Genomic DNA, 288358 nt, shown 5'->3' with positions numbered 1-288358 from the left:
AGGCTCCATGCAGGGAGCCTGATGTGGGACTTGATCCCGGAACCCCAGGATCACGCCCTGGGCTGAAGGCGGCGCTAAACCTCCGAGCCATCAGGGCTGCCCCAGCTGGGCCTTTCTAATACACACACCCAGCCTAGCTCCAAGACCCTCAAGCCAACATAAAGAAAACGAATTCCTCCCTCCTCTTGTGTCTCTGCCTCTCTCTCTCTCTCTCTCTCTCTCATAAATAAATAAATAAATCTTTAAAAAACGGTGGGGTCTCTGGGTGGCTCAGTGGTTTAGCGCCTGCCTTTGGCCCAGGGTGTGATCCTGGAGACTTGGGATCGAGTCCCACATCAGGCTCCCTGCATGGAGCCTGCTTCTCCCTCCTCCTGTGTCTCTGCCTCTCTCTCTCTCTCTCTCTCTCTCTCTCTGTCTATCATAAATAAATAAATAAATCTTTAAAAAAAAAGAAAGAAAATGAATTCCTTTGCATAACAAGAGAGGCCCTTCAAGACCTGACCCCTGCCTGTCTCCAGCCTCCTGTGCTGCCTCTCTACCTCCCTCACCACTGCCTTTCTAGCTCTGTGGCCACAATACTAAACTCCAAATGTAATAATAATGGCCCCAAGCGTTTCTCTCACACTTCCTTGCTTGGCACATTCCATCATTCTTTCTGGAACTGCTTTCTCAGTCGGCTCATCACCGCCATCAACATCAGAAAGCACACACCAAAGCTATAGCAATAGCTTCTGCCTTTGGCTCAGGTTGTGATCCTGGGGTCCCAGGATCGAGTTCTGCATCGGGCTCCCTGCATGGAGCCTGCTTCTCCCTCTGCCTGTGTCTCTCATGAATAAATAAATAAAACCTTAAAAAAAAAAAAACAACCCAGGGCCTACAGGCATCACCAATTCACACACCAGGTGACAGGTTGTACTAGGTGGCTCGTAGGGTCTCTTCAAATACTGGCATTCTGTAAGCAAAGGCATGAAACCAAGACATCCAGTCAAACCGACCACATATGAGTGCCTATTGTGTGCAAGGCTTTCACCAAATGTTATAATAAATGAGTAGGAATAGACCCTTACCGGTATCTAGATCAAAGATAAATACAATTAAAGGCCATTTGGATGTGAGATTGGGAAGGTTAAACAGGAAAGACAAAGGAGAGAGCTCGTTTGTTCAGCTAACACTTGTTAGGGCCCAACTCCTCCAGGTTCTGGGTCAGGAGCTGGGGTATAACGATGAAACCCCGTGCCCCCTGCCCTCAGTGTGCTCGAGGCCCGGTGAGGCAGACCGACAGACGGCCATCAACTGGAGGCAAGAGGCAGGAGGCAAATGGTGCCTGGAGGGGTGCCTGGGTGGCTCAGTCAGCTAAGCATCTGCCTTTGCCTTGGGTCATGATCCTGGGGTCCTGGGATCGAGCCCCAGGTCATCGGGCTCCCTGCCCAGGGGGAGTCTGCTTCTCCCTCTGTCTCTGCCCCTCCCCTGCTCTCATTCTCTCCCTCTCTCTCTCTCTCTCTCTCAAATAAATAAATAAAAATCTTTAAAAAATAATAATTCTTCCTGGAGAGAGAACACAGGATGGAGCATAGACCTCAATAAATCTCCCAGTTGTGGCATCTGGTATGGCTCTTGAAGGGAGAGTTCCGCAGCGAGAGAACAGAATGAACTGAGGAAGCACAGAGTTTGCAGCTGAGGCACCTTGGAAACCATTGATTTTCTCCAGGATGCACACAGCAACCGCTGCGCGACTTGCTCAGAGCTCCAGAGGCTCTTCCAGGGCCGGGGTGGTGATGGGTGATGGGCATCCTGTGGGGCTGGAGCCCGCGATGTTGGTTGGGAAGCGGGGAAATACAGCAGGATCCCAAAAAGCTAACATACATTTTTGGGATATGCAGAAGGAAAACTAATTTTTAGTTTAATTTAATTGAATCCATCACTAACCTAGTCTTCCTTCTCGGCCCTTCCCACACCTTTGCCTGGAACAGAAGTAATACCGAGGCAGCTAATACAATAGTTTCATGATCCATGCGGGTAACATGTGTCTCCCAGATAGCTCACCTGGCCCTCTGCTTCTCTTCCCAAGAGAGTGCTGAGGATTATGGTTTTTCCAGCCTCATGATGTCCAGGAACAGTTAACCTATGACAGCTCGTTTTTCCCCTTGGGTGCTGCCTACCATGCTGGCATTTGAGGCTGAAAGTCTGAGGTTACTTTGGTCTAACTTAGCTGGACTCAACCAGCCAGCAGCACCCTATGGACTCTGAGCCCTCATTGCCCCACAACCCCCCCCACTCTGAGGTCTGTGACTCCCAATCGACTCTTGCTCGGACACTCTTCCCTGCACAGGACTTTGCTTTAGAACAACATTTTCACCATATGTTGAGCTCCTCAGCTGAACTCTATAGTTTATTGGTGCCATACTGGAATCAAGGCATCTTTGGCCATTGAACCTCAGAAACTCCCTCTGCCCCACCAAGAGAAAATGGTTGCAACCAGGAGCAATTCAAAATATTTAAAAGCAAAAAAAAAAAAAAATTAAAAGCCCTTGAAGAGATACCTGCATTCTCGTGTTTATAGCAGTATTTTTCACTATAGCCAAGACATGGAAGTGACCCAAGTGTCCATCGATGGATGAACGAATAAACTGTGACGTGTACATACAATGGCATGTTATTCAGCCTTTTTTTGTTGTTTTTTTTTGTTTTTTTCTTTTTTTTTTAATAATAAACTTATTTTTTATTGGTGTTCAATTTGCCAACATACAGAATAACACCCAGTGCTCATCCCATCAAGTGCCCCCCTCAGTGCCCGTCACCCATTCACCCCCACCCCCCACCCTCCTCCCCTTCCACCACCCCTAGTTCATTTCCCAGAGTTAGGAGTCTTCATATTCAGCCTTTAAAAGGAAGGAAGTCCTGTCACGTGCTACCAAATGAATGAACCTTTAGGGTATCGTGCCAAGTGAAATAGGACAAATACTATATGATCCTACTTGTAGGATCCAAAGTAGTCAGAATCATAGAAACAAAGGGACTGCAGGGAGGGAGGCAAGGGGGACATCTGTTTAGTAGATATGGAGTTTCATACTTGCAAGACTAGTAAGTTCTGGAGATCTGCTTTATGGCAATGTTGAGTACTTCATACTACTGAACTAATGTTAAGATGCTAAATATTAGGTTATGTGGGATTTTTTTTACCACAATTAAAACAAATTAAAAACAAAGAAAGAAACCCAAAATATTTTATAAGCCTGTAGAGCGTAAGCACAGCACAATCTAAGTGGACCCTGGTCCTTACGAACCCAATCAGGCAACCAGAACAGGCTGTGAACCCCCAGAATGACTTGGGTAGGGCAGATGGGCACAGGTGCACCCTCTAAGAAGGCCTCCGTCCTCCCTAACTTACCTATGTTCTGCTCCCTCTCCAAGCACATTTTTGCCCACTCTCTTCTCCTATCTCTTCTGTCGCTTGCTCCTCTGTTCTTCTCTCCACAATTTCTCATGCCTGAGAAGGCCTTTATTTCATTTATCGCTCATTGATTTTAGGTGCAAGGAGCAGAATTGACTCTGGCAGAGTCAAGGGACAAAAGAACTCACCAGAAGGCATTGGATAGCCTGCAGGACCCTTGGGAGGGCCAGAACCAGGCACCAAGGCTCTGCAGTGAGGAACAAGGCTCACAATAAGGCCTTAGAAACACCGCTGTTGCCATGGACACTGGACCCCACAGGTTCCTCCACTGACAACACTGGGCACAGGACGCAGCCGAGGTCACTGTCGTCACCCAACGCCGGAATAGTCTCTGTGCTACACTTGCTTCTTCCAAATCCCAGCTTTCAAATCAAAGTCAGGGAAGATGGATCTGACTGGCATGTGCCTCACTTATTTTTAAGGGAAGCTAGGAAAGCAAGTATCTGGTATTTTCTGATTCCATAGTAGGTGCAGGCTCTGCTCAAATAGAGAACAGGGCTTCAAAGTTTGTACGGTCAAAAGAAAAAAAAAAAAGTTTGTATGGTCAGTACGCCTGGCTTGCTCTAGGTTTCCCTCATTTTCCCTCATTTTCCTACTATTACTTGCCTGGTTGTCCTGGAAATTAGGGACAGGCTTGCCAGGCTTAGCAAATAAAAATACTAGATGCCCAGCTCAATCTGAATTTCAGCTAAACAGCAAATAATTTCTTAGTGTAAGTACGTCGCGTGCAATATTGAGAACATACTTACATTTTAAAAGTTTTCATTAACTACTTGAAACTCATATTTAACAGGGCACCGTGCTTTTAATCTAGCAGCCCTCCTTGGGGCTGTCTCGTCTATATGTCACCACGCTTTTTCTACACTCCCTGGTTCTGGGGACACACTCAAGATGCTCACCTGCAAAATCCATATTCAAGACAAAAGCCCCACTGTCTAATCCTGGCTATAAATGCCCCAAGTTGGAAATGACCCAGTGTTCCTCTTTGCTTTCCTCCCATAACGGATTTTCACCTCCTCCAAATCAGATACATGCCTAGAACCGACTAAGGGGAAACTTATGTCCTTGGGAAAGTGAAGGAGAAAGGCACATTAATATTCTAAAAACAATTACCCAGTTGCAACAAGGAAAAGTAGAGTAAGCAGTGCAGAAAGATTTCATGAATTTTTTATACCGGCCTCTCAAATTCTAGGACCTCAGGTTTACTATGACTCACACTTAACAGGGCTCTAATAGGAGGTGAAACTATAAAGTAATGAAACGGATTTTCGTGTGCTGGGTATGGAAATGAGCCTCTGTGAGTCAACGATTACTGTAGCTCTCACCTCCCACGTGGCAAGGTGGATCCATAATCCAACTGCCAATTTGTTCCTTTGATGTGAAAAGGCAAATGATTTTCAAAGCCACCACATTTGAATGTAGTATAGGAAATTATAGGACTATTTTGTAAGGTTACTTGAAATCATAAATAACACAAACAAGGCACACTTTGTCCAATTCTAAGGCCAACAGGCACAAGGACTTCAGTCACTTACTCGGGTCTTACGTAAGGAATAATGAGACTTTTCCAAACCAATGTCAGCTCTCTCTGGGCTGCCGGCCGGACCACAGTGGGATCGTTCCAAGCCACAGAAAAGAAACGGTGTCTTTGAGAGCCGATGTGCATGTTAGAACATATTTCACCAGCCAGCCTTGGGCCCTTGGGAAGAGAACTGATTTCTGTATTTGCCTAAACCAAACCTTTTTTTCACTTCCTCAAACATGCTTGTCCCTCTCATTTGGGGGGCCTTTGTGCACACTGTTCCCTCTCCCTAGGATTCTCTTCCGTGCTTCATCTAGTTAACTCCCCGAGGCCTCTGTTCAAAATTACTGCCTCCGGGAAAAGTCAGTTCTCTGACCCGCCCCCCAACCCAGACTGGATTGGGACCCCTCTTTATACTTTCAGAGTTCACTCTACCATTTTATCTCAGTTTATTAGGATACAGTTCTGAGATCTGGGCACAAATATCTTATCTCCCTGTCTTCCTGAGTAATGAGAATTTCATCTGGACACAAACCAGCCAGAGACCATATTTCCGCATCCCTTGCAGCTAGGTGCAGCCCTAGGATGAGCCCCTCGCCAATGTGAAGAGTTCACCTCCTGAGGGTCACCTTTGGAAGGAAAGGAGCACACAGCCCCTCCCTTTCCTTTTTCTTTCTCTCACTGGCTAGGAGGCAAATCCAATGGTGAATGGCCTTCACATTTGCAGGGATGAGGGATGAAAAGGACTTGCGTCTCCATCCCCGTCTCCATCCCCGTAGAACCTTCAGATCAACCCTCAACTAACGATCAGGAGTTGAGGAGGCATTAACCTATTTTCTTATTTCAGCCACTGTTTTGTGTCTCTTACTAAGGCATCCAGCAATCTCCAGCGAAGGCAGGGTGGGACCCAGGGCCACTTGACCAGAGTCCAAACTCTGAGCCACTGCAATATGTTGTTTTTCCACAGCACCCACCTCTTCTCTACCATACACCTTACATCATATACCACAGATCACACAGTGGAACACTTTGACAAAGGTGATTCTCACTTCCTGGATCTACGTTAGATCCCGGAGTGCATGAGAGATGGCACCCTCCCAGAGTTTTTTCCCATACTCTTTCCTTCTCACTCAATTCTCGTGTATGTTTTTACCTCTGGGAGCCTCTGGTAAGGTCCTCGGGACCACCTTCATGTCTATTATTATAAATAAGCATTTTGGCTTCCTACATGCCAGTCAGCAGGCCATTCCCCAGGTTAGGAAAAAGGAAAGCCCACCACGGCCAAGAATCTTGGTGTCTCCCAGAGGTCAGTGTTCCCTGAGGCCGTCCCTCTGCCACTAACGTGAGCGGTTTCAGAAACGATGGCAGCAGAGCTGAAGAACTGCTCTCAGCTTTCACCTGGGGAGGAAACAGGTTAGCTTTCTCTGCACAATTTTTAATTTTTTTCTATGCCACATAAATTTTACATAAATGCAAGTCGTATGTGCTTTTATTGTTTTAGTGCGACGCTTTTTCTTTTCCACTTGGTTTCCTCCTTCCTTTCCTCTTCTTCCTCCCTCCCAACACCAGACATTCCCATACCAACCCACTCACAAGCTGGATCACCAGCCAACTGTGCGTTCTCGCAGATTTTTCTCCATGCTCACAAACTTGGGTATAGGGATTTGGAGGGGTTCTTATCTCTTTTTTTGCTTTACAAAAAATATACACACTTTTATATATAACCCTCCACAGGCCTCAGCTCAGTGTATATTTTATACTTTTCTGCATTTTTCTCTTCTCACTTAACAGTACCTCCTGGAAATCTCTCGAAGTCAGTGGGTTTAGATTTAATTCCATCTCTTTAATGCCTGAACAATAACTTATGATATTGTGCACTGTAAATTATTCACCCATGGGCTTTGTTTCCAGCTTTGTGTCACAACAAGTAATGTTGCAATGGCATCCATGTACGTGTGTCTTTTTGAACAAGTGGTTTTGTCTCTGTGGGATATTCCCAGGTATAGGCTTTCAAAATATATATGAATTTTTAATTTCAGTAAATATTATTTTCAGTTGCAATTGCTTGCTTCCCTAGAGCCAAGCTTTTCCCCCTTCCACTCCCTAGTTCTCTGTCCCCACTTCCCTGCTACATCCTTCCTGTTTTTACTTTCCGTAGTTAAAAAGCTGGCGTGTTTATTTTAGGTCTAATCTGATAGGCGAAGATTTGTGCTAATCTATGAAAATGCAATAAACATTATTTTAAGAATCATCATCATATTAAAAGGCTCAACAGGAAGAAGCCCTCTTCTGCAAGGGACCAAGTGATTAAAAGTGTGGATATACTCTCCCTCTGCCCTCTCCCAGCTCCTGCTCACACTCTTCCCTCTCAAATAAATAAATAAATAAATAAATAAATAAAATCTTTTCTTAAAAAAAAAATGTGTGTGTGTGGCTCAGCCAATTAAGCATCTGACTTCAGCTCAGGTCATGATCACAGGGTCTTGGGATCGAGCCCCACATAGGACTCCCTGCTCCTCGGGGAATTTGTGTGTCCCTCTCCCTCTGCTCCTGCCCTCCATGCTCTGTCTCTCTCTTTCTCTGTCTCTCTCTCTTAAATAAATAAATGAATTCTTTTAAAAATAAAAGAGCATGGCTATAGGTATGTAATGTGATACTTATTTTTCCTCTTTCTATATTTAATCAAGATATATGCTCACAAATGCCCAAGCACTATGGCAACTAAATATTATCAGTAGCAAATTATGCAATATCCTGCCAGTGTTTCTTCCGTAAATCATTATACGGAGTATTACTTTCCTGAGGCATACATTGTCCCCCAAATCCCGCTCTCGGGGCTATTTATTCATTGAACAAATATTTATGGAGTTACTGCTACATGCTAGACACTGTGCTGAATGATGGGCATAGAGCAGTGAATAAGATGGACAAGGTTCCACTCTTACAGAGCTCCTTTTCCAGCTGAAGAGAAAGATATTAAGCAACTAATTACACATGTATTTGCATAATATTTTTTCAAGTTTTAAAGTTTTTTTTTATTCATGTAAGTAACCTCTACATCCAACGTGAGGCTCAAACTCACAACCCCCGATCAAGAATCACATGCTCCTCCGACTGAACCAGCCAGATGTCCCTGGATAATATTTTTATTGTGATCAAATATGCACAACACAAAAATTAGTTATGCCACTATATTGTGTTTCTTATTAAAGTTGCCTTTATCCAATGAATGCAGATTTAAACATGTTTAAGTGTACTGTTCAGTGGCTGTAAGTACATCCACATTGTTGGGCAATTGTCAACACCTTCCATCCCCATAGCTCTTTCCATCTTACAAAACTGTGTAACTCGGTACCCATTAGCCGCTAACTCCCCATTCTCTCCCAGCCCTTGGCAACCATCAAATCTGCTTTTTTATCTCTATGTATTTGACTACACTCATGTAGGTGGATCATATAGTATGTCTTTTTGTGACTGGCTTATTTCCTATGTGTGGTCAAGGTTCATTCATGTTGTACTATGGACAGAATTTCCTTTCTTTTTAAGGCTGAACAAATCTTATTGTACGTACAGCCCATATTGTGTTTACCTCGTCATCAGGGGACACTCGGGTTGTTTCTACCTTTGGATATTTTTAAATGTTCTTTTCTTTTCTTTTTTAGAGAAGCTTAAGCTTCCACACTGGACTCAAATAAGCTTCCACACTAGACTGGTGAAGACTGGTGAATTATTTCTTCCACATAACTTTACTACACATTCCCAGAGTAAATATATGTTTGAACTACTATTTTAAAAATATTCACCAGGGATCCCTGGGTGGCGCAACGGTTCGGCCCGTGCGTTTGGCCCAGGGCGCGATCCTGGAGACCCGGGATCGAATCCCACATCAGGCTCCCGGTGCATGGAGCCTGCTTCTCCCTCCGCCTGTGTCTCTGGCGCTCTCTCTCTCTCTCTCAGTGACTATCATAAATAAATTTAAAAAAAAAAAAATTTTTAAAATATTCACCAATATTTGCCCTCTCAGCTTTCCTTCCCTTGCTTTGTCCCAATTAAAATAGTGAAGCTGTGTTGGGATCCCTGGGTGGCTCAGCGGCTTGGCGCCTGCCTTTGGCCCAGGGCATGATCCTGGAGTCCCAGGATCGATTCCCACATCAGGCTCCCTTCCTTGAGCCTGCTTCTCCTCACTCTGCCTGTGCCTCTGCCCCTCTCTCTCTGTGTCTCCCATGAATGAATAAATAAAATCTTTAAAAAAAATAAAATAAAATAGTGAAGCTGTGTTCATTGCTCCAGAGGAGGTTGGGGCAGGGCAAAAAGTTTTTCCAGGGGTTTCTCCGGCTGCTGTTGTCCAATGACCTAGGTACTTAAGGAAATAGAACCAACCAGATTGGACTCTAGGTATCTTAACAGACAGCTTCATGGACAGATAACACTTAAGACAAAGCGGTCACTCCCCAATGCCTTCTTGTCCTTCTCTTCCTCCCTCCAACTGTAGAAACTTAATCCTACATAACTTTAGAATCTTTTGGGACCCCAAATATGATTTCTACCACAATGGTTGAATGGAATCTTGAAGTATAAGTTGTTACATTTCTTGCCCACCTAAGCTGTGGACTAGGATCCTTACTCCTCTACCCAGTGAATGATGTAATTACAGCGGTGTCAGATGCTGTCAAGGAAGGACGGATTCTATGGGAGCCTAGGACAGGGGCCTCATCTGGATGGTGGGGGGAAGGACTAGCAGATGAGCAGGCTAGGCTTCGCTTCCTTAGATTTGAGCTGAGATCAAAGATGAACATGAAGCCACTGGACGGAGGCCATGGGCCAAGAAGTTGCATCTTCTCCTCAGTGCTGCCAGCCCACATTCCCACATCCTCTTCCGGAAAAAATGATCCCCAACCATTGCTTTGTTACCAGGAAACCTGTCCTCACTCCCCCTTACAAAAACTCTACTTTCCCAATTCTTATGAATACTGCTGAGGTGTCCAAAACTCCATGTGGATGTCATCGGTTTCTAGGAGTTCTATATTTGGAATTCTCTAGACACTAAGATGCCATCTTGATCTTTGCAGCTTACTTCTGAACGTCTGAGCATTCTTCATACAGCCCAGACATATCAGCTCCCATGTGTTTTCCCTAGCATATTCCTATTCAATCCTAATACTCTATCCCTTATCAGACAAAGCCATCGTGTTGAGAGACAAACAAAGGAAAAATACTTTTCCCACATCATTAATTACTCCATTTTTAAGCAGACACAAACACTTTTCCTCTTTGGATTTGAAACAGCTACTATGGCTGCCAGCTGGGACCCCCGCAGGCTTCAAGAGCATTAATCACCAGACTAAAGCTTTGTTCTTTTAAGGAAAATAAGAGTAAATTAAAGACACACTCAGATATTTTTCCCCTGGTTGGAAAAGGCACCTAATTTGGCGACTAATTTCTCACATACTCACCAGTGATTTTTTTTCCCAGTTACTATAATTCTAGTAAATTTCTATTGAAATATAAGTCAATTAAAATTTAACATTTTTAAAAAGATTTTATTTATTGGGACGCCTGGGTGGTTCAGCGGTTGAGCCTCTGCTTTCAGCTCAGGGCCTCATCCAGGGGCCTGGGGGTCAAGTCCCGCATCGGGCTCCCCGCATGGAACCTGCTTCTCCCTCTGCCTGTGTCTCTGCCTCTCTCTCTCTCTGTGTCTCTCATGAATAAATAAATAAAATCTTAAAAAAAGAAAAAGATTTTATTTATTTGAGAGAGAGAGAAAGAGAGAGAGCACACACATGCACACGTGCATGAGGGAGGGTGGCAAGCAAAGGGAGAGGGAGAAGCAGACTCCCCACTGAGCAGGAAGTCGGATATGGGGCTCGATCTCAGGACCTGGAAAGCATGGCCTGAGCCAAAGGCAGAAACTTAATCTGCTGAGCCACCCAGGTGCCCCTCACTATTTAGTCTAAACCCATTTTGTAGCTCCAAACTCATATCCAGTTATGTACTACATCTCCCCTTGAATATGTCATGGGCATCTAAAAGGGAATAAAAAATTGTCTAGACTCAGGATTCTGACACAAAATGTGTGGGGTATTTCCACACGAGAAATTTTTTTTTTTTGAAGATGTATTTATTTAGAGAGAGAAAGCAAGAGAGCAAGGGGACGGGCAGAGGGAGAGAGGGATCCCGAAGCAGACCCGCCCTGAGTGCAGAGCGGAGCCTGATGCAGGGCTCCATCCCAGGACCCTGAGATCATGACCGGAGCCCAAACCAAAAGTCAAGAAACCCAGCTGACTACACCACCCGGGCACCCCACGCCACCCGTACCTCTGACCGAGGGATTCTCATGCCCCTCTTCTCTGGTTCCATGACTTGCCAGGATGGCTCACAGAACTCAGGGAAACACTCACTACTACAGGTCTGCTGTGGGGAGGTACACAACTCAGGAACAGCCAAATGGAAGAGCCGCACAGGACACGGTACAGGGGGTGGGCGTGGGGGGTGGGAATGTGTGCAGAGCTTCTGGGTCCCCTCTGGAAATGCCATCCTCTCAGTACCTCCAAGCATTCACCGACTCAGAAGCTCTCCAAATGCTGTTGTTCAGATTTTTGAGGAGGACTCATCACATTGGCACAACTGATTAATTCATTGGCCATTGGTAATTAGGTCCGTCTCCAGCCCCTCTCCTTTTTCCAAGGGTGAGTGGAAATTGGAAAGTTCCAACCCTCTGATAAGGAGCCTCCATCCTACAAGAGTCACCTCATTAGAATAAAATCAAGTGTGGTTGAAAGGGGCTTATTATTATTATTTTTTAAAAGATTTTATTTCTCTATTCATGAGAGACACAGAGAAAGAGGCAGAGGAAGAAGCAGGCTCCCTGCGAGGAGCCCGATGCGGGGCTCGATCCCAGGACCCCAGGATCAGGCCCTGAGCCAAAGGCAGACGCTCAACCACCAAGCCCCCCAGGTGCCGAGGGGGCTTGTTATGAATAATCTCCTCTCACTCTAGCACTCAGGAAGTGACAAGGGTTTTAGAAGTCCTGTGCCAGGGCCTGGGAGCAGACACCAAAGGCATATTTCTTTTTATGTCACAACATCTCAAGGTGATCATGTCCAAAGCTAAAGATTCTCTTTTTCTCTTATTTTCTTCTAAGTGGGCTCTGTGCCCAATGTGGGGCTTGAACTCACGACCCTGAGCTCAGGAGTCACACACTCTACCAACTGAGCCAAACAGGCACCCCCTCAAAATGGGAGATTCTTGATCTTTTTCCCCAAACGAATAAATATTGTCAATCCCCACCCATGCACCCAGTATCTTGCGGACCCCGGGAGGCATGTACACACGCTGTCCTCTTCGCCTCGACTGCTTCTCCCTGTTCAACACCCAACTGGCTTCCAGCCAGCCTTCCAGACTTCAGCCTAGATGTCACTGTGCTTCAGAAGCGTCCCCTGACCCTTTTCCAATCCAAATGGTATTCCCTCCTGTCCCCTACCTTCTCCATAGCGCTAATCACAGCTTTTATTGATGTTTGATGATGGTTTGTAAACTGTCTGGCTCCCCAGCTAGTTGTGAAGGTGCCAAGCGACATGGTCCTTGCAGCCACAGACAGCGCAGGGCCTGTGTGCGCCCCTGTCCCCACGGGGCTGCTCCTCCTGCCGGGGATGAGAGCCTGCAGGCCCGCAGCCTCTGCTCTCCACTAAGGCTAGCAGAACGGTGGCCAAGGTTTACGAACATGGAATGTGGGGACGTGGAGGACGAATCAGAGAGCTACAGAGGCCTGAAAAACTTAAAGGGAAAAATAAAAGACCTATTGCCTTCAATAAGATGGTGGTTAAGCAAATGATGGCACAGGCTATAACCACAGACACAAACGTAGTATGTTGCTACACTTTAATGTTACATTAAGGAAGTCATTCGGAAAAATATAATGCCATCCTAGGTTTTAGTACTCAAATATATGCATGGAAAAATGTCCCCAAGGACATATGCATCATTATTCATAAGCTTGATGTATTGGGACTGAGGATGACTCTAATATTCTTTCAGAGTCTACGGTTTATAAAGTTTTGACAACATGGGGACCCCTGGGTGGCTCAATGGTTTAGCGCCTGCCTTCGGCCCAGGGCGTGACCCCGGGACCCCAGGATCGAGTCCCATGTCGGGCTCCCTGCATGGAGCCTGCTTCTCCCTCTACCTGTGCCTCTGAGTCTCTCTCTGTGTCTCTCATGAATAAATAAATAAAATCTTAACAAACAAACAAACAAAAAAACCTACTACATGCATTTAAAGGGAATAGCAATAATGCAAGAGAGAGAGCTTTCATGTCAGACATGCTGGTGAATCACATGGGGAGCTACATCTGTCTCCATGTCAGGATCCCCATGTGCGGGTAAGGGGCCCCTGGGTGGCGCCGCCAAGTGAGTGTCCAGCTCTTGGTTTCAGCTCAGTCATGCTCTCAGGATCGAGATATTGAGGCCTGTTAGGCTCTGCGCTCTGCTCTCAGCTAGGAAGCCAGGAATCTGCCTGGATTCCCTCTTTCCCTCCCCTGCTCTCCCTCTGCCCCTCTCCCTGCTTGCTCACACAGTTATCCTCTCTCTCTCTCCCCCTCTCTCTAAAATAAATAAATCAATCAAATCTTCTTTTCTTTTCTTTTTTTTTTTTAAGATATTGTATGTGCAGATAATGTGGAAGATTCTCCAAAAGCCTGTATTTTTGCACAGAAAAGAGCTCAGGTTTTGAAATCTAAGTAACCAGATTTAAATCATGACTTCACCTCTTTTTTTTTTTTAAGATTTTATTTATTGGGATCCCTGGGTGGCGCAGCGGTTTGGCGCCTGCCTTTGGCCCAGGGCGCGATCCTGGAGACCCGGGATCGAATCCCACGTCGGGCTTCCAGTGCATGGAGCCTGCTTCTCCCTCTGCCTATGTCTCTGCCTCTCTCTCTTTCTCTCTCTGTGACTATCATAAATAAATAAAAATTAAAAATTAAATAAAAAATTTTAAAAAAAGATTTTATTTATTTATTCATGAAAGACACAGAGAGAGGCAGAGACATAGGCAGAGGGAGAAGCAGTGAACCTGATGGGACTCGATCCCAGGGCTCTGGGATCATGGCCTGAGCTGAAGGCAGACGCTCAACCACTGAGCCACCCAGTGGGTGGCTTCACCCGTGACTTCACCTCTTATAAGTTGTTTGCTATTCCATGAATTAGATAACATCTAGGGATGTTGTGAAGAGTGAATGGAATGTACACCACCTAGTAAAATGGCCAAAATCTGTGACATGGACACCACCAAACACTGGCAAGCAGTGGCAGCAACAAAACTCTCATTCTTTGCTGGTAGAAATGCAAAATGGTACGGCCACTCTGGAAGACGGTTTGGCAGCTTCTCACAAAACTAGACATATTTTTACCATACAAATCCAGCAATTGCACTTCTTAGTTCTATCCAAAGCAGTTGAAACCTTAGGTCCACACAAACCCTGTACATGGATGTTTATGACAAATCTATTTATATTGCCAAAACTGAGAAGCAACCAAGACATCCGTCAGTGGGTGAATGGGCAAAGAAAGTGTGGTCCATCCAGATAATGGGATACTGGTCAGGGTTAAACATAAATGAGCTATCAAGCCATGAAAAGACATGGAGGAAACTAAACTATGTATCACTAAGTGAAAGAAGCCGATCTGAAAAGGCTCTATACTGTATGATTCCAACTACATGACGCTCTGTAAAAGGTAAAATTGTAAAGACGGTAAAGAGGTCAGTGGTTGCCAGAGCGGAGAGTGGGGGAAGTGATGAATATACAAAGCACAGAGGATTTTTAGGGCAAATAAAATACCCTGCTCTGTATCTTATAATGACAGATATAGGTCATTATACATCTGTCTAAACCCTTGGAAAATACAATAGGCTGAAGCAAGGTGGACATCTTCAGTTTCATCCTGATTCTTGGGGACACAGGTCTATTTTTGTCCTGCTGGAGAATGACAAAGAACATTGACATTTAGTGCTTTAGTGGAAGAAGAGGAGTCCATGAAATTCTCTGAATAAGAATAAACAGGTAGAGGAAAAGCAGTTAAAAATGTTTTTGTTTAACTTTGGAAGAAGAGAGAATTTTAAAGAGGGAGTAATTACTGTGCCTAATGCTGCATTGAGTACAGCTAATGTGTCCAAGGCATTTGGATATTGCAGCACTACGTTCAGTAAGAAGAATCCACAAGGAAATTAGAAAATACTTTGAAATGAATAAAAATGAGGGACTCCTGGGTGGCTTGGAGGTTGAGTGTCTGCCTTTGGTTCAGGTCGTGATCCCGGGGTCCTGGGATCAAGTCCCGCATCAGGCTCACCGCTTCTCCCTCTGCCTCTCTCTGTGTCTTTTTTCATGAATAAACAAATAAAATCTTTTAAAAAAAAAAGAGAGAGAAAGAAATGAAAATGAAAACAAATTAGAGCTTGCATATTTGCTGTGAGGGAAATTAATAGCTCTAAACACCTTTTAGAAAGAAGAAACCTAATAAGCTAAGCTTTCACCTTATGACATTGGAAAATGAAAGGCAAATTAAACCCAAAACAAGCAGAGAAAGGAAATACTGAGAAGTAGAACAGAAATTAGAGAGTAGAAAAACAATAGAGAAAATCAATGAACTCAAAAATTGGTTCTTTGAAAAGATCAACATAGTTGACAAATCATTAGCGAGGGTGGCCAAGGGGAAAGAAAAGAAATTCAAAGTGCTAGAATCAGAAATGAAAGAGGGGACATTATGGGGCACCCTGCTGGCTCAGTGGGTAGAGCACATGCCTCTCAATCTTGGGGTCATGAGTTCAGCCCCCGTGTTAGGCACAGAACTTACTTTAAATAAATAAATAAATAAATAAATAAATAAATAAATAAATAAATAAATAGACTGATATATTTAAAACTAAAAAAAGAAGAAGGGACTTTTCTACTGACCCTCCAGAAATGAAAAGATTGTAAGAGAATACAATGAGCAACTATATGTCAGCAAATTAGATAACTTAGGAGAGATGGTCAAATTCCTAGAAACACAGAAACTATTAAAACTGGCTCAAGAGGAACTAGGAGTGAGGCTAAAAGCCTCCTGGGTGCCTGGGAGGTAAGAAAGGGCAGATGTGCATAGACTGTTCTTTGAAGAAGCTTGGCTATGGGGGCATCTGGGTGGCTCAGTCGGTTAAGCATCTGTCTTTGGCTCATGTCATGATCCCAAAGTCCTGGGATCCAGCCCTGCATCAGGCTCCCTACTCAATGGAGAGTCTGCTTCTCCCTCTCGCCTTCATCCTGGTCATACTTGTGCTTTCCCTCTCTCTCTCTCTCTCTCTCTCTGAAATAAATAAAATGTAAAATAATAATAATGAGGTTTTTTGGCCCAAAGAATCAGGGTTTGGTGGGGAGGGGGGGCTTGGGGAATTTTGTTTTTGTTTTTCTGGTTCTGTTTTCAGGATGCAGAGACTTTCTTTTTCTCTTTTTTCAAAGTTTTATGTCAAGTAGGTCCCACACCCAATGTGCAGCTTGAACTCATGAGCCAGAGATCAAAAGTCACACGCTCTACCAAGCCAGCCAGCCAGGGCCCCAGGATGCAGAAACTTGACCATAGTTGAAAAATAAGGGACCAAAGGAGATGAGAGGTTGAGGACATAAGAGGAGAGAGAGGAACAGGAGGTGGCAGGAGATGGGATGGTGCCAGAAGGAGAGCGTGGGTGCCATGCCTGCCCTCAGTCACGGGGACCAGGGTGTGGGGAGATAAGTGGCCTCTATTTGGAAGGTCCACACGGAGAGTCAGGCTTCTGTTAAGGCAAGAAGGTGCAGGGGATATAGACTGAAACTGTGATTTCAAATGAATTAGATGCCTCAGAGGTCATAAGAGAATAATTAAAACAGAGGCTGGTGGCAGTAGCAGGTAGGGCTACACTTGGGTCTGTCATCATAGAAGCCACACAGAGCTATCTTGCAATCCAGCCCTGGGCAGAGCACTATTCTCCAACTCTTGCTCTATCCCCGATGCTCCGGTCGAGGGGGAGTGACCGTCGCCTACGCTCATACCACCCTGCGGTACTTCTATTATAGGAGTTAATTGCATCGTATCATAATTGCATGTTTACTTGCTTATCTCCCCTACTAGACCATGACAGTCATTAGTATAATCTTTACATAACGGTTTTTGCAGCTTTCTTTTCTCACTTATGTTTTTTGGAGCTCTAAGTCAGTAATTATAAAAAGGAATTTTAAAAAACTTATAGAAAATGTTCAATATATACAAACGTATAGGGAATAGTATAATGACCCTTCTCATCATGCAGATTCAGCAGTTATCAATTCATAACCATTCTTTCTTCACTCATGCTCCCACCCACTCGCCTACCCTGATCCTCTCACTTTTTTTTTTTTTTACAGATTTATTCATGAGAGACACAGAGAGAGAGAGAGGCAGAGACACAGGCAGAGGGAGAAGCAGGCTCCATGCAGGGAGCCTGATGTGGGACTCGATCCTGGGACTTCAGGATCACCCCCGGGCCGAAGATCGGCACTAAACTGCTGAACCACCTGGGCTGCCCTTTTTTTTTTTTTTTACAGATTTATTAATTTATTTTAGAGAAAGGGAGCATGTGTGCATTCATGCAAGTGGGGATGGGTGATAGGGAAAGAATCTTAAGCAGACTCCTTGCTGAGTGTAGACCTTAATGTGGGACTTGATCTCATGATCAAGATCCAGGTCCCAAGATCATAACCTGAGCCCAAATCAAGAGTTGGACACTTAATCGGCTGAGTCACCCAGGTGCCCCTCCTCTCTCCTAATTATTTTTTTTTTAAGATTTTATTTATTTATTCATGAGAGACACAGAGAGAGAGGCAGAAACACAGACAGAGGGAGAAGCAGACTCCCTGCAGGGACCCCATCCCAGGACCCCAGGAATCACACCCTGCACTGAAGGCAGATGCTCAACCCCTGAGCCACCCAGTCGTCCCTCCCCTGATTCCTTTGAAGCATATCAGAGACATCATATTTCACCTGAAATATTTTAGTGTATGTTTCTAAAAGCTAATTCTCTTTTAAAAAAACATAACCACAGGTTATTGTTATATATTTAAAAATTAACAAGTTCTTAGCATCACCAAATAGCAAGACAATGTTCAAATTTCCTCATTTGGCTCATAAAAATTTGTATACTTTTTTTTTAATCACTGCAATTGGTTGATACAGCTTTTAAGTCTCTTTTTAATATAGAAGTTACTTCTCCCTGATACTCTACACAGAAAACCCAAAAGACTCCACCAGAAAACTGTTAAAACTAATATATGAATTTAGCAAAATTGCAAGATATAAAATCAATGTGCAGAAATCTGTTGCATTCCTATACACCAATAACAAAGCAGAAGAAAAAGAAATCAAGGAATTGACGCCATTAGCAATTGCAGCAAAAACAGTTAAAATAACCTAGGAATAGGATAGCCCCGGTGGCTCAGCGGTTTAGCACCACCTTCAGTCCAGGGCATGATCCTGGAGACCCGGGGTCAAGTCCCACGTTGGGCTCTCTGCATGGAGCCTGCTTCTCTCTCTGTCTGTGTCTCTGCCTCTGTGTGTGTGTGTGTGTGTGTCTCATGAATAAATAAATAAAATCTTTTTAAAAAGCATCATCCTTTAAAAAAAATAAGATAACCTAGGAATAAGCCTAACGAAAGAGGTAAAAGACCTGTACTCTGAAAACTACAGAACACTTATGAAAGAAATTGAAGAGGACATGAGAATGGAAAAGCATTCCATGCTCGTGGATTAGAAGAACAAACATTTTCAAAATGTTTATTCTACCCAAAGCAATCTACACATTTAATGCAACCCCTATCAAAATGACACCATCTTTCACAGAGCTAGGACAAACAGTTCTAAAATTTGTATAGAACTCAAAAGACTCCGAATAGGCAAAGCAATCCTAAAAAAAGAAAAACAAAGCTGGAGGCGTCACAATTCCGGATTTTAAGCTCTATTACAAAGCTGTAGTCATCAGGACAGTATGGGACTGGCACAAAAACAGGCACACAGATGAATGCAACAGAATAGAGAACCCAGAAATGGACCCACAAATGTAATCTTTGGCAAAGCAAGAAAGAATATCCAAAGGAAAAAAGAGTCTCTTCAACAAATAGTATTGAGAAAACTGGACAGCCACATGCAGAAGAATGAAACTGGACCACTCTCATACATCATACACAAACATAAATTCAAAATAGATCAAAGATCTAAATGTGAGACAGAAAACCATCAAAATCCTAGAGAAGAACATGGGTAGAAACCTCTTTGACCTCAGCCACAGCAACTTCTTACTAGACATGTTGCCGGAGGCAAGGGAAACAAAAGCAAAAAAGACCTCTTGGGACTGCATCAAGATAAAAAGCTTCTGCACAGTGAAGGAAACAACCAACAAAACTAAAAGGCAGCCTACAGAATGGGAGAAGGTACTTGCAAATAACACATCTGATAAAGAGTTAGGATCCAAAAATCTATAAAGAACTTAATCAAACTCAACATCAAAAAAAATAATCCAGTAAAGAAATGGGCAGAAGACATGAACAGACACTCTTCCAAAGAAGACATCCAGATAGCCAACAGACACATGAGAAGATGCTTCACATCACTCATCATCAGGGACATACATATTAAAACCACAATGAGATACCACCTCACACCTGTCAAAATGGCTAAAATGAACAGGTGTTGGCAAGGATGCAGAGAAAGGGAAAAACTTGTGTGCTGTTGGTGGGAGCGCCAACTGGTGCAGTCACTCTGGAGAATGGTATGGAGATTTCTCAAAAAGTTAAAAATACAACTACCCTCCTATCCAGCAATTGCAATATCAGGTGTTTACCCAAAGGATACAAAAATACAGATTCAAAGGGGTACATGTACCCCAATGTTTATAGCAGAATTATCAGCAATAGCCGAACTATGGAGGGAGCCCCAATGTCCATCGGCTGACAAATGGATAAAGAAGATGTGGCATATGCATACAAAGGAATGTTACTCAGACATCAAAAAATACGAAACCCTGCCATTTACAGCAATGTGGATGGAGTTAGAGTATATTATGCTACGTAAAATAACTCGGTCCGAGAAAGACAAAACCATATGATCTCACTCACATGTGGAATTTAAGAAAGAAAACAGATGAACATAGGGGAAGGTGGAGGTGAAGGAGAGAGGGAAACAAACCATAAAAGACTCTTAATAGAGAATAAACTTGAGGGTTGATGGAGGGAGGGATGGGGGATGGGCTAGATGGGTGATGGGTATTAAAGAGGGCATGAGCCCTGGGTGTTGTATGGAAGTGATGAATCACTGAATTCTACCCCCAGAAACCAATATTGCCCTGTATGTTAACTAAGTATAACTAAAAAAAAAAAAAAAATCCGAGTACCTCTCTATTAAAATGTTGAGGCCATTTCATATAGATTATATTAAATGGATCAGAGGTATAATAAGAAGCAAGGAATGAATCAAGGTGGTAAGAGGATAAATTATATCATGTGTTGCTCATACTGCTTTTGGAAAAATCATATTCTCACTAAAATAAAGGTTAATTGACTTTTATTTCATTTAGCCTTCAGATAAATTAAGTCTAGTTAAAGCCATAAAAAAAAGTTCCCTGGGCAGCCTGGGTGGCTCAGCAGTTTAGTGCTGCCTTTGGCTCAGGGCATGATCCTGGAGACCCAGGATCGAGTCCCACATCAGGCTCCCTACATGGAGCTGCTTCTCCCTCTGCCTGTGTCTTTGCAGCTCTCTCTCTGTGTCTCTCATGAATAAATAAATAAAATCTTTAAAAAAAAAAAAAAAGGAAAGAAAGAAAGAAACAATGTTCCCTATCCTTCTCCTTATTTCTCCATACAATTTATCTTTTGAAAAAACTGGACAACTTATCTTTTTTTAAAATTTTATTTATTTATTCATGAGAATATACAGAGAGGAGAGAAAGAGGCAGAAATACAGGCAGAGGGAGAAGCAGGCTCCATGCAGGGAACCCGACGTGGGACTTGATCCTGGGTCTCCAGGATCATGCTCTGGGCTGAAGGTGGTGCTAAACCGCTGAGCCACCCAGGCTGCCCTGGACAACTTATTCTAAAGAGTTTCCCACATTATGGATTTTTTTCACATTATGGATTTTTTTTCACATTATGGATTTTGATTATAGCATCTCCGTTGTAGTATTTTACGTATTTTTTAAATATAGGATAGCCTGTTAAAATATACAGCTTAACCCTCATATTCAATTGTTAACGTGTTATTTTAGGACTCTGTGGCTACAAATAAGGAGAACACATCCAAGCAGGTTCCATCTTGTTTACACAAAAAGATGGAACTTCCCAAGTAGCAAACTAGCAAAGGCTGCTCCCTCCCTCCGCTCATCCAGCCCTGCCTGCCCTGATACAACTGGGTTAGGATAATGACTGAACATTCTGTAAATTTACTAAAATTTAAATGGCTTACATTCTAATAGGGTGAGACAGATAACAAATAATAAACAAGTAAAATATATGGAATGTTTGATGATGAAAATGCTATAAAGAAAAAGTGCACAGACCTGGAAATTACAAAGACTTTGCTCTTTTCCTCATCTCCTTTGGGGAGAGAAAGGGATTGTGATGGGATGCTGGGGACAGACTGCCGGAGGGCTCTTTTCTTTTGTCCAGTTATTGCCACCTAGAACTAAAGCAAGACGATTACCTAGCATGTTGGGGAGGAGAAGCAGTGTTGGCTGGACACCCACCAGAGGACAGTGAGCTTACACTATTATACTTGTCTTATGTGGGGAGAAGATAAAGATCTAATTCATGTAAGAAAGTGATGCGACTTGATAGAAAGAAAACCAAACAATCCAATTTAAAAATGGGTAGAATAACAATAGATAATAATAAAATATTCTAGGGGGGTCTGGGTAGCTCAGTTGGGTGAGCATCCAACCCTTGATCTTGGCTGGGGTCTTGATCTTGGGGGTAATGAGTTCTAGTCCTGCGTGTGGCTCCATGCTCAGCCAAATATTTTTTTATTACTTAAATAATAATAATAATAAAAGAATAAAATATTCTAGATATGATAATGAGTGAACAATTCTGTGAATTTACTAAAATTAAAAGAATTCACATCCTAATTCAGGAGCAGACAATAAACAATAAAGAATAATAAAGAATATGTTTGATGAAGCACCTGGGTGGCTCAGGGGTTGAGCAAATGAGCCTAAGAAATCAGAAAACAAGCAATGGGTCATACCCAAGGAAACCAGAAGGAAACAATAAAGATAAATACAGAAATTAAGGAGAGAGCGTCAACAAATTACACAGTAGAGAATATCAAGGAAGCTAAAAGCTGTTTTTAAAAAAGAACTGGAAAAACTGAGGAAGAAAACAGCAGACAAGAAACAGTTACAGAATAGAAATGGAAAAATAGGGGCACCTGGGTGGTTCAATCAGTTAAGCGTCTGCCTTTGACTTAGGTTGTGATTCCCAACACCCCCCAACCCCCTCTACCCTGCATCAGGCTCCCTGCTCAGCAGGGAGTCTGCTTCTCCCTCTGCACCCCCCATGTTCACTCTCTCTCTCTCTCTCTCTCTCTCTCTCAAATAAATAAAATAATAACCACAAGCATAAGAGTTTAAAATAATAATAAAGAATAAAATGAGTAACTATTTGGCAACCTGGGTAAGAGATATAGTCTGGGGAAAAAAAACACCAAAAAAAAGAAAATGCCAAAACTGATATAAGAAGGAAAAGAAACATGGAGAGACTAATAGTTAAAGAAATCGACATGGTTATCAAGGGCATCTCCAACTTCACCCCCAGCAAAAGTCCTTGCTCCCAATGATTTTACTATTGAGTTTTGACAGTTTTCAAGAAGCAGAAACTAACTTTATTGATACAGATTATTCCAGAAAATAGCAAAAGAGGGATAATCTTGTTTCTGGAGGCTGCTCTAACTTTGGTCTCAAATCCAGACAGAGTCAGGACAAGAAAAAGAAATCATGAGCTCTTTTCACTTCTGAGCATGGATGCAATAATCTCAATAGACTATTAACCACCTGAGCCCAACAGTGTATTATTACTATTATAAGAAACATCATGACCAAGTAGTGTTTATCCTAAAAATGCAAAAACAGGCAACATTAAACAATCAGTGAGTGACTACCTGGCATATGATAATAGTAAATATTATTTATTGGCTATTAATGATGATAAGAATATAAACTTGTGCTATTGTTGCCTGGTGAACTGAGGAGGCCCCGGGCCCTGGAGCCTCAACCCTGCCGGATCTGAAGGACTTGCTAATGGTTCTTGATCCTCAAGAGAATGAATTCAAGGACAGACGCTCAGTGCGACAGATGAGTGACACATGCAGCAAAGTGTATTAAAGCAAAAAATACGGAGATAGGAGAGCAGGCAAACTTGAAAGACAGAGAGACAGAGACAGAGACAGAGAGACAGTGAGAGGGAGAGTATGCTGTGAGCTCTGGGGCAGTTGTTAACTAGGGGGTGGAATTTTTGTTTTGTTTTGTTTAAAGAATTTTTTTAAAAAAGATTACATTTATTCATTCATGAGAGACACAGAGACACAGGCAGAGGGAGAAGAAGGGTCCCTGCTGGGAGCCCGGAGTGGGACTCAATCCCAGGACCCCGGGGTTACGCCCTGAGCCAAAGGCAGATGCTCAACCACTGAGCCACCCAGGCACCTGGGGTGGAATGTTTATTACTTGGGGTGGGAAGCAGGGTTTCACACTTTTTCTTCCTAATCTGGTCAGGGGGTTCCTGTCATGACATCCACCATCTCGGGCCTGTCTGGTTAGATCCGACTTCCTGGCTGCCAGAGGCCTTTCCCCATTGCTGGCCGTGACTTCCACCTTGCCGGCCTCCGGGTATCCTGCTGGAACCTAACCAACTGCCTCCACTAACACAGTGACTTTAAAAAACAATTTGATACTATTTTGTAAAGTTGAACATGTGTAGCGGGAATTTCTCTCTGGGAAAATACACCCTAAAGATTCTCACTTATATGCAGCTGTAGACATGCACAAGAATATTCTTAGCAGGTGTTTTTTGAAATACTGAAAAAGAAAGAAAAAAAGGGAAGCAACTTAAGTGTCTATCTATAGGAAAAAAGGAGAAATAACTTGTATAATAATCACACAATAGCTTGCATTCAGCAGTGGGGTTGGAGGTAAGTAAGCGAGGGTCAAAGGATTGAAGATGAAAGAGAAAAGAAATTAAAACTATAACCGAACCGGGGCACCTGGGTGGCTCAGTCAGTTGGGCGTCTGCCTTCGGCTCAAGTGTTACGCTTCTATCTCTCTGCCCTTCTCCCTTGCTCATTCTCTCTCTCTCTCTCTCTCTCTGTCAAACAAATAAATAAAATCTTAAAAAAAAAAAAAAAAACTATAACCAAACCAACACCAGTTTGCTCCTTGGTGAGTCACGGAAATGGCACCAGGTGAGGTGTCGCCCAAAGAAAACTTTATTTGCAGCCAATTAGGAGTCACAGCTTCCAGATAAAGATTTCTTCGTGGGACACTTAACCTGGTGCCATTTCTGTGATTCACCAACTCAAGTTGGTGCGGTGCAGTTACATATTTGGCAACCCAGGTGGGTGGGGGGTTGGGGGGATGGGCACTAAGGAGGACACTTGATGGAATGAAGCCCTGGGTGTTATTATACAACTGAGGAATCACTGAACTCTACCTCTGAAACTAAAACACACAACCAAACCAACCAAACCAAAACAAAACAAAACAAATTTGGCGACCTTGAGCTTAAGCCCTCTGGTTCCTTGACTCCCAAGTGTCAGAGCAGAGGGCAGCAGAAGCTCAAGTGGGCCAAACCTTATCTCAAGCTAGAAGGACCAGGGGCAGATTCCTCAGAGGGGACTCCCCCTTCTTGGTACTTGTGACCACCAGCCTGCCGTTCTGTCCTCACTTGAAATTCAGTGGCAATTTTGCTGTTACTGAGAGGATTTCTTTTGGTGCAAATTATGTCAGGTCCGTGGCACAGGTGTAGAGGTAAAACTAGAGCTGCCCCACGAAGTCTGGGCAAGACAGCATAACAGTCAGAAGACTTGGGGTAAAGAGGGCCTCTCTGGTAAACACCCTGGGGGACTGAACACTTGATGGGGGCCTAGTGTCGAATTTAGACATCCCCAGGGGCCAAAAGATCACTTAACCCCAGCCATTCGGAGGGTTGGATACTCTAGCCTGGTGAAACGGAAGTGATCTCCTTAGGGCGTGGGAGATGGAAAGAACTCTCCATCCCAGCTAGTGATTTGGTCCATTTGTTGTTGTTTCCTCTGTAGATCTCCACCCTGGCTGTGTGGCTCTTGCACACCCCCTCCTTCCCCTTACAACCCTGGATGAAGGAAGCAGCAGCTCTTTGGGTCCCTGGAAGCACACATGGGGAAGAGGTAAGAGCTCTATTTAATTAGTTAAAAACCAAGCACTTATTGGGCATTCATGAATTTAATTAGTTGAATTCATATTGTATCTGTTGCAATTTGTCAGCAAAAATGACTTTAAAAGGATGGTTGATTTTTGTCTGTCTCATAAAGTTTTCATGGGTAATTGTTAGGAACAAGTAGGTGGAGGGGTGCCTTGCTGGCTCAGTCAGTAGAACATGTGACTCTTGATCTTGGGGTTTTCAGTTCAAGCCCCACCTTGGGTGTAGAGATTACTCAAAAAAAATCTTTTTTTTAAAATTTTTATTTATTTAGGATAGTCACAGAGAGAGAGAGAGGCAGAGATAGGCAGAGGGAGAAGCAGGCTCCATGTACCGGGAGCCCGATGTGGGATTCGATCCCGGGTCTCCAGGATCGCGCCCTGGGCCAAAGGCAGGCGCCAAACCGCTGCGCCACCCAGGGATCCCTCAAAAAAAAAAAAATCTTAAAATAAAATAACAAGTAGGTTGAATAGATTAAAAGGTTTATAGGCAAAACTTGTAAATAGCTCTCAAAATCTTTGGTAACCTGAAACTTTGAAGTTTTGCTGTTAAATGATACATTGGGTTGAATTCATCAGATATCTAAGTTTGTTGTTTTTTCAAATAAGATGTTAAAAACGAAGGTTTCTAAAAGTAAAAATTCTGATAAATGTAATTGAGATTGCTAGAAATGATAAGGAAAACCACTCTGTCTGCAAGAAAAGATGTTTTTCGTAAGAAAGATATAGGGAATGGGAATACATTTTGTTGAAGGGAAAAGACAGAAATTTTGTCCAAAAAGGAGACTGGTTATTTAGAGATAAAAGGCTTAGGATAAAATTTGAGTGAAAAAGAAACTTACATGGGAAGCCTGGGTGGCTCAGCGGTTGAGCGTCTGCCTTTGGCTCAGGTCGTGATCCTGGGGTCCTGGGATCACTCCCTGGGCCGAAGGCAGTTAGATGCTCAACCACTGAGCCACCCAAGCACCCTGAAATCCCTCAAGTCTTGACAAAAATAAAATTATTGAAATGTCTTGTGTCACAGGAATAACTGGATTTCTTTGTCAACCACATTATCTCATCGGATTTTTAACTATGTCCATTTTTGAGGGAGGGTTTCTTTTTGTCATTTATTACTATTGTTCCAATCTCTTAAAAAAATGTGTTTTATCTCCAAGGAGATTCATGAAAAAGACTTTTTGACAAACATATGTTTTTGATACCCTTAAGATCATAAAACTAAGCTAAGTACGAATTTCTGTAACTAATGGAAAAGCTGCATTCAAACAGAACAAAAATGACATGGGACTGAATGAACTGAGCAAGATGATTACAGTTTTTGTGACTCCTGTTGGAAACATTGCTGGTTCTCTAATGTTCGCTTTTCTAGATTGAAGGAAACTTTCTCTTAAGATATCCATGATAGCGGCACCTGGCTGGCTGCATTGGTGGAGCATGTGACTCTTGATCTTGGGGCTGTGAGTTCCAGCCCCATGTGAAGTGTAAGATTACTTAAAAACAAAATCTTTGGGCAGCTGGGGTGGCTCAGCAGTTTAGCGCCGCCTTCAGCCCAGGGCCTGATCCTGGAGACCCGGGATCGAGTCCCACATCAGGCTCCTTGCATGGAGCCTGCTTCTCCCTCTGCCTGTGTCTCTGCCTCTCTCTCTCTCTCTCTCTCTCTCTGTGTGTGTGTGTGTGTGTGTGTGTGTCTCTCATGAACAAATAAATAAAATCTTTTTAAAAAATCTTTTTAAAAAAGATATCCATGACGTACAAAAATATGATAAACTATTCCTTTGTGAACAAATTGAAGCATTTCTCTTTTCTCCCTACCTGAGCCCTCCAGAATTCACAAACTTCCAATGAGTGTTCTCTCTTTCGTGGCAGTTATAATTATTTGCATAAGCTCCATAAGAATCTGTTCTGTGTGTAACAGGACATCATTGGAAACATTGGTTATTTTACCAAGGCTTTGACTTGAGTAATAGATTTGAATATTATATGCATAGACCCAGGTATGCCCAAACAGCTTTAAAGAATTGACTTTAAGGTTGACTTTATGGAGCCCCTGGGAAATGTTGGCCTGGTACCTTGCTGACAGAGTTCCCAGCAGTCTTACCAGGTGAGTAAAGAATGTCACTTCCTGGCAGGTTCTGGAACCTCAGGATACTTTGGGGACCTCGAGAAGAGGAATTCATCCAAATCTCCAGGCAGCACAGGCAAGTCTGATGGCAAGTATTTGGCTTAGCTTCTGACCTCGAGAGACTATTGAGGGTTCAATCTAGAAATTCCTTCTGAAAAGTTCTAGCAAAGTGAGTTTTATTTATTTATTTTTTAAAAGATGTATTTATTTATTCATGAGAGACAGAGAAAGAGAGACAAAGAGAGAGAGAGAGAAGCAGAGACACAGGCAGAGGGAGAAGCAGGCTCCATGCAGGGAGCCTGATGTGGGACTCGATCCCGGGACTCCAGGATCACACCTGGGCTGAAGGCGGTGCTAAACCACTGAGCCACCTGGGCTGCCTGCAAAGTGAGTTTTAAAAATAACTAAAAAATAACAAGAATAACTATTCTTGCTGAGCTTGTGTAAATAATCAGGCCAAGCCTGTTAAAAATGGACTTGTTTGGGATCCCTGGGTGGCTCAGCGGGTTTAGCGCCTGCCTTCCGCCCAGGGCATGATCCTGGAGTCCCAGAATGGAGCCTGCTTCTCCTCTGCCTGTGTCTCTGCCTCTCTTTCTCTGTGTCTCTCATGAATAAATAAAATCTTTTTTTAAAAATTAAAAAAAAAAAACTGGACTTGTTTTACAAATTCGTATTGATTTGGCCATCATTGGTGAAAATGAGGGTGATTTTATTTTTTTTAATTAATTTTTTAAAGACTTCACTCTATTTATTCATGAGAGACACACAGAGAGAGGCAGAGTCACAGGCAGAAAGAGAAGCAGGCTCCATGCCTGGAGTGGGACTCGATCCTGGGACTCCAGGACGACGCCTTGAGCCGAAGCCAGGCACCAAACCGCTGAGCCATCCAGGAATCCCCAATGAGGGTGATTTTAGAGAAAAATTATGTTTCAGTAATACATCTTTGTGAATGTTAGATTATATGTCCGATTGTCTTAGTGTTGGTTGTTTGCCTGCAAAACTGGGCTAGATCCTGGATTCTAGTTTCCTTGAATATCTGACTATGACCCTCCAAACTAAGGTTTCCAATTTCCTTTCAATCAATGAGAACTAAAACTGTCCCTCCCCCCTTTCTTCCTAAAGCCCTGCAAACTAAAGGGAGGCAATGTAAAGCCCTGCTTGTGAGGGCTCCAGCCTTAGCACGACCTGACTTTGACAAGCTGTTTTATTTGTATGTACACGGAAGGCAAAGAATAGGGGTAGGAGCGTTTACCCAAACGCTGGGGCCCCTAAAGAGAGCGAGAGCTTATTTTTCTAAACATTTGGATGTGGTGGCCTAGGGGAGCTGTAGCAGCCACCTGCCTCTTGATAAAAGAAGCTTAAAAACACAAACAAACTAAAGAACCATTGATGAAGTTTTGGAATCTAGGTGAGGTTTGGTGGGGTGAGGTCTGGAGCCAATGACCAAGAAAGAATTCTTGAGACATCTTCAGAGCCAAATGGTGGTTTTATTAAAGCCTGGGGACAGGATCCGTGGGCAAGAAGAGCTACCCGGGCCGGGAGGGCTGGCTGATTATATACCTGGGAGTTGGGAGGGGTTTGAGGATAGCATGCTCTCTAAGGAATTTTGGAAGCAAGGTTTCCAGGACCTTTAGGGGGCGAGGTATTGTTGGGAGAAGGTCATGGATTACCGCCTAATCAAACCCAAGTCATGAGACCCTTCAGATGGATATCGTGGGCCATGTGCTTGGAGGATGATTGCCAACACGTATCTGGGGGTTTAGAGAAAAGGGAAATTTGTAAAGGAATTTTTATATGTTAAAGTAGACTTACAGGATCCTGGGGGTCGGGCTAAGATTGCCTTCTGCTCTTAGGAAAGTACTAGCATTGAGGCAATGGAGTCTTTGGAGGGAGGTCCCTGTGACTGTTTCAAGGACTTGTCAGTGTGCTTTGTCCTCAGTTCCCCCATCACTATGATGATGGTTTCGAAGATTTTTTTGAAACCTAGGCACATCTGTGGCTATCCCAAAACAAAATGTTACAACATCAAGCCACCCTGGTAGATACCCCCAGATACGGCCGCCTGCCTACTCCCCCAATTTGCTCTGGCAACAAGGATCTCCAGGGTGAACCTCTGTCCAATGCAGAAGAAATCTGGTTTATAGACAGCAACAGTTTGATGAAAAATGGGCTATGAAGGCAGGATATGCAGTAGTAATCCTAACCAGAAACTGAAAGACTGACCCCCAGCACCTCGGCCCAGAAGGCAGAAACAATTGCACTAACCAGGGCATGAGAAGTGAGCGAAACAAGGTGTGAACCATTTACACAGATTCTAAACATGCCTTCTGGAGGGCCTGGGTGACTCAGTCGGTTGGTTAAGCGTGTCTGCCTTGTGCTCAGGTCATGATCCCAGGGTCTTGGGATCAAGTACGTATCAGGTCCCTGCTCAGGGGGGAACCTGCTTCTCCCTCTCCCATTCCCACTCCCCCTGCTTGTGCTCTCTGTTAAATACATCCATACATAGTAAGCAGGCCTTCTGTGTAATACATGCCCAGGGAGCAAGACGGAGAGGAAAGGACCGTCAACCGTGAGAATGGAGAAATTAAATATGGCAAGGACATCCACAGGCTGCTGGAAGCCATTCCTAAGCCTAAGGATGTGCAGTGGTCTGGTTACAAAGCCAGAAGGCGGTTTGCACCACCAAATGAACCTGGTGTGCTGTACTGTGCAGCTGAGTAGAACAGAAGCTGAAGGCAAGGATTTATGAGGAGGATATACTATTATTTCATGGGTTGCAAGAACAGGAATGCGGTTGAGCTAGGCTTTAGAAAGGAGCTGAAAGGAAGGCCAGCGAAGCTTCCAGGTGTCTTTCTCCATCTGTCATCTCTGCTTCTCCGTATGGATTTGTTAGCCCCCCCCCCCCCTCCGTGGATTTCTCTCCTCTGCAGGTTCGCGGGGAAGAATGACTGCCTCACAGTTGTTAAATTTATAAGTTGCAGTTCCAGACACATAATGAGTCTGACCTAATTCTTCCTGGATCCCAATTAAAAATTTCCAGTAAAGTGAGTTTTACAGGGTGTCAAGCACTAGCTCTAAATCCTGTAGATCCTGTGATACAAATACCACTGCCAGAGGGCCGCTCCTGCCTCGACCAAGAAAGACGTCACTGAAAATTTCATCCTACAGGCATTTCTTTGGGCAGTTAGAATTGCAATTCTGGAGACAAAGATTGAGGTAGAAACCGGCCTGTGAGGAAGACAAAGAGGGGCAGGGTTACAAAGGCAAAAATTCCAAGAGTGCAGCTCTCATTTAAACCCTCAATGCGGAAAAAAAAATTTTAAATAAATAAATAAATAAATAAAAATAATAAACCCTCAATGCGAAATGCCCTTTGAAACTAGGTGGCCTGGGATTGACTGAACTATCATGCAATGAGGGATTGGAACTCGTCCAGACCCGTTGGCTCCTTCTGAAGTGAAGAATGATAAGGATTCAGGTGTCCTGGTGAGGAGGGAGTTAAATCCAGGCTGTTAGCTGGCAGCTGGCACAAAGTTTATGGTTCCTCCAATGAAGAGGGGCATAAATTCCTCCTGGTTTATGGCCTTCTAACACCCCCTTTTTTTTTAAGACTTCATTTATGAGAGAGAGAGAGAAAGAGAGAAAGCACGCACGAGAACAGGAGCAAGGGGGGCAGTGGCAGAGGGAGAAGCTGTCTCCCCACTGACCACGGAGCCCAGGGCAGGGCTCAATCCTTGGGTCCCCTGACTCTAGGTCTTGACCCGAGTGGAAGGAGGCAGACACTTGATCTACTGCACCACCCAGTCGCTCCTCCTAATCCTATTGTAAAAGGAACTCTCTTGGGCAGCCCAGGTGGCTCGCCGGTTCAGCGCCTGCCTTTGGCCCAGGGTGTGATCCTGGAGTCCCGGGATCGAGTCCCACACCGGGCTCCCTGCATGGAGCCTGCTTCTCCCTCTGCCTGTGTCTCTGCCTCTCTGTGTGTGTGTCTCTCTCATGAATAAATAAATAAAATCCTTAAAAAAAAAAAAGAAATGTGGAATGTTGCCACCGATGCTAAAGTAAAACAATCGTGGTTGCTGATGGAAACTATTTCTTGAATCGATTCTGGTTTTCAATTTAACATATATGTATTGGCAGATATCTCCAGGGGAAATCAGAGAAGTTGTTAAGCAATCATTGACCTAGACCAGTAGCTGTGCAGTTCCTTCACGGAATCCTCCTCCTCACCGCCTGCAGAACAGAAGACAAAACGCGGCACCTTCACCCCCAGTGTGGCGGGAGGGCCTTAAAAATAAAGATTGCGTGGAGAAGCTCATTGTGTCCCCCAGGAAATCAATGTATTATGAATTCCAGGCAGCTTGTTTATGGGCTGTGAGTAGGAGATGCTCTGAAAGGGAGCGATGGGAACGAGCCGTGCTTTAGGGGAGGAGCCCTGACCGTGCTGTACTTGTCTCTGAATGCCAGCATTTGGCCCTGATCCATTTATGAGGGCCGCCTGCCCTCTATGCTGCTCATCTTCCCATATTTCTCTATTTGACCCACATCTGGTTCCAATAAGGTTTCACAGCCCATTGACTTTTGACTGGCGGATCCTGCTCCCGTGGGGACAACACTACCTCCGTGGGTATGAACGCTTCCTATAGTCTGTTTTTATGTCAACTAGTAGCACAAGAATTCATGTGCAGACAGTTGCGGAAGCAGGACTGGATTTAAGTGTGTGATGCTAAGCAGCTGCTGCATGGTCAAGGCTCTTCCTTCCTCTTTCCCGGCCCCCTTATTTCCACCTGTCAGGGACAGGAGGGCAGCTTGTGGCCCCCCGTAGTGAAGAGTCCAGTCATACAGATGTATTTTTAAAATAGAAATGATTAGTCTCCCTTCCCTCCTCCCTGAATTATTGTGAAGATCCAATGAGAAGTAGTTGAAATCCCTTTGTAAGCTGTAAAGGGCAAAACTGTTGTCACAGCCTTGCCTAAAACCCTCCGCTCTCTCCCTCGGGGCCTTGGAATGAAGTCGAGAGTCTGCCTTCTTCCTGAGTGGGCTCACCTGTGCGGCCGACCCCGTCTCTGAGCCACCTCCCGCGCTAGGCCTCACCGGGGCGGACCCCGCACTGGCTGTTCCCCACAGGCCCTTGCTCACACCAGCCCCTCTGCTTGCACTTTTCTTGCCCGCTCCTCCCTTTCACCCTCGTGGGAACTGGTGCTCCTCCCCTGAGCAACTTGGGCAACCTCCCAAGGAAGCATTTCTCAACAGCGGCACCATTGACATTTGGTTGACATTTGGGGCTGAATCGTTTTAATTGTGTGTGGAGGAAAGTCTTTTTTGTTGTTGTTGTTTTTTAAGATTTATTTATTTATTTTAGAGATTATTTATTTGAGAGAGAGAGAGAGCTCTGGCGGGAGAGGCAGAGGGAGCGGGAAAGAGAATCTCAAGCAGACCCCATGACTTTGTCGGGGGCCGTCTTTAACATTGTCATGTTTGGCAGCATGTATGGCCTCTACCCACCGGATGCCAGCAGCACCCTCTCAAGTTGTAACAACCGAAAAAAAGTGTCTCCAGACACTACCACAAATCTCCTGAGGAGCAAAACTGAACCAGAAAATCACTGCTCGGGATGCCTGGTGGCTCAGCGGTTTAGTGCCTGCCTTTGACTCAGGACATGATTCTGGAGTCCCGGGATCGAGTCCCATGTCGGGTTCCCTGCATGGAGCCTGCCTCTGTCTCTGCCTCTCTTTCTCTCTCTCTTTGTCTCTCATGAATATATAAATAAAAATCTTAAAAAAAAAAAAAAAAAGAAAAGAAAAGAAAATCACTGCTCCAAGGTATTGCTTTTACTGGGTCCAATTATACCCTAGATCCTTTCAGATGCTCCAACAATGACAACAACAATAAAAATGAAGCTTGCTTTCTTTGCTCATGATGGTCTGATCTTGCGTTCAAGCCGCCATCACGCTCATGAGAGCTAACGCTTGATCTTGCTAATTAAAAGTATCCCATTCTCTTCTGGTTTAAGCCCACCTTTTTCATTATCCTTCCATTGTGTGAAATGTGATGTGCTCCCTGAAACTTGACTTCGTGTTTAGTCATGAGTAGCAGCTGTTTCCAAGTTGTTCACTTCTTTAAAAAATATTTATTTATTTATTTATTTATTTATTTATTTATTTATTTATTCACTCATGAGAGACAGAGGCAGAGGGAGAAGCAGGCTCCATGCAGGGAGCCTGACACGGGACTCGATCTCAGGACCTCGGGGTCACGGCCTGGGCCTAAGGCAGATGCCAAACCACTGAGCTACCCAGGGATTCCCCCCAAGCAGTTTACTTTTAAGTAAATTATAAGTTTGTCTCTGAACACATGAACATCCTAAAGGTTTATTTTGTTTCGTGCCTCAGAAGTGAGTGGGACCGAATGAGCTGGCTGTTGGTAAGACTGCAGACAGGAGGGCGGCCCGGGTGGCTCAGCGGTTTAGCAATGCCTTCAGCCCAGGGCCGTTAGGAGTGGGAAGAAAAGGGACAGGGACACTCTCGCTGGGCCTCCCTCTACCTAGAGCCACAGTTTCCTGCCTTGGCTGGGTAGGTGTTGGATTCAGCATTCTTTTACAGATACTTGAAAATTTCCCAGTATTTACCAAAGGAAGAAGAGAACAATGTCCCATTACTCTAAAATCTCCCCAAAACTTATCTGGTTATTTAAAACCTCCCTCCTGGGGGATCCCTGGGTAGCTCAGTGGTTTGGTGCTTGCCTTCAGCCCAGGATGTGATCCCGGGGTCCTGGGATCGAGTCCCACGTCGGGCTCCCTGCATGGAGCCTGCTTCTCCCTCTGCCTGTGTCTCTGCCTCTGTGTGTGTCTCTCATGAATGAATAAATTAAATCTTAAAAAAAAAAAAAAACCTCCCTCCTGGGGAGCCTGGGTGGCTCAGTCAGTTAAGCACCCAACTCTTGATTTCAGCTCGGGTCATGATCTCAGGAATGTGAGAGGGAGCCCAGAGTTGGGCTCCAGGCTCAGTGCAGATTCTCTCTCTTCTCCATCTGCCCACCGCTCCCCCTCTTGCTCACTCTCTCTTTCTAAGAAAAAAACCCAAACAAAACTCAAAGTACTTAATTCAAAAGTACTGCTCCATTATTCATTCACCAGATAATAGTCCTCTATCTATTTCCTTGCTGGTGTTCTTAGCGGGCAGGGTTCTGCTTGCCTTGTGGTCTGTTGCATCCCCAGCACGTAGCCTGATGCCACATAACATATTATCTGGAATGTAGTAGCTTAAAACAATGCACATTTATTATCTCACAGTTTCCATGGGTCAGGAGTCTCGGCACGGCCTAGCTGGGTCCTCCGCTCAGGGTTTCACGAAGTTGCAGTCAAGGTGCCAGCGCCACGGATGGAGTCTCATTTGAGGCTCCAGGTCCTCTTCTAAGCGTACATGGTTGTTGGCAGAGTTCATCTGCTGTTGGCCTGCTTCCAAGCCAGCAGGAGAATCTTCCTGACACTTCCAAGGCTTTTGTCTGGTGCACATCCACCCAGAATGATTTCCGTTTTGATTAACTCAAAATCAACAAAACCCCTTAACTTTTGCCACAATAGACACAACCTCATCACAGGAATGACGCTCGTCATGTTCACAGACCCTGCCCACCTTCAAAGGGAGAGATGATACCGGGCCCTGGGTCATTGGAGGTCATCTTAGAATTGTGCCTAACGCAGCACCCAAAAATATCGGTCGAGTGAATGCATGAAAGAAGGAGTGTAGATAATGTCACCGTTAACTTATGGAGAAAGACATTCGATTCAGAGACAGCAAATGATCTGCCTTCGTAGATCAAAGATGTAGAAATTGCAGGATGAGGCTCCAGACCCAAGGCCACCTGAATCCTGACCCTTTATGCAGTGAAACACTCCCTTACGCACCAGCCCGCCACCCTGTCTCTGGTCAGGGGCCTGGCACAAGCAAGGTTGGGCCTCTCTGCTTCTATCACCTGGCCAGAGGTGGAGGCAGAGGCCCACGGGGCCAGGACACTTCCCGCCCCTGCCACAGTGCGGCCTCCCCAGTCACCGGGCAGCCCACCGGACTCCAGAGGCCAGTGGGGGCTCCTGTGCGCTGAGGAGGGAGAAGGGGAAGCTGGTGAGGGACGTCTTCTTCATGGCCTCCCCCCTCTCAGAGGGAGCCGTTCCCCTTGCTCTGGTGGGAATGCAGTGGGAGCAGTGGTCTCCAGACCACAGAGGACAAGACTCCTGGGAATACTTGGGAGAAGCTATGGGTGGGGCTAGTGATGGTGTTTCATGCAAGTGAAGACTTTGTGGGGAAGAAATATTAATAATTAATTGATTAAAAAAAGAATTTGTGGGGTGCCTGGCTGGTTCAGTTGGAAGAGAATGCAACTCTTGATCTGGGGGTCTTGAGTTCAAGCTCTACTTTGGCTGTAGAGATTACTTAAATACATAAACTTAAGAATAAAAAAAGAATAAAGGGACGCCTGAGTGGCTCAGCAGTTGAGCATCTGCCTTCAGCCCAGAGAATGATCTGGGAGACCCGGGATCGAGTCCCACGTCGGGCTCCCTGCATGGAGCCTGCTTCTCCCTCTGCCTATGTCTCTGCCTCCTCTGTGTGTCTCATGAGTAAATAAATAAAATCTTAAAAAAAAAAAAAAAGAATAAAAAAAGAGGGGTGCCTGGGGTGGGTAAGTCAGTTGAGCTTCTGCCTTCAGCTCAGGTTGTGATCCCAGGGTCCTGGGATTGAGCTCCATGAATGGCTCCTTGCTCAGTGGGGAGCCTGCTTCTGCCTCTGCCTCACCCCTGGCTCATAGTCTCTCTCTCTCTCTCTCTCTCTCTCTCTCTCTCTCAGGTAAATACATAAAGTCTTTGTTAAAAAAAAAAAAAAAAAGGTTTTTTGGGAAAATGGCAACAGATTAGGCTTCTCTTTTCATCTGCTTCCCATTCACTCCTTCACTACGTCCCTTTGTGCACCAGGTAGTCTACGGCTACATTGTGTCTGGCCCACGATGGCTTATTTTCTTCCCTGTCTCTCATTTTTTTTCTAGTCTATTTGTGATCTTTAATAAGCAATAGGAAAAAATAATAATAATAAGCAATATGCTTTTTTTTTTTAGCAATATGCTTTCATCTGCCTTTGTGTCGACAGACTTCCGTTTTTGCCTCATGGAAACTCCATATTATATATTAAAGTCCCTTCATTATAATAAAATATGCATCATGCATAGGCAATCACATCCCACCACCCATAACCTCACAGCATGCCGGGCATAAATCCAAGGTGGAAGATGTTTGTTTGTATATTTTCACAATCCACTTTAGGCTTTAATTACAATGAGACAATAAAGGAGAGATATGAATGCATTGATCTTGCGGCTGGCACCTTTGTTATTCACTTCATGTTGACAATTCCCATTGAAATTCAGGCATTTCTCCTCCTTAGCCCTGTTCCTCAAGTCTACAGAGAGCATTCAAAACAAATTATCCGCAGCCTTATGAATATCCAGCTCATTGCGTCCCACTTCCTTCTCCCGAGACACACAACAAAATAAAACTTCAGGATATTTATGTGCTCAGAGGCAAATTTATAATTTACTCAAAGGTGAACAACTTTTGCAAGCAGCTGCTACTCATGAGTAAACATGAAATCAAATCTCAGAGAGGACATTTTTACATTTCACACAAATAAACCTTCTAACTGCTGCTTACATAAAGCCAGACGAAATGGTACAGGGGCTTCCAGAACATAGCTGGATTGTCCAAAAGAAGCTTTTATTGATGAAATACAAACATGTGGAACCAGAGAGCCTGTTTGTCTTACCCCCAAACCCATTTCCAACAACCACCCCATCCCACTGATTTCCTTCCAGCAGCCAACTTGAGGAAAACTGAAAGGGGAGCTGCATATACACAGGCATGGAGGCCCGGCAGACCTGTCATCTGTGGGAATGAAAGCAGTTAGTCCCACTTCGGGGCAGAGGAAGAATGTGTCAAAGATGGCGGGGACACCATCAAAGGCCTTCTGTTAAGAAGTTTGTTCTCTCCCAGAAACCCTCTGCATGGGTTGAATGGTGAGCCCCCTCCAAAGATATGCTCGCATCCTACCCCCGGGAATTGGTGAATGTTACCTTATTTAAAAAGAGGGTCTTGGGACACCCGGGTGGCTCAGCGGTTAAGTGCCTGGCTTCAGCTCAGGGCATGACCCTGGAGTCCCAGGATCGAGTCCCACGTCGGGCTCCCTGCCTGGAGCCTGCTTCTCCCTCTGCCTGTGTCTCTCATGAATAAATAAACAAAATCTTAAAAAAAAAAAAAAAAAAAAAAAAGAGGGTCTTTGCCAATATAATTGATTTAAATACCTTAAGAGGAGATTATGCTGTGCTATCGGGTAGGGCCTAAATCCAAGGAGAACGTCATTAAAAGCAATAAAAGAGGAGAAGACCACGTGAAAGTGGAAGCAGAGCTTGGAACGACGTGACCCACGCCAAGGAAGCCAGGCATCCCTAGGAGGTCAAAGAAGCCGGGAAGCGAGTCTCCCCTAGAACCTCCAGAGGGGATGTGGCCCTGCCAACACCTTGATTTCAGCCTTCAGGCCTCCGGGACTGTGAGAGAATAAATTTCTGTCGTGGTAACCACCCAGGCCGTGGTCCTCTGTTACGTCAGCCCAGGAAACAGGTGCACGTGTCCACACTGTGGGCTTCACGGAGATCTACCTCTCGGTCTTAGCTCGGGTGTTGGGCTCTCGGTGAAGGCTCCCCTGGCCAGGCCGGCTTCTCAGGTTACCCACAGTGGCCGTCACTCTCCCCCTGTCATCTCTCCTGTTGCTCTTGCTTCATTGTCTGGTGACGCCCAGCCATCCTTGGTCTTCTCTTCAGCACACCTCATCCCTCCCCACCCCATGAGGTGCGAGGATTCCCAGGCCACCTTCCCACAGTGCGAGTGAACTCTTGGGACTCGGCTGCACCACTGTCACCTCCTCACCCCCCTCACTTGCTCACGTGGGCTCTGAAGTGGGGACCAGAACAGAGTGAGATCTGTTACCCGAACAGTACGCGGAGCAAGCCTTCGGGTGTGCTTTCTCCGTCGTCAGTGGCAGCCTCCCCTCACCTCCTTCCATTCTTGCCTCAGAAACGGGCTTTCTGGCTTCCCTTCACTGTGTTGAAACAACTCGTGGAAGCCGCACAGCTGCCTTCCTGGGAGAAAGGCCAGAACTAATTGACTCACAACATCTCTAATAAGAGGTTAAATACATATTCTGAGGCACAATTAACACAAAGAGAAGTGAATTTTATGAACTCTAGGAAGTGGTACATTCACTTCCAAAATCCCTTTTCTACTTGCACTGCGTCTGGAGTTGATGCCTCCATCTGCCCAATCGCAGGCTTATTGTCACTGGCTTCTGGGGCCTTCCTCTCGGGGTCCCCATCCCACCCACCAACTCCAGATCCTCCCCTCTGTAATGCAGGAGGTTCAGTTCTGTGCCAGGGCTTATTCCGAAATGCAAGGCCAGCAAAGCCAGAAGCTCATCCTGCCTGGGGAATTAGTCACCTGGACGTCCCGGATGATCATCGCCCGCATCTGAAGCAGCCATCCACGTGTGGGACTCCAACATGCCAGGGCCTTCCTCGGTAGGTCAAGTGAAAGACATTGTCTTCATCTCCTGAAACAGGGGTAGCTTTTGTCATCAGAAAAAAAGAAGAAGAAGAAGAAGAAGAAGAAGAAGAAGAAGAAGAAGAAGAAGAAGGAGGGAGGAGGAGGAGGAGGAGGAGGAGGAGGAGGAGGAGGAGGAGGAGGAGAAGAAGAAGGAGAAGGAGAAGAAGAAAGAAGAGGAAAGAAGAAAAAAAGAGAAAAATAGATAACATGTGTGCAAGAATGAATATTCTGCCCAGACGGAAGTAAGTGTGATGAAGACGTGGCCCACTGTTGATACAGTGATGGGAGCAGAACCACCTGAGAGAATTTGCCAGGATCTATCAGTGTTTGCATATGCTTTCTCTTAGACCTGGAAATCCTCCTTCTGACACTCTAGGCCACAGAAAAACCTCTCTGAAGCGTAGCTGGATAAATGTCCAAGATGCTGGTGTAATAGCAAAATACCAGAGAGAGCTCCTTTACCAAAAAAGAAAATAATTCAACACACATCCCAGGGGAATACAGTCCATGGTATCCTAATAGCTACACTTGTGGTGAGCGCAGCGTAAGGTACAGACTTGCCAAGTCACTACGCTGCACACCTGAAACTAATGTAACGCTCTGTGTCACCTGTACTTCCATTAAAAAAAGAAAATATGTAAAGGACAGTACACGGACAAAGATTGGGGCGTCTGTTACAAAGAAGGCCTTTAAAAAAAAACAAAAACAAAAACAAAAACAAAGAAGGCCTTTAATGAGTATATTCCAGACAAGAAAGGATGCTGTAAAGTACCCCATTGGGCATTTGTTTTTTCTTTACCTGTCAGGCTTGTGAATCCGCTCACACTGCACTGAGGTATATAAACAGACATTGTGCTGTTATATCCCAGGACGGATCTCACCTTGTGAACTGTCAGCACTTGGGGTAGCGAGGAGAGGAACTTAGTCCCAAACCACAGTTTTAACCCAATCCCATGATCTCCATAACTATTATAGTTCCTCTTTCTCTGCTTGGAAAACCCAGGCGAACGCTCAGGCCTACACCTCTCCGAGAGGAGGTCTGGGTCTTTGGGGAGAGCTATGTTTTGGGAGGCCTTCTGGCCCCAGGAGTGCAGGGGAAAGGGGCCTGGCTTCCTGCTGGATCCTGTGGGGTCTCATAGAGTGTCTGCTGAGGTGCAGTGTGTGCATTCTGAACTTGCTGGCATCAAACCCCTTCCCTCCAACATATACCTCCAGCCAGAGTGATCTTTTCAAAAATGTCAATTTAAGGCACCTGGGTGGCTCAGTGGTTGAGCGTCTGCTTTTGGCTCAAGTCATGATCCCAGGGTTCTAGGATCGAGTCCTGCATTGGGCTCCACGCAGGGAGCCTGCTTCTCCCTCTGCCTGTGTCTCTGCCTCTCTCTGTGTGTCTCTCATGAATAAATAAATAAAATCTTAAAAAAAAAAAAAAAAAGGTCAACTTAATGATGCTTTCCCTTTGGATAGGAAAATGTAATCCTCTTCCTGAATCATTTTAGGAGAAAGACACAAACTTGAACACCGTCCAGGAGCCCTTACGTGTGTCAGGCCTCACTTTCTCTCCTGCCTCAGCTTCTACAACCTACCGGCACCCACCCCAGTGCACATGATCCTTTTCCAGTTCCTTGAATCTGTAAGGCTTTGTCCCTGAGGTCTTCCTGTGTCCCTTTCTCTTTGTTAATTCCTGTGGTGAACATCCATTAACCTGGATGTTAATCCCTATCATCCATATCCTTACCCCAGATTCATCTTGCTTCAGCAACTCGATGTCCTCAATTCCCCGGCTTCCTGCCACGATACATTCCTCTGCAAAACCCCGATCACAGCAATAATTTTATCTTTGTGACACGTGTGGTACCTGAAACGTATCAGGCACTTGAAAAATATTAGTTTCTCCTTCGCCTTCCTGATTTATCATTTAGGCCTACACACCAGCTTGGTGCTCCCTGAGGGAATGCCTGCTATCCTGCCGGCTATTTCTCGTTGCAGATTAGTAAATTGAAATTTGAGTTTAGGAAACAGTTGGTGAATGTCGGTTGGAACGAGTCAGCTTCCCAAAGCTCAACTGCACATGATGCTGCAATGTTGTGCTAGTATCTTGGGGCCTTGTAGCGAATGACCACAAACTGGGATGCTTAAAACAACAGAAATTTATTATCTCACCATCCTGGAGGCCAAAAGACCAAAATCAATGAGTCAGCGGGGCATACTCTCTCTGGAGGCTCTAAGGGGGGGAAGATCCTTTCTTGCCCCCTCCCAGCTTCTGGTAGTTCCTTGGCTCGAAGACACATCCCTACAGTCGCTGCCTCCATCATCACGCAGTGTTCTCCCGATGGGTCTGTATCCAAATTTCCCTTTTCTTGTAAGGACACCGGTCATTAGATTGCAACATCCATACTCACCATGATCCAGATGACCTCCCTTGAATTTGACTAATTACATCTGCAAAGACCTTATATCCAAATAAGTTCACATTCTGAGGGTCTGTGTGAATATGATTTAAGGGACACTATTCAACCCTGTACAAATGTCCACAGGTCATCATTAAATACGTCTCATTTTTAGGCTTTTTAACATGCTCACAACCAAAAGATGATAAAAATTCCTTCCCTAGGCCCAGCACATGTGAGATAACAGGAAATAATAAAGCCATGGAATAAACCCCCAAACAAACTGAACTCTCCTTTGGAAGTAACAGCCATAGCATTTTGTCAGCATGAAAGAATGGTTATGAAACATCGCTCGGTGTTTGTTCTCTTGTGTCAAGGCTGTAAATTCACTCCCGCTACATTCGGATCTATAAATGCACTATGATTTCATTATGTCCTATTAATGTATCTACTCTAATGAACCCTCACCTGCTGCCACTGTGATAATAATAAAAAAAAAACACTGAAAGAAAAAAATGGAAAAATAAATCAAAAGAAAAAACATCTTCAAACTGTAGACTTTTCTTCCTGTGTATGAGTCGAATATTCCTTGTTTAATTCCTATGATTTGAATTTTCCTTCTTGCCTTAGATGTAATCTTTTTATGACAAGCATATATTTTTAAAGATTTTATTTATTTATTCATGAGAGACACAGAGAGAGAGGCAGAGACACAGGCAGAGGGAGAAGCAGGCTCCATGTGGGGAGCCCGATGTGGGACTCGATCCCAGGATCCCAGGACCCCAGGCTCACAACCTGAGCCAAAGGCAGACACTCAACCACTGAGCCACCCAGGTGCCCCTGTATTTAACACATTATATTTGATCAATAATGAGTCTTTCTTACAAACCCTTGGGACTAGTGTTTTCTTCTTTGTGTTGCAAAAGAGAAAGTCAAAGCCTAGAGAGACAGTGTGCCTTGGCTAGAGCTTGGCTTGAGTGAGCTGCTTGAACAGGCAGGTTCTGAGTCCTCTGTCTTGGTCTACAGAGGCGAGGGCTCTTACTGTTGACATAAGAATGACCTTGAGGCCCTTAAGCCAAATATTTCTTCTTGACAAACTCCCTAAAACAATATTAAAGACTAGTGTTTGCTTACCACACTGTTTCCGATCATTCAATGTCATAGACTGCTCAAGATAAAGAGTTATGGGACATAGAAAACAGTAACAAATATCAGATTCCAGATTGAATCTTGGTATGGACAAACAAACTGTAAAGGGCATATCTGGAATAATTAGGGGAAACAAATGCCAACTAGGTGTTAGAAAATGTTAAGAAATTATTTCTAATTTTAAGAAGTTGATGGTATTTCAGTCACATAGAAAAATGTTCTTAAACTTTCAGCAATGAATACTGAAATAGACAAAGAAATTAGCTTTTTCCTTCATCATCATCATCATCATCTTCTTCTTCTTCCTCTTTTTTTTTTTTTTTTTTTTTTTTGAGTAAACTCTGGACCCAAGTGGGGCTTGAACTCACAATCCCAAGATCAAGAGTATTGACTGAGCCAGCCAGGCACTCCACAAAGAAATTATTCTTAGGCAACATTTTGAAGTTCTAAAACTGAAATGTTAAAATTGTTATTTTTGGTGAAGGGGTTGGAGAAGTGACAAATTTTACCTTTTACTTTATATGCTTCTCAGTTCGAATTCTTTGCCATGTACATGTAATATACATGTTTTTTAAACATATATTTAAAGCTATTCCCCCAGGATGCCTGGGTGGCTCAGTGGTTGAGCAACTGCCTTTGGCTCAGGGTGTGATCCCGGGGTCCTGGGCTCGAGTCCCACATCAGGCTTCCTGGATGGAGCCTGCTTCTCCCTCTGCCTATGTCTCTGCTTCTCTGTGTGTGTGTGTGTCTCTCATGAATAAATAAACAAAATCTTAAAAATAAATAAATAAATAAATAAAGCTATTTCCTCCAGAAACATCCCAATAAATCCAGATTGAAGGATACGTAGGTGGTGCAGTTGGTTAAGCCTCTGACTCTTGGTTTCAGCTCAGGTTATGATCTCAGGGTCAAGGGATCGAGCCCCATGTCAGACTCTGATTCTCTCTCTCCCTCTCCCTCTAGCCCTCCCACTCGTGCTCCCTCTCTCTCAAATAAATAAATAAAATATTTTAAAATAAATAAATAAATAAATAAATAAATAAATAAATACATCAGATTGACTTTTTAAAAATAACTGGCTTGTATATTTCAAAAATGTTAGTTACAGAAGACAAAGACAGACTGAGGAACTATCCCAATTAAAGGAGACTAAATTGGTTTGACACCTAAATGCCACTTGTGAGTCTGACCAAAAAAATTTTTTTTAGTTTTGCTATTAAAAAGAAAACATTATTGAAACAACAGGCAAAAGATACAGTCTATAGTTTAGAGGATAGTGTAGTATCAGTGTTAAATTTCCAACTTTGATCACTGTACTGTAGTCATGTAAGTAAATGTCCTTGTTCTTAGAAAATACACCTCAAAGGGCATCGAAGGGGCATCATGTCTACAGCTTACTCCTAAGTGGATCAGAAGAAAAAAAATTACCAAATGTTTGTGGAGAGACGGGGAGAGAGAGAGAGAGAAAGAGAGACGGGGAGGAGTAAAAGATAAAGACAAAGTGAAAGACAAAGTGATAAAATGTCAACAACTGGAAGATCTGGGTAAAGTACATAAAAGTTCTCTGTACTATTTCTGCAACATTCTGTGATAAGACGTTATCCCTAATTTTCCTTCTCTCCCTTCAGAAAAGATCAGAAAAGTTGCTTCCTCCTCTGGTCCTAGATATAAATAATAGTACTTAGCTCTTGATCATGTGGTGATTAAATTCGATAATGTAGGTAAAGGACCTAGCATGTTACAAGACAAAATTTGAACTGTCAACTTCCGAAATCATTGAGAACAGAATCCTCTTTAGCTAGTTTAAGTACAGATTTATTGAGGAGTGTAAAGATCTCATGGTACGATTGAGAGAGGGGGAAAAAAACAAACCAAACCCACAAGGCTCAAAAACCTAGATCCACAAACCAAAACCACAAATGGTCTGTTCCTCCTGCGGCCACCAGGAAGCTGCAGGCTCAGGCCAAGGCACAGCTGCCGCCTGACTCTACTGCCTCAACCACTGTTCAAACCAGCCAAGAGATGACTCAGCCTGCCTCTCTTTTCACCGTCTTCTTTCCAAGTCAACATTTCATTTGTGCTCATCTAATTTGGGAAGCTTAAAATATATCGAGATCCTATCTGCAAAGGATTCTGAGAAGACAGTTTTCAGTTTCCAGGCTTGCGGTATAGACAGCCATACCAGCAGGTGGTTGGAATGGGTGTGGAAAGTACAATTGTAGCTACCTAACCTCTGAAATGTCTCATCCTTTAAAAAAATAAAATAAAAATAAAAAAATAAGCAACTTCTCATCCTTAATTTTCCAAACAACAAAATACCTGCATAACCTAAATCTCTCTCCTTCTCCCTAAAGTGGGCAGCCCAAAGCCACATGAGTCCCTCTCGCTATCTCCAGGGGATTTTTTTATTCCTTTTCTAGTTTAATCACATCCTGTCTTGATATCCTGGAACCCGGGGGACTAAATTAAAATTTAACCCAAACCAGAACATTTATAAAAGCAATAAAGGGGCAGCCCGGGTGGCTCAGCGATTTAGCGCCGCCTTCAGCCCAGGGTGTGATCCTGGGGACCCTGGATCGAGTCCCACGTCGGGCTCCCTGCATGGAGCCTGTGTCTCTGCCCCTCTCTCTCTCTCTCTCTGTGTCTCTCATGAATAAATAAATAAAAATCTTAAAAAAAAAAAAAGCAATAAAGAAAACTGGTGGCAGGAAAGGAAGTAGGGCAGGACAGGAGAGGGAAAACCATAGTAATGAACATGAAAATATATGCCTAACAGAGTGAACAATTAGACAAATTGGCTTAATATTTAGTGGCCAAATGTTAAAATAAATACTTCGACAAAGGAAAGATCAAAGCCAAATATTGCCGGTCTAGGATGGACTTCTTAGATATAAGAATCAATCTGAAGTATTCTCAAAATGTTTAAATTATTGCTATATAAATATATATATATAAATTTTTTAAAAATTAAAAAAATTATTGTTATAAATTTTACCAGCCCACCTGAAAGTTATCATAGTGCAGAACAACATTTTCAGGCCCTTGGTTACTCTCACGGTCACCATATCGCACATTAGGAATACTAAATCATCACTTGCTGGGCACCTGGGGGGCTCAGTGGTTGAGCATCTGCCTTCAGCTTAGGAGGTGATCCCGGGGTCCTGGGATCGAGTCCCACTATCAGGCTCCCTGCATGGAGCCTGCTTCTCCCTCTGCCTATGTCTCTGCCTCTCTCTCTCTCTCTCTCTCTCTCTCATGAGTAAATAAGTAAATCTTTTTAAAAATTAATAAATAAATCATTTGCTTTGGCTGTAGTTGGAAATGCAACAAGACTGTTTTTTTTCTGGCTCTGCCAATAGTCTTTGACTGATGAGATGTAACCACTGTAGTATAAAGCTTTCCTTCGTCCCTAATCTCAATTGATGTATTTGCAACTCCTGGTCTAGAAGTGGATCCCCATAATGCAGTCTCTCGAACTGAAGCTCTGTGCCCTGTTTGGATGCGCTTTCTGCATATTTTTAGAAATAGATTGAAGATGGTAGTAGTGATTCAGGCTCTTCTGTTCCTAATATTTTAGCAGGCACTTTCAGCTTCAAACAATCACTTGAGAAAATTTTGCCCTTAAATATTGGAAGCAGAAATTTTTTAGTGGAAAGTACAATTCATTTGACTAGTGAGAACAAAATGTGTTTTCTCCACCCACTTTCTTCTCTTCTTCATACATTTTCCATTCTTTATTATTCATGGATCACAAATGATTGTCACGCTCCATGGGATTTTGGAGCGTGTTTTGCTTGGGAAATTTTGAGATGGCAAAGTTGATATTCAGCTTTAAAAATAAAACGCAGCCTCACAAAATGTGAAGAAATCTCTGATAGAACCTCAGGCAAACAAAAACCATGGCCTAAACTTAAATACAAAAAAAAAAAATTATAAAAATTCTTAAAGGAAACCCATTTGCCTGCCATTACGCTTTACCCATTATAGAAGGTAACATGAGAGAGAGGTAGTAAAGACAAACAGAGGACAATGAGACAGATGTGGGAGTGGTAGATGGTCAAACATCTATCCATGGAGAACTAGATATTGGGGAACAATGGGGTACTGAGCTTACACTTGATGCTAAGTGCTTCCTTAAATTTTGAGCCCTAAGCACCTTGCTTGTCTCACCCTCTGTTAGCACTTCTGAACTTCTATTAGTATTCATGCAGCCAGGACTTAAGTTGTGAGACAGCAGTTTTCTGTGGAGCTTGTTGTGCTGGGTCAGGTGACCCTACAGTAGAGTCTAGGGATGTATTGTTGAGAAAGTGTGTAGAACAAAGGACTCTACAGAAATTCAGAGAATGAGAAGGAAGAGTGAGCCCATGCTTCTCAAGAGCACATTTTTCTCTTAGATTATCCCTCTGGCAGCCTTCCATCCTCCTACTCCATATGGACTAATCTCAAGCCACATGTAGATTGTCATTGTGTGACTTTCAACACCTTCTCTCCTGTGTCGAGTCCCTTCTAACCTGATCTCATGGGTTTCTTCTTATTGTTGTACTACTAGACAATTTTGGAGAATATCCTCCAATAGCTTTCTGAGAAAATGTGCATGGCAGGTTCCTTTTTTTTTTTTTTAATTTTATTTATTTATTTAGAGAGTGTGTGCAAGGAGGGGAGGGGCAGAAAGAAGGGGAGAGAGAATCCCAAGCAGACTCTGCACTGAGTGCGGAGCCCCACATAGGACTTGATCTCACAACCCGGAAATCATGACCTGGGCCAAAATCAAGAGTTAGATACTCAAATGACTGAGCCACCCAGGTGCCCCAGCATGTTCCTTTTTTGAGAATTCATACAGCTGAAATGTTTTTTATTTCATCATCAAATCTTATTGATCATTTGGCTGGGAATAGAACTCTGCATTGAAAATTATGTCCTTGGGGCACCTGAGTGGCTCAGTGGTTGAGCGTCTGCCTTTGGCTCGGGTCATGATCCCCAGATTCTGGGATCAAGTCTGCATCGGGCTCCTCGAAGAGAGCCTGCTTCTCCCTCTGCCTGTGTCTCTGTGTCTCTCTCTGTGTCTCTCATGAATAAATAAATAAAAATCTTAAAAAAAAAGAGAGAGAGAAAAAAGTATGTCCTTACAGAATGTTGAAAGCAATGCCCTTCTCTTGCCAGTACGAACCATTTCATATTTTATTTTGTGGGTAATCTGATAGTGTTAATTGAAATATTTAAAGTTTTCTCTTACATTCCTCTTCAAAAAAGTTATTTGTTGGGGATCCCTGGGTGGCTCAGCAGTTTAGTACCTGCCTTCGACCCAGGGCGTGATCCTGGAGACCTGGGATCGAGTCCCATGTGGGGCTCCCTGCATGGAGCCTGCTTCTCCCTCTGCCTGTGTCTCTGCCTCTCTCTCTCTCTTTCTCTCATGAATAAATAAATAAAATCTTTTTTAAAAGTTATTTGTTTAGGTCTCTGTTTTTTTATGTTGGAGACTAATCAAATACTTGGTATTCCCAAGTTATCCACTTATGATAAGGAGTGAGGCACTGAAGTTTGACTGACTTCCTCTGTTCTGGCCACAATGTAATGACAGTGACCAAGTTTACTCTTTCACTTGAAACAAAGACTTGTGGGATGCCTGGGTGGCTCAGTCAGTTAAGCGCATGCTTTCGGCTCAGGTTGTGATCCCAGGGTCCTGGGATGGAGTCCTGCATCAGGCTCCCTGCTCAGCAGGAAGCCTGCTTCTTCCTCTCTCCTTGTGACATCCCCTGCTTGTGTTCTCTCTCTCTCTCTCTCTCTCTGTCAAATAAATAAATAAAGTCTTTTTTTAAAAATTTAAGAATAAAAAAATAAAGAGATTTGTGCAAAAGGGGAGGGGAATGAAGCCAAGATGAGGTGAATGAGCTTATTGTTTTACCTGATGTAACATAGCTGAACAGAGTGAGGTTTCTCATTCAGAAAGAGTGAAAGGTAATAATAGTGATTGTGATGGTCACTGTGATGTGCTACCAGAGACAGCCTTCAGCTCATCCGTTCCTTCAAGAATTACCAGAGCTGCATAGAGAAAAGTCATGCCCCTTCTTAGGGAGCACGGATCCAATAACTGACTGATGAAGGGTGTCTTAGCCTGGACTGTTACAGCAAATGCCATAGACTGAGAGGCCTAAACAACAGATGTTTATTTTTTCACAGTTCTGGAAGTTGGGAGTCCAAGATCAGTGTGCCACCACGGTCAGGTTCTTGGTGAGAGCTCTCTCATCCTGAATTGTACATGACTACCTTCATGTTGTATCCTTATATGGTGGGGAAACAGAAAGCTGTGGTCTTCTTTTTTTTTTTTAAGATTTTATTTATTCATTCATAAGAGACACAGAGGCACAGAGAGAGAGAGAGAGAGAGAGAGAGGCAGAGACACAGGCAGAGGGCCAAGCAGGCTCCATGCAGGAAGCCTGACATGGGACTCCATCCCATGTCAGGATCTCGCCCTGGGCCGAAGGCAGGTGCTAAACTGCTGAGCCACCCAGGGATCCCCTTTTCTTCTTTTTTAAAATATTTTTTTAATTTATTCATTTGAGAGAGAGAGAGAGAGAGCATGAGCAGGGTGAGGAACAGAGGGGGAGGGAGAAGCAGATTCCCAGCTGAGCAGGGAGCCCGATGACAGGGCTTGATTCCAGGCCACCAGGACCATGACCTGAGCTGAAGGCAGATGCTTAACTGACTGAGCCACCCAGATGCCTCTCTTTTCTTTGTATTATGAGGACACACTAATCCCAACATGGGGCCCCACCCTCATGACCACATCTAAACCTAGTTACCTGCCAAAGGCTTAACTCCAAATCCCATATGCTGGTGGTTTGGGCTTTAACATACGACTTTGGGGAGGACACAAACATTCAGCCCATAACAGAGGGGGAAAAAGGATTGGCCATCCTCACCCTATTTTGGACAATCCTAAAGGGCCATTTTAGCCTCAGAGGTCACCATAGGACTGGCTGTGGTGGTTACTGCTGGGCGGGCACCTATTCACAATTCAACTTCTTCCTCTCAGCCTGCTTCCTTCCGCAGGTGCTGTCCTCAGGGCCCCTTAATAGACAAAGATGGCATTGAAATTCCTAAAGTTGGCCTAAATATTCCCATGGAATATTAACTTAGACCTGCTTTGCAATTTACAAGTAGCTTTTGATCACATGTACCCATTAGCTTCTCTAGTCCCCATGAACAACATTATGAGGCATCACTATTTTTCTGCTTTAAGGATAAGGAAACCGAGGGTCAGAGTGAGCACTTGCCAGGGGCCACGTGCTAGAAACAAAGCTGAAATATAAGCATGGTTTCCTGACTCTGACCTTCAGAAGGGTAAGTAGCTCTGGAAAAAAAAGAAAGAAAGAAAGAAAGAAACAACAAAACAGGCCTTCTTCACAGTCAAGGTCAGAGAATTTTGTACAGCTTGTCTATTTTCATGCTATTTTCTTTCTTTCTTTCTTTCTTTCTTTCTTTCTTTCTTTCTTTCTTTCTTTCTTTCTTCTTTCTTTTTTTTTTTAAGGTTCTATTCATTTATTTGAGAGAAAGGTAGCAAAGGAGCAGCGGGGGAGGGAGAGAGACAAGCAGACTCAGTGCTGAGCACGGGGCCTGACACAGGCTGATCTCACTACCCTGAGATCACGATCTGAGCCAGAATAGAGAGTCAGATGCTGAATCAATTGAGCCACCCAGGTGCCCCACTCATGCTATTTTCTGTAACAAAGCTGCCCTGTCATTTCTGAAAGTGTACTTGTTTAGATGCCAACTTGTTCACAAGTTACACTCTAAGGCCAAAGGCACTCAAAATCTTAAAGAGATCAGTAGAATTTTAAAATATTGGCTCCGCTAATGAGTTTTCAGGGTTTTTTTCCCCCCCTCTGGGAAAGTACCAGGCAAAACTGCTGTAATTCTTTCTGAGCAATATGGCACCTAGGACATAGAGATGCCAATAGTCTCCTTAGCAACCACGAGTTGCTGGAAGATGAAATCCTGATCTCTATTCATGCAGCAGATCACATGGGGTCAGGTACTGTTTATCTCTCTAACAGAAACCACAAGTCACTGGGATTTTAATTGCATCCTTAAGATCAGTAAAAAAAGAAGAAGTAAACGGGAGAAATGAGAGCAGTTACTAATGAGCATGTAGTGAACATAAAACATTCAGTTAGCTTCTTTGAAGCATGTGCTGTTGTAAAGTATGCTTCAGAAGCCATTGCTCACACACACACACACACACACACACACACACACAGTCTTTAGGGCTTCAAACACTGCCTTCTCTTCATTAAAATTCTAAACTCACAAACCAAGCTCATTATATGAATGTTTGGTTTGGGAGGATTTTCCAGTTACGTAGCCACTTGATCAATATATGTTTGCCTCATCCAGCATTGCTTTTAACAATCTTGCCTCCCAAAAGACCATAATATTGAGCAATCCTAGAGTCGAACTGAAGCGAAAGGATATAAATCAATGTTATGCCTTTTCATTAAAATAGTCTTGCTGAGGTAGCAGGTGGTGACTGGTCATATAACCGACTGCTGAGTCCTTGACAGATGGGGTCTAAATTACATTTTCTGTTGTCTTTCTGAACTCAATTTCGTTGATTTATTTGACAAATATTTATCGATGTGTTCTTGATATTTATACGTATCAGGCACTCATTAAGACTTAAAAGTACTATACACAGTGGCATAATTCCTTTAACACAATTTCTGCACCAACAAATCCTGTGAGCCGTATTGTTTAATCACATTTATGGAAATTTACAGACTAGAGATGTTGCAGCAGAGTAGCTCCCTGCTTCTCATATGCAGAAAAAGAGTCTTTGCAAGAATCCCAAAAAGAGCCATTTTATAAAGTTGACAGAGTATCTCGCCTTACAAATCATTTTTTTTTCTTCAACCTTTAAAAAAGACTTGCTTTGGAAATCTGACCTCTGAGGGAAAGGAAATGACATTTAAAAATAATAGCTATAGCTTTTTCTTGACTTGCTGCTAAATGAAGGAGCTAGACCAAAGGCAGGCAGCCTGAGGCACCTGGGACCACTAAAAGGAAAAGGAGGTTAGTCCAGATGGTATTGTACTTCTCTCTTTCGTCTTTCTTTTCCTTTTATATGTTCTTTTCTCCTGCCTGAGTTCCTATTAATGGAATTGTTATTTTTTCATTGTTATTTTTAAAAAATATTTTATTTATTCATGAGAGACACACAGAGAGAGGCAGAGACACAGGCAGAGGGAGAAGCAGGCCCCAGCACCACCACCCCTGTGGGAACCCCAATGTGGGACTCGATCCCAGGACCCCAGGATTACGACCTGAGCCAGAGGCAGACCCTTAACCAAACAACTGAGCCACCCAGGTGCCCCCTTATTGATGGAATTTATGAGATAAAAATCTTTCTAGATTCATGGCTGGTGGCAAATATCATTTTAGATGAACCTCTGCCACTTTTTCTAGCATGCCCCACGGGTTATTATTGTTAGAGATGCAACATTAGAAGACACAGTGGTGGCTGCTTGACATGCTGTCACAAACTTACTGTTTCCAAAATACTGTGAAATTTCCCAGGGATTTGTGGAGCAATTTTGAAAGTCAAGTCAGAGAACCTTGGAATCCTTATGCAGGCAATTTGTACCAAGTTGTCAGTGCCAGCAGTGGATGTTTTAATATATGTGCACATACTTCTCCCATTTTAGGTAAGTGAAGTTCTGATCATAAGGGAATTTCCACCACCACCCCTCCCCACTTTCTCTGACATCTGCCTTCCTATGAAAAGTTGAATGATTCTATAACTACTATCATATAATGGTAGCAGAAAAGCCAGAGAACAATAATTCTACCTGTCAAGGAATTAGATTTAAGAAAATACAAAACTTAAAAAAAAATACAAAACTTGAGAGCTGGAAGGGAATTCAAAGTGTCTGATTTGCCTTGTTCACTGCTCTATTCTCAGTGCAATGAATATTCAAGAACTAGGTATTGAATAACTGAAGGTATGAATTAACCACCCCCATTCTCAGAGTTTCATGTGCATATGAATCACCTGGAGATGTTGTTAAAGTGCAGATTCTGATTCAGTAGGCCTAGGGTAGGGCTCTAAATTCTGCATTTCTTTCTTTCTTTTTTTAAGATTTTATTTCTAAGTGAGCTCTGCGCCCAACATGGGACTCAAACCTGCTCTCCTACCTGACCCACCCGGGCTGCCCTAAATTCCACATTTCTAACAGAGCTCTGAATTGATGTGATAGTGTTCTTCAGAGGATCGCTTTGAATAGCAAGATTCTAAGCCCTAAATTTCAAACTTCCCACTGGTATGTCCATCTTAAAACATACGCCACTGAATTTTCCTGCGGTAGCAGCTATTTTGTTTTATCCGTTAGACCAGCAATGTAAAAATTGGATTGTGTTATAATTGGCCTATTTGCATTACCAACGAGTATTTGGGGGGACTGTTTACTAAAAAAAAAAACAGATTTATCTAGTTGCTAAGAGGCATGGGTAAAAGGAGAGTTTGTCATCTGCTTCCATTTATGAAGTTGTCATTTCTTTCATAAATGACAAAATTATGACTTATTTAGTCTCTCAAGGTGCGCACTGCTGGAGGAGGCATGCTTGTTTTCCCAGATACTATCCCATTTGCCTTTGAGTGTTAAGAAGAGAGTTTGAAGGAGCATGGGGCCGGGGCTGGGGGTGTTTTTACCAACACCAATATGCCTGCCTGTTGAGAGGAGGAGCCTGTATTAGTTATCTACTGCTACCTGCCTCCGATTTGTGATGTCTGGGGCCTCAGCTGGAGGATTCAAAGACTAGAAGGCTGAAACAGTCTCAATGCTTGACTTAGGCAGGAGGAGCTGCTTCCCAGGGGGTTCACTCATGTAGCTGGCTGCTTGGTGCTGCTCCAGCTGGGCCTCTTTATACTCGAACCTCTCTACCCAAGGACATCATCCACCCCACCCCCCACCCAGCTGCTGGAGTGTCAGTATGGTGGTTAGCTTTGCCCAGAATGAGTTAGCCAACAAAGACAAACACAGGCCTTTCCCCTTTGGCCTGAACTTGCTAACAAGGCAGGCCCTCCAACATGATCCTACAACTTCCCCTTCTCTGTCTCATGTTTGATTTGCTAAAATTAGAGCTGCTTTGCTGCTTTGTTCCCCTGTAACCACCTCAGCAAAGAAAAACTTTCCCTCTTCAGGTAACTGACTGAGACTTCTGCTGGCAAAAAAAAACAAAAACAAACAAACAAACAAAAAACCTGTAAATCTGTAACTCATTACCTCTCCCTGTAAAAGTCTAAGATAAAACCACCCTGCTGAGACACTCTGATCTCAGATGTAAGATGTTTCCCCTATTGCAATGGCCTGAACAAAATAATTTCTGTGTGGGGGGGGGGGGGGGGGAGGCGGGGGGGAAGGAGAGAGAAACAGGTGGAAAGCTATTCTTGTTATGACCTAGTCATGGTAATCACATAACTGCTTCACTTTCACCACATTCTATTTGTTTGGAGTGAAATAATAGGTGTGTCCTATATCCTATATCAAGGAGCAGGGGTACTAGGTCTTACATTTTGAAGGAAAGAGTATCAAAGAATTGCAATATAGGAAATAAAATGAGGGAGAAAGAAGAGAGAGAAAGACTAATTTTAAAACCACCTCAGAGTGATAGCCAGTGGCAGCAGGAGATGTCCAAGACGATGGGCAGTAACTTATACCCAATAGCAGCTTGTTCAGGCATTCTCTCAATGTAAGTATTGTAGTTTTAATTTTTCTCGCCTGGTGGAATTTAAATATCACATAGAAAGTTCATCTAGATTCAAATAGTACTAGAGCAGATGCAACATATTTGCTGTAGTCAGCCTCTTCACAGAAGAGGATATTGGTTACATCTGTCTGGAGATGGAGAGGAATTTTTATCCCAGCCTTTGTCTTCCCACCACCTGCCAACCCCACTACCACCACAACCAGCAAAGTCAGGACTGTCAAGTGCACTTTGTAAATCATCAGTAACCCCACACTTTATGCTGAAAAGGGAGAGGGGGGCTTTAGTCATTGAGGGAAGAGATTCTTGGAAGGAAGCCTCATACAGTTAACCAACATAGTGAATAAGCTGAGTCAAAAGATTTGCAGTAATTATTTCATTTAGAAGATGTCAGAAGAAGAGGGGAAAAAATCTATGGAAAACAAATTTGCATTAGAGTTAAAATTTAAAAATGCCCAATTAGAACTCTTGTAATACTACTGGCCAATTCTTCCTCTGGATTCTTAACAGCTATTGGATTCATGATTTACAAAGAGGATGTTTGACCCCAGTGAAAGCAATTAACATCCCTTTCACCACAAAAGCGTTCCTCACTCAAGGTTTCTAAAAGCTGGGAGGAACTGTAAAAGAATCAACATAACAAAATCACTTTTAAAGTGTGATTTATACAATAGTGTGATTTACCTATTGCCTCTTTGGATTCAGGCTTTAGGTAAATTCTGATGATTGTTTCATTATATATACAAAAGAGTATACAACGATGAGTAACTGCTAAGGGTTTTCTCCCCAGCCATGGTTCAATCTGAGCCCTGAAGCCAGAAAAACAGATAACAATGGAGCAGAAATATTTCGAACTACTGTCTCCTCTCAGAAATCATTCCATCTTGATCAATCCTGTCCTCCCAAGTTTAGCTTGTTTACTAGTCCTGAGAAATTACAGAGATGTGTCCACATGGGCCAGCTAGTTACAGAACAAAGACTCATGACCCAGTCTCATTTATCCCCACACAGATCTAAACTTGTGTGCACACTGAACGGATTTCCTTGGCACTTAATTCTCTTAGCAATCATAGAAGAAAGATGGCGGCTTTTTCTCTGGATGCTTGATAGGCAAATGCTGGAGAAATCCATTATATCTAGGAATAAAAACAGGCAATCAGCCAGTTGCAAATTTGGGGGCTCTAATTTTAATGGGCCATGAAGGCTCTCTTGATTGGTGATCAAAGGATGTTGTGGGGGAAAATAAAAGAATAAAAGACTATGGCTTTGGGGTTGAGGGACAAAGAGGATGTGAGCCTGGGAATCAGAGAATTGCACATGGATTGCAAGCTGCTCTCCCTCCCTGAGCTACTCTTCCAGTGCTCAGAATCTACTTTTTAATCCAAGTAGTCATTGCCCTATATTACCCAACCTTCACATGATGAAAACCTCACTCACTGGCCTTCACTCAGGTCTGTGCCAGAATCAAGTTTTTATCTTTCATCTCATGGGAATGTTGCTGGGAAATTTTTCTCGAAGAATAAATAGTAGAATTTGAATATACTGGTTTTGTAATCCCTAATGAAATGTTGAATCTACAAATAATCATTAATGGCTGCCAACAGCACAAAAAGAAAGAAAACTAGACATGATATATCTCATGCTGAGAGTGCACAAGAGCCCATATGAGTCTTCATCTCCACCAAAATAGAACCTGTGTCTGATTATGCTTTAAGATCTAACTACTAATTTGTAGGAAAATCAAAGGAAGGAGAAACATCATAAATGACATCCTGAGGATACAATCAACAAAGTACAGAATGTAGAAAAGTGTACAGGAAACCTAACCTAGTTTTTTAAAGATATTTTCTTAGTACTCTCTACATCAATGTGGGGCTTGAACTCATGCCCTGAGATCAAAAGTCTTGTGTTCTTCAGACTGAGACAACCAGTTGCCCTAAATTTTTTTTTAAATAACAACGAGAGAGAAAGAGAGAGAAAAAGTGAAAGCTAAAAGATATCTCCACCAATCACAATGCATGACCCTTGGATCCCAATCTAGACTATAAAAATACTTATTTTTATTTTTTAAGATTTTTAAAAATGTGGTAAAATATGTATAACACAAAATTTACCACCTTAACCATTCTCAAGTATACAATTCAGTGACATTCAGTACATTCACATTATTGTGCAGCCATCATCAACCAGCTCCAGGTGAATTCTTTCACCTTGCACAACAGATACTCTGTACTCATTAAATAGTAGTAACTCCTCATTCTCTCCTCCTTTTACTCCTAGAAACTACCATTTTACCTTTTTTTCTACCACATTTTTATGAAGTTGACTACACCAGGTACCTCGTATAAGAGGAATTGCACATATTTGTCCTTTTGTGACTGGCTTATCTTAGCATAATGTCCTCAAGATTCATCCATGTTGTAGCATGTGGAAGGATTTCTCTTTTTGTTTTTAAGATATTATTCATGAGAGACACAGAAAGAGTTGTGCCCCAACTTCCTTCCTTTTTTAAGGCTGGATAATATTCATGTGTGTGTATATGTGTGCGTGCTCATGTGTGTGTGCATATTTTTGTTTGTTTATCCTTTCTTGCTCCCATGGACACTTGTGTTGCTTCTACCTTTTGGCTATTGTGAATTTAAGAAAAAAATATTTTTAAGCTCTGGCCAAAATGATGTATAAGCTTTTTCCCCTTACCTTTTCCTGTTGGTTGGAACATGCAGACATTGTGGTCCACCATGTAGGAAAGGGCAACCCCCCAGAGATGGTGAAATAGTAAGATGCAAGAACCTTTGACCCTTAACAACTTCATGAACAGAATCAATTCAGCTGGTTACCTGGGAGGGAAGTAAAATTTACATGCACAAAGCTGTGGCAAAAGCTCTCGTTATAGAAAGGAATCTTAAACTGAACTTGTTTCAACTTTATCCATTGATGGTGGAGGCATGTGCTTGCTTTGCTTAAGATTTTCCCCTAATCCTGCCTGTGAACTCTATCCTGTCCATAACGTTTATGTATTGGGAGTAGGAAATCTGATGCATCAATATGGAAACTCCTAGATTTTGCTTTTAGCAGGAATCTGGACCTAATTTCTCATTGATATTCAGCACATGTGGCTCCTCTGGTTTTGAAATCTGAACACTAGCGAGGATCCATCTGTTTAATATGGTATTTTAGGACTTCCGTTATTTGCGATTTTTATCTGGGTACTTTGACCAAGTGTTTCAGTATGATTTCTTAACTATAACTTAATTTAATATAGAAAGTATGATACAAAAGCTTTGGTAAATATTTATGAAAACAAATTGGATTTCCTTACAGCAATGACAAATTAAATTTTCTCATGTTTTATTTAACACTTCATTCCTAGAGTAATCCCTAATGGACAATTAAATTGACTTACTGAGAATGAGGGCTTCTTGCAGGCCACAGCAGCCATACGTTAGATCATACATAAGGCACTTCACAGAAGTGATTCAGCTGAATTATGTCATCTGTCAAGCAAAATACATCCAGAGTCTTGTCTGAACCCCCAGAAGCAAGAAGATTCTGTGCGTGCTTGCATGTGTGTTTAGTTTTCTGGTACTGAGCTTGTCAGACGGTTCTATTCTGCTACACAGCAAGGAATCACAAAGCCCTGTCAGTTCTACCTCTTGAATCTATCACCATGTGTCCAATTCATCAACGCCTGTTCATCTCCACTGCCACCTTCCTAATCCAAACTGCTGCCCTCTTCCACTTGGATTAGTGCAATAATATCTAAACTAGTCTCTTGGTTTTCATTCTGGCCTCTCCCAATCCATTTTTTCCCATAGCAGTTAGAGGAATCTTTGTAAACATGTAAATCTGGGACACTTGGGTGGTGGCTCAGTGGTTGAGCATCTGCTTTTGGCTCAGGTCATGATCCCAGGATTCTGGGATGGAGTCCTGCATCAGGCTCCACTCAGGGAGCCTGCTCCTCCCTCTGCCTATATCTCTGCCTTCCCCTCTTGCCTCTCTCGTGAATAAATAAATAAAATCTTTAAAAAATAAAATACAATAAACATGTAAATCTAAGGAGTGCCTAACTGGCTCAGTTGGAAGAGCATGCAACTCTTGATCTTGAGGTCGTGAGTTTGAGCCCCATGATGGGTATAGAGATTATTTTTAAAAATAAATAAACTTCAGGGCAGCCTGGGTGGCTCAGCGGTTTAGCACTACCTTCAGCCCAGGGCGTGATCCTGGAGACCTGGGATCGAGTCCCACGTCGGACTCCCTGCATGGAGCCTGCTTCTCCCTCTGCCTGTGTCTCTCCTCTCTCTCTCTCTCTCTCTCTCTCTCTCTCTCGTGAATAAACAAATAAAATCTTAAAAAATAAATAAACTTTAAAAATTTTTAATTTTATTATTTTGTATTTATTTATTTTTTAAAAGATTTTATTTATTTGTTTGAGACAGAGTAAGAGTGAGAGAGATCACAGAAGAAGAGGAAGAGGGAGAAGCAGACTTGCTGCTGAGTAGGGAGCCTGACTCGGGGCTTGATTCCAGGACCCTGAGATCATGACCTGAACCAAAGGTATATGCTCAACAGACTGAGCCACCCAGGTGCCCCCTGTATTCAAGTTTTAGAATTTTCTGCAAGTTTGGAGCTCCTGGGTGGCTCACTTGGCTAAGCTTCCAGCTCGAGGTTTGGGTTCAGGTCATGATCTCAAGGTCATGAGATCAAGCCCCTGTTGGGCTCCATGCTCAGCCCAGAGTCTGCTCAAGATTCTCTCTCTCTTTCCTTCTGCCCCTCCCCTGCTCTCTCTTTTTTTCTCTCAAATAAATACATAGAAGCCTTTAAAATAAAACTTTTCTGCAAGTTTATATTTGATCTGAACAAGGCCTTGAGAGTCTTGCATTGTCTGATCCCTTCATTCCCTCTCTAACTGCCTCCACACTCAATCATTGAGCCTGCCCATGGGCATCCTCCGTGTTCCACAGACACAAACACACAGGTCCTCTCCCTTTAGGGTTTGCAGACACTACTGCCTTTTTCTAGAGCACTAAACGTTTGAATACCTTTAACACCAAGCTAATAAAAACCCCAAGCTCATCACTTCTGAACTATGTTACTATTGTCTGTGCTCTTAAACTCTTGTCGAGTGTATTCATATGGTGAATACTGTACATTGGCATGGTACTGTGCATTTCATCCAACTCTACACTATAAATCAGGCAAACACAACAAACCAGGGCTTTTTCTGGGGATTAGGAGAAGCCAGTTGTGAAACATTTACTAGCCCACCACTATTATAATAAATCCTTTCTGTGCTTCCTTTCCATTTTTTGACCTAAGATAATTTTTTTTTTGACCTAAGATAATTAATGCGGTTACCAAAGAGTTTTCAAATTATAGTGTTATATCCTTTTGATTTGTTTTCTCATTTATTCACGTAAGAATTCTATGAGGTAGGTATAATCACCCCATTTTATAAGCTAGGAAATAGGCATGGAGAGAATAAAATAAGTAGGCAAGTATGCAGCAGCGCTATGACTTGAAAATATGTTTGACTCCAAAGCTCATGTTCAACAATATAGAAGCTGTTTTAGGGGGTATTTCTTTTTGATCATGCATAACTGGGAAACAAGGTATCTCCCGGGAAGAATGGGTATTCTGGGGAAAAGAGAACTGAGGAGGTGAAGGGACGCACAGAGAGAATTTAGAGACAGGGTTTTAGGGGCCTGGGCTGGCTCAGTCAGTTGAGCATATGACTCTTGATCTCTGGGTGGTGACTTCAAGCCACATTGGACGTGGAGCCTACTTTAAAGAAAATAAGAACAACCAGAGATGGGGTTTTACAGATTGGTATGACACTGAAGCAAAATTATCTACCCATGACATCACTAGTGTAAGGGATATCTAATTAATTACCACATTTCAGGACTCTTTTGTAAATTTTGAATGAATTTTTTTGGTGATTGGAATCACATATTCCCCCCCCATTTTATTTAAATTCCAACTAGTTAACATACAGTGCAATATTAGTTTCAGATGTAGAACTCAGTGATTCATCACTTACATACAATACTCAGTGCTCATCATATCAAGTGCACGCATTAATAGTCATCACTTATTTAACCCATCGTCCCACCCACCGCCCCTCCAGCAACCCTCAGTCTGTTCTTTGTAGTTAAGAGTCTGTTTCTTGGTTTGCCTCTCTCTTTTTTCCCCCTTGTATGTTCATTGTTTTGTTTCTTAAATTCCACATACGAGTGAAATCATATGGTATTTGTCTTTCTCGGGCTGATTTCCCTTAGCATAATACCCTCTAGCTCCATCCATGTCATTTCATTGCAAATGGAAAGATTTCATTCTTTTTTATGGCTAGGTAATATTCCAGTGTATTTATATACCACAACTTTTTTTTTTTTAAGATTTATTTATTTATTTGAGAGAGAGAGAACATGAGCAGGAGGGACAGCGGGAGAGGGAGAGAGAATCTTGAGCAGATGCCATTCTCCGCACAAAGCCCTACATGGGGCTACATCCCAGGAACTCAGGTTCATGACCTGAGCTGAAACCAAGAGTCAGACACTCAACCAACAGCACCACCCAGGCTCCTCAAATATATCACATCTTCTTTGTCCATTCATCAGTTGATAGGTGTTTGGGTTCTTTCCATAATTTGGCTATTGTTGATAATGCTGCTATAAATATTGGGGTGCATGAAAATCTTTGTGTTAATAGCCAATTCAGGGCCACCTGGCTGACCCAGTCAGTAGAGCATGCAGCTCTTGATCTCGGGGTTGTGAGTTTGAGCTTCATATTGGATATAGAGATTACTTAAAGAAAATAAAATCTTAAAAAAAAAATAACCAATACATAGTAAGTCTAGTACATTAAGAAGAGTTCTGTGGTGGTGTTCTTTGACTTGTTAGAATGTTTTTGAGTATGAACAAATAGAATCTCTGGCATGGAAAACCACTGGGCCAATGGGTATGCCCAAGGACAATATCTGAGAGTGAACTTATAAGCAGAAAGAGTTAGGGCCCCGAGAAAAAGAAAGACTTGAGAGATAGGTTTCATGATACTAGAGAAGTCATTTCAGGTCCCCAGCTAGTTTCTCCTGGCTCTCCTTACTCTAGCACACGTATTGCAGAACTTCTTAGGTGGTGTCAGGTTTACAAAGAAATGCAAAAACCTCAGTAGTTAAGGATTTTAAAGGAACAAAAGAAATGCAAATATGAACAGTCTCTACCAGGTCAGGAAATAGCTGCCTAACCCTATCAGAGACAATAAATCAATGGTAAAACTCCCAGTGTTTTTCAACAGTAAGCGAGACCCTGCATTCCTTACCTGAGAAAATGACTCAAGACGCCATCCAGTATATACCACTGTCAGAACATGTCAGGAATTTTTTGGTCAGCACCAGTGAGGTAATCTGTCACATGAGCCCTCTTTGTCCACCAAAGAATGATCAGGGGACCCACCTAATATTAGACCTCCTGCTCTTCCGTCTAAGAGAAACAACTCACCTGTTACAATTCTTTTTTTTTTTTTTTTTTTTTTTTAAGATTTTATTTATTTATTCGTGAGAGAGACAGAGAGAGAGAGAGAGAGAGGCAGAGACACAGGCAGAGGGAGAAGCAGGCTCCATGCAAGTTGCCTGATGTGGGACTTGATCCCGGGTCTCCAGGATCACGCCCTGGGCTGAAGGTGGTGCTAAACCTCTTGAGCCACCTGGGCTGCCCCACAATTCTTTTTTTCTTTTGCTAATAACTTCCTTGCTCTACCGTCCTTCCTATAAAAATCCTTCCATTTTGTGCTACTCCTGGGAGCTCCTCTCTACTTGCTAGATGGGATGCTGTTCAATTCATGAATTGCTTAATAAAACCTTAATAAACCTTAGTTGAATTTTTGTTTTTTAACTGTGTGCACACACGCATGCACACACACACACATATACACACACACACTTATTTGTTTCCCTGGAAAACCTCCAAACTTATACAGATGTTGGTAATCAGAATGGGTCTAGAGGAACTGTATGTTAAGGATGAATTTTATGAATTGGTTCTGGGTTTCTGCAATTATCTCTCTAATCTGATTAGTTTTAAAGACACTAATGACTCTATTTACAGTAGTAAACAGAGTACTGATAGTCCATTGTGTGACCTTTAGAGATACACAGAACACCTGCATTGGCCATGCCTAATTGAGCACTTACAAGAAGCAAAGACCTGGGTAACTGTGTATGTGATACTCTCAAACATTCTTGGAAAACTAACAAATACAATGAGATTGGCTGGTTGCTCCTAACGTTGCTGGACAAAGTGGTGAAAGAAAAAGACAAGCTCAGGAATTTGAATTTCCAGCTCAAGTGCTGTATACAGGACCAGAAAGCTAAAAAGATAAAAGAGAAGATAAAGATAACAATCTTTATCTCCTGTAGCTGCAGGGCTGAGATGGCAAAAATCAAACACAGATGCTCTTTTTGGGACTTGCAGAATTATAATACAGGTTGAACTCTCAGCTGTTCAACTCAAAGGAGTGTGTTTATTTATTTATTTATTTTAAAGAAAATTTATTAATTTATTCATGAGAGACACACACACCACACACACACACGCACAGAGGCAGAGACACAGGCTCCATGCAGGGAGCCCGACAAGGGACTTGATCCCAGGTCTCCAGGATCAGGCCCTGGGCTGAAGGAGGCGCTAAACTGCTGAGCCACCTGGACTGCCCAAAGGAGCATATTTAAGTGAGGGAATTGATTGAGAAAGGACTGGATCCTCTGTGTTTGGAATGGGGATATGTGGGAAAATCCTGATGAAGCTGGGAACATTGAAGCCCTAAATTCAGGTGAGTCTTCTTTGCCAGTGGAAGCAGCCTTCGCACCCCCACATGGAAGCAGCTTCCCCACCTCCAGTGGTTGTGTCCCTGACATCCCCTAGCCTCCTCTGAGAAGATTAAGGAAGACATTGTAATAACTTCCCATCCAAGACAGTTGTCTTGCTCAACAATGCTAATTCTCTTGGGACACCTGAGTAGCTCAGTGGTTGAGGATCAGCCTTTGGCTTGGGTCATGTCCCGGGGTCCCGGGATCAAGTCCTGCATTGGGTTCCCCATGGGGAGCCTGCTTCTCCCTCTGCCTCTCTCTGTGTGTCTCTCATGAATAAATACATAAAATTTTAAAAACAAAACAAAACAATGTTAATTCTCCTCAGGACTCACCACTTACCAACTCTCTTGGCTCCTAGACCTGTAACTAAAGTTTCAACAGGTCCCAAGGGTGAGGTACAAAGTGCGACCCAGGAGAGGTACACTATACTTCAAAAGAACTGAAGTTTTCTAATTTATACAAGTAGAAATCCAGGGAACACATGTATTTGAGAATGGATATTAGCCGTGTGGGATCATGGTGGAAGGAACACAAAGTTGGATCAGACCAAAATTATTACTCTCTGGCATATAATGGGCCCTCAGGAAGGTGAAAAATCTAGCTGTGATATCTAACACTGTTGATCTCCAGAGTAAATCTATGACTCTGGTTCACAGTGTTAGAGGCAGTTAGGTTCTAACAGGATGGATGTGTTTCAGGATTTCTTTTCCTCTGGTGTCCATGGTTCTTGGTTACACCGCTTTCAAGAATGAAGAGGTAGACCAGGCAAAGAGTGGTGGGCAGCAAGGCAAAGGTGGTAGTACAAATCTCCTGGAGAGTGAGAGGACCCGAGAGGGTTGCCGTTTTGGCATTTAAGTCTAGGGGATTTTTTTTTTTTTAGATTTTATTTATTTATTTGGAAGAGAAAGCACAAGCAGAGGGGAGGGCCAGAGGGAAAGGGAGAAGAAGATGCCCCGTTGAGCAGGGCACCCCATGTGGGGCTCAACCCCAGGACCCAGGGATCATGACCTGAGCTGAAGGCAGATGCCCAACTGACCAAGCCACCCAGGCACCCCTAAATTTAGGGGGTTTTATGAGATTGTTGGTGGGCTGCTTTAATCTGATTAACCCTCCATGCACCTGTCACCCAATCAGGTTTTGGTCCATGTCCAACCTATCAGGTTGTTTGGGAGGGAAAGGGTGCAGGTCTTCTTTCAGGGTGGTATAGAGTAACATGATGAGCTCTTTTTCCTTTTAAGTGTAGCTTCCTCTTAGGATGGGACCCCTTGCCCCTGCCGCCTTTCTTCCAACCATCCTCCATTAACAGGAGGCCAGCAAAGGGAGAGTCAGGGTCAGCTATCAGGAAAATCAGATACCTGTCATGCCAGCACTCTAAAACAAAGCCACAAGAAGCTGGATCAAACCAGACAGGTCCAAGAGTAAGAAGACGGAGACTCTGATCAAGTAAGGGAGAAAAGAAATTTTCTCTCAAAGAAATATAGTCCTTAAACAATAAATATTCCATCCCCTTGTCAACAATTGTCAATAAAAGATAGAGACCCAAACCCCAGGATGCACAGCTCTCCTGTGAGCTTGCCTGTTCTCACATCTTGTGATGTGTTCTTTCACTTTAATAAACTCTTCATCTGTACCACTCAACCACTGTGTCTGGTCCATCCTTGATTTCTTTTTTTTTTTTAAGATTTTATTTATTTATTCGTGAGAGACAGAGACAGAGACAGAGAGAGAGGCAGAGACACAGGCAGAGGGAGAAGCAGGCTCCATGCAGGGAGCCCGATGTGGGACTCGATCCGGGGTCTCCAGGATCATGCCCTGGGCAGAAGGCAGATGCTCAACCACTGAGCCACCCAGACGTCCCCCTTGATTTCTTTCTTGTGGGGACACTGAGCGCCTCCAACATCCCAGGGACAGGCTGGGGAAACGCCTCAGGGTCTGGGGGGCTCCCCAATGCCGCTGGCAACAACAGAGCTGTCTTCTGTTTCTCTCACAGCTCTTAAGCATTCCTCCTCAAGCTGGGAGTTTGAAAAGGACAGATAAAAGTTTGTTCTTTGTTCCACACTATATGAAGATGGGGCGCTAAATAGTTTTTTTTTTCTTCTTCCATATGTAAGTATGTGTGTATGTAATGAGTGAAGCTTTTTGCCCAACATGGGGCTTGAACTCAGGATTTGGATATTAAGAGTCGCATGCTCTCCTGATTGAGCCAGTTGGGCACCCCACCCTGTGTAATCTCTTTAAAATCTTGCACTTTTTTCTTCTCTAGCCATTTCTTCTTTACACATTTGTTTTGCCTCATTCCCCATGTACACACACACACACACACACACACACACACACTCATTTTGAGTCTTCTCATGACCCATAGATTAAGGTCTTAATCCTTTAGAGTCCATTACTAGGGTACTCTAGGCTGCATTAATTCCCTTTCCTCATGGTGTCATATTTCATGTTTTCCTTCTGCTGGATCAAAGCTCAAAGCAGCTGTCTTCACCCTTTAAATGTCTTTTTTTTTTAAAGATATTATTTATTTATTCATGAGAGACACACAGAGAGACAGAAGCAGAGGGAGAAGCAGGCTCCCTGTGGGGGAGCCCGATGTGGGACTCCCAGGACTCTGGGATCACACATCAAGCCAAAGGCAGAGGCTCAACCACTGAGCCATCCAGGCGTCCCCATCCTTTTTAATAGGCCCTTTCCTAAGCCGTGACACAAGAATGTAACCTTCCTTTTCAAACCATGCCTGGTTTCCCATCTTTCCTATTAGTTTCCTCGGCTGATCACAGAAACCTGACAACTTTTCCTGGCCCTATGAGGCCCAGACTTGGAAGTTCCTCAATTATCTGCGTGGCTCTGATGTTTGATTCAATACATCACTTGCTATTCTTACAATATTTTACTATTTGTTTCTCTTTCAGCAAATGTTCATTCAGCTAAAGCCTATTGAAATCTGACAACGTGTCATATACCTTGCTTGCTGTTGTGGATACAAAAATGAATAAAACACTATTTCCACCTAGGAGGAGCTCATAGTCTAGAAAGCAAAGGCAGCGTGTCAACACGCACATAGTGGCGCAGGGTAATAAGTATCCCATTGTGATGTGAAGGAAAACCAACCTCCTCTGGGGAACTTGATGAAAGGTTTCATAGGAAGTGACATTTCCCTAAGTCTGGTAACCCAAGAAGGAGTTTGCCAATCAGAGGACAGGGGTGAGAAGGAGGGTCAAGGAAGAATAGGGCATCTCTCCATGAGTAAAGGGCATCCAGTGGGCAGAGGCTCTGAAACAACTGAGGAAGAAGATCCTGATGTCTCTGGGGAGGTCCCAAGGCAGGTGTGGTGCATGTGCGACTGGGCCGCAGGGAGCCAACCGAGAGGGCCTTGGTAGAGAGCAATGAATTTTATGCTAGAGGCAAGGAGACCGAGAGGAAACTGCAAGCCGGGGATTTGAACTCAGGACTTGGATATCAAGAGTCGCAGGTCTACTGCCTTTGATCTAATTAGATGGGCCTCGAGTTTTGGTGTCTGAAAGGGGTGCGCTCTGTTTAATTGGAAGTGCTCAGGATAGTCTCTCACCCGAGACACTCCTTTTTTCTTTTTCCTCCCCGAGGGTCTACAAACTGCATGCTTGAGACCCTCCCAGGGCCACCGATTGCACCCCAGTGCCCACGTGCGCTAATTCACTTCCTCCCTCCCCATCCTCAGAAAGGTTGCGTCTCTCTCCTTGGCCAGGGTTGGACACATCCGGACGGCTTTCCTCTCTTTGAACCCCATTTTTGTTTTGTCGCTTTGTCTTTCTTCGCTTACGCTGGCTGACCTGGTCTTTCAAAGCACTGTGCATTTGCTTTGAAAGGGGGGGGGGGGTGCGGGGCAGGGGGCTGCCTTGGAGACCCGGGATCGAGTCCCACCCCACGTGGGGCTCCCTGCATGGAGCCTGCTTCTCCCTCTGCCCCCCCCCCCCCCCCCGTGTCACTCATGAATAAGTAAATAAAATTTAAAAAAAAAAAAAAAAAAGCATTGGGCAGGGCAGCCCTGGGGGCTCAGTGGATTAGCTCCTGCCTGCAGCCCAGGGCGTGATCCCTGGAGACCCAGGATTGAGTCCCACGTGGCGCTCCCTGCATGGAGCCTGCTTCTCCCTCTGCCTGTGTCTCTGCCTCTCTCTCTCTCTCATGAGTAAATAAATAAAATCTTAAAAAAAAAAAAAAAAAAAAAAAAGCATTGTGCAGGGCAGCCCTGGGGGCTCAGCGGTTCAGCTCCTGCCTGCAGCCCAGGGCGTGACCCTGGAGACCCAGGATCCAGTCTTGCATCGGGCTCCCTGCATGGAGCCTGCTTCTCCCTCTGCCTGTGTCTCTGCCTCTCTCTGTCTCTCTCTCTCTGTGTATCTCTCATGAATTAAAAAAAAAAAAAAAAAGCATTGTGCACATCTCTGTTTCATTCCACCGTAGGTCTTAGCAGCTCAGACGCAGCCCCGTAGCCACGCCCACTCGAAGGGGCCCGCGCGGCCCGCGCGAGGAGGTTTGTCCCGACCGGCGCCCCGTTCCGCCAGGCGCGGCGCAGGCGCACTTCCGGCCTCGCGGCGGCGCGTCTCTCTTTCCGGGGATTCCCTTCGGCCGGGCGGGCGCCTCCGGCCGCGGCACCTCCTGCTCGGCGCTCCCTCGCGCGGTCCAGCCCCCGGGGCCGCTGCTCCGGCCGCGCGGCCTCCCCCGGCAGCAGTCGACCCATGGCCGAGCGAGGGGAGCTCGATCTGACCGGCGCGAAGCAGAACACCGGAGTGTGGCTGGTGAAGGTAAGTTCGCGCGGCCCGGCTGGCGCGGCTCCTCGTGTGAGGAGTTGGAGAGACCGGAGCGGCGCTGTCCGGGAGCCGCGGGAAGTTCCCTGCGGCCGTGTCGCCGCAGCTACGGAGGCAGGAGGCGTCGTGCGAACTAGCTGGCGGACGAGGAACTTGGTTGGGGCCGCGGGGCGGGGGGGGCGGGGGGGGCGGGGAGGCCAGACCCGCCGGGACGGGATCCCCTGGGGCCCCGCGTCCCCGGCCGCGGGGGTGGGTGGGTCTTCCTCACCCGAGGCTCAGCACCTTCTGCAGCCGCGAGTCCGTAGGGAGAAGCGGGGCCCCTGCCTCCCTGTACGACTCTCCCTCGGCCAGGAAGACAGAACGAGTCCCTGTGCGCCCGCCGACCTGCCCTTTCAGGGTGGGGGCCCTTGTTGGGGGTCTCAGGAGAGCTGAGGGCTCTGAGCTCACGGAGAGGCCATCGAGCTGGAGCGACTTTACATTGTGCGTTTTTTTTTTTTTTTAAGGTAAAGACAGCTTGCTTGCTTATTTATTTATTGTAAAGTCAGCAGTCTTCATTCATTCATTCATTGATTCATTCATTCATTCGCTCGAGACACAGACACACAGGCAGAAGGACAAGCAGGCTCCACGCAGGGAGCCCGACGTGGGACTCGATCCGGGGACCCCGGGGTCACGCCCTAGGCCGAAGGCAGGTGCCAAACCACTGAGCCACCCAAGGGCTGCCCCAGGACAGCAGTCTTGGTTATAGTCCTGAGTGAGCGCGGTTATTTGTGCTTTACTTTTTCATATTGAGGAGTGTGGTCTCTTAGGAGAGTTTCATGAGACATAACACGTATGTTCAAGATGTGCTTATGGCAGTCTTTGAACTGAGGCTTCTTTTTTTTTTTTTTTTTTTTAAAGATTTTATTTATTTATTCATAGAGACACAGAGAGAGAGAGAGAGGGAGAGAGGGAGAGACACAGGCAGAGGGAGAAGCAGGCTCCATGCAGGGAGCCCGACGTGGGACTCGATCCCGGGTCTCCAGGATCAGGCCCTGGGCTGAAGGCTGCGCTAAACCACTGCGCCATCCAGGCTGCCCCCCCCCCCTTTTTTTTTTTTAAAGATTTTATTTATCTATTCGTGAGGGACACAGAGAGAGAGGGGGTCAGACACAGGCAGAGGGAGAAGCAGGCTCCATGCAGGGAGCCCGACGTGGGACTCGATCCTGGGACTCCAGGGTCATGCCCTGGGCTTAAGGGAGACACTCAGCCACTGAGCCACCCAGGCGTCCTGATAGATGTGACAGTTTTTACCCTGTCAGGGAGCGAAACCACTGAGCCTCCCAGGGATTCTCCCCCCCCCCCCTTTTTTTTTTCTTTAAACTTTTATCACATGGCTGAGTTCTCACCAATTAAATCTGAGGGGTAGGGGTGCTTCCCATCCACCTCTAAAAAAACGTCCCTTAGGATCAGTTGCTGGCATGTCAAACCTGTATTACACTTTTCAAAGCACTTGTGGGATCTCCAGGTGGCTCAGCGGTTTGGCATCTCCCTTCAGTCCAGGGCTTGATCCTGGAGACCTGGGATCGAGTCCCGTGTTGGGTTTCCTGCGTGGAGCCTGCTTCTCCCACTATGTGAGTCTCTGCCTCTCTCTCTCTCTCTCTGTGTCTCATGAATAAATAAATAAAAATCTTTAAAAAAAAAGTGTTATGTTTTTCAAAGCACTTGTTAGAGTCTAAGGATTGTTTGTTCATGTGTTCAGTGCTGGTTACTTCCATCTTTCTAGCATGGGTGCACTCACATTCTATGAAAATGGGATCCTTGCCTGTCCCAGCCAGAATTGCGATTGACTCCGGGTTATTGCTCAACAGCTATGGAAGGAAGGAAGGAAGGAAGGAAGGAAGAAAGGAAGGAAGGAAGGAAGGAAGGAAGGAAGGAAGGAATGATTGAGTGGTCTCTTATTTATTATTCTTCAACTCCAGCTTTACTCTCTGGTGCTCCTTTGACTTCTCAGAGCTTTATCAGTATGACCTAAAGGGCTGGAGTAAGTTTCTCCTAGTGCCTTTCTCTTGCATGCCAAATGAAGGAGAATCATTGAGGAGATCTCCCTTGCAGGTTGAAAGAGCTTGAAAAAATGGTGGAACTTGCGACAGTGTATTAGTTCTTGAAGCACAATAAATGCTCAGAAAATACTGTTTGCGTTACACAGTTTGGATGGGTGGACAGAAAGGTATTAGCATAGTGTATTATGGAGAGTGGAACAGAAATCCAAGACTGAAAATGCATATTAACATGTGTCCTGGGGGAAAAAAGGAGATTATTATGCTTAGAGCAGAGGATTTGTGTAAAAAAAGTTTGAGACTGTATACTCCTGTTATCCTATTGTGAAATTGGTATGTCTTTAGTCTGCAAGAAGTGAGGAGCCTTTTGGAAGGTTTTGAGAAAGGCAAGGATGCAAATAGTTCGGGGGGGGGGGGTGGAAGCTTGAGAGGAAGCTAACCAGAGTCAAAATTAGAAAATTATCACAGCATCATAGGTATGTGATAATGAAGTCTGGGGAGTTAGGGAAACATTTTCAGTAAAAGTTGTTGGGATTTGGTTACGGACCAAATGAGAATGTGAATGAGAATGTAAAATGAAATGAAGATAAAAGATTTTAGTGTTCTTTCATGTATGGGTATTTGAATACATTTTATCTCTTTTAATTTTTTTTAAAAAATATTTTATTTATTTGACAGAGCACATGTGCACAAGCAGGGGGAGGGAGAGGGCTCCCCTGCTTAGCGGGGAGCCTGACCTGATCTGAAGGCAGACACTGACTCAACTACCCAGGCGCGCCCCCATTTAATCTCTTTAAAAAGAACCCAAGCCAATGATTTGTTCTTGTCTGTAAAGGTAGTTGTTAGACTATTTTTTGTTTACAGTATCACTGTTTCTTCTTATCAGCTTGGTATATAGTATATCTTTTTCTAATCTTAGGTATTAAAAAAAATAACAGGCTGGCAGATAGATCTTCCCAGGGTGTGAAAGGACTTTCTTGCTAGTTCGTGTCCTTCGACAAATTTATCTCTGACAGATGACAAGAGTTGCTAGCAAACACTTTCTGCCCTAAAGTCCACTCGTGTTCTTTATTTAAACTTTTGTTTCTGCTCCATTGAAGAAGACCCAGTAGACAGTGAAGTTTGATTCTCATAGCTGTCAGATAACTTGAACTTGTTTCATTTGCACCGGGCTTAGTATCCAGTGTGATTTTCAGGCTCATGCTTGACCATACTTGGATTTTCATCTCTGGATTATAGGAATAAAGTCTAGGACTGCATCGCATTATAATGGTCAGTTTCGTCTTTTGGCTTTCTTTGCGTAATACTAAAATATACTGCTTAGAAAGTGTGTCTTTGTTCTTATCCATTCAGAATTTGTGACTGGAATTACATACTGACTTCAGGTCTCTTCTCTAGATGTTCATATGAGTTCTGTTCTTTGAGGATCATTTGCTGCAAAATCTGTAAATTTCTTTCTAGAGTGTATCCAAGTTTATGGGCCATCTTGTATACGTTGTATTAATTCCACCACTAGAAAGGTATAAAACAAGAGAAATACAGGAAGGTATAATATACATATAAGATCTCAGAGTTTTGAGCAGGAAAATAGTTGTTTTTCTGGCTGGAGCAGGGAAGACTTCATGGAGAAGGTGACATTTAAGAAGAGCCTATGGAGTGGACTAGTTAGAAAACTTCCCAGCAGGACTGAGAAGAACTAGAGTGTGTTCACGAAAAAGCAAATATAGTAGAAGACTGTGTCCCAGAATATCCAGTACCAGTACTGTTCTGGCTTTATGAAATACCATTTCTAGGGTTTTGAATACCTCAAATCTACAAGAGATTGATGATTCAAACTTTTTTTTAAGATTTTATTTATTCATGAGAGACACACAGAGAGAGAGAGGCAGAGACACAGGCAGAGGGAGAAGCAGGCTCCATGCAGGGAGCCCGACATGGGACTCCATCGTGGGTCTTCAGGATCACGCCTTGGGCTGAAGGCAGTGCTAACACACTGAGCCACCAGGGCTGCCCTCAAACAAGTTTTGATAGGTAATAGATGTGATTGGATTTAATGTTACATAGATGTCACAGTTTTTTTTTCTTTTCTTAATTTTATTTAATTATTCATGAGAGACACACAGAGAGAGGCAGAGACATAGGCAGAGGGAGAAGCAGGCTCCCTGTGAGGAGCCTGATGTGAGACTCAATCCTGTGACTCTGGGATCACGACCTGAGCTGAAGGCAGACACTCAGCTGTTGAGCCACCCAAGCATCCTGATAGATGTCACAGTTTTTAGCCTCTCAGGGAGCTATTCCTTGTAGTTGCATTACCCTGTTCCTTTTGCTCAGTCTGTGCCACTCTTAGGTTGCCAGCTGGTCACATTGTTACTACACACCTTATACCAAATGGTTTAGAAGTTGTAGAATGTTTAAAAATATTTTAGCATAGTTCTGTTGTTTGGCTTCCAATATTTAGACTTTTGGAAAAATCTTTTCTAGTTATAGTTGGCTGGAGGGGAAGGTACATGTTGGGCAAAAGGAGGAGATAAAATATTAAGGTTGTTAGGAGTGGAGGGATTTTTGTAAGTAATGAATATCATACTGAGGCCTGAATTATAACAAATGCTACCTTTTTTTGGGGAAAGAACAAGTGGAGGTATTGAGAAGGGCTGCAGCAGTTCTAAGAAACACCTTTCTAGCCCCCAAAAAGATGTTTCTAGCCCAATCACATATATATTTTTTAAAGATGTTATTTATTTTTTCATGAGAGACACAGAGAGAGAGAGAGAGAGAGGCAGAGATACAGGCAGAGGGAGAAGCAGGCTCCCTGCAGGGAGCCCGATGTGGGATTCCATCCCAGGACTCCCAAGATCACACCCTGGGTCGAAGGCAGGTGCTACACCACTGAGCCACCCAGGCTGCCCTTGACTGATGTTTGTTGGAGGAGAGGATCAGGTCAGGAGGGACAGGAGAAAAACGAACTTAGCTTTCATATGTACCAAGTGTTATTTTTTTTAATGTACCAAGTATTTTATACAAAGCAAACCTATGAATTAGATACTAAGTATCTGTGTTTTTCAGATGATGAAATGGAGGCTTAGGTTATCTTACCAAGTATGGAACAATGTTCCAAATTTAGGTCTATTTGGCTACACAGCTCACCTCAAAAATAGGAAATAGGAAAGAGTTTAGGGCTCTTTCATGGGTTTTCTCCCTGGGGAATAGAGGTGATGTGAGGACTCCTTTTCTTCCTTTCTTTCCTTTCTTTCGGAGATAGAAAGCACAAGTGGGAGGGAGGGGCAAAAGGAGAGGGAGAAGCAGATTCCCCACTGAGCAAGGAGCCTGATGGGGGGCTCAACTCCAGGACCCCGAGATTATGACCTGAACTGAAGGCAGCCCAAGGGCTCCTGGGGACTTCATTTCTCTGACCTTGGGTCTTGTAAGTTCCACATGGTGATCTGCAAGAAAACGTGGGAGTAAAAGCTGCTTGTTACAGATTGGGCTTCCTCAGAATCTGATTCTGAGATGATTAGGTTTACCAGGGAGCTCTTGGGATCATCACCTGTGGAAGGAAGAAGACAAACAGAATTGGTTAGAGGGTATGATGCAGTGTCAAGGAAAGCTGAGGATGATTCCACAGGGAGTCCTCCAGGTGTCTTGATTTGGGGTGAGGTATACCCTGTGTTGACCAATTACCGCATGTGGTTTGTCCTGGGAAAAATATATGATCTTGGTCAGAGGGCTTCTCTTCAGTGAAGGTGGTGCCGAGGAGGGGCTCACAGCTAGGGGCTATCTGTGGCCACACTCCCAGCAGCTGGGAGAATAAGGCCTTCAGTCCTAAAGGGGGGAAATGAGTATCACATTACAGTGTCCATTACAGTGCCCTTAATGTGCTTGTATTTTGGGGGAAACAGGGTTTGGAGACCAGTAGTTGGGGAACTAGATACTTGCTGAAGCAAAGTTGGCAGAGAAACTCCGGGGAATAGTGTCTATACATACCACCTTAGCACCTGGGCTTCCGAGTCGTAGTTGACCTGCCTGCCCTGAGCGAACGGGTGAGCGGGTTGATTCATCCCACAAGCTTTTAGTGATTGCTGGTCACCATGCCAGGCTCTGAGTATATTAGGGTGAGCCGAAACATGGCCTGTGCTCTGTGAGCTAGGATTTATGGTCTACTGCGGGAGACAGACATCCACCCGATAGTAGTCCTGATGAAAGCAGTTACAGACAGATATGGATACTGGAGCCAGAATACTGTTCTGTGAGTGTGGATAATAAAGAAACGTGCCCTAGTCTGGAGGTCAAGGGACGTTTCCCTGGAAGTAATGCCAGAGTCATTTTCTGTTACTGTCTTGGGAAATCAGAAAACCTCCCATGTTGTACCTATTATCTTGTTTCCACCTGATTTTCTTTTTTTTAATTTTTTTTAAAATTTTTTATTTATTTATGATAGTCACAGAGAGAGAGAGAGAGGCAGAGACACAGGCGGAGGGAGAAGCAGGCTCCATGCACCGGGAGCCCGATGTGGGATTCGATCCCGGGTCTCCAGGATCGCGCCCTGGGGCAAAGGCAGGGGCCAAACCGCTGCGCCACCCAGGGATCCCTCGACCTGATTTTCTTAATGAATGTGGAGACAGTCGAAACAACACATATCACACAAGTGACATGTTGACAGTGTTTTGGGAAGATTTACTAAGAGAGTAGAATTCAGGTGTTCTTTTTTTTTTTTTTTTTTTTTTTTAATTCAGGTGTTCTTATTTTAAAATGCTGATTATGTGAGATGATACCTTAATTGGCTTGACTGTAGTAACCATTTCACTTTGTATATCAGATCATTGTGTGTTGTATACCTTAAATATATATAATTATATTTAAAAGTAAAAATGTTTTAATGAAAAATATCAGGCATTCAAAATAGAGTATTTTGGAGGCTTGGGACCATACTACTAGTTTTTCTTCCTCATCTCTCCCCTTTTTCAGACTTAATGCTAATGGGCTGGAATTTCTGGGAAGCTCATTTCCTTTTATTTATTTATTCATTTATATTTTTTATTTTTTAAAAGATTTTATTTATTTATTCATGAGAGACACAGAGAGAGAGGCAGAGACACAGGCAGAGGGAGAAGCAGGCTCTATACAGGGAGCCCGATGTGGGACTCGATCCCGGGTCTCTAAGATCACACCCTGTGCTGAAGGCAGCACTAAACCGCTGAGCCACCCAGGCTGCTTGGAAGCTCATTTCCATAAGCGTTTGGTATGGAGAGATATACGTATAGGATTGACCTACTATCCTCAATGTATTCAGTTTTTCATTGAAAGTATAGCATTTTGGCAACCTTTTGGATTAAATAAGCTGGTAGGCTTCCCTGGGAACTTACGATTTTTTAAAAAAGATTTTATTTACTTATTCATGAGAGACACAGAGAGGGAGGCAGAGACATAGGCAGAGGGAGATGCAGGCTCCCTGCAAGGAACCCGATGTGGGACTCAATCCCAGACCCCCAGGATCATGCCCTGAGCCGAAGACAGACGCTCAACCACTGAGCCACCCAGGCATCCCACGATTTTGATGATAATGCAGATAATGCAGTATGAGTTCCAGACTTATTTTTATGAAATAACTTCTGGAGCATAATCTTTTTTTTTTTTTTTAGCGTAATCTTTTTTGTAAGTTGTCCGTTGCTCATATCAGGTACAACTTATTGTAGTGAATTTGATTCTTCGTTTTAGTGTACGATATAGCCTTCACTTAGAACTTCTAGTTGTTTGGTGGCTAAAATTGTAGTCACCAGCAGTTTGATCAGACTCTTCTGACCTGGTTAATGTAGTGAAGAAGTGTGGTCCTCTCAAGAGTTCCAGTACTCCAAAATATTCTTGTCTCTCCTCTATCTTTTTTTCCTTTTTTTTTTTTTTAATTTTTATTTATTTATGATAGTCACAGAGAGAGAGAGAGGCAGAGACACAGGCAGAGGGAGAAGCAGGCTCCATGCACCGAGAGCCCGACATGGGATTCGATCCCGGGTCTCCAGGATCGCGCCCTGGGCCAAAGGCAGGCGCCAAACCGCTGCGCCACCCAGGGATCCCGTCTCTCCTCTATCTTAATAGCACCTCAAGGAACCAGCAGAAGTGTACAAAGACAGACTGGAAAATGATACTCTCCACTATTGGCATTTTCTTCCTTCCCCCTTATTTTAAGATGGATCGCTGAATAAGGTTTCTCTCTGAGAATGCACTGAGGTTTATTAAAATTCTGCATCCTAGATTTATCCCAATAATGCCATTGTTATTACATTAACATTAGTTAATGTTTCTTTGTATCCAATCATTAAAATAACTGCTGCTGCTATGTGCCAGGCTATTTTAGATGCTAGGAATATGACAGTAAACAAAACAGACAAAATACCTGCCTCTTGCAGATTACATTCTAATGGGGAGAATAGACAGTAAACGAAACAGCCCATGGTAAGTGCTATGAAGAAAACTGAATAAGGTAAAATGTACAGTAAGTAGCTGGGGATGCCATTTTAAATAGGGTGGGGAAAGGATGCCTGGGTGGCTTGGTGGTTGAATGTCTGCCTTCAGCTCAGGGTGTGATCCTGGAGTCCCAGGATCAAGTCCCACATCAGGCTCCCCGCAGGGAACCTGCTTCTCCTCTGCCTGTTGTCTCTGCCTCTCTCTCTGTCTCTTATGAATAAATAAATAAAATCTTAAAAAAAAAAAAAAAAGATACAGTGGGGAAGTGGATGCCTCGGTGGCTCAGTGGTTGAGTGTCTGCCTTTGGCTCAGGTTGTGATCCAGGGTCCTGGCATCGAGTCCCACATCGAGCTCCCCACAGGGAGCCTACTTCTCCTTCTGCCTGTTTTTCTGCCTCTGTGTGTCTCATGAATAAATAAATGAAATCTTGGGCAGCCCCGGTGGCGCAGCGGTTTGGCGCCGCCTGCAGCCCAGGGCGTGATCCTGGGGACCCTGGATCGAGTCCCACGTCAGGCTCTCTGTATGATGCCTGCTTCTCCCTCTGCCTGTGTCTCTGCCTCTCTCTCTCTGTCTCTATGAATAAATAAATAAAATCTTAAAAAAAAATAAAAAATAAATGAAATCTTAAAAAAAGGGGGGGTGGGGAAGGCCTCACTGATACCAGGTAGTCTGTGATCAATTTTAGTATATGTGCTGCCAAAGGGAGCACAGTGGTCTGTGATCAGAGACCTAAAGGATAATATGGGGTCATGCCCTCCAGATAGATGGGGCGAAGAGTATTCCAGATAGAAGTAGCACCAATTCAAAGGCCCTGGAATATGAGTCGCTGGCAGTGTTCACAGACCAGTGTGGTTAGAGTCAAGTGAGTGAGAGAAAGTAGTAGGAGATGAGGCCATGGGGTGGCAGGGGGCTGAAACATATAAGACATTATAGGATTTTTTTTACTCTTGAGTGAAATGGGGAGCCAGTAGCCCTAGAGCAGTAGCATGGCATGGTAATTATGGAGCTACACTACCTAGGTTAGAATCATGGCTTCACCACTAGTAATTGTGAGACCTTGGGCAAATAATAACTTTTTGGTCTCATTTTTTTATCTGCAAAAATGGGATAATAATAAGGGTGCCTGGGTGGCTCAGTCAGTTGGGCATCTGGCTCTTGGTTTTGGCTCAGGTCATGATCTCCTGGTTGTGGGATCCAGCCCTGCCTCAGGCTCTTTGTATAGTGCAGAGTCTGCTTCAGATTCTGTCTCCCTCTCCCTCACTTTCTCTTTCTCTCAAATAAATCATTTAAAAATTGGGATAATAATAGAGTTGTTATGAGGATTAAGTAAACTAACATTTATAAAGTGATTAGAAAAGTACCTGGGTTATAGTAAGTAGTAAGTAGGTGTCTATTAAATAAATTGAAATACTTTGAGCAGAATGGTATCATCTGATCATCATCACCTCATATTTTAAAATTAGAACTCTGGCTGCTGTATTGAGAATGAACTAGAGGTGGACAAGAGCAGAAGCTAGGAAATCCAGAGGCTATTACGATTCTACAAAAGATGATGGTGGCTTAGACTAAGATGGTAACCCTGGAATTGGTGTGAAGGGGCTAGAATCCTGATACAATATTATGTTGTCCACAGGAAATGTCAGTTAGTTGGATGTGGAATGTGAGATAAAAGTAGCTACTCAGGATAACTGCACAAAGTTTTGGACTGAGTACCTGGAAGAATGGAGTGACTTTACTCAGATAGGGAAAATTGCAGGACGAGCAGGTTATGAGGGAGAAATTAGAGTTCTGATATGGATATTTTAAATTTGAAATGTCCACTGAATATACACTTGAGAGCTTGAGTCACAATTGGATATATAAGTTGGAACTTGAGGGGAGAGCTTGAGTAGGCAGTTGGATATATTGGTTGGAACTAGAGGGTAGAGCCTGGACTTGCTCTGAATTTGGAGTTGTTATTATAAAGATGGTATTTAAAGTCATGAGACTGGATGAGATTACATAAGATTGAGTGCAGGTAGAGAAGAGGTCTGAAGACTGAAACCAGAACCCTCTAAAGGTGAGAGGTCGGGAAGATGAGAATCTAGATATGTGGGGACCAAAAAGGAGAGTCCAGAGAAGTATAAGGAAAATCAGGAGAGATTGTGGTGACTTGAAGCCAAGTGAAGAAATTGTTTGAAGAAGGAGAAAATAATTAGTTCTCAAATATTATTGATAGGTATGGAAGATGAGGACTATACATTGACTTGGCAATGGGGAGATATTCGGTAACTAGGGTCATCACTTTCAGTGGAGTGGTTGAGAGGAAGGCCTGTCTAGAGTAAAACAAAAAAGCAGAGGAGGGACAACTCTTTTAAAGAGCTCTGCTGAAAAGAGAGGTGGAAAAATGGGACAACATGTGGAAAGAATTATAGACTCTGCTCTTACTTGGTGTGTGACCTTGAGCAAATTTGCTCATTTCCCTGTGCTTCACTTTCCTCATTTGCAAAATGGAGGAAGTAACAGGAATGTGTGAAGATTAAGTGGATAACATATTTAAAACATTTAGAAAAGTGTTTGTCGCTCAGTGTATTAGTTATCAGTTGCTATATTACCACAGACTTAGAAGCTTAAGACAACATACATTTATTTCATGGTTTCTGTGGATCAGAAGTCCTGGCATGGCTTAATCGGGTCTCCTGCCTCAGAGTCTCTCACGGGTTACAATCAAGGTGTCAGCCTGGGCTGAGTTCTCATCTGAAATCATGACTGGGGAAGGATGGTTTCCAAGCATCTGTGGGAAGTTCCTCGGTGTTATTGGACTAGATTTCCTAGCTGCCTGCTGACTGGAGCCTGTCCTTAGTTTCTTGCCACCTGGGCCTCCCCAACAGCTTACTTGATCAAAGTGTGCAGACTGAAAAAATGAGACAAGCAAGATAGAAGTCATTGTCTTATGTAACCTAATCACAGAACTAATATGCCACGTAGAGAAAAAGGAACGTTCCTCTTGCACTGTTGGTGGGAATGCAAACTGGTGCAGCAGGGGAACTGGTGGAGGTTCCTCAAAAAATTAGAAATAGAAGTACCCTCTGATCCAGCAATCACACTACTGGATATTTACCCAAACAATGCATAAAGACTAATTCAGAGGGATGCATGTACCTCTGTGTATATAGCAGCATTATTTATAATAACCAAGATATGGAAGCAGCCCAAGTGTCCCATCAGTTGAATGGATAAAGAAGTAGTGATACACATGTGTGGGCGCAACACACACACACACACGCACGCACACACACACACACAGAGGAATATTATTCATCCATGAAAAAGTATAAAGTCTTGGCATTTGCAATGACACGGATGGAGCTAGAGAGTGTTATGCTAAGTGAAATAAGCCAGAGAAAGGCAAATACTGTATATCAGTCATATGTGGAATTGAAAAAAAAACAAAACAAATGAGCAAAGTGGGGGGAAGACAGAGACAAATCAAGAAACACTCTCAACTATAGAGAACAAACTGACAGTGACCAGAGGGGTGGTGAGTGGGGGGATGGGTGAAATAGGTGATGGGGATTAAGGAGTGCACTTGTGATGAGCACTGGGTACTGAAAATGAAAACTTAAAAAAAAAAAATTGCGTGTCTGGCCGGCTCACTTGGTAGAGCATGTGACTTTTTTCTTTTTGAGCATGTGACTCTTGATCTCAGTCGTGAATTCAAGCCCCATGTTGGATGTGGAACCCACTTAAAAAAAAAAAAAAAAAGGGATCCCTGGGTGGCGCAGTGGTTTAGCGCCTGCCTTTGGCCCAGGGCGCGATCCTGGAGACCCAGGATCGAATCCCACGTCGGGCTCCCGGTGCATGGAGCTTGCTTCTCCCTCTGCCTATGTCTCTGCCTCTCTATCTCTGTGTGTGACTATCATAAATAAATAAAAATTAAAAAAAAAAAAGGATCCATTTTTGTAGTAAAAAAAAAAAAAAGATAAATAAATAAAAGAATCCTAGCCAAAGGGGAAGAGGGTAACATCCCATAACCTTTGCTATGTTGTACTGATGAGAAACAAGGTCCAGGTCCTCTTCTCCCTCAAGGAGAGGCAATCACGCAAGGGTGTGAATATCAAGAATTGAGGATCATTCGGTTCCATCTTAAGAGTGTTCCTGCCATGTGTAATAACCACTCTAGTGTTAGCAGTCATCATCATGGTCATCATTCTGTTGGGGGAATGATTTTTTTGGGGGGGGGGGGAATGATTAAGTAGAGAAGAGGAGAGAGGAGAAAAAAGTAGAATTGAAGGAAAGATACATTCTTGATTAGACTGCAGGGGAAGAAATTCTGTGCACACTGGAGGGATTGGCCAGTGTTCATCTACTGTTCTAGAGAGGAAGGCAAAAGGTCTCAGCTGTGGCAACATGGTAGCTGTAGATGTTCTTTTTTGATACTCTTTCCCCAGTTGGAAGAGAAGTCAGGTTATCAGCACAGAAGGAGAAAGGAGGGAGAGGTGCTGTGGGCTTGAGAAGAGAACTTGTGTCTCAGTAGCGGGAGGGGGGATTGACTAGGGAGGTGGAGTTCAAGTGCCAAGCATCTTGAAGGGCTTACTTAATGTTAGTAGCCGAATATTTCAAGTGAGACTAGTTAGCATCACTGTGAATTTTTCTCCAGCTTCTCAGGTGCAGTGAGAAGTGACACTATCAAACTAATTAATTAAGTAGCAGTAGAGATTGGCTTTAATCAGGATTAAGGTCCTGCCAGGCCAGCATGATGGAGGTAGGGGAAGGGAATGATTGTGATGATGGACTGTAAAGGTCGGACATGGGCAGCTAGGGAACAGTGTAAAGATGTTTGTGTCAGTAATCTGGAGGGATAGAAGAACTGTTGGAGTTGAAGTATTGAGGAGAGAGCCAGGAAGTTAGTGGCTAGTGTGATTGCTTGCTTGAAATACAGATTATGGGAGGGATACCATTACTGACAGGGAGAAAGTCTTATGGCATCTATCTAAGGAGAAGACTCATTTGAACCATAACTTGGAATATGTTGAAGAAAAGACACCATCTCATATGGGTTTTATTAGGGAGTATGGCTAATGTTCAATAAGTTTTGTTGTAAAGAATATATGCAATTGAAGAAATAATCATTAGACTCTTCTTTTGACCCTCTCATTCCTGACTTTTTACTATATCTAAACAGCAATGCAGGTTGTTTGATAGTTAAGCACTTCTTTTTGCAAATGAAATCTTGGTAAATAGAATTTTTCTTTTCTTTCCAGTTTTGGAAGCTCTGACTCAGTTCTAAATTCATATTCATGTTACCATTCCAAGATTACTGGAGGAAATAGTAGTGACACCTGACACTCATGGAGTACTTGCTTATGTGAGGTGTTATGCTTCATGCTTTTTATGTGGTATCTCTTTCCTCACAATAGGCTAACTTTGGAGGTGTGTGCTGATTCCACAGTTCAGACTGCCTCTTAGATAGTAGTGATTCAGCATATGTTCTCTTAACCTTTTTGGGAATTAAAACCCTTCTGATTGTATATACCTAGTTACTGCCTGGGTTTGAATCCTGACTCCATCATTTACAAATTTTATAGCCTTGGTTAAATTATGTAATGCCTGGGTATCCTAGATTCATAATCTGTAAAATGAGGGTAATTAACAGTATCTACCTCATAGAGATATGAAGATTAAATGTGTAAATATACGGAAACTGCTTACAACAGTGTCAGGAAACTAGTATTATATAAATGTTAGCTGTGCTATTTCAGCAGATCCTTTATTATTGGTCAGAGTTATAGTCTTACAATAAAACTTGACTTTTGAAATCATCTTAAAGTTGGTGTATCTTTAAATAAATATGTTAAGAGTATTATTGCTCCTGAGAAACCTTTTTCTGGTAGCCTTTCTTATGTTTAAACTTTCATTGGATTTATTTGGGAACATAAGTTAACACTTTGTTTTGTTATGATATTTTACTAGTGTTAGTGCTTTGTCACCAGCTTGATTGACTTTAAGCTCTTTGAAATTTTAAATGATCCCTTATAGTGTAAAACATATAATAAGAGCATAATACCTAATGATCAGTTAGTGTAGGCAGAAAGTAAAATGGAAGCAGTGTATCCTTTCATGTTTAAGAAGTTTGTTAGCAGGACACCTAGGTGGCTCATGGTTGAGCATCTGCCTTTGGCTCAAGATTGTGATCCCCGCAGGGAAGCCTGCTTCTCTCTCTGCCTATGTCCCTGCCTCTCTGTGTCTCTCATGAATAAATAAATAAAATCTTTAAAAAAAAAAGAGAGAGAAAGTTTGTTAGCATCTAAAACATAGTCTTATTAGTGTTTTGTTTATTTTTTAGGTTCCTAAATATTTGTCACAACAATGGGCTAAAGCCCCTGGAAGAGGTGAAGTTGGGAAACTGCGGATTGCCAAGTAAGTTATTTGTATATTTTGGACATTTAAAAAGCTGTTTTTTGAAATTTTTATGTGCTTTAAAATGTAGTAACAGTTCTTTTTCAGATAATATACCTGGAAAATGAGAAGTAATGAGCATATCAAGACTTGTTAAGAGATGGTTAGGTGTGCTGTGAGGAGATATATGTGCACACCACATATTTGTGCACACGCGTATAGATATGCATGCAGACACACGCACACATACATCCCCCTCCCCCAGTGACAGGTATAAATATAAAGTCAGATTTACTGGTAAAACTTATTGGCAGTGAAGCAGAAGAGTATGTAGTTCCCTCATCCCTCCATCATCTCCACATCATCTGAGGAGGTATGCTGGATTGGGAATAAATGGATGCACCCCATTAAGTGCTTCAGTAGAAAGATTTTGCCATTGTGCCACCATATTTGTCTATAGAGGCATTGGAAAAGCCTAGGGAACACCTGGTAAGCAATGTAATGGTGTAGTTTCTTGGTTGAAGAAATGGCCTTGTTAGAAAGAGAAGCCTCCAAAGTTCAGTTGGTATCAGCCAGAGGCCTTGCATTCCATTCTGTCCATTCATTCTTAACCCAACTCTGATCAGATTTTCAGCTCAGTACTCAATTGAAATAGTTCTAGTCTGTCATTGGTGTCTTCCTTCTTATCAGTTAGCTTTTGCTTCATAACAAATCACCCAAAAATTTAGTGGCTTAGAACGAAAACCATTTTATTTGCTTATTTTTCTGTGGGGCAGTTCTCTTGGGGGCTGACCTGGTTGGTCTTTCTGGCTAGAACAGCCACACTCAGGTGTCTAGTAGTTGGCTTGCAATCAATTGGGGCGGTGGTCATGTGTGTTTCATCTCCAGCATGTTCATTCAGATGATGGTGAAAGTTCCCAGTAGCAAAAGAGAGGGAAGTCCCAGTGCACAAGTGCTTAGCAAACCTGTGTTTTCATGATGTGTGCTAAAGTACTACTGAGGGTGCATCTCACATAACCAGATTCAAGTGGGGAGCAATAGGCTCCGCTCTTGGTGGGAGTCACTGCAAAGGATTTGTAGTCCTTTTTTGCAGTCTAACACATCCACATCCCTAAATCTGAGTCATCTACCAGCCTTCCTAATTGTCCTTCAACAGAATTTGACAAAGTGAACATTCTTATCCTTAAACTCTTTGTTTTTTTTTTTTCCATTTCGTTTCTGGGACACCACTCTCTTGATTGGCTTCCCTAGCAGACTGTTCCTTTTCAGTCTGTTGCTGGCTCTTTCTCATCTTCTCAGTCTCTACATGTTATTTGACCCCAGGGTTTTCTTTCTAGTTCTTTTTTGTTCTTTTTATTACTTTGTTCTGACATATCTTTTAACTCTTCATTTTGTTTGAACAAGATATTGATTGGAAACAGGAATGCTTTTATATCCAAAGTCCTAAAGTTAGGTAGGGGCAAGTAATATCTTATTTTCCTCAAGAAATGACTTTTAGTTTAATAGAGGAACCAGGCTTGAATTCAGGCATTTGAATGGTAAGAAAACTCCAGTAGCTTTCCATTCCAGCTCTGTCACTTACTACCAGTGAGACTTTGTATAGGTCACTTAATCTTCTGAGTTTAGTTTATCCCTAGAGTTGCCTGTTTTGCACACCTTTTTTATGAATCCAGTGAGATAATATGGAAATGGTTGTCATTTATTTGCATATTAACTTTATAAAATGAACCTATTTCTGGAAAGTTGTAGATAAATCACATTTTTTTGTGAGTTGTCATACTTTAATTGGAAGGAAAAAGAAATGGATACATTGCATACTTTTAACTGAAATCTGTGCTCTAAAAAAAAAAGTCTGTGCTCTTTTTTCTTTTTCAACATGGAATTATTTGTAGTGCAGATAATTACCTACCTTTTCTGTTGTGGACTACAGAATTTCTTATAATTGGTTTTACTGAGAATGGAGGCCACTATCAAGATAAAATCTCAGCACTATATGTCACTGAAGAAAGGCAGACTACAGGAAAAAATGCATTTAAGTGGCGAACCGTGGGGTTTTATGTAGTAACTAGATCTCCAGACCTGGGTTCTAGTCCTAAGTGGCTCTTGGTAGTTGTCTGGCATTAGGCCTTAGCTTAATAAAAAATAAATACAGCATGCTAAATAAGCAGCAGTGGGTGTGCCACATTTTTCTTTATCATCCTTTGCTGGGTAGAAAATTTCAAGCTCTTTTTCTTCCTTAGAGAAGCAGATGGTTTACACAGTTGCATCTAATATTAGGTGACAACCCCCCCCCCCCCCACAGGTTTGCCTGAACAGTCCTAGTTTACATATTTTCCCAGTGCGATTATTGCTGGTGTCCCCTCTTTCACTGTCTAGAGTATCCTGGTCTTGACAATATGCTGTTTGCACTTGATGTATCACGTGTGCATGCATTTTTTATCTTAGATAAAACATCTAGCAGATTTTCTACTTAACATGATACATTATCAGTCTTGTCTTATAGGTCTAGATTCTTTTAATGATGAGAACAGATTTGTAGTAAGTAGTGCCCTAAAATAGCTATGGAAATGCTTAAAAACAGCTGTTCCGTAGTAGGTCTCCTGGCTGGCTATCTTGTTTGTGCTATTAATTCACTTTGTCTGGCTTTCTTTTTTTCTTTCTTTCTTTCTTTTCTTTTTTCTTCTCTTTCCTTCTTTTCAGTGATCGCTATACTCAACGTGGGGCTTGAACTCACCAACCCCAAGATCAAGAGTTGCGAGTTCTTCTGACTGAGCCAGCCAGGTGCCCCAGTTTTCATTCCTTTTGCTGAATTACTAAATTCACTATTAAGCAACTGTAGGATGATGAGGAATGTCTTCTCAGTGCATGTGATGAGGTTATCGGGATCTTAGTTGATTTCAAGCTAAATATGAGTCATCAGGGTTATGTGGCTATAAACAAAAGAGCCATTAATAGATGTTTGTTGTTTAGAATGAAGTGGGATGCTAATCCCACTCTTTTCTTTGCCAGTTAGTGTATGGTGCAGACATTATGTTCAGTTCTTAGTGCTATACTTACAGACATGGACAAATAAGTTCCTTTTGTAGAGTGAGGCTAATATAATAAGAATACTAAAAAACCTCAATGTCCAAGAGGAATATTTGAAGGTACTCTGGCTGTTGAGAGATGATTTAAGACATACCAGGTGAAACCATCTTCAAATATTTTTAAGGCTAGGAGATAGATAATCAACTATTGATTCTTAGAGGCAGATTAGCTGGTTTATGGATTATCTGTATGGTAAAAATATATATATTTATATATATATTACCTATATATATTTTTTTGGGGGGGGGGCGTAAAACATGAAAACAGCTTAGGTTTCAAAAAGCCAGTGTGGCATACTGGTTATGAGTATGGACTCAGGAGTCATTCAGCTCTGGTCTTGTCCAGACCTTATCACTTACTAGCTGTGTGATTTTAGGTAAATTGCTTACTTTCTCTGTTTCCTCATCTATTAAAGAGGTGGTATTAATAACTCGTGGGTTTAATGGATGTAAAATTGTCAGTAGTGTTGACCTACTGTCATGCCACATACTATACAATATAGACCATTGGCCCTACATAGTGTCTGATGTGGTATGGGGATGGGCCTCCCTTCCCTGGCACATCTCCCAAAGATAGGCTGCAGCAACTTCCTGTGCAGTGAGCCAGAAGCTAGAGGATCTATGTGGTGTGATTGTTCATCCTGCAGAGACAGGCTGTGGAGTTCGGAGGAATTGGGAGAGGCAGAAGGGGAGGAGAAAACATGCAGCTGGGAGTGCAGCTCTCCCTAAATTTGGTTCTGTTTGCACCTGAAAAAAGGAGAGTCTAGCCTGTTTTAACAACTGGTAACATTTGGGCCATTTTTCTTAGGCGGTTTATGTGATGTTTCTAAACCATCGTACTTAGGTTATTTTTATCCCTTTGGACATCTGATGTGTACTGCATTTTAGTTAGCTTATAGTTTTGCTTTAGGTTGTTTAAGTTTTTGGTTGTTTTTACACCAACCTCACCTAGGTTGTTTAAGTTTTAATACTAATCTTCTGGGGCACCGGCGTTGCTCAGTTAGTTAAGCATGTCTTCGGCTTAAGTCATGATATCAGAGTCCTGGATTTAAGTCCCCACATGGGACTCCCTGCTCAGTGGGGAGTCTGTTCTCCCTCTTCCTCTGCCCCTCCCCCTGCTCATGCCCCCCCTAAATAAATAAAATCTTAAAAAACAAAACCAAAAACAAAATAGCCTTCTTTCTATATCACCACCCTGCCTTAGACAACTTCAGTTTTTGAAATGCTTTATATATGCTGTATTTTACTGACAATCATGTAGTCAACTAGAAAGGCTCTCCTGAGAGACTTCAGTTTCTAGCTTTATGGGACACCTGGGTGGCTCAGCGGTTGAGTGTCTGCCTTCAGCTCAGGGAGTGATCCCGGAAGTCCCGGGAGTTTTTTTTTTTTTAATCTGTAAAAAATTTTTTCTAGCTTTATTTCTAAACATACCTGACATTCAAGGTCATAAAAAATATGCAAACAAAAAAATGAGATAAAATTTTTATGTTATAAAGTTGACTAAATTTAAGAGCAGTCTTACACTTTTGGGTTTGGTTTATTTATTTATTTATTTATTTATTTATTTATTTAGGCTGGGTACAGTATACTTTTTTTTTTTGAAATATTTTATTTATTCATGAGAGACACAGAAAAAGAGAGAGAGAAAAGCAGAGACACAGGTAGAAGGAGAAGCAGGCTCCATGCAGGGAGCCCAATGTGGGACTCGATTCCGGGTTGCCAGGATCACGCCCTGGGCCAAAGGCAGGCGCTAAACCATTGAGTTACCCAGGGATCCCCTACAGTATACATTATTGATGATACATGACAGGGTAGGGTTCCCTAAACCCCTCCCCTTCCTCAGGGGGTCTGGGATGGAAACTGGAAGTCAGGAGATCCTCAGTGTTTTGGGGGATAAGTTGAGGCAGGGACTCCCCAGCGGCTGAGGACCTCTCTCTTCCTCTTGGTCCTGCTAGGGGTGGTGGTCCAGGAGGTTATTACTCCTTGGAGGCCATGTGGTCCACCACCTGGTTGCTGTAGCTAAATTCACTATCATACCAGGAAATGAGCTTGACACAGTGATCATTGAGGGTAATGCCAGCCCTGGCATCAAAGGTGAAAGAATGGGTGTCACTGTTAAAGTTGTAGGAGACAGCCTGTTCTCAGTGTACCCCAGGATGCCCTTGAGGAGGCCCTCTAATACCTGCTTCACCAACTTCTTGATGTCATCGTATTTGGCAGCTTTCTCCAGGTGGCAGGTCAGATCCATGACTGACACAGGGGTGAGGACATAGAAGGCCATGCCAATGGGCTTCCTGTTCAGCTCAGGGATGACTTTGCCTGCAGCCTTGGCAGCACCAGTGAATGCAAGGTTGATGTTCTGGGCAGCCCCTTGGCCGTCACGCCACAGCTTCCCAGAGGGGTCATCCACGGTCTTCTGGGTGGCGGTGATGGCATGGACAGTGGTCATGAGTCCCTCCATGATGCTGAAGTTGTCATGGTTGGCCTTAGCCAGAGGAGCCAAGTAGTTGGTGGTACAGGGGGCATTGCTGACCATCTTGAGGGAGTTGTCATACTTCTTATGGTTCACATCCATCTCAAACATGGGGGCATCAGCAGAAGGAGCAGAAATGATGACCTTCTTGGCCTCATCCTTCAAATGAACTCCAGCCTTCTCCATGGTGGTGAAGACCCCAGTGGACTCTACAACATACTCCTCGCAAGCATCACCCCATTTTATGTCGGTGGGGTCTTGCTCCTCCTGGAAGATGGAGATGGACTTCCCACTGATGACAAGATTCCTGTTCTCAGCCCTGACTGTGCCATGGATTTTGCTGTGGGTGGAATCCTACTGGAACATGTACTCCATGTAGTTGAGGTCAATGAAGGGGTCACTGATGGTGACAGTATCCACTTTGGCAGAGTTAAAAATAGCTGTGGTGATGAGGCGCCCGATACGGCCAAATTCGTCCACTCTGACCTCACCATCGTGTTTCAGGGACGCGGGTGACACTGCACCAGAAGATGTGGCTTCTGCTGAAGGGGGAGGAGCAGAGAACTGCTATTGAATTTAAATCAGTGCAAACTTTCTGAAGACCAGCCTGGCAACATATATATGTGTACATACATATACATCTATGACGCACTCACATGTACTCACACATATATTACTACTCAGAAAAAAGTGGAATAATAATCCCACTGTTTTCTCTGCCAGTTTGCTTGCAATGCAGTTTGTTCAGTTCTTGGTGCTGTCCTTTTAGAAAGACACAGAAAACACATCCAGTAGAGTGGGACTGGGATGATGAGAAGGCTCAAAATATTAATAACATATTCATGCTCTTGACCCAGCATCTTCATAGAACTTATCTCGTGGAAGTAGTAAGTTAGTGATGCAAATATTGAGGATATTCATTTCAGCATTATTATAGAGAAAAATTAGCAATATTCTCAAATCCTTAGTAAGGGATTAGTGAAATAACGACACATTTGGAATTATTGAACACTTTTTTTATTTTAAAATATTTTAATGTATTTATTTATTTGAGGGAGAGAGGGCACACAAGCAGGGGGTAGCAGAGGGAGAGGGAGAAGCAGCCTCCCCACTGACCAGGGAGCCCGAGTGGGTCTCCATTCCAGGAGCCCAAGATCATGACCTGAGCCAAAGGCAGACACTTAACCAAGTGAGCTACTCAGGCGTCCTGATACTTTTATTTTAGAACAGTTTCAACCCTGGTGTGATTCCGTCCTGCGTGGCTGTCCCATGGAACAGTAGTAGTGTATCTCCGTCTGCCTTCTCTCCCACCTAAGTGTGTGCCACCACCCCATGAAAGATTCGATGGACATGGACATGAGCCCCCCTGCGGCCCCAGAACTATCTTTCTGGTTGTGAACTAAAGGCTGACAAAGATTACCACTTTAAGGTGGATAGTGATGAAAATGAGCACGTTATCTTTTAAGAATGGTCAGTTTGGGTGCAAAGGATGAATTGCACATTGTTGAAGCAGAGGCAATGACTTATGAAGGCAGTCCAATTAAAGTCACACTGGCAACTTTGAAAATGTCAGCTGACAGTGTCCTTTGGGGGCTTTGAAATAACACCATCTGTCGTCTTTTCGGTTGAAATGTGGCTCTGGGCCTGTGCATATTAGTGGACAGCACTTAGTAGCTGTGGAGGAAGATGCAGAGTCAGAAGATGAAGAAGAGGATGTGAAACTTCTTAGTATACCTGGAAAGCGTTCTGCCCCTGGAAGTGTTAGAGAAAAGTAAAACTTGCTGCTGATGAAGATGTTGATGAAAATGATGATGATGATGATTTTGATGATGAGGAAACTGAAGAAAAGGCTCCAGTAAAGAAATCTATACGAGATACTCCAGCCAAAAATGCACAAAAATCAAACCAGCATGGAAAAGACTCAAAACCATCAACACCAAGATCAAAAGGTCAAGAATCTTTCAAAGAACAGGAAAAGACTCCCAAAACACTGAAAGGACCTAGTTCTGTAGAAGACATTAAAGGAAAAATGGAAGCAAGTATAGAAAAAGGTGGTTCTCTTCCCAAAGTGGAAGCCACATTCATCAGTTATGTGAAGAATTGCTTCCGGATGACTGACCGAGAGGCTATTCAAGATCTCTGGCAGTGGAGCAAGTCTCTTTAAGAAAATAGTTTAAAGAGTTTGTTAAAATTTTCCATCTTATTTCATTTCTGTAACAGTTGATATCTGGCTATCCTTTTTATAATGCTGAATGAGAACTTTCCCTACCATGTCTGATAAATGTTGTCCAGGTTCCATTGCCAAGAATGTGTTGTCCAAAATGCCTGTTTAGTTTTTAAAGATGGAACTCCATCCTTTGCTTGGTTTTAAGTATCTATGGAATGTTTATGATAGGACATAGTAGTAGTGGTGGTCAGACAAATGGAAATGGTGGGGAGACAAAAATACTCATGTGAAATAAACTCAGTATTTTAATAAAGTAAAAAAAAGATTAAAAAATAAAAGTTTCAACCTACAGAAGGTTAGAACAATATAAAGGACTTTTTTTTTTCAACTACACAAAGGATATTTTTCTTTTTTTTTAAGATTTTATTTATTTATTCATGAGTGACACACACAGAGAGAGAGAGGTAGAGACATAGACAGAAGGAGAAGCAGGCTCCATGCAGGGAGCCTGATGTGGGACTCGATCCTGGGTTTCCAGGATCATGCTCCGGGCTGAAGGCAGGTGCGAAACTGCTGAGCCATCCAGGGATCCCCGAAAAAGGATATTTTCCTACGTAATCACAGCACACCCCTCCAAATCAGTGGATTAACATCAAATACTACTACCTAATCTTTAGACTTTATTCAGAGTTTGCCATTTGTCTCCGTAGTGTTTTATAGCAAAAGGATCCAGTCCATAATCTTGAATTGTGTTTTGATGTCAGGTCTCTAAGTTTCCTTAAATCTAGAACATTTAGAAGTCTTTCCTTGAATTGTATACTCTATAGGTATCAACACTCCATTATTTTGTAAAATTTGAGTTTGATATTTCTTCGTGATTAGATAGGAGTCAGGCATCTTTGGCAAGAATATCAATGAAGGTGAAGCTGGGTTCTAGCAAGGTTTGCATGTTTTCATTTTGTCCTAATACTGGTAGTGGTAACTTTGATCACTTGATTAAGGAGAGTCTTCTATGCTTTTTCACTGTAAATTACTCTTTTCCCTTTAGTAATAAGTATTCTCTTAGGTTGTACTTTGAGACTATGTAAATATTCCATTTCTCATCACATTTTCCACATTATGTATCTATGTTGGTATGAATTCACGTATTCCAATTTTAGTTAATGGGTCACAATTTGTTACTATTATTATTTATTCTGATGTTCAAATTGGACTCTCCTCCTAAGATGGTTCCCATGCCCCCTTTTTTCAGTGTACAGTTCAGTAGTGTAAGTCCTGTAGCCTTCTGACATGTCTTGATCATTCTTTCAGCACTTACTTTTTGTCAGAGAAAAATGTTTTAGACTCATCTTGTTTCTGTCTAAGTCTGAAGTCAGGCATTTTTCTATGGAGTCCTAGTTCTTTCTAGAGGAGAATGATATTTAGAAACTAAGATCTGGATACCACAAGTGCTCATTACTGCTCCCAGACCCTTTTAGGGGACCGAATTAGGGAGTATATGCACATATACACCTTTAAATTATGTTAATTTGTATATTTATATATGTTGGAAATAATGAACTTACACCAATATCTAATTCTAGTTCAATATCACTGAATGTTTCCAGTTTTCTCCCTTTTCATGTTTGTACCTCTTTTCTGAAAATGAACCTGGTTCCTGTTATATTTAATATATATTCACTTATTTGTTTAGACCTTTGTTCTTATTTGTTTAGAACCCCTTTTTTCCCCATCAGTGTATGAATGCCCTCCTCACCTGGCTTGGGCTATAACATCTCCCATTAAGCTGCTACCTTTGTAGGCCTCCACAGGGATGCTCTCCTCAGCACTGTCATCCCCTCCTATCCTCATAGGCATGCCTACTTCCCCCTCCAGGACTCAGACAACATGTCTTAGGTTTTCTTCCCATGTGGAAGTCCTGACCCTGCTAGGTTCTGACACACTACTTGTTGAGCCATTCCTTTGTGGGGATGCTCTCCTTATCCTCCTTAATCTCCTGGGCTCTGACACTAGGCTGCCCCTTCTGCCCTAGGCACTTGCTTTCCATCTCATTTGGGCTAGGCTTACCCTTCTCAACTCAGTCTGCAGATACGTACTTTGCTTGGCTTCATCTAATGGTTTTTGAGGTGAATGGTTCAAGAATGGGATATATGGGGGCACCTGGGTGGCTCAGTGGTTAAGCAACTGCTTTTGGCTCATGTTGTGATCCCAGGATCCTGGAATTGAGAGTCCTGCATCAGTCTCCCTGCAGGGAGCCTGCTTCTCTCTCTGCCTCTCTCTCTGTGTCTCTCATGAATAAATAAATAAAAAAATCTTAAAAAAAAAATACGGGGGGCAGGGTGGCAGTGTATGATTAGGAATTAAAAACAAGACAAAACTCAAAAACCCAGGGATTTCTAGGCTGGCTCAGTTGGAAGAATATGTGACTCTTGATCTTCAGGTTCGTGAGTTCGAGCCCCACGTTGGGTATAGAGATTACTTAAATAAATAAAAGTTAAAAAAAAATAGGGACGCCTAAGGGGTTCAGTGGTTAAGCACCTGCCTTCGGCCCAGGGCGTGATCCTGGAGTCCTGGGATCGAGTCCCACATCAGGTCCCTGCATGGAGCCTGCTTCTCTCTCTGTCTACGTCTCAGCCTCTCTCATTCTGTGTCTCTCATGAATAAATAAATAAAATTTATTAAAAAAAAGAAACTTAAGAAAATAATGAGGGCACGTGAAGATAGTGAGCCCTAGGTATTATATGCAACTAATGAATCTGAATTCTACCTCTGAAACTAATAATACAGTATATGTTAATTAAATTGAATTTAAATAAATTTTAAAAATCCTGGAGCACAGTTAGAGACTTGGTATTATTTGGTTGATTTTCTTACTTAGGAAAAAGGTGTTTTATTGGCCATCAGTGATTAGTGATAAGTCTCCTCCCATTGGTGTCAAATCTAAGAACTATTCAAAAATAACAAAAAGGAAAGACAAATGATTTTTTAAGAAAGGTTTTTGTTTATTTGAGAGAGACAGAGACAGAACATGGAGGAGGGGAGCAGAGGGAGAGGGAGAAGCAGGCCCCTTGCTGAGCAGAGAGCCCATTGTGGGGCTTGATCCCAGAACTCTGGGGATCATGAGCTGAGCTGAAGGCAGACGTTCACTGACTGGGCCAGCCAGGCACCCTGACAAATGACTAGTTTTTTTAGAAAGACAAGAGGAATGAGGCTGGAGTCTAAAGAAATAGCTGCGGGGTATTGAGAAATGGACAGAGTAATGAAGGAGAAACTAATTCACAATGTTATGAAGCATTCAGTGAAAGGATGGGATACATGTTTGCTTCATTTATTTCTGAAGATATTACTGTGTTTTACAGTAGTTGATGTTTGTAATTTTAACCACAGGTCATCATGAAGAGGATATATTTTATTGGTAATATGGAACAACAAAAGGTCATGTATGCTTTATACATTTATATACTAAGGCAAAAGGATATGTAATCCTTTTAAAAAAAGTCACAAGTCTTTAAAGACTAGTTTTTATTCTGGAAAATGAACTCATCTAGTGTTCATCAGTCTCTTATCATTCCAGCCAAGATGATGTTATAAATAAATATATGAAAATAAAGTTGTCATCCCCTCCTGTGTTCCCTAATTGGATCTGGGTGATTTTCTAGTCCCCTAGACTGGAAATGTCAGCATGATCTTTAATCAGTCCTTTCCCCTTGCTGCCTACTTCCAGTCATTTCCTCCTCTATCAGTTCTGACAGCTCAGATATAACTGCCACACACTCCTCCTCCTTCCAAGCTGTCATTACCTGGTTCAAGCCTTCATTACGTTTTATGTGAGTTTTTGCATTAAGCCTGATTCCAACTCAGTAAACATTCTGCAAGTGCCTTCTCTGCATCTTTGCCTTTGTTTTGACTGCAACACCTATGTCTGAAAGGTAGCTAAATTAAATCCTTCTAAGAATCCAGATCCAGGAGTGATAGGGAAGGGATTGCAGTGAATTCACTGCCTATCTGTGCATGTCTAAGGGATTGTTGTCATGTTGAATTGGGGAGTGGGGAAGGGCATTGCTGCCAAATCTTCCAGTCTTTTGAGAGAGGCTGGAAATGCAGATTTTTATATGAAATTTTAGGATTTTTTTTTTTTTCACTTCTGTTCTAGATACTTCCCCAACAAAAGGAGGGTCAACATTGCACTTTAACATGTGAAAGACTGAGAAGTCCTGCAGTAAACAAACCTGTTTAAGATTCTGGGCTCCTTAGTGGCCTTAGGGGCTCTTTACCACTTGACTCCTTCCTACCATTCACTGATGCTCTAAAGAATGTGCTAGATCATTTCTGTCTGTGTGTAATTGGATTCTCTTAACCTGTAATGCCTCCATGTTGTTTTCCCCATCCCTCAATTCAGTTCATCTCTTGCTAGCTTTCTCATCTGTGTTTTCGTGACAGTATGCTATACCTCTGTCATAGTTATCCTGTTTATGTTGTTTATGGATTAGCTCTTTTTTCATTAAACTGGGGGACATTTTTGAGGATAAAGACCTGTGTTCAAAAAAACCCAAACAAACCTGTGTTCATACTGTACCATGCACTTGGCACCATGTCTAATGGTTGTAGAGTAGACGCTTAATGTCAGAATGAGTGGTTGAGCCCCTGAATGAAGGCAGGTTGAAACTCAGGCTGGTGTTATGGAGAAACAGTAGTTTTCTAACTGGTCTTCATTTTCATTTTATAAATATGTTCTGGTGCATGTTTTTAGGAGCATATTTGGACTTTATTCTTTTGTTCAAATGATACTTGGGGCCCTCCATTACTTGAGAAATAAAGTCCATTCTCTGTACTATGATATTTAAAATATTCCATGATCTAGCCTCAGTTCTCCTTCCGAATTTATCTCCCCCTATTCCTTAGTTTGTATTCTTCCAGCCAAATGTTGACTACATTTTCATTATCAGACTCTTAGTGGCTTTGCTCAGTTGATAATTTCTAATAATATATTCCTATCTCAGCTTATTGAAATCCCAGTACCTTTCAAAACTTAGCTCAGGGAGTGCCTGTGTGGTTCAGTTGGTTAAGCGTCTGCCTTCAGCTCAGGTCATGATCTCGGGGTCTTGGTATCCAGCCCTGCGTCAGGCTCCCTGTTCAATAGGGGGTCTGCTTCTCCGCCTCTCTCTGTCCCTCCCTGGCTTATGCTTTCTCCTCTCTCTCTCTCTAATAAATAAAAAAATGTATTTTTAAATATTTATTTATTCATGAGAGACACAGAGAAAGAGGCAGAGACACAGGCAGAGGGAGAAGCAGAGTCCTTGTGGGGAGCCTGATGTGGGACTCGATCCCAGAACCCCAGGATCACAACCTGAGCCAAAGGCAGAGGCTCATCTGCTGACCACCCAGGCGTCCCAATAAATAAACTCTTAAAAAAAAAAGGCTTAGATCAGGCTTTCTCTCTTGTTAAGACATTTTTCGACTCTTTTTTTTTTTTTTTTTTTTTTAAGCTTTCACTCATTTATTCATGAGACACACAAAGAGGCAGAGATACAGACGGAAGGAGAAGGAGGCTCCTCGCAGGGAGCCCAGTGTGGGACTTGATTCTTGGACTGGGATCACGCCCTAAGCCCAAGGCAGTTGCACAACTGCTAAGCCACCCAGCTGTCCCCATTCTTCGTCTCTTAAAATGGAAGTAGTGTCTTCCTATCTGATCCTGGCACATTGGGGCTCTCTTAATTAAACATTAATTAATATGTATCTCTTAGAGTTATGGATATAGTTTTTATATCTTCTGGCTGACAATGGAGATCTCACACTCAGTACTTTGCTTATAGTAGATACATAATACGTTTTTAAGCTTTAGACTATTATTTAGGCCGTAGACATAAAGATAAGAATTGTAATGAGGTTATTACTTGGTTAAAGTATTAGGACCATTGTAATAGTGGTGGGTGATACAAACTCCTCATAATATACATATGGGATTAATGTAACTTTTGTTTTTACTATATGATTACAAGTAGGTTAGTTGCAGAGAGCCAAGGGTAAATATTAGTTGATCTATGTAAATGTTATATTTTATGTAAATGTGATGTAGTGTTATTTCTTTTAGTTCTTAGTGTACATTTGAAGAAAACATGAAATCTAAATAAAATTTTTCTTTTCTTTTGTAGGAATCAAGGAAGGACTGAGGTAAGATTATTTCTATGATTATTTTATTAATCATAATAAAACATGAGATCATTTTGCTACGTATTAGTAATAGTAAAGGGAAGTTGGTGTTTGCATTCTGGAAAACTCCACATCAAACTGGTGGCTGATAGTGTGGGACACAAAATAGCATAAATGCTACTTTTGTGTGAATGAATGGACTCCTTTCTAGTTGTTCATTCTTAGCATTTTTCTGCTTTGACCTAAACTGTCCCCTCTCTGGGGGGTGGAGGGGGGACGGACAGTAAGACTGTGAGGCTTACTATTGCTACAGTAATACTTCAACATTATTTCAGTGTGGCAAAGGCATTTGGACTGGATTTTTCAGGGCTTTAGGTTTTGATTCATTAAGTCCAGGACATAATTGTAGTACTTAATCACATAGTAGAGAAATGTTTAACAAATGCTTCTTAATCTTTCCTGTGCAGTTGGGAGATTATTATTTTATGTTCATAAATCTTTTGATGTAAAGTGTGATCTTCCCTTGGGGAGATCTGGTATATAGTAAAAAATAATTTTGAAAGAATATCTACTAGGTGTTTTTATTCTAAGTCTCAATATTGCATTATCTTTGTAAATATTTAGTTGTATTTGTTAAAATATTCGAAAATGAAACAGCACCATGTACTCCTACAGTAGTCATTGAAACCTAAAAAAGAAATATATCCTCTGCTTATTGGAGTGTTTAAGCTTTCTTAATAAATAGCTTGCTCCCCCCCTTTAAGTGCAATTGCTTTCTTTATACTCTTAAAATATTCACTCATTCAGCAAATTCTGTTTTCCTTCTATGTGCCAGGCACTTTGCTATATATTTATTTATATTTAGATATGTGTTTAAGTATATATATTTATAAGGATACAAACGTAACAAGACATCCCTTGAATTCACAGACCTTAGAGGGAAAAAATTATTCCTGTTTTGGAAACAATTTCTTTAACCGTAAACCAGAGAAAACATTTGAAAGCTGTCACCCATCTTTATAATGGTAGATTCGCCCTGTTATTCTGACAAATGGGAATAGATTCTCTTTTTTTTAAGATTTATTTTTTTTATTTGGGGGTGGGGAGAAGCAGAGAGAATCTTAAGCAGACTCTACTCTGAGCAAAGAACCTGATGTTGGGCTTGATCTTACAACCCTGAGATCATGACCTGAGCCGAAACCAAAAGTTGAATGCTTAACTGACTCTGCCACGCAGGCTCTCCTAGATTCTCTCTCTCTCTCTCTCTCTCTCTCTTTTTTTCTAGATTCTCTTTTTATGACTAAGTAGAATTGTTTGATAAAGTTTTAGAGAAGTGTTTAATAAAATGACTAGAAATGAAGATTCACATTTTTTAAAAAGTATTTGATTTATAATCAGGATTTCTGTGAAAGATACTTTGAATACATATGTCTCTTGTAATAAGCTCTTGTTAATGTGTCTATTAGGTGTCATTTACTTTGAATGAAGATCTTGCAAATATTCACGATATTGGTGGAAAACCAGCTTCGGTCAGCACTCCTAGAGAACATCCGTTTGTCTTACAAAGTGTTGGAGGACAGACATTAACAGTCTTTACTGAGAGCTCATCAGGTAAGTGGGAATAGAATTATGTAATGTGATTCCTGTATGTGTTGTATAGATTTTCTGTCTCAACGTACACTTTGAGGTCATTCCCAAGGCTACTCTACCTGTTGTTCTGTCTGCCTCTACTATTCATATCATGCTACTTATTTCCTGTGATTGATGAAATTTTGGCTGTTACTCGAAGGGTTTAGTTTCCATTTGGGGCATGAAGAAATAGAACAAAGCAGATGGAAGAGCATGGTGCATCAAGCTGTCTTCTAGGATGTTGAAGAAACAGTATTCTGAGTTTTGCCAAGATAGGGTCATGCTTGCCTGTTTTGGTAAATTGATATTCAGCAACTATAAGTTGTGTTTAAGAAAAATACTGCTTAATATTAGGGAATATGCTTTTGTAGGTTTCAATACTAAGGGCCTTTTTAGTGCAGAGAGATCAACTGTTTGTTTTGCCTTCCAAGAAACTCTGTTAAATATAGTTTGTAAATTTTGTGTATTTTCTCTCATATATTTTACCAGTTCAATAAATCAGGAGCAGGTATTTAAGTTTGTGAATTAAATACAGAGTGATTTTTTGCAGCATACATATATGTTTATTTTCATTGTTGTTTGATTTTTAACCTTACCTGAATTAGAATATTACTATTAACGTAGCAGGGCAGCTCATTTTAATGGAGCTAATTTCTCATATCTAATTTAAAAAGTTTACTGGTTGTATAAAGAAAAGGTGTAAGAAATTATAGTACGTAGAATGTTACTGTTTAAAAAAAAGATAATGTTCAGATAAATCTTTTGTGGTGTCTTGAATTACCAGTAGCTGCATAAACTAATCTAAAAAAATTCGTCATTTTTTCTCCCTTGGACATAGTATGAAACAAAATGGTAAATTATAGGGGTGCTTCTGTGGCTCAGTCGGTTGAGCATCAGACTTTTGATTTCAGCTCAGGTCATGATCTCAGAGTCCTGAGATTGAGCCCTGGATTGGTAGTGGTAGTGGTGGGTGGGGAGCTTCTCTCTCTTGGCCCCTGCCCCTGTGCACATACGGGCTTTCTCTCTCTAAAATAAATAAATCTTAAAAAAAAAAAAAAACCCAGCAAAATGATAAATTATTACTTTTCTATCTTGTGGTTTAAGGTAAAAGTTTTGTTTTATTGGATTGTTCTGATGCTACAAAATTTGTAATATAGTATTATAGGAGGTAGAAAATGTTAAACACCTGCATTTTCTCTAGGAGAATATTCAGCCATTCAACAAATATTTATTGTATGCCATGTTATGCAGGGCATGGCGTAGGTGCATCCAAGGAATCTGTAATTTGTCTTGTGATTGGTAAGATTTATTAAGACCTATTGAACCTGTGAGGTTTTCTCTACTTCTGTGGTTGTTCGTGGAGTAGAAGAGGCATATGGCACCAAGACAGTAAACAGGAGGTAGAGCTTAGAACAAAGTTTGAGCTACTTTTGCAGAGAAAGTTACCCTATTTTCAGTTTTTTTTTTACATTTCACTTAGTTGCTAATTTTTTCAGTGCATGATTTATTACTTATACAAGAGATAGTGATTTAGAAAGTTTGTTATCCTCAAAATTAATCTTCCATTTTTAATCTTGTAAATCCTTCAGTTAGTATTGTGCTCTTTTTTGAACATTTTGTGTTCACATTTCTGGTTACAGTGTACTCCAAAGTGAATATGGTATTATAAGGATTATCTTGGCAAGGGTATGGAAGAGAATCAAGAATTGTGATCCTTCTTCTGAAGTTTGGACAATATGTTCTTGCTTTGTAGAACTGTGGTAATACAAATGCAGATCTAAGTTGCTGTTAGATGTTGCATACTGTAAGGAAATTTTTTGCTTCTTAATCTCTCATTTCTGTTTCATGTCATTGTTCTTTGGCTCTCCTTGCATATTTCTGTGCTTCAATTTCCTTATTTGCGAAATGGGATAATAATTATTAACATTCATATATAAATGGGAATTTATTTCAAACACTTAGAACAGCACTCTACATAATAAATGCTCAAATAACTATTAGCCACTACTAATATTAGATATTTTAAAAGATATATATCTGTGTGTCTGTATTTTTTAAGTAAGCTCCAGCCCAGTGTTCTACTAACTGAGCCAGCCAGGTACCCCTGTATTAGATCTTATTTTTAAACACTTTAGGTTTCAAGTGTATTTTAAGGCATATGTATGCACTTTTAGCTCTGTGTGTAAATCATTTGATATACTTCAGGCAACAGATTTTTTTTCTTTTCTTTTTTTTTTTTTTTTTTTAAGATTTTATTTATTTATTCATGAGACACACAGAGAAGCAGAGACATAGGCAGAGGGAGAAGCAGGCTCCTTGCAGAGAGCCTGATGTGGGACTTGATACTGGGACTCCAGGATCACGCCCTGAGCCAAAGTCAGACGCTCAACCACTGAGCCACCCAGGCGTCCCACAACAGAGATTTTTATGTTCAGTGTTTTCTTGATTGCCTCAATGACGAGAAAAAAGTTCTGTAGAGTTGTTATTAACAATTTATTTCCTTTTTTGAGGAGCATTATGTCATTTGCCACTTCTAATCTTGAAGATCTTAGTTCTATAGCTGGGTTTCTTGAATCTCTAGGAAATCATTAATAGCAGGGGCTCTGTAACTGCATGACATATTTAAAATGCTAGATATAGGGGCCCCTGGGTGATTCAGTCAGTTGAGCGTCCTGCTCTTGATCTGAGCTCAGGTCTTGATTTCATGGTTATAAGTTTGAGCCCTGAATTGGGCTCCACACTGGGTGTGGAGCCTACTTAAAAAAGATTCGTATGTATGTATGCTTTTCTGTGGGACAGGACTGTAGCTTTCATTGGAGACTCAGGGGTCTGTGACCCAAAAAATCTTCATAGTTCACACTGTAGTATTGGTTGATAATGAACCTGCCAAAGTATGATTAACTGAGCCATTTTATAGTGAGTAAAGCCATTTATTTTACATTGAAATATATATAAGGCAAGAATTATCTTAAGTATTTTTATGTTTTTCCCTCAAGCTTAGAGCTGTACCAGCTTATAAAAATTTGCTTTTCTAGGCTCTTCATTTTTTTAAATAGTCTATATGTCTATAAAATGTAGAATTTTATAAGAAGAGTTAAAACCTCACTTGAGGGATCCCCGGGTGGTTCAGCGGTTCGCCGCCTGCCTTTGGCTCAGGGTATGATCCTGGAGACCCGGGATCGAGTCCCGCGTTGGACTCCCTGCATGGAGCCTGCTTCTCCCTTTGCCTATGTCTCTGCCTCTGTGTGTGTGTGTGTGTGTGTGTGTCTCATGAATAAATAAAACCTTTTCTAAAAAAAAAAAACCTCACTTGAGTTTAATGTGTTAAGAGTTTAAATAATTTTATTCCTTCTATTAATATACCTTTTGCTGGTTTTTGAGAGGCCCCTTTGAACCAATTTTCTAATGATTCAATTTTACATATTAGAATATCTTTGTGGGGATGGAATTAGAGGGAACTGATTGTATCTTTTACATTGTCTCCTTAATTAAAGCAATCTGAATTTCATGAGTGTTTTAGGAGCACAATTTGTTTCTAGTTGAGTATTCATGTTTGAGAGAATATGTTTTGTTTTTAAGGGCTATTTTGGGTTAGCCCTTTTTGTACTCCATATTTCTCTCTGAAATTCTAAATCTGTTTCTCTATTAAATATTTTTATTAGCTAATATCCTTATCTCTCTACCCTTCTTTAGGGAGAAATGCCTCATGTGTTTGGTCTTTATTCTTTTCCCTAGATCTTTGGTTTAGTATTTTTATCTACTATTTGTTGGTAATAACTTCAATTGCTTTTATAAGTTACACCCCTACCTTTGTTCAAAATTAGTTTTCTTCTTTATAATCGCAAATTCTAGACTAAAAGTTGTTATTAATTCATCTGTTCAGATGTTTATTTTTATTTATTTTTTATAAAGATTTTATTTATTTATTCATGGGGGGTGGGTAGAGACACAGGCAGAGGGAGAAGCAGGCTCCATGCAGGGAGCCCAATGTGGGAGTCAATCCCGGAACCCTAGGACCATGCCCCGAGTCAAAGGCAGACACTCAACTGCTGAGCCACCCAGGCATCCCTGTTCAGATATTTTTAATGCTAGGCTCTGTGACAGAATAAGACTAGATTTGGGATTCCTGGATGGCTCAGTCAGGTTGAGTGTTTGCCTTCAGCTTGGGTCATGGTCCCAGGGTCCTGGGATCGAGCTGTGTCAGGCTCCCTGCTCAGTGAGGAGTCTGCTTTTGCTTCTTCCTCTGCCACTCCCCTTTCACTTGTGCTCTCTCTCAAATAAATAATAAAAATCTTAATTAAAAACAAAATAAGACTAAACTTCTGTTCAGTTGGGCAACTGGCATGTGGAAAAAATGCTTGCTACAGAAAGTGCTCTGATGGAGCTGTGTATAAAGGAGAAAAAAGAGTACTTTAATTGAAAGAACTGGGAAAGACTTCAAAAGTGGAGATAAATTTTTGAGCTGGACCTTGACGTGTATGAATAAGTGTGCCTTGAATAGGAGGAAAGAAAATAAAAATAAAAATAAAATGCATTTTTCTTGCCTTCAAATATCCTATTCTTCATTTTACTTTCTCCAGCCTGTCATACTTTGTCATAATCTCTCTAAAGTCCATTAAATAGTCCTGGTTACATCAAAGCAAAATAGCTCAGTTGTGGACTTGGTAGTCTAGTTTAGAGATGAAAATGTTTGAACTGGTGCAGTGGGACTGGAAAAGAGCCATCCTGTTCTAGAGATAGTAGAGGTAATTTTGACAGCTTTTGGTGATGAATTAACTGGGAGAATTGGATGAGTGGAAAGTCCAGAATGGTTTCCAGGCTTCTTTGGCCAGAGCATCTGGGTAAGTGGTGAAACCATAACTGAGTTAGAAAATATTGGAGGAGATGGGTAGGATTAGAGCTGATGGAACCACAGTGGTGTTTTTGCTCTAAGTTTTCATTTTCTTTGACCTGCTGCAACAGTTCATTAATTCAACAAACTGATATTTGTACCTACTGTTTGCCAGGACCTCTTTTTTTTAGACTTGGGATACTTTAGTATCCCAAGTATTTAGTATTTTTTAGCAAAATCCCAGTCTTCATAGTGCTAACATTTTAGTAAGAGGAAATAGCAACAAATAATAAATGCCATAAATAAATTGTATTGCAGACTAGCAGGTGGTGAGTTATCTGGGGAAAAAGCAGAAAGTGGGATCAAGAGTACTGGGTTGAAGATGAGGCTTTCAAGTTTAATATTTTATTTTATTTTTAAGTAGGCTCCATATTCAATGTGAGCTTGAACTCAGGACCCTGAGATCAAGAGTCTCATGCTCTACTAAGCCAGTTAGGCACCCCAGGGCTGGCAAGTTTAAACAGTGTGGTCAGTGTGGGCCCATTGAGAAGATGAGATTTGAACAGCCTTGAACTCCTTCAGACGACGTAGGCATATGGAATTAGCCAGCTAGGAGTTTTCAAGGCAGGGGGAGCAAGCTTGTTCCCTAAGGTGGGAACAAGCTTAGCATGTTCCAGGAGTAGCAAGGAGGTCAGTGTGGGGGTGGAATAGATGACCAAGGGGAAGAGGAATAGGCTGTTAGTGGCTAAGTGGTAGGCTAGAGTGGAAGGGAATTGGCAGTGGCAAATCATGAAGGAGTTTGTAAACCAGTAAGGATTTTGGATTTTATTTTGAGCAAAATGGAGGGCCACTGAAGGGTTTTTGAGCAAAATAGAGATTTGATCTGATTTTTATATTATTTATTTATAAGATTTATTTATTTATTTATGAGAGACACACAGAGAGGGGCAGGGACACAGACAGAGGGAGAAGCAGGCTTCCCGCGGTGAGGGGAGCCTGAAGTGGTACTCAGTCCCAGGACCCCGGGACCACAACCTGAGCCAAAGGCAGATGCTCAACCACTGAGCCACCCAGGTGACCCTGATACACATTTTAAAGACTGACTGGTTGGCAGTTGAGAAGAGACCAAGTTGGAAGCTTGAGGTTATGGCAGTACTCGGGAGAAATTAACAGAGCCTTGGTCCACACTGGTAACTGTGACAGAGGTCTAGGCTCTCATCTGATGTCCAGTCCCATCTTTAGTTGTCTTCACAGATAATCCACTTGGACTTTTGATATAAAAATCATACCAATTTTCCCATTTTTTTATTCTCCATATGTTTGTATTTCTGTCGGTGATACATCATCAATCTTTTATTGTCTTGGCTGTGATAGTGCTTAGCCTCCTCTTACTCTCACATTCAGACAGGTGCCCCATTTAGTTCGTTCTATCATAAAAATCACATGTGAATGTTTAGGCAGTCTTCTGAAGCAGTCCTGTGAAAAATTCTCCCATCCTTTCCACCCTCTGTAGTCCAGTCTGCTGAAATCCCTTATATTTACTGGTGCTTCCTGGCACCTGCTCCTGCTTTTTCTCCTTTTTTCCCTGTCAGGGATTTGTCTGCCTTTTTTTAGTCACAGCTACCCTGCCTTTACTGTGCTCTGGTCTTTCTTGATTCTTCCTTCATCTGGACTCTGGCAGTGAAGTTTGTATTAGTCATTTTGCCCCTGAATTAAACCTTGTGGACAGGATACTAGGTCTCCTACTTATCTCCATCGTGTCTGGGCTAGGATTGGCCAATAGTGAGTGGACAATAAAGTAAAGGTGTTAAAATAGTTTATTTTCTCCTAAGAGTTACTACTACTCTAAACATACATTTTAGAATGGTTCTTAAGGGATGTCTGGGGGGTCTCCGTGGTTGAGCGTCTGCCTTTGACTCAGGTCATGTTGGGGTCGGTCCTGGAATTGAGTCCTGCACTGGACCCCTTGAAGGGAGCCTGCTTCTCCCTCTGCCTATGTCTCTGCTTCTCTCTGTGTGTTTCTCATGAATAAATAGACAAAATCTTAAAAAAAAAAATTTTTTTTTTCAGTGAACTGGCTTATTAGTGGCTTCCTTCAAGGTTTAAGACATTTGAGGTTCAAAATTGAATATTAAGTTCTTTGTTTCTCATTTTATTTCTTGCTCTTATTTTTATCTTGGCACAATTGATTCTTTTACTTTATTTTTGCTAATCAGAGTAGTTCAGCAATGTGTCCTGTAACACTTGGTTAACCACTGTCCACATTATATAATAAGACCTATTCCCTGGATAGTATAACTGCTGAGATAATTGGAAGTATGTGAGAATTTATTTGTTGGTGGCCTGTCTTACTTTCAAACTTGATTTTGGTAACATATACCAACAGATATTTATCTTAGAATGTGTTAGATTGAATTTGAAGAAAACTGTTATATCTTGTGGAAATGCTCTTTGAAGATGCTGAATTACCAGTCATGTTGGAAATATTGTAGAATTTATAATCTTTGTATGGACTATCCTGCCCAAGAATGGTATCCTTTTTCCCAAGAATGGTAAATGAAGGATAAATATAGGTAGTATTTTTATTTCAAATTGAATTTTTGACTCTTAGTGGGAAACATTAACTTGATGCATTTCTTCCATTTGTCGAGAATGGGATATCAGTTGTATAATTTCCGGAGGTTTGAACTAAGCTTTATGTATATATGTATGTGTTGTTAGCATTCAAACTACAGCTGTTTCCTTTTTGTTGAATTTTTTTTTCTTATCACTGCCTTTATACATGAGTTACCTTCTGTTGCCTAAATCAGTGCCATATGCTTATTACTACTTGCCATGCTACTGAACTCAGATTTTATTTAGTCATATGTATCATAATTGTAATAATTTTGTATCACTTTTGTGCAGTGGTTCTTGAACCTTTTGGTCTCAGGGCACCTATACATTATGTGTTAACATAAATAACATTTTTATGAAAAAAACCCTGTTTTCAGAAAAGATTTAGGGGGAAACATGGCATTTTACAAATCATATTAATGTCCGGCTTAAAAGATAAGCTGTAATCTTCTGTCCACTTCTGCATTTAGTCTGTTAATTTCTATTGAAGTATCTGAAGAAAATCTGACCTCTTACAAACATGTAGTTAGAAAAGGGAGGAGTAGTTAGTGAAATTTTCAGCTAATTGTGAGTATTCTTTTGATAGTACACCCAAATTCTGTAATTGCTAGTTTCTTAAAGGTTTGTTGCAGTATAGAATTTGAAACCAGGGTGCCTCGGTGGCTCAGTGAGTTAAGTGCCTGCCTTCGGCTCAGGTCATGATCTCAGGGTCCTGGGATCAAGCCCCATGTCGGGTTTCCTGCTCAGCGGGGAGCCTACTTCTCCCTCTGATGCTTCTACCCGACCCCACTCCTGTTCTCTCTCTCTCTCTCTCTCTCTCTCAAATAAATAAAATCTTAAAAAAATTTTTAAAAACTTGAACAGTAAACTTTTTATACTGTTACATTGAAATCCATAGGCTTTATCTAGTACTTGGAATGAATCCTTGACCTATGCATGATTTTGAACATCATATGTACATCATTTGGAGAATGTTGGTTCACTGAGTTATGTACTTCTTCCACATGTTGACATGTTTCCTTCTGTAATAACAAAATTTTGCATTCATTAACATCACCGATTTATTTTTATTATTTTTATTTTATTTATTTATTTATTGAAGATTTTATTTATTTATTCCTGAGAGACACAGAGAGAAAGAGAGGCAGAGACACAGGCAGAGGGAGAGGCAGGCTCCATGCAGGGAGCCTGATATGGGACTCCATCCTGGGTCTCCAGGATCATGCCCTGGGCCGAAGGCGGCGCCAAACCACTAAGCCACCAGGGCTGCCCTATTTTTATTTATTTTTTAAACTTTATTTATTTATTCAGGAAAGACAGAGAGAGAGAGAGAGAGAGAGGCAGGCAGAGACACAGGCAGAGGGAGAGAGAGAGAGAGAGAGAGAGGCAGGCAGAGACACAGGCAGAGGGAGAAGCAGGCTCCATGCAGGGAGCCCGGTGTGGGACTCGATCCCGGGTCTCCACGATCACGCCCTGGTCTGCAGGCGGTGCTAAACCGCTGAGCCAGCCGGGCTGCCCAACATCACTGATTTAAACAGAAAGTCTTTAGGTTTAGATAGCTGTCAAGCTTATGATGGTAGTTATAAATTTTTCAAAACTGCGAATTTTCATTTTGAAGGTTGAATTCTTTTTAACATAATACGATTAGGCAACCTTTATTTATTTAAATTCAATTAATTAACATATATTATTAGTTTCAGAGGTAGAGGTCAGTGATTCATCAGTCTTATATAATACCCAGTGCTCATCACATCCCACGCCCTCTTAAATGTCCCTGAAGGTTGAATTTTATTAATGGTGTCGAATACTCTTGGTTGTTTCTTTCAAAGGTTGGGCTTATTCCATTCATTTTTGAGGAAGTATCTTCCAGATAGATACCAGAGTCTGATAGCCATAGTTTGTAGTGATTGCCACCTGTAAGTCCCATCCACTTTAGTAAGCGTACCAGCCTTTCTACTCTTCCAGTGAATTATGTGTAGAAACCCCTGTGGAAAGAGTAAGGAAGCTATATTTTTTGCTTTCTTTTGAGTAATGGCCATGCCACTGGAGTAAGATTTGGAATCTTACCACTTTCTGGCAATCTTATACTTGTCTGGAAGAGCAAACTGAAGCAAAAATGTACGACTTTGTGTTTTCTTTATTTTCTGAACTACCACCAAGTTTTGTGGCTGGTTCAGCTTTGAAATTTTTACCAACTGCCTGAGCCAGGTCTACTCTCTTAAGTTAAAACTAATAGAAAATGTTCCTTTATTCAGTGGCTGGAATAAAAGGCATGTTTATACTCTTTTCATGTTCAGGTATGCATGCATAAGTGCATGGTTGGTATACACTGTAGATTTAATAATTTGGGGATGAGGGTGAGGAGAAGAAAAAAACTGGAATGTAATTATAACATTAAGGTTTGGAATCACAAGTTAGTTCATTAAGGCTGATTTACTTTATTTTATTTTTTAAAAGAATTTATTTATTTATTTATTTATTTATTTATTTATTTATTTATTTATTTATTTATTTATGAGAGACACGGAGAGAGAGAGAGGCAGAGACACAGGCAGAGGGAGAAGCAGGCTCCATGCAGGGAGCCCAATGTGGGACTCCATCCCAGGTCTCGGGATCATGCCCTGGGCTGAAGGCAGCACTAAACCGCTGAGCCACCGGGCTGCCCGATTTACTTTTTCTAAATGAAATATTTCAAGTCTATAATAAACTGCAGAGAATAGTATAACTAGTATTACAATAGCTGTATCTCATAACTGTTGATATTTGCTATATTTTTTTTGGAGATATAAAATGTTTTAGGTACAGTTGATGTTCCATTTTCTTTTTCTTGGTCCCATCCCACCTCCCCGTAACCAATTGTCCTTGGGTTAGTGCATATTCTTGTGACTCACTTTGAAAGTCTGCAGTTGTTTACAACAAAAATCTTGACAATTTTACTGAAGAAAACAAAATTCTTTAGAGATGGTTTAAGCAGTGTCATCCAAATTTCTAGCAGTTAGGGGGCACCTGGGTGGCTCAGATGGTTAAGCACCTGCCTTTGGCTCGGGTCATAATCTCAAGGTCCTGCATCTCATCGCACTGCCTGCGCAGCAGGAGGTCTGCTTCTCCCTCTTCCCTCTGCCTCTCACCCTGATTGTCTCTCTCCCGAATGAATGAATGAATGAATGAATGAATGAATGAATAAATAAATAAATAAATAAATAAATAAATCTTTAAAAAAATACCCACCAGATTTCTAGGAATTAGGAAAGCTCAATACTTAGATTGAATAGACTTTTTTTTAGTATAGAATATATCTTGGCAAGCCTTTTTGGTTGTTGTTTCATTACTACATGATTTTTTTTTAATTCCCTGGGATTTAGAATAAATTATGTGATCAAAAGTAATTATTAACGAGAAACTTAAAAATTCAATCCCATGTGTTCTGGTGAGAAATACTGATTGATCAGTGAAAAATATAAGGATAAAAGAAGACTTTTTTTTTTTTTTAAGATTTTATTTATTCATGAGAGATGGGGGGGGGGGGCGGGGGCTGGCAGAGACACAGGAAGAGGGAGAAGCAGGCTTCATGCAGGGAGCCTGATGTGGGGTTTGATCCCTGGACTCCAGGATCACACCCTGGGCCAAAGGCAGGCGCTAAACCGCTGAGCCACCCAGGGATCCCCAAAAGAAGACTTTTAAATTTTGTGTTAGCCTTGCCACTCATGCAGTTTTTATTTTGGTAATGTAGTCTCTCCTATATGTGTATTGTGATAATCACACTGTCAGTGGTTTGAATATGAGTTAAATAATATTTATAGTATTATTTTTCAGAAGAATTGATATGTAATTTATGCAGGGAATATTGACACATTTGGCTTTTTGTCAGCTGTAATCATTGCTACGAATTTGTTAGAGTAACCTAAACCTTAGTTCTATTACTCATGAATTCCATTTAAATTTTGTTGCCTAGAATCTATGGAAGTTTGGGTTGTGATTTCTGTTAAATTGCTCACTTTATTTTGGACCACTGTCTTCTCTGTATCCTTTATGGAGATGTCAGAAAACATCAAATTTCTATATTTATTGTATGTTGTATTTGGCTATTCCTAAAATTCTGTGATGCTCTGTTTTTATCATCAAACCTGCTAATTTCTGGGACACCTGGGTGGCTCTGTGGTTGAGCACCTGGCTTTGGCTCAGGTCATGATCCCGGGGTCCTGGGATCAAGTCCCGCATCAGGCTCCCCACAGGGAACCTGCTTCTCCCTCTTCCTATGTCTCTCCCTCTCTCTGTCTCTCTCATGAATAAATAAATAAAATCTTAAAAAAAAATACACTTATGCTCAAAGAACTAGAGACAAAATCACATGTGTGTGCAACAATCTTCCGTTAGGTTTAAAAAATAGTGGTCCTACATTTTGAAGTATATTCTTGATTACATTGATACAAAGTGCCTTGTGTCATTTTATATTCTCAAACTATTTAATCTAGAAGAATTGAAGGAATTTTTATTAATTTTTAAAAAAGATTTTATATATTCATGAGAGACAGGGAAAGAGGCAGAGACATAGCAGAGGGAGAAGCAGGTTCTCTGTGAGGAGCCTGATGCGGGACTCAATCCCAGGACCCTGGGATCATGCGCTGAGCCAAAGGCAGACACTCAACCGCTGAGGCATCCAGGCGTCCCAGAAATTTTTATTAATGCATAAATATTTACAATATTTACATCTTTCTTATCATTAAGCAGTGATAGCTAACTGAAATAGGTAACCCAGCTGAGCACATTTTGTTCACTATGGCGAGCACTTTACATGAAATATTTCATTTATTTCATGCAAGGAACCTGTGAGGTGTAGGTACCATTGTTATTTTATTGATGAGAGAAATGGTGTTTCCATAGGATATACATTGTCTAACATCATGTAGTGTGCCCTTGATCCTCATACTTGTGGTTTTCAGTGTAAATGCAAGATCAGTTTTGTGATTAAATGGCAGCATTAAAAAAAGAAAGGGAGAAAGAATGGAAGAATTTTTTTTGTTTTGGATTTCACACATACACTGAAGTAGAAAAATGGAAGGAATCCTGTATGTTTCCACCCAGCTTTAGGGATTTATGGTAGACTTTTTAAAACATGCTGTCAGTGAATAAGAGCAGACTACTTATGTAAAAAGATAAGAGTTCACTTTATTCATAGCTATTTGCACTCCTCCCCCATCATTGCCCTGTTGATTTTTACCTCCCAGGGCTATATACTGCTGTTTTTTAAAGCACAGTGATATATAGCTTTACCTACTTTAAACTCAGTTTCTTCAGAAATGTCCTGTTGGATTTGCCTTGCAGAAACAAAAATAATGTCTAATCATTGTCTGCAGATTAAGAATGTATTCTTAATCTGCCACTTTCTAGATATATATCTTTATATAATTATCTAGTGTGGTGGTTCCTACGTGGGGCAACTTTGCCCGCTTCTGGGTAATTTTTTATTGTCACGGCTGCCTCTTACTGGCATCTAATTAATGATTGGGACTGCCGCTGAACATCCTACTGTATGTACACAGGGCAGCCCCTCCCCATCAAGGAACCACGCAGCCCAAAATGTCAGTAGCGCCAAGCGCCAAGGATGAGACCACGGTCTCCTGTAAGAGAAGCTGTTATTTTTAGCAGTCAAGCTATTCGATACAACTACTGGTGATATTAAAGTCATAAAATAAATGATTTTTTTTTGTGGAGTTGCCAACAGGAGTGACCAAAACCTGTTTACCTCCCTAGTAGTTGTTTTTATTCTCTCCTCTTCCTCTCCCTCTCCTTCTGCTGCTTTTCTTCTCTTGTGTCAGAAGACATTTGTGTGCTTTTAGGAGACTATCATTGAGGTTTTATTTTTTAAAAAATACCTCCTCTTAAGCACCAGGTTTTTCCACTAGCCATTGTTTGTCACATTACTTCTTCAAAAACAATTTGGGTTGTTTACCACAATCACAAAAGCACATTTTTCTTACTTTGTACAAGTTCTGACTGAAGAAAATTCTTAGTGCAAAAAAATATGGTGATTTACACATGGCTTTGTCTTGTTGAAAAAATTGTTGCATATAGAAAGATAGGAGTTGTCTCCTCCTGCCTCATCTACTTTAAATTCATGCTTGATTTAATTCTTTTATTTCAATGTTAAAGATCCATATTTAGTAAAGAGAAAAAAGCAATATAAAGTTGGGATGTGGCTGATTTCTTACCTTTATATTGATATATTAGTAGTGAAGAATTATCTGTAGGGCTTTTCATGGTAAAAGCTTACCAGGAAAGGTCAGTTGGGTAGCTCAGTCTCAGTCGATTAAGTGTCTGACTCTTGATTTCAGCTCAGGTTATGACCTTAGAGTGGTGAGATCAAGCCCCACGTTGGACTCCATGCTGAGTGTGGAGCCTGCTTAAAATTCTCTCTCTCCCTGCCCCTCTGCCCCCTCCCCCCTCCTCTCTCTCCCTCTCTTGAAAAGAAAAATAAAAGCTTACCAGGAAAGAAAAACTTTTTTTTTTCTCTTCCCCCACCCTCATTTTTTTCTTTTACTTTTCATTATGGAAAATTTTTAGGCATATACAGTAGTAGAGAAGTAGTATAGTCAGTCTTATTTCAGCTATAGCACAGCCACTGCCCTTTGTACCTCACAAGATATTATTCATTCATTCATTGGGAGGGAGAGAGAGAAAGGACAGGGGAGAGGGGCAGAGGGAGATGGAATCTTAAGCAGGCTCATACCTAGCACGGAGCCTGGCACTGGGCTTGATCTCACAACCCTGAGATCGCCTGAGCCAAAATCACCAGTCAGATGTTTAACCAACTGAGCCACCCAGGAGCCCCATGGGTTATTTTTATTTTTTTAAAGATTTCATGTATTTATTCATGATAGACATAGAGGCAGAGACACAGGCAGAGGAAGAAGCAGGCTCCATGCTGGGAGCCTGATGCGGGACTGGATCCCGAGACTCCAGGATCACGCCCTGGGCCAAAGACAGGCACTGAACTGCTGAGCCACCCAGGGATCCCGCCCATGGGTTACTTTAACGAAAATCTCACACAGTATATTATTCTGTCCTAAAATTCTTCAGGACATGTGTCCATAAGCATCCTTTTTAAAAAATAAATAACCACAATACTATTAGGATACCTTTAAACAAAACAAAACAGTAAATCCAGTATCATCATAGATTTAGTCAGTGGGAGCTGTAATGCTCAATTCCAATGTCCCTTGATTTTTCTCCCCGCTCTTCTGATGTATGGTTCAATTCTATCTGAGGTTAAAGTAGTTTGCAGTTGCATAGCTCACGTACTTGTAAAGATACCACTGGAGAAAATACAGTTCATAAAATCATTTGTGTTACTATGAAGTACCCTCTGTAGTACTCTTTAAGGAATTTGGATGATAAAAAAAATGACAGAACATTGTATTTAAACCACAAAAAACAAACGACAAGAAAGAAATCATTTCTTTTTTTTTTTTTTTAAAGATTTTATTTATTTATTTATTCATGAGAATACACAGAGAAGAGAGAGAGAGGCAGAGACACAGGCAGAGGGAGAAGCAGGCTCCATGCAGGGAGCCCGACATGGGACTCGATCCCGGGTCTCCAGGATCACACCCTGAGCTGTAGGTGGCGCTAAACCGCTGAGCCACCGGGGCTAGGGTTGCTGAGGTACTAACATCTAACTTGTGACACTATTGATGAGGGTAATCTCTGAGTTGTATTTACTGAATGTATTTGAATTATTTTCAGATTATGTATAGTTAAAGTTAGTAAATGGATGCATTTATAAAGAAGAAAATTTTAATGCAAGATGAACCAACTCTAAAGAATAGACGGCTTTTAAAACAAAGGTTAACAAAATACAAGCAGGTGGTATAAGAATTGATGTAATGAATGGAATAAAAAATGTTCATTAATTTAGATGGTTCATGTAAACAACGGGAGTATTATATACAATTTGTATACAAACCTCAATTTAGACTATTACTTGCAAAATAAATTGTTTAAGAAGAATAGAAAAACTTAAGATCTCTTGAAAGTCAGATCAGTTTATATATCTTTAATGCAAAACAACTCAGTAAACATTTTTAAATTCTGAAATAAAAACTCACTCTTCCATGTTCTTACCAATTACTATCTGCCTGCCAAACCAGGCAGTTACGGCCTGGTCAAAGGTGAAACACTACTAGACAGCCAGCATGCTCTGAAAGACTGCTATGTTTGAAAAGAAATGCAGCTGATTATTATTATTATTTTAAGAGCTCTATGTATATGTATCAGTCCACAGTTTCTTGCTTTTACTGTGTCATTAGCTATTCCAAAAGAAGGGAACAGAAACCCCTATAGACACATTGTGTTCACATTTTCCCCTCCCCCTCTGAAAAAGTCTGTCTTGAGTATATTTTATGGTTAGAAGTTGTAGGCTTCTCTGCTCATATAGAAAAAAGCACACCATGCAAGATTGTTTATAGCTTCAGTTTCTTTCTTTCTTGATTTATTTAAAAGAACAAGAGAGACCACGAGCAGGAGGGGCAGAGGGAGAGAGAGGGACAATCTCAAGCCGACTCCACACAGGGGCCATTGCAGGACTCCATCCCACAACCCTGAGATCATAACCTGAGCCGAAATCAAGAGTTGGACACTTAACCACCTGTGCCACCCAGGCACCCAGCAGCCTCAGTTTCTTTTATGTAACTAAGCAAACCTTAATGACTAGGAGGATTTGCAAATTTTTTCTTACTATGTAACTTGTTATGTACCATAGTTAAACAGTTTCTTGAGAGGAACACTTACACTGTTCATCAAAGAAAAATGCCTGGTGATTTAGAGCAGCTTATAATCCTTTTTCTGCAGCCTCTAGGTTTTTTCTAGATTTTTTCTAGATTTTTTTTTCTTTTTTTGAGTTAGGGACAGACTCCCATGGATTAGGAATTGTGCCATAAATACCACTGATGCTCTCAGGGCCTGCCCATAGTCTTTCTGCCCTTGCCATTTCTGTGTATGCTGGCCAACTTCTAAATCTCAACATCTGTGTCTCTGTCTGAGGAGGTTCTCTGCTGCCAGCCTCTCTGCCCTCCTGGATGGCAGGTCAGAAATGTTAGAGTATCAACACTCATGCTAAGAACCATTCTCATCCAGTATCTGACAGGAATTGGTCGGAAATACCTGGCTCCTTTAACCCTCAAGTGGGGTGACTCCTGTCCTATGTCTTACAGAGCTCTGCAGCAAGAAGGATTTTCCACAGTGATATATGGCTGATACCAATTTTCTAGACTCTTCTCTTTATTAACTTCTTTTCTCTTCCTGTCTCTTTTCCCTAGCTCTCTTCCAAAATTTCCTTGGATTGTCTCACAAATAAATTACCTGAACTTTAAAAACTTTTTATAGAGCCAGCTTCTGGAAGAATTCAAACCAAGGCAGAGATAGTAAACTGTAGCTCTACTTTTACTCAGCAAGCCAAAATGATGTCTTTGTAGAGATAACCTTGACATATACCCCACGTTTAAAAAAAAAAAAAGAAAAAGAAAATGTGATAAAAACATACCGGACCAAATGTGATATTATAATTTGTGTTCAGTCACTTAGTGCCATACTTCACAACTTACCACTTACACACAAGTATTTCTGTGGGAGCATTGATTTGTTCTTTGATCCTCAACCTTCTGAGTCTCTGTGCATCCAAATGGTTTTAAACCCTACTGTGATTCCTAAGGACACTGCACATAAAGCATACTGTAGTAGACCCAATATCCTAAGACTGAGGTTTGGGAGGATTTAAACAGGAGGGCAGGAAGTAGTTTTAGAACACATTGGTGTTTTTCATGGTTGTGTGACTGCAGACATTGCTTTCTCGCCCCAAATCGCTTTGTGTTTCTGCTGCCATCTCAGTCAGCTGCCTGTTACCATTCTGACTGACCATTGTCATCTTCCTCACCTGTCTCTGCTCCCACCCAGGGTGACTGCTGCTACTGCTTTCACTAGTCCCACTGATGGGACTCCGTCTCACTGGCTAACCACGTCCTTCTCATCCCTGCCTTTCTGTTCATTTGGATGCCCCAAAGCCTCCATGAACTCTTGTTATGATTTCAAGAAGGTGCTCTCAGATACCACCGTTTTTCTCACTTCAGCCCCCAGTCTTTCATATATACAGATTCTCTGTTTTCAGTTTTTTGAAATAACTGCTTCAAAGCCATAAACTTCTCCACTGAATATAATTTACTCAGGAAGACAGTTGCAAGGAAAAAATATTCTGTATGCACAGTACCTCATTAGCTGAAAAAACTATCATTTGTGAGAAACCATTTCATTCCAAGACTATAAAATTCATGAAAAGTAATTCACATAAATTAACTGCATCAGTGATTCAGCTGACATTCACCTCCACCAAAGCCTTTACTTCTAAGTCTTGTCAGAAAAAAATATTAAAATATGTTAAGTGAGAGAAAGAAAAATTAATTGGAGCTTGTGTGATGGTAAGTTTACCAGACTGTCTCACAAAGATAAACATAATCTCTTTGGGTTACAAAAAAAAAAAAAAAAAGTAAAAATTTAAAATGCTAGAACCATGATTCTGTTTTGTTTGTTTTTAACATGTTAGTCCTTAAGAAGCTTAGTATTTCTAATATTGTAGCATTTTTAAATAATACCGGTTGTGTCCATTGTAAGATTTAACGCTTGAAAGTTTAAAAAAAAAATTATTAGAAAGGAAATAAGAGGGCAGCCCCGGTGGCGCAGCGGTTTAGCGCCGCCTGCAGCCCAGGGTGTGATCTTGGAGACCCGGGATCAAGTCCCACGTCGGGCTTCCTGCATGGAGCCTGCTTCTCTCTCTCTGCCTGTGTCTCTGCCTCTCTCTCTCTCTCTCCATAAATAAATAAATCTTTCGGAAAAAAAAAAGGAAATAAGGTTCCTCAGTATATGTAAGAGATTGTATAGAAAATTCTGTAATGAATGCACAAATTCAGAATCAAAGCAAGGCTATTGGTGGTCTATATTTTGATCTGAGTGATGGTTACAGGGATGTGTTCACTTTGTGAAAGTTCATCAACGCTTATAAACTTAGGACTTATGTACTTTTCTTAAACATAGGTTATATTTCAGGACACCTGGGTGACTCAGCGGTTGAGCACCTGCCTTCGGCTCAGGGCATGATCCTGGGGTCCTGGGATCGAGTACCCACATCAGGCTCCCTGCATGGAACCTGTTCTCCCTCTGCCTGTGTCTCTGCCTTCTCTCTCTGTGTGTCTCTCATGAGGAAAAAAATAAATAAAATCTTTAAAAGAAACCACATAGGTTATATTTCAATAAAGTTCTAACAACGCACAAGAAGAAAACAGATTTTTCTAAAAATCTTTCAACCAGATCCCTTGGTTGATTCAAAAAATTGAATTATAGGTATTAAATCACATCATATTAGTTTGCTAGTGGTGCCATAACAAGGACAAACTGAGTGGCTTAAACAAGAAGTTTATTTTCTCACAGTTCTGGAGGCCAGAGGTCTAAAGTCAAGGTGCCAGCCTATTTGGTTTCTTTTGAGGCCTCACTCCTTAGCATGCACATGGCCACCCTCTTGCTGCCTCTTGGCGTGTCAGTTCCTCTGTGCACATACATCCCTGCTGTGTCTCTATGACCAAGTTTCTTCTAATTAGGACACCGGTCATATTGGATTAGGGTCCACCCTAATTGTAGAGCACAGTAACTGTAGAGTTACATCTTACTAATCCCTGATTTGCTTTGTATTTCCCCAGAAGCTCACCCTGTGATACTTGATTGTGTATCCGAGAGTGACTGCAGCACGAGATGCATCTGTCCCATGGCATATGTATCACTGGGGAGTGGTACATACATGGCTACTTCAGTCAGTAGAATCCTACTGGCCAAGTTGATAGAATCAGAAGGAGCGCTGTTTAAATAGTAATTTACTCACATTAGTAGTGAAGGAGACTTGCCTTTTGACCCAGACTGTTTCTGAATAGCAAGATTGTGTGTGTGTATATGTGTGTTTTGTGGGTTATTGATTGGAAGAGAACTCATTTTACTAATCTGACAATGATAGTGCTCTGCTGCACAGATAAAAGAGAGTATCTTGGGAAAATAAAAAGTCATAGACTGTAGGTAGAGTTTTAAGTACTAGACCAAAGTCGTTTTAGGACAAGATATTCAAAGATAGTGGTTCGTTATTAGAGTCAGATGGGCTAGTGAACTCTGTTATGTTGAAACTGATCTCTCCCAGATGCAGGCAGGATTCTCTAATTTAGAAAACATGGCTCTCATAGTTCTTTTCCTTGAGTTTAATTTTAAAGGTAGAAGAGGAAGTGCTTAAGGGACTATCAAGTTTAGGGGTGAACTCAGGAATATAACTCATGAATTTATGTGTGTTATAGCTACTAAAATAGTGTTGGAGTAAGAAAGTAAATCCACCCTGCAGGCCTATTTTATTTGGCTTGCTTTTTGTTTTGTTTTAATGCATATTGATGCATATTTTAATGCATAGTGATGATTTTAGGCATTCTCATTCTCCAGATGGCCAGACTAGTAGCGTAGCCATTATTCCTTATTTCGTACTCACTTGTTTCGTATACTTACTTGCCGCATCCCTGGTAACTTTTGGGTTTGAGACTGCCCGATTTCAACCCAGTTTTCTTTTTTTTGAGGTAGTAGAGTTACTTTGAATGATTTTGAGAATAAAACTTAGAGATCAGTTTCCTTTTCTTTGTGTCTATGTCTTTCCTGCCATGGAAAGAATAGCAAAGAAGTGAAGAGATGAGTAAAAAGCCAAGTTATACCTCTTTGGACACAGGAAGAATGGTAATGTGCTCTGTAGTTATTGCTTTGGGAGTCTAGACAAAACTAAAAGAAATAAGTTTAAGTGATTTGGGGGTCCTAATGGCTATTGCAAAGCATTCTCATATTGTATACCTCTTAAACAAATAGTAAGGAACCGTATTAGAATGCTGTAGATTTTCCTTTCCATTTGAAGTTCGAAGAGGGAAAAACCAAACAGTTCCTAGATTGAGAATCTTAATATTTCTGAAGGTTATCAAACCCATTTTAGGAATGGAATCTTATAGCTTATTTGGTTAGAGAATTAAGAAGTTCGGGATCCCTGGGTGGCGCAGCGGTTTGGCACCAGCCTTTGGCCCAGGGCGCGATCCTGGAGACCCCGGATCGAATCCCACATCAGGTTCCCGGTGCATGGAGCCTGCCTTCTCCCTCTGCCTGTGTCTCTGCCTCTCTCTCTCTCTCTCTGTGACTATCATAAATAAATAAAAATTAAAAAAAAAAAAAAAAAGAGTAGCTTTAAAAAAAAAAAAAAAGAGAATTAAGAAGTTCAATGGTAGAGACCAATGGGGTGTTTGTATTTCCCAGCTATTGCTTTAGATGGAAAACAGTGTGATTCACTATCTAAAAGATAAGTTTAGCCTATAAAAACATCATTTGTGGAATTGAAATTTAAAAAATAAACATATAACAAACAAAACATTTGTACAGTGTTTTATGAAATACTCTTGTCATACTGCCACATGATCCACAAGAATTCTGGGAGGAGAAATAAGTAACATGATGGGGGTTGGGCCGATTTAATTTGACCACCAACTATGGGATCACCACGACATCATGCCCTGAGAATTCAGTGTTTTTGAAAAGACACACAGTTCCTGTCTAAAAAAGCAGGTAGGAGGGGACAGGGTTCAATGGAAGCAAGGGAGGAGCAACCAAATTATCCTGAATGCAACAGAAGCATCACTGAGAACCTAGCATCTGAGTTAAGACCTGAGTATTGTGTTAATTTTAATTCTGCCATAAGCAAGTAAAGCAGGCCTGTTGCCGCTTGGGCAGAGGTTTGAGAGCATGATGGATTTGGAGCATTGCCAGAGTGTAAAGGCTGAGCCACAGGGCGAGGCGACATGAGACGAGATGTAGGTCTGTCCTGGAGAGCGAGTCAAGCTATGGTGATGACTGCTTTCTGCTGCTTTGATAAAGGAAAATGGTAACTCCTGAAAGTGTGTGAATCTTGGTGAAACTGTTCTGGGAGTGTTGAAGAGTGGCAGCATTTTCAGTCTAGGAGGTGGCACTACGGTACAGGGCATCTCAAAGAGAGTGCTACTAGAATGAAAGGTTTGGACAAAGGAGAGGAGAAAAGTAGTATTTCATCCTTGGAGGAATTTGTCAGGCACTCATTTGTTTTGAGCTCCCGTGTTCTCATAAGGGACTCAGTTTCATTTTGAAGTTAATTGTCATGCAGCTATAAATATTTTATATACAGTTTTATTTCATCTTTTATTGCTTATACCAAGGAATGAGGAATGTTTTGATCATTTCTGGGTATAGTAGTTTATAAAAGACAGCTATTAGCTTTGTTCACTCTAGCAGGCAAGTGCCTCATTCACTATTAGTGACTTTTTTATTCTCTCTCATTACTTTTATTCACACAATACACAGTACTGCTCATACCTTAGCATTTGAATGTTTGTCATTCTAAATTTAATTTCCTTTAAATAACTTTTGTGAAGGATCTTGCATTTTGTGATCATTAGCTTTAATAGTATTTATAATTTTATATAAGGTCTTTTCAATTGCATTAATTATTAGCCCTCACTTGCAGTCAGTTTTTAATTGTCTTGACTAAATACATTGTCTAATTGACTATGCAGATTGCTACCTGGGTATAGTGATATTTTATAAATAGTAAAAAACAAATTTTATCTGCTTTAGATTTATAAGGTGGTATATATTTGATACAAATTAATAATTTCTGTCATAAAGAGCACCGCCTGCCTTTTACAGATACTCTACTGCTGTGTAAGCTCTTGAAGAAATCAGATTTATTTGAAAATCTGTTGTTACATTCTTTAAGAGAGAGAGCGAGAACCGAGAACCGGAGTGGGTGGGGGGGGGAGCGGGGGCAAAGGGAGAGGAAGGAGAATCTTAAGTAGGCTCCACGCCTAACACAGAGCCTGGTATGGGGCTTAATCTCAAGATCCTGATCACGACCTAACCTGAAATCAGGAGCCGGACACCTAACTGAGCCACCCAAGCACCCCAATTATTATATCATTTCTGTAGAACTATAATACCGTTGTAAAACTGATTTTATAATATTTTAAATCTTTGGGAGTTAAAATTCTTTGGGAGTTTGGTGCTTAAGGTTATACTTTGATTTTTTTTAAATGGAAAATTTCAAACATAGTAGAGAGAATACTATATGAATCTCATATACCTGTCTATTACTCCTTTTTCTACCTCCCTTATCCACTGCTGGGTTCCTGTAAAGCAAATTCCAGGTATAATGCTTCATCTGTGCATATGTTAGTATGGTTCTCATATCCTACTTTTTCTTTACGGATTGCTCTTTTCTTTACCCTTAAAAAAATATGTATATGTATATATATGTCAAAATGTATATATATGGCTCCAAAATAAAAACTGTCTATTTTCTGTTTAAGCACAGTATTTCTGAATTTTGCATAATTCCCTATTTTATCTATAAGTAAACTGGATATTATTTAGTGGTCTTAAAAATGAAAAGGAGTATTTGCATTTTACTGTCTTTTTTTATATAACAGCTTTATTGAGGTATAATTCATATATACTATACAACTTACCCATTTAAAGTGTACAAGTGAGTGGTTTCTATGTATTCACAGAGTGCAGCCGTCACCACAATCTTTGTTAGGGCATTTTTATCATACCAAAAAGAAACCCCATACGTAAGCACAGTCACCTGTTATTCTCACCCCAGTCTCCCACTAATCTACTTCTGTCTCTATAGCTATATTTAACTATTCTAGGCAGTTCACATAAATGGAATCCTACAAAACTTATTTTGGTCTTTTGTGACTGGCATTTTTCACTTAGCATATTTCCAGGTTCATCTGTGATTTAGCATTAATTATGCTTAATTTCTTTTATTGATGAATAATCCATCATATTCCATATTGGCAAGAAAATGCCATATTTTCTTTATTCATTCATCAGTTGATGGACATTTGGATTGTTTCCACTTTGGAGCTATTAAGAACAATGATGCTTAAGAGCATTTGTGTAGGAATGCCTGGGTGGTTCAGTCAGTTAAGCTTCTGTCTTTGGCTCAGGTCATGATCCCAGAGTCTTGGGGTCAAGCCCCATGTCATCCCTTCTTCTCCCCCTTCCCCTGTTCCTGCTCATGCTCACTCGCTCTCAAATAAATAAAATATTTTTAAAAAAAAGAGCATTTGTGTACAAGTCTTTTTTTAATATTTTATTTTAAAGATCTTATTTATTTATTCATGAGAGATACACAGAGAGAGGCAGAGACACAGGCAGAGGGAGAAGCAAGCTCCATGCAGGGAGCCCCTATGGGATTTGATCCTGGGACTCCAGGATCATGCCCTGGGCTGAAGGCAGATGCTGAACCTCTGAGCCACCCAGGTGTCCCACTCCTCCTATATTTTCTTCTATGAGTTTTGTAGTCTTAGTCTCAGCTGAGAAGTAGCTCATAATTTATGTTCCATTAGGAGTTAATTTTGTTAATGGTATGAAGTAGGAGTCCAGCTTTATTCTTTTCATGTGGATATCCAGTTGTCCCAGCACTACTGGTTGAAAAGACTTTTTTCCCATTCAGTTGTCTTGGCATTCTTGTTGAAAATCAATTCGTCAGAAATTTATGGACTTTAAATTCCATTCCATTACTCATTATCTATCCTTTCTTTATGCCAGTACCACACAGCCTTGATTACTGTAGCTGTTGTAGGGAAGTTTTGAAATTGGGAAGTTAAGAATCCTCTGGCTTTGTTCTTTTTCATCATTGTTTGGTTCTTCTGGGTCCCTTGAGTTTCTATGTGAATTTTAGGATCAGCTTGTTAATTTCTGCAAAAAAAAAATGGCCAGCTGGGATTTTGGTAAGGATTGTATTGAGTCTGTAGATCAATTTGGAGGATATTATCATCTTAACAGTATTGTTTCTAATCCATGAACATGGATGTGTTTGCATTTATTACATCTTTTAAAATTTTTTTGTGTTTTCAAATTTTAGAGTATAAGTTTTGCACTATATTGCCTTTTTAAAAATTAAGTAATGACTTGTTATTTGTATAAAAAGAGAGATGTTCAAAAAATTGTAACAGTACAGAAACATTCAAATTACCCGGAGGTCCCACCACCAAGAAGTAAAGTATTTTTAAAAAGAAGTATTTTTAAAAAGATTTATCATTTGGTTGATATCATTGCAGCTAGATGTCATAGAGGTACATAGATACAAAAATAAGGGTGTAGGGAGAAAAATTACGTGTGTTCTATTTTTTCAATTACTTTGATTAAACTTTTCATTTTGATATAATTGTAGATTCACATACAGCTGTAAAAAATAATTAAGAGATCCTCTGTTTTCCTTACCCAGTTTTTGTCAATGCTAACATACTGCAAAACCATAGTATCCATTGTAGTCCTGTACAATCCACTCCCATTGGTATTAACATCCATACAGTACACTGATAGATTTACCCAGTTTTACTTGTTCTTTCTGGTGTGTATGCATGCGTGTTTGTTTAGTTCCATGCAGTTTTGTCACGTGGTTTCCTGTACCCACCACTGTCTAGATACAGACAATTCCATTCCCACAAGGATCCCTTATTTCAGTCTTTTATAATCATGCCACCTTCCTCCCAGTCCCACCCTTCATTCTCCCCCACCCCATCTTTAACCCCTGGTAACCACTGATCTGTTTTCTATAATTTTATCATTTAAAAAAGTATTCATATAAGTAAGTGAAAAGGATTTATATCACAAATTCCCTGGACATTCGTCCCAAGGTTTTGCATGTATCAGTAGTTCATTTCTCTCACTCAGTATTCCATAGTATGGATGCATCACAGTATAGTCACTCACTGAAGGACATCTGTGTTGTTTCCAGTTTTTTGCTACTACAAATAAAGCTGCTATGAACATTTGTGTATAGATTTTTGTGTAAACACTAGTTTTCATTTCCCTGGGATAAATGCCCAAGAGTGCGTTTGGTGGGTCGTGTGATAATTACATGTTAAATTCTATAAGAAACTGCCAAAATTTTCCAGAGTGGCTATTTTTAAAAAGAAGACTATAGATAATATAAAAAACATTTAAAAAACTAAATACTAACAAATACAGAAAAGATACATTAACATAAACAGTTGAAATGGAACATGTCTAGCCCCTCAGAAGTTGCTGAGTGTCTTTCCTCCATCATAATGTACTCTTTCCTCCACAGAGGTAACCATAATCATTGACGTTTATGATAATCACTTTATTTTTCTTTCATAGTTTTAGCATTTAAGTCTTCATTCCTTTGCATGTTTTACCTCATTTATAATTCTTAAGAAGAATCATACAAAGTGCACTATTTTTTTTAGAATGGCTTTTTTTACTGACCACTATTTTCTAAGAATGATTCATGTATATAGCAGTAGCTTGCTTGCTTATTTATTTATTTATTTATTTATTTATTTATTTATTGCTGTATTCCAAAGTGTGTATTTAATGTAGCTTATCTATTTTTACAATTAGTGGATATTTTAGGTATTTATAATTTGTGGCTCATTACCTGCCAGTGCTGCTATCGCATTTTTGTACGATTGCCCTGGTTCATACATTTTTAAAAGGCATATTCCTAAGTATGTGACTTTGGTCACAGAGTATATTTATTTTTTTCTTCTAGTTAATAATGCCAAACTGTTTCCAAAGGAGTTACACCAGTTTATATTCCCATCAGCAGTGTGTGTGAGTTTTGTTTCAACTCTTCTCCAGTAGTTTAGTCCAGTTTTTGTTTTTAATATTAACTATTTTAATTGATGTGTAGTGATTTCTTGTTGTGGTTGGATTAGACATATCCCTGATTTCTAATGAAGTAGAGCCTTTTTTACGTGTTTATTGTCCTTTTGGATTTCCTGTTTTATGAAATGCTTGTTCAGATCTCTTACCTATTTTTTATTGGGTTGACTTTTTATTTTTGAGTTGTAGTTCTTTATAAGTTACAAGTTGTGGGTGTAGCCCTTAGTTACATGGGGAATCTTTTATTCTGTGACTTACCTTTTTGTTCTCTTAAAGGTGTCTTTTGATGAACAGAAATGATTATCTTTGGTGCATTCCACTTTATTAGTCTTTTATGTACCTTTTGTGTCCCATTGCAGCATCCTTTTGTGTCCCATTGCAGCATCCAAGATCATAAAGGTACTCTTATATCATTTTCCAGAAGCTTTTTTGTATTGTCTTTCACATTTAGATCTACTCTCCACCTGGAATCGTTTTTTTGTATGGTATGAGATAGGGGTCAAATTTTATTTTTTCTCAGTATTGATGAATATCAGGTACATTTTAGAAGACTATCTTTTTCTCACTATTATGCATTGCCACCTTTGCCGTAAGTATTTATTGAAGCAGAAATCTGTTTTTAGACTCCTGTATCTATCTGTTCCGTTAGTTAATTCATTTATCCTTATGATATACCAAACAACTTTCTTACTATGCCTTATGATAAGTCTTGATAACCAGAAGAGCAAGCCCCTTGCCGTCTTGTTCTTTATGAGTATCTTAGTTATGTTTGGCCTCTTTGCATTTCTGTGTAAATTTTAGAATCTGCTTATCTTTCATAAACATTAGACTTTTTTAAAAAAAGGTTTTATTTATTTATTCATGAGAGACACACAGAGGCAGAGACAGACACAGGCAGAGGGAGAAACAGGCTCTCCGCAGGGAACCTGATGTGGGACTTGATCCCGGGGCTGGGATCACGCCCTGAGCCAAAGGCAGAGGCTCAGCTGCTGAGCCATCCAGGCATCCCAACATTTTGACTTTTTTAATTGGAATTGTATTATTCTGTATAGCCACTTAGGAAAAATTAACATCTTTTATTGACATTTTCAATATATGAACATTTGTGAGGTCTTTGATTTTTTTTTTTTTTTTTTAAGATTTATTTATTTTGGAGAGTGTGTGTGCATGGGGGAGGGGAAGGGAGAGAATCTTAAGCAGACTCCCTGCTGAGTGCAGAGCCCAATGAGGGCTCTATCTCAGGATTCTGAGATCATGATCTGAGCATAAACTAGTCGTGGGACATTAAACCAACTGAGCCACCCAGGCAGCCCTGAGAGGTCATCTTTAATTTTTCTCAATAATGTTTATAGTTTTCTCATTAAATATCTTAAATACTTTTATTATTTCTAGATATTTTATATTTCTGATACTACTGTATAAAGTATCTCTTTTAAAAGATTGTCATTCCTTTGTTTCTGGTATATAAAATACAACTGAATTTTATTTTATTTTTTAATTTTTTTAAAATTTTAGAATCAGATTATCAAGTATCATTTTTTTTCTTTTTAAAGATTTTATTTATTTATTCATGAGAGACATAGAGACAGAGAGGCAGAGACACAGGCAGAGGGAGAAGCAGGCTCCATGCAGGGAGCCCAACGTGGGACTCGATCCCGGGACTCCAGGATCACGCCCTGGGTTGAAGGCAGGCGCTAAACCACTGAGCCACCCAGGGATCCCCCTACAACTGAATTTTAATATTGACCTTGTACTCTTCAACCTTGTTCAACTGCCCTATTAATTCTAATAGTTTATCTATCAATGTTTAAAATTTTATACCTGTGTAATCATAAAGTCTGCAAATAAGGGGCATCTGGGTGGCTCAGTGGTTGAGCATCTACCTTTGGCTCAGATCATGATCCCAAGTTCTGGGATTGAGTCCCGCATCAGGCTTCTCATAGGAAGCCTGCTTCTTGCTCTGCCTAGGTCTCTCCTCTCTCTCTGTCTCTCTCATGAATAAATAAGTAAAATCTTAAAAAAAAAAAAATCTGTAAATGAAACCTCAGTTTTGTGTCTCTCTTTCCAAATATTATACCTTTTATTTCTTTTTCTTTATTGTACTAGTTGGGGGGATAGTGACAGGGTCATGTCTGTTTAACATTTCATCTTTGTTGTAGATCCTAGTTAGTAGGTTGTTTTGGGTAGGTTAGTATTCATCAGATTAGGGAAATTGCTAATTTCTTCTTAGTTTGCTAAGCATGTCCATGAATGAATGATGAATTTTATCAGATATATTTTCTGGATTGAGATCTGTTGAGATTATAAATATTATTTATGTGGAAAATTATGTTGATATTTTAAATTGCTAATCAGATTTCCATTCCTTGAATAGCTCTAACATGGCTTAATGCTTTTAAATATTGCTAGATTCAGTTTGCTTATCTTCTATTTCATGTTTTCACATTTATGTTCATGAATTTAATTGGCCTATACTTTTCCTTTTCCTATTATTTTTATCAAGGTTTTTTTTTTTTTAAGATTTTATTTATTGATTCATGAGAGACACAGAGAGAGAGAGAGAGGCAGAGACACAGGCAGAGGGAGAAGCAGGCTCCCTGCAGGGAGCCCGAGGCGGGCCTCAATCCAGAAACTCCAGGATGAGGCCGCTAAACTGCTGAGCCACCCAGGCTGCCCTCAAGTTTTGGTTTTGAGGTTACGCTGTATTGAGAAAATGAGTTAAGGAAGTGATCCTTCTTCCTTGTTATGAAGATGATTTTTTGTAAGACCAGGTTATTCCTTAAATAATTAGCAGAATTCACTGATTAGCCTGACTGGAAATAGATTTTTCTTTGTGGGCAGTTTTTAAATTATGGAGTTGGGGAGCAATTCTGTATAGCATTTCTACACATCTTTTGACAACTTTTATCTCAGATGATCCTTTTAATACGGATGCTTATATAGCAAAAAGCCTTGAAATACAGAAAAATAGGGTCTCCTTACCAGGGCAAAGGTTTGTTAGGTTTGCTGACAGCCTTCCTATGAGATTGGTGGTTTTCTAGGCTTGGGGTTCTTCAGCTGTGATACAAACTCACTCTGTACACATTATCTCCCTGAGCCCCTTCCAGGTTTTTGCCATGGGCAGGTAGCAGGGGCAACAGGAACTGGATACAAACATAAAAATCATGCTGTTTGCTTTATGGTGAATAATAAAGTCCTTTTCCCTTGGCCTAGGAGTCTCCTGTCTACTGCTAGCAACTCTGAAACTGTGGCAGGATAACTTGTTAGTTTGCAAGGAACTTGGGTGAAATGTCAGACCCTTAGTTCTTGACATGAAGTCAATTTATTTATGACTATTTGGATCTCCTGTATCTTCTTGTGTCACTTGGGTGAATTTTGACTTTCTTTGTTTTATCTAAATTGTCAAGTTTATTGGAATGAATTTCTACTTGTTTTCTTTTAAAATGTCCATAAAATTTATAATAATCATTCCTGATACTGATAATTTGTGTTTTTGCTGAGTATAGAATTCTAGATTGGTAGATATTTTCACATTCAGCTCATTGAAGATAGTCATAGCCTTCAATTGTTTTTGTTATGGAGAATTCTGTTTAGATTTAGTGTTGCTTCTTTTAAGGTAATCTTTTTATTCTCTGTGGCTACTTAAAACCTTTCTCTTTATATTTAATTTCTACAGTTTTAATACACTAAGTGGAGGTTTCTTTTTATATAAGCTGCCCGAGACATAATATTGAGCCTCTTGTATCTGCTGATTGCTATTTTCCTGCAGTTGAAAAATTTCAGACACCATCTCTTTAAATGTTGCCTCTGTTCCATTTCTTTTTCTCTCCTCCTTCTGAGATTTTGATTAAACTAATATTTTCATCAATGCTCAGCCTTTTCACTCTACCTTTTATATCTCTCTTCTGATTTGTCCAGCCTTACTGTTTTCATGCTGTGTTGTGCTATGCTTTATTTCAGGTCACTGAAGTTTTCACCGGATATATCTAGACTGCTCTTTTTTTTAAAAAAATATTTTATCTATTTATTCATGAGAAACACAGAGGGAGAGGCAGAGACACAGGCAGAGGGAAGAGCAGGCTCCACACAAGGAGCCCAATGTGGGACTCGATTCTGGGTCTCCAGGATCATCATGCCCTGGGCTGAAGGTGGCGCTAAACTGCTGAGCCACCCGGCTGCCCTGGACTGCTATTTAAACTCATCCAGTGAGGTTTAAATTTTATTTATTATATTTTTTATTTCTAGATACCTTATTTGATTCTTGTTGAATCTCTGAGAATTTTCCTTCTATAGGGATGGAGGACTTTTTGGCAGTCAACTTCAGAGACAGTCTACCATAATCAATTTAAAGCTGTTCAAGGCTTGACATTTTTCTGGTAGGAGATAGCCAGAAGATTGAAACCAGTTGATCGTTAGGGTGACCAGGTAACATGCTATTCAATTGGAACATTTTTGAGAGTAAAAAGGAGTGAATAAACCAGACTGTCTTGGGAAACTAGGACCTGTGGTCATCCTAGTTACAGTTTATCATGGACTTTTCCCTGTCCTGTTCACCCTCACCTTGAGGGTATAAGCCCCTGTTATGCTTTCCACTTTGTGCAGCTCTGGATTTTGAGTTCTGTTCCCTCCTGCCCTCCCCCCCCCCCCCCCCCGACTTTCTTTGGGACATTGTCTAAACATGGTGTTTCATTTACTCTGGATTGACCCATGACCTCACAGGCTCTTGTTTTCCCTATATTTGGAGATGAATTACTTATTTTCTTGTGGTCTTTTTGATACTTTAAAGATTTTATTCACCTTTTATAGTTGTTTTAAGTGGGAGCTTTGATCTAAATAATTTAGGCAATCATTATAGGGAATAGGAACAAGTATGGTTAATTTACTTGCAGTAACAGAAGAAAGACAATGGAAAGAATTGTTGAATGAAAAATAAATGCTGCTTCTCCACAAAAAAATACCGGTTCCCAGGACACCTGGGTGGCTCATTGGTTGAACGTCTGGCTCAGGTTGTGATCCCCAGGTCCTGGGATTGAGTCCCACATCAGGCTTCTCACCGGGAGCCTGCTTCTCCTTCTGCCAATGTCTCTGCCTCTCTCTGTGTGTTTCTCATGACTAAATAAGTAAAATCTTAAAAAAAAAATTACAAGTTCCTAAGAGTTACTTCTATAATTGGGGAGGGGGGCTGTGGATGTGAGAGGGGAAGAATTAAGGGATTCGATTCATTATGTTTGTTTTTTTAACTTCATGTCCCACTTTTTGACAAACTATTAATTCCTTTTTATGAAAAATTAGGAATATGTTTCCCTTAAAATATAATTTCTCAATTTTTATCAGTTACATTTTCATTTTAGTGAGGCTTTTTAAGGGTTAACATTCTGTTCCACAGCTAATTCCCCTGCTATATAACTTTAGTATTAGTTTGTAAATAGATTTTATGTTTTTCTAGTTTTCTGATCATGCCATCTTATTTCTGGATTATTTATTTTCATTTGTCTGTGTATTGTCTAGATTTCCACATTAGGCCTCTTTATTTTTAAAAAGGGTTCATGCGTGACTTTTACAAAATATGCAATTTTTTTGTTTCATTGTAGAATTTTTGTCTTCATTTTCTACTCAAGTTAATGTGTCTGTTTTAGTTATATAGTTATAATTTTATAGGTAGAAGGTAAATTATATGTAGAAGGTAATTTTATATACACATATATAAATTTAATATATATAAATATATAATATATAAATAAATATAATATATAAGTTATACATATATATAAAATTCCTCAAGGAGTTCAAGGCTGTTCTAAGCCAACTAAACACTTTTGTGGAAGAATTGACTTACTTGACCACACTTTTCTCTCCATGCTTCTTTATTTCCTCTGATGTTGAAATATTTCTAATAAGTACATTTTGTCTTAATTATAAGCTCTGATTTAATTTGATCAGTATGGCTTATATCATGTGAAAAATGATTGGTCTCTTTTATTTTTTTATTTTTGTGTGTTTGTAGTGAAATGGATTGAATTATTATATGTGTATGCTTATATAATTGAGACCTCTTAATTACTTTAAGGTACTGCTTTAATAAATTTGTATTCAATAAAATTCAATTATTTTTTCACATACGTCTTAATATTTTCTTTAGAAGGACATAGTGATGCAGAAAGCATGACTTTTTCTTTAAAATGTAATTTTGTATTGGTAGATGGTCAGTCTCTTTAGTGGTTCTTGCTGTATATAGTCATCAAAAAACAAATGAGATATGAGATTACTTCTTTCTGTAATCCTTCCTATGTAATCTCCTATGAGATTACTTCTTTCCTTCCTCCCTTCTTGCTGCCTGCCTCATAAAGGAAAGGGTCACGCATTTCAATTAATGACAGCTTGGAATTTATTTTCTTATTAGTAGTGGTTTTAAGGAGAGTCATTATTATTACTTCAGAATAAGAAATCAGAGGAAAAATTTTTGGCTCAGAGAGGTTTTGGGGGAATGTTTGAATGAATAGCTAAGAGTGTTTTAAATGTATCAATTACTTACATATATAAACATCTTTTCTACTGTTCTTAAAATTTTTTTCAGGTTAAACATCTTACCTCTGAATCACATTCATTTAAGGTTGTTTGATGAACATTCTTTTTCATAGATGGAAGGAAATAAAACAGTTTTCTACTTTTCAGAACTAGAGGGAGAATTTAGATTGGCAGTGTTATGTTGTAGTAGTTAAAAGTGGGTTCTGGATCCTGACTGCTGAATTCAAACCTTCCTCAATTTCACCTTCGGAGCTCTGAAACCTTAGGCCTACTTTGCTAAACTTCAGTGTCTCCTTTTGTAAATTAGACATAGTAATAAGAAAAGTGCCTGGCATGAGTTAATGCTTAGTAGACTTAGTATCCTTTTATTCTTTATTTTATTCTTTTATTTATATATATATAATTTATTGTTATTTTTCATTTATAATATGAGTTAGGAATTTGAAAAGAGATGAGCAGTAGACTTAAAGATGAGTCTTAGGCTACAGAGACAGTTTCATTTATTTATTTCTTTTTTTAAGATTTTATTTATTTATTCATGAGAGCGAGAGAGAGAGAGGCAGGGACATAGGCAGAGGGAGGAGAAGCAGGCTCCATGCAAGGAACCCGATGTGGGACTCGATCCCAGGACCCCATGATTACACCCTGAGCCAAAGGCAGATTCTCAACAGCTAAGCCATCCAGGCATCTCTACAGAGAAAGTTTTAAATAAATGTCCAGTGTAAACATGTTTTTAAACAAGAATCTAAGAAAGTGAATTACTATGGAAATTAAATTACAATTTAACTTAAAATTTAAAAGAAATCTATCATTAATGTGAAGCCAAGCAGAAGATAGTCGCAGTGTTAGTTAGGTGTGTGTTCAATTCAGAAAGATTGACCAAACAGTACCATTGGTCCTATCCTCCTTCTCTTTGATTTTATAAAAGATTGGTAGGAAGTATGTTAGCAGGCATCTTCCTTGAAGTGCTTTAGAATAAGAACATTTCTCAATCTGTCCTTACCCCGTTTGGTTATATTTAATATACTTAAGTAATGAAAAGATGCCTGGGTTCCTTCAGGACTGTTTAACTGTATTGGTTTTAGTTGACATCTTTTGCTTCTTAGTTTGCTGTTTTCAAAATACTTTTTCCAATGGATTATTAACATGTGTATTCTCATGTTTATATCTTCTAAGGATTTTTTTTTAAGATTTTATTTATTTTTTCATGAGAGACACACAGAGAGAGAGGCAGAGGGAGAAGCAGGCTCCACACAGGGAGCCCGACATGGGACTCGATCCTGGGTCTCCAGGATCACGCCCTAGGCGGCGCTAAACTGCTGAGCCACCGGGGTTGCCCGTCTTCTAAGGATTTATTAGTAATTTCCTTTCAGATAGCTATGTAAAATAAGGTATTAAGCAACAGGAACTTCATATTTTATCTTTGAAAGCTGTGTAATACAAAAACACTACATATTTAGAAACAACTATAAAATAAATCTATTAATATATGGGTGAGTGTTGCTCTTAAAAGATCATCTGATTTGTGTTGTATAACCAGGAAAAGAACCTCATCACTATTGGCCTTTAGGTCACTTTTTATCTGTGTTTTTGTTGTTTGTTTTAAAGTGTATGAGCTTTAGCATTTGTGCTCCAGCATTTTAACTTAAGTGTAGCAAAAGCCAACAGTTGCTCCTCTTGATCTTTTTGTTGACATGTTCTTGGGGAAAGTGTCTAATTATTCGAGTAGTTTACCACAAGCTTATTAATTTGGAAAATTGAAGATAAGCATACTAGCTACTTAGGGAACAAATGGCTGCCATGCTGGTTAAAGCCTCAGGCCCCTCTCTGGAGATAGCTTCTTCTGTAACTCTTCATTCATGCCTTGCTGTTTCTAAGAAATTGGCCATGTTCAATTTTTCAGACTGTGTTTCTCCTTCCTGCTTTTCTTACTTCACTTCCTCTCAGAAGACTCTAAAACAGAGTATACAAGACTGTTTTTGATCCTAAGTATTTTTTTTAAAAAATTGTTTGATACTCCTGGGAAGCAGAAGAGAATTATGCTTTTCTCTGTCCACCCTCTTACTCCTCCTCCACCTTCTAAGTAGGGGCAGGGGGTGTAGTACAGAAGTTGATTGTATCTCAGAAATCTGTAAATTTGCTACTCTGCTTACTGTATATAAATAAATACCCTCTCCACCCTACCCCCAAGTCCCTCCAGTTGTTTAAAGATATTCTACTTATTCTTCGATGTTCCCACGTAAGAATTTTTAGTTCATTTTTAGCAGTCAGTTTGGTGGTTATTCCCAGGGAGCTACTATTCTGGATTATTTAGTAATTATTCTATACCTGAATGAGGAAAATCTCCTTGGCTCACAGATGTTTCTTTCTTGATTAGACTTACTCCCTGACCTATCAGTTACCCCCTTTCCTCTCTGTGGTTGTGGCTCAACCTGTCTCAGAAATGGATTTTTTATCCTAGGTTTTTCTTGGAGCAAACTCACCAGAATGGCTGGATTCCCTTTTGGCTAACTTTGGCATCTTCCAGGATCTTAAGCCAAGTCGTGGTCTAGTCTAATGAGGGGAGGTGCTAACCATCCTTCAACATTATATAGCTCATTCTCAAGGCTGTTGTGACAAGTAAACTTATATGTATGATAAATGTCTGTGATTGTATATTTTGGTTTTGTTGTTTTATAAAATGAATCACGTGTGACTTTTAGAATCTTTTGTTTAGTGTTTCTCTGCAGTAATCATCCAACCTTTATTAATAAAGTATTCCTGCACATAGCTATATATAGTCTTTCCTTTTTCTTTCTATAGGGTTTCTATGAATATATACATGGATATGGGGTGCCTGAGTGGCTCAGTCAGTTAAGTGTCTGACTCTTGATTTCAGCTCAGGTCATGATCTCAGGGTTGTGAGATTGAGCCCTGCATGAGGCTCTATGCTCTGTGAGGAGTCTGCTTGAAATTCTCTTTCTCCCTCTGTCCCTCCCCTTGCTCACGTGCGTGCTCTCTCTCTCTCCAATAAATAAATCTTAAAAATAATACAGATAGAAAAAATAGGTAAAGATTAAAATAGTTTTGTTAGGGGGTGCATTAGTGGCTCCATTGGTTAAGCATCCAACTCTTGCCTCAGCACAGGTCTTGATCTCAAGGTTGTGAGTTTAAGCCTCATGTTGGTCTTCACACTGGGTATAGAGCCTACTTAAAAAAAAATTTTTTTTTGAAGGATATAAGATCATAGGTGTCTGCATTCATACTTATTTTTAATGTTTTTAAAAATATATAATGGGGCTCAGCTGGCTCAGTCAGACTCTTGACTCTGGCATGTGACTCTTGATCTCAGGGTTGTAAATTTGAGCCCCATGTTGGATGTAGAGATTACTTTTTTTAAAAAAGTTAAAAATAAAGTTAATCAAATAGGGACGCCTGGGTGGCTCAGCGGTTGAGTGTTTGCCTTCGGCTCAGGGTGTGATCCTGGGATCAAGTCCCACATCAGGCTCCCTGCATGGAACCTGCTTCTCCCTCTGCCTATGTCTCTGTGTGTGTCTCATGAAAAAATAAAATCTTTAGAAAAATTCATCAAATAATATCCCAAAGTAATCTAGTTTTTCGTATAATCACATAAAGTCAGGTTATTAAATTCAAGCAATCATGGAAATTAAAGTTAGTATCATTCAATAATTCTTAACAACCATAAAAATTAGTTATAAATATCTGTCATAACAAAGCAAAATCAGTGGAGTGGTATTAGGAAGAAATCAGACTTGTTTAATTTTGCACTTTAATGATGTAGAAAATATGTCTAAACATCTTCAAGGACAGTAATCAAAATTACTTTTTGAGAAGTTGGACCTGTCTTCAAAAAGAAATTTTCCAAAGTTAACTAGATTTAAAAACAAAAAATTGAAACCAAAAACCAAACTGAAATGTTGCTTTTAAATGTACCTAAATACTCTGGAATCTTGGGTCTGGGAAAACCTGTTGTGCTACTAGGTTGACTGTTATATTTTATGCTAGGGAGCAGTTTTTAAAGACCTCTAATGGGATCCCTGGGTGGCGCAGCGGTTTGGCGCCTGCCTTTGGCCCAGGGCGCGATCCTGGAGACCCAGGATCGAATCCCACATCAGGCTCCCTCTGCCTATGTCTCTGCCTCTCTCTCTCTCTCTCTGTGACTATCATAAATAAATAAAAAAAAAAAATTAAAAAAAAAAAGACCTCTAATTAAGAAGTGCATTATAATTGCTTCACTTTCATATCCAGTTCAGTATTTTTTTCTGAAATAACTAGTGATCCAAATAAAACCAGAGTTTACACATTTTATTTTTTTATTTTTTTTAATTTTTTATTTATTTATGATAGAGAGAGAGAGAGAGAGAGAGAGAGGCAGAGACTCAGGCAGAGGGAGAAGCAGGCTCCATGCACCGGGAGCCCGATGTGGGATTCGATCCCGGGTCTCCAGGATCGCGCCCTGGGCCAAAGGCAGGCGCCAAACCGCTGCGCCACCCAGGGATCCCCGAGTTTACACATTTTATATACAATATCCTTAACATTGTACTTTTCTTTTGCATTTTTGGAAACATATGAGATTTATATCAGTGATTTTTGTTTGATAGAGACTCTTGAATTGAACCATTGTGTATTTTGGTCAAGAAGTAGGAACACAGTTACCTCTTGATAAATCATTTTAGGTAAATTTAAAATTTCATCCTAAATATTTCCCTCTGTCCAGCACACTTTCCTTTATCACCACTCCCTTGGTGCTTATTAACAAACAAATTAATTTTAATATTAGCTTAAGCAGTATATGATTAGGAAGATCAGTTTGCTGCAGAAGTAGCCATATGTATTTCGGAGCTAGATACAAATAATTTCTAAGTTGCATGCTGTTTTGGATAGTCCTTATTACATCTCTGCTCTATTAGCAAGGGTAATTATTCAGATGCTCTGATTTTAACCTTGACTGACATCATTGCAGTTTAAGACATTTAACCAGAATTTATTCAATAGAAGTATCTCTAAGATTGTGTTGTCACATATATTATTGCTGACTGGTTTTATACTGCTGGTGTGCAATGATTGTTTTGGTCTTGTAGATTTTGTACATGAAGACAGAATATAAAAGTCCCAGGAAACTCATCATATGTATTTTTAAACTAATACAAATGAAAATTGTGTTGGCTTACAACAATTTAGAGTATATTCTTGTATTTATAGATTCACCAAAGTATTAAGCATGCATTTGTTAAAAGTTCTGCATTCTGTTCATGTCTAAGTTGAAAGCCTAATTAATGTCAGTATGCATTTTTCTGCATGATATTCATGGTTATGTCCTGAAGATATCTTTATACTGGATGAGATAATAATCAGTGCTTATTGAAGGTCTATAGTGGGTGAGGCACTTTACATGTAATTTAGAATTTCATTTAAGCCTTAGAAAAGGTCTGTCAACTAATCATTAGCTCCATTTTGTGTGAGGATATTGAAGTTCAAAGAAGTTAAAAATCTTGCTTACATCACTTACTAATAGGCAAGTTAGTGGAGATTAATTGAATTTGAATCCAGGTCTGGTTCTAGTGCTCATGTGTGCCGTATTTTTTCTTTGTAATATGTCAGTTCTGTGGACTGTATGAGTCCTAAAAACTTAACCTTCTTTTCCACAAACTTGATATATGAACATCTAGATTTTTTTTTTTTTTGAACATCTAGATTTACTAGTAGATTTAGGCTCTCCTTTATTTTTGGGAGATGATTCATCCTATGTTCTTTAAATGACCCAATATGACATGAAAAATATGATTTGCTTTCCTGTAGTTCAGTTTGTCATTCAACATTTTATGAGTACCTTCATTGTGAGATTTTTATCAAGTGAGGCAGACCTGTGTTTTGGTACTCTGTATTCAGCACATACTTCCTGAATGCCTGTTTTATGTCAGGTTCTAAGTGTTAGAGATATAAGTGGCTGGTAAAAGCAGACACATAGTTCCTGCTGGCTCTGGAGCTAGTATACCTGGGTTTCAAGTGTTGGTTCCACTTTTACCTCTTAATAACTGTATGATCTTAGGTTCCTTAGCCCTTGTAAGTCTGTTTCTTCACCTAAGAGAAGGAAGGAATGATAGTACCTTTCTTAGGATGATTGTGAGGATTGAGTAAATGTTTGTTTGTAGTGTGGTATCAGGCACGTAATAAAACAATAAGCGTTACCTTTTAGTATCATCTTTAAAATAGCAATTGAACTATAATGAAAGTTCTTTTAAAAAAATATCAAGCTTCATTAGTAGTACTAGTTTCAGCCTGGGATGGCAGGCATCTTTCTTTTCTTATTTGCAAAGTCTCATTAAGTGTTTCTTTTACTCTGCACACAGCCATATACATTATAGAAATGTAGTACACCATAAGCTGTGTTTTTATTTTTCATATTTTAAAGACAGTGCTAGAAGCATTGCATGGGATAATTCCAAATACAAGAGGATGCAATGTTTGACTTACGGCAAGTATAGTAAAATATTTTTATTACTTTTCTTTTGAAAAAGAGAGTAGAGTCACTTTGTGATTTATTCTGTGGAGCAATGAGAAAAATGAGAATTTTTATGAGAAAATTTGAGGAAGAAATTCTTCATTGTCTGTGAACAACATCGCTCTGACTTATGACTGACATTTTATATGATTTCTTGAGTTTTTTTTTAAAATATCTTATTCATTTATTTGAGAGAGAGAGAGCATGAGCAGAGGGGAGGAGCAGAGAGAAGGGAGAAGCAGGCTCCCCTCTGAGCAGGGAGCCCGATGCGGGGCTCAAACCCAGGACCCTGGGATCATGACCCGAGCTGACGGCAGTCGCTCAACTGGCTGAGCCACCCAGGCGCCCCTTGAGTTTTTTTTAAATGGAAAGTATTTCTAAATATTCTAAGAAACGGGAAAATTGAAAATGATATTTTCTATATACTTACAACACAGTATTTATGCAACTAACTGAATAGTGCAACTGACTGAATTTAAAAAGATACACTTATAAAAAGTTATACAAGAGTAATTAATGTCATAGTCAAATATCCTTCTAGATTATTAAATTGTTTTAGAATATTCTGATCTGTTAAGCATTCGAGGATGAATTAAATGCATCCTGATAATGATTGTTTTGGTTTTTTTTTTATAGAGAGACCTACATCAAAATGAATGATAGATTCCTTTAAGTAGTGGCTTTCATCGGTAGTAATTTGTTATGGCCGTTAAATTCTCTTTTGTGAATTCATGCAAAAACTTAGACTACTTCTAAGGTTTTTTCAGTGATACCTCCTGAAAGAAGATATGTCAGGGCTATTTTCATTATCTGTAATGAAATCTTTGTAGAGAAAATCTTGCTTTGACATTAAATCACTATCATTTTTTCATTACCAAAGTCCAAATGCGAAGGAAAGGTCAGCTCATAAGCTGGAGAGGTATGTAAACAGTTCAGTTATAGTGAACTGCTTTAAAATAGATTTCTTATGTTTTTAATCTTCATAGTTCCTTTAAATCCTGATTAAGCCATGTTAAAGTACATAAGAGATAATTTGATATTTTATTAGAAACATTTTTTCTCTTGTTATACATAAAAGATCGTGTGGTTGATATGGATTTTTAAAAACTTTTTTGTAAAATAGATTTAAAAATATTTAGTATGTACAGCCAACTTTTGCATTATTTTTGATTTTGTAGGTGGAAGTCAGAGTTCTGGGAATGAATATTAGCTTTGCTACTAATTCTAAGTTTTTATGTGTAAGCAAACTTTTGACATATATGCTAATTTAACCTCAGTCAGGATTTTTCAGAAATCTTTTGTGGAAGTTTGTTAAAATTAAGATTTAGTTACCTATCTTAATTGTTAAATTTTAAAGGAACAAATTTAAGAAATAATTTGTTCTTAGAAGCTAAAGAAAATGAGAGGCATAGAAATTATTTAGCTATTCTCTGGGAAGAAAAAAATGCACTCAGTTTAGAGCTAAGTTTCTGCATTATTTCATTGAGACAGCCATATATAAAACTTAATTTAAAAAAATAACTTCCTGGGCAACCCTGTCAGGACCCCTCTCACCTCTGAGAGCTTTCTCTGTATCTTTACTTAATAAACTTCTATCCGTTTACTCACACACAAAAAATTAAAAAATAACTTCCTGTTTAGCATGAGGTTAAAGAAATTAACTCCGTGAATTTGAGATTGAGCATCAAAATAGTGAAAAGAATACAGTTCTTCATTAAGAATAATGTTTAGTGACGCTCATTTAATATTTTTGAGCTTGAAAAATGAATAGATACTTAGGATGGTTCTGAAAATGAACTCCTTTATTATTTTGATACCACATAATATGTTAGGGCTAAGTTATCTATGCTGTGTTGTAGCTCAGCCTGCAAAGAAAGGAATTTGCTGATTTTTGTCACTTGCAAGACCAGCCAGGGTTACTGTAGCCTGCCAGTTGACTACATTAATGCATAAATACTGTGTGAAATCATCAAGTGGTACTCTTTGTTTTGAAAGTGACACATGTAACTTTTTATTATCATTATTAATACAAGCAAAGAAGCTAATAGTGCTTTTATTTATTTTTTATTGTCATCAAGCAGTTTTCTAGGAATGTTCAGCAAGATGTCAATTCAGCTATAATTCTAGCATGAAATACAGGAACTGTGAATAAGCTTTTGGTGCCTGCTGTTAAAATTAAATCAATAACTTTAATACCTTCTTACAATTACATTTGGTTTCACTATAGCTCTGTCTTAGTACATCTGCACATCTTTTTTGCTCTCAGTAGTTAATTTTTACCAGTTCAGTTTCTCTGTAGTTTTGTAGAAAGGATTAAATCTTACAGCCCCTTAACATATTTTATTACCATTTACTTAAATGAATGACAGATAATGTACATGCTTGTTCATTGTGCAAGTACCCAAGACATTCTGATTGAAAGATAGCTTCAGGAGAAATAAACAAATAGCAAAAGCATTCAGTCTTTATTTACAATATATAGAACATCATTGTTTTCATTTTAAGTATACGAGTCTGGTCAGCTGGAACACCCTTGAGAAGGACATCTTTAGCGATAGAATTTACATACCGTTAGCTCACAGTAATTGATTAGCAGCAGGGCTCTGAGTACAGAGCTGGCCCGACGCACGTTATTTGGGATGCCTTTGATGCTGTGGTTTTCCGAAGCTTGCTGGCTGCATGCTTGTTGCCTTTGTTCGTGACACAAGTAATTACTTGATAAAATGAAGTGCATCGCTGTGAACGATTGACCCTTTGGAACAATCCAGGCTGGTCAGCAGTCTAAAACCACACTTTAAGGCCATCATTATAGCCTCAAACTTAAGAGTTTCCAGGGTACAGACAAAGGTGTTGTCTTCCTTTAGTACAAGTCGAGTGCCATTTTCAGACTTTATGAAGTATTTAAATTGAATGATATTTGATGATATTGAAAACTCCTCTGGAAATCCATCCAGCCTGCTTTTGGACACCAGAACAATGCGAGATTTTATTTTTGATATGAAATCAGGAGCATTACAGAAAATTCTCAGTCCTTGTGAGCGATCGTGGTTATCTGTTATTTCCAAGAAAGTAGTCTCTCTGGGTGTTAGCTGTTCTTTTTCCCACCTGGATTTCACTTCCTCCGCCAGTCCCTTGAGCTGAAAGAATTCTGCTTCTTGTGCAAGAAGTTGATTTTCTCGAAACCCTTCAGGCAGTAGAAGTTCTCCATTTCGTAGGAAGTTTAGGACATGCCTGAAGAGGAGTCCATCCCTGTCTATGAAATAATGACCATCAGCATCAAACGGGCAGAGGATTTTTCCATTTACTATACCTTCAAGAAAAGTGTCTGGGTACTTGGTCAGTGTTTGTTTTTGAGTAATGTATAAATATCCACCAACGTTGAGGGTCATCAGTGTGGATTTGCAGTTCTTTCCTTGGTCAGCATCTTCCAAGCTGTTGTGTTTCCCTTCATACTCCTTTTCTTTTTCTCTTCTGTTTATTTTACGCTCCATTTTTGAAAATGCTATTTCAGCCTGTTCTTCTTGGCTTTGAGATTTTTTAAAAAAGAAACACTACCACACAAGCACGCCTTTATTCAGCCCCAGCCTGGTGATGGAATGGAAATGCTGGCAGCATCGCCTGCTCCGTCAGCTCGGTTTTGCAGTAGGTGGCGTATCAGCTATGTGTGCGGGAGCTTTCTGGAGTAAGATGGGGAAAAAAAAAGAGGATAATTTGCATTTAACTGTGTCGGGGAAGGAATTTGTTGTTTAAAGATTTTCATGTATAGCCTTTTAAGTAATAAAAGTTACACAAAATAAATTGAATTTCCTCTTAGCAGTTAAGCAATTACAAATGTTTAATTCTCCAGCTAAGTTTGAGTGTGTCTCCATTTCTAAATGTCTTTTAGGTTATTGCTCAATCAGGCAGGCTTAATATTGAATAATATTGTTAGCTTTTAGAGAGTAATGTATATTGAATTAATACCATTTTTTAAAAAAAAAATCATAAGCAGGACCTAAAGAGAAAGGATGTAGGTGGATCGAATCTTTTCTCCTATAAAAAGTCACACATTTCACAGTGGTGTAGTCCTTTTAGAGACCCACATGAGAATGTTTAAGTCTGTTATTTGTGATATTGAACTTGAATTTAATTGAGTATGCATATGATTCTGATTTAGGGATTTTTAGCATGTGAGAAGAAATTTTCTTAATGCCCTTTAACAAAAGGTTCTATTATTTTATTTTTTATCCTAAAGGTAAAACATCAAATATACAGGCTTCTCAGTAGTCATTTACATTTCATTTTGGTAAAGATTTCCTATGGAAAATTCATAAGCTTGTTTTACCCTAAACCTGCTCCAGTGCTGAACAAAGACTTGGGCTGCTGTAGAAAATACTATAACTGTGTGCGCGCGCGTGCGCATTCACACACGCATGCATGTGTTTCCAAAGATAAAAGATTAAGAATAATTGCTATAAAATAGTGTCATGGTAAATTTCATTGCTTTTTAAATTGTTATTGGGTTTTTCCCCCCCAGTGCTCATAAGGGCCAGACAGCTTTCTTTTCTTTTCTTTTCTTTTTTTTTTTTTTTTAAACTTGGGAACTGGCACAGTGTTGAATCTGGTGTTTTTCCCCTTTCTTTTGTTTTTTGTTTGTTTTTTTTCCTCCTCCTCCCCTTGTAACTTGCCTTCCAAAGCATTTCAGAGATCTAAGCTTTAATTTCTAGAGTTTAAAGGCCCAGTGGTAAGAAATGTGAACATTCTCCCCAGTACACTATTATTTGACTGGTCTATCTGCTAAATTTTTCTGAGGAACTACATTATTCTCAGAATTAGATTTAATATTAAATTGACTTCTATTATATTAAAGGTATTTTTAAACTACTCAACTGTATGTTAGTGGAAGTATTGGAGTGGAGTCTTCTTAAAATGCTTATCTTGTATTTTCTCTAAACAATGTTAGGTTTTCTTCAGATATAAAGAATTATATCCTTAATTATGAAGGTAACATATTAATCATTGAGATTGTCAAAAGATTAGAAATCTAATGCATAAACATTTTTAGAGCTGAGTTTTTGCTTAGAAACCATAAAATTCAACCTCCTCATTTTACCAAAAATAAAATTACATTCTAGAGAGTTTTTATTTTTTTTAAGATTTTATTTATTTATTCATGAGAGACACAGAGAGAGGGGCAGAGACACAGGCAGAGGGAGAAGCAGGTTCCCTGAGGGGAGCCCAATGCAGAACTCGATCCCCGGACACCAGGATCATGCCCTGAACCAAAGGCAGATGCTCAATGACTGAGCCACCCAGGCGCGCAACATTGTAGAGAGTTTTTATTTAGTGTTTTATCTAGAACTTTGCAGCTTATTAGAGGTAAGCCCACACTTGAACTAAACCTTTCTCTCAGTCCTGCATCTTTTAAGAAGAGTTTATGCTTATATTTTAACAATTTCATGTGTGTGTTGATTTTGTTGTTTTAGAATCAAGTCTTTTTCTGTGGATCTGACTTTTTAAGAGATATCAAATATATTTTTTTGGTATGGCTTTGGAAATGCATGGGATTCATATGTTTATAGTCACTGTACCAACAAAGGCATAAAAGTGTCATTGATAGATCTTGTCTTTATTTTTTTATTTTTTTATTTTTTTATTTTTTATTTTTTTTGTCTTTATTTTTTTAAAAAGATATTTATTCATTCATTCATTTATTCATGAGAGACAGAGTGAGAGAGAGAGAGGCAGAGACACAGGCTGAAGGAGAAGCAGGCTCCCTGCAAGGAGCCCGATGTGGGACTCAATCCTGGATCCCGGGATCACACCCTGAGTCAAAGGCAGATGCTCAATCACTGAGCCACCCAGGCTTCCCGATCTTATCCTCTTTAAATGAACTTTATGGAATGTCAGAATCAATAGAGCATATGACTGTAGTATAGTGGTGGAACTGGAGTTTTGTATGTTTAAATCAAGTGATATAGTAGAATATGGTGTAATACTAGACCTTCTTCCTTACATCCTGTTTGGCCCATTTGTGGATGCCTTCGTGGGGAAATAAAGCTAGTGCTGCTAGAAGATGGGCTTTCCCAGGATGGGAAGGTAAGGCAGGGCTACTGCAGGTTGGACTGCTGCCCCTTCAGTAATTACTCCAGAGCTGCCTTAAATTTGCTAACTCACTTCTGGCTTCTGCTGCCTGGTCTTTAAGACCATTGATGCATGTTCTTTGTTTCTGCTGGCTTCCTTGACAGACTCTGAACCTCCCCAGTGTGGCCTCTGACCCCCGATTGCACCTTTTTTTACTCTAGACTTCACTCTGGTGTTCTTGGCTTCTGCACACCTGACATGTATGATTTGTTTGCCCCCTGTGGCCTGGCAACAATAGTGTAACAAAGGCTTTGTCTTAGTGTTGACTAGAAGTTGATATGAATCCATAGCACTTTTCTTTTGTGTCCCTCTGCCTCCAACTTGCAGTCTTAAAAAAGAAAAATGGCTCCCAGTAGGCTGCATTTTATCCTTGTTTTTCCACATTATCCCCTTTAAAGTAATATGATTGCATCCGACAGAAGTTGCAGGGGGTTGTTGATCATTGCTACCTATTGTGGAACACCTGCCCCTTACGAGAAAGCCAGGTTGTTTTCTTTTTTCTATTCTATTCTAGGTTTGTATTTGCCTGCTTGGGTGGGTGGAGGGTGGGGAAAGCTTGTCCTGGATATTGTCAATCAGGTCCACACAGCTCTAAAATTATAAAAATGGTGCTTAATTACCTATGCCAAGCAAAACATGGTATGATTATCTTTCTCCACCTTACTGCAGATATAAACTGTAGTTACAGACTGCACTTAATCAGTTCAATGGTTTTAACAAAAGGCTTAATCCACATGTCAAAGATTAGCATCCAAGCATCCACTTGATCACTAGACTTGAGGATTTTGTCTCCTTTGTAGGCAGGTCTCCTTTGTAGGCAGAAGGTTGGTGTGTTTTGTTTTGTTTTTAAAGCTAGGGGCCCTGTTTTCTACTTAGTATCCCAGACCTTTATTAGAGTTACAGCACCTCTATCTTAAACGTCTGTAAGCACACATATAAAAGAGACCTTTAGCCAACTTTGAGGATTTGAACAGTACCAACCACTATTAGGTTTTTGGTGTAAGTATATCCGTTAGTTAGGCCCAGTGCCTAATCATATTCTAGCAAAACCTTCCACTAATATGATGATGCTAATCCTTCACTACCTGCATTAGACAGGACTTATTCCAGGCCAGAGGGAAGAGTTTCCATCTTATCTACCAGCTCCTGATGGAAAATGAGGTCATTGTCATTGCCATGATTGACACAGGGTGTCATCATAATATATGCTTGCTCCATTTATATGCCATAGAGGGAAGTAGAACCTCACCAAGAAGGTATCTTTCTTGGTTGGAAGATAGAAAATTTTATAATCCCCCCCCCCCCAAGCTCAATATGTCACTCCTCCATGAAATTCAAATACTCCTTTTTAAGGAAAAGTTTTAGGAGCTGCCTTTAAAATAAGAACATTGCTTAGGACGCCTGGGTGGCTCAGTGGTTGAGTGTCTGCCTTCGTCTCAGGGCGTGATCCCGGGTCCAGGGATCAATTTCCGCATCCGGTTCCCCACGAGGAGCCTGCTTCTCCCTCTGTCTATGTCTATCTCTCTCTCTGTGTACCTCTCATGAATGAATAAATAAAATCTTTAAAAATATAAACTAAGAACATTGGGGGTGCCTAGGTGGCTCAGTTAGTTAAGCACCTGCCTTTGGCTCAGGTCATGATCTCTGAGTCTTGGGATTGAGCCCTGCATGGGGTTCCCTGCTCAGCAAGGGAGTCTGCTTCTCCCTCTCCCTCTGCTCTTCCCCCCACTTATGTTCTCTCTCTCTCTCTCTCTCATAAATAAGTAAAACCTTTAAAAAAATAAAATAACATTGTGCTTCTGTCTCCACCTATACCAGATCTTTTTGGTTGATTTTACCTCTGTGTTTTCTGCCTTTTTTTGTTTGTTTGTTTGTTTTCTGCCTTTTAAAAAAATTTAGTTCCCATTACCTTAGAAAGAAAGTAAAAGTAACTATAGTTAGTGCAACTGCTGTCAATTTCTTATTAAATCTGGCACTCTGTCTCTGCCTTAGATTTCCCCATATTTTTTCAAGCTTATTGATCTGTGTCTTTCTGTCCCACTTGAATTTGATGCCCACCTACCTGACTCCATGATGATAGCTTTATTTGTTCATGTTCCGAAATCTGGCAAACCCTTGGCCGTCTTACTTTCATGTCCTCTGATGCCTTCTTGCCTTGAACTATGGCTTTCATAAGCTAAGCTTCTCTTTTTTCCTGTGTGCCTTACCTCTTCTTCCTAGCCTCCTATAAATAGCATTTAATAGGAGAAACATTTATTTTGATATTCAGCTATGACCATTTTACTTTAGTCTCTGTGTTAAAAAAAAGTTAATTGGAAATAAAAAAAATTTTTAGTGTAATGTATTAACACTTTAAGAATCAAGAATTTTTCCATGTTAATCTAATTCTGTTCTGATGCCGAAAGTTTAGTTTTGAAATACAAAATCATCTGCATTAGATGTCGTCTGACACTGGGATTGTACTAACACAGGTGCTACCTCTCCTACCTTATGGAGTTGATTGGCCACAGTATCTAACCAACTAAGCAGAGTGCATGAATCCTTCTAGGGCTCACTGGATAAACCTCTGACAGGAAGGTGATGTGGATGGGTAATTCTAGTCAGATGAATAAGTTTGTGAATGTTTTGTAGTGTTGAACTGAGTCTTGAGAGAAGCCTGGGAATCTTTGCCATATTGGCAAAACTCATTTGAGAAGTATAGAAAAGAATAAAGCACTGTGTATTAAAAGGAGCACAAATAAAAATGACAGATTAAATGAGAACTTGAAGCAAAATTCCATTCCACATTTCTTTGCTTTTTATTAATTATGGAGATGACTCTAAAAACAATTTACAAATCATATTAATTAGTATTTTAAATATGGGAGATGGGTATTTCAGGGAAAGCAGTGTTTTATAATTACATAAGCAGAAGTCTAAGTTTTTTATGAATTTTATCTTTTTTGAAGTGTAGCCTATATGCATTATTATTCACTGGAAAATTCTATTGTAACCAGATGAGCAAAGCACTTTCATGAGCCATCAAATGAACATTGAAATTATATTATTGTATAGAACTCATTTTCGTAGTGCTATTTGGCAAAATGCAATTTTGCCTTCTCTTTAGGAAGAAGATATTTTTAAAATGTTAATAACCATTCTCTACAATCTCAAAATGAGGGACATTACTTTGAAAACTAGTAAAGGTAATATTACTATGAAATCAGCGACCAGAGGCACTTGGGTGGCTCAGTTAAGCATTCGACTCTTGATTTCGATTCAGGTCATGATCTCATGATCAAGAGATGGAGCCCCACATCATGCTCCTCGCTCAGTGGGGGAGTCTGCTGTAGATTCTGTCTCTCTTTCTCTACCCTTTCCCCCTGCTTGTGCATGCTCTCTCTCTCAAATAAATAAATAAATAAATAAATAAATAAATAAATAAATCTGTAAAAAAAGAAAAAGCAGTCTATGACCAAAAAATTCTCTGCTCCTAAATGCTGTCCCCTACCACTCACTATTCCTTCTGTTATCCTCTTTAGATTCTCTTGTGTCTGTGTCTTTATTGATTAGATGGTGTGGAGGAAAGAGAAGGGGACCTGAACAGCAGGCCACGATATGATGGTTCATTTGAGCAAGTGCAGTTTCTTAGAGAGTATAGTGATCGTAAATTAGGGATGGAAAACTCTTTCATGTTGCACATTTTTTCACAACCAGCACTTCTGAAATCAGAGTAGGTCTTAAAATCATGGCAGTGTTAAGTCTTAGTGGCATATAAAATAATGTACATTATGGTTGATGCTGTCTTAGAGTTGATGAAATATTTGAGCTGTTTTGTAAGCTACTACCTTCATATCACCAGAAAATAAGATTAGTAGAGATGCAAGAAAAGGAAGAAAGGGGGCCTGGGGGTGAGGAACAATATTAGGGCAGCAGATTTAAACACTGAGTACTGCATATTAGAATTATCTACTAACATAAAAATACCACCATCTCTTGTCCTCACAAGCCAGTTAGAATAGGCTTTGGGCCTAGTGGTTCATAAAAAGCTCCCCAGGTAATTCTAATGATCAAACAGAGTTGAAGAACCACCATATTAAGGAAATGGATGAGTTCAGGAAAGGGAACTTATCCCAGAGGAATTCTTAATGATGGGGACATAATTTCTAGCCTGTAGTTGTGAGGATACTTAACTAGTAAAGTATCTTGAAATTCACAAAGAACTGAATTAATAGGGACGCCTTGGGGGCTCAGTTGTTGAGTGTCTGGGTGGTGATCCCAGAGTCCCGGGGATTGAGTCCCGCATCGGACTCCCTGCAGGAGGGAGCCTGCTTCTCCCTCTGCCTATGTCTCTGCCTTTGCCTTTCTTTCTGTGTCTCTCATGAATAAATACATAAAATCTTTAAAAAAAAAAAAACAAAACAAAACTGAACTAGTATATGGCATACTACTATTACCAATTAAACATAGTGAAGAGAACAGGAGTTACTGAAGCTGAAATTAATGAAACTTGAATCATTTTAGTTGATTTAAAAATATGTGCCCTTGAATCATCTGTAAGTATTTCATTAATATTTTATTCCTCAACTATATATTGCAGTCTTTCTAAGTGTAAGAGTTTGTATTTTTCTTCCTTGGTATCACTCATCATATCCAGCAGAGTGTTTGGTACTATTTAATAATAATAGAGCATTATGGTGAAAGTCTGTTCTGTTGGAGACTTAATCTTTCCTAGAAGGATTTGGTTTTTTTTATCCATTTAATCACTTTTGCTATTGTTTTAAAATTATCTCTAATTTCAAGTGCACCAGCCAAAACTGAATTGCACCCTTTGATGAAGGTCTAACTAAAATAAACTTATGGTATTAGGATTTTCCTGCCCCTTTTCATTTATTATTACAGCACAACATTACTTCATGTTTTTTTATAAAGCTGTATTTCATTTCTGGGTTTTATCCAGCCTCTTATTCTTGAAAGCAACTTTGAGATTAGGGATTATGTCTGTTTATACAAAATGTCATGTATTCAAGAGGTTTTTAGGGACGCCTGTGTGGCTCAGCAGTTGTGTCTGCCTTTGGCTCAGGGCATGATCCTGGAGTTCAGGGATCGAATCCCACATCAGGCTTCCTGCAGAGAGCCTTCTCCCTCTGCCTATGTCTCTGCCTCTCTCTCTCTCTCTCTCTCTCTCTCATGAATAAATAAATAAAAAAAAAATTTAAAAGAGGTTTTTATGTTGGCTAATTATATGATGATCATAAAGGAGACCATAATCTGAAGTAGAGGAGGAGCAATAAATAACTTGTGGACTTGCTTTATAAACATTAAAACAGAAAAATATGTGTTTTTAAGAAGCTCATTCAGTAAGTTATTTCTTTGATCAGACGTCTGTTATGGAACAGCCTGGGTGGCTCAGCAGTTTAGCGCTGCCTTCAGCCCAGGGTGTGATCCTGGAGACCCAGGATCAAGTCCCACGTCAGGCTCCCTACATGGAGCCTGCTTCTCCCTCCACCTGTGTCTCTGCCTCTCTCTCTCTCTCTCTTCTGTGTGTCTCTCATGAATAAATAAATAAAATCTTTTTAAAAAGTCTGTTATGGCTTCTGTAGACTGATAGAACAGTTCACATTCCTTTGTGCCTTTAAGGCCTCCATCTTTTCTTTTTTTTTTTTTTAAGATTTATTAATTTATTAGAGAGAGAGAGAGAGAGTGAATGTGAGTGAGTAATCATGGGGGGGGGGGTGAAGGGAGAGGAAGAGAATCATAAGCAGACTCCCCGCTGAGCACCAAGCCCGACATGGCTTGATCTCATGACCCTGAGATCATAACCTGAGCCAAAATCAAGAGTCAGATGTTTTATCAATTGAGCCACCCACGTGTCCCCCAAGGCTTCCATCTTTGATTTTGTACTTTAGCTAAGAACTTTTCTTCCTACTCCCGGGCAGCCATTCTTGTCATGCACAGATACTTTTTTGATCAGCAATACAGTGTCCCTTGTATAGGAAGGTACATACAGGCTTCTTTCTTCCAGTCCATAGTTGAAGAGTAGAACTATAAGTGAGGAAGTTGAGATGTTTTCTAAATCTTAGGTCTAGTCCTTAAAATATGGCTTCAGGATTTGGTTAGAATTGGGAATTTCGTGTATTAAGCATATTTGTAATTTGAATATTTTATGAAAACATTATATAAATAGGTAACTTTGGGGAATATTTATATGATTGCTCGTTTGTTATTTTTGAGGTGAATAATCAAATCTTAACTGTAGATTTACTGAAACTGAACATGATCTTAAATTCCTAAATTTTTTGTAGATATCAGAACATCAATTCACAAATTTGAATAGAATAAGGATCGCCCTCTTAATAATGTAGAGATTGCAAGTTTGCCTAACTGGTTTGTTAAGTTGCCAAGTAGTTTATATATTGATAGGCCTTACCCTGTGAATCACAGGCAAAAAATTTCCGTGAAAAGATTTTAAATGAAAAGATTGGAAACTAGTAGAAATATTAAAAATGGTTTACCTCTTAGATTCACCTGCTCTGTAGAAGTGTTTTTTCTTCAGTCCTTTTCCAGATGATAGATAACAGGTGTGATATAAATAGAATCAGGAGAGTAGCTTCAAAAGTCATAAGGAATAGTCCAAAGTCTTGGTCGTAGCCCACTTATCTGTGTGTTAACTGGAGCCAGAAGTGCTCTTAAAGTCCTCCACATTGAACTGGATCCAGAGTGGCCTTGTGGAAAAGAATGCCTGTAACTTCCTGATGCCTAACATCTTCCTAACATACCTGCCATCATTAATTACATGCCAGTGCTAATAACTCCCTCCCTGCCTGCTTATTACTGTAATTTGTTTCAACTAGGCTTGCCCTTATCACGTGTAAAAAAGTGCCTGTCAGTCATTTTTCTTGAGTTCTTCAGCATAGTTTATCTCAGTTGAGATAAAGAGCAAGAAGGTCTAGCTTAGAGCAGAAGTTCTGGACACTATGTTGTTGTTGTTGTTGTTCCAAGAAACAGTTTCTAATTTCTCCTCAAAGAAAATCTAATTATATCTAAATCTTTTAGAAAGTATAAGTACAAACAAAGTAAACACTAATGAAATAATAAAAACATCTCCATTTGGAAGAGGAGGTCAGTTTTTTAAGTGAAAGAGAATTGGAACTAGATCTCAGATTTTTTATGGTATATGTTTTGTATACTTACCCTTTAAATTTTTTCTCAGTTTTTTTCTGCAAGTAGGTAATAGGCTATAGATAAATAAAATTCTGTTGCCAATGATGTGTGTTCATACGCATTAAGAGTCTTTTGGTTACAAGTAACACAAACCAGTAAGAAAATGGACCTAGCAAAAAAGGTGGTGGAGAGAGAAGATTTAGAAAAGATTCTAGAATATTTCCCAGAATCCAGTTCTGGTACCGGTCCCTTAGGGTGAGTATCAGAGAGAGGGGGACATGTACATGGAGAGAGAGAGGGAGGAGACAAAAGCTATTGTTCGCTCTGTTCTCATCACCCTCAGTGTCCTTCTGCCGCTCCTCCCTGTCTGAATTCTATTTTTCAGATGCAGCACAAACATTGCTTTATCATAGCTTCTCTTGGTCCTTAGCTAAACATTACCTCTTTGTGTGTGGGGGCATGTATGTGTGTGTGTGTGTGTTAATCTCAGTACTCTGTGTGTGTCACCCATAACCCTTAAAAACTTCGTCTTTGTGCAGTAGAGTCCCACAGCCCATAGAGAAGGATCAGTAGTCTGTCAGGTAAATTCAAAAGTAGAGAATCAGAAAATGATTTAACATGCATTCCTACTGCCTTAAACATTTTACCTTAAGAGTTAAAATGTACACTTAGCTACCAGTATGCATGTAGGATAAGGCCTTTGGTTTCAGTATAATATGCTGACAGAGCGTCTGCTTTCTCTTTCTTGGGAAAATTCAACCCATAATATAGACTTACAATTATGGCTTCTTAGAAAGGAGTAAGGATTTTTTTTTTTTTTAAGACTTTATTTTTATTCACGAGAGACACAGAGAGAGAGAGAGAGAAAGAGAGGCAGAGACACAGGCAGAGGAAGAAGCAGGCTCCATGCAGGGTCCCCAGGATCACGCCCTGGGCTCAAGGCGGTGCTAAACTGCTGAGCCACCCGGGCTGCCCAGGAGCAAGGATTTAAACACTGAAACAACATGAATGCAGAATCCTTTTAGACTTTGATGTTTCTCTTCTAGTCTCCTGTTAGCTCTCCAGTACCTACTTTGACAGTAGTTTTTTAAAGCAATTTACTTTTATATTGTCTTGCCAAAGTATTAAACCTGATTTTCATAGAAACATCTCCTTCCCCCATACTCATAATTGATGGTATTATATAATATATAATCAAATTGCATAATTACTAACAGTAAAACTAGCATAAACAAGTTCTAATATAGTTAGAGCAGAAGTGTGTGGGAGTACTAGAGATGAACCTAACTACCCACTACGGGCAAGCTGTGGGCATCTGTCACTGTATTTAAAAGAGGGACGTGAGAGCATTGGTAATCTCTAAGTGGGGTAATTGGAGGCCTATTAAAAGTGATTCTGGTGTATTATAATTATTTATATATCTATCATAGCTTCCTACTAGACCAGCAGCTCTCAAAATGTGATCTGAAAACTTTTGGGTAGAGGGATTCCTGAGACCTTTTCGAGGGGTCTGTGAAAATCAAAACCAGTATTCATGATAATACCAAGCCTTTCTGCCCTTTTCAGTTCTGTTTTTCTAAATGTTTCTTAGTATTAGTATCTAATATGATAAATAGGAATAGATAAAAACCCACATAAAAGCTCTTTGGGGGGCCTCAATAGTTTTTAAGGATATATGTCACAGAATTATTTGAATGGCCACACAAGACTCCTTAAGGACAGGAACTATGTTTTGTTTATCTTTGTTTTTCCTGATGTGTTTCAAGTATTTATGATCTTTTAAACTGGACCAACAAACTGGTTTTAAGTAAGGGTTCCTGTATTAATTAATATGATCTGTAATAAACAGCAGTGCTGTGCAAGTGGGTGCTTTCAAATGCCTTTATTTTCTTTCCCAAATGCCTTTAAAATATAATACAGTATTTAATATTTTCCCCCTGAAATCTTAGGCAACTTCTGAAGAAGAAAAGAAGCATGGTTAGTGGAAAGAACATGAAAACATTTTCCTATGAGGCTCTAAAAAGTGTGTGAAGGTTTTAAGTCTTGCTTAGTAGGCTTTATCATAAGTAAATTGGCTTTTTAAAATTTATTTAGAAGGAGAAAGGGAATGAGCTAACATAGATGTGTTATTTAAGAGCAGCCAATTAGTGGGAAAATTCATTGCTGAATTCATTGCTGAATTCATTGCTGGTGATTAAGACTTTTCTTTCACTTGAGAAGCATCGGAAAGCTATTTTAGGTTTGGAAAGGGGATATGATGGACAGAAAATTATGGTTTGGAGAAGTGAATTTTATTGCTTTGTAAGAGTGACCTTGATTGAAGAATAGTGATGAGGGTAGTGGCCAAGTTGATATGGGCAGATGCTTTGGATACTTCTTACTCTTTCAGGTATTATATGGAGAACATTGATAGCAGAATCCTTTAACTAAAAATTAAATTCAGCCTTCCTACCTGAAGTAGATACTGCTTTATATAAGTGGGGAAGCATTTACAGATGTTATTAACAGATAGCTCTTTTAGTATTCAACATTAAAAAACACATGGATACATAAGTAAGTTATTTTCAGGGATGGTATGGTAGTCTAAGTTTATTTTTTTTTTTTAATTTTTATTTATTTATGATAGTCACACACACACACAGAGAGATAGAGGCAGAGACACAGGCAGAGGGAGAAGCAGGCTCCATGCACCGGGAGCCCGACGTGGGACTCGATCCTGGGTCTCCAGGATCCCGCCCTGGGCCAAAGGCAGGCGCCAAACCGCTGTGCCACCCAGGGATCCCTATTTTGTTTTTTGGTTTTTTTTGTTTTTTTTTTTCCTATTTTGTTTTTTAAAAAGGATTAATTTATGAGGATTTTAGAGGACTTTCTTACGCATTTAAGATACTTTATACGTAGAAATTTCCCAAATCTTGCTATTGTTATGACAGTAACTTTTCTAGATAGAACTTTCAGCTTCAGTGAAAAGGCAAACTCAAATATAAGATTTGAGAAATTCAAATTTTAATCCCAATCTTACTAAATCAATTAAGAAGATTATTTTTAGGCCTTTAAATCTAATATAAAATAATTATGGCTTTATTTCCTTCTTCGCATTTTGGTATAAGATAGGCATGCTTCTCATCATTCTTTTTTCCAGACATCTAATAGCCTGTACTTGAGATTGGTTGCATGTGTTGCATTGAGGGATTCCTCAACTATTGGATTTCACATGCATTCACAGAGGCTACAGTAAGGAGTCTCCTGGAGTTTGAAGACAAAAATCAAGAAAAGTCACCATAAGGAAGATTTTCTAATGTAAATCATGTGGGCATGGTACTATCTGCACTCTACATTTTGGCCCGCTTATTCCCCCCTTGCAAACTGTATGCTTCTTAAAAAGAGTGCTGTCGTGTCTTACTCATCTTTGATTCCAATTGCTTAGATAGATGGTGCCATTTATGTAGTAGGCACTTAGTTAATGTTAAGGGAATGCATGAAGTCATTTACCCTAAAGAGATGAATCATAAATACATTGCTGATGAGCCAAGGGATTTCCTGAATCTCTTCTCAAAACCTGGGTGAATTCTCATGGAATTAAGACTGAACCATAGCATCCTTTTTTTTTTTTTTTAAGTTTTTATTTATTCATTGAGAGACACACAGAGAGAGGCAAAGACATAGGCAGAGGGAGAAGCATGCTCCATGCAGGGAGCCTGATGCGGGACTCAATCCTGAGACTCCAGGATCCTCTGGGTTAAAGGCAGGCGCTAAACCGCTGCGCCACCCAGGCGTCCCTGAACCATAGCTTCCTAATCTTAATTGTACAGTTCCAGACTGTAGGAGAGCTGGTGCCATCATGGGATAGTCCTATATGTCCTATCAAAATAAGGTCTGTATAGTGACTTTACCACAGTGTTTGGTGCCTAATAGTCATGTAGTAAATGCTAACTTTTGTTTACCTTTATGGTTTCTCTTGAATTTTGTGTCATGGTCACCATAACATTTCTTACTAATGGTAGGAAAAATTGCCCTTCTGTTTGGACAAGTATCCATAGCAGCTAAAGCTCTAATTTGGACACACTCAGGTTAATAAATCTGCTAGAAAATAGAAGTCAGAGCAACTGGCAGGCAAAACTGGTACAAAGTATAGCCTAGACAATGACCTGCCCAGTGTACAGTATTTTCTAGGCTAGCTATTTTAGTCACAATATATTCTAGAATTTTATTTGCTTACATATATCTGCATATACCCACTCATACATGTATATATTATCTTTGATTTTAGCGGTTTAGACTAGCTGGGTTTTCAGAAGTTACTTCTCTACCAAAGATGATATAGCATCCACACCCTTCAAATTTCTTTAATTTGATTTTGTGCTCCAGTAAGCCACCCTCTTTAGAAAGAGTTAAGTATCTAAACGTTGTTAATGGCAAGGGGCTGCAACAGCCCAGTAAACAAAGCCTGACAAGTTCAGTTTTACTAGCCAGGAGTAAGCTTTTTTTCTATTCTGACTAATGATGCTACTGTAAACTTACAAGTATTCCTTTTGTTTTTTTTACTATTATTGATTTTTATTATTACGTTTGATTCTAATCATTATTACTGTGGTTAGTATGTCAAAGTAGAATTTTGAAAATGATCAGTGTTATCTCTGAATACATTTGTCAATTATTTTTTTCTTTCCATTCAAGATAAACTTTCATTGGAAGGAATTGTGGTACAAAGAGCTGAATGCCGACCTGCTGCCAGTGAAAACTACATGCGATTGAAGAGGTTGGTGTTTTTTAACTTTAAAATAATACCTGATATTTCCTTTGGGAGGTTGAAATACATATGTTAGATTGCTTATTAACTGCCTGAAAACAGTAGTTATGTTGAAAGTTTTTTCTTCAAAGGCTGTTTGGTTTTAAAAATAAGTTTGTTCTTATTTTTATAGCTATTTTCTAGCTATAAAATAAATAAGTCTTGGGGATATAGTGTACAGTAGGTGACTCTAGTTACCATTATTGTTTTATGTATTTGAAAGTCGTTTAGAGAATAACTCTCGGGATCCCTGGGGGGTCTCAGCAGTTTGGCGCCTGCCTTCGGCCCAGGGCATGATCCTGGAGTCCCGGGATCGAGTCCCACATCGGGCTTCCTGCATGAAGCCTGTTTCTCTCTGCCTCTCTCTCTCTCTGTGTGTCTCTCATGAATAAATCTTAAATCTCATGAATAAATCTTATGAATAAATCTTAAATCTCATGAATTAAATCTCATGAATAAATCTTTTTTTTTTTTCTCATGAATAAATCTTAAAAAAAAAAAAAAGCTCTCAAAAGTTCTCATCACAATAAGAAAATTGTAAATCTGGTGACAGATTAACCAGACTTATTGTGGTGATCATTTTGCAGTGTATGTATGTTTCAAGTCATTATGTTGTATACATGAAACGAATATGTCAGTTATACTTCAATTAAAAACAAACTACAAACCCAAGTAAGAGTTTCTTTGGCAAGGGAACTTTGAGAACCTGGGCAGTTTATTTGGGATGTTTAAGCTGTTCTCTTAATATAACCTGGAATCAAACTTCTAATACTTCTTTTTTTAGTCATCTTTATAGATCTTGATTCTCTAAAGACATGTAATAAGATATTTGTACTATTTTATTTTTAAAGGCTGTAATTTTCCCATAATGAACATTTCTAAAATACTATACAGTATAAAGCTAGTTGCTAGAATATCATCCTTTTCTCTTGATTTACAGAGAACTTTTTCTAAACTTTCTACTTTGAGATTTCTCATAAGTTCCTTCCTCTCCCGACTGTTGTACATGGTTAACCTTTTGTAATTAATATTTGAAGATGATGATCTTAAATTCTTGATACTCCAAATTTTATGACTTTCAAAGAGCTGGGGTTTTTTTAAACCCCAAAAAATGTGTTTTGAAATTTTATTTTAAGTAACTCTATACCACCTATGGGGCTTAAATTCATAGCCCTAAGATCAAGAGTCTCGTGCTCTATCGACTAAGCCAGCCAGGCTCCCCTTGTTTTATACCTTATATTGAATGTATTCCAACCCCATGTACTTTAGAATTATAAATTTGTTCAATCACTCAGCATTTACTGTGTGAAAGAGTAGCAAACAAAACAGACAAAACGCTCTGCCTTCATGGAACTTATATTTTAGGGAATTATAGCTAGACAGAGCTCATGATGGGGAACACTCTTCAGATGGTCTTAGTAGTCTCTCTGGATATCAGTGTTCTCACTGATAAAAAGATAAAAGTGGCTGCTTGAGGGGTGCCTGGGCATGCAGCTCTTGATTTGGGCTCAGGTCATGGCCCCAGGGTCATGAGATTGAGCCCTGAGTCAGGCTCCCCAGTCAGCATGGAGTCTGCCTAAAGATTCTCTCTCCCTCTCCCTCTCCCTTTACCCCCATGCTCGTACTCTCTTTCAAGTAAATAAACAGATCTTTTTTAAAAAGAAAAAAAAGTGACTGCTTGAGCTGTATTCTTTCTGATGTCGCATCATCTTTTTAATTTCCCCCCTTTCTCAATTAGATTAGAGTGTGTCTCCCAGGAGCGAAACAAAGAGACTGTTTTCTTGTCCAATAATTCTTCTCATTTAAATGCCTCCCCAGGGCAAATAAAAGGTTGACAATCAAAATGAAAATTTTTTATAACTGAAAATAACTTTGGAACACAGACAGGAGGGGTTTCTCTCTTTGTGTTTAGCCTATAAAATCAATCATACAAGGCGTGTTTTTGAAGACTTACTTTTTCAAATAACTACTGAAATTGAAAAATACAAAATCTGGTTGCTGAGCTGCTTGCCAAGATCTTTTTTTTTTTTTTTAATTTTTTTGTGGTCCTAATTTTCTCTAAAGGATTCTAAAGATTTCTGGTTGCCTGTTGTGTTAATGAAATGGCTACTTTCTCACAGAAGATACAAAAATTGTTTAGCCTTTTGAGTATACCGTCATTACATATTTCAGTTACTTAAGTGACTTCAGGAAACAGGGTGATTCAGGAGATGATAATTCTGTGAGTTTCATATGCATGCATAAAGGCTTGAGGAAGATATTGGGGACCTCTGTGTAGCTCTGCAAGCCTGGAATGCAGCATTTGTTTGAGGTAGAACAAACAGAAGCTCCAGCCTAGAACTCTGTTTTGAGCTCCAAACTTATATATCTAAATACCTTGGTTGAATGTCCAATAAGCATTTTAGATACATGAAAAACTACTCTCCCAGACTTTCCTCTCAAACCTGCTCTACCAGCGGTCTTTCTCATCTGAGTTAGTACAAACTCTGTTCTCCTGTTTTCTCAGTCCAAAAATCCTGGTTACATTCTTGAGTCCTCTCTCACACCCTACATCCAGTGTGTCAGAAAACTCGTATTGACTGTATCTTCAAAATATTACACATCTACAGTCAGACCATTTCGCACCACCCATATGATCTGCCCTTCCATCTCACCTCAATCACTGCAGTAGCCTCCTAGCAGCATTCCTGCTTCTGTCCGTGCTCCACTGTAGTCTACTGGCAGCACAGTAGCCAGAGCAGTTCTAAAATCTGTCAAGTCATGCCATTCCTCTGTTCACAGGTCACTTGCAATGCTTCCTGTATTACTCACAGTAAAATTCGAGTCCTTACAGTTCTCTGCAGGCATCTGCATGATCACTCTCCTACTCCTTCCCACTTCTCCCCATCCTTACCTCCGCTCCTCTTGCTCCCCTTCACTTACTCTGCTTTAACCACCCTGATCTAACAGTCATGAGCACTCTAGACACTTCCATATTAGGGCCTTTACAACAGATTTTCTTTTCCAGGTGAAACATCCTTTCTGCAGATAACTGCATGGTTCACTCCTTGCCTCTTCACTCCTTTGCCTCAGATTCTACTTTTCCAATAGGCCTACCCTGGCCAACTTACTTCTTTCTATATTTGTATTTTCTTACAGACATATCCCTCCTAATATACTATATAATTTACTTACATTTATTGCCAACTTTTCCCTAATATAGTTTTTAAACATCCATAGTTGGTTCTTTGGTGGTATGTCTGTGTGTGCATGCACATGCACACAATCATCTGTTTTGTTCACTTAAACACACACACATCCAAATGTTTAGAATAGTTTGTGACGGGCACCTCAGGTGTCTCAGTCGGTTAAGCATCTACCTTTGGCTCTCGTCATGATCTCAGGGTCCTGGGATGAACTCCGAGTCTGGCTCCCTGCTCAGTGGGGAGTCTGCTCCTCCCTCTCAACTCTGCCCTTCCCACCCCCACTCATGTGAGTGCTCTCTCTCTCAAATAAATCTTTAAAAAAAAAAAAAAGAATAGTTCGTGACATGTAGATGTAGTAAGTGGTTAGTTTTTGTTGTGTGAGTAAATAGCAGGAGATATGGCTTAAAATATTAAAGACCTTTATATTCTTGCTAAATTATCTGTTAAAAAGTCTTATAATGCCTTGATAAGAAATTTGAAATTTGTGCTTTGACCATTAGGGAGGTACTGAAAAATTCTAAGCTGTATGGAAAGCAAAGGGACTTGTGTTTGGAGAGTTCATTCTGGCCATAATGTAAGACTGAAAGCAGGGAGGGAAGCTAGAGGCTGTCATAATAACCCAGGTACAAAATGTCTAAATGGCTAAACACAGTGGTTCTAGTCAGAAGGAAATGAAAAACTAGGTTTTGAGGATATTTGGAGGTAGTCGATCGAACTTAATGAACCCATCTCTTACTTTAAATGGTTGTGGGACAGGGGATTTCTCTAGGACCAGACTGATGGTGGTGGTTCTTGTGTTGTGGCCTGGGTGCACTTCTGTTACGAATCCTCAGACTGATGGGTAACACTGATGGAGAGGGGTGGAGAGGCTTTAGAGTTCCCATGTTAATTTTAATGTAAATCCTGGTTGGCAGCTTACGTTAAAACTGAAAAAAGCAGAAAGTACTTAATCTGCAAGAAGAGTACTGATGAGTACATTAATCACAATTATAAAATAACAAAAGCCATAAGTTGTATCTCCTTTACAGTTGACACTTGAACAACAAGGGGGTTGAGGTGTTGACCTTTTCATAAGGAAGAGAAAATACATTTACAGTACTGTAAAAATTAAAAAGTCACGTACAGAGGGACCTGTGCAGTTCAAACATGTGCCATTGGAGAGTCCACCTGTACTTTATTGTTATTTAACATTTTCAGATGCCTAATGTGATCACTGAGGTAAGGCTTAATTGATAAAAAATCACTAGGGCAGCCCCGGTGGCGCAGCGGTTTGGCGCCGCCTGCAGCCCAGGGTGTGATCCTGGAGACCCTGGATCGAGTCCCACGTCGGGCTCTCTGCATGGAGCCTGCTTCTCCCTCTGCCTGCCAGAGAGACCTGCCTCTCTCTCTGTCTCTATGAATAAATAAATAAAATCTTAAAAAAAAAAAAATCACTAGATACTGTTCTTGCTCCAGAAAGTTTACAGTTTTTAAACATGAAAGAACATAAATACATACACACAGGATTACCCAAGACATCTGTTTACTGACCGTATGGTAGGAGGAATAGGAATATGGTGGTGCTGTGGATCAAAGGGAAAGGCAGATTTCCAGCTGGAGGTGACATCAAAGCAGGAGCGTTTGAGAACAGAATTGGCAGTGCAGCACTTCAGGTATCCAGCACTTGGATATTTCACACATGCGCGCCGAGGTTTTCAGAGCCTCCTTCTGACTGCCTGGTCCTTATGACATTCGAGGTTTTGGATAATCTGGCTCTTGTCTCACTTTCTGGCTTTATTTTTAGCTGTTATCCTGCTGACGGACATCAGCTAGTTCCATCACACTACACGCTGTTATCCGGGTGTGCTGGGCACTTTTAAGTTTTGTGCCTTTGTTGCATGCTGCATCCTCTATCTAGAATGCCTCATCTTCCTTCTGCTGGGATCCTTCTGGACTTTACAGACCAATCCAGAGGTCATTTACTCAGTGAAACCTCCTCATATCCTTCTCACCCCACTCCACTTAGGATCGGCCATCCTGCTCTCTACATTCCCACGTACTTCCTTATTCTATTTAATGGTACACATAGTGGTCTGTGTTTTCTAATATTTAAGTGTGCATGGTTACATCTTTTACAAGATTATGAACTTCATAAGAACAGGAGTGGTGGGGTTTGCTTTTTCTTTTTCTTTCTTTCCCGCTCTCTCTTGCTCCCTTCCTGTTTGTAGTCTGAGCACTGAGCATAGTGCATTACAAGTAATAAACACCCAGAAATATTTGTTGGGTTAAAATAGAAAGGAATGGCAAAACTTGGGACAGAAACATAGGAATCAACAGCATTCAGCTTCTTTAATTTAATTTTTTTTTTTTAAACTCAGAGCTGCACTTGAAAGCTGGACTTGATTTTTTAATTCATATACACATGCATATGTTCACACACAGACACATACATACATAAATACATACATATCTTCCTTTGAGAGGGGGAAAGTGATGATAAAACAAACAGAAACATTTCATCAACAAATGTTTTTCAAAATAAAAATTAGAATTAAATAGTTTTCTGTTTACAGAGGACTGGAAGAGAAAGCCTTTTTTTTTTTTTTTTTTAAATCAAAGAAGACCTTTCCTAAAATCAATGAGGTTTTTTTCTTTAACCAGTGAGTTTTTACTGTATTATATTTGCAAATAGTAGCTGAACTACACTTTTAGCAACATAAATGGATATATTTACAAAACGTAATTTATATTTATATATAATACTCTTTAAGAATGTTCAGAGCTACGTTAGTGGGAATTTAATTTTAGTAATAAATCCTTATGATAGCTGTCTGCTATTAAATTTTACCTGATAAAGTAGCCACATGTTATGAGAATTATAACAGCTTTATTAAATATAAGTAAGATTCTGCTTGTTTGTAATGTTCTGTCATTCATTTAGATAAAGGTGGAAATAAGTATTGCAATAAACCCAAGGAGTATGTGAACCCTTTAGTCAATAAAATTCAGGCCTAGAAAAAAATTAATCCTATGCCGTAATTTTCCTTGGTACAACCTCTCACATAATATAAATTCCTGCAAGGATCCATTTAGCCACCAAGAAAACCTAAAACACAAAAAGGGGAAAAAATTCCACTTGCTCCTATTAATTTTCTTTATTGGACATAAATTTGGATGGATCTAAATTATATTTTATTAGGAAGAAATTTATTTTGAATTGGTAAATATAAATATATGCAATATCAACTCACATTTGATATACCAATTAAAATTCATGGGATACCTGGATGACATGAAGAGTCAGTTAAGCATCTGACTCTTTATTTCAGCTTAGGTCATGATCTCAGGGGTCTTGGGAACAAGCCCTGCACATTGGGCTCTGTGCTCTGTGGGGAGTCTGCTTGAGATTCTCTCCCTCTTCCTCTACCCCTCGCCCCCTCTAAAATTTTTCTTTAATTATTTAATTTATGTTTTACTAACTGTAACTTTAAGCATCTTGAGGCTTTTTTTAAAAAATTAATCTCTTTGTCCAAAGTGGGGCTTGAACTCATGACCCCAATATCAAGAGTTATATGATCCACTAACTAAACCAACCAGGTGCCCCTTTGAGGTTTTTTTTTTTTTAGTAATCAAAGTTAAATTATACATTCACCAACTTATAATTCATGTTGTACTCTTTAAAATATAAAGGGACAGGGATCCCTGGGTGGCGCAGCGGTTTGGCGCCTGCCTTTGGCCCAGGGCGCAATCCTGGAGACCCGGGATCGAATCCCACGTCGGGCTCCCGGTGCATGGAGCCTGCTTCTCCCTCTGCCTGTGTCTCTGCCTCTCTCTCTCTCTCTCTGTGACTATCATACATAAATAAATAAAAAAATTTAAAAAAAATAAAATAAAGGGACATAAAGATAGACAGTCACCTTAATGTGTGTTTTCTTGTAGGAAAGTCATAGTAATGGGAAAATATGTGGCTTTTTAACTTCTCCATGTTTATGTCATCAACTCATCTAAAAATACTTATCTCAAAAAGTTTTTATTTTTAATTTTCTCTGTGTTTGTGGCCTTTCTTCAAAAACCTAAAAAAAGCCTTTCTCTTTGGGAAATAGAACATTGGCTGTGGAGAAGTGGAAAAGAGAAAAATCAGTGTCTTTTTTTCTATGCAAAGATACCAGATAGTAGGAAACAAGTTGTGATTCACTTTCTTTCTTAGGGAGAGGTTACCAGACTGTACCTGTCTAGCTTCCTGGTGTTTCATATTATGGTAAAAGATGTCTTAGAGTGTGTTATTATGGGAAGAGGAGAGGGGCCTCCTCACTCAGTAGATCTTTATGTAATTTGTGGATGATGTGCTTCATGTTGGGTGAACTACATTCAGGCCCAAAGAAGTCTCTGCAAATGAAATTTTTGCTAAATGCAATAACAACACAGAGAGAGAGAGGCACAGACGCAGGCAGAGGGGAGGAGCAGGCTCCATGCAGGGAGCCTGATGTGGGATCCCGGGTCTCCAGGATCACACTCTGGGCTGAAGGCGGTGCTAAACTGCTGGGCCACCCGGGCTGCCCCATCTTTTTACCATATTTAAACTAGTATGTAGATATATTTAGGACCTGTAGTTTTTGACTCTTCTCTGTATATAAATTTCATAAGGAATAATTAATTTGTAAGTGATTTTGCTCATATTTTAGGATAATTATCTTATAGCTGTGTCTTTTTAAAGAATAAGTACAAGATGAATTACAAATAGGATAATTGTATAATTTATCATTTAAAACAGCATAATTTTGCGAATGAAAGCAACCACTAGCCAGAGAAGTTGACATCCTGAGACAGCAATGTAAACTGTCCCAGATAAAATTGGGATGTAAAGTCCGTATGAATAACCTGGATATACTGAAAGGCTAACCTTTTAAAATGGGAACCAGGGATCCCTGGGTGGCGCAGTGGTTTGGAGCCTGCCTTTGCCCCAGGGCGCGATCCTGGAGACCCAGGATCGAATCCCACGTCGGGCTCCCGGTGCATGGAGCCTGCTTCTCCCTCTGCCTATGTCTCTGCCTCTCTCTCTCTCTCTCTCTCTCTCTCTCTCTCTCTCTCTCTCTGTGACTATCATAAATAAAAATAAAAATAAAAATTTTAAATGGGAACCAAAATATAAGAGTCAGATAATGAAAGTGCTGGCAATGAGGAAATGTGTACAGTACCAGGGATTCTAGACAAGGTAAAACTGCTATGGCTGAACATAAATGATGTGCTTCCAAGTAGCCACACAAAGTTGGGCATACACTAATGCTGTGTTAATGTTTTCATGTAAATTTTTATATGAAGTTTATTAAACAGCACAATCAGTAATAAGCTAAAAGTTTTATTAAAAATCATTTTTCTGTTAGTCCTCAATAAAATTAGAGGTCATAATGGCAACTCAGAATTCTATAATTTCATGACCAGGGAAATGTATTATTAGATTTTAGCTTACTGGTAGTCTCATTTGAAACAGATTTTGGTGAATGATTAATATATTTGAATCAGTTAGGTTACTTTCATTTTCAGGTATCATAAAACCCAGGTCAAACTGGCTTAAAAATAAAAGAAATTCATTGACTCACATAAATAAAATCCAGTGGTATTGTAGGATTTAGCCATGCTTTATCTGGAAGTTCTCAGTGTCATCAGTGCTCTAGCTCTGCTTCTAATGTTCATGGGTGTTTCTCCAGCTTGACTGTCCTAAGGTACCCAGATGTATGATTTTTAAAATGTGGAACTATAAATCTTTTCTTTTTTTTTTTTAAGATTTTATTTACCTTTTTGAGAGAGAGAAATGAGAGATAGCGAGAGAAAAGCGCGAGCAGGGAGGAGAAGGAGAAGCAGGCTCCCCACTGAGCATGGAGCCCGGTGGGGCTTCATCTCAGGACCCTGGGATCATGACCTGACCTGAAGGTGGATGTTTAACTACTGAGCCACCCAGGCACCCCACTGGAAATCTTCTTTAATCAAATATATGTATTTTTTAAAGCACTAGGGAATAGGAAGTCCTTGTGAAGAGCTAACCCAAAAAGACAGCTGGCCTTCTTTGCCTTAAGCATGCTGATTCTCACATCCTTACCCCTGTACTGTTCCTTTTTAATTATCACTTTAAATGAAGGATTATGTGAAAGGAGCTGATGTCATCATTAAAATACAGTTTTTAAATGTATTATAAATAGACAGCTGTAGTAAAAGTGCAAAAATACCAGTGGGATAAAACTACCATAAAAAAGCTAGGCAAGATGTTTTACCTAGAATTTTTTAAGAAACTAAAACAGCTCTTCATAGGGAATGTTATTTGGTGCAAGAAGACTTCTTAGTCCATGAAAGCCATCCTCTTTTCAAAAAAAAAATCTTAGGGAGATTGATAGTAAGGACACATCTTCATTTCCTCTGAAGAGCTGAAACAGCTGTCCTCCACAGCGCTTGAGCTATGGACTACACCTGAAAACTGAATATTCTGATAAAAGAAGGATTTCCAAATGATTGTAAAAAACCACATATAAAGAACATATATAAAGAATTAAAGCATTGGCATAATTAAACAACAAAGTTTTCATATGATTTCTGTCTTTCAAGTTCTTTGACCTTTTCACCGTAAGGAAGAGGAGAGGAAGTTTCTATTTGGGTATTGTCTCACTCTAAGCATCTCTTGTCTTTGTAGTTCTGTACTCCCTCTGCCCATTCTCTTGATGTTCCTTGGGGTTCTGGCCTCTTCTTACTCTGCTGCCATCCCAACTCAAGTGTGTGCTGTATCAAAACTGGTTGCTTGGGCAGCCCGGATGACTCAGCAGTTTAACATCGCCTTCAGGCCAGGGCCGGATCCTGGAACCCCGGGATGGAGTCCCACATCGGGCTCCCAGCATGGAGGCTGCTTCTCCCTCTACCTGTGTGTGTCTCTGCCTCTCTCTCTCTCTCTCTCTCTCTCTCTCTCTCTCTCTCTGTCTCTCATGAATAAATAAATAAAATCTTTAAAAAAAAAAAAGAATTCTTTCTTTTTTTTTTTTAAAGAATTCTTTCTAAAAAAAAAAAAAAACAAAGACAAAACTGGTTGCTTTCACTCTTTCCAGATGTATCATGTGCATTCTTCTCCCATTGTTGTGCTCTGTTCTTGGTTTTCTGCTTGCCAAACTCCCTATTTATCCTTTAAGGTTTAGTTCAAATGTGAAATGTCACCAGCCATTTTTCTCCACACAGGATAATCACCCTCTCCACCAAGCTCCCGTTGCACTTTTTGTAATAAACCACTCATCACATTTCACTTTTACTTTTTTACTTCTTTGCTTTATCTCGACTAGATAGTGAGCTCCTTGAGGTCAGGGAATATACCTTGTTCATCTTTGTTGTTTCAACTTTATGTTCAATAAATTTTCATATTTGACCAAAAATCAAAATTTTAAAGTTAAAGATTTATGGTTATGCCATGATTAATGAATCTCTTAAGAATTAATACTCTTTTAAAAATGCATTTAGCTGTGTTTAAATTTAAATTATAAGTCCTGAGAAGCAGTACTGGCATGTGGTGGTGTTTCTACAAAGCCTCACAGCTTTTGCAGGATAAAAATACACTCAGTACACAATTTGTCTTTGTTCACTCACAGTTGAAAATCAACAGGACTAACCTTAGGTAAAACTGTGAAGTAGGGAAAGTTTATCTTTATTATCCAGGCATCTCCTTTTCACTCCTTTCCCCCTTAGTAATGACTATCTTTAGGCACATAGTTTTTATCATATTCTGATATTTTCTATCTCAATTCTGAATACATTTTAAGAACGAATAGGCATCAATCAAAATGGGTATTTGATTTTAAACCTTTTATTACTACATGCGAATAATAGCCATTAGATTACTTGTTCTAGGTATTTGAGTAGGCACTTTTCTTTTTTTTATTTTAATGGGAAAGGAAGAAAAATCACTGAAATTACACTATGCATAGGTTGGCCCTAAACACAAAATTTAAGTAGTCCTTTTAGTTTGTGGTGGGACTTGTCACCAGGACAACCATCTTTACTTCCTGAACCAAGTGGGTAGATCTGGTCCGCCTGCATTTGTTGGAGATCTCTTCCAAGGATTTAAAACTTGCTGCTGAATGCAACCCACAGAAGTGGCCAGATTCCCTTAGATAAGATTAGGACCATCACTAGTCCCTATAATGTCTTTGTACAACTTGTGAAAAGTGATCCTTCCTTAAGTGTTATTTTTGTCTGCCAGGGATCGTGGCAGTTTATATATTTTGTTGAACAAGATGTTATTGCCATCTGCCAGAAGATTGTCACAATAATTTTACAAACTTTTGCCATCTCTTTGAATGTGCCCCTTCAGTGTGATAGTGTGGTGCATTGCAAAATGGGCAAACCTGGGAAGGAACTGCATCTCTTTATTTGCAGCAGGCTCAGATGTCCTATTTTCTTCTTACTAGTTGGCTTAAAATCTAAGGTGCTTGTCTGGTCCTTGTAAGCACTGACATTTTCAGCCCTTGGTCTGTGGTTTCCCTAAGTGCTTGAAGAGTAAGGAAAGATATTACATGTTCCTTTGTTAGGGAAACAAGGTCTCATTTACCATTTAGTAATCAGCAGGAATGATAATAAGCAAGTCTTTAACTTGCTATTAGGAGGGACTAATTTAGACTTTGGGATGACCTGGCTTTACATATTCTTAGTAGTTTGTTAAAGTACAAGAAGACCTTACTTATAAACATCTTCTAGACTATCCTTCTTGCTTGAGACTCTAATGAAGTTGTCATGGGATGTATTGTAAAGAAAACTTGAGTAAAAAAGAATCCTAGACAAGTAGAGAAAGCCATTTTTAAAGGCTGACTAGGGTGAGTGATGGTGGTGGTGGGGCATGCCTGGGTGGCTCAGTTGATTAAGCATCCAACTCTTGATTTTTGGCTCAGGTTATGATCTCAAGGTTGTGAGATCAAGCCCCATATTGGCTCTGCACTGGGCATGGAACCTACTTCAGATTCTTTCTCCCCCTCTCCTCTGCCCTGCCCCCCTTCGTGCTTTCTTGCCCCCCCCCCCCCAATAAAAAAATAAAAAACCTGCCTAGGGGAACTGATTTTCAGGCAGGACAGTTCAGTCTGCATGGTAATGGCTTCATATTCTATTAGATGTTCAATTTAATTACTTCTTTTTTTTTTTTTAATCTTTCCATTTTCACAAATGAAAAAACTGAGCTGTAGTTAACTGATTTGCCCAGGCTCACAGTTTGTGGATGGCAAAGCTGAAATTTGAACCCAGATTCAGTTGATTCCAGTGCATTAGATGACAGGGTACATCTTTTGGCTGTAATATTTTCAAAAGATTGCCTGGCTTATCAGTAGGAAAGGGGAAGGGAGTTTGTTCTCTTTCTCTCTTTTGTATAGGATGATCCTTGCCCTAATGCCCTACAACTTAATATTGTGTTGGTACCATGGTTCTGTTACATTATCAAATAAATAGGATAACATTTTCAGGATTTATATGATATGTAACTTATTTACATGTTTTCTTTGTTTCATTTTAGAATTTTTTATCTAATTTCAACTACAACTTAAAATGAAGTTTGGTAGCATAACTTAATTAAATTTCAAAGCTCCATATATCTGCAGGAGAGAGTTGGAATATTCAATGATTTTACATGTCTGTGGAGTTTATTATTTTATTATTGTGAAGTTTATGTGAAATCTGTAATGCTTTGGGTAGTTTTGATGTACTAGTGGTTACGCTGTTTTGAAGATGTACTTCTCTATAATATACCATAGTGTGACACTTGTTACATATTGTGTACTGATTTTTTTATGACTTTAAAGGCCTCAGAATGTCTACAAACCCTTTTCTTGTAACATGTTATATATTTGAGGAAAACTGAAGATATGGAATTAGTAATAATGATAATGTTCACGCAAAAACGTTTCAGACTGAAAAATAGTAGGCATGTGGGGAAAACAGGAGAGGAAGATGTGGGCTTAGTAAGCTTATGTAAAATAAAACATGCCAGTGAATGGTATTTCCACTAAAATGCAGCAGCACAAGGACAAGACTTTTTGTCTACTTTATTGGCTGGAGTATCTCTAATTACTGGAAGAGTCCCTAGTGCCTAGTAGGTGCACAATAAATATTTGTTGAATGAAGAAGAAATGAAAGGTATGAGACTTAGGTTTTATGCCTTTTGTCATGCAGGCTGCTCAGGAGTTTGATCACAATGAGTCATTTCTTTTTAAGCTGTCGCATGCCAAGTTGATTTATCTACTTCTCTTACTTCCCCATATTTCATAGCTTCAAGGTGTTATTTATTACTCATTTGTTCAACAGATATATATTAAGCATCTGTGTATACTAAGTGGTGTAACATTAAAAGGAAGCCAGAGCTTTATCTGTTTGGGAAATGGATCACAGACAGGTATTAAATAATAATTTAGGATAGTAGATTATTATAGACCATATAAACATGTAAAACATGCTGATTGACACCAGCAGTAAATACCAGGTTTCAGAAAATGCTGATTTGGTGAAGTCAGGGAAAAGAGTCATAGGCTTTGAATAGATAAAGAGCAGGAGAGAGAGGTTCAAGGAGGAATGGGCACATCACAATCTGGGATAAATCAATAGGAAATGTAGTAGATCAGCGTGGTAGGCCGAGCAGACACAGGGGCTGATTGTACAGTATTGCAATGTTAGGCTGAACAGCTAGATGGTCTAATGAGTCACAGATCGAACACCTTTCACCCTGAGGGAGATTCATAGGTGTTGTTCAGGACTCTGTCTTTAACACATTCTCCTCCCTTCCTTACTGTGAACCTCTAATTTTCCTCTGGCCTTAGTAGTCTTTGTAGCTTCTGCTGATCTCTTGAAGTGTATCTACCCCGCCCTCCACATTGTCTTGCTAAGTGATCCCAGCCCTTTAGAAATATATGCACAACTCTGGAATTTGTATCTCCAGCTCAGACTTCTCTTTGGGCCTTCATACCTGTGTATTTACGACTGTTCGCTTGAAAGCTCCCCTTGGTTGGCTTATAGGCCTCTTAACTTCACATCCCTGAAGTTGACTTCTTGGTTCTTACCCACTTTCCCACCTCTAATGCAGTTCTTTCTACAGTCTTCCCCATTTTGACTCAGTCACTCAGGGGGAAAACAAACAAAAATTCATAGGAGTTATCCATGATTCCTCTTATTCATGATGAGACACAGCCATTCCATCTTCAAGTTCTGTCAGCTGTACCAACACTATACACACTGACCTACTTATCATTCCTGCCACTACACAAATCTAAACTGCCTTCTTCGCTCACCTAAATTTAGGACCAACTGTACAATTTGTAAGGGCTGTTGCAAAACAAAATTCCACAGTCCCTTATTGATAAATTAAGAATTTCAAAACAGTGACAGCATTGCATTAAATCAAGTGTAAAACCCTTCTCACTGTGGGCCCAGTGCCTGGCCAATGGCTCCTGACCCTGCAGCTGGCTCTACTACTCTAGTAGCCTTCTATCTAGTGGCTCCCTGCTTCCCCCTGTGGGCCATTCTTCACGTAGCACCATTAGCATAAGAGGAGATCATACCACTTCCCTGTTAGAATTTACAAGATCCTGTACTGTCTACCTTCCAGACTCTAAGTGCTCTGACCCTGAAGCTTTTTTATCCACTTCTCCCACCACACTCCTGTTCTCATTCACTAGGCAGCAGCCAGAATAGCCCCTTCTTTGTCCCTCAGAACAAGAACAGTCCCATCTCCAGGCTCTTCTTTCAGTCTGAGCGCAAGTCTTTCAGCCTCCTTTCCATCGCAGTGCTGAGGTCTTATGTCACTTCTTCAGACGGGCCTCTCCTGACCACTCCTAGGTGAAATAGTATAGCCGTCTCCCCACCACCACTGTCTAGTTACTTGCCATGCCATGACTCAGTTTTATTGTATTTTTAGCACTTATTACTGTATGGCACTATCTTTATTAATCATGAATTATTACTTACTGACTGTATTCCTGTCACCTAGCATGGTGCCTGTCACTTGATAATGATGAATAAATAATTGTTTCACGAATGAATGTTTTTCATAATCCTTTTAGCCTCCTGCATTTTGGAGATTTATCTAAAAAGAGTGATGAATATTTTTCCTTTGTTAGATTCTAATAATATTTTATTTGTTGAATTCTCATAAAATTGAATTACTTATATTTAATTTACAAATATTCCAAAGTTAACTTTAAAATATCAAATTATTTTCTCTTTAAAATGGCATAAAATGACACATACTTACATGTATTGTAGCGTGGACAACAAATTAAAGATGCTATTGCCCATTGAAACTGAAGTTAATACTATAGACTGAGCAGAGTTCCTCCTCCCACCATCAATATTTTACATCACAATACCAAAGGCTGCACAGCCCAAAACTTCACAAATGTGTGTAAACCCGTTATTCTGCAAACACTGAGCACTTATTATGTACCACACACTCAGGAACAAAAGGTGAGTAAGACATTTTTTCTGCCCTGTGTTGCTCACTGAGATAATTTGTTCATTGATATGCAGCATTCTGTGTAGTTTCAAAAAGAAAAAAAATCACTCACTCTGCTTCATGAACTATACTCGATCTTCTAGCTTTTAAAACTTTAATGCACAACCCAAAATAACACTTGTTATCGGAGAAACACTCTCACACACATACACTTTATGAGGCTAACATGAATGTGAAATATTTAAAATTAATTTACAAATCTGTTGTTTACCAGCACTGTCTGGTACACACACCAATTTTGGAAATAGTGGGTGTGGTGACGGCCAAATGCTATTGTTCACAGAATTTGCAGTACTTACCACATAATTACATTGAGTGCCATATGGCATTTTATTGCAGCTCATTAAATTACGAGGAGTTTTACTTCTGTTTGTGTTCTCTTTAGTCCCTTCAGTAGCACTGTTTTTTTATACTATATACTTTAGATACCCATTTTTTCATAAAAAATATTATCTTTCAAGATGAACATTATTTATAGACTAGAGCTCTATAACTTTTCTAGAAATAATCCCCATGTGGATTCTAAATGGTGACTAAATGACAGTGGACATGTTATATAGTCCCCTGAATATAGAAAATAAGAATATTATAATCATACCAACAAAGAGATAACTGAAATTACCAGTTTTGAAAATTACCTCTTGTTGGCTTAGTACGTTAGTGTCTTTTTCCTTCTTGGAACTCTAGAGGAGTTAGTTGCTTCTAATAGTTGAGTTTTCCAAATATGTACTACTCAATTCTTTTTAACATTTGTAGCTTTAAACAATTCTTTAAAGAATATGTATGTATGTATGTATGTATTTGAGAGAGAGAAGTGGAGAGGAACAAAAGGAGAGAGAATCTCAAAGCAGACCCTGCGCGGAGCACAGGGCGTGGTGCAAGGCTCTATCTCACAGCCCTGAGATCATGGCCTGAGCTGAAATCAAGAGTCGGATGCAAAACCGACACTGCCACCCAGGCACCCTGCTTTAAACAATTTTTGATGAACGAAAATCTTTCTGAAATATGTTATATATTATACCTACATCCATATCTCATATACAAAATCTATTGGGCATGTAACCTAGCCTTCTCTTTAACTTAGTTTTTCTTTTGAACACCTGTTTTGAGTTCTATAGTAGATGCTTTCAGAGCCTGTCAAAGAGAATAGGATTATTTGCACTTTTGCAAAATGGCCATAAAGTATTATGCTTGTGAGTTCTTTTGCTTGTTTTGTATATATTCTTCACTTCCCTCTTAACAGCTCTCATTTTGTCATGTTGATGGTGTTACTATCTGTTGCAGCCCCTCTTCCTTCTGATTTAGTGTTTTTAATTTCCTGTGAGCCAGGAAACCAGTTTTAAATTCTATTAAAATGAATAATGTGTGCAAAAGTAGATTGAATAGACTGAGTGAAGGTCTAATGGGCTTGTCTATGATGAGTCAAGTGCCCAGAGCTGTCACGCTTGGCCTTGTGACATCTGTTTTGGTTGCCGAGATGTTCTTTTTTGCTTCTTTTCCTAGTTCTCGTTAGAGCAAATGTCACTACTTAATAAATAGAAAATATGTAGAATATATCATTTTGGAACCTTTCTTTTGGGTCAGTTGGTCCTTGTTATTAACATGATACACTTGTAGCATCTTTCTGAAACTTAGATATATAATCAAGTATTGCTAATTAAATTCCCTGATATCTTTCCAAGTGCTTTGCTATGAAACTGAGTCATGCAACTAAATGAACTCTATTAAGCTGTTGATTGCCAAATCTTGTTTCTGTGCTCTTTATTCAAATTTCTGTCATGGGTGAAGCATACAGTTTCAGAATCAGTTGAGTGTTAACAGAGCAAGATATTCCTCAGTCAGTCCTAATGTACATTCATTAAACCTTAAACCTATATTCTGGGATGCCTTCTTTGTCAGGCATCATGCTAGGCACTATGCCTACTATCAATAAGAAAGACAGGATTTCTATGCTTATGGCTTTAAATAGTACCCAGTCTTTTTAAGTTTTAGCCTGTGTATGCAGATCACCTGAGAACTTCATTAAAAATGTTGGGCCAAGGCCCCAGAGGTTTTGACTCAATAGATCTTGAGTTGGGACTAGAAATAAGCACTATTAAAAGACAACCTGATGATTCTGAGGTGATGGTCCTCTGAGCACATTTTAAGAAATTCTAGTCTGCAGATAAAGAATTCTTAACAGAGTACTGTTGGCAAATAAGATATGGACAAAAACAATATACTGCTGTATTTAACCTGATGACTATTTCATCTGTAAACTATCTCAAAAGTATTTTTTAAATCATTGGCTTATGCTTCTACCTTTATGTTGAGATGAAATGATGGAAACTATGATTAAATCTAAGCATGGTAATTTCTTACCTCTTAAATAACCTACCAACAGACGAATCTTTTCCATGAGAATAATAAGAATAGCATTGCCCTGTGGCATGCTGTCTCCCGAAGACTGCAGATATTTGACAGCTACAGCAAAGACAAAATATTTCTTCCCAACAACTTACTTAAAAATGAACTGTCATTGAATGCACAAGAAATCGTTGTCAGTGGTTGCCTCCAGGGAGAAAGATCTAGTTGTCTAGGTGAGACTCTTATTTTTCATCATGTATGCTTTTGCACCGTATAGATTTTATACCATGTGACTGCATTACCTAATCCAAAGTAAATTTGAGAGTTTATGTCACTGTGTTACCACAGGTCTAAAAGTATACTATTGTCTACTATTTCACTATAGATGTCTCTTAAGCCTACCTTTCTTTTTGACACCTTCCTTGTGACCATATCCTAGAGGATGGACCCTTTCCTCTGCTGGGTACTTTATTTGAATAACTCAGCACTTTATTTGAATAACTCTTCCCTTCTTCAGAGGTTTTGTGATACCACTTTATCCTTACATATCATAGAGTCTCTGTCTACTTCATTGTTTTAGTTTTTTATCAGCAAGGTGCCGTTTTAATTGTGGGTTAATAATATATGTTAATGCCTAGAATATTATCTGCATTATTCCTTCAAATTTTTTTCTTAATTCTTCTGGGTTTTTTTTCTTAATTCTTCTTACCCATTTGTTCTTTCATGTCAATTTCCAGTAAAATTTTTTTTTATTTTAAACCTATTTTTTGGTAAGAACAACTTCTTAGCATAGTTAATCATCTTGTTCCAAAACACAGTTGTCGTCTTTGATTTATTCAAGCCTTCTTTTATGTATTTCAATGATAAGTTGTAGGTTTCTTCATAGAAGGTTGAACATTTTTGGTAAGGGTTGCCCTGTGTATTTATATTTTTGTTGCTCTGGTAAATGCTTTTTCTCAAAAAATATTTTAAAGCTGGAATATAGGTATTTTGTATATTTGCATTGTTTCTAGTCTTTTTGTTTTTTGTTTTTCTAAAGTACATAATTAGGGGCACCTGGGTGGCTCAGTCAGTTAAGCATCTGCCTTTGGCTCAGGTCATGGTCTCAGGGTCTTGGGATTGAGTCCCACATTGGGCCCTGCTCAGCGGGGAGTCTGTTTCTCCTTCTCTTCCCAGCTTATGCTCTCTCTCAAATAAATAAATAAAATTGCCAAAAAAATAAAGTACGGGAATGCCTGGGTGGTTCAGCGGTTTAGCACCTGCCTTCGGCTCAGGGCGTGATCCTGGAGCCCTAGGATCGAGTCCCACATCGGGTTCCCTGCAGGGAGCCTGCTTCTCCTTCTGCCTATGTCTCTGCCTCTCTTTCTTTGTCTCTCATGAATAAATAAATAAAATCTTACAAATAAATAAATAAAGGACATAATTATATTGTTTGCAAATATATTTTTACATTTAAAAAGTACTTAATTAGCATACAAAATTTAGAAGAGTATTATATAAATGTACATATCCATAGTTGTTAGTCTATTAAAAATGTGAAGTAAAACTTATGTGTCCTTGGGATGCCTGAGTGGCTCAGTGTTTTTTTATTATTAAAATATTTTATTCATTTATTAATTCATGAGAGACACACAGAGAGAGAGGCAGAGGGAGAAGCAGGCTCCATGCAGGGAGCCTGATGGGGGACTCGATCCCCAGACCAGAATCAGGCCCTGAGCCAAAGGCAGACAGATGCTCAACCAGTGAGCCACCCAGACATCCCGAGTGTCTGCCTTTGGCTCAGGCCATGACCCCAGGGTCTTGGGATCAAGTCCCTCATCGGGCTCCCTATAGATAGGGAGCCTGCTTCTCCCTCTGCCTATGTCTCTGCTTCTCTCTCTGTGTGTATCTCTCATGAATAAATAAATAAAAATCTTTAAAAATAAATAATAAGATAAAGTTTTTAAAAACAAAACCAAACTTATGTGTCCTTAAGTTCCTGAGATTATTGATCAGAGACACACAATAACTTTATTTAAAAAAAAAAAAAACCTCAGTTTGGGTTTATGAAGATTCTTCCATGAAAAAAAAAAAAAGTTGAGTGTTGAGGAACCTAGGTTGTGAGTCTGGGCAGTTTTTGTAAGACAAATATCACATGGTTGCACAGGCATATGCATATGTGACACCTTATCAAATTGCACAGGATACAGATCAGCTTCCTTTATATCAGTTATACCTCAGTAAAACTGTTTTCAGAAAGCAAATATCAGAAAACTTTTTGCTTGTGTCAGGTTTCTTCTCTGATGGTCTTTTTTTTTTTTTTTAAGATTTTATTTATTTATTCTTGAGAGACAATGAGAGAGAGACAGAGACACAGGCAGAGGGAGAAGCAGGCTCCATGTAAGGAGCCCGATGTGGGACTCGATCCCGAATCCCAGGATCACGCCCTGAGCTGAAGGCAGACACTCAACTGCTGAGCTACCCAGGTGTCCCACTTCTCTGATAGTCTTGCCTTTGTTTGCTTTCACTGGAGAGTTCTGTAGTTTTTGCTAGTGGGCTTTAAAAGAAGTGTAGATCAGTAGGTAACATAGTGCCTGACAGGTAATAGACACCACAAATGTCCTAGATGGACTGTAATTGAGTAACATACTGGATTGTTTTCCTCTTGAACACGACGCTTGCAGCACTGGTTAGTGGCTGTGGGGGTACTGTAGTCTAGTGAGAGCTGTCAGAGACAGAGAAGAGTGAAGGATGAGGGAAATGGAGCGACCGTGTAGGGAGTAAGGGGCTGCTTTGCTTGGGAGGTGAGGATCCGGGGAGGCATTTGCCATGCACACTGGAAGTGAAGGGTAGCCAAGAAGGTGGCAAATTCCAGGAACAGGGAGGAATCCTTAGAAGTTCAAGAAGCTCTTCTGTTTGGGTATTTGTCTTGGCCACTCCACCAGCCTGTAGCTTTTCCATGCTGGTTTCTTTCATAGTACCTCGTTCTGGGGGTCTCCAGAACCACTGGTGTAGCTGCTCTTCATCCCTTGTTTATTGTTCTCCCTGACACCATTCTCTCTTTTCCCTGCTTCATTCTCTTTTTTGTGGTCAGAGTTAATTTTCATTTTAAAGTGAGCCCTTTCCAAAGGCTCCCCAGTGTTGACAACTGACTCCTATATCTTAGTTTGGCATAAGAGCTTCTGTGGTCTGACCTAATCTTTTTACCACTTATATTTTCACCTCTTCTGCCCTCCCTCCCACCTTTCCCTCATTATTCTCTTCCTTCTCCCTCCTTCCTCACTCACACTCTCCATTCTTGGAATTTGTCACCTTCTTTTCTGCCCCTCATACATACCAGGCCCCATTCTGTATAACAAACTCCTAGCTAGGCCTTCACCTCCCCAGAAAAGCCTTTCCTTACTCCTCCAGGAAATTGCCCTTTCTTCCCCCCTGTATTTGACTCCATCTCTCCATTGTAGCTTTTACAGTACACTCTTATTTACCTCTCTGTATGTTTGTCTTTTTTTTTTTTTTTTTTAAAGATTTTATTTATTCATGAGAGACACAGAGAGAGAGAGAGGCAGAGACACAGGCAGAGGGAGAAGCAGGCTCCATGCAGGGAGCCCGACGCGGGACTTGATCCCGGGTCTCCAGGATTAGCCACCCGGGCTGCCCTGTTTGTCTTCTTTAATTAAGAGCAGGCACTTGTAGAATACAGGGTGGTTTGCCTCTGACAATCTGTTTAGAAATCAGACTTCTGTTTAGAGATGTGATATCACTTTGAAATAGAGGCTTTTGTTGGGGTTGGAAGGTGGCTGGTGAGAAGATAGTGTAAACATACATATTTAGCAGAAGTTGGAGATACTGTTTATAATACAGTGTGAGGAAGAATGAAGGGTGAGTGAGAAAGATTTATGTGTTAACATCAGAATGTTGAAGGTGAGATGTTTTGAGAGCTGTTGGTGGAAAGGAACCTGGTCAGAAGAACATAGTGATGTATGGAATTTTTTGGTCATCTCTTATTTTAGAAACAGAATACCTAATTAGGTACTATTCTGAACTTAAGGTGTGTGGGATACACCTCCCCCTACCCCCAGCAAACAGCTTTCAATTTGACAAGCAAGGTAAGATAGATACATAAGAAATTGGAGTAAAAAGTTTAATAATGGCAACGTGTGTGAGGTTAGGTGCTCGAGTATGGTAGGAGAGATCATTTCAGCATGCATTTGTATGCCTTTGAGTATGGCATTCACATAGGAAGTAAGAGATGAGTTTGTTATGTAGTATGCCTAAGTCTCAAGAATTAGAAGATCCTAATAGAAATTTGAGAGGATAAATTTAGGTATGGCTTTTAACACTCTCATGTTTATACTGATCAAAGCAAGGACAAAAACAAACATAGCACTTAATATTTTTTTAAAAGATTTTTATTTTTTTATTCATGAAAGAGAGAGGAGCAGGCTCCATGCAGGGAGCCCGACGTGGGGCTCGATCCTGGGTCCCCAGGATCACGTCCTGGGCTGAAGGCAGTGCTAAACCTCAGAGCCACCCAGGCTGCCCACACTTAATATTTAATAGAAGTCAGGCAGTTTTGTATATTGCTTGTCTTTTTTTTTTTTTTTTTTTTTTTACTTGTAATGGTAGTTTTGCCAACAGAAAACCCCCACAAAAACCGAATCATCTTGAATCAGTTTTGCCAGTGTACTTGTCCATTTTTGAACTGCTATAATTGTTCCATAACAAGAGGCTATTACATAACTAGTTACATGTCTTGTAATTATACTGTACTTTGAACTAGGACTTTATTTTTTGTGGTAGTGTGTCATCAAAAGGTTATAATATAACTAGCATCATTTCTATAACCAACATAATTATGTAACATAACAATAACACAACTGACATTTTTACAACTAACATAATATTAACATAACTAATAACATTAAGTAGATATGAAGATCTAAGCATATCTTTAGTTAGTTCCTATATAGTTTGTGTCAGCTACAAGTTCTTAGTGGCAGTGCAAACATATGAGGAAAAGATGGCGTTTGGGGTTTTTTAGTTTATAGCCTTTGATTTTATGAGTTAGAGTAAGAAAATATGAAGTGTTAGATAAATTTAACTTCTTTGAGAGAATCCTAATTCTAGCATTGATCTTCTGTCACTGTACCACAGAACTTTATATCCAGCTTTCATTATCATTCTTGAATGTAAAGTTTTAATTTTTCAAAGTCGAAGCATGCGCAGAATTCTTTCAGCCCCTCTCTTCATCCTTTTGGTGGCAAGAGAGTGAGACCATATGGCCTGAAACCCCATTCACAGTAGAGAGTCTGAAGCAATGAATCAAGGGGGAGTCCTTCCTTCTCTCTTTGCTGTCCTAAAGGACAGTCTGAATGACTTGCAGTCTCTGATACCAATATCAGTATCATAGCAGCTGGTCCAAAATGGAGCACTCTCCCTTGAGCCTTACCATTCCTTCTGTAATTTTTCCCCCAGCTTGATTTGGTTTTAATTAGCACCAGAATCTCTCCTCTTAATGTTTCAAAGGTTGCTAAAATAGTATATTGAAATTCACCTTATCGTTTCAAAAAATTCTGTCTGAATCTTAGCACACATTGGTAGCCATACACTGTCAGGCATTTCCCATCCATTATTCCTGCATTTATACTTTCATGGAGTCACTAATGAAGTAGCCATTTGCTATATTTGCTTAGTCACCATAGCAACAGTGTCTTGGTTAGTGTACGACAGGGCAGCTTCCTACAGTTTGACATGATAGGCAGCTAAGAATTCTGATTTCTACTGAGAGGCAACTGGAATTTTGCAGAATGGAATTTTTAAATTTGCTGAATAGAAGTTGTTTGATCCCACTGGTATATTCTGTTGGCACCCATCATGTAGTCATAGGATCATAGGAATTTTAATTTGGAAAAATGATTCATACTTGCAGTATATATCACAGTGGCTAGCTAGAGAAACATTGCTTCTGTCACCATAAGCAGCTTATTTAATTCCTAACCTAAATATTTTTAGGAGTCTAAGAAATTGATCAGAAGGTTAGCAGTTGGGGCTGCTTGATAATCATGGGTGTTTAGCTTTAGACTATTTTAAAGGATTCTGGCTATAAGCCTTCAATTTATAGTATAATATGAAAATTGGAAAGTACTTCTTGTCACAGTCATTTTTCCCATCTTTTATTGTCTGATTTCTGTTAGGTCAGCCTCTTCGAACTACATTACCTCATTCATTTCCCCCTTTACACACCTACTTTAAGTTCCTTTAGTCACTACTTAAAGTAACAGTTACATAAATTTATTTTCATTTTTAAAATGTGTCTCCTTCAGATTTCACATAGTGTGAACATGTACCTTACAGAGAATACACATTCTATAATATACTTTATTTGGAGAAGATAATATAGCCCGTTCGTGGTGATAGAGTTCACAGTTTCAAGAATCTGATCTAATCTTAACTGATATAAAGATTGTTGCTGTACCATCTGTTATAAAATATGTAAAGACTCACTTAAATCAAGTTCATTTCACATCTAAATTGCTTTTATCAAATGTGCTCCATACTTTAGCCCCTACCTCGTGTATGAATTAAACCCACAGACGCCTACTTCCCTTTAGTCATCTATAGTCTCATTTTGATCTGTATAAAAATACAGCAAGCTCAAATCCTATTAATTTCTTTCTTGGTTCTAAATATTGAAGTGGGAGAAACATAACATGGGTGTGTTTTAGAATGTGTTCATACAAATATCTGTGTACATATACATACATATGTACATATCTTTTTCATTTGTTTCTGCCTAACACACTTGTTGAATGAATAGTGCTAAGGGACCAAAGTCGTAGGGTCAGTTGCTATTTGAATGTGTTACCTTGGACTGTTCCACAGACACAGCCAGCTTTCAGCTAGCAATACTAGAGGGAAATGGGAAATAAATCCATTTACAACACAGGAGTTTATGCTTTCTTACTGGTGGTCAGCCTCATCAGAGATATCTACCAGAGGGATGTTTACAAAGATAAACGACCCACATTATCATATCAAAAGCGTAGCAAAAAAACACGGATTTTGTTCATCACTCTCAAATATGCATCATGGCCAAGTAGCCTATCTAATAATTTGTACCATCTATGCATATTGATGATGTGGAAACATTTTGATATATTTGTTTTGGCCCCTAATAGTAGTCCTTCTGTGACTCTATGAAGAGTAGTCTGATATCCCTAACATTCTGTAGGAATTATAGGCTATGGAATAAATGACTAAAAGATGAAGCTACTTTCAAGTAGAGCTAACAATGCAAATGAAATAACACAGAGAATCTAAATCCATAAAGCATCAGGACTATTTTTTACCCTCACATTGGTTAGAAACCCTTTTCCTGTGTGCTGAGTTTGTTGTCTTCATACTGAGACCAGCTGTTAAAAATCCTAGGTTTGAATTGAACCAGATAGTATTTTATATATTTAGAAAACCGATATCAAAACATTTCTATAATGCCTTCTTCCCTCTACTAATAGCAAGAAAAAGAATTTGTATTATATTCAGTTCTTAATCTATCTGTAGGGTTTATGTAAAAGAAAATTTGCATTGATGGCCAGGTGACTTTATGTCAATGTTGTATAATTCCCCACCAAATAATCAAACCAGAGACCTGATACTTATCAGTTAGTGGATAAACAGTTTTGGGAGCTTCCAAAATGGAGTTGGAGTTGAATGTCTATTGAAAGGGCTGGCGATGTAAACAGATAAAATTGTGAAATTAGAAAACCTTAGCGTAATAATTATTCTCAGCACTTTCTCAAAATTGTGAACATATAAGCAGTAATGCTTCTGTTGTGAAACTGAATTGTTACTATACTAATGGTAATTTCTAGCAATTTCTCTTTGTTTTTAAAGAATTTTATTCGCAAAGATAAAACCTGTATGAGACTTAAAGCTCTTAAAATCAAATTGCAGCTTTAAATCAATGAACACATCTCAATTCCTGATGGAAAGAAAATCTTTTGCATCTTATTGATTAAATATTTTTAAATATTTTCAATTAAGATGTGTATGATGTGATTCGAGAAGATTCAAGGGCTTGGCAGTTTCCAGTGTACCACATTGAACTGCTCCAGTGACTGCTTAGCCCACAGTTCGTTCATCCAGTCATTTCTCTGAGTCATACATCACTGTGGGTGAGTCCGTGGACTCTTGTACGTGGGGAATCCGCAAGGAAGCAGAAGATAGGAGTCCGTTATTTAGCTGGGTGGGAGAGTTTTTTTTTTTTTTTTTTTTAATTTTTATTTATTTATGATAGTCACACAGAGAGAGAGAGAGAGAGGCAGACACAGGCAGAGGGAGAAGCAGGCTCCATGCACCGGGAGCCTGACGTGGGATTCGATCCCGGGTCTCCAGGATCGCGCCCTGGGCCAAAGGCAGGCGCCAAACCGCTGCGCCACCCAGGGATCCCTGGGTGGGAGAGTTTAAGCAGCTCGTGCCTCTAGAATTAGTACTTAAGCAAAACTCACCTTTTTTCTATGAAAATAATCTGGAAGAAGAAATAGGTGAAACCTGAGCTGCTTGAGTGAAGTGGTGGTATCAGGAGATTTCTAAGCACTAACTTAACTCCCCACATCCACAGAACTTTATGAGAGCTTAAGTGTTGGGCAAAGAATCCTTTGGGATATAAAAACCTACACTAATCCTTAGAGATTATGGGGTGCAAAGGGGCCACATTATGTTATTGTTTCATGTTCCCTGAGGCATTATCTTATTTGGTCATCAATGTAAAATAATGCATATGAAATAATCCACAGCTTGATAGTAAGTCTAGAGAAAATCAATTACAAAGGTCAGGGAGATTTAAAAAAAAAATTTAAAAAGACCAAAAAACCCCCCAGGACACTAGCCAAAGTAAAATAGACACGATAAAGCAAGGAAAGGAATCAAATAGGGCAGCCCGGGTGGCTCAGCGGTTTAGCCCAGGGCATGATCCTGAAGACCCAGGATCGAGTCCCACGTCGGGCTCCCTGCATGGAGCCTGCTTCTCCCTCTGCCTGTGTCTTTGCCTCTCTCTCTCTGTTCTGTGTCTGTCATGAATAAATTAAAAAAAAAAAAAAAGGAAAGGAAAGGAATCAAATAGATACTCCATGCACTTGTATCCACTGTGCAGGTTTCCTAAGGGTAGCCCTGTCCTCTGGGAAGAAAAATTGGAAAACCTCCTTGAATTGTATTTAATATGATGAGTAAGAGGGGGAAGATACTTTTTGAGATAGTTTAAAAATGGTTGAGTTACCTGTATAACTTAAAGAGAGAGATGTCTCCTCAAATGTAGTTTTCTACTTTTATGAAACTTAGATAAGTGTGCTGCTAGTCACTACTGGTTGAAAGTTATATATGATTTGAGTGCCCTAAAGATTAAACCTAAAATATTTGACTACATCTAATAATTTAGCGAATTTTAAAAATCAGATGTAGACTTACTCAAAACTGAAGCTATCACCTTTTTATATGTCTTTTGGTGCTATGGTTAAGTTATAATTAGTACCTCTTATGAGCATTACATGTTTTACCTGCTACTGAATGGCATTTAGGAAGAAATTTTCTTCTTCTTCTTTTTTTAAGATTTTATTTATTTGACAGAGAGAGCACAGGTAGGTGGAGTGGTGCAGGCAGAGGGAGAAGGGGAAGCAGGCTCCTTGCTGAGCAGCGAGTGCAATATGGGGTGCAATCCTAAGACTCTGGGATCTTGACCTGAGCTGAAGGCAGACACTTAACTGACTAAGCCACCCAGGTGCCCCAAGAAGAAATGTTCTTAGCCTTGAAAACATTAGAGGAGATCAGAGAAAAGAACTTTTAATCTGATGTAGCCAAATATCCCCTTTTAGAATAAACGCAAGTCTTGATTTTTAAGATCCAGTTGGTAAACCAGATAATAATTAAAAGTTTTCAAATAATCCCCATACATTTCTGTTTCGTGTGGCTACTTGAGTAATAATAATAATAATAAAATAATAATAATAATAATAATACCACTACAGTGTAATGAATGCACACTTAGTGACAGTGTTTTATAAAGATCATCTCCCTTATTTCTGTTGTAAATCTCAGTTTTTCCCATGAAGGCACCAAGGGGTTAAAGAGGTTGACTAACGTGTCCGAGGTCATACCTGGTGGTAGAACTGGAACTTAAAACCGGAGTATGGTTTCAGACCCTACCATATCATTCATGGTATGGTACATTCTTTGTAGACTAAGCGTTGTTCAAGGTCTTGCAGTATGTCATAGATTTGCTCTTAGTCTCTCATTTTTTTTTAATGTAAAATATTGGCATGAAACTGATTATGAAAGATAGTTTTGTTCTTTTGAATATCGAGTTATAAATATTAGTGGTCCTCTTGGTAGATAAGCTTTTGCCCACTCCCTTGGGAACTGTACCAAATTATTTAGGCCTTTTACTTTCATTGGAGAAGGGAAATAAAATAAAAACTTCTTAAAGAATGAAATTTAAGTATTTTTGTCAAATAAATGGTCCCTAATTAGGTGACCTTTTTTCTTCTCATGTATTTCTACTTTATGCCTATACTAAAATAATGACTAGAGTATCTGATTAACAGGAAAAGCAGCAGCAGCAGGTTTCTTCCAATAAGTGCTGTCCCTTCCCTCTGCCCCCTCTTTCCTTTCTGCCTGCCCCTCTTCTTCCTTCCCTTCCCCATCTTAAAGTGGAATCCAAACTTTCCAATGTGAAAAGAAACTTGCTTCATGAGCTGGTATAAAAAAGCGTGCCTGACTGGACTAAGGAAAAAAAATCATAATAGATAAATTGCAAGTAACCAGAACTGATGATAATCATTTGAACAAAACCTTCAGCCACCGTGCACTTGAGGCATCCTGTTGTTTTCTAGACTCATTAGAGCTAGTTGTTCTGTGTGCTGTCTTCCCGGTCCCCTTCCTCCAATGTGTGTGTCTGTTGTACTGTCTGTTGTACTTGCACACAACTAGAGCCCTGATGACCTAGAAGTAATGTAAAGGTACCCACTGATCGAACTTGCCTTCAAGTTCAAGCTAATAAACATATTGTATAAGGAAAGAATATAAGAGAAAAGGAGAAACTATGCAAGATGATATTTTGGCAGGAGGCAAGATAATTATATTTTGGACTGTTGAGTGGAGATTTTATGTTTAGCAGAGATAGTCTCTGAAATGCTGGTGACACTAGAGAAGTGAAAATTTGGTAATAGATTGACAGTCTTACAGTGTTTCAGTGAAAAGCAGAAATTAGGCAGTAATTAAAAAAACAAGAACAAGACCCTTAACAAAATGTCTTCATTACACTGTCATTTATTTTACTTTACTCAACACATACTCAAACTTGTCGGTGGCTGTTTTTCTGTCAAGAATCTAAGGAGAAAACAAAGTCCAAGTGTGAATCATTCCCTTGCCCATTAAGGGCCTCTTCTGAATACCGTGCTAGCTAATGTAATGGACATATTTTGGAACTTAGTACATTTTCTCAAATAGCTATAAGTATATTAAATTGTGATAGTATACACTTACCAACTTGAGACATCTGGATTGTTTCATTGTATTTAAGATGTAATTATGATATAGGTAAACAGCACTGGAGAAGGAATCTTGAATTCCTCCCCACCCCCACCCCACCCCTACTTCTGACAACTATATGATCCTGGGCAGGTCATTATTATGCTAGGACCTAATTAGCAATTCGAATTCTATTCTCATGTAGAAGAATTCAACTTGTTAAGTCTTTCACTTAGTGGGAGCTGTTAGGTTGAATCATATGAAATTGCTAGTTTTATAAAGAGCCAAAAACTATCTAATTTCTGTATTGTTTAGGAGATATGCCTATCAGCCAGCTCACAGATTCTCCTTAGAATAGGAACATAGGATTAGAGGTGGAAAGAATTGCTGGTCCTTCAACAAAACTACAGTCTTGATGCAAATGGTTATTACACAGTTGTGTTATGACTTTACTGCTTCTAGTAATAATTCTTAATTCTTTGCTGCTGCTTTGCTTAAAACAAAAAGCAAAAACTCCCCTGGCATACAGATGTCAGAGGGCTGCAAACTAGTGGCCTGGTATAGCTAATATATATGTTTTTTGGTATTGAGGGGTTATTTTTGTTTTAGGGGTGGGGGAGGGGGAAGATTTGCCCTTTAGAAAAATTGAATTGTTGGCAGTGTTTAAATGCTTTCATACAAAAATCTGACTCTGGGGCAGCCCGGGTGGCTCAGCGGTTTGGTGCTGCCTTCAGCCCGGGGCCTGATCCTGGAAACCCGGGATTGAGTCCCACGTCGGGCTCCCTGCGTGGAGCCTGCTTCTCCCTCTGCCTCTCTCTCTCTCTCTCTCTCTCTCTCTCTCTCTCCCTCTCTCTCTCTCTCTCTCTGTGTGTCTCTCATGAATAAATAAATAAAATCTTTAAAAAAAAAAATCTGACTCTGCATTTCTTGAGTAATTAGAAGATCTGGTAATACTCTTCTTGTATTCCTATAGACTAACAATCAAGTAAATGCTTATTGCCCACTTGGGATGAAGCATGTGCTCTGTTTCCAGTTCACCACAGCCCCCATCTCTCACTGGTACTTCCTACTTTGCTTAACAGGCTCTTTTAGATGGTAGATATTTGGGTTTGTCATTCTCCAGTCGAACTTTCTGCAGGGATAGAAGTGTCCTTTACCTGTGTTGTCCAATATGTTGACATTAGCCACCTGTGCCTTTTGGGCACTTAAAATGTGATTGGTATGCCTGAAGAGCCAAGTTCTAATTTAATTTAAATTAATTTAAATAATTGCATATTGCTAGTGGCTAGTATATTAGTGCAAGTAGATATGAAGTGTCTGTTTCCTAGAGTGAAAATTAAACCTTAATATATTTTACAGTCTCTTCTTTTAAATGCCCAGTCTAAACGTTAGGTATATTGCTGCAGGTCTTATGATTTGACAGCCAGATTGCCATCTCTGATTGAATGCAGCTTAAGGGATCCCTGGGTGGCGCAGCGGTTTGGCGCCTGCCTTTGGCCCGGGGCGCGATCCTGGAGACCCGGGATCGAATCCCACGTCGGGCTCCCGGTGCATGGAGCCTGCTTCTCCCTCTGCCTATGTCTCTGCTTCTCTCTCTCTCACTGTGTGCCTATCATAAATAAATAAAATTAAAAAAAAAAAATGAATGCAGCTTAAAACTTTTCTTCTCATCTTTTATTTTCTCATTTATTCAACACATTTATACTACAGGCCTATTCTAGGCCCTAGGGATATGAACAAGGTTCCTATTTTCATGAAGCTTACAAATAATTAATAAATATTTGTAAGAGACACTTAAATTACTTAATTTTATATTTATTATCTTTAATCCTTCCAATAACCCTGCCAGATAAGGATATAATTCAGTTACTTGTCAATTGCAAGCTGTAAAATTTCTTCATTGTCACTCAGATCCACATCTAACAGATTAACATGTGCTGCTGTGACATTTCCAGCAAGAAACTCTTCTCTATCCTATTAAAACTTCCTATAAGTGGACCATATTAAAACTAGATGTCACCAGAACCTTTCTTAGTAGTAAGTCAGCTCCAGGTGCACCTTATTACTACACCTGGCCTTTTTCCCAGCCTTCTGTCTGCTTGCTCCCAAGCTGGGCCTTCTTCTGAAACTTCCTTTTTGTTATCTGACTTTGGGTCAAGTATATGTGCTCTCACTCATAGGCATTTAGTTCTGTTGCTCCACTGCTATTCCTGTTTCTCCTTGCCTTGAGACCTTTCTTTCTCTCACCTTGCAAATGTCAAACTACCTCCCCCCTTGGAGGCATTGTTTACTTTCACTGCTTTACTTTTCCCTTTAAAAAATGAAATAAAAATCTTAAGAAAATACACATTCTTTTGTGAAACCTGTCATTTTAAGAATAGCATAGATTGCAGTCCAATGCAGCTGTAACACAAATGACTCCTACATTGGCTGTTGTTGGTGGAAACATTTGTTTTTCACTGTTTCTTGTAGTTGTTTAATTCTGTAGTTGATAACTAGATTAGTCAAGGCAGTGTTACTTAAGAGTTTTCTGCTTAGGCATGAAAATAGTCTGCATGTATAAAATTAGGCATTAATGTGGGATTTCTTAATATGGGTTTTGACCTTTTGTGATCTAATTGTCCAGTAGTGGTGTCATTTGTTCATTTGCTTAACAAATAATTATTGAATTACTTTTTACATGAGATGAACTGTACTTACCAAGGAGGTGGGCGGAGGATCTAGTGACTAAAATTCATAGACTTCTCTTCCATAGTCTGCCTGTATCTTTAGAGCAAGGGAATTTGACTTTTCCCCATTTTGTTAGATTTTACCAGTGATCATCCTTTATTTTGGAGATGCTTATGTTACTATTTTTTTACATAGATTTTATATTCCTGAAATATATAATTTAAAAATCAAATTCCCAGTATAGTATGTAAATATTAATAAAGTATAATGAAGAGGATCCTGAAGTGATTTTGATAAGGGTGGTTATGGACCATGATTATAGTCTAGTGACTCATGACATTAACTTAATAGGAAACTTTTTTTTTCAATGTTGAAAAGGAAAATGTGCTCTTCTGTGTGTATGTGTGTAATTGGGCTAGTTGTAGGCAGGTTGATGGGTGTCACAGAGAATTACTTATTATGAACTAACCAAACTCAATGAGTTTTTTTTTTTTTTAATTTTATAGCAAGAATCTAATTAAAGCGTTTATTCTGCTATATGGCCTTTTAGAAGACTGTAGAAAAGGAACTGTATGCTATTAGGGACATTATAGATTAACTGCTTGAAACTTGGGGTAAAAGAAAAAGAAAGATCTGAGTTCCAGTTCTCTTTTTGCTTACTATAAGGAAAGAGTGAGAATGAGATGATGTAGATAAAGCTTTCAACACAGTTTCCAGCACATAATTGCTCTTTAAATGTCTGCTATTATTTGTTATAGTTATTGTTTTATTAGTATTGCAGCTCTTAGGTCATGTAGCCTTTGAACTTTTTCTTTGATGGGAAGAAATAAGAGATAAAACTGGTTCTTTAGATAGTTCCAGAAAGACCAGTAATTGTTCTAGCTTTCTACGAGTGGAAGCATATTCTAAATTGTCGTGAAATGATGGTAGTAATTAACACTAGGGTTTTGTTTTTTTTTTTTTTTTTTTATGGTTTATAAAACAAAGGTAAAACAAGATCTGGCTGCATCTAAGTGATCACAGGTTATGATTTTTGTGTTACAGTTTCTTGAAAATAACACCATATTTAAATTTTTTTCTGAAAAAGTTAAGACTCATTTTTTAAAAGATTTTATTTATTTATTAGAGAGAGAGAGAGAGGGAAAAGCAGAGGGAGAAGCAGACACTCCCCTCCCCTTGCTGAGCAGGGAGCCCAATACGGGGCTTGATCCCAGGACCTGGGATCATGACCTGAGTCGAAGGCAGACACTTTATCAACTGAGCCATCCAAGCATCCCAAGCCCCCTTTTTTAAAATGGTCGGGACAGTGAAACTTTTAGTTTGTTCTCAGTCCAGCCTACCACCTCTATATGTACTTTGCTGTTCAGCTTTACAATCTAAATATTTCCAAATGTTATTATTTTGTGCAAATCCAGATAAACCTTATTTTGACTTTGAAGGCATGTTGAGGTCAGTGATGTTTAATTAAGTGCATTGTTCAGTGGTGAAGTGGAGTTGCAAAGTTTTCTGACACTTTATGAGATAATGTTAAATGAATTTATTTGTGTTAAGTAAAGAACACTGCTAACCGATTTTAAATAATTCAAGGTTTATTAAAGTGTATTAAGGCTTAGTTATTTAAAAATATGTTACAAAAAAAATGTTACATATTCAGTCCTTCAATTAACCTTTTGAGTTTTGAATCATAAGATCCCTTCTTTTAGTTAAAACAAAACCCTTGAAGTTGATGCTTTAAATACATAATAGGGGGACACCTGGGTGGCTCAGTGGTTGAGTATCTGCCTTTGGCTCAAGGAGTGATCCCAGGGTCCTGGGCTGGAGTCCCACATCAGGCTCCCCGCAGGGAACCTCCTTCTTTCTCTGCTTGTGTCTCTGCCTCTCCCTCTGTGTCTCTCGTGAATAAATAAAATCTTTTCTAAATAAATAAATACATAATAGGAAGGTAAAGTTTTTATGTGAACTCTTTATTTTTAAAAAGTTAATTCAGTGTTTTCTATATTTAAAAGATGAGCTACTTTGAGGATAAAAATGGCATGACACTGGATGACAGCATTGGCTTTTAGAGCTGTTGCACTAGAATTGAAAGGAAATGAAAGTATGCCACCTGAACCTGAATCAGGATGCAGTGCCTGCAAATAAACTCAAGTGTAAGAGTATGACAAGAATAAGTTACCACTTATAAAGACACACTTACCTAAACAAACTGAAACCCCAAGGAATTTTCAAATTGTGAAGTAATGGGAACAATCATTTAATGTGGGAGGAAGAGCTAGTACATGCCTCCCTCCTTGAATGTCTCATAAGATCAAATTATGGAGTGCAGTGATTGAAACAGGGAAGATAATTTAGTGGAAGCGTAACAGATAGATTACGATTTAGAGAGGCCAGCTCCCTGAGAACTGATTCTGGTAGGGGATAGGACCAAGATTAATGCAAAGAGGTTTTCAGAGACAGGCTGCCACTAGTGTGTGTGGTTTTTTTTCCCTCAGGGAGTTCTATATGCTTAATTCTAACTCCTTGTAAACATTCCTACACTTGTCTTCACTCACTTGTTTCTTTCTTAGTCACTTTGAGATGTCTTCTCAGCTCGGAGGAGTCATTTCCACCCAATCTTTTTTGCCTCACCTCTTAAAAGCATGGGCAGTCCTGCTCCAGCTTACCTTGAAGTGTACACACTGGGGTTAATGTTTACTTTATAGCAGCATGCAGTCATTTGTCATAATACCAACTCTCTGCCCCTTTTTAGTTCTGCAGTTAGTTAATAGATAAGCATTTATTTAATGTTTGTCTTCCACTAGAACAAGTCTTTTCTTTATTGCTGCATTTTCAACCTCTAACTCGGTGCCTGCCTGAGATAGGCACCCAGTAAACACTTGCAAGATAATAGGCAGCAGGAGGCTTCCACTAAAATATGGGCATAGCACAGCTGCAGTATGGAACAGATGTGGGAGAATGGTAGACAAAGCTGGAGAGATAAGCAGGAACCAGATCCCAGAGAGGTATGAAGTCATACAAGGACCTTGTGCTTCATCCAAGAACAGTTAAGAGGCCACTGAAGGAGTCTTAAGTCCAAGTCCATCTTTGGGTGGACATCCCCCTCTAGACCCCTAGTACTTTCTTCATGGTTCACAGAAAGTATGTTTGGTTCATGAGAAGCTAAGTAACATTGTATGATTTATGGTTACACATACACTAATTTCTAAAGACATTTCTAGAGTACTTTTGTTACGCTTTATGAAATAATCATTTTGTGTATTAAATTATAGAAATAATTGGGTTTGTATATAATTTGGTTTACAAATAATTGGAAGAATTTAAATATTTGTTTCAATACAGGAATGACTATACTGAATTTGGGAATCACAGTAAAACCAAAATGTATAGTATTTGTAACTTTCACATTTGAAGAAGTAGTTGCTGTGTATCTAAATTCTTCGGAGTGACTTGGTGTTACATACCAAAAATAGAAGCAAATGGATATATATATTTTTAAGATTTTATATATTTATTCATGAGAGACACAGAGAGAGAGGTAGAGACATAAGCAGAGGGAGAAGCAGGCTCCATGCAGGGAGCCCGATGTGGGACTCAATCCCAGGACTCTGGGATCACACCCTGAGCCAAAGGCAGATGTTCAACTGCTGAACCACCCAGGCATCCCAGAAGCAAATAGGTAATTAACTTATGCAAGGAATAAAATAATGAGAATGTTATAAAAACAGATACTTTTTATACTGCAAGTTGTGCTTTTTAAAGGAATTTTAAATGAAAATTATTTTTAGTTCCTGTTCTATTGAACAAAAGAATTTAAAATAATATGTTTATGGCTTTTCCCCAGAGGTAGTATTTTGAATTATATTTTAATTTAGATGGAGATCTGCAATAGTTCTCTACTAGTGCTGTCCAAGAGAAGTTTCTTTGATGATGGAAATGTTCTGTATCTGTGCTCTCCGGTAAAGCAACCATTAGACCTGAGTGTCAGCATATTATCTATCTTTTTATCTTTATCTCTTATCAAGCAAATGGAATTTTGAATAACTTGATTAGTTTTATGCCATATAATTTAAAATAATTCATTTTTACTTGCAGATTTTTTCCCCAGAAGTTTAAAGCTGACTAGCTTCTTGGTTTTAGTAGTTAAGACTTGACTATATAGGATTAGAAACAAGTCATCAAGTTATGATGAGATAGTTTATATGTTTAGCTTATGCTATGGTTTCTGCATTACAGTCATATACATTCAGTGTGTTTTTGAAGTATTATTATTAAGGTTGGTATAGCTTCTAAGGTTACTTTTTTATATGTTAAGTATTGAGTAACAAGAATTAATGGTAATATCTCTTCAAGTTTCACTAATGAATAAGTTTATTAATAATGCCTTCTATTTTTCAGATTGCAAATAGAAGAATCTTCCAAACCCGTAAGGCTATCCCAACAACTGGACAAAGTTGTGACAACCAATTATAAACCTGTTGCTAATCATCAATACAATGTAAGTCTTCATGTCTTTTTTCATTCTGTTAACATCTTTATTCCTTTCTGTATCATAGACTCAGGTTTTAAAAGGACCTGGGCAGCCCGGGTGGCTCAACAGTTTAGTGCTGCCTTCAGCGCAGGGCCAGATCCTGGAGACCTGGGATCAAGTCCGCGTCGGACTCCATGCATGGAGACTGCTTCTCCCTCTGCCTATGTCTCTGCCTCTCTCTCTCTGTCTCTCTCTGTCTCTCTCTGTATCTCATGAATAAATAAAATCTTTAAAAAATAAAAAAACAAAAGGATCTTTGTCACATACCTGCTATTAGATGCTTGAGTTACCTAGACTGATTAAGGAATACGACAGTTTGCCTGGTGTGGAGAAGGTGTTCACTTTGCATCCTAAGTTAAACAGAATGAGAAGAAGGCAACCATTGTTCAAACTACTCTTGATAAATTTTTCAAAGGAATAAAACACTTAATTTTTCAGTGTTTTTAATGTTTTAAATTACAGTGTCCTTAATAAATACTAGTTTTAATATTTTTTCAATTTTCCATGCCTTTACAACTGGGAATTTTTAATATATTGACAAGAATTTTAAAAGTCTGGAACAATGGTAATTTTCCCCATTGATTATTAAGATTGCTTTGCATAGTTTCAACTTTCATGGACATTTTTATGATCTCACACTATCATGCAAAGTGAGAACTGCCTGTATTTTTTCTTAACCATTTTTATTGAAGTATATCTTGCATATACTACGTATATAATATACAACACACACATATACACATAATGTGTGCTGGGTACTGTTCTGCATGCTTCATATGATGCATTTAGTCTTCATACCTACCCTATGAAGTAGCTACTACTATTATCCTCATTTTCCAGATGAAGTAATGAAGACACCACCAAGAGGTTAGCTTCCTTGAGGTCATACAGCCAGTAATTAATGAATCCAGGTGTTGAACCCAGGCAGTCTGGTTTAAGAGCCATGCTCTTAATTAACCACTATGTTATATTGCTGCAGGTCATTAGAAATACTAAAAGGGCAAGGATTTGGGGTCTTGAAATGCCTGTAATTTAAGGGAAAACGTGATGATTTTCTGAAAATACAATGAACCCAAGTTAAATAACAACAGTTGATATCTTGTGTCCTGCTTTGTTGCTTAATATTCCTCTTGATACAGTGTTTAGGAAGAAATAATCCCCTTTTAAGACTGGCCTTAAGTATCCAGATTAAGGTGTCACAGATTAGTATTTGTCAAACTACTACTTTATGATATTTGAGTTTCTTATGGTTATTTTACATGAGAGGTAGCAGATGCCTACAGAGCCAAGCCACAGAGCCACTCTTCAGTGGGCAGAGTGCTAAAATTTAAGAAGGTAAAATGGTAGGGACTATGATGAACTGGAGTGTACATGCCCCTTCTTTTAAAGACATTCAAATTTTAAAAATTACTGTGCTCTGCGGATTAAATAAAGCAAGTCAAAGTTCATTTGCATCCAGCCAGGCTTTCATTTTATAGCCTCTGGTTATGCTTTCAGGGAAATGGAAAACTAAAGAAGAGGACAGGCTGCATGTCAGATAATCCAAGAGGGGTATTTATATGTTGTCTCTTGATTGAGACACATAGATAAAAGTCTACCTTGTTGGCTTCTTTTTTATCACAGTAAGGACAAGAAAGACCATACTTACCATAAACTGTAAAGAGATATAACCTTTCCGGAGACAAGTTTGGTAATTTGTGTCAAAGGCACCATAAAGGATATATCCTTAAACCAGCAGTCTTGTATCTAAGAATGTATCATAGAAAGACAAGGGCCCAAAGGTAGATACACAGTAGTGTTTTTCTCTGTTGTTTAAGATAAGCTAAGATTGGAAACAAAAGTCCAGAATTAAGATTAAATACATTAATGGTCAGTATCTTTGGATGATAGGAGCTAGATTGATTTTATCCTAATTTTCGTCTTTATAAAGTCTTTTTTGAATTGTTGGAATCATCATAGTGAGCATATATATATATTGCCTGAATTGTTACAGTGGGCAATAAAACTTTTTTGTTGGAATACAAAAAGTAAGAAAGCTAGGAAAGACTGTTAGTACCTAGCCATGGTGAGCGACTTCCACCATTGATGAGACAAAAGGAAAGTCTTTCTTAGGCCAAGCAAAGCTGGCACTTTGCTAATATCAAAGTTCATTTCTTAGTATACTGGCTCTATAACCACTTGGCAGGTATAGAAGACTTTTCAAATTTCATATTCTTAGGATGATTTTATATTTTCTTTTTTACTACTAAAGTAAGTTTGAATATGTTGTATTCTGAACTCTATATCCTAATGTAATGCTATATCATTCACTTTAAAGACTTTTTAACATTAAGTGGCAGTTCATGGTGTCAGCCTTTGTTAAGGTTGTCATTGTATCAGTGAGTCATTATCCTAATGTAGTTATTAGCAATGAGCCATATATTAATCTTTGGAAAAATTTTGTGTGCACAAAAATAAGATTGACTATAATCTATCAAGTTGCATTATCTGAATATTTAGTGATTCCCCCCCATAGGAATGTATCAGAATGAATGGAGACACCTGCAGAGCTTTTAAAAATATATTCAGTATTATAGTATAATATCACCTATAGAAAAAGTATAAGGCTTCTGTTATTTTTATTGGAAGGAGACTTTGATTTTTTAAAAGATTGAGAAACAACGTAATTCAATGAGAATGACTTAAAGGTTACATAATCAAGATGTTCTATAAAAATTTTGAGTTCAACATAATGTTGAAATATTTTCAAAGTTTTACCAGGTGGAATATATAAACATGGAGCCTGGTATTTCATTATAACAGTTGAGGTTCTTTGAATCCAATTTTTAGGATAGATGTAAGGAAAAAATTCTCTGCAAAAATTGAACAAGGGGGTGAAAAATGGCATATATATTTTTAAAATTATATCCCTGCTTTCGATCAGAAAGAACCCACCTTACATTTACCCCCCAAAACCTTTTCCACCCACCAATAGCACATAGATAAATTTATATATATGGTTGACTCTTAATGCAGGAGTTAGGGGCACTCACCCCCTCCCCCTTACACACACACACACACACACACACACACAGTCCAATCCATGCATAACTTTTGACTCCCCAAAAGTTTAATTATTAATAGCTTACTGTTGATTGGAAGCCTTTGTGGCAATATAAATAACACATATTTTGAATGTTACATATATTATATACTATATTCTTAAAGTAAGCTAGAGAGGAGAAAATGTTATTACGAAAATAATTCTCTTCTACAAGGAAAATACACGTTTCCTGGCAAGAACTCTTGGCCAGAAAGTGATAAAGAATTAGAAAAACTTGACTAGAAAACTATTGTTAGAGGGAGTTGAATGATTACTTAAAATCTTGAGGTAAATCCCCAGGAACTAGAAAGAAAATTTATTTTTATTTATTTATTTTTTTTTTAAGAAAATTTATTTTTATACGCACTCTGTTTCCTCAGTTGTGGCAACTGACTTTGTTGGTCTTCAAGTGAAGGTTGTTTGGTTTGGTTTTTTTGTTTTTTTTTGTGTGTGTGTGTGATGGGTTTGTTTTTTTATGTACAAATTTGGAATTTTGCTCAATGAATAATAGATGCCTACAGGACTATATCATAAAGGCTTTTCAGCAGTATTTGCCTAGTGTTAGTAGAGATACGCTTCATGCTTTACCCATTTGAATTTGCACACCAAGAACTCGGTGACTCTAAAGAATTAATTTCCTCCCAAAAGATAACACACTAGGCAGAAATAAAAGCTTTAGTTTATAAGAACTTAAATGCAAACCATGAATGATATTCAAGGCCGTCATGCTCCCTTCAAGAGTTAAAAGCTTCCACAAGGACTGCCTTGACAAAGCAGTCAGAGTATTTCTGCAAACAACAATCTAGAAATTTACAGACATCTGTATTACAGTATTTTAATTGGTGGTGGGTGGCTTTTATAATTTTAGTCAGTGATTAAGGTTTCAGTAATGATAGTTGAATGTAACATACCACAATGGATTTCAACATTTAGTTGCATTTTAGTCTTGAATAATTTGTTTTCTGTTGTGAAAGAAAAATTAATTGTGTATGATAGATTTTTTCTTTTCTGGATTGTAAAATTTTTAATTGGAGACTAAATTTAAAGTTCTTTCTAAATTTACCCCTCAAAACCTTTTCCACTCACCAATAGCACATAGATAAATTTATATATATGGTTGACTATTAATTGTCTAAATTGACAATTATTTCTATGTGGCTGGTTGTGCAGTGATCGTGGTCACTGGGGCAGTTATAATGTTGGTAATTAAAATACAAGTAATAGCCATTTCTAGTCCAATAACTATCCTATTATTTTGTAGTGGCTGCTAACAATTTAGATATGTAACTGTTTTGAGTAGCATTATTTCCTTTACCATGCTGATGCACCAGTACAAAACAGAATTCCCAAAGAGAAAAGAGTTAAAAAGAGAAGAAATAACATTATTGCAACACTATAGTCTTATCCTTAATAGACTAGTTCATATCATCTGTTGTTTATTTGGAAAATTAATTTTTTATCAGTAGTACAACATTGTAAATACAATATTAAGATGACCATTTCTGTACTGTTAGTTAAAAAAAAAAAGCTACCTCAGGATCTTAGTTTTGTCCTGAGTATAAGGTTAGTTACTAATAATTCAATGACCATTTTAAAAATAATTGTGCATATGTCTATGTATTTGTGTTATGCATATGCATATGTACATGTGTATGTGTATGGTCATTACTGTTTCAATGACCTTTTAAAATAATTATGCATATGTACATATATTATGTATAATTTTAATTATACATATATCCATTGGAACTACTTGCTACTACAGAGCAGAATTTAGATTATGAGTCTGTATTAGACATTATCAAAAAAGATTTAATACTACAAAAAGTTTTGTTTTAAAACGGTCTTTTTAATACATTTCCTACAGTATGGGCCCTGAGGACATTAAATTTTGTCATTTGCCTTTTGTTTTTAAATAAGTCTAGAATTAAATTTCTAGTACTTTGGTTTCTCTAATAAGGAGTAATATTGCCATTTTGTTATTGCTGATATTTTATATGCCTGAGTTTTCAGATTATACTTTTAAGTGTTTGTATTTCATGAATCAAAACGAAAGTTAGGTTGCACTGGCCCCAGGTATTGAGCCATCAGTAGACACAGTTAACACAGAACATTTCTAGTCTGCTTTCCCCCCAGATCTAAAGTAGGAAAGCACCACTATTGAATACAGTGATTTTGAGATTGAAGCTAAGTTCCTTTCCAGCTTATTCTAAATTCTTACCTTTGATTCAGGCCCTCTTGGATCTGACATGTGACTCCAGTTGGGACAGCTTGATAACAAACACTTAAAAGGCTTTTCTTTCCACTACCAATTAGAGCGTATGCCCTCTCTGAATTGAGCCATCTTGCTTTATCAGCAGGTTTCCTAATAGATCTGCCTCAATATTTGGTGGGGTTTCAGTCAGAATTGAAAATATTGTAAGTCAAAAATGTGTTTAATACGTCTAACCTACCAAATACCATAGCTTAGGCTAGCCTACCTTACATGTGGTTAAGAACATTTACGTTAGCCTGCATGGGGCAAAGTCCTCTAACACCAAGCCCATTTCATAATGAAGTGTTGAAGAAGATCTCACGTAATACATCGAGTACTGTACTGAAAGTAAAACAGAATGGTTTTAAGTATATGGGTTGTTTGGTGATAGCATGGCTGACTGGGAGCTACAGGTGGCTCCCGCTGCGCAGCACCACAAGAGAGGACTGTATAGCATATTGCTAGCCCAGGAAGGGATCCAAATTCAAAAATCAAATTATGGTTTCTACTGCATACGTATTGCTTTTGCACCATCTCAATAAGTCGAACCATCAGAAGTTGGGGATTGTCAGTATTTGAAAACATTTTTTCCTATTAATCTTACTAGCTTCTCCAAGCATTTCACACAAGGAAGACTCTACTAAGGGTAGAAGCTGAATATACCACTGCTTCTCTTTACTGTTTCCTGAATTTAACTCTTCCTCCTTCTCTCAGCATAAATTAAAGCTGGGACGGACGAGAGGACGCACAGGGTATCATGCAATGGGGGCTTTGCGCAGAGTACAAATGCTGAACACTGGACCTTTGCGGGATCCTGACTTCCTTTGTTTTATTTTTCTTGAGGACCTGTGGCCTCTGGCCCACATCCCACTGAAACCAATGGGAAGGGTGTATGTAGGCTTTCTTTCCCCTTCCTTATTCTGATTTTGTCTCCCTTTATTTTTCTCTATCCAAGTTCAGTTTTTCTTATCCCACACCTGACTAAAGGGTAATAAGTAATAACTTCATCTCCTAGAAAAGACTCCTCCCTCACTCTCTTTCTCTCTTTTAGCAGTCCCCTTTTCTGGATTGTTCATCTTAATACAAAACATGAAACTATTCAAGTGAGGTGCAGCAGTAGAGGGGGGGTTTTCAGGATGCAAACTAAGTACAATTGTAAACAACAACAAAAAAAACATTTTAGATACTGGTCAGCAAAGTGGACCTTAAAATATTAATCCCTTAAGGCATTTCATGATATTTCTCTAATACAAAAACCCTCCTGTTTGGATTTGTGGGTCTCATCCTGGCCTGTCATGCTTGCTTTCTTCCTGATGTAGTTCTTCTCTTGCTTCTGTCTTGTTGTTGTTGTTGTTGTTGTTGTTGTTGTTGTTGTTGTTAAAGTAAGCTCCACACTTAACATAGGACTTGAACTAATAATTTATGACCTCAAGATCAAGAGTCACATACTCTACTGACTGAGCCAGCCAGGCACCCTACTTCTGTCCTTCTTTTGACCCTAGAGAGAAAATTCTTGAATGGACCTCAGGTTCATCCCTGTTAGTCTATGCCACCTCTTCAGCCTCCTTTCTCACTGAATTGGGACAGCCACTCTCCTTCTGCCTTTGTACCTACATGCATGTTTTTGCCTGTTTTTCCATATTCTCCACATTGGGAAGACTTGGATTTTCTCCTTAGTCATGGATTGCTCTGGTCTCTCTCCTCTCCACTCTTGCTTCTAGCTGTTCTAGTCACTCTGCTCTTCTCTAATCCCCTGCAGCTTTCCATAGTTGTTTCTTTCATGCTTTTGCCACCCAGAGATCTTGAGACTGGTCAGATTTCATTCCTCCCCAACAACACAGCCCTTTGTTAATGCATTTGCACCTTTCTCCGCATCATGATCTTGTCCAAAGGTAGCTGTGTGCTCTGCTATTACTGTATTTAAAATGTGCAAAGCCCCCTCTGTATATTTTAATATATGAATCCTAAGAAAGGAATACCTTTTGAAAGAGATTATCTTATTTTGCCTATATCTTAATGCAGTCCATGCCTAATCAGTTGAGCTTAATGGATTTTGAGTTTTACTCCCAAGGTACACATATCAAAAAAAAACTAATAAGACAATTAAGTTGGTTCTTTATCCCTATCTCCCAATTCTATTTAATTGAAGAATAGATACTCACTGTTGTCTATTACCTTTGCCACTAATTGAAAGTCTCTGATTATGTATAAGATATACTTCTAGGTTTAACATCAATAGAAACTAAATTTTATCTCTTTTGTAACCTCTATTGTTAAAATATAGAGAATAAACTTAACTATATGAGGCTGGAATTTATGCAGTAATTTAGTTGTATGTTTTGAAATACATTTCTTTTTCTTTTTTTAAGCTAGTCTCTAGATTATAGTTAATTCCATTTGATGCACAGGAGGTTGTTCTCTGGCAGCTTTCACCCAGCCTGCTGATGCTTTATTTACTAGGTGGGCTGCTGCAGTTTACATGTATTTCCTCTAATATGCTTTATGCTTCATCAAAATGAAGCATTTCTTTAAAAATTAAAAGCTTAACCAACTGGAGAGAGTGAATATGAGTTGCATGTTTGCAATAAAGAATAAGTTAAAAAATTTTTCTTATTTGAGTATAGCTGATACACAGTGTTACATTAGTTTCAGGTGTACTGTATAGTGATTCACCTTCTCTGTAAATTATGCTACACCCAGCTCACCACAAGTGTGGCTACCATCTGTCCTCTTACACTATTACGGTATCATTGACTGTGTTCCCTATGCTGTTCCCTTACCTTTTATTCCTATGACTTACTCCATAACTGAAAGTCTGTATCTCCCACTCCCCTTTGCCCATTTTGCCTATCTTTTCAACCCCTCTTCCCTTTGGCAGCCATCAGTTTGCTGTCCTGCATTTTTTTTTCCTTCACTTATAGGTCTGATTCTTTTTGTTTGTTTAGTCATTTGTTTTTAAATTCCACACGAGTGAAGTTATATAGTACCTGTCATTCTCAGTCTGATTTACTTCACTCAGCATAATACCCTCTAGGTCCATCTGTGTTGTTGCAAATGGCATAATCCCATCCTTTTAATGGCTGCATAATATTCCTCGGTGGGTATGTATGTATACATGCACACCACATTTTTCTTAGCCATTTGTCTACTGATGGACTCTTAAGTTGCTTCCATATCTTGGCTATTGTAAATAATGCAATAAACACAGGATGCACATATCTTTTTGATTTAGTGTTTTCATTTTCTTTGGGTAAATAACCAAAAGTGGATTTATTGGATCATATGGCATTTCAATTTTTAATTTTTTGGGGAACCTCCATGCTGTTTTTCACAGCATACTAATTTATAATCCCACCAGCAGTGTGCGAGAGTTCCCTGTTCTCCACATCCTTGCCAACACTTATTACTTCTTGCCTTTTTGATTTTAGCCATTCTGACAGGTATAAGGTGGTTTCAGTTTGTATTTCACTGAAAATTAATGATGTTGAGCATCTTTTTTTGTGTTTGTTGGTCATATGTTTGTTTTTGGAATAATGTCTACTTAGGTCCTCTTCTCATTTTTCAGATTGGAGTGGGGGCTTTTTGGTGTTAAGTTGTAAAAGTTCTTTATATGTTTTGGATATTAACTCCTTATTGGATATATAATTTGCAAATATCTTCTCCCATTCAGTAGGTTGCCTAATAAAAAGTAATTTTTTTTATTTTTTTTAAACAAATGTTCAAATCTCTTTATCAAATGTCTGTCTCAGAGAGTTTTTACATTATTTTAGTGCCACTGCTTTCTAACTGGTATGCATAAAACTACATAAAACTACAGGACAAATATACCACTTGTTCCTAGAGTGTCATTTTTATTTTAATGAGAGGTATTTTATTTTTATATTACAAATAAAAGTGTATTATACAGGTGACACTTTAGAGTTCACATGAATGTTCGAAGATAAAATGGGGATTTTGGAAAAACAGTTTGCTTGTGCCTGGTACTGAGTATGTCTTTATCCTTTTCTATTAGTAAGCTTACTTCATTTTATGAGAGAAGAAACAAGTTCAAGGACATCACCCTGAGTCAGGAGGAGAAAAGGCCTCCTCACTGCCCATGTTCTTTTCCTTTTACTAGTGCTTCTTAAACTTTGCACTTCCTAGAGAACTTATGTAACCTGCCTGCCTTTTTTTTAATCCCCTACCTGTCTTGAAAAACCTCAATTTTGAAAGATGCTACCTATCAAACTGCATCTGTTAGGTAAACTATTTTACTGTACTTGGAGTAATCAGAAACAAAAGCAACTTCAAGTTGGACTTCCTAATCAATCAATCATGACCTAATCAGTTGCCATGATGAATTGTTACAATTTGGCAAGGAAAGGCTATTTAGGGGCATATGGAGTGCTCGCTTCAGCAGTACATATACTAAAATAGGGGCATATGGAGACATTATATAAAGCCTTAGGAAGGAGTGAAGTTGGTTTAGGGGCAGGCATGTTAATACCTTTGTAGATCCTTCAAGGACTGAGGAGCCCCCGGAGCAGTAAAGACCCAGGTTCTAAACCCAGTGCTCTTTAATCTGCTGCCCTGCTGCTTGAAATTAATCGTTTTTTTTTGGGGGGGGGGGTGCTAAAAAGAGAATGCCTGTCTTTCAAAATGACCATGTTGAATTCATGCCTTTATTACTTTTTGCTGTTTGCACCTAGATTGAATATGAAAGGAAAAAGAAAGAAGATGGAAAACGAGCTCGAGCTGATAAACAACACGTTTTAGACATGCTATTTTCGGCATTTGAGAAACATCAGTATTATAATCTTAAGGACTTGGTGGACATCACAAAGCAGCCTGTGGTATGTACTTGCTCACAATGATCCTTTAAATATGTTCTACTTCATGTAGACGATGTTACTGAAGGAAGGGTGTCCTATATGAAGCAGTTCGCATGCACCTATGCTGACGTCCGGGTTTATTTCCAACACTCAGAAAAGATGTCTTCATACTGATCATTGACATTAAGCCTAAAGTCTTTGTACTATTTCTAGTCTTTCTTTTGTTCCCCTACCACTCCCCCAGAACCACTCAACTTCTTTTATTTATTTGAAAATGTGCCCTCTAGAAGAAGTGCTTCTTTTAAGAGCCATACTGATCTGTCATGATGAGGGTGTTTATCCCTGTCTTGTGGGCTATTCTCTAATGGATTCTTTTTTTTAAGATTTTATTTATTCACGAGAGACACACAGAAGGAGAGGCAGAGACACAGCCAAAGGGAGAAGCAGGTTCCATGCAGGGAGTCTGACGTGGGACTCGATCCCTGGACCCCAGGATCATACCCTGAGCTGAAGGCAGACGCTTAACCACTGGGCCACCCAGGCGTCCCACTCTAATGGATTTTTAAAATTTAATCAGAATTTACTTACCATTAATATTAGGTCCTTTTAAACTTGAACTGTACTGCCCCTCGGCGCTTGTTGAGGTGGTGCTTGGGTTGGCCTGTTCACCATTTTTTTTTTTTTTTTAATTTTTATTTATTTATAATAGTCACACAGAGAGAGAGAGAGAGGCAGAGACACAGGCAGAGGGAGAAGCAGGCTCCATGCACCGGGAGCCCGACGTGGGATTCGATCCCGGGTCTCCGGGATCGCGCCCTGGGCCAAAGGCAGGCACTAAACCGTTGCGCCACCCAGGGTTCCCTGTTCACCATTTTTAAGGAAAAATTTATTAAATTGATATTTTAGAAAGTTTACGTTTGCTCTATAAATAATCAATTTAAAAAAAAAATCAGTTTTTATCCCTGCTCCAAACTTTTGTGCCTGTTTGCTAACAATCTGTTATTTCTAATCCATTTAAAACACTGGTAACAAGGGATCCAAATCCCTTTTCTCCAATCTCCGAGTCACATTTCCTTCTGTTTAACTTTCTTAATCGGATATTAGCAAAGCAGCTAATTGAATTATAACAGTGTTTATTTACAGAATTTTAAAAAATTAAATGGAATCTTTTATTTTCTGCCCTTTTATCTAGTTTTTTATTAGTTTGTCCACTTTGCTAGTATGCTCAAGAATATGTGAATTCAACTCCTCCGTTTATTTCATTTTCTCTCATTGACCAGTATGTGACTTGCATAAACAATCAAGGAGTTAAAGTTACTCATCAAGGGCAAATAAGCCGATTTTTAAAAGGCCAAGCTCTGTAACTGATGTAAAGTCAGAAACAGGATATCCATTTAAAGGGTTGTTTTTATATGGTTTAAATTTGGGCTGTTAAGCCCTCCTTAATGTGAAATACCAGAAGAAGCCTATTATTTCTCCCCTGCAGTCTTTGATCTATCACCTTGAATTTGTTATGCCTAGTCTTCCTTTGTATTTTATCTGTAAAATAGAAGCATACATAGCATTTCCTTCAGAATTTAAACCATTCAGAACTTTACCTAATTGCTCCCTTTGAAACACCAGACTGCCAAGACCACTTTGAGCCCTGACACCTCGTTCTCTCGCATAGCAGCCATTTACCAGTGTTCCATGAACCATGCCTTCTGCTAAAAGTATCATTGAAAATCAGCCCTTGTTATAACCAAACCTCTGATGATTTCCTTGTGTGGTATCCACCCAATTTCTGGGCACGATCCAGGGAAGTTTATATTTAATTATTGATGATCCTTTCTAAATCAACAATCCCTACTCATGTCAGTCCAGCAGACCATTATTTAATTCAACTATGTAATCAAACAATTTGCATGCTTTTTAATAAAGCAAGTTAAAATTAACAGGAAAGCCTAGGCAAAGATTTGGGTGCCTTTGACTTTGAACCAATTGATGCCCATACTTCAAGTTCCCCAGCACTATATAATGTTCAGTAGGCAGTTTGATTTGCACAAAGTGGGCTCTCAATAAACAAAGCCATTGCAGCAATAAGGCAATGTTAACCTAACCCTCAAACTTTGTTTCCAGATAGATTTAAATAAAGGCATGAGCAGAAGTAATTTAAGCAAAATTTGGCTTCGGTAAGATACAAGAAGATAGACTTTTTTAAAGGATAAAATGGCTAGAAAATTTGACCTACTGATTATTTCTCCTGTCAAAAACCAAAATTCTGCTTATAAGTATATGCTGTTATAGGGGTACCTGGCTGGCTCATTTGGTGGAGCCAAATGTGAGCCAATGTGATTCTTGATCTTGGAGTTGTGAGTTCAAGCCCTATGTTGAACATAGAGCTTACTTTAAAAAACAAAACAAAACAACCCCCGCCCCGCCCCCCCCACAAGTATATGCTATTATAGATTGGTGAATTGGTTGAGACTCTTTCAGTTGCAGAGAATAGAAATTCAACTCAAACTAGCTTAAACAAAAATAGAATTTAGTATAGGGCATGTGGATGGTGTCTGACTCTTAATTTTGGCTCAGGTCATGATCTCGGGGTCCTGGGATCGAGCCCTGCAGAGCCTCACATAGGGCTGCCTGTTCAGTGGAGAGTTGGCTTCTCCCTCTCCCTCTGCACCCCCCTCCCCGACCATGTTCTCTCTTGCTAACTCTGCGCACACTCTCTCTGGCTCTCTCTCTCAAATAAATAAGTAATCTTTAAAAAAATAAAATAACTATTTGAATTGTATTCCATCCTTACGGAAATTATCTCAGGAAAGAGATCATTTTCTTTGCAGTGGTCTCGGCACTAAAGAAAGCACGGCTCCGTGGATAAGTGTTCACAGCTTCCCAGTTTTTCTCTCTCACAGGAGAACTGAGATGCCAGAGGATAAGCCTGTTGGCAGAAGACCTTGTAGTTTCAGTTCCATATTGCAGCTTTATAGACGCATTCCTTCTAGAATGTCCCAAGACAGATATTTTAATTCCATCGTATTTCTAGTACATATGGACTGATACACAATTAGCCACTGTTTATTAAAAATATTACTTTACCCATCATAATTTGCTAATAAAAAATGGTGTTAATTTGTTGTTATGAACTAGATAGGTCTCATCCACCCTCCCCTGCAATTTAAAATCTTAATTTTCAGGGGCACCTGGGTGATTCAGGGAGTTAAAAGCATCTGCCTTCTGCTCAGGTCCTGATCTCAGGGTCCTGGGATTGAGCCCCTCTACGGCCTCCCTGCTAACTGGAGAGTCTGCTCTTCTCCCTCTGCTCCCCACCCCCACTACTCATGCTCGCTCTCTTGCTCTCTCTCAAATAAATAAAATTTTAAAAAATACACACACACATGTATTTTTTTCATTAAAATTCACCAGATTTTAATATATTCACAGAGTTGTATGACCATCACCACAAAATCAATTTTAGAACATTTTCTTTTCTTTTCTTTTTAGAACATTTTCTTAAAGAAACTCTATACCTATTAGCAATTACTCTCCCTTCCCCAACACCTACCCTAGGCAAACACTGATTTTTTTTTTTTTTAAAGATTTTATTTGTTTATTCATGAGAAACACACACACACAGAGGTAGAGATATAGGCAGAGGGAGAAGCAGGCCCCATGCAGGGATCCCGGTGTGGGACTTGATCCCGGGGCCTCCAGGATCATGCCAAGTCAAAGGCAGATGCTTAACCGCTGAGCCACTGAGACGTCCTGGCAAACACTAATTTGCTTTACTTTCTATCTGTGAAGATTTGCCTACTCTGGACATTTCATATACCTAGGAGCATAAAATATGTGATCTTTTATGACTAGGAGATTCTTTTCATCTAGGTATAATATTTTCAGATTTCATCCACATTGTGGCACCTATAGTATTTCATCACTTTTTATTACCAACTAGTATACTGTTACAGAGATACACAGCATTTTGTTTATGCATTCACTCATGGATGGACATTTGAGTTATTTCTGCTTTTTGGCTATTTTGAATAAAGTTGCTGTAAACATCTCTGTACAGGTTTTTACGTGAGCATAGTTTTTTATTTCTCTTTCAAGTGGAATTGCTCAGTCCCTTCATAACTGTTTAACCTGAGGAACTAACTGCCAGATTGTCATCAATCCTTTTTTAATCCTTAGCCACCAAGAGTTTTTATCTACTGTTGCTCTAAGGTAAAACTTTACTCTCTGTTCCAGATATTTTAAGGATGGATAATACTTCATCATTGGGAGTGCTAGCTAATTTACTGAAAATTCTCTTTTGGTAAAATATATACCTATGATCTCTGTGGTTGCCATTTAATTTTCTAGCAGTATTTTCAAATAGACTAATAACTATACCAATTAATGTCTTTTTATTTTTTGTACATTTGAAACTATGCTTCATACCTTCTGCAGTAATAGATGGTTGCTATGGTTCTAAATGTAAGAATTCATATTTAAATTCCTTTTTATTGAATTTAAATGGAAATTTGTTGATTTTTCTATTTTATTTTCAAAATTTTTTACTTAAATTCAATTTAACATAATTGTATTATCAGTTTGAGGTAAAATTCAGTGATTCATCAGTTGCATACAATGCCCAGTGCTCATTACTTCAAGAGCCCTCTGTAATGCCCATCACCCAGTTACCCCATCCCCCAGCTACCTCCCCTCCGACAACCCTGTTTGTTCCCTATAATTAAGAATCTTTGAAGAAAAAAAAAAAAACACCTCTCATGGCTTGTCTCCGTCTGTTTTCATTTTATTTTTCCTTCCCTTCCCCTATGTTCATCTGAAAAGGATTTTAGGTTTTGCTACTGTTAAGTTTTGGACATTTATGATTGTATTTTCTTAATTAACAGTTTGAACATGAACTATGTATATATATACACTTTCCTAGTTGGAAGCCATCGTATTTCAACCTTGGAACATCTTGCAGTATTCCAAGGTTAAGTTATGTTTAGCATACAAATAAATACAGTTTAGAAAGCACATCTTTAAACAAATAAAGTTTGGGCCCAAAGGAGATGAACTTTGTTCATGTGATATATGCAAACATAGGACTCACTTGCCAGTGCTAGGCAGATAGAGTGTTACTAAGAGGGAGATAATACACCACCAGCACACAGATACTCATACAGTAATAAATTGCTCTTCTAGAATTTGGAGTAAGCCATAAGATAGGGCTTGTGCTTTGACCACTATACTACCTATCATTTCTTCTCAGAGTTTTACAAAGGGAGGAGCGCAACCTGTGTGAGCAGAGAGGATATGGGGGCAGGGTCTAGTAGGAAAATGGGGGTGAAGCCAGAAGGAAAAGAAGATAAAAATACTGACATGGCCCATGTCCTAGAGAATCCCCAACGTCCCCTTCCCTATCCTGTTTGCAGTTTTCTCAAAGGAGTGAAAACATATGTTGCCTTTGTTAGCAGCTTATGCGTAATGTGCACTTTGTTTTTTAATGAAAGAATTTTGTGCCTTGGAGCCACTAACATCTTTATCAGTAAGTCTTCTATTTTAATCACACAAATAATTTGAAATAATATTTTGAAATTATACAGACCTAATAATGGCCTTCTTGCCTTGGATCATTTTATAAAAAGCATAGAAGGGGGATCCCTGGGCGCCTGCCTTTGGCCCAGGACATGATCTTGGAGTCCCGGGATCAAGTCCCATGTCGGGCTCCCTGCATGGAGCCTGCTTCTCCCTCTGCCTGTGTCTGTGCCTCTCTTTCTCTCTCTCTCTGTCTCTCACGAATAAATAAGTAAAATCTTTAAAAAAAAATAAATTAAAAAAAATTTTTAAGAAGCATGGAAGGACTTCCCTTTGGTGACTAGCATTAACCAGTGCCATCTTTGCTATGGATTGCATATTGTTTATTCAGTCTAACCTTTCTGGGCAGATTTTGTGACTAGACATCTATTAGGGTCATATTATTTGCTCACTTAAAGTATTAATACTTGGTGATCAGCTCTTTGTCAAAGATACATGTTTTTGACCAATTTCTAGGAATTTAGACATAGTAAATTTATTACATATATATATAATGCTTAACTGAAATTCCTGGTTTGAGGCAGCCTGGGTGGCTCAGCGGTTTAGCGCCGCCTTCAGTTCAGGGCCTGATTCTGGAGACCTGGGATCGAGTCCCACGTCTGGCTCCCTGCATGGAGCCTGCTTCTCCCTCTGCCTGTGTCTCTACCTCTCTCTCTCTCTCTCTCTCTTTCTCTCTCTCTCTCTCTCTCTCTGTGTTTCTCATGAAAAATAAATAAAATCTTTAAAAAAAATGAAATTCCTGGTTTGAGAATTGGTTAGCATAGCAGTAGAGAAAAAGATGATATGAGAAATGGTGGGGGTGGAGGGAGGGAAGGAATGAAGGAGAAAGAGAAAGACTCCAGTAGTAGGCTAGTGTGCCTTGCAACTCTACATAGACTTGTCATGATTTGTGGATCGGGGGTGTTAGGAATTTGATCTGTGGATTTCTGGCTTTTGGGCCACCACAGTGTTATCTTGACCCACAAATGTGCAAATCACATCCTAATCACTTCACCTGTTTGGTCCAGTATTTGCTTTGCCTTTTCCTTCCAAAGAAGCAGTAATGTTCTATCCCTTTTTTCTCTGCAGTTCAGACTTGCTGTAAATACTCTCCCACACATCCCTTTGATGAAGGGTTGCTGGACCTGAGCCAGTTTCTTTCAGATCTTGTTCTGCAGCACTGCACATAGCAGTAATGAGAAATCTCTCCAATCCTGTGTCACATAAAGGTGATCTACTGAGTTCTAGAATCCTTTATTTAAAATGCAGGTGGTCAAGCAAAAGATTAAATTGGAAAGTCAGTGTTTAGTATGAGAGGAGAAGAACTAGTATCTCCTGATCTCTGCACAGAATTGCTGTTCAATTCAAAGGATGAAATATACATCCTCCAAACCTCAGATCACGACTCCAGCTGGGTTAAGTGCCCCTTCTCAGTGTTCCCATAATATCCTGTGTATATTGTCCTTATCACTGTGCTTTATGATTGCCTGCTTCTGTGCCTTTGCCTCCCACTCACATGCCCTAATCTTAAACTGTAAACTCTTGAGGATGAAGATGGACTGTGTTGCTACTCCACCTGGCCCATTGTAGGTTCTAAAATAAATATTTGGGAATATATGAATTTTTATAAAGGGAAAGTTAGATTACCAATTGATCTTCAATCCTGTTAGAATCTTTAAAATCTTTTCTTCAGCTGGCTTTGTCCCCAACAATATTTTATCACTATAATACAGACTCTTAGTAATGAGTGTCATTCAGATTCAGGTAATACAGTTTAATCAGTCAACTTGTATTTCTCAAACTGGGTCACTGCCCTATAACTTAATTAGAGCCTGAGTTCTTAAAATGAAAAGAACTAGGGTTCGAGTAGTTTAGTCCTGTGGACCTTCTAAGTGATCTTACCTCAAGCACTTCCCCCACCAAATCCCCTTAGTTCCCTTGTTTACTCTTCAACATACCCTGTCTTTTCAGTGTAAGTTCCTGAGAGTCTGTGATGTGCAGGCAGCCGCTGTAATAGGAGCACGTGTTTGATGGAAGAGAGGCATGTGAGTCGAGGGTTATAATGTAGATTGAGGGCTATCACCGAAGTACACACAGTGTGAAATGTAAATCTAAGAAATAGGACAGTTAGGGGAAGTTGGTCTGAGAAAGTGACATTCATGCAGTCTTCAAGGGTGAGGTGTCCTGATTTGAGGGAAGGGGTTAAGTATGACAGGGAAAGGGAACAGCGTATGGAAAAACTAGAAGCATGTAGAGACACCGAAATGACAGGTATGTGTTCAGGGAGTTCTTAGAAGATGAGGCCAAGGGGAAAAGGCAGGTCTGAATGGATGCCTGTGAAGAAGTTTGGAATTTAACCTGTAGGCCCAAAAGGAAGTCATTAAAAATTTTTCAACAGAGGAGTGACATGATCTCACTATTCCCTACCTGTGTCGTTCCTTCAGGGATTTTTGTGACCTGTGTTTCGCTTTCATTACTGTTATTTTCTCTATTAATGAGTTGTACCAAGTTAATTCATTTGGTTAGAGTAAAATGGCTCCAGATTGCAGTTTGGAACATTCTAAAACTCGAGAAATGTACTCTTCCCCACCTGCCACCAAAAAAGAATTCTGTACCATGGCTAGATATCGTGACCTTAATCCCATCTGGTTACCTGACAGATTGACAGACTGCCTATCTCATTCTGTTCTGATTGTTGAAAAGAAGAGTGACTTTTCATTAAGAAAACAAAATATTCCATAGCCTTCTACTAATTTAACAAAATGAGTGTGGGCTACACATGAAAGCAGCTGAATTCGTACTCTTGAGACTTTCTTACTATTTTGTGTTTAACCCTTTTGAGGCTTTTCGTGTTCTGTATCTGGATTATGAATAGGCACGCTAGGCCTGAGGTCAAGAGAGTTTCTGTCTCATAACCACCGTGCTCCCAGAGTTGCTCTTTTCAGTTTTGACCCAGAGCAGCCAGTTATTTGATTGTTTGTGCACAGGTTCATAGCCAGCTTCACAATAAATGGTTCTTTGGAATTTTACAAAGATGTCATTCTTGGCGTCTAAACTGAAAATCTTTTGTGCCCAGCACATCTTTTTCCCTTAATGAACACTGTTTAATTGGAAAGTAGCTTATGAACAGTGTCCCATTTTTATAATGTGATTTGAAGCAGCAGATAGCAGATGTGCATATTACCTGGATGTCTCAAGCCTTTATGCTTACTCATTGGCACAGATCCCTTAGTGAAGGCAACTGGAGAAAGGTGTGGGAGGCAAGCGGCCTTCTTCCTGGGAAACCCAGGCCTCATTTGATTCATTGCTGCCACCTGCTGGGCCCTGGCTGCTGAAATGGGAAGGCCACACTAGTAGTCCAGCTAAGCCAACCAGGGCCATGTAAGGAACTCTCTGTAGTACCAGTGCTAATCAGCTGTTGTTTCTGAGTGACAGCCCACCCCTAAATGAAAGGATCTTCTAAACAGTATTTATACCAATCGGTAAAAGGTGGTATTGGATTGTGTGTTCATTAACACAGAATCCCCAACGACTGTGAGGCTCAGAGAGTTAAGCAATAATACTTCAAGGACTCAAGATCCTAGAGTATTTGAGCTGAACGAACCTTTAAAGCAGATACCTGGGAGCTTGAGTGTAGTTAAATCAGAGTCTCCTAGAGGCTTGTGAAAATGCAGATTCCCAGGCTTGGCCACAGATATTTTGATTCACTAGGCCTAAGATGAGACTTTTTTTTTTTTTTTAAGATTTTATTTATTTATTCGTGAGAGACACAGAGAGAGAGAGAGAGAGAGAGAGAGAGAGAGAGAGAGGTAGAGACACAGGCAGAGGGAGAAGCAGGCTCCATGCAGGGAGCCTGATGTGGGACTCGATCCCGGGTCTCCAGGATCACACCCTGGGCCGAAGGTGGCACTAAATCGCTGAGCCACCCAGGGATCTCCAAGATGAGACTTATTTAACAAGTTTCCCATGAGGTTCTGAGGCAGGTAGTCCAGCCCCAGGAAGAGCACTGCCTTAAACATCTTCGTAAGAGCTTCTCAGTCATTTTTCTAATCAGTGCCTCATTTCAGCGCAGAGATGCACTTTCTTATTACAAGCACTTTTATTACAGTGCCTTGTAATAAAAAAAAAATATTACATCTTCTATCTATCAACAGGGTGAGTCACTAGTAATATAACTGGTTCTTTGAAGCATATACACAGAATGTACTGGATTGGTTCTGCAAGGGGAAAAAAACACTTTTTTAAAGATTTTATTTATTCATTGCAAGAATGAGTCACAAGTGGGGGGAGGGGCAAAGGGAGAAGCAGACTCCCCACTGAGCAGTGACACCCTCCCAATGTGGGGCTTGATCCCAGAACCCCGAGATCATGACCTAAGCCTAAGGCAGACACTTAACCGACTGAGCCACCCAGGTGCCCCGAAAAACACTTTTAAATAATTAACTTTTCTCTCTGTCTCCAAGAAGGAAGTACTATAATTTATGTTAGTTTATACTGGAATGCTTTTTGGCCTTGGGCGTTGGCAAGTAAAGGTAGGGTTTTATAATTATATTTATCACAGCCATCATTTCCCTGAATACAGGGAATCACTTGGTTAATGTGTATTGAGTTTTCAGGGACCTAAAATAACATAAAACAGAGTTGTGCCCTATGTCATTGGTCACTTCTCTCCTTTGGAGGAACCAAGCATGAGAATACTGTAGGCCCCATGACTTTTAGCATGTCTTATCATCACTTCTTTTTCCTTACTCTGTCTTGGCAAGCTTGGCCAAGATAAGAACAATACTAAACACAAATAATAGCTTTCCTTATTGCACAGGAAAAACAAGTGGCCTGAGAGCAAATTTTTGAAAAGTCACCATAGAATTGAGAATTCTGGATGCCTGTCATGTGCTTGCTTTCTAGAATATTGTCATCCCCCAAACTTTATTTTTTATGTATAAAAAATATTTATGCTACTGCTTCTGAAATGACTGGCTCTAATCCAATAACCCTATCCACCTTGAATTGAGTGAGGCCACTGAACTCAAGGGAAGATTACACGTGGTATACTGTGTCCTCTTTAGCAAACAGTGAGCACCAGTAACCTCCTAGTGTATTTTCATTTGGACTTTTTTTAAGCTCTCAGATCGTTTGGCATTTCTGACTTCCAATCCCTTTAATGCAAATGATTGTATATTTAACACAGTTGTTGTGTACTGCATGTATAGAACCAAGAGGCAGTTTATTGAACATCTTTTTTTTTTTAACATCTTTAATAGAGAAATCTTGTTGAGCTTTCAAGATCATGATTTTTATTACTTAGGAATGTGGTTTGGTGTATGGTTTAAATTTTGTTTCCTGCCTTCATAGTCTGATCTTGGGTTGTTTTTATTTTTGTTTTTAGGGGTACCTGAAGGAAATCTTAAAAGAAATTGGTGTTCAGAATGTAAAAGGAACGCACAAAAACACATGGGAGCTGAAGCCAGAGTATAGACATTATCAAGGAGAAGAGAAGAGTGATTAAGGAGACTCTAAGCCAGCATGCTAATGGAACAACTAAAGGGTGATGCTAAAGAAACGCCACTGAGACTCAAATACTTGAGTACCATCTATTGTAGGGGTAAAATGACTGGAACTTTAATTTCCCTAGGTGAATTTTTTAAACAGTAATTCTTGTAAAGTACTTAAGTTTTTTGAGGGAAAAAAACTTATTTATAGGCTTATATTAAACTAGATTATTCAGAATGGGGTGATGGGTTGGGGGTGTTAAGGTTTTTCTTTTTAAATATTAACTTTTAAAATGTAAAATTAGGAAATGTTTTCTAAATGAGGACTCTCTGTCCTTGTTTTATCTCTGAGGATCTGAGGTAATACAAATCTGAAGGGAATGACAAAGCAAGAAAAAAGTAGTCAACTACAGAAAGTCTTACAAGGAATAAAAAGCCAAAGTTCCTTATTCTGATATTGTCAAAGAACAAAGCCGTCTTTATTTATTTATTTTTACAGGTGATCATGTTTCATATTCACACCCCTTAATAAAAAAGAGCATTTTATGTTTGTACCTATGACAGTAATTTTCATCATTAGCTTGCATACTTAACCCTAGTGTAATGACATGAGGAATGGAAAAAATCTTGGCCAATGAGTATTTCTTTTATTTGCTTTTATTTTATTTTTTTAAGATTTGTTTATTTAAGTAATCTCTACACCCAACATGGGACTTGAACTCACCACCCTACAATCAAGAGTTGTATGCTCTACCGACTGAGCTAACCAGGCACCCCTCTTTTATTTACTTTTAAAAGAATTAGAAGTTAAATATTTTTCTAATAATTCAAGGTATGTCTTTCCCATCAAGATTATAAGCTTCTCAGAAACTGACTTTGCTCCAGAATTTTATTGCATACTCAGCTGACAGGTATTGACTTCTGACAAATGATGTTGACAAACTAACAGAGGATTGCGGGAGTGAGGCTGATAATGTGTCAGGCAGTCACAAAAAGAAACATACAAACAAGACCACCAAAACAAAAGAAGCTTTAACAAACACAAGAAAAAGCTGCTTTTTATTCATTAATTTTGTCGGCTGTTTCTGTATGTTTGCAACCAAGAAGTAGCAAATGCGAAAAATTTAAGAAAATGTTATATAATTAAAGCAAATCAAGGGGAAAAAAACTATCCATTGAGATAAATATTTTTCTGTATTTTTGGCTTTTTTAGCAGGAAAACAGCAACATGCTGAGGTTGAGTAATACTGGGCTGAGAAAATGTTGATCTTTGCATCCCCACTGTAAAATAGAATTCTGATGAGGGAGGGTGGTCTTATTCTACTTTGTGCTGGTGCAGGAACCAAATGTCTCCCCCTTATATTCCAGTTTCTGATTGAGACTCGGTGTCAGGAAGCAGATGGATAATGGTGTGACAAATTTGTATAGAACTGAGAATTCTGGATACCTGTCATGGGCTTGGTTCATAGCATGTATCTTCCTCCAAATCTTCTCTATTGTTGATGTTTGGTCCTGCCCTGAAGCAGACTTGTATGTCCTCTACTTCTGTCTTTTGTTTTTATGGTGGCAGTGCCTGCCAGATTGAGCTTTGTAGCTGCTGGTAGAACTTCCAGGGCAGAGTTGTGTCTCATCTGAAGCCCTGCTCTGGTATTTCTGCAAATCTAGTTTCTTCAGCTTATTTTAGTTCTTTTACCTCATCACACCTGACAGTATCTGCTCGAGTCTCTCTCTTTTTTTTTTTTGCTCGAGTCTCTTAAACACTTGTTATCTGTTCAGTGGCATAGCTAATCTAGGCGGTACCATTCCGGACTAGTTTTTTTGGGACTGCTCTCATATTTAATACTAAAATAAGCTACTGATAATGGAGGAGACTGACTCTGGTTCCTGTATTCTTTTATTCCAGAATGCTCTTGCTCTATAAACATGCTTTTGATAGCCAACAATCAGGAAGTAGGAGTCCTAAGCCCTTATCACCACTGTGAGATTGGGAGAGGGGAAAGCTAGTAAGAGAGACACACATCTGGTAAGAGGTCACACCATAAGAGCACAGGAGGGCCGTGTTTCATAGGTGACTTAGTTAAACTCAGCTAGTGTACACACTTATAGGATGTTTTAACCAACAAACTGTAGTAAATATATTATGGTTGCTGGGCATTGGAAACATTTGAAATTACATGTTGCCACAGTAACTTCTAAAATGATAGATCTTAAAAAAGAAAACAGTTTTTGCTCTATTGTATCGGAAGCAGCCCTTAAGGAGTTCAGCAGAGTTGCAGTTGTTCCTAATGGTCTATGAACAAATTTTCCTTGAGGCTTATTTTCATCATTGTTGGTACTTAACAGTGAAATAAGAGTAAACACTTATTATGCCCTTATGTGCCTGACAGTGTGTTATAAGTGCTCTAAAATACCTCGTTTAATCCTCAGGAATAGCTCTGAGAGATAGATAATGTCCATTTTCATAGAACCATTTCCTGCCCAACTCACTGATGAGTCCTGATCACTCTTTGGGGGAATTCTGCCTCCAGGCCAAAGTGAATAACCAGAGTGTACTTTTCCAGAAACTGTCCCCCCATACACAGTCTCCCCCCTCCAGAAAAATGGTGCAGACCCCAGAAGAAGTTGTGAGAGAAAGGGGGTTTGTCTTTGGCATCCTACTTTAATGCAAACACCAAAACCTCCCTATTGAGAGGATGAAAACTGAACTCCCTCCTTTAAAGTCAAATTCCTCTTGCTAAAATTTTAGTCCCTGCTACACTTCAAGTACCCAGGTAGGGTACTTTAGATCGGCCTCTCTTAGGCCTCGATAGGTGTTAAAGACCCCAGTGGACTATGATAGGAGCCTGGGGGCACTGGGCTAATGGGTTAGACTTCACTTCCTGGGCACCCACCTTTCATGCCAGTACACAGGCCATTTTCCCTGGTATTTGGGTAGGAGTCCAGGAGGTGATAAGTGGGTTTTCTTTTTTCAACTCAGTTTTCTTTCTGACATGAGTCCAGAGCAGTTTCCTGAGCCTAATATCTTCATGTGTAAGAGGAGGGATCAGATTGCTTTTTTTTTTTTTTTTTTTAAGATTTTATTTATTTATTCATGAGAGACAGGGGCGAGAGCGCTAAGACACAGGCTCCATGCAGGGAGCCCGATGAGGTACTCCAGGATTACGCCCTGGGCCAAAGGCAGGCGTAAACCGTTGAGCCACCCAGGGATCCCCAAATTTTAGGGGATTTTCTTTAAAAGAAGGTTTTCTCACAGCGTACCATGTTTTTCAATGTTGAAATTTGTAATTAAAAATCTTAAGATAGGAAATTTGTATCGTTTTTGTGGGAATGTAATACACCAAAAGGCTATGTTGCTGCATTAATCACAGTAATGTGACGAGGCCACCGAGCACAGCGGCAGTTTATTGGCAAGTATTTACTGACCATGATTATGTCCCAGGCACTGTGGGTACTGAAGTGCTAGACATCAGAGGCGTTCACAGTCTAGTGGGAAATAGAGAATGTAGACGGATACGATGCTGTGTGGGCAGAGAAGTGTGAACTGAGTGTTGCAATCAATCAGAATATTCCAGTTAATTCATTGTGGCCATTTATGCTCTACATGGATTTCCAATTCTTAAAGCCTTTGAATGCAGTAATACATACTTAATTTTAAAACTTCTTTGAATGTAATTTAACCATTGAAAATTCCTAAAACACAAGAGGATTTATACAAGGCTAAGGATCATTATTATGAACACATACTGTGGACGTCTGTAATACATCGATCTCGTTAATAGAAGGGTTCACTGGACTAGACCTTGGGGACACTTAGGCCTTATTTCTGGTTGCCATTCTTGTTTCTCTCCTTAAACAGAAGCCTGGAGAGCACTTTGGCTATTCATTCATTGCACAAAAATTCCCTCAATACTCCCTGTGTGCCAGGCACCAGGAGCAAAGGCTGATGGGTGATTGTAATAAGTGCCTTACATGCCAGCAGTTCTCTGCCTCAGTTGCTAAATAAGCGGGAAGAATAATAGCTCTTGTTTATTGGACCCTTACTGTACGTTGGCACTGTGTTAAGCATTTGACTCCTATTACTCATTTAATCCTCATAACAACAGTAAAACATGGGTCTCCTTTTGCCTGTGTTTTATAGATGTGGAACATCGGGTATTGAAAGGTTGAACCTAGCCAAGGTCATACAGGAGTCGGGGGCAGAGCCAGACTCAAATCCCAGAATAGTACTCTGCACTGCAGGCTTTTAGTTACTATTAAGTGTGTTAAGTGTACTTTTATGGGTGCCATGCTGCTGATTGCCCTCAGCTGTAATTCACCTGTCTCCCATTTGATTTTTTTGTAGTTTGTATTATTGTTATTAATATTACGGAGTTGTGATTGACCTACCAATGGGCAAGCAAAGTCTCGCGAGTTCACTTTCTTGAATCCAAAGAGTCGATTCTAGATTCTGAGTTGTTTTGCCTTAAGAGATTTAGTTTCCAATTTTTTTTTGAGGTTCTGGAGTTTCTTACAGAATGATGTTCCTTTTTCTTTGCTCTAGATTCAGATGAGGTATTTCCCAAGATTGACTGCAGATGGCCGATGTACTTGATTTACTTAATTCTAGACCACTCCAGCTTATGAGAAAGTTGGTGATTTGGCCAGGCCCAGTTGAGTGTCTCTGCCATGGATGGCCCAGTAAACACGAAGGAGGTCCATCAGTTTGGGACCGCCAAGTAATGGGGATCCAGAGCTCAATATGAACAGGTCCTTGCTTTTATTTTTTATTTTTTAAAGATTTTATTTATTTATTCATGAGAAACACAGGGGAGCGGGCAGAGACACAGGCAGAGGGAGAAGCAGGCTCCATGCAGGGAGCCTGACATGGGACTCGATCCTAGGTCTCCAGGATCAGGCCCTGGGCTGAAGGTGGCGCTAAACCACTGAGCCACCCGGACTGCCCAGGTCCTTGCTTTTAGAGCCTCACAGTATTGAAGAAAACTTGGAAGCAAACAAACAGCAACATAGTGTATTAAATGCAGCAATAGAAATACATGAGGGATCCCTGGGTGGCGCAGCGGTTTAGCGCCTGCCTTTGGCCCAGGGCGCGATCCTGGAGACCCGGGATCGAGTCGCACTTCGGGCTCCCGGTGCATGGAGCCTGCTTCTCCGTCTGCCTGTGTCTCTGCCTCTCTCTTTCTCTCTCTGTGACTATCATAAATCAATAAAAATTAAAAAAAAAAAAATTACAAATGAACAGCAGATGTACACATACACCCCATCAAGAGGATATGGATGGTCAATTAAGCACAGAAAAGCTACTCAATATCACTGGTTGAGAGACCTGCAAATAAAACCACAAGATAATGTGTATACCTGTCAGGAGGGCTGCAGTTTCCAAGGCCTGACAGTCCCAAGTGCTGATGAACATGCAGAACAACTGGAGCTCTCTAACATTGTTCATGGAGGTGCAAAATCACTCAGGTACATTGACAACCAGTTGGGCAGCTTTTTGTAAACTTAAACATACCACCATACAACCCAGCAATCCCACCCCTAAGTATTTGCCCCAGAGAAGTGAAAATCCTCCGTGCACACACAAAACCCTGTACACAGATGTCTATAGCAGCTTTACCCTAATAGCCAAAAACTGAAAGAAACACCCACCCACCCACCCCCTGCCAAAAGTCCACCAGCTTGTGACCAGATAAAACAGATGGGGTGCAGGCCTGTGCCGGAATGCTACTCAGCAATGAGGACAGAGGGCCTGCCGCTACAGCCGTGTGGTGAATCGCGTCTGCGCTGTGCCGAGTGAAAGGAGCCAGGCTCCCAGGGCTACATACCGTATGTTTCCATCTCTAGGACATTACAGAAATGGCAAAACTAGACGGCCAACAACCCAGGTCAGTGTTTGCCTGGGGCTAAACGTGTGCGGAGGGACTGATGACGGACACCAGGGAAGGTCTTGGTGATGGCAGTCCTGACTGGTGGTTACAGAACTGTGGGTGTTGAAACCTAACCTGCACATTTAAAAGGATGACTTCGGGGCAGCTGGGTGATTCCATTGATTAAGTGGCCAGCTCTTGATTTCAGAGTCCAGAGTGCTAACCATTACACTATGGAACCCAGCTCTTGATTTCAGGTTATGATCTCACAGTCGTATGATTGAGACCCACACTAGGCTTCGCACTCAGTAGGGAATCAGCTTGAGGAGTCTCCCTCTCCTTCCAGCTCACACTTGTGATCTCTGTCTCAAATCTTAAAAAAATAACTTCTGCGTGTAAAGTATATGCCAATGAACCTAGCTTAAAAAATTAGAGGCCACAGTAACTTCTTGCAAGGTACATCTATGAAAGCAAAGGAAACAAAAGCAAAAATGAACTATTGGGACTTAATCAGGATAAAAAGCTTCTGCACAGCAAAAGAAACAGTCAGCAAAACTAAAAGACAATGTACAGAATGGGGGAAGATATTTGCAAATGACCTATCAGATAAAGGGCTAGCATCCAAGATCTAGAAAAAACTTATTAAACTCAATACCCAAGAAACAATCCATTCATGAAATGGGCAAAAGACATGAACAGAAATTTCACAGAAGACATAGACATGGCCAACAAGCACATGAGAAAATGCTCCGCATCACTTGCCGTCAGGGAAATACAAATCAAAACCACAATGAGATCCCACCTCACCCCAGTGAGAATGGGGAAAATTAACAAGGCAGGAAACAACACATGTTGGAGAGGATGTGGAGAAAGGGGAACCCTCTTGCACTGTTGGTGGGAATGTGACCTGGTGCAGCCACTCTGGAAAACTGTGTGGAGGGTCCTCAAAGAGGTAAAAGTAGACCTGCCCTACGACCCCGCAATTGCACTGCCGGGGATTTACCCCAAAGATACAGATGCAGTGAAACGCCAGGACACCTGCACCCCAATGTTCACAGCAGCAATGTCCATGATAGCCACACTGTGGAAGGAGCCTCGGTGTCCATCGACAGATGATGGATAAAGAAGCTGTGGTCTATGTATACAATGGAATATTCCTCAGCCATTAGAAATGACAAATACCCACCATTTGCTTCAACGTGGATGAACTGGAGGGTATTATGCTGAGTGAAGTAAGTCAGTCGGAGAAGGACAATCATTATATGGTTTCACTCATACGGGGAACATAAATAGTGAAAGGGATTATAAGGGAAAGGAGGGGAACTGAGTGGGAAAAATTAGGGAGACAAACCATGAGAGATTCCTAACTCTGGGAAACAAAGGGTTGTGGAAGGGGAGGTGGGTGGGGGGATGGGGTAGCTGGGTGACAGGCACTGAGGGGGCAGTTGATGGGATGAGCACTGGGTGTTCTATATGTTGCCAAATCGAACTTCAATAAAAAGTAGAATGAACATGGAAACATGTCTAACGGGGAAATGGTAAATAAACTATGACTCATCTATATTATGGAATGTCTGCAACAGTTAAATATTAGATGAATATATTGACTGGGAAGGGTTCATTAAGTATAAAAAGTTTCAAAACTTAATAGTAAGGTCCTATTTATATTAATAAAAACAAAATATATTTTTTTAAGTAGGCCCCACACCCAATATGGGGCTTGAACTCACAACCTTAAGACCAAGAGTTGCATGCTCTATCTACTTCATGGTCATGAACAGTCTTGTGCTCTTTTAACGCCTACAAGATACCTAATCATTGTTGTCAGATGTAACAGTGGCAGGACCAGGGTGAAGAGATTTCCTGTGATCTAAGATTGAGAATGAGGGGGTGCCTGGGTGGCTCAGTTAAGCATCTGCCTTCAGCTCAGGTCATGATCTCAGGGTCCTGGGATTGAGCCCCAAGTCGAGTCAGGCTCCCGGCTCAGGGGGAACCTGCTTCTCCCTCTGCCCCTCCTCCTGCTCATGTGCGTGCACTCTATCTCAAAGAAATAAAATCTTTAAAAAAAAAAAAGTGCGCTCTACCTACTGAGCCACCTGGGTACTCCCCCCGCAAAATATGTATTTCTACATGAGCACATACATCTGTAAGCACACAGGAAAACATTAGGAAACGCACCAATCTTTTCACAGTGCTCCATCTAGGGAGACTAGGATAGGGAGGCAAGGCAAGGTGGGATTTGTCCTTATGTGTATATTTTTACAATGACAGTATGTCAGCGATTAATGTGTATAGCACAGATGTGAAATATGTCATATATATGTGTATATGCAAAGCCCAAAGGGAGAGCATACCTTTTATGACGTCAAGGCCACTCCAAAGATACGTACCGCTCTAGCTCTACCCCCTGGGTGTTAGTTGTGGAAAACCGTCCTGCCATCAAGGAGGACCCTCTCCCTAGAAGACTGTAGAAGAGGATCAACTGCATCAGACCGTATTGAATTTCACCCTGCTGCATCCTAGGTGGTACATTCCATCTCCAGGAGAGAAGAGCTGGAGGCCTTGAATTAAATCCATTGGGAGAGGGTCCCCGAAAAGCCAACAATGGGCTGAGTCATTAATACGCCCACAGCATATTCGAGAAGTGTGGCTGAGGGATGAGAAACCCATCATCGATTTGCTAAATCTTTGAAAAGGCAAGTTTGAACCATGATTTCCTACTGTAACCGGGGAGGTAAGGGATCTGTTTTTTAAAGCAGAGAAGACCAAGGTGGGTTCTTAACTGTGTCACAGTGGCGCTGCGGTCAGAACTCAAGGCAGCTTGAGCTGCAGCTTTTGCTAATGGTGCTGCCTCCCAACATGCCTGGTCGCAGGCTCCCGCCCTTGGACGAGGAGTCTTCCTCCTCATGGAGCCACGATCCGGGAAGAGAGCCAGTGTGCCTTTCTCTTGCCCTGTGCTCTGCCGGACGTGGGCCGGCCCTGCGCTGAGCTCGGCCAGACGGACCTGTTCAGTGGCAGCTTCTGAAGGTGGGGAGTCCTTATTCAATTAAACCGATCAAACCTTAGCCTGCAAACAGTACGGGGAAGCGCGGGCACCTCTGCATGCAGTTGCAGGTGAATACCAAGTAACCAACCGAGAAAGGACAAAAAAGAAAAACAGGATTCTTTTAAATCACATCTAAAAAGGGACGCCCGAGTGGCTCAGCGGTTTAGTGCTGCCTTCAGCCCAGGGCGTGATCCTAGAGACCCGGGATCGAGTCCCACATCGGGCTCCCTGCAAGGAGCCTGCTTCTCCCTCTGCCTGTGTCTTTGCCTCTCTCTGTGTCTCTCATGAATAAATATATAAAACTTCAAAAAAAAAATCACATCTAAAAACAAAAACTTCGTTGGGGCCCCTGGCTGCTCAGTCGGAAGAGCACACGATCTTGATCTCGGGGTCTTGAGTTTGAGCACAATGTTGAGGAGAGAGATTACTACTACTACTACTACTACTAATAATAATAATAGGGATCCCGGGGTGGCTCAGCAGTTTAGCGCCTGCCTTGGGCCCAGGACATAATCCTGGAGTCCGGGGATAGAGTCCCATGTCGGGCTCCCTGCATGGGGCCTGCTCCTCCCTCTGCCTGTGTCTCTGCCTCTGTCTCTCACTTGCTCTGTGTCTCTCATGAATAAATAAATAAATAAAATCTTATAATAATCATAAACTTAAAAAAAAAGACAACCTTCAGTTGGGCCATGTTGGTTGATATCCTCATGAAAAAAAATCAAATATGTCGATTGGCAAGGGCATCACATCTGTTAGAGAAGTACGAGGCAGCAAGTTAGAACCGGGTTCCACGTTCCCCGGCACACCGAACGAATGCTTACATTTGCCACCTAGGTCAACTGCTGTCACCAGTAGTCTGGAGGAGAAATTTGTGGCGGCCTAGGAGAAGCTGGTGAGCGGGAAAGAGAGGGTCCGTCTAGGGGAGAGGTTGGCAAGGATGAACCCCGACGTCCTTTCTGGTTTGGAGAGGCCCGTCTAGCCGGCCTCCCAAGCGGAGGGGTTGCTCTACTGCGCTCACTTGGGCTCCTGCAGCTGCCCCCCAGCTCTTGCCCGCCCCGTCCTACCAACCGTGGCTTCCGTGGAGCCTCTGCAGGCGTCGGGCCCCTCGGACCACAGCGTGCGTCCTGCTTTGTCTTAGCACGGGGCCAGCTCCGGCGTCCAGTCGCCCCGGCTCTGCCCCTCGGCCTCCCACAGCTGACTAGCTCTGGGTCCCGTCACCAGATTTCCCAGGGGAATCGGAGGACTGTCCGTCCACCCCTAACCTGATGGGTGGGGAGAAGCACGGGAGGCAGGCCCAGCTGCAGCTGCGGGGGGGGGGGGGGGGGGGGTGCTGCGGTGGAAGAAGAGCTGATGACTGGGCACCCCGGAGAGCAGCCCCAGCGCCTCCAGCTCCACCCGAGGGCGGCGCCCCCCTGTTGTTTCTGTATGATTCTGTGCCTTGAGGTCCCCAACTGAAGAAATAGAGCCCTGGGGGGAAGGCCAAGGATCCTAAGGGGCGGGTGAAAAGGAAGGGGAGAAGGCCTTTCCAGTTCTAGAGTTCCTGGAATTGCTAGGATTCCCCGGGGAGGATGGACCACCCCCCTACAGAAGGGAGGAACAGCGTCCGCACAGGCCGCACAGGCCGGTGCCTCGAGGCCGCGTCAGGGGAAAGAACCCACGTGGCCGTGGGAGCAGCAGCATCTCAGGGAATCCGGCAGCCGCCTCTGTCCCCGGCCCGCGAGCCGCCCCCCCGCAGCCTGATGGTGGCGGAGCTGCGGCCTCCCTGCGGCCTGGGACTCTCCATGCCCCCAAGTCCCCAGAATCCCGGGGGCCAGGGGGTGAAATGCGGGGGGCTGGGCACTCCCCGGGGGGCACTGAAACATCCCTCGGGAGGGGCCCCAGCTCTATATTCCTATAAAGCTCCAGGTTTTGGTTTAAGATGTATTTATTGGAGAGAGAGAGAGCACGCGCGAGTGAGCATGCAGGTGGAGGGGCAGAGGGGGAGGGGGAACCTCCTGCAAACTGCTGAGTGAGGAGCCCGATGTGGGCCTCCATGCCATGACCCTGAGATCATGACCGGAGCCAAACCCAAGAGTCAGACACTTAACCGGCCGAGCCCCACTGGGCGTCCCTGACACCCCCAAGTTATTTCTTTTTTTTCTTTTTTTTAAAGATTTTATTTATTCATGAGAGACCCAGAGAGAGGCAGAGACACAGGCACAGGGAGATGCAGGCTCCACACAGGGAGCCCGATGTGGGTCTCGATCCCGGGTCTCCAGGATCACACCCTGGGCTGAAGGCGGTGCTAAACCGCTGAGCCACCGGGGCTGACCTCCCCCCCCCCCCCCCCCCCCCCGCCCAAATTATTTCTGACCATCAAGCAGGTCTGACGCAATCGCACCCATCAACATTTTCAACAGCAGAAGGAATCACCGGGGTGGTGGTGGTTTCCTGGCCAGGAGCCGCTTGTCGGGAGGTTCCAGGCTTTCCCTGATGCACAGTGGTATGTACCTGTCGCGTATGACCCCCCCCAGCCCACGCCGAGCCCCCGAGCTTGACTCCACGCCAGCAGCTGGAGCGTCGTGAGGCCTCCGTGCCATCACCTGGAACCCGAGGATTGGGCTACCCGTCCCCAGCAGGGACTGGGGTGGGGGAGCGAGCAGAGTTTGTGAGGTGGCTCAGGGCCTGCCCCATAGCATCCACTCAATCAACGTTTCTTGTTGACTCTGTTTCCAGGGCTGCTGCCCCGAGTGAGCCTGCGTTTCTCCTCCCCTTGCTCGCCGTTTCGCGGGAAAGGGCCGAAAGCTGTTAACAGGGATGAGAAGCTGAGGACAGAGAAGAAGCAACATTGGATGGTGGCGATTGTCTTTACCAAACAGACCGAATAGTGACTGCAGTTTGGGGGGAAAAGCACAAAGGTAAATACTGGCCAGCCCTAGAGCCTCGCACTAGTTTAGAGCTCTGGGATTGGGTACCCCAAGGCCGGGTCTCACCCCAGGGTCACAGAGCTGGCAAGCAGCCCATGACACACCCCCGTCCCTTTACCTCTTGGGGTGAGTGTCCTGGTGTAGACCACGAGAGGAGGAAGCCAGCACTCGGTGCCCCAGTGTGTGTAAACAGCCTTCAGGATCCCCAGGCCAGTCCCTTGGGCTCTCCGGTGCCTCGGCTTCTTCTGTTGCAGTGTCTGCTCTGATGTCCCTGCCCGAGGACTGGCTCCTACCCCGGAGGGGACAAGAGCGCTAGGAATAGATGGAGACGATGCCTCTCCACGGCCGTTCCTTGCAGGGCAGACACTGTCCATCGCACCCCCGCGCCCCCCGTGCCTTGGGGTTCGGAGCCGTGTGAAGTGGAGGTAGGTGACGCAGGGTCCTTACCGGGCCTGGCACGAGAGGCAGACCTCAGACCTCCTGGAGCCAGCAAGGCCCTCACCTGGTGGTGGGATGACGAGGACCCTGGGCACATGTGTGTTTTGGTGCAACAGTCGGCTTCTCCTGCCTTGAGCCACTTGACAGGAGAGCTCGTTCCAGACTTCCTTCAATGATGAATAAACCTTATTTTGCAAACAACCACTCGCCGCCTTCCATCCTCAGATAACACGAGTGCACAACTCCGTCATTTATCAAAGTGGAGACTACACCTACACAAGATCTACTTTTGGGCTAGGAGAGGGTGGTGATGGCACAGCTCATGAAAGCTCCCTTGCCAAGTTAATTTAAATTGGGTTGAGTCGCAGTGCTAGCACGCGGGCTGGAGACACTGGGACTGACCTCCGAGCTCGGCGTGGCGGAAAACCGCGCTGTGCAGCTGAAAGCCCGCGGTGGGTCGGCCTGGGGGCTGCCGTTCCAGCATGTTTTTCGAGGACCTGACAAAGGATGTTTAGCAGCTCCTTGAGACCCGCAGGAGTGTCAGCGGGTTCTCGGGGCACCTGGCACTGTCCTCTCACTTGGCAGCAGAGAGACTTGATGAAGGATGAAGAAACCGCTCGTCCCTCAGAGTGGACAGATGCAAAGGACGGATGTGCTGGGCTGAGAGGTGAGCGATCACCCTCACGGCTCTTGGCCACCTGCATGGAGGGAAGTCTGAGGCCTTGCAAAATTGCTTCAGGCCCCGCTGCCTAGAATTTGAAAGAAATTGGAAGGATGTAAAGAAATGAGACTGTGGAAGTATCCAAATTAATGATTGTTGAGGGATCCCTGGGTGGCTCAGCGGTTTAGCGCCTGCCTTCGGCCCAGGGCGTGATCCTGGAGACCCGGATTCAGTCCCACATCAGTGCCCATTTCTTGAGCACCCATTCCAGGGTGTTCCCGTTTACCGCAGGCTAGTCAGGCACTGAGCTCATGCTCCGCACAACACCGCGTTCCGAGTCTGACTCGGTACCAGTACCGAGCTCCCGAAACCTGCTCAACCTGGCGATGGCCGTGTCCCTTCGGTTGTCTTTCTCAAATCTCCATGCTTCAGGAGCCCTGTCCTCAGTGGTGTCACTCTGCCAGGAAACAGGCCCAAAGGGGATTTGCAAGAGTCCTTCTTGCTGACATTTTAAGTTTCCTCTTTCTAGAAATGCGCTAGAGGGACCATTCACAGGCAACAGGAAAATGATGCGGTAGTGGCACTACTTGCAGCTCCCAGACCCTGGGGAGGAAGCGTGTGGTCGGAACTGGTGCTGAAGCTCAGACTGCCTGCCCGGTTAGTCAGCAGGGGTGCAGGAGGCCAGGGGCGACGGGGGACACCCCCTGCCATGTGTGGAGGCCCTGTGTCTGCTGCTCCGGCTGCCACAATGGAATCTGGAACGAGCGCCGATGACTCTCTATCCAGCACAGTGCTTGGCACACGAGAGACATTTAATAAATCTTCGTCAAGTAGATGAACAGATGCAATAACCAAAGTTGAGAGCCGAGATGGAAACGGACAGGGAGAGGAGGAAGATGTCCTGAAGGAAGAAAGAACCTGTTAGCAACCCACATGGGGAACGAAGGAGAAGGCCCCAGATGAAATGATGATGACGGTGTTTGATTTATTCGCTGTAGACTAATGGAGGAAATGCACTGACAACGCCCACTTGGACTTGAGCAGGAACCTGCAGTCAGGGCCTGAACCGGAAGGTATCCAGCTAGAGACGGCGGCCTGGAGATAGGGGTCAGGGCCACGGTGGAGCAGGGCGAGATGAGCCAGGGGAGTTACGGTTGCAGGAGTTTGGCAGTAAATCCAAACCATCAGAGAGGTGTGGCAGTGGCAGAGGCAGAGGTGGAGGTAAAGGTAGAGGTGGCGGTGGAGGTGGGGGCGGAGGTGGAGGTAGAGGTGGAGGTAGAGGTGGTGGTGGCAGTGGAGGAGGTGGTGGAGGTGAAGGACGTGGAGGAGGTGGTGGAGGTGGAGGCGGAGGTGGAGGTGGTGGTGATGGTGGTGGAGGTGCCGGTGGAGGTGGAGGAAGCCGCAGTGGAAATGGAGGTGGTTGGTTAGACCAGATGCGGGGATTCTGCGGGCAGCAGCGCGGACAGGGAGCGCCGGTGGTGCGGCCCCCTCGGCTGGGAAAGCGCACCCCTGGGTCTGTGGGAGGGCATCGTGGGGCCCAGGCAGGGCCCAGGCCAAACAATGGCCCTCCCTTCCCCCTCCCCCCTTCTTCCCCTTTTCCTCCCCCTCCTCCCCCTCCTCTCCCCTCTAGCTCCTCGCAGCTTTCTCCTCCAGTGTCTGTGTCCAACCTCCGCTCTTCCCCTGCCTCGGTTTCTCTCCCTGCCCCCTTCACCCCCCTGCAGGTCCTGCGCCCCCCAAAGCTCACATCAGTCCCTGTGCTTGTCACCTGCCTGGACAAGCTGCCCCCACAAGCTCCGGGGGCTGCAACCTACTGGGACATGTTTCCTGTTTGCATCGGTTCCCACTGCAGCAAAGCGTAAAAAACGGATAAGAGAAAATTAATTAAGTAATTGATTAAAATAAGTCATTTGTGGGACAAGTAAGCGGTTAGGCCCCTCCTAGAAGTTGGCATCTGCTCTCCGACTCTGGGCTTCCGTCTCGCAGCGGCCAAGGGAGCCAAGGCCCGCTACCTGCTCTCTAAGTCGCGCTGTCAGCTCTGTCCCAGCGTGAAAGGGGCTCATTCCCGTGGCCTCCCAAGCGGTGGGTGCAGGTGCCCGCTGAGGGGGCGCTCAGCACACGGGAGCCATGCCTGTGGGTGTGAGCACCCCCCAAGGTGGGCCAGCAGGATGGGCGCCCACTAGGCCTTGGGCCCCGAGATGCACTGGCCCTGTTCACCCCCCCAACCCGCCGCTGAGCTCCGCCGGGCACCCCTTCTTGCTGCTTCCCCACAGCCCTGCCTGGCCTTCCAGCCTTGCCCCCCTGCGTCCTTGACCCCCGTGCCACTCTTCTTCACTCCCCAGAGAAGCTAATGACAAAAGAGGCCTCATGCATTTTATTTTACAAATTATGGTTGTTTTTTCCTTTTTTTTTAAATCATAAAACTCCATTTTCCAGCATGCACAAACTCCTGTATTTAATACGAAGAGACACGTCGTATATACCCTCCTGGCAAATTGCCCCTTTCACTTAATACACAGCGGGCATCTTCCCGTCCTCCTAACAGCTTCACGGGACTTGTGATGTGGATGTACCATAATTTTACTGAAATGCTCCACTACTAACATACATTTAGGGCATTCCTGGCTTTGGCTTTTGTTTTCTTCTGCTTTATTTTGTAAACAGCGCTGCCCTGAGCGTCCTGCCCTTGGATCCCTGTGCGACCACACCTGGTTAGGGGGCTCCCGCCTTGAGGGAGCAGTGGGCGTCCTCATGAGCATCAGGCGGTAGCAGTCATGGTGTGTCCAGGCCCGACGGCCAGCACAGTTCAGCTCCTATTTCAGGAATTAGTGTGTATACGGTGTGCAAATCTGTGAAAATTCATGAGGAGCATGAATTTATTTCAAATACACCTGCAGTGACCTTTCTCTGCCTTTAAAGATATTTTTTCAGTAACTGAACAAGTTTATTTCTACCTATTGAAGGTCAAATTTCTACTTGTGCAAGTTTTCTTCAGAGTCTTTTTGTTTTTAAGATTTTATTTATTTATTCATGAGAGACACAGAGAGAGAGAGAGAGAGAGGCAGAGACACAGGCAGAGGGAGAAGCAGGATCCCTGCGGGGAGCCCGACGTGGGACTCCATCCCGGGCCCCCAGGATCACGCCCTGGGCTGAAGGTGGCGCTAAACCGCTGAGCCACCCGGGCTGCCCTTTCCTTCGGAGTTTCAATGTGCTCCACGCCTTCCTATTTCTGGTTGCCTGTTTCTGTTTTTGCTTCAGAATCTTGCTATAGAATCAACTACCGCGTGAAGGAATCAGCCTCTCCCTATTTCAACCCACGCAACTATGAACGCTTAGCTCCTTAGATACCGTGTCTGCGGCTAACAGATCGACCAGCACAGAGCACTTAGGAGGAAAAACAAAAACGCTACCTACGCCACGTCTACCTCCTCCTTTCTAGTCTCTTTTCATCTAGACCATGACTTTCTTCTTAGAGCTTTTTGTTTTCCTGAAGTTGGTTGGGTTTTTCTTTTTTAAGATTTTTTTGAAGCCTCTAAGTAATCTCTACACCCAACGTGGGGCTCAGACTCTCAACCCCAAGATCAAGAGTCACGCACTCTACCGACTAAGCCAGCCAGGTGCCCCTCTGGAGTTCAAATATATCTTTTTTCTTCCCCTCTGTATCTTTATCTAGCCATACTTTTCTTTATACATTTATCTAGACATACGTGTATTTGCCAACTGTCCATACACTCAAGTTTTCAATAATGCTAGCTATTCCACAGAGCTCCTCTTTCCCCTCTGGAAACTTCGGTCATCTTGCTTTACACTGGATTACATGTCTGTCATTCTGGGAGTTCTCTTACGACTTTTTTTTTTTTTTTTTTTTGGTTTCCCCTTCATTTTTGAGGATTACATCCTCAACTAACTTCCTAAGAAAGGATATATAGGAAGTAAGTGTTCTCCCTCTGAAATGCCTGAAAATATCTTCTTTCTCCCTCATATTTCATTAATAATTTAGCTGGGGATAGAATTCCTGGTTGAAATCATCTTCTTCAGAAATACTGAGGCATTGGGCCATTTTGTTTTAGCACCCAGTATTGCTGGGGAAGCCGCACCTCCTTCCTTGGGGGTGAAGTGTTGCGAGGCAGGGTGTGTAATGGTTAAGGATGCAGGCTCTACCCGTAGACTGCTCCAGTTTCCAACCTGGCTCTGTTGCTAGTTGCTGGCTCTGAGACTCCAGTTTCCTTGTCTGTGAAGTAGGAATGGTGATGACACCCACGCAGAGGGCTAATGATGCAGTGATTGAGTAGAGTAGTGCTTCTGTGAACTCCTGGTACAGAGTGTATACTTCCTGAGACTAATATTAATATTTTTCTTTACTGGAGCTTTTTTTTTTTTTCTTCAGGGTTCTGATGTCCTACTAAGTGTGAACCGTGCTAGGACACCTCGTCAAATCTGTTATAAAACATTGAGATCCCTGAAGGGTCCCAGTCTGGGGCTTTCTACACTTCCTGGGCTCAACACTCAATATGGCATTCAGTCTAAAGACACCCCTTCGTCTCAGGGAAATTATTTGTTATATTTCTTTCAAAATTTCCTCTCTTGCATTTTCTCTGTTCTCTCTCTTTTGAGCTACTATCGATCAGAGGTTGGTTCCTGGATTGATTCTTTAAGTGTCTAATCTTTTCTTTCAATTTTTCATTTTGCCTTATAATGAAATGTGTTTTGAAAAATGGCCCCATTTTAATTCTCCAGTCCTTCAATTAAGAAGATTTTAGGGCAGCCCTGGTGGTGCAGTGGTTTAGTGCTGCTTGCAGCCCGGGTTTTGATCCTGGGGACCCTGGATCGAGTCCCACGTCGGGCTCCCTGCGTGGAGTCTGCTTGTCCCTCTGCCTGTGCCTCTGCCTCTCTCTCTTTCTGTGTCTCTATGAATAAATAAATAAAATCTTTAAAAAAAAAAAGATTAAAAAAAATTTTTTTAAATAAGCTCTAGGCCCAACACGGGGCTTGAATTCACGACCCCAAGTCAAGAGTCTCATGCTCTACAACTGAGCCAGCCAGGCACCCCCAATTAAGAAGGTTTTTGTATTAAAATTATCCCATCTCCAAAAGCTCTGTTCTTTGATTTTTTTTTTATTTCATGACATCCTTTATAAAAGCTCCTTTTGTGGATTTCTCTTCACTGAGGATACTAATTAGAGGGTATTGTTTGTCGACGTTCTTTTCTGTCCCCTGAATTATTTGTTTTCTGTTTCTTGTGAACTGTCTCTCTCTTTTGTGCTGAAGGCTTTCTTGATGATTCTTGCCTAGTCACATTTTTAAAGTGAGGGAATTGGATGTTTGATTAGGAGCTCTGTGTGTGGGCAGGACTTGTCAACTAACAGCCTTTGCTTTGTGGTGAGCAGGTGGGAGCTGGCCGTGGTTCTGGGGATCCTGAAATGCCAGCATGTGAGGGACCTCAATTTGGAACATCACATATTCTCACTGCCCTGATTTTCCTCCAGAGTTTATTCAGTTTTTTAAAGAGAAAAATCCTATGTAATGTCATGTTATGTTTTATTTAGGTAGATCAATCGCCCAATCAATCAGTCACCTCACAACTACCCAGCAAGGTGAATGTAATTACCTCTATATTCCAGAGGAATGAACTGAACCAGAGACTAAATAAAGTGCCGTGAGTCACACAGCCAATGAGAAGTGACAGGAGAATTTAAACTCAGGTCTCTCAGGACGTCTGGGTGGCTCAGCAGTTGGGCGTCTGCCTTTGGCTTGGGTCATGATCCTGGAGTCCTGGGATGGGGTCCCCGCAGGGAAGCATCTGTCTATGTCTCTATGTCTCTGCCTCACTCTTTGTGCCTCTCATGAATAAATAATGTCTTTAAAAATACTACTACTACTAATAATAATAGTCATTACAAAGGGCATTGCACACAGGTTTGTTTCTGAAGCCAAGGACCCTCTGTTGGCACTGTTGCAACATCCATTTCGTGTGAGGGTCAGTGACATAGCTACTTGATGCCTGGCCACAGCCTCTACTGTTGACAGAAATGCAGGCTCTCTGCTGAGCAAGAGTCATTCTCTTAACTTTTTAATGGCATCCAGGGTCACGATGAGTCGAAACTGTAGTTTCGCAGCCGTTGTCCAATTCAGAGGTTGCTTAAAACCTCTCTGCCTTGGAGCCCTCATCTGTGAAGAGAGAATATAAGAATCATTCCAGGCACCATTCAGGAATGGCTAGTGTCAGGTCATACCAAAAAAAGTCTTGGGGTTGTTAATTATGAAGCAAAAATGATCCAGAAACTCCCCCGAGTGACCCGAATTGAATTTTATTAGTATGACTTGTCATTTGCTAGAGAGTCTGAATGCGGAAAGAAATGAGAACATTCCCAACCAGAAAGTGGACAACCTCTGCCCAACACATCAGTTTTTATAGTTGTGAGATGTCATACGTATATTATTAAGGACAGGACGCACACATCCCCAACACACACCTCTTCAGGAGTTGTTTTCTGACCGGAAGAGGGAGGCCTTTGTGCTCATAGGAAAAGAAACCTTCTGGTACACATGTAAAAAGTGGTTCAAGTATTCACTTTCAATAACATTAAACAAGGTAAAACGTACATTTGAAAAGATATTTAAGTGTACATTCTTTTTTTCTTTAAGTTTTTTTGGAGAGAGAGCATGAGACGGTGGGGTAGGGAAGGGCAGAGGGGGAGGGAGAAGCAGGGAGCCCAACCTGGTGTTCAGTCCAAGGGCCCCGAGATCATGACCTGAGCCAAAGGCAGATGCTTAACCAACTGAGCCCCCAGGGACCCCTTAAATGTGCATCCTGAAAACAAGCCAAGCGGTAGACAGCCTCCAAGGGCCTCTTGGATGGTCCCTACCTTCTGGAATTCACACCCTTGGGTGGGCCCCTCCCATGTTGAATATGGCTGACCTGTGCAAGCATTAGATGTCGAGGGAATGATGGTGTGTGACTTCCAAAGCTAGGTCCTAAACGATATTGTGGTTTCTGCCTTGCTGTCTGTTGGATCTCTCACTCTGGGCAAAACCAGCTGCCTCGCTGGGACACCCAAGCAGTCCTACGATGACCCACGGGGTGAGGAATTACGGCTTCCTACCAACAGTCATGTGAAGGAGCTTCTTGGAAGTGGATCCTCCGGCCCAGCCAGACTCAGATGATGGCAGACCCAGTTAACACTTTGACAACTTGATGAGAGAGGCCCCAAGCTAGAACCACCTAGCTGAGTCACGCCCCAGCTCTTAAACCTATAGAAGCTGCCAGATAATAATAAGTGTTTATTGTTGTTTTAAAACACTACGTTTGGGTGTTACACAGCAATAAATATTTGATACAGTGAGTCACAGTAAACAAGGCTAAGGAGATTCAGAGAGGTATTTGAAAATAAAAGGAATCCCAGTATTTATTCAGAACTTTTCACTTTTAGGGGCACCTGGATGGCTCAGCGGTTTAGTGTGTCTGCCTGTGGCTCAGGCTGTGGGATCCCTGGGCCCTGGGATCAAGTCCCACATTAGGCTCCCCACAGGGAGCCTGCTTCTCCCTCTGCCTGTGTCTCTGCCTCTCTCTCTCTCTCTCTCTCAATCTGTCTCTCCTGAATAAAGAAAAAAAAACCCAAAATATAAAAACTTTTAACTTTTAGAACATGTTAAGAAGCTCTTTGGATTCTGCGGAGCTGCTCCCACTCACCTGTGGATGGACACCCCCCCTCGCATCCATACCTACCTGTTCATTAGGCTCTAACCACACTGCTGGGGAACCGCTGCAAGAACTTGGGAGGTGGACAAGTTGAGAGAGGGGAGACGGAGCCTCCCCCTCAGCAGCAAACCACAACAGAAAACAAGGCCCAAGACTTTAAAATCCAACAGTGGGCATGAGCCCAGTCACCTTCCAGTTCACACCGGTGGACCCAGGGTCCCCAGCCGTGCATCCCACACACCACCTTCCCGGGAGGAGACGCCCAAGCGCTGGAACAGCCCAGGGGCTGCCTGCGTCTCACCGAGTCTTTAGAACGAACTAGGCGAACGAACTACAAAGCCTGGAGTTTTGTAGGAAGCGGGCGGGGGCGCCCCCTGCTGGCGTCCAAGGAATTACACCTCCCGAGCCCGGGGCCCTAGGAGGACGGGGCCAGGTGGGGGGTTAACTTAGGGAAGCCGCACCCCGGCGGTGATTTCCAAAAAGAAAAATTCACCTAAGTACTTTTACTTTTTTTTTTTTTAACTTATTGCAGATATTTTTCATTCTTTCCCCCACGTGTATCTATACCCTAGTGGCGCAACTAATGGGTTGCAGTTACTGCTTGTACACATTTTGGTGAAATCATAGCAGCCTCCCTGCGCAGTCTAATTCCCTTGGCAAGTCTTGGAGAAGTGCTTGAAAAGTTTAAGTTTTTCTTGAGAGCTAGAATGACAACTACCCACTCAGCTGCCCTCATATACTTAATTTTGGTTGGTTCCAGAAGACCCCGGGGCAAGATTTCAGGTATTCACTATCCGTTTGTCTTCCCTTCCCACCCTGCACCCCCACCATGTCAGCATTTTGCCTGCCTTTGCCTTATTTGGGGGTGGGGGCGGTTAGAAAAGGGCAGGAATAGGGGAGGCTAAATAATCACAAAAAGATACAAAAGGGCGACAGCACATGTGTAGAGAGCTTTAGAGACCTCGGATCCAAGGTGATGCACAGGAACCTTGCACGGCAGGTGTCAGCACCCTCGGGAAGAGGAAGTTCTCAGGAACTCAGGGTAACCGCCTTGGCCGTCCCAGTGTCCGCAGCATAAAATAGAACAGAATTAGACTGAGCTTAATGCGCCAACAGCATTTCCCTTCATCCCCAAGGGAATGTTTGGCATCTTTCTGCAAAGACCTATCTGGAAGCAACACTTCTCTCCCTCTCTCCCTCTCTCCCTGTCTCCCTCCCCCTCTCCCCCCGCGCCCCCACCCCAACACCCCCCCCCGCCCCCGTCATGGTGCATTTCCACCCTCCAGGACCGCTCCGGCACCCCGCGGAGTCCCAGCCCCCGCCCCCCCGCGGTCGCGCCCTGCGGCGTCGCCCGGGGAACCCGCTTCGCGGAGGAGCCGCTGCTGGGGGCCTGGGGGGGCCTGGGGGGCCTGGCGGCGCGGAGCGAGCTGCGCTCCCCACCCCCGGCCCTCCTGCCGCCCCGCGGCCCCGGCCCGGCCCCCGCCCCGGTCCCCATCCCTGTCCCCGTCCCATTCCCCGTCCCTGTCTCGTCTCTGTCCCTGTCCTGTCCCCGTCCCTGTCCCCGTCCTCGTCCCGTCCCCTGCCCCGGTCCCCGTCCCTGTCCCCGTCCCGTCCCTGTCCCCCGTCCCTGTCTCGTCCCTGTCCTGCCCCCGTCCTTGTCCCCATCCTGTCCCCATCCCTGTCCTGACCTGTCCCCATCCCTGTCCTGTCCCCGTCCCGTCCCTGTCTCGTCCCTGTCCCTGTCCCGTCCCCGTCCCATCCCTGCCCCTGTCCCCGTCCCGTCCCTGTCCCCGTCCTGTCCCCATCCCTGTCCCGTCCTGTCCCCTGCCCCTGTCCCCGTCCCGTCCCTGTCTTGTCCCTGTCCCGTCCCCGTCCCGTCCCCTGCCCCTGTCCCCGTCCCTGTCCCCGTCCTGTCCCCATCCCTGTCCTGACCTGTCCCCATCCCTGTCCTGCCCCAGTCCCGTCCCTGTTCCCATCCCGTCCCCGACGGCCCCGCCCCCGCACTCGGGGGAAAGCCGGGTCCTGCCCAACCCCAGCTCCGGGAGCCCTGCGCTCTGGGCTGCGGGCACAGGTGGCGGGGGCGGGGCTCCCGGGGCGGGGAGTGGCCGCGACAGAGGCGGGGGGGGGGGGGGGGAGGGCAGGACGGGACAGGGACAGGGATCCGGCCCACGGAAGTCCGCCCCCCTCTCCAGGGCCGTGGGTGTGGTTCTGAACTGTGGTCTTTGATTTTTCCTAGGATGATGTGCAGGGGGGTCCACAAGTCGCCCCCAAAAGTCTGTGTCCTTTGAATGTTTCCAGAAGATTTGGCGCTGCACCAAAAGCAGACGGTAAACACCTGTAAACATCACCCTGTGACCGTCCCTTCCCCCACCCTGTGACGGTCCCTTCCCTTCTTGAAATGCGTCCCTCCTGGGGCAGGCATCGTGGGGGAGCCAGCGCCAGGCCTTTTACTCTCTTCACAAAGTCAGAGGACACCTCGCGGGGAGGGGGGACATCTGCTTTACAGAAATGTGAATTTTAGGCCCCTTCCTGGCATTCCTTCTTTCCAGATGAAATTTTGCTTAATGGCAACACTCTTGTTAGATTTTAAGCCCCCAGTCTCTTCTGATGCGAGTTCCTATTTTGTAATTTATTCAGCAAATATGTATGAAGTGCCTACCGGAGAGTATTCTGGACACCAAAACTGAAAAGAAGAAAAAAAAAATACACGTCCCTGGGTTCGTGGAACTTCACTCTGATGGGTGCACGGGGAGGTTAGACAGCAGCAGGTAAGTGTGGTCAGCAGGTGACCCCACGTGGAGCAGGGTGCTCCGCTGGGTGGTTGGTTAGGAAAGGCCTTCCTTCCTGGCAGGATAGCTGAGGCCTTAGGAGAGGAGGGGAGCCACGCGGAACTCCCCGGACGAGCAAGCAGAGGGAGGTGCTGGAGATGAAATCACGGGCCGGGCCGCATCCCGGGGAGCCTCCTCCGGGGAGGTGGGAAGCTGTGGAGGGGTCACAGAGGAGTGACCCCGCAGAGGGGCCCCCGAGATTGTCTAGGCTCAGGGGAGAGCAGACCAGGCTTGGGGCAGAGGCGTCAGCCAGCCGGTGGGTAGTGACAGGTGGAAGGTGCCAATGGCTTGCCTGCCCCCTACCTCTACGCCTGTATTCACTGTGAAGATGGTGACAAGTGGTCATTGCCTGGGTGTACAGGAAAGATCCAGGTTTTGTAGGGCCTAAAGCTGATATCACAGGGGAGGCCCTATTGAAGGCAACAAACATAAAATTATGACTCCAAAGTTAGGTATGAAAATTAATATTATAAGGAGTTCTTGCCCCGGGGTCCATGAACACCCCTTCCCACCTCCTATGGATAAAATCCAGGAGGTAGGGGCACCTGGGTGGCTCAGTGGTTGAGCGTCTGCCTTCGGCTCAGGTCGTGATCCTGGGGTCCTGGGATCCAGTCCCATACCAGGCTCCCCACAGGGAGCCTGCTTCTCCCTCTGTATCTTTCATGAATTAAAAAAAAGGGGGGGGGGGGGGGGTGGGGACGCCTGGGTGGCTCAGTGGTTGAGCCTCTGCCTTTGGCCCAGGGCGTGATCCTGAAGACCCGGGATGGATTCCCACATCGGGCTCCCCGCATGGACACTGCTTCTCCTTCTGCATGTGTCTCTGCCTCTCTCTCTGTGTGTCTCATGAATAAATAAATAAAATCTTAAAAAAAAAAAAAAAGGCCACACTAGCACTAAGTCAGACTTTCTCTCCAACCCAAGCAGAAGGACCCAAGGAGAATTCAATGGCAAAAAATAATAATAATAATAATAATAATTAAAAAATAAAAATCCAGGAGGTATGCACTTGGGTAGGAAAAAAAAGTACATTTTCATTAACCTCTAGCTGAAAATTAGTAATTTTTTCAATTCTAAATGCAGGCAACACACCACAGTAGTAAGACCAATACCTATGACTTTGTCACTAACAGAAGTCACTTAGGACAACATAGTTGTACAAATAGCTCAGAGTATCCTTCACACTCATCATTTCTTTAATATTTTAGTAGTTATTAGACCTGCCAGTGAATCTTCTCATTTAATGCACTAAGAAGCAAATATGACTTTATTATAAGTTTGTTTAATACTGTGATAACTGTATTTCAGTGGTGTCCTTTGTAATCATATGTACTTTATTTTATACATTTAAAAATATTATTTTGAGAAGAGGTTCGTAGGGTTCACCAGGCTACCACAGAGGGCCATAGGAAAGGAAAGGACTAAAAACCCATGGTTTAGAATGAAAAAAGTAAATTTAAAATATTCTTATTTATTTATTTATTTTATATATATCCACATAGTCAATCCACCAAAAACGTCTATTTTGAGTTGAGTTGGAGAAGACCCCAGAATTCTCCATCCCGATCTAACATGATACGCTGAGCACTGGCGAACTGCAGTTGCATCGGGGCTGTTCAGGGTGCGTCTGGGGGTGCGGGGCTGTGTGCTGGAGGTGGGGATGGGGGGCACTCGGGAGAGCCACGTCGGTCTGGAGCTTTCGAGATGGGTGGCTTTGGCCAAGTAGAGGATGGAAGAGGAGGCAGTAGGAGACAAACAGAAGGGGATGGATGCAGGAGAGCGGGGGGCTGGGGGGCTGGCTAAGGTTCAGGGAGGGAAAACCCAGAGCAGGTGGGGCGCAGGCTGCTGAAAGGCCGGGTTGAGGAAGGCGAGCATTTCATGTCGGCTACCGGAAACCATCAGGTGCTAAAATGTTAATGGTTTATCTTTTATTAATGTGCTAATCTACTGGGAAGGCTTGTGGGGTTTTTTAGGATTTTGTTTATTTATGAGAGACATATGGAGAGAGGCAGAGACACAGCAGAGGGAGAAGCAGGCTCCCTGCGAGGACCCTGATGCAGGACTCGAACCCAGGACCCCGAGGTCACGCCCTGGGCCAAAGGCCAACGCTCAACTACTGAGCCACCGGGCATCCCAAGGCTTGCATTTTAAAAAAGGCCTATTGGAGCCCCAAAAATGTGACCCAAAGGCAGTCCTTTTTAATTTTTCAATTTTTGATTATGGAAATTTCAGTAATATAATGAACCTTTATGTTCCCATCATCCAGCCTCAGGAGTTACCAACTTATTGCCAGTCTGGTTTCATCTATATCACCATCCACTTCTCTCTTGCTCCATAATCTAAAAAATGGACTAAAAAAAACAAAAGCAAAAACAAAAACCCATAATATCAACATCATAGATTTTTTTTTTACAAGTTACTCCAATTGGGATCCAAAAAAGGTCCATAAGGAATCCCTGGGTGGTGCAGTGGTTTGGCGCCTGCCTTTGGCCCAGGGTGCAATCCTGGAGACCCGGGATCGAATCCCACGTCGGGCTCCCGGTGCACGGAGCCTGCTTCTCCCTCTGCCTATGTCTCTGCCTCTCTCTCTTTCTCTCTCTGTGACTATCATAAATAAAAATTAAAAAAAAAAAACTTAAAAAAAAAAGTCCATAAATCGCAATGAGCTGATCTGTCTTTTTAGTCTCTTAATCTATAGTTTGACTCTCTTTTTTCTTTCAATTTATTTGTTTAAAAAAAAGACAGTTATTTGCTCTTTAGAGTTCCCCCTCTCCACCACCGCCACCACCACCACCAGTCAGGATTTTGCGACGGCATCACCTACTGAGTCTAATATATCCTCTGTCCCTGGGGTGGCCGTACTTTGATACTAGCTTCAGGTTTGCTCTTTTTCACAAGATAGTCTCATAGCTGGCATCATGTCCTTTCATCAGGAGGCACTTAAATGCCTGGTTGTCTCTATTTGTGAAATTACCAATTGTTGATTCTCAATTCTTAAATAGGAGTGGATATTTAATGATGGAATGTCAGATATGCAGGCACATCACTTGGAGGAGGGCTGTGTTGGGGGCACCAAGAACCAAGATATCTTGCCACCCTTTGAATGACACCACACATCACATAGGTAGACAAGTTCTTAGTCTGCTTTTCTTTTCTTTCCTGTTTACTTATTTATATTATTTTTATTTTTTAAGATATTTCTTTATTTATTAGAGAGAGAGAGAGATCAGAAGCCAGGAGAGGACAGAAGGAGGAGAAGCAGGTGCCCCACTGAGCAGAGAGCCCGATGTGGGGCTCAATCCCAAGACCCTGAGATCATGACCTGAGCCGAAGGAAGATGCTTAGTTTATCAATAAGTTAACACTTAGTCTGTTTTCTTTCTTTCTTTTTTAAATAAATATTTTAAATTTTTAAAAACATTTTTAAAAGATTTTATTTATTCATTCACGAGAGACACAGAGAGAGAGAGAGAGGCAGAGACAGAAGCAGGCTCCATGCAGGGAGCCCAGCGCGGGGCTCGATCCCCCGTCTCCAGGATCACACCCCAGGCCAAAGGTGGTGCTAAACCACTGAGTCACCAGGGCTGCCCCGGAGTCTGTTTTCAAATGAGGCTGTTGCAAAGGAGCTACTGTGGCCACCACTAGCTTCCTCCTGTCCGAGTGATTTACCTCCCCCCTTTCCTCAAACTCCAGATGTGCTGGCCTTTCCATGCCCTGCACATTGCATTCCTTAACTCAACATTCACCGGATACCTGCCCTATGCAAGGAGCTCAGCTAGGCCCTGTGGGGGTGGGAGCCTCCACACTGGAGCCTGCCATCAGGGACACTTAGGCTCTGGTAGAGACAAGCTCTAAGACGGACAGAATGGTATGGCTCTGGGGCTTTCCAAGGGGGAGCAGTCACCTCCAACCACGAGGGAGAAGGAGGGCTTGTGGAGTCAGCGCTTGAACCCAGCTAAGGTACATGGAAAGATCTGGAAAGGGGTGCTGCAGGCCAAAGAATCAACCTGAAGGAAGGCACGGAGGCAGGAGATCTTAGGACGCGTCTGAGAAAAAGAAAGTAGTTCAGTCTGGCTCAAAGGTGGGTAGGAGGATTGGGAGGAGATTGAAGCAGTGGGCAAGTGGCTTCGGCGTTGGACATCCACCTGTTTGCGGTACAGCCCGGCCACTCCGCTCACTGGTATTTACCCGAGAGAAGTGAAAGGTGACGTCCACCCAGAGGTAATACGCAGACGTTCGCAGAGGCCTTCCCCACAGGAACCCCAACTAGAAACACCAGGAGGAGCCAAGGGGAGCACCGCACTGCGGTAGAAAGGGAAACATTACGGGTATGTCCCCCCACACTGTGGAGGTGTTTTGTTTTGTTTCGTTTTTGTACCGTGGAGGTTTTTGAAAGACAGGTCGTAAGACTTTGAAAAGAAGGGGTGAAACGCAGGGATCACAATGTGCGGAATTCAAAACTAGGTCAGATTCAGGCCAGTATTGCCTCTGAGCAGAGCTACTCAACATGTGGTCCACAGCCTGGGGCAGAAATTGAGAGTTAATAAAGGATAAATCGAGGCCCATTAAAAAAAAATTTAGAGTCTATTTGAGGAAGAAATGAGTTGAGTTGGGCATGGCCAAAGCAGGAGTGGTTGGGAGCATCCCGCCAACTTGGTTGGCTGTAGCTTCAGTGGTTGCGTGCTTCTGGGGAGCAGGGGCGGGGGTGGGGGGGTGCGGTGGTGGTGATTGGTTGTCCTTAGGTTTTGATTTCCTAGCCTTGAGGCATGGACAGGGGGTAGGTTTGTTTGGCTTTGCTTAGATGGGCTGCTAAGGTATTAGAGCCACCTCAGTTTACTGGCCTCATTGTGTAGTTAATTTAACAGGATTTAGACACTTAAAAAAAAAAAAGATTTTTATTTATTCACGAGAGACACAGAGAGAGGGCAAAGACACAGGCAGAGGGAGAAGCAGGCTTCCTGCGGGGAGCCCAATGCAGGACTGGATCCTGAAATCCCGGGGCGGGGGGCCGGGGGGGCACGACCTGAGCCAGAGGCAGATGCTCAACCACGGAGCCCCCCAGGTGCCCAGGATTTAGAAACTTCTAAACGCAATTTAACAGGATAATTTTGTTTATTGCATATAAAAATATAACCTAAAAATCTAGTAAGAGTTTAGAACTGTAATGTGTATATTTTGTTTTGTTTTCTGTGATATTGTAGTTCATGATAAGAAATAGGTATTTTTTTAAAGGGGTGGAGGTGGCTCCTGGCTGGCTCAGTTGGAAGAGCGTGTGACTCTTGATCTCTTGACTCTCATTAGAGCCCCATGTTGGGTGTAGAGATTACTTCAATAAATAAAACTTTTTAAAAAATAGATATTTTTTCTTTATCCTGGGTTCCCAGCACTTAGCACTCTAAACCTGTGTTATTTCCTAAGCGATAAGAGCTATAAGGGCCTCCTTTGTTCCCAGCTCCTGAAATAGCTCCAGAAGATAAAAGTGAAATGTGTGTTTTTTGTATTCCTAGCCCCTTTCAACCACACCTGATTTATGTTAATGGAGTGACTTCTGGAAAGTCCCACTGGGTAGGGGCTGGTTGCCAGGAGAACCAATCCTGTGATTAAAGGGTTGGAACTTTCAATCCCAGCCCCGCTGGGAGGTTGAGTCCAGTGACTGGTGGTCCAGGATTTGGCCAATGATGCTTATTGTAACGAGCTTCTGGGTTGGGAGCCCAGCTCCATGCTGAGGATGACCAGCTGGGAGAGGGCGTGGAGCTCTGGACCCGTCCCCCGACCTTGCCCTCTGCACCTCTGCCATCTGGCAGTGCCGAGTCCATCCTCCGTGGCCCACTGCTCATCTAGTGAGTCAACTGTTTTCCTGAGCCGCTCCAGCAAGTTACCCCGGCCTGAGGAGGGGCCCTGGGGATCTCCAATTTCTAGAAGCACAGGTAGCCTGGGCTTGAGATTGGCCTCTGAAGGGGGAAGAGGGGCAGGCCTGTAGGGCTGACCCCTTACCCTGTGGAATCTGCTCGGTCTCCAGGTGGATGGTGTCCAAGTGGACTTCGATGGCAGGACACGCAGCTGGTATCACAGAATTGCTCGGCGATTGGGAAAAACCTATACCCATTGTGTGACTAGGAGTGTCAGCAGTGAAGAGCATATAAAGTGACACGTGGGAGTGTTTTTCCTTTAGATTTCCTAGTTCCCTTTGCTGGTCATCCATGTTTATCGTATTTTACAAGTCAGCAGGCCACAGCAGATTGACATCTAAAGAAAATCATCCGTTTACTGCACTGGAGTCAGAACAATGCAAGGCAAGATTTTTCTCTGATGATTGGGGAAAAAAAGCAGGCAAGGGCACTAATTAAAAGATGGCCATTAGGGCAGCCCAGGTGGCTCAGCAGTTTAGCACCCCGTTCAGTTCAGGGTGTGATCCTGGAGACCCGGGGATCGAGTCCCACAGTCTCCCTGCAGGGAGCCTGCTTCTCCCTCTGCCTCTCTCTCTCTGTCTCCCATGAATAAATAAAATCTTAAAAAAAAAAGTTGGCCATTAAACTAAAAAAGTTAGCTATTAAGAAACTTGTGGGGGGCCTCTGGGTGGCTCAGTGTGTCAGGCGGCTGCCTTTGGCTCAGGTCATGATCCCGGGGTCCTGGAATGGAGCCCACTCAGGCTCCCTGCTTGGTGGGGAGCCTGCTTCTCCTCTGCCTCTACTCCTCCCCTCACTCGTTCTCTCTCTCTCAAATAAATAAGATGAAAGAAAGAAAGAAAGAAAGAAAGAAAGAAAGAAAGAAAGAAAGAAAGAAAAGAAGGAAAGAAAGAAAAGAAAAGGAAAGAAAAGAAAAGAAAGAAAAAGAAACCTGTGGTTAGCCCAGGCATGGAAGGATGGAAGGAGAGTGAGCCGCCACAGTAAGCAGGATTGAAAGCAGCACTTTAATGACAGCACTATTGGTCTGAGACCTGCAGAGCACTCCCAGAACCTGGTACTATATTCAGATTTACGTCTAGGCTGCTATTAAATAAATGAAGAACAAAATAATGGGGGGGCAGGGAGAAGTGGAAGCTTTCCTCTTCTTATGCTAACCTCTTATAACCTGGGAGCTTGTAGCTATTTCCACCTTTTTATTTTTAAAGATTTTATTTATTTATTCAGGAGAGACACACACAGAGAGAGGCAGAGACACAGGCAGAGGGAGAAGCAGGCTCCCTGCGGGAAGCCCATGCAGGACTCGATCCCAGGACCCCGGGGTCACGCCCTGAGCCGAAGGCAGACGCGCAACCACTGAGCCCCCCAGGTGGCCCTATTTTCACATTCTTAAAAGAAGTCATTTATCCCTAAGGGAAATGTTATAAAGAAATCTAAGAAAGAACAGGAAAGTCTAATGTTACAAGACGCTGCAGGGAAATGTCACTGTGTAATGAGTCCCATATGGGGCGGGTGACAGATTGGGGCTTCGAGCCTCACCATGCACCATGTTGTTATGCAACAACACACACCCTCCTCCTGGGCCTCACCGCCTTACCCAGCAGCACGCAGTCTACCGTGACGGAGCAGAACCCTTCGAGAAAGAAGAATACAGAGCAAAAAGGCCATCAGTAAAAACAAACCAAAAAAAATGCTCTTCTAAATGTAGGGGGCAGGTTACCTGCCAGGGGGACGCACGGCTACGCCTCGGGTCTCCAGTTTCATGGGGTCCAGCCTCACTACTCCATGGGGCCAGCCCAGAAAACTCTCAAGATTGTGACCCACATTCAGTGAAACAAATTCTATAGAAATGCATCTCGGTCTATAAAGCATGGCACACATATGAGAAAAATATTCGGATTTTCCCTAAGCTGAGACGCTTCTGTGTGTATTTCCCCCCAGCTCCCCCTGGTGTTTCTGCAGACCCTCGACACAGCCACATGCTACCACGGCGGCCTCTTCACACTCAAGTCATGAGATAGAAGCAGAGGGGAATTGAGCTGCAGCCCCACCTTAGCCTCCGGACCCCTTGTCCGCAAAGTGGCCTCCTTGGTGGCAGCAATGTGCCGGGTGATGCCCAGATTGCGCTGAGGGCCTCTCCCTCGAGAAGCAGGCCCCGGACACCCAGCATCTGACTAACAGGAAATCCAGAAAGTAAGAACTGAGAAGATAGAAGGAAAACACATAAGTGTGTGTATGTGTCTGCACGCATTTCAAGAAAATTTCCAAGAAATGGAAAAGCTGTTTCCAAGTTGAAATGACTCACCACGTGTCTCACAGGAAAATTTTAAAGGCACAAGACCAAAGAAGAGCACTATGAAATATCAGAACCTCAGGAGCAAAGAACATTCTAAAATCTCCCGGAAAGGAAAAAATAAAAATAAAAAAATCCATGTCACCATGCAAAGAATTGACAATTAGAATAGCAAACTTCTCAAAAGCAACAGTGGAAGTTGGAAGAGAATGGGTTTTGGGGGGCAATGTCTAAATTCCAAATCTAGAAATCTATACTTGGCCAAATTATCAATCCTGTGTGAGAGGAGAATGAGATTTTTACAAGCAAAGTCTCAAAAAAAAAAAAAAATTACCCTCTCAATGAGCTATTAGAGAGCTGCTTTACCAGACAGAAAGGGAATTTGGGGCTTAGGTAAGCAGTAAAGGGAATTCCAGAGTGAGGAGCAGAGAAGCTCTGATCTGAACTCTGAGACTGAAAAATCAAGAAGCAACGGTTGGAGCAAATTATTTAGAAATAAGTATTAAGGGCAGCCCGGGTGGCTCAGCGGTTTAGAGCCGCCTTCGGCCCAGGGCCTGGTCCAGGGGTCCTGGGATGGACTCCCGCAGGGCTCGGGCCTGCTTCTCCTTCTGCCTGTCTCTGGGTCTCTCATGAATAAATAAATAAATACAATCTTAAAAAAAAAAAAGAAAAAGAAAGAAGCATTAAGAAAAAAGAAAAGAAGCAGCAAATATGCAGAATGTGTCGGGGAGAGAAGCAGCCTGGCCGGGCCCCCTAGGAGGTGGGGCAGGGACTGATGCTTCTGCCGGGATCACGAGACTCAGCAGTTTAGGGTGTGAAACACGCCGACTTTTTAAAAAGCGGCGTGTCCGGGTCAGACCGGGGACGGTGCGCATCTCCCCTCCTCCCATGATCCTGCCCCCGCCCGAGCCTCAGGTCAGAGCACCCAGCCCGGGAGCGGCCTCAGGCCGGGGTGGGGATGAAAAGCCAGAAGATCCGCGCCGCGTGATGTACCGGGAGGAGCTTAGGCGGGCGGTGGCGGGGCGGGGGTCCTAGAGGGGGCGGGGGGGAGGCCTCGGATTTTGACCCGATGACCTTCAGGAGGGCTTGGTTGCGGGCGGGGAGCGCGCGTGGTTAGGGCCCCGGGTTCAGCGCAGGTGCGGGCGAGGCCTCCAGGTGCAGCGGCCCAGCAGCCCGGGGTCCTGCGCACCTCCCACGGCCCCAAGCCGAAGCCCAGCACCTGCCTCAGCAAAGGAAGCCCCGGGGGGCTCAGAGGTTTAGCACCGCCTTCGGCCCAGGGCCTGACCCTGGAGACCCGGGATCGAGTCCCACCTCGGGCCCCCTGCATGCAGCCTGTTTCTCCCTCTGCCTGTCTCATTAATAAATAAAATCTTAAAAAGAAAAAAAGGAAAGAGAAGAGAAAAAAAGGAAGCACCTGCGTGGCTCCAGGGAGGCGAAATCAGCCACTCGCGCCCAGCCCTCCTCCTCTGTGGAGCAGTTTGCCGTTGCCTGCCCGATTTCCAAAGGCTTAGTCACTTTTGCTTTTAATAGATGCTGGCAGGGGGGGACCTACCGTCCTGCCGGGGCGATGGAGGCCACCCCAGTGAGGGACACCCGGGCCGTGCTCTGCTGGACAAGCCCCATCAACATGGACTGACCTCGGTTGCTGGTGCGATGGGGGGCGTTCAAGGATGGGGCGCTGGGAGAGTGATGGGGACACCGACGGCAGCCCACCGGGGGGCACTTACTTAGCTTTACACTTGCCATCTGCCGGTTTGCATCATTCCACCTCAAGGAGGTCGTCAAAAGAGGTGTTAATGGGTTGTTTTTGTTATTTTTAAATTTAGTGTAATCGTCTTCCTTTCACTTCCTTTCCTTGCCCCCCACCGTGGGGCTATTAGTTTGCGGATTTGACTTAGAGGACAGATTGGCAGTTCTTGGGGGACGCTTCCGAAGTAACGCACCTAAAAAGGAAATTACATGTATAGTGTTTTGAAAGCATGTCCTCGAAGTACCAGCTTCCTGTGACTTACCGGCTGCTTAGGGAATGGGGGGGGGCTCGCCCGCGGGGTAGAGGGTGTTTCTGCTCTGCGGCCCGGGTGAGGCCTGTGCGAGCAGCTCGGGAGAGCAAACTGGAACAGGTGAAGAAAACCACCGAGCACAAGACTGGATTCCTAGTGTCAACTGTTTGCTCAGGGCTGAGTGTCTCGTCGCCCTAAATCACCAATAGCACTGCACTCTTGGCTAGCCCACGTCCTCCCCCCAGGGGACCCCTCCAGGGAGTCAGTCCCCTGGGGCCTGCGTCCTCAGTTCTCCACCTGAGCTGTGGCCCACTCCTGCCAAAGCCTCCGCAGGGGACCCCCCTCCGCGCTTCCTGCTTCAGCACCAGGCTCCGAGAACTCTGCAGACAAGCAGAGGGAGAGGTCACGTGTACCCTGAAGCGGGTGGAGGCGTTGCCGGCGATTGAAGGAAACCTCGTGGAACACGTCATCGCTTTGGAAAGGATCTTCCCCTAGGCTGGTAGTTGACATTTTTTTCTGAATTGTACGGGGTCCTGTTAAAGACCACGTCCGCTTGAGGCCTCCTGGCCCCGCGCAGGGAGGAATCTTACATGCCAACTTCCAGGCTGCTCTGGGAAACCACGTGTAGTAGCACAAATCCACAACCTACAAGCTCTCAGAAAGTATACTAGAATGTTCCAGTAGTTAAAAACAGGCCTCTACAATCTTAAAAAATATCTGGTTGGGACTGCCAACATGCATTATGGTCAGGCACGGCACTGCTGCACCAAGGGATGGAATTGGAGGATGTCAGTGGGTAAGTATAAACTTCCATCATGATTTTTAACTATGTGCAGACTCCCAAGTTTAAAGAATGTCTCTTATTGAGCTGGCTATCCAGCACCTAACTTTATTCCAATATAAGGTGCACAGCCCCTTTTCCAAAGGTTTTTTTTTTTTTTTAAGATTTTGCTTATTCATTCAGAGGGAGACAGAGAGGGGCAGAGACCCAGGCAGAGGGAGAAACAGGGTCCATGTAGGGAGCCCGAGTGGAACTCCAGGATCACACCCCGCCCCTTTCCAAAGATTTTAATTTCTACACCCAATGTGAGGCTTGAACTCTCAACCCCAGGATCAAGAGTCACATGCTCTACCGACTGAGCCAGCCAGGTGCCCCAGCACCTTTTCCTTTAGCGATGTATAGACTACCTTTGGAATAATGGAATATTCAAATGTTACCTAAAGAACTAAATATCCAAAGTAGCTTATTTTTATGCAGTATGAAAACTGTTTTTCAGTGATTTTCAAGTATGGCCCATGGCTTCAGATCATAAATCTGTCCCCAAAACATCAAGTTGGACACTCTCTGGAAACCAATCCCTGGACACAAAGCTGGAGCTTTTTTTCAAGGAATGGGTTTGCGGCCTACCAGGGTGCTGTTAGCTGTGCTTTTGTAATAGAATTATGGTTTGTGTAGTAACAATCTCAGTATAAATTACCAGTCACTACAATGTGATGTCTTAATTCAAGTTCTCCTGATTTAAGTTCTGTTTTGCTAAATATTCTAGCTGGAGGTCGCTCAGCCCCATGAATGGGGCTCATGCTCAGAACTTGAGGATGCTTTTGCATCAAGATTTTCCTGAGTTGATTGAGATTTCTGCTGGTTTCTTGGTTAAAATCAACTGATTGTCATCATAACCAAATTTAGTTTGTAGTTATTGGTGACCCTGAAGTGGAGATGATGGGATTTAGTCAACAAGTTATATTCTAACTCTATTTTAAGGTCTAATGATTCCAATGAGCCATTCACACACACCTACTACTTAAACAGATTAACAGGTAATAAAATATGTAGTTGATCCTTGAACCCCTCCCCTCAGTAAAAAACCTGCACCTATCTTCCCACTCTGCACTTAATAGCCTGCTGTTGACCAGAAGCCTGACAGCATTTTAACACGTATTTTATAGGTCCCATACTATAGTTTTACCATAAAACTAGAGAAAAAAATACATTTGCAGAACTGTAAAAAAAAATTCAGTTCAAACCCATGTTGCTCAAGGGTCAAGTGGATTGACATTTCACAGGCAGTGTGCTGCCTGGGGTTGTCCTGTTGAGCCCATTTCAATCAGGCTTTCTTCCTCTACTATTCAAACACTCGTCAAGTTCACCTTCTTGGTCCTTATCTTGACTAGTCTGCAAGAGATAACCCTGAAACACTGTCTACTACCTCGGGGTCACTTTGCCAGTTGGTCATCATGGTGACCAATCTCAAGCTCTGTCAGAGGGAGGAGTCTGTGCTTCCTAGGTGATCTCACCCAGGGTTTTGGCTTCAAGTATCTTGCGTTGAGATTTTTCCAGTAGCTCTTTAAATCTTTAGATTTCTCCGCTATCCTCCCAAGTGAAATACTCAACTGCTTATCTAATTCATCAGGTCAGATGTCCCCCTTCTGCTCCTGTGGCCTTCCTACAGGACTTGGTTTCCTCTTTCCCTGGATACTCACTTCTATGCCTTAGCCCTTTCTCTAGCCATCGTGGGTCCACCAAACTGGCCACGTTCTCCCTAGAACATGTTAAACACACTCCACTTCAGATTCTGCATTTGCTATTCTTTGCTTGGAACGTTCTGCCCTCAAATAGCCACAAAGCCTTACTTGCTTTCAAGCTCCTATTCAAATCCTATCACAAAGGCCTTCCCAGACTATTAAAGTCCCTTTACAGTTCCTCTCCACACACCTAACAAAGCCTAGGGCTTGAAAGACACGAAGAACATGCCCGTATCAATCTTAGAACCAATAGACATAAAGGACAGGCCCTGTGATGTGCACACGTCCCGTGTTAACTCTTGCTCAAAGTAGCTTAACAAGACTCTTACCTGTAACGACTGAAAATACGGTTGGGTGGACTCGGATCCTTCGCTTCCTACAAAGTCTCTGCACCCCTACTCCTGTCCCTTTCCATAGCTAACTCTCTACTCCAGTCAGACCTCTCCTGTAATCAGGTGTTCAGGGTCACAGCACTGACCACGGCCCCAAAATTCTCCCATTTCAGAGAGGATCAACTGGTCTCCTGGGTCAGCAACTGGCACTTTTTCTGTATTTTAAGGTCAGGTCAGAATGCTTAAAATTGCCACCTACTTGACTAGTTTCCAGTACTTGAGTTTGCTTCCACTAATCACCAGGGGGCACCATCAACCTTAGTGTCTCAGGCTGTGACCCACACGATGGACTCCCAAACCTCTAGGGCAAATTCCAGACAGCTAAATCACTGGATTTGCCCAAGTTCACATGTCTTAGGAGATGAGTCACTGGCTTGCCCTCAATTTAGTTTTAACCCTTAAGCTCTTAAGAATGGAATTAAAAGGCAAGGATATGGGAAGCCATTTTCCAACACTTCTTGTAAACTCCAATTTTAGATCCTTTTAGTAAAACAAGATCTTCACTGTTAACCAAGTCACTCCTGAGCTGCAGTTTTTTCCCCTGTACTCCCCCATTCAATCTTGACTGCCACCGTCAGGCAGCTAGAAAGCGCGAGGATAGCTTTTTCTTGCATCTCTAGCAGAAACCTTAGGAGCAGATAGAAACTGCTCCAGGTCTGTCACATGGATGCATTTTCCTTATTCTCCTTCAGACACCCACAGCCCTTTCAGATACAACAGGACACAACCAGCTATCCCACATTCCATCTACAACTTCATCTTTTAAAGCACGGCTGGCAAACCTTTTAAGGGGTCACATGGTTGTTTTAGGCTATGTAGGCCTTAAGGTCTGTCCTACCCTGCTCTTAGGAGCATGGCAATGTTCAAAAAAAACCAGATACAAATTTAGGTCTTCGTACTTTTCATATCCCACCAGCTATTTTTTTCCATTTAAAAAATATAAACACCTTAAAAGTCACCCAACAAGTGGCGGGACAAGCCAGTTTGCCAGTCCCATTCCAGATAGTTTGACACAAGCATTCCAGGAGATGTCTAGATTTCTCTAGAACTTGGCTCTACTTAAGATAAATAAGATCAGACAATACTTTGCTTCCAACTGTTATTAGTCTCTTTTTATTCTTTTGGCAATCTCTTCCAGAGTTAACTACTTCCGTTTGTAGGTGATGAAATGTGTAAGGAATCCACTTCAAATGTTGGCCCAGCTATGAGCATGGTCTTTCCCTTTACTTGAACTCAGAATTAAGACTTTTGGTTCTTGTTTTTTTATATTCCAGTCCCAGAAGTAGCTTTCACTGTTGAAGTTATCTGCAGGCAGTCTTATGCTTTCTAGCAGTAGTCTACAACCAGGCTCTAGCTTCTTCAGGACACTACACAGGATGGATTTAAAATTGTGTTAAACTAAGAGGCATTCTCTCAAATGAGTTTAAATGCATTTTATTTTTAGACAACCTACATGACATGTTTTTTTCTTAAAAACAATGCCTCCGCTCCAAATAAATCAAGGTCAAAATAAAGAGCTCAAGATGACATCAGTCCCATTTGTCTAAGTCCTGGTGTTGTGTGGATGAAGAGCAGCAGCCAGTTAGGACAACAGGTGATACATCCAAAGTTAACAGCCAAGTTCGTTACTGTAGAAACAAGACAGGGTATTAACACTTTGATCCAGTATGAAAACAGTTAACCCTTCCACGCCACCGATGTACTCCCCTATTCAATCTGGGCTGCCACACGGACAGACAGAAAGCGCAGGGATTTTTTTCTCTTGCATCCTAGTGCAAACCAAAAGAACAACAGCCAATTGTTCAAGGTCTATCAGTGGATGCAGGACTATCCTCACCAAAGCAGGGGTGGCACATTTTCTAAAAATCTCATTCTGAAGCAAGTCCCACTCACACACATACTTTTTGTTCTACCAACAAAACCCGCAGATGTTCCTGGAATACTTTCCGTAGCAGCTCATGCCATCTGAAGACATTTTCGTCCACTGAGGTCTCTTCTCTTATTTAGCGTAGCCTCAAGTTTATCTTGTTCCTAATTTATATGGAAGCCTCTGAAAGCTAGAATAATGAATGCTCTCATTTCTGTACGGCCTCCAACAATTCCTTGCATAGTAGACATTCATTTAATTTTACTAAAGGATTCTGCATACTGGATAAGCAGCCAGCTCTAACTTTATTTACTAAAAGCTAGTAACATCAAGGCTTCCAGTGACCAGTTGCCAATCATCAGTAAACCAAAGTGAAAAAGGTCTAGCACCATACATGCCACTCACGCACGTATGCATGGCAAAATATGAAGAGAAAGACTTTCTATGGGGGTGAAAAAAAATCAACAGAATGCAGTTTCTTATCTCCAGTTTAGTACATAAGCCGGGATTTAAGCCATCTACATGAAAAGCTTTCTGTATTTCTAAGTGCCTTTTCTGTGCCGTAAAAATCTTGTATGTGAAACACAACCCTTTTAGACTCCCAAAGAGAAACCAGAGTTGGACCTACATTTTGGAGACTGCTGTAAAACCCATTCTAAGTACCCAACAGCAAGAGACAGTCACACAGAACATGTCTCCACTTTTACATTACTGATTTCAACCCACTTCCTTATACTTACACATTTTTCCATTTCTAAACCATCCTTAAAGAAAATCATATAAGGGGTCACACCGTCCTCACGGTAGTCCAGGAGTGCAACCATGCCATCTGGATTCATGTTTTCACCAATAAAGAACTTAGGGGGCAAACAACAAATACCCAGAATTAGGCCATTATATACAGATCCTATCAAAACAATCTACAGTAAAACAAAGGCTTCAAAACACAATTTAAGAGCTTTTCACCAGAAGAAAAAAAAAAAAAAAAAAAAAAAACTACTACTCAAACCTCTGCTCACCAAATGAGAACACTAACAATTGACCAAAGTGAGTACAGAGCAATCCAGAACACTTCAGGCTTTCTGGAAACACTCTCTCAACCCCACATATACAATTCCAACTCTGTTAAAAGCCTGTTTATGGCATCAAACAGTGAGAGAGCATGTTATAGGAGGAAAGTTATCTTCTGGCCAGAGGACTTGTGAAAGCTGGAAAGTCAAAGAGCCAGACTGTAAGGAGTTTTTTTAAGTTCTATAAAGTGCCAAGGGAGCCACTGAGTTTCCCAACAGAAGTGAAAAAAGAACTCCAGGGGCAATGAGACTGGAATTGTAAATAAAAAGACAGGAAGACTACAGGAGGTTACCAAGCAATTCTAGACCAGGAGAAATAAAACCTGTCATCTGGAGAGTAAGTAGGGATGAGGTTCTACAATCAGCAGGCAAGATCTAGAAACACACTTGGGAGCAGGAAAGGCCACTTTCCACAGTGAGGACTACTGGAAAGGAATCTATGAAGTATTTAAACTGCTCAGAAGACCCAGAAAATAATCCCGTTACATCAGCGATTTATCAAGTCATTTGTTGCTCTGGCAATTACAATTGCACAATTCTTGAGAAACATTTATAGTATTTACCTGGTAGTTTTTGAAATTAGCAAGGATGTGCTTGATTTGTTCTGCAGCCCCCGTCATAAAGGGCTTTACTCTTTCTGGCCTCTGTTCTTCAAGTTTGCCTTTGATTCTAAAACAGTATTTTATTGACAGGTTAAAGTACTCAGTTCTCAGCAAAACAAATTCTTTTTCAGTTAAAACAAACAAACAAACTAAAACAAACAAACCCTGAAAAGGGCAGCTGGCTGTCACCGGGCAAAAATTCACATGGCACAATCAAGAAACTACCAGCTCACAGGAATGAAAGTTTCAAGTCTTGACAATTTAGGGTTTCACTTAACTCCCAAAGAACACTTAAGAGCTAAAACCACACTTCCAGCTGCGGTATGCTCACATTAGTTTATTTATAGGAAGGCATCTGTCTTTGTGAGCTCATCAACAAGAAAGCCTTTCCCAAGCATGCCTGCTGCTAAAGAAGCTCCAGGTTACCTTATCCCCAAATCCCGCAGGGCTGACCTTAGGGCGGGCTGCACCAGGACCACTTACGATTTCATGTAATCTTTGATGTACTTCTTGTAGGCTTCTTTTGTGAAGCTGGTTTCCTGCAAGTGATGGTTCATGACAATATCGACACCGGTGATTACTGTGCTTTCGGTACCTTCGCCCTCCGGGCCTTCCGCGGAGGCATTTCCACCAATGAGCGAGTCGTCAATGTTACCCTCTGTCCTACTGACCATCTACATTGAGGAGGGGAGGAGGAGATAAGAAAAAAAAAAAAAAGTCCGGTTTCAGACGTTTTGGACCTTTGCATAAAGGCAAACCCCCCCAGACCCAGATCTTCTAGGTCAGCAGTTCACACAATCCTCCTCCCACCCAACACTTCGGAGTCTTGCTAAAAACCACGAAGACAGCGTCATGGGGAAAGAGAAAGAGAAATAAAATAAAAGCCTCACGCCCCTCGAAATTCCTCCGACACCGAAACTCAACAAGGATTCTTTGTTGGGCCAGAAGGGCGGCAGGGCCCTTCACACCCCGGCCGCCCGGGAGGAGGATGGGCGCCCCGGCGGCGGGGACCTATTTCCAGGCTCAGCTCCGCCTCCACTTTTCTAGAAAAACCCGAGAGCCCGGAAGAGAGCGTCCCCTCCGCCAGGAGGCAGCGGAGAGGATTGCACAACCGCGGGCGGGGGAGCGAGCGGCGGAAACCCGAGCCCGCCCGGCCTGGCCTCCCCCGCGCCGCCGCCGCCGCCGCCGCCGCCGCCCGACTCACCTTCCCCTCCACCTCCAGGCACAGCCCGTCCGCGATCTCCCGGATCTTGTAGATGTCGGAGAACATCTCGTCATCTGCTCGGGGACACAGGCCCGCCCGTCACCGCGCGCCCGGGCTCGGGGACCCGCGCCGCCATCGCCCGCGCGGGCCCGGCTGCCCCCGCTGCCAGCCCCCGCGCGCCCGAGCCCCCGGCCCCACCCGGGCCCGACCCCGACCCCTCCTCGCCCCGGAGAGGGGCCGGCGTCCTCCAGGCCCGCGCGGCCTCCCCCGCCCCCCGCCCCCCGCGCGGCCTCCCGGGCCCCTGCGCGCGGCGGCACGGGGGGTGCAGCCACGACTCACGGCTGATGAGGTCCCGGTAGATGATCATGACGACGGCTGGAGGCGGGCGGCGGCGGCGCGGGCTTGGCAGGAGCCGGGAGCTCGGGGCGAGCGCGCGGCAGCCGGAGCGGCTCTCGGGGGGAGGGGGGAGCGGGCGGAAAAGGCCGACTCAGCCGCTCCCCAACCTCATATAGAGGGCACGTCCCCCTACGTCATCGCCCGCGGCGCCTCCGGAAGCGCCGCGCGCGGTGACGTGGCACGCACGGCCGCGCGGGGGGCGGGGCCGCGGCGAGCATCCGGGGACTTGGCCGCCGGGACACAATGGCGCCCGCCGCCGCGCCCGCGGCTCCCCGGGTCCCGGCCTCCCCGCCCCGCGGAGGTGCCGAGCCTGCTGCGGCTGCGAGGAGGATGGCGGCCCCTCAGGCCTCCGCGCCCGCCCGTTCCGGGAACACAAGCGAGTCGCCGTGGAGGACTTGGCGTTCACGGAAGGTCGGGGCCCGGGGAGAGGGTGGAGCGAGGCCGTCCGCGGGGAGGGGGTGGGGCGCGGGCAGTCGGCCTCGCTCCAGGCCCCCGCCGGGGGGCTCCCTGCCCGGCCGTGGTTCCGGGGCGCCCCGTGCGGCTGCGGTGGCCCCGCCGGCGGGGAGGTGGGGGGGCCCCCGGCGGGCTTCCGCGTGAGGAGGCCGGGGCCCGTCCGGGATGCCGCTGCAGAGCCTGCCCGCCCCGTTTTGCGCTTGGCCTTGGACCCTGTCCTCCGTGCGAAGAAAGAAAAAAAAGACCTTTAGCGTCCGTCGACGATGACCTCGAAGATGACCTCGAAGGGATAGCCCGGCTGCCACAGAGTCGGACGGAACTGGGGGCTCCCCGCCGGCCCGAGCGCTGGTCGGACTTCACGTCCCGGTGTCCGGTTCGGAGCAAACGCTCAAGGAAGCCGTTTTGTTTCCGTTTTGGTGGGAAACCGGAGAGCTCGTTAAATTCTACAGATACTTTTATGCCCTGCAAGGTCCGTGGCACCGGGTTTTGCACGGAGCTCCCAATCGTGAGCAAGTTAAAACCAGATTTTTTACACAATTTTTCACAATTTTTTTTCTTTTTTTTTTTTTAAGGTTTTATTTATTTATTCATGAGAGAGAGAGAGGCAGAGGGAGAAGCAGGTTCCATGCGGGGAGCCCGACATGGGACTCGATCCTGGGACCCGGGGTCACACCCTGGGCGGAAGGCAGATGCTCAACCATGGAGCCACCCAAACGCCCACTTTCCCACTCTATCTACGTATCTATCTACCTATCTAATCTATTTTTTTAAAGATTTTATTTATTCATGAGAGACCCAGAGAGAGACAGAGACACAGGGACAAGCAGGCCCCATGCAGGGAGCCCGATGCGGGACTTCATCCCGGGACCCCGGCGTCACGCCTAAGGCAGACGCTCAGCCCCTGAGCGCCCCAGGCGTCCCCCTCACAGAAACTTTTGTTCTGGTACATCAAAGAAATCAGGCAATTCTATATCAACTCCGACCCCCTCCCTGCTAAATCCAGTAATGAAGCATTCTTCACAGAGAGCAACTCGAAAAGAGCAGAACCCAGAACAGTGAATTGAGATGAGGGAGGAGTCAAAATGTGCCCTCCCCAAAAAGATGTGATCTGGAGCTGCACCGAACCCTCCATCTGAGCATCTGCCTTTGGCTCAGGTCGGGGTCCCCGCAGGGAGCCTGCTTCTCCCTCTGCCTGTGTCTCTGCCTCTCTCTGTGTGTGTCTCATGAATAAGTTGATAAAATCTTTTAAAAAATCTGGGGGATCCCTGGGTGGCGCAGCGGTTTAGCGCCTACCTTTGGCCCAGGGCGCGATCCTGGAGACCCGGGATGGAATCCCACGTCGGGCTCCCGGTGCATGGAGCCTGCTTCTCCCTCTGCCTGTGTCTCTGCCTCTCTCTCTCTCTGTGTTTGTGACTATCATAAATTAAAAAAAAAAAGAAATCTGTGCCGGGGCACCTGGGTGGCTCAGGGCATGAGGTCTATATTCTTGCGATGAAGCCCTGAGTTGGGCTCCTGAGTTGGGCTCCTGGCTCAGTGAGGAATCTGCTTCTCCGTCTGCCTCACTCCCATGCTCAAGCTCTCTCTTTTTCAAACGAATAAATAAAAGCTTTTAAAAAAAAAAATTAAAAATCTGCACCAAATCTTGAAAATGCCTACTTAGAACACGAATACTGCAAATAGGGAAAATTATTCATTAATAATTACAAGCCACTAACGAAATTGGAAGGATTTGGTCTTTAACCTATTAGCTTTTACTCTGGCATCATTTGAATGTTTTTTTAAGTAGGCTCCCCACCCAGGGTAGAACCCAAAGAGAGGCTTGAACTCAACCCTGAGATTATGACCTGAGCTGAGATAGGTTCTTAACCAACTGAGCCACCCAGACACCCCTGAAATTTTTTTTTATAACATTTTCTTACAATGATTTATTCAGTGATTTCTAACAAAACCTAAGGTTGTCCTAAATTTTACAGCTGAATATGATTTGGGATCTCTTGAAGTTAAAGAGGTCTCAAAGACATTGTCTTCTGGCCTCTTAACTCAAGTCCTCACATGAAAAAAGTACCTCAGAAGGGTTCATTCACCCTTTTATCAGTTCAGGATTGCCTATGGTGGCTTAAACACGTAAGGGTTTATTGATTCTCTTGTATAAAAGAAATTCAGGAATCTGCAGTCCAGACACGTGTGGTGACGTCATGGGCGTCAGAGGCCTAGGATTTTCCTTTCTTCGCCACCAATAAGGCCTGCAACAGAGCTGGAACTCCAGCCATCACATCCACCTCGCAAGCTGCAAGAAAAGGGGAACAACAAAAGTATATTCCAACTGTGTTTCCCTCCTAAGGAGCAATTCTAGAAGTCCTGAAAGAGGACTTCGTTGGCCTCCATTTTGATCTCAGACTTTCTAGTCGGGTTCTTCTTTCCAGCTTTTCCCTTGGCTCAGGTGGAAGAGCCTGAAGGCAAAGTATTCCCTGATGAGAATCAGAACTACCCCCTGAAGCAATAAGGACTGCCCTGAGCCAGCAAGACACCACCCATGATGGACTCTTAAGATTATGATGGATTTAAGCCTTCCTTCACTGCCCACCAGCACTCACCCACCCACCTTTGCCCCACATTTTCCTTATACATACGTGGAAGTATTTTCAGCCCTTTGGAGATGGTCTTTGAACCCCTACTCCTCTGTCTTCCCAGTGTTGGCCTCACTGAAATAAACTTTCTTGTTTCACCACCACTCATCTCTCTGCCTTTGGACTTTGTCAGCGGCAAGTGGTTGAACTTGGTCTGGGAATCTCAGAGGCAGGTGCTCTTGCACCCCTGTGTCCTGGCTACAATCATATTGAGCATGGATACAGCTAGTTGCAGCGAAGGCTGCAAACTGTAGCCTTCCAGCTCGTGGACACTGGCTCATTGCCACCCTTAAATCAGGATTTGGTTATTAAGAATGCAGGCAGCTACTAGTCCTTGTACCCAAAGTGCAAAGGGTCAGGTTCTCAGCTTAGAGAGTTTTCACTTTTACTCACTGGGGGTCAGGTTCAAGGAAAATAATTAGTATTTACCAAACTCCTATGAAACTGATTTGCAAAACAAGAATGCCATTAATATACAATGAGAAATTCCTAGCTGGTTACATGTAGTATAGAAAGTTGTGTTTACTTAAGTTACAGAAAATGTAGTTTACTTAAGAGGGAATTTGGCAAGGAGGTTAGAATGCAGTTTATGAGCGTGACATTAGGTGATTTAGGAATGAACCGGTCGAGCTGAACTATTGGTCTGAATCCCTTCTGAGATCTGTTCATGAATACTCTTGCTCATTTTACCCAGAGTTTTCATACTCTGACAAATCATTACTTTAGTCAAGTTGCAAGGCGAATTCTTTCCTTCAGAGCAGAGCTGTTGAAAAGAGCTTTGATAATGGAAATGTTCAGTATGTGCTCTAATACAGTAGCCACTAGGCCGCGAGTAGCTAGTGAGTATCTGAAATGTGGCTAGTGTAGCAATGGAATTATTTACTTCTATTTAATTAATTTAAATATCCTTGGCTAGTAACTTTTATTGGACAGCAGAGCCCTATGATATAAACTCTATGAGTAGGTGTCTTTGTTAATTGCTGTACCTCAGGAGTCAGAACAGGGCTTGACCCAGTAATTGTTGATAAATGAATGGATGAAATAAAGTTTCATTTCTCTTAATTAAGTCAAATCCCATCTCAGTTAATAGGATTCAGCATAAATCCAAGACCTAGTATAACAATGCTTTTCAGAGAACTGGGAAGCAACTTGGTGAATAGTGATCAACTTAATTAAAAATGACACAATGAAAAGATAATAGAATCACGTGTAGTAAAGGTGAATATTGTTTCATGAAACTTAGGTTTTAGATTTACACATGTATATGTGTACTGGATCTGAACATAAGACATATTTTTTCATGTGGATCTAGGTCAAAAAGTTTTGAAAGCCATTGATTTAGGCAACTTTTCAAATATATCTCTTTGCAGCTTCAACTGGTCAATGTCAGTGGATGATTTTTTTTTTTTTTTAAAGGTGCCCCAAGATTTGGTCAGTATCTACTTTTTGACTCTGTGGCCTTTTGGACAAGGCTCATGTTTTTGTCACAAAGTCTCGTGTTAATGTTCTATGACCTTGCTCAACAGTGCCAAGGCCTGGCTGGGAGTTCCAGGCCAGTTGCAGGCAATATCTACGTCTAGCTGAGAAGACCCGTTCTTTTTTTTTTTTTTTTTTTTTAATTTTTATTTATTTATGATAGTCACAGAGAGAGAGAGAGAGAGAGAGAGAGGCAGAGACATAGGCAGAGGGAGAAGCAGGCTCCATGCACCGGGAGCCCGACGTGGGATTCGATCCCGGGTCTCCAGGATCGCACCCAGGGCCAAAGGCAGGTGCCAGACCACTGCGCCACCCAGGGATCCCGAGAAGACAGGTTCTTAAGTGAAAGGAAGCAACGTAACTAATACAACTTCTATTAGTGTCTTTGATGAATGTAAAATGATCATTAGAACCTAAGATATTCTTAGATATTTGAATGTTTCTTTTAACTTTGAAACATAAGGCTTAAATTATCTGGCTTAAAAAATCACAATACACATAATAAAACATTTATAAACCATAGAGAAAAACTACAGATAACTAGTCTTGATGTTAATATTCCCCCCATCAATGTTTGTAAACTTTTTACAAAGTAAGGTAGAGGAAGGGGGTGCCTGGCTGGCTCAGTCAGTAAGGTGTACAACTCTTACAACTATTGATTTCCGGGTCATGAGTTCAAGCCCCACATTGAGTATAGAGCTTACTATAAATACATACATACATACACATAAATAGATAATAAATTGTATTTTTTTAAAAACCAAATCAGGAGGGACTCCTGATGTTGAAATGACTTCATCAGATGACTTTTAAGCATAGGTTACTGTTTGTTTTAAGCCTGCTTTAAAAGATCTATGAATAAGCCAACTTGAAGATTTCTTGGTTGGGGCTACTTGTAATCATTTTTAGACTAGATTTTATTTATTCATGAAAGATACGGAGAGAGAGGCAAAGACACAGGCAGAGGGAGAAGCAGGCTCCCTGCAGGGAGCTGGATGTGGGACTCCGTCCCAGGACCCCTGGATCATGCCCTGAGCCGAAGCAGACGCTCCACCACTGAGCCACCCAGGTGCCCCTAGGCTGGATTTTAAAAACGAGTGGAGGGACACTTGGGTGGCTCAGTGGTGAAGCATCTGCCTTTGGCTCAGGGCGTGATCCTGGAGTCCCAGGATCAAGTCCCCCATTGGGCTCCATGCTTCTTCCTCAGCCTGTGTTTCTGCCTGTCTCTCTCTGTGTCTCTCATGAATAAATAAATAAAATCTTAAAAAATAAAAATGAGTGAAAGACTATTAGACTAAGCAGTCAGATGGATGGGCAACTCCAGCTTTCCAGTTCTTCATCTCAGAAAATTGTTCAAGTATTTTTTCATTATTATTATTTTCCCATATCATTAACCATTCATCTAGAATGTCATTTAAAATGATTATAAATATTCCCTGACTGGCTTAGTCAGTATAGCATGCAACTCTTGATCTCAGGGTCATAAGTGCAAGCCCCACATTGGGCATGGAACCTACTTTAAAAAAAAAAATCATAAATATTCCAATTGAATGTTGGAATTTACCTTTAAATCATAGATCCAAAACACTGGAAAACACAGAGACACACATTTTAAAAATGTTTAGGTACCCACCAACCACAATAAATAACTGCTGACATTTTTCATATTTGCTTCAAGTTTTGCTTTTGTTTTTGTTTTTTTTTTTTCAATGAATGAAAAAATGTCACCGATCACATTGAGGTCAACTTTATCCTCCTTAATGGACATCCAGAGGTCTGCCCCCTGTCCCCACCAATGCTCACTCAGGTAACCAACCACGCCACACATGCCCACATTCCAGTAGGGCAGGGCTAAGTAGAAATCAGAGGGCAGGCACTAGCAGTCACAGCTATCACTCCTTTTATCTTATTGTCAGAGGCTAACCACAGAGCCTTCAGCTCCAAGGCTGGCTGGGAAGTATATTTATTCAGGGTGGGGGGTGGATAGAGTTGCAAGAGTGAGCAGTCTCGGTCACAGCTATGTGAATACTTCCATGCTCCGTGGCGTAGAAGAAAGCACAGAATTGAGTCAGAAGAAAATGTAATGACAGTGAAGTAATGGGTGACTTTAGCCTCGGTTTCTCCGTCTTGCCTGTGGAATTATTATTGGATGTATAAATACTTCACCATCATGAATGGACATATGAACAAATATATGGTAGAGTTATTTCCATACTTATTTTAACTCCCTTCCAGATTGCTAACTTGTTGGCTGGCTCACTCTTTTCTACATGACCTCTCCTCCCCTGGTGCATCTTGCCTGTCTGCCCACCACCCCCGATAACAGTCATGGAAATTAGCTCATACGTAGTAGGAACTGAATGCGATTTCAGAATATCAAAGAAAATTTAGAATTTGAAATATCAAGCCTGAAGCTAATTAAATTTTGCTATGAGAACAAAGCAAATAGTGTAATGTAGATAGAATCAGTATTCATTTTAGGAAAAGAATATGCATCTGTTTGTATAGAAACTTTTCAAAAGTTTCATAAATTATTAACGGTGATTACTATGGGAGTAGTGATTGGGTTTAATGTGGAGATAGGAATTTGAAAGATTTTTAGTTTTATAACCAGTGGCAGGAGGCACTGGAGGCACAATTTAATTGCTCTAATTCATCTTTGCAATTTATCACATAGTTGAGGACAAATAGGGACGATGACAATGGCAGACTTCTTCGTTAAGCTGTTGGTATGGCAACCGTTATTTTTCAGGGCTGCCTTAGCAGGGGTCACTGGAATGTTAACTATGGAAAAGGAAGTAATTTTTTTGAAACCTCAGATCTGTAAACATTTGTTCAAAAGTGCGAGAACCAAAATTCTAGAAATTGAGGGGTGCCTGAGTGGCTCATTTGGTTGTGACTTGCTCTTGATTTCAGCTCAGGTCATGATCTCAGCGTTCTGGCATCAAGCCCAAGTTGGGCTCCATGGTCCTCCTCGGGGTGGGGTGGGGGTTGGCGGTGGGAGGGTGTCTGCTTGAGATTCTCTTTCCTCTCCTCCCTCTGCCCTTCCCCCTGCTCACACATGCTCTCTCTAAAATGAATGAATAAATCCTAAATATAATTATAAAAAAGGGATATGGGAATATATATGGTATAAATATAAATACAAAATATATATTTAAAATATAATCTGAGATATAGAAATACATGAAAAATAATTGTAAAAATAGAATATATCATGTATAGTCCTATACACAAATATATAATATAAATACATTTGTAGGAATATATATGTAAGTGTATATGTACATTTACATATGAACATGAAAATATAATTTTTTATTGGCTCACTTTTGTCCTTCCCTATAAAATACAGAAATAGAGGTTGATATCATTTTCAAGAACTGTCCCAGTATGACAAGAATTAGATTTGAAACAAATAGGAAAAATATCCTTCCAAGTAACCTTGCTCTTCAAGGTTCTGTGAAGGTGCCTGGGGAAGAACCGACCATGTTTTCATTTACTCTCACACACATTCCCCCACAGCCGGGCAATTCTTCAACACCAGCTGCATTTTCTACAATTCAGTTCAACTCTGATACTAACTGCTCAGGTCCCCCAGGTTAAGGGCTCTGTCCTCCAACGCTACCTCCCCACCCCTTCAGATGCCGATTGCAAGTAGTAGGTCCATGGGTGACCCACAGCTTCTGTCTGATTTGGCTGTCAGCTGGAGGGTTCACAACCCCCTCCTCAGGTTTAATCATTTCCTGGAACAGCTCACAGAACCCAGGAAAACCGTTCACTTGCTATTACTGATTTATCATAAAGGATATTTTTTAAAACTGCCAGATGAAGAAGAGATCCATAGGGTTAAGATCTGGAAGGCTCCCAAGTAAAGGCGCTTCTGTCCCTGTGGATTTGAGGCGTGTCACTCTCCCAGCACGTCATAAATGCATTCACTTACTCAGAAGCTTTCTGGGATTTTTACGGAGGCTTCATCATGTAGGCATGATCAATTATTTACTCAGTCTGTACCACTTTTCTTCCTGGGGGACAAGGTATAGGGCTGAAAGTTCCAAGGTTAATCATAGCTTGGTCTTTCTGATGACAAGTCTCCATGTTGAAGCCATCCGGGAGCAAGAGTTGCCTTGTTAGCCCAGAGGATACCCCTGAGCACCTAGGAAATTTTTTTTTTTTAAGATTTTTATTTATTTGAGAGAGAGAGAGCACGTGCACATGTGTGTGAGTTGGGGACAGGCAGAAGGGGAGGGAGAGAGCATCTGAAACAGACTGCACTGAGCTGGGAGCCTGACTCGGGGCTCAATCTCACAACCTCAAGATCATGACCTATGGTGTAAGGAAGAGTTGGTTGCTTAACTGACTGGGCCACCCAGGCACCCCGACTCAGAAAATCCTAAGGGATTTAGAGGCTCTGTGCCAGATGCTCCTATCACTCAGGAAATTACAAAGATCTTAGGAGCTAAGGATGACAACACATACTTCAAAAAAGATAATATATTGGAAAACATTGCAAAAGTGTGAAGTCACTTATAAGGAAGGAATAAGTAGTAGTAGCAACATCTGGCTAATTACAGGATCCTCTGGTCTTAGTGTCTGGCCAAACCGGCCTTCAGTTGGAAACCTGTGGTCATTTGTTGAACACGTTATCATTAGTGGCCTGTAAGGCAGTGGTTCTCATTCCTGGCAGTACATTAGAATCACTTGGGGAAAAAAATTTTTTTTAAAGATTTTATTTATTTCTTTATTTATTCATGAGAGACACACAGAGAGAGGCAGAGACACAGGCAGACTTGATCCCAGGCCCCTGGGGATCACAACTTGAGCTGAAGGTAGACGCTCAACCACTGAGTCACCCAGGTGTCCCAGAAAACTTAAAAATCCTGACATGCAGGGTATACTCCTGATCAAATAAATTAGGACCTCTTGGGGCAGGACACAAGCAGCAGAAATTGTTAAAGCTTTCCAGGTCATGCCAAGATAGAGAATCTCTGTCTTTTTTTTTTTTTTTTTTTAAGATTTATTTATTGATTTGAGAGAGAAAGAGTGATGGAGGGAGGGCAGAGGGTGTGGGAGAGAATCCAAAGCAGACTCCACACCGAGCAGAGAGCTTGATGCGGGGCTTGATCCCACAACCCCAAGATCATGACCTGAGCCAAAGCTGGGAGTCAGACACTTAATGGACTGCACCGCCCAGGCGCCCCAACATATTATTTCTTTTACTCACTATTTTATCTTCTGTAAGCGCCAGAGAAAGGTAGAGATTGTCTTTTTGCCCACAGATGAATCCCCAGTGCCTGGAGCAGTAGGCAGTAGACAGCCAGTCAAAAATTATTAAGTCAATGAACTGGAGACAGACACGTTATAGGTGCAGCAGCATATTCCAGCCCGGGAGCCTATGAGGTGGTCCTCCTCGTGTGATCAGATTTTCTGAATTCCTGTGAAACCTCGCTTAGGTCTTTGGCAGTGCAGGTGACCGAAGAGTAAAGATGGAAGGCCGGCAGCTAGCGGCTGCAAGAGGCTGTTGGCATAAGTTAGATGCCTCTTCCCTCAGAGCAGGAAATGTGCTCTAAGACATATGGCTAAGTGAGAAAAAGCAAGTTGTAGGCCAGCGTAACTGTACAGCGTACCGAGCATTTAACGCAGACACACACATAATAAAAGTAGATTGTAATGGATACGTGTGTAGATCTGCAAAAGCCCAGACGACAATCTAGAAGGACCGGCATCAGCCTGGCAACGGCGGCTAACTGGGCAGCAAGAGCGTGGTCGAGGGGCTCTTTAGTGCTGTTGTCACTTGCCTTGTGACTTATCCCAGGGACGTTTCACATGCAATTTCACGTTTACTAAAGCTCTTTTCCTCCCAGATACCTAACGTTGTATTAGAATAACACAAGTAAAGTGTGTGGGGGGGGTATTTCTGGCGTATAAAGACGATTTATAAGGAAACTGCCCTAAAGGAAATAAGAGGCATATTACACCTGAGAAGAGCTAAGGGAGTTCTGTCTCTAGATTGCTGGCTGGGAGGCAGTGAGTTTTCTGATCACTTAATAGGCGCAGGGTGTGTGTGTGTGTGTGTGTGTGTATGTGAGAGAGAGAGAGAGAGCACAAGATTTTTATCTAAAAAACTGACCTCTGAATAATTTTGCTAGAAATGGCAGCGGGTACTTGGAGGGAGGCATGGAGAGGGTTGGGCCCAGCCTGCCATCTGGCCGCTGGAGGAAGATAGCTTATCTCCTGCTCTCCACTCTCTCAGGGCCAGGTGCACGCTGGGGTGGGAACTAGATAATATAATTTGGAGAGTATATTAATTTCTTTTCCTTCCTCTGCCTTCCGGAAAATGATGGGTAGCACCTTCAGAAATGAATGAGGCAAAAGTACAAGCTGAAAATTAGAGTAAGAACAGGAAGCCGGGGGTAAGGACGGTACCAGCCTGGGTGTGTGATTCCTGCATCGTCCCTGCAGGTGGGTCCCAAAGTTGGCCAGGAGCTTCTCACGACTGGAGAGAAGGGAAAATAAAACTAGTTCTGAGATTCGACATCGGGACGCCTGGGAGGGTCAGCGGTTGAGCATCTGCCTTCGGCTCAGGCTGTGACCCCGGGGTCCTGGGATGGGGTTCCCCGCCCCCCCGCAGGGAGCCTGCTTCTCCCTCTGCCTATGTCTCTGCCTCTCTCTCTCTGTGCCTCTCATGAATAAACAAATAAGATATTTAAAAAAATAAGATTCACCATCATTTTTGTGTTTTCCCTAGGAAGAACTTTTTTTTTTTTTTGTATCTGATAATGACACACAAGCCCTCAGCAGTAAGTACCCCTACAGTAAATTCAGTAATGAGGCTTCCTGTGGCTTCTTTTGTGTGACCTCCTTCAGTGTAGGCCTCACCTTCAAATTCAACTCAATAAAAATAATTTGTAGCAGTAGGTAGAACAAAGGGATCCTGGCCTACGGCTCTCCAAGGTCAGGAGCGACCAAAGGTACAATTATTTCATGGTCTGGAACGGGTAGAGCCCTCTTGAAGCGATCTAGTGCAAGTCTTGTTTCTGTGACACAGATACCAAGGGGCTGTCCTGTCCCCAAGAAATCCAGATAAGGCGGCACAGAGCTTCTGAGGAAATCCCAAACCCTCTCCAAGGTCTCTGTTGATGTTTATTTTAGCCGCTGACAATACACGGGAAGGAAGAGAGCAGGAGGGCATATTACATCATAGCAAGGCAGCTTCGGAGTGAAGTCTGGGCGCCCCTGTCTTTTTTTTTTTTAACTTTTAATTTATTTTAATTGTTTTTAAAAGATTTTATTTACTTATTCATGAGAGAGGCAGAGACACAGGCAGAGGGAGAAGCAGGCTCCATATGGGGAGCCCGATGTGGGACTAGATGCCAGGACCCTGGGGTCATGCCCTGAGCTGAAGGCAGTAGCTCAACTGCTGAGCCCCCCAGCTGCCTGGTGTCCCTGTTCTTAAAGTTCCCTTAGCCACCCACCACGACTGTGCGTGGTCCCCCATTTCTCACCGGCTGCTCTCTTTTCTCCCTTCCTGGACCCGACCTCCGACCTCCCCATCGGGAGAAAAAAATTCACCAATCCCTCGTTTGGTCACACTGAGGCAGCTTAACCATCTCCTCTTCTTGCCTTCAAGGTCTCTTGCTCCTATGACAAGGTGATTTATTATTTTCCCAAAGGCAGTTCTTTCCCAAAAGGTAAAAAAAAATTTTTTTCTTAGCACGTGAGCTTTTGGTAAGAACTGAGTAGTATGACTTTTGTCCTCATTCGTTCCACACATGCATACGGAACAGTTCACACGTGCCTTGCTCACCACCAGCTGCTAGATGTACCACACGAACGAGACGGGGCTCCTGGGTGGCTCAGTTGGTTAGGCACTCGCCTTTGGCTCAGGTCGTGATCCCAGGGTCTTGGGATCGAGCCCCACATTGGATTCTCTGCTCCAGGGGGAGCCTGCTTCTCCCTCTCCCCCTGCTGCTGCTCCCCCTGCTTGTGCTCTCTCTCCTTCTCTGTCAAATAAATTAATTAATTAAAGAAAAAAATTAAAAAGAGGATCTAGCATCTCAGAGCCAAAGGGACCAGAGAATTTAAGAGGAAATCCCATTTATGTGCTAGTTTTCATTTCCACCAGGTAAATAAAACACAGGGTGATCCATGCTTTGCAGGAATATTGTAGCCTATAGCTCAAAGATCATCAGGACAGTAAGCATGAGGTAGAAACCCTTTTATTTAGATTCTCTTCATTCTCACCTCATCCTCCATTTTTTCCCAGAGTCTGCCAGTGGGGAGATAGTTTTCAACTCCTGCCTTGGGCCCGTTCATTGGCATGAGACTCCGCTCTCAGCGGCTGCGCCTGTTCTTGGGTCCTGTGCGGTGGACCAAGATGTGGGTGCTGCTCTGCCGTTCCCAGAGCCCGCTGTAGGCTCCCTCCTGCAGTCAAGAACAAGCAGGCTGCTGAGTCAGGTCTAATTTCGTTTCTGTGAATAATCTAGAAAGGACTACAACTCCAGTTCTACATGTTGGAAGGCATTCTTTTACTTTTAACAAATCAGGATTGGACATTTCCCTAAAGTAGGATCTTAGGACTATGAGAGACTTTGAATTTTCTAGAAAAGTTTTGATGAAAACATAACATACACATCGAAGATGCACATATCGTGCATGTACGGCCCAAGAGTTTCTCACGAACTGGTCACACACATGCAGCCGCACCCAGGTCTATTAGCAGATCCTGGCCAGCGCCCCAGAGGCCCCTTCTGCTCCCAGAAAGGCCTCTAAGGAGTGATTTTATACATCCGTCTGCCCATAAGAAGGCCTATGCCTCAATCCACCTAATAGACGGACGCTCTCCCCTTTTGTTTTATGTGTTTATTCCCAGGTGTTCCGAACCACACATACTTCATTTGAGGAAATGCATAAACGTCATCACATCATATGTACTTTCTTATGGTAGCAGAAAATGTCTTTCCTGCTTTTGCCTGGCTCTCCTGTGTCCCTCTCTTCCTCCTTAGGCTTGTAGTGACCTCAGCACCCTGCAAACATGCTGTCCTCACTTCCCAGGACAAGAAACAGAACCGGCCGGGGCCACCCCAGAAGCCGCCCCTCATGCCCCAGCCTCATCTAGCCTTTACCCTGTCTTTCCCTGTGAACCCTACCCCTGGGTAACCCAATCATAGATGCAGGAAAGCGTCTTTTTATTATTTATTTATTTATTTATTTAATTTATTTATTTTTATTTTTTTATTGGAGTTCGATTTGCCAACATAGAATATAACACCCAGTGCTCATCCCGTCAAGTGACCCCCTCAGTGCCCATCACCCAGTCACCCCAACCCCCCTCCCACCTCCCCTTCCACTTCCCCTTGTTCCTTTCCCAGAGTTAGGAGTCTCTCATGTTCCATCACCCTCACTGATATTTCCCACTCATTTTCTCTCCTTTCCCCTTTATTTCCTTTCACTATTTTTTATATTCCCCAAATGAATGAGACCATATAATGTTTGTCCTTTTCTGATTGACTTACTTCATTCAGCATAATACCCTCCAGGTCCATCTACGTTAGAGCACATGGTGGGTATTTGTCCTTTCTAATGGCTGAGGAATATTCCATCGTATACATAGACCACAGCTTCTCTATCCATCATCTTTCGATGGACACCGAGGCTCCTTCCACAGTGTGGCTATTGTGGACATTGCTGCTGTGAACATCGGGGTGCAGGTGTCCCGGCATTTAACTGCATCTGTATCTTTGGGGTAAATCCCCAGCAGTGCAATTGCCGTGTCTTAGGGCAGGTCTATTTTTACCTCTTTGAGGAACCTCCACACAGTTTTCCAGAGTGGCTGCACCAGGTCACATTCCCACCAACAGTGCAAGAGGGTCCCCTTTCTCCACATCCTCTCCAACATGTGTTGTTTCCTGTCTTGTTAATTTTCATCATTCTTACTGGCATGAGGTGGGATCTCATTGTGGTTTTGATTTGTATTTTCCTGACTGCAAGTGATACGGAGCATTTTCTCATGTGAAAAGCGTCTTTTTAGAAAGGGGGTCCAGGGATTCCCCGGTGGCTCAGCGGTTTAGCATCTGCCTTTGACCCAGGGTGTGATCCTGGAGTCCTGGGATTGAGTCCCACATCAGGCTCCCTGCATGGAGCCTGCTTCTCCCTCTGCCTCTCTCTCTCTCTCTCTCTCTCTCTCTCATGACTAAATAAATAAAAATATTTAAGAAAAGAAAGAGGGTCCAATTAACACATTTGTAAAAAGAAGCATTAGCTAACAGGGTTTCTGTTTGGGATGATACAAAAATTCCGGGGATGGATAGTGGTGATGGTCGTACAACGTGGTGAATGTGCTTACTGCGACTGAATTATGCACTTAAAAAAGGTTAAAATGGTCAGTTTCACATATGTGTATTTTAGCATGATGTAAAAAGAAAAGGTAGAATTAGAGGATCACCGTCCTGTAGCCCTCAAATGAATCCTATGCCATCTCCGCCCTACTCTTTCCTTGAAAACCCTCCTGATTTCATACTGATCACTTCCTTACTTTTTTTTTTTATAGCCCTGACAGCCGATGGCATCCTTAGATGTAAGAGTGTAGCATGACTAGTCTTCTACGTTTATTTTCAATCCGCACAGGTCCTCTCAATTTTCTTCCTCAATTTCACCTGCTGGAGAATTCACATCCGTTTGACCTGTTTCTCATGGTCTGGGTTTTGTGTGGCTCGTGGCCACAGTGGGGTTGAATTCTCTCACCGGGGAGCCCACATTGTCTGGCTCTTGCTCTTTTTAAAATGTTTATATTTTTGATATCATCACCTAATATATTGAATCCTACCTCAGTGCTTTGCTATTGTCTATTATTGTGTAAAAACATTAATTTCCCTGGGCCTTTGGAACAAGATGTGCCCTAGAGCGGCTTCTCTGACATCACAGAATTTCCCTCTTCTGGTATTTTTGGATGGGATTCAAATACAAGGCAACTTCCTCTCCGGGGTTTCCTGGCTCTGCTCCCCTCCTCCACTTTTTAAAAAAAAATTTTATTTATTTGACAGAAAGAGCACAAGCAGGGGGAGTAGGAAGAGGGGGCGGCAGAGGGAGAGGGAGAAGCAGGGAGCCCAACGACAAGGACATGGGGCTCGGGCTCGATCCCAGGACTCTGGGACCCAGCCCTGTGTGGCTCCCTGCTCAGTGGAGAGTCTGCTTGTCCCTTTGCCCCTCTCCCAGCTTGTGGTCGCTCACTCTCTCAAATAAATAAATAAAATCTTAAAAAAAAAAAAGAAAAAGAAAATTCATATGTTGAAGTCCTAACCCCCAGTGTGATGGTATTAGGAGGTGGGGTCTTTGGGAAATGAGTGGGTCATAACAGTGAATGGGATTAGTGCCCTTATAAACCCCCCCCACCCCCCTCCGCAGAGCTCCCTTGTCCCTTTTGCCATGTGGGGGCGCAGCCAGAAGAGGGCCATCTGTGAGCCACTAAGTCGACCATCACCAGACACCAAACCTGCCAATGCCCCTATCTTAGACCTCCCAGCCTCCAGTACTGTGAGAAAGAAGTGTTCAGCCACAACCCCCCCCCCCACCATCTATGGTATTTTTATTAGAGCAGCCCAAGCAGTCTAGAACATACTCCTTTCCACGGTTCGTGGTATTTTGGATCCTGGACCACTTTGGGAATCTACTACATTGATCACCCCCCCCCCCCCGAAAAGTACACATGGCCACCAGTTTTGCCAAGAACATTAAATATTTATGGACGGTCTTTTTTTTTTTTTTTTTTTTATGGACGGTCTTAACCATGACTCACCCCGATCTTTAGAATTCCTGCGCTGACACAGCTGACGGAAGCGCAAGGCTCCCTGTGCCCATGGGGAGTGGAGAGCAAGTCAGGCTCTGCTCTCTGGATCTTACCCGAGTCTCCCCGAGTCTAACTGGACACGGGGCTCCGAATCGCATTGCAGGGGGGGTTAGTTTGCTCCAGGGGAGGCCAGGCCGACAGCTGTGGGTCCCCAGGCTTGACTTCCTGCCAGGCTTTGGGCAGGGGTGGGGACCGGGACACCCCCCACCGACTTCTGGTGGCCTCTCCTCTGGCTTTCCCCGCCTGGCACTTCTCAGATTCACTTGTCAAAGTGAACCCAGGGCCTCTTTATCCTCTTGGTTGCCTTGGCATTTCCACTGTGAGGTCTCTCGCAGGTGGAAACAGGCACACAGCTGCTCGGTGGAAGCCAGGGCAGGTGTGACTCAGGGGCCGGGCCGCCCGCAGGTGCCAGGTGCGGCCGAGGCTGTGCTAGGAGCTCATCTTTGGGTTCTTGATCACGAGCAACTCAGACACACCAGAAGGGGGCACACGGCCTCCAGTGTGTCGGCAGGACATGCTAAAATGCTGGTTTCTGAAATAAATTTGCTAATAACCTTTATGTGTTTTGACGTTTTCTAATTGGAACTCTATTTTTTTTTAAAAAGGCTCAAAGGGGGATCCCTGGGTGGCGCAGCGGTTTAGCGCCTGCCTTTGGCCCAGGGCGCGATCCTGGAGACCCGGGATCGAATCCCACGTCGGGCTCCCGGTGCATGGAGCCTGCTTCTCCCTCTGCCTGTGTCTCTGCCTCTCTCTCTCTCTCACTGTGTGCCTATCATAAGTAAAAAAAAAAAAAAAAAAAAGGCTCAAAGGGATGAATAGTTTTACAATTACAACAGCAAAGAATCCCTTTTGTCGGCCAAGTTTTTCCTTTTTTTAAATTTATTTATTTATTCATGAGACAGAGAGAGAGAGAGAGAGAGAGAGAGAGGCAGAGACACAGGCAGAGGGAGAAGCAGGCTCCGTGCAGGGAGCCCAACGTGGGACTCGATCCCGGGACTCCAGGATCGCGCCCCGGGCCCAAGGCAGGCGCTAAACCGTGGAGCCACCCAGGCTGCCCCAAGTTTTTCTTTATAGGTTCACTGAGGAGTGTCTGGAAGCCTAATGGAAGAGCAAGTGGCCCGGCCAGCAGCCTTAATAAGTGCCCCTCGGGATGTGTCGTACCACAGGTAGGCGGCACAGGGCTGTGGGGCTGGTCCCCCCAACTCCACCCTCTGGGTCAGCGGCATCACGTCGCCCTGGTTGAACCTGCCCCGAATGAGTCGCCCTTGGATGGACTCTCTGTCTTGCCTCCACGTTGGAGCATCGGCCCAGGAGGACAGGTACCCGGAACCGTCCTCTTCTGGGTACGGGCCCCCACCCTACACCGGGTGAAGCGCTGCCTGCTCCCCTGGAGCCTGGGGGTCACCGAGCGCTTCCAGCTCCCGCCTCTGCTCCTCCGCGGCCGTTACTGCTGCAGGTGGCGGACGACTCGTAGCTGCTGCTTGTTTGGTCAATCAGACTGTCATAGGGCCCCGTCGCCACTCACAGCTTTCCAAGTGACTTTGCATGAATGGAGGGTGGAATGTAAACCTAAAAACCAAGTCCTTCGATGGCTCACGCGGCACTTGGGATAAACCCCGGCGTCCTTACGCGGCCTCACGGGTCCCAGCCTCTGCATCCTCCCTTCTGTGTCAGCGGGGCTCTCCCTCCAGAACCCCCTTGGTCTTCGATTATCCCGAATCCACCATCATTTACATAAGGGGGTGTCTTTCCTCATTTCCCTGCCTCACTGCTTCCTAGCTGGTTGCCAAGCCGTCCTCCCATTCTCCCCAGATGGTGGCCCCGCTGCCCTGCTGTGCAGCCTCTTCCCCTGGGCTTATTCTCACCCACCACCTCCGCCCCCCCCGCCCCCCCCCCCCCCCCCCCCCCCCCCCGCTGAGGCCGCTCCCTGGCCTGTGGATACAGCCTGTCGTGACCTCACCGGGTTGCTTGTGTGTTCACTTCTTTGGCTCCGCTGGAAGGTGGGCTCCAAGGGGACAGGAACACTGACGACCTGCCTTTGCAAGGCATTTCCAGAGCCCAGGATGGTGCCCGACGTACAGGTGTGATAGGGAGACGTCCCTCCTGATCAATGCACGAGGCCGCGTGAGAAGCTGAGGGTGCCCCGGGCCCTGAAGGGCTGTGGCCGCTCTTCCCTTCCTGGTTTGCCCACCATGCAAACGCTCAACTCTTTCTGTCTGATGGTTTGCTCTTAGCCGTTGGTTTGCTGTCAGCTTGTCCCGTCTCTGGAGGACTGCGACCTCCCACAGGCGACAGGAAGGCCTTACTCATTCAGTGTTCATCCCCCCCCTGCCCCTGCCTCCGTGAGCAGTGGCTTGGATCCCGGGGAGGGGCTCTCCCAGGGGCCTCCCTCCTCCCCGTTGGGTGCCAGTTGCCAGGGGCAGCTCTGGGGACGGCTGCAGGCTGTGGGAAGCCACCAGCGGGGCCCCTGCCTGAGAGCCTGACATCCCTGGACCCAGGCCCCACACGGTCAAGGCCGTGAGCGCCAACCCTTCCCAGGGGGCTGGCCTTCAGAGTGACCGTGACAAAGGAGTAGCAGGTGTGTAAGGAGGGGGGCTCCTGGAGGCGGCGTGAGCGTGCACGCAGGCACCCTCGTGTGTAAGGACCCTCCACCCTGCTCGCCTGTGCACGGCGCTCTCTGAAAGCGTTTAGGAACTTCTCCTTGTGTTTGATGTTCCAGAATTTAGTGGAATATGCCCAGGTGTCACGTGTTGCTTCTCTCCCCTTTGGCCTCAGTGGGCCCGCATCTCTAACTCTGCAAAAATCATCCTTACATTATTGTTTCTTCAAACATCACTCCTCTCCAGATTTTTTTCTTCGGAAGCCTCCCATTTTCCGAGACTTCTATTTCTGTCCTCCTGGAGTACCTACATTTTCTTCTACATTTTCCGGATCTTCATCCTTCCCTTTTTCCTTCCATGGCACGGTGGCAAGCGGGTCTTTTGTGTTCCCCCATTCTGCTCTCAGCTGTCTCGTTTTCCCCTTGGTCCCACGATTCTCTCCTTCCTGGCTCTACGTTTCATTCCAACCTCTCCACTTGACTCTTGGGAGCGGTTTCTCACTTTTGTAGGGGTTTCAAGTGGGGGGTGAGGGATAAGCAAGGGCACCTGTGCCCTAGTGTGGACCATCTCGGCCCGAGAACCAGGGTTTCTCACTCCTGAGTCAAGGTCAAGGCTCTCCCCAACCTCCACCCACGCGGCCTGAGTGCTGACAGTGGTAGGAGGCGGCAGGGCGTCCCTGAGAAGCTAGTCCTCCAGCCTCTCAGGGACTAGGAGGAGGTGGGAAACTGAGTCCCTGCGTCCCTGCGTCCCTGCGTCCGGCCAGTCCCATCTGTTTACGTGGGTGTCTTGCTCTCCACTGACTTTTCTCTTGAACCTGGGGATGCCAGCATCTGACTGAGCTGATGAGGCCAAGCCTTAGTCCTAGACTCCTTCCCCGCCACCTCTCCCTGCCACAGCCTCCTGCCTCCCCAACGGGGGTGGGGTGGGGGGTGGGGGTGGGGGGCTCCTGGCCTCCTCTTGCTCTGTTCCCTCTCTGGGTTCTTTGGAGATGCTGGGGAGGGAGCTGGCAACTCTGATTTCAGCACAGGGGCACAGATGGGAAGCAGGTCTCATCTGGGGAGACACAATCACAGTACATTTGCGTTTTCCTATTTTTTGGTTATTTGGTGAATCCTTGATACTCCAACGAGGTCTGTTTGCCAGCCCCCAGCCTCACGTTAGAAAGGTGGCATCTCCATCCCCACCAGACCTCCTAATTCAGAAGCTGCCTTTTAACAAGATCCCCAGGTAGTGAATTCATAAGCTTGTTAAAGTTTGAGAAGCCCAGTTCTGCAGTAAAATATACTTTTGTAATGAAGAAAATGACAGGTTTGGTTGTTTTCTTTTTTTAAATGGTAGAGCTTTCCCAGTGGCTCTTGGTCACCCCCATGCCTGGGCTGTCAGGCTAGAAGCTGGAGAGCACTCGGCGTAGAACTGTGTTTCCTGTACAGGGTTGGGCCTCAGGGTGAAGACCGATCTTGCCTTTCTTCGCACTAGAGACAAGAACCTCTTAAACATCTATGGCAGCAACTCTCAGCACCCAAAAGGGATATAAAAGAGAACATTTTCATCACCATATTAATTAACGATGACTTGCTTATCATGGGATTATGGGAATAAAATGATTGCTGACATCGTAATGCTTTCCGGGTGAAAGATAATAAAGAAGAAAGAGAAGCAGGTAAAATCAGGGGCCAGGGCAGGGAAAGAGAAAAAAAAAAACCCACAGGAAATGACAACGGGAACATGACTAATAATGCCTGAGCCCCAGGCACCCACCCACAGGGTGCAGTTTCTCTCCCAGAGCTGACTCCGGGTCCACACCTCTGTGAATCCCCGTGAGCCCCGCCAGGACTCAGAGAAAGTGTGGAGACGCGGGTTCTATTTCGGGGTGTCCTGCTTTCTAGAGCAGACTGGTGCAGGGATTCACCCAAGCAGATGGGCTCCCGCCACCCTGGGCCTGCGCTCAGACCCAACCGTCTCTGGGTCCCGGCCAATTCCTCCCCGGGTGTAAGGAGGCAGGAAGGAGGGCGCTCTTTCTTTTTCAGAGGACATTATGAGCCCTAGGCTGCTTTTGTTTTGTAATTTTTTCCTTCCTTGTCAGCTCACCTCAATGATGATGATGATGATGATGATCATCATCATCATCATCATCATCATCATCGCAGATCTCCGGCTGTCTCCCTCCCTCCACCTCTTTCATCTTCCCAGATCCAACCTCCAAATGCAGGAGTTCCCAGAGGGCCTGGCCTTGCTCCACCCCCCCAGCCCCTCCTGGGGCAGCACTGTCTCGGTCTAAACAGCACCTATGAGGCTAAAAACGACACGTTTCCATTTCCAACCTAGATGCCTCCTCTGATTTTCACAATGAGGGCAATGACGAGTTGGCTTTTACACACGCTGAGCTTGAGATGCCCGTGAGGTTCCAGCAGCCCACTTGGTTTGTCACTTAGACGTATCACCCGCATCCCCCACTCACTGTGAGACGGACTGACGGTACTCACTCTCCCACATCTGCTACCCCCTCCATCCCAGGCAGTGGTCCACCGTCCGGCTTCCTGAGCTCAGGGGCTTCCTCTCGTGCACCCCGCACGTGACCTGTCACCAGTCCTGTCACTTCTGTATCAGTTCCTTCCTCTTCTCCCCCGTCTCCACTAGCCCCACCTCGTGTAAGCCGCCGTCATTGCTTGCCTGGACTGCTGCACTTGCCTCCCAGCTTGCCCCTCTCCTCTTGCCCTCCTATAATCTGTTATGCATTTAGCACAATCTTGTAAAACGTGAGGGATCGCTCAGAGCTCCTGTTTAAAAGCTGACGAGGTCTCCCTGCACTTAGAATAAAACCACAAAGTCCTTGGCAATGCCTAGAGGGCAGCGTAGGGCGCCGGATGAGTGTCGAGTCTGGGTGCAGAAGCTGAAATGCATGGGTTTCAATCCTAGTTTCCTACAGGACTTGGGGCAAAGTACCTATTCCCTCTGTGCCTCAATTTTCTCATCTATAAATTCAAAAGAGGAGACTGTTATTTACTTCTTAAGGCCGGTGGGGATCAACTGGGACGATGTGTGGATGGCAAGCGGAACAGCGCTGTCCCATAATAGGTGCTTATTGTTAACCACACTCCCTAAGCTTATCTCAGTTCACCAGCCCCTCACTCAGCATGCTCCTGCTGCCTTTGAGGACCTCAAATGAGAACTCCTTACACCACCTGGAACCCCCTCCTTGCTTCGCATGGCTCATTCTGTCTCAAATTCCAGATCTGAGCTCTAAGCTCCAGAGAGAGGCCTTCCCTGACCTTCCTTCCTAAAATAGGGCTCTCAAAACCTAATTCTTTTTTTTCCTAATTCTTTTTGAAAAAAATATTTTATTTGAAGTCATCTCCACATCCAACCTGGGGCCTGAACTCAACTCCCAGATCAAGGGATGCCCAGGTGGCTCAGCAGTGGAGCATATGCCTTCGGCTCAGGGTGTGATCCCAGGGTCCTGGGATTGAGTCCCACATCGGGCTCCCCATGAGAAGCCTGCTTCTCCCTCTGCCTGTGTCTCTGTCTCTGTGTGTATCTCTCATAAATAAACAAACAAATAAATAAATCTAAAACCAACACAAAACTCCCAGATCGAGTTGCACATTTCATGGACTGAGCCACCCAGGCACCCCAAAACTAGCTTTTTTCTTCCATAGGATTCCTCACCCTGTGTAAGTAGGCATTTATCTACTTGTTTATGGAATGCCCGTCTCCATCACTAGACTATAACCGCCTTGAGGAGAGGGCATTTTGTCTTGTTCTATTCTAGAGGGATGCTTGGTATTTACTAGTATTTGTTATTCAATGAATACGTGTTGGAAAGAGACGAATGAACAGGTGAATGAAGAAAGTCTGGGTAATTCCTAGAGGAGCAACTCTTTACCTACTCGTGCCCCAAAATGAATAAACCATGTTCCTCCTGCCCCAGTGTGTGCAGCCACTACTGTTCTTATTAGAAGCAAATTCTTTTTTTTTTTTTTTTAAAGATGTGATTGATTGATTCATGTGAGGCACACAGAGAGCAGCAGAGACACAGGCAGAGGGAGAAGCAGGTGCCCAGGACCCGGGGGTCACGACCTTAGCCCCAGGCGGACACGCTCAACCACTGAGCCCCCCAGGTGCCCCTATTATGCTGAGTGAAATAAGTCAATCGGAGAAGGACAAACAGTGTATGTTCTCATTCATTTGGGGAATATAAATAATAGTGAAAGGGAATATAAGGGAAGAGAGAAGAAATGTGTGGGAAATATCAGGGAGGGAGACAGAACATAAAGACTCCTAACTCTGGGAAAGGAACTAGGGGTGGTGGAAGGGGAGGAGGGCAGGGGGTGGGGGTGACTGGGTGATGGGCACTGAGGAGGGCACTTGACGGGATGAGCACTGGGTGTTACTCTGTATATTGGCAAATTGAACACCAATAAAAAATAAATTTATTATTAAAAAAATTCTTAACCCATTTGTCCATTAATAGTGTATGACCAGTGTGCATGTTCTCAGTCAGCGGGTGTCAGCAGGCTCACCTTCATGGGGGGGGGGAACGACACTGTATTCCATTTCTCGATGCTACTAAGGGGTGGGGAGCGCCGCTGGACACCCTGGGTGGCAGTTGAGGTGCGATGGGGTGTCCAGCAGAAGGCGCTGCGGGACATCCCGCGGCGGGGGTGGGGGGTGGGCGCAGGTGCAGCCCCACAGGGAGGGGCCGGGAGAGGAGAGGGACGTTCTGGGACAGTGCCCAGCGGCGAGATGGCTCCCAGCCCAGCCTAACACAGGGAGCTCCTCGTTGGCCTGGGTCTCTGGGACACGGAGAGCTTTTGATAAGCACAGATTTCCCAGCAGCGCCCCTGAAGGTTCTGGTGTCGTGGGGCCCCTTGGAAGGTGTTCCCTGTGATTTTGATGATCAGGAGGTTTGGGACCCATTGGTGGGAACACCCACCTCCTAGGGGGCAGAAAGAGTGGGAAGACAAACCTGGTTCTCACTCCCAGGCTTGTGCTTTGCAGCTGTGTGACCTTTGCAGCACCCCCTCCACCCCCACCCCCACCCTGCAGACCAGATGGCCATGCCTACCTCCTAATGTTAAGGGTGAAAGGACATCCAGGTATAAAGGAGCTGATGGTAAGTGTTCAAAGCCAAGTTAGTCTCTAACCTGAATCGAAGGTGAAGGCGTTCTGAGACCTCTCCTGGGTCTCCCCCTCTCTCTCCCTAGAAAGGAGACTGTCCCATCCAACCATTTGAGAGTTGTCTACCATGTTTAGTTCTAGAACCTCTGCCTACACTTGTCTTTAGTTTGTTTGCTTTTCTTCCAGGAGGCAATCAAGAACAGTTTAAGGAGATGAGAGAGAGTTCTAGGTTCTAGTTAGAAGGGATAGTGCAGCATCTGGTCGATCCCTTTTGTTTCTCAGGTGGGGAAACAGGTGCGGAGAGGTTGCCCCTTACCCAAGGTCACACAGCTGATTAGCAGTAGGCCGTGGGCCTGTGTGCCCCCCGGTGCTCACAGCTGCCTCTGGAAGGTTAGTGGTCAGAATATTCGGGTCTTGCCCTTGTCCTCCAGAAAAAAGGACGGTGTTTTGTTTTGTTTTGTTTTGTTTTGTTTTGTTTGAAACATCAGGGTTTCTTGCTCTCCCATTTCAGGGTCGTTATTACTGCCTTATCCAAATAAACAGACTTGAACAAAAGAGGAAAAATAGTGACGCTACTACTACTACTACTACATACCATCGTTAAGCCAGTGGGCATTCTCCAAGTGTTCAGGCACGTCATAGTGTGGAATCCTCAACTCATCCTATTCATTCTTTCATCAAATATTTGTCAGGACTTCAAAGGATTCCGAGCACTGTGGATGCTGCAATGGGCAAACAGGCCCCCTGCTCTCAGGCAGCCTGCATCCTGCTGAGAACTGCAGACTGACAATGACAATCACACAAGCAAACAAGATAATTTCAGATAGCATCAAGGGCTTTGAGAACAACGGAGTGATAGAAAGTGACTGGCCCCCACAAGGGACCTGAGGCCCCGGGCCCAGAGAGGCCTCTCCCAGGAGGTGAAGTTCAAGCAGAGACCTGGATAGTGAGAAAGAGCCCACCAGGGAGCAAGGCGCGGGAGCTCAGTGCGTTCAAAGACCCGGAAGGAGGCAAGGTGAGCAGGGACAAAGGTGGCCACAGCTGGGAGGGATGCATCCGGAGAAGGTGGGGAAGGCCGTTCGGGAGCTGCCCAGCTCCTACTCTGTGACTTCCTTCAACCCTGTATCCACTTTTCCCTTCTCTTGGGCAAAATGTCATGCATGCAGGGGGGACTTTGGAAGACTTTTGGAAAATAGTTGCACGACTCTAAGAAGTGGGTATATTTCACTCATTTCAGACACAAGGCACTGAGCCCAGGGAGACTGAATGGTGGCTTCGGTCTCATTTTCTTCCAAACCATGCTTCCCCTTTTCCTGCATTTGTGCCTTTACTTACAGCTGCGACTCTCCTTCCCCCGGGCCAACCAACGCTGCTTCCCCAGGTGTCTCCCAGCAGCCTCTCCTAGCTCGTGCTGGGCTCACAGTGGGGCTCCAGTGTCATCCCTAATTCTCAGGTCCCTCCTCCGATCAAAATTAAAAACCAGTTTCCTTTCGTGTGAAAGGCTCTCAGTGTAATCAGGGTCCCTTTCTCCTCCCTATTTTTATTTATTTTATTTTATTAAAGATTTTATTTTATTTATTCATGAGAGACACACACAGAGAGAGAGAGGCAGAGACACAGTCAGAGAGAGAAGCAGGCTCCAAGCAGGGAGCCCAATGTGGGACTCGATCCCAGGTCTCCAGGATCACACCCCTGGATGAAGGTGGCACTAAACCACTGAGCCACCGGGGCTGCCCATCCTCCCTATTTTTAAAAAATATTTTATTTATTCATTCATGAGAGACACACAGAGGCAGAGACACAGGCAGAGGGAGAAGCAGGCTCCATGCAGGGACCCCGAAGCAGGATTGATCCCAGGACCACGCCCTGAGCTGAAGGGAGACGCTCAACCACTGAGCCACCCAGGCATCCCTCTCCTTCCTATTTATTAAGTGATACCATCTAGTTTCCTGGTCAGTGGTCTCTGGGCTTCTGCTTCCCCTCCAAGGCTTCCCAAGGAGCTGGTCGCAGCATATCTAGTAACACTGGGCAATTAAGGTTGCATCTATTCTGGAGTTTGCAAATAAATGACTTCAGCTTTGCATTTTCAAGAAAAGAAAAGCTGGCCCTCCTCTCTTTGGGACTTAGTTGAAGGGTAATCCCCACCCCCACCCCATTGCCCCTTAGGCACTGCCTGTGGAAGAATGGGATCCTATCTATACCCTTTGTTCACACATTTACACAAGCCCTTCTATATGCCATGGCCCAGGGATTAGAAGTTAGTTTTGGGACTTCAGGGAGTCACAGTAGAATATTCATGTCAGCTATAGTCTATAATAACGTTTCTGTGTGTTGCATCATTTGATCTTCATGATCAGCCTGTGAGGCGGTGAGGGGGCAAAGGGGTGCAATGGTCTCCTGGTATGTAGCTGGTTGGAGAGGGCAAGTCACCTGTTGGGGTCACACAGCTGGGGTGTAAAAGAGATCTGGGCCTTACCCAGGCCTTTTCACTCAGTATTTATTCCTCTGGACTCATAATCCTTTTGATTTAGAATGGATGAATTCAGGACCAGGTTATTTTAGAAACTGATTAATTTTAAAAATCATGTTTACATGAGAATAACAGAAGGAATCCTGTTCTGTACCACTGCTGGCACTAGGACTTTTCAGGTAGAGGAGTTCTGTTTTCACACTGACCCGGTGAACTTCCTGGGAGGTCAGAAGGGCAAGAGGGGGAGTGAGCTGGGCTGTCAGATGATTTCCTGTCAGCATCCTGAACAGAGGTCCACTTCTGGGAGTAGCCAAGGACTGTCCCTCCCATAGACTAACACTGTGAACCCTGGGGCCAGGAAAACTGCCTGAGGTGCGGAATGTGGTCGAAAGCAGACAGAGGGGACGCCTGGGTGCCTCAGTGGTTGAGCGTCTGCCTTTGGCTCAGGGCGTGACCCCAGAGTCTCAGGATTGAGTCCCACATCAGGCTTCTGGCAGAGAGCCTGCTTCTCTCTCTGCCTCTGTTTCTGCCTCTATGTGTCTCTCAAGAATAAATCAATAAAATCTTTAAAAATAATCATGGCTAAATTTCCCCACATTTGGTGAAAGCCGCTTATAGATACCAGAAGATCAATGAAACAAAATGAATATAAAGTAAACCATGCCCAGGCACATGATAGTCAAACTGTGAAGCACCAAAGACAAAAAAATCAGAAAGCAGCCAGAGCAAAATGTCACTCTTTATATACAGGAAAACAATGATTCAAAAGTTCTCTGACTTCTCATTGAAACAATGGAGACCAGGAAACAGTAGAACATCTTTCAAGTACTGAAAGGGGGTGGGGGGGGGGGAGAAAGAAAAAAAAAAACCCTCGTCAACCCAGGATTTTATATCCAGAGAAACTAGCATTCCAGAATAAAAGTGGAATAAAGACATTTTCAGAGAAAAGAAAATAGTATCTGTCACTGGCAGGCCTGCGCTCCAAGAGGTGCTCACGGAAGTTCTTCAGGCTGAAGGAAGGTGATGCCAGACAGGAGCTTGGATCCCCAGGAAGGCATGAAGAGCACCCAGCATGGCGAGTGTGTGGGTGAGGGGAAGCATTCTCAGCAGTCTGCTGCATGGGCAGGATGCTCACCCACAGGGTAGAGACCTGGGTGCCCTGGTACAGAACAGACCTTGGTTGGGTGTCAGCTGGAAGATGCAATTTTGAGTGAGATTGTAGCTATGTTGTTCATATCTTGATCCCTGGGTCCTGGATCCCCAGCCCACTTCCTGGAAATTTGTCCCAAGGCCTGGGGTGGAAATTGGCCCAGGGAGGTGAAAAATGACTGCTTTATTCTCTCTCTCTCTCTCTCTCTCACACACACACACACACACACACACACGCCAATGAGAACAACAAAAACGATTTCACTACTGAAAAGCACAGGCTTAATGCACACTGGTCAATTTGGGAGTCTATATGACAATCACTATGAGTGATTAATTGCTCAGTTATTTTGCTTGTTTTTATCACCCATTGTCACAAATCCAGTTTCACAAAAATACCAAACAAAAATAGAAGTGATGCTTTTTAACTTGTGGCAGCTGAGAAATCCAACCCCTGTGCCTGAAGCTCAGCTCTCTCTGGGCTTGGGGGCCCCACAGCCATGGAGTTCCCACTGGGCCCAGACTGTCCCCCACCACAGTGGTCAATAATCCATCTGAAAGGAAGGCTGCGGGCCAGCAGAGACTGTCACAGAGAAGCAATGATCCGAAGACAGCTCTGGCACCTGCCGACTCAGGGAGATTGGACCTGACCGAACCACGTGTGCCCAGGAGGGAGGAGATGGGGGTGATGCTCGTGGTATGGGACCTCCCTTTCACTTCTGTCAAAGCTAAACTTGAGTTGTAATCTTCTTATGTTTGGAGACTCACAGTTGAATATTACCATCTGAAATAGTAATGCAAATAGATTTGATAGAATGTTCCTCCTGATTCGATGTGCAATGTGAGGTAAATTTAAAAGTGATAAATAAAGCTCAGAAATTCAGAGGAACCTGGGGAGCTCAGTGGTTGAGCGTCTGACTTCAGCTTGGGGCGTGATCCCGGGGTCCTGGGATTGAGTTCTGTATCGGGCTCCCTGCATGGAGCCTGCTTCTCCCTCTGCCTGTGTCTCTGCCTCTCTCTCTGTGTCTCTCATGAATAAATAAATAAACATCTTTAAAAAATTAAAAAAAAAGTTCTCCCTCTAAAAAAAAGGCTCATAAATTCAGTTCAAATCACCCCCACCCTTTTGGCATGAATATACAAAAGCTACATTATTCAGTCATGGTTTTCTAATAAAGTAAAAACCCAACTTGAGTTCAGCCCTTTATAGGATCCAAAGAGAATTCTGATGTTTTCTGTAGCCAGACATGTGTGTGACACTTAATTCTGGTTATTAGTCTCTGAAAGTAGTAATTTAGGATCGAGGATATAATTTCCCATCCAAAGACCAAAAGGCCAGAGAGGAGCCTAGAAGCCTATTAGATTAGAGGCAGTCAGATGGAAAGCTGTCTAGAAGATCAAGGTAGAAGTAGTCATATATGGATGCATTAGTCAGGGTTCTCCAGAGAAGCAGAACCGATAGGATATATATATAGATATATATAAAATGGAGGTTTATTATAGGAATTGGCTCATGTGATTAAGGAGGGCGAGGAGTTCTATGGTCTGTCTTCTATAAGCTGGAGAACCAGGAAAGCTGGTGTAATTCAGTCCCAGCCGGAAGGCCAGAGAACCAGGAACACCAATGTCTGAGAGCAGGAGAGGGTGGATGTCTCAGCTCAAAAAAGAGGGCAGATTCAGTCTTCCTCTGCCTTTTTGCTCTATTCAGGCCCTGAGTTAGATGATGTCCACCTGCGTTGGTGAGGGTGAACTTATTTACCAAGCAGACTGATTCAAGTATCATCTCTTCCAGAAACGCCTTCCAGAGACGCCCAGGCATAACGTCCTACCAGCTGTGTGGGTATCCCTTAGCTCAGTCAGACTGACCCACAAAATTAACCATCACGCTGGACCTCCCTGGTGGACCGGACTTTCCCAGCCTACCCTGGGTGGAGGCTGCTGGAAGCACCTTTTGAAGAGGCCCCTTGTGCACCCTCTTCTCCCTCTCCAGTCAAGGACCTGATGGGAAAAGTGTGCCCTGCATTGCCCTCAGGCCACAGTACCAATTGAGACAGTGAACACTCTGTCTCTGAGTTGCCATTTGGTTCATGATGACACACAACTTGGAGAAACTGAGCAGCCTCTTTCACCTTTTAGGTGGCCAATTTTATGGAGGCTTAACATGGGCAGGCCTGGTCCTGGATGGGGAGGAGGTGCACCTTAGCAGACGTGGCCCTGCCCGAAGGAGCCCCCAGTCCCGGCCAGCTGAGCAGAGTCCCGGCCAGCTGGCGCACATGCACATAACTGCAGGGCACCGCAGTAACAAGGCAGTGAGACATGTGGTGAAGATAGGTCCAAAGCTTATAGGAGCCAGATGGTGACCAGTGACCAACCATGGTCCCTACCCATGTTCCTATACATGGTTGACCAGTGCCCAACTATGGGTCTTACACTGCTGTTGAACCCATGGAGTGCGATCAAGGAAATCTTAAGAAAGTAAAAGAATTGAAAACCAGAGGGCATGGGATGGTATTAGGCTAGGGGTGAGAGTGCCTCCCTGTGCTTCCCCTGGCTTAGCTATTGGATCTTGTCTCCAGTCTTAGTTCCCCTGAGCTGCTATGTAGAAGAGCACAGACTGGGTGGCCTGTAGACAACAGAAACTTATTTTTCATGATTCTGGAGGCTGGAAAGTCTAAGCTAAGCCCTAGTGTTTAAAGGAGAGCCCACTTCCTGGTTCATAGATGTCTTCTCACTATGTCTTAACGTAGCAGAAGGAGCAAGGGGGCTTTCTGGTGTTTCCTTTTTTATTTTCCATTAAATTTTTCTGAGTATACTTGACACACAATGTTGCATTAGTCTGGGGTTTCTTTTCTTGTCCCATTCATAGAGCCTCCCAAAGGCCCTACTTCATACTACCATCATCTTGGGGATGAGGTTTCATTGTATGAATTTAGGGGACACAACCCTTCAAACATCTACCATCACTCCATTTCCAGCCACCCCAGAGCCCATGCTGGTCCTCAAACAAGCCAGTCACACTGACCTCGGGACCACTGCTTTTCCTGCTGTCCATGTCTCAAATTCTTACATGGATTGTTCCTTCTGCTTTTATGCCAGACGTGTGCAAGCTTATGGCCTCATTTCATTGTCTCCTCTCAGACATGGCCACTTCATTTGACATGATGCCAACACTCTCTTTCTCTTTGCCCTGCTTTATTTTTCTTTATAAGATGTCTCACCTGATACTGTGTACTTGTCTGTGTGTTTATTATCTGTCCCCCCTAAACATAGTGTAAGGCCTATGGGGTAGGGACTTTGATTTGCTCCTTGCTGCAAGCATTAGCATATCAATGAAATTAGTATTTATTGACAGAATGGACAAACACATCATCTGTTTGAAAAAATATAGTTTTTAAAAACACAGCCGAATGAATGCCTTAAAACAGGCTGTCATCACAATTTTTTCCCATTCTACACATTTAAATATATATAAAATATAAATATATAAATATACATAAAGATATATTTATATGTATATAAATAAATGAATACAAATATATATAAAATATAAATTGGTTTAAACCAAGGAGAGGGTTTTAGGGGTATAAAACATTAAGGAAATGAGACCTGGACAATTGGGTGATCTACTCACCTACATCCATTTCTTGTCTTGGTGCCTAGTGGATTTCCTATAAGTCATAGAAACAGGCCATGAAAGAGACTAAATGTGATGTCACTTGATGTAATAAGTTCCAATTTCTCATTAGAAACCATGAGAAGTTATTGCTCCTGAACGAGTTGGGTCTAGCCAGCACACAGGGAAGTAGAGATTGAACACCTACCTATTCAGATACAATTAAGGGGCATCTGACATGCAAATTGGCCAGATTATTTAGGTAATTGCCAAGTGTCTGTTTCACGTTGTGACAACCAAACGCAATTAAACTCTCCAAGGCATCATTTATTTAAGCTGCGAGAGAAAGGGATAGAGTATCTGTCCAGATTAATGATGAATTATGTTATAAACCTGGCCTTTCATTTAAAACCTGGGGGCCTGATACGTCAGTAGACACTTGCCTGAGGACTCCGGGAGGCAAGTGCTTTGTCATACTCGGGGGTGTATATATGGGGGCAGTGAGGTCTATGTACTGTGCGAGGCTGAATAGTGGCCCCACAGATATCCAGGTCCCAATCCCCAGAACTTGTGATGTGAACACAGATGGCAGAAAAGAGACTTTTGATACCCAGATATCCCGGGTTATCTGGATGCGCCCTCAATCACGGGGCCCTTGTAAGAGTGAGGCCAAGGGAGATTTGAAGGCGATATGATCGTGGAAGCAGAGATGGAGTGAGGGGTTTCAAAGATGAAGGAGGGGTCATAGGCCAAAGAACAGAGGCCACCAATAGAAGCTGAAAGAGGCAGGGGAGCAGATTCAGCTCTCAGAGCCTCCAAAAGGAACCAGCCCCACAAACAACTCGATTTCAGCTCAGTGACACTGATTTCAGTCTTATGACCTGAGGAACATTCAGAGAAGAATTTTGTGTCACTCTAAGCCACTAAGCTGGTGATGAGTTGTTACAGCAGCAACAGAAAACTGTTGCCTATGCTTTCTGGGATTTCTTGACCTCATGCCCAGAGCATCTGAATTAGGAACGGACCTCCTAGCTGTGACATGTGTACATTGACCGCTGCCTACGCCTTACCTTCTAGAAAACAGAACCTGAGACACAGGTTAGGATGCTCACCCTTTCTTTAGGTGTGCAAGCCTGGGGCAAGGTAGGTGAACCAAAAGAGACAGGAAGCAAAGAAAGATGCACGGATTTGCTCTGAGAGACGTTACTGCAGTGAGCTGTGAAGACACTGCTCAATGGCACATCTGCTCGTGTAGAGGGTTGCAAGAGGGGCCATACCCCAGCGTAGGCCACGGAGAGGGAAAGGAGAGAGGATGCACCTGTCTGGTTCCTTCCTGTTTCTCATTTCCAACTGGTCGAGGTTCATCCAGGGTCGGGGGTTAATGCCCTAAACTTCTAGTTTGTTTGATCCAGTTCCTCAGAAGTGGCTTGAGAAATCATACTCTAAAGCTTCAGATTGTGGTGTTTCATTTACAACCAAAAATGAAGTTCACTGGTTGGGTAAGGATTCAAGAGAGTGAACACAAGCTGGAGGCCTCTTGAGGTTCAGGCTCAGAAACCACAGAGTATGTACTTCCAGAACATTCTAACGGTCAAAGCGAG

At 42.0% G+C, this 288358-nt stretch overlaps 4 protein-coding genes, 1 long non-coding RNA gene, 3 other non-coding genes and 2 pseudogenes across 12 annotated transcripts; 4 read left to right on the top strand and 6 right to left on the bottom strand.

Annotated features, from left to right (window-relative positions):
* Positions 1-12123: 12123 nt before the first annotated feature.
* Positions 12124-12196, bottom strand: TRNAR-CCU (transfer RNA arginine (anticodon CCU)). The gene has a single exon. It is a non-coding gene; the product is annotated as a tRNA-Arg (tRNA).
* Positions 12197-67906: 55710 nt separating this feature from the next.
* GTF2F2 (general transcription factor IIF subunit 2) lies at positions 67907-214275 on the top strand. Of its 2 annotated transcripts, XM_026017227.2 has the most exons (8): positions 67907-68142; positions 82966-83039; positions 96897-96915; positions 98361-98505; positions 155712-155793; positions 192406-192505; positions 202563-202706; positions 213619-214275. In XM_026017227.2, the coding sequence occupies exons 1-8, from the start codon at positions 68077-68079 to the stop codon at positions 213736-213738; spliced, it is 750 nt and encodes a 249-aa protein (XP_025873012.1). In that variant the 5' UTR covers positions 67907-68076; the 3' UTR covers positions 213739-214275. The 2 variants fall into 2 exon arrangements, with proteins under 2 accessions (XP_025873012.1, XP_072616692.1); XM_072760591.1 differs by lacking the exons at positions 192406-192505; positions 202563-202706; positions 213619-214275 and adding an exon at positions 165667-171542 and having other exon boundaries at positions 67915-68142.
* On the bottom strand, positions 88081-88967 carry LOC140599210 (glyceraldehyde-3-phosphate dehydrogenase-like; annotated as a pseudogene).
* LOC112933906 (nucleophosmin pseudogene) lies at positions 89910-91069 on the top strand (annotated as a pseudogene).
* Positions 139819-141421, bottom strand: KCTD4 (potassium channel tetramerization domain containing 4). The gene has a single exon (XM_026017226.2). The coding sequence runs from the start codon at positions 141260-141262 to the stop codon at positions 140483-140485; it is 780 nt and encodes a 259-aa protein (XP_025873011.1). The 5' UTR covers positions 141263-141421; the 3' UTR covers positions 139819-140482.
* Positions 214276-224961: 10686 nt separating the features above from the next.
* On the top strand, positions 224962-246361 carry LOC112933918 (uncharacterized). 4 transcript variants are annotated; one of them, XR_003237774.2, is made up of 5 exons: positions 224962-225113; positions 225347-225528; positions 236569-236659; positions 236970-237100; positions 237902-238777. It is a non-coding gene; the product is annotated as an uncharacterized lncRNA (long non-coding RNA). The 4 variants fall into 4 exon arrangements; XR_003237772.2 differs by lacking the exon at positions 237902-238777 and adding an exon at positions 245001-246361 and having other exon boundaries at positions 224962-225528; XR_003237773.2 differs by having other exon boundaries at positions 224962-225528.
* Positions 246362-250806: 4445 nt separating this feature from the next.
* LOC112933956 (small nucleolar RNA SNORA31) lies at positions 250807-250940 on the bottom strand. The gene has a single exon (XR_003237786.1). It is a non-coding gene; the product is annotated as a small nucleolar RNA SNORA31 (small nucleolar RNA).
* A 745-nt stretch (positions 250941-251685) lies between these two features.
* On the bottom strand, positions 251686-255485 carry TPT1 (tumor protein, translationally-controlled 1). Its single transcript, XM_072760592.1, has 6 exons — positions 255350-255485; positions 255011-255084; positions 254290-254480; positions 253768-253873; positions 252875-252991; positions 251686-251895 (listed from the first exon to the last, which is right to left on the bottom strand). The coding sequence occupies exons 1-6, from the start codon at positions 255375-255377 to the stop codon at positions 251893-251895; spliced, it is 519 nt and encodes a 172-aa protein (XP_072616693.1). The 5' UTR covers positions 255378-255485; the 3' UTR covers positions 251686-251892.
* On the bottom strand, positions 251963-252092 carry LOC112933955 (small nucleolar RNA SNORA31). The gene has a single exon (XR_003237785.1). It is a non-coding gene; the product is annotated as a small nucleolar RNA SNORA31 (small nucleolar RNA).
* On the top strand, positions 255063-258590 carry LOC140599286 (uncharacterized). The gene is made up of 2 exons (XM_072760590.1): positions 255063-255817; positions 258023-258590. The coding sequence occupies exons 1-2, from the start codon at positions 255063-255065 to the stop codon at positions 258048-258050; spliced, it is 783 nt and encodes a 260-aa protein (XP_072616691.1). The 3' UTR covers positions 258051-258590.
* The last annotated feature ends 29768 nt before the right edge of the window (positions 258591-288358 follow it).

The sequence above is a fragment of the Vulpes vulpes genome, chromosome 6 (assembly GCF_048418805.1).
Source record: "Vulpes vulpes isolate BD-2025 chromosome 6, VulVul3, whole genome shotgun sequence".
NCBI classification, from domain to species: Eukaryota; Metazoa; Chordata; class Mammalia; order Carnivora; family Canidae; genus Vulpes; species Vulpes vulpes.
Note: the sequence above shows the minus strand (reverse complement) of the source record. Positions and strands in the feature narration are given on the sequence as shown.

Bases quoted from the DNA above. Each gene is read 5' to 3' on its own strand.
- GTF2F2 (XM_026017227.2), top strand. From the start codon at position 68,077: ATGGCCGAGCGAGGGGAGCTCGATCTGACCGGCGCGAAGCAGAACACC. The intron at 98,506-155,711 runs GTAAGTGGGAAT...TTTCCATTCAAG, and splicing joins CTTTACTGAGAGCTCATCAG to ATAAACTTTCATTGGAAGGA. The intron at 192,506-202,562 runs GTAAGTCTTCAT...GTTTGCACCTAG, and splicing joins TTGCTAATCATCAATACAAT to ATTGAATATGAAAGGAAAAA.
- KCTD4 (XM_026017226.2), bottom strand. From the start codon at position 141,262: ATGGAGCGTAAAATAAACAGAAGAGAAAAAGAAAAGGAGTATGAAGGG.
- TPT1 (XM_072760592.1), bottom strand. From the start codon at position 255,377: ATGATCATCTACCGGGACCTCATCAGCC. The intron at 254,481-255,010 runs GTGAGTCGGGCG...TCCTCAATGTAG, and splicing joins GCCTGGAGGTGGAGGGGAAG to ATGGTCAGTAGGACAGAGGG. The intron at 252,992-253,767 runs GTAAATACTATA...TTGCCCCCTAAG, and splicing joins CTAATTTCAAAAACTACCAG to TTCTTTATTGGTGAAAACAT.
- LOC140599286 (XM_072760590.1), top strand. From the start codon at position 255,063: ATGTCGGAGAACATCTCGTCATCTGCTCGGGGACACAGGCCCGCCCGT. The intron at 255,818-258,022 runs GTCGGGGCCCGG...AAAGAAATTCAG, and splicing joins GGACTTGGCGTTCACGGAAG to GAATCTGCAGTCCAGACACG.